This window comes from Coturnix japonica, chromosome 4 (genome assembly GCF_001577835.2).
Source record: "Coturnix japonica isolate 7356 chromosome 4, Coturnix japonica 2.1, whole genome shotgun sequence".
Classification (NCBI taxonomy): domain Eukaryota; kingdom Metazoa; phylum Chordata; class Aves; order Galliformes; family Phasianidae; genus Coturnix; species Coturnix japonica.
In genome coordinates, this window is record NC_029519.1 from 54,428,178 (window position 1) to 54,692,972 (window position 264,795).

Sequence of the window (264,795 nt, forward strand, 5' to 3'; positions counted from 1 at the left end):
CCCGACGGGCGGTGAGGGGCCCGGGGCGGTCACTCGTGGAGCCGCGCTCCTGCTGCCGGGGCTCGGCCTTGTTGCCCGCCCGCCATCTCACCGGCAGCGCCCCGCTCTGTGCTGCTGCTGGGCGGCAGCGCATTAGTAAGCATACGTGTTGTTTGGGGCTCGTTCGTACGCGAAGTGGCTCAGGAGGAGCTTCCCCGAGCGATTTTGTGACCGATTTCCAGAGTAAGGCTGAGTGTTCCGGTTTAGTTTAATTAAAGAGGAAGAGAGAGCACACCTGTTCTGGAAGGAGGATGTTTAGAGAGCACTGTTGAATAACTTGTGTGTAGGTGAGCCAAGAACCGAGAGACACCTCGCCTGGCTCCCCATTCCCCTCGGGGTGATGCACAATCTGCTTGTCGAGCAGATGCTGCTGCTCCAGAAAGCCACAAAGAAAATAATGGAGCAGTTATGACACATTCTTCCTGCATTCATTTGCCTGGCACTTTTAGAGGACATTTTATGGGCTCTCCTTGTAGTATTTTCACTGAACGTGAGAAGACACTGTACATGCCAGGCATTCAGTACAGCAGTATGCATTCAGCTCATAGAGTGGCTTGGGTTGGAAGGGACCTCAATGCTCACCAAGTCCCAACTCCCTGCCACAGGCAGGGCTGCTGGCCACTAGATAGGAGCCTGGTTAAGATCTAACCTGGCCTTAAAAACAGGGCATCTGCAGCCTCTCTGGGCAGCCTGTTCCAGCACCTCACCACCCTTTCAGTAATGAACTTGCCCAATACCAATCCCATACCAAGTTCCTTGCAGTGTGGTCATCCTTCAGTCCCATGAAGGCAAACTAAGCTGGGAACAAAGCTCCTCTCAGCTTCCTCCTGAAATGGTACCACAAGAATCAGAGAACAGACAGTGATCAAACAAGATAATTGGTGCAAACCCAAGTAAGTCCCAGAGCTGATGACTGCAACATATGAGGCTCTGCAGATGCAAAGCACATTCCTGAAGCACCAAAAGCACAGAATTACCTGGACAGGAATGGCCTCCACCAGCCTTCCTGAGGCTGGGAAGCGCTGCTTAGCAGCACAAAGCACCCAGGCATGGAAGGAGAAGCAGCACATCAGGAATGCAGCACAACCAGTACATTTGGGCGTTACATACACCTTGTGGGACATGGCTTTGTGAGATGCAGAGGACCAGTTGGGATCCGTTCTTCTGTGACTGCAGGCTGTTCAGATGAGTCACTTTGATTCTTCTTAATAGGCTGCAAGAGCAGAGACACCTCACAGCAGCTCACACTTGCTTCCCTATTAGTCACAGGACAAGGCTTCAGCTCTGATTTTTTTCCAGTGAAGAAGTGCGGCTGTTGGTGCTGACCTAAGAGTACAGTCAGTGTCACAACTGCAGCATGTTTTAAGAATCCTGAAAGCTCCCCAGCTTCTTAGCAGTTTTTCTTTCCTTCTAACTTTTATCATATGCCATCTATGCCCATCAAGGTTCTCCAGTTTTGTCTGTTGCATTGTTAGCTGGTTGATCCCCTAGTAGGACAGAAGCCCCACAAAACAAATGGGAAGCTCCCATCTTCTGAAGAGCAGTTACTTCTGATCGCAGGTTCTGGAGGCAAGGCCTGTGAGAACTGGGGTTGTGGGAGAAATGGGGAAGAGTCAAGAGTTGTTGTTTCAAGTCTGAAATAAGAGTCCTCTCTGTCTCTTTGCCTCAGACAGGCACTCGTTTTCCATTTTAGCTGAGACATGACAATTCTTCTGAGTACATAGCAGCTCCATAAAGCAGCAGCACCTATCTGAAGTGGAAGGAGGAATTAACAGCCTTACTGGCACAGGCTAACAGACACAAACATCATCATAGGTCCCATGCAAAATGTAGGTGGCCTGGACTTTCATTTAGGCAGCAAGATGAAGATGAATCTCTAGACATGTAATTAAACATTTGCATACTGACTCAATTAGTTCAGATTCCATTTAAAAGCACTGATTGTAAGACCTAGCATTCCAATTTTTAATCATTATTATTAGAAGAAAAACTGCTCTAACTGCAGGAAGTCAGTCCTTCATGCCTTAGTTTTAGTCCCTGGAAGTTCTAGCTTTGAATACAATAAATGTAAGTTTGACAGTTTCATTCACTTGGAATAAAAATGCTTTTGAGTGTTACAATTACTGTATGGAAAATAGGTGCAGCAAGGTTAGTCTGGATATTAATGCTGTTTTAACTAATTATTTTCCTGAATTTTCTTTTAAGAGAGATCTGTAGTTGGTTCAGTTTGCTTCTCTTTAGTGTAAAAGCGATAGGATTCTTAATAGATGCGCATCCAACTCATAGGCATAGTGCCAACAACAAGACACAGAGCCATCTACAAGATTAAAGCTGTTACATAACTAGGTGCCATCGACAGTGTATTCTCAGGAGGTGCTCGCAACCCTAGGGTGAAGTTCACAATGCTGACTATAAGCATTTAAAATTTCTAGAAGATCTACATTTATTTACATCTGACAAAAGCAAATTTGACAGCAAGTGCTGTATGCTAGCCTGGGAAAGCCAGTATAGTTTATTGGTGCCATTTGATTTCATCATATCCAAGAGAGAAAACTCATACCAGCGCAGAAAACCTAGATAGCAACTTGGATCACTCATGGAAGGGTCAAGGGGCATCATCCAATGGCTTTCTTGACAAGTAGTTTCTCACAGTTGTGCTACCTCAATACACAAGAGGGAGCTAGATAAAGGGCCTGTAGCAGGTAATGACTGCTTGTCTCATCTGCCTTTGCTTGTAAAGAGATGGAAAGCACAGATAACAAGACATAGCCACTCAATGCATCACCTCATGCATTCTTTCATCTCCCCTGTGTGGTCCTCACACACCAATTGCAGCACTTAACTTACTGCATGGCCAGCCTCTGGAATTCTGAGTGTTTCTGAGGGCACATCTGTTAGGCATTTGGCTCAGCTCTTTGTATTGGTTCTGGGTTAGGTCATGAAGCTATTAGCAGAATTTATACATGCTTTTAATGATACTGTGTCCAGTTCAGAAAACACAGCAATACAGTCAATTTTACAGAGTCATGGAATGGATGATACCAAAATGAATTATGTTGGAATAAAGCGATACTGGAGAGAGAAGGCAGGTTAGCTCCAAATTCCAAGATGATGAATCTACACAGAAAACAGTAACAAATGGTGCTATGAGCAATTACAGGGAGCCTAACTGATATTTAAGAAGAGACAACAGATAGAAACAATATTATTATTTATTTTTAAGTAAAATATAATAACCTTAAACTCTGGAAGTATAACCCCTGCAAGGACTAGCCTGCTTCCCATAGATGTCAGGATAAAAGAAGCACAACTGTTCACACCCAGACTGAAATGACAATATCTGCATTCAGAGCAAACCTCTGATGCAAAGTTAATCCACAGGTCACACCTGCCATCCCAAACCCTGTGGAGATTTGAGACAAATGATACAAAGGTCTTCCACCTACCCCATTCCCAATGCTACAGATACACTAGGTTTTTTACACTGTGGTTTCAGATTTCTTAAGAGGAAAATCAGCTCACCACTTCCAACAACCAGCAAAGCTCAAATACTATCTCTATCCAGAAAGGTGCTGCTCCTTCAGCTGCTAAGCCTTAAAGGAAGGTGAGGAAGGTGTATACAGGCTCCTCCCTCCTGGTCATTCAGGTTCATTGCTTGCAGCTGAACTCCCTGGGCTAGCCATGCCTTCTCACCTGGTGCTCAACCATTGGTTCAGGCTGTGACCCAGCAGTTTTGCTGCAATACTGTGTTAAGCGCTAAAGTGAAGACCCGGATTAAGTTTGGGCCAAGTGCTGAAGCCAGCATGAGTCAAGACACCAGAGACACAAAGATAAATACACACTAAACTGAGCAGCATGGTCAGAAAACCACAGAGCCAGAAGTTTGAAAGTCAGCAGGTCTCTATCAGGAGGTAAGTCAGGGCTGGAACAAGGTGAGGTCTAGGAGCTGAACACAAAGAGGGCAGGAACAGGGCTCAAGACTAAACAAACAAGAATGAAAAGCAGGAGAGATAGAAGTAAAGCCGTAGCCAAATGGCACTGCAGGCTGCCAAGAGCAACTGGTGGAGTTGCCTGACACATCTGCTGTTAGAGGAAATCAGCCAAGCCTGAGCTCCTGCACAGCTGGGCCGCAGTCCCAGTCGCCCTATTGCATCCAGCTGCAGGCCAGTAGCCCAAGCAGAGCCCAACAGTGTGGACAAATGGGCACCAGTTTAAAACTAGACCCACAGGAGTAGCTTGTCCCTATAAATATAATGGTGCAAACAGCAGATTTAATTCAGCTTATGTATCCAGTAGAGCACCACGCTGAAGTGCCTAAATGTGTTTAAAATTATAGCTTTAATTAAATGCTGCAAGTCGGTGCATTGGAAAGACCTTAGTGCAGAAGCAGTAGCTGGATTTGACGGCAGGCAGCAGAGCCAAGGCTCCCGAAAGTGGAAAGGCATCCCCTCATCTCCCCCTGCTGGCCCGCAGCTCCCTGAGCCGGCTGCTGGGAGCACCCAGCGCTGCCTCGCCGCTCGGAGAGGCTGCAGGAGGGGGCTGTGGGGAGCAGCCTCCAGCGTCCAGCCGCTCTCAGATGCAAGCAACGGCATAAAAGCACAGCCCTGCTATCGAGAATTAGTCATTTGCTCCCGGGGAGTTCATCCTACAGGCTCTGGTTCTTAATTAGACGCTGCTCTTAATGGAGAATACAGAGTACGGAATTTCACATTGGGCCTTAAGATGTTATCTCCCAGAATATTAAAGTCTCTCAGAAAAAATACAAATTAAGAAAGGAAAGGAATAGAACCTCACTCTTTTAAATAATGTTCTCACAGCAGCAAATATCGTTGCACACTGATGCCTGTTTAGAGACAAAGGAGATGTTTGAAGGAAGTGGGAACAACAAAATAACAAAATATGTGTTCATTTTGTGTTACAGGCACCTCCTATATGGTTTATTGAACTCTGGCACAGTATTAAAAATGACATGCAGTTGGAGTAGCTGAAGAGATCCTACAGCAAAATAGGGTACTCTGTGGTTAATACCCAGGATGCTTTTCTCCCTCCTTTTTCAGGAGCAATGCTGTTGTCAGAAACAGAAGGACAAAGAGGAGTGTTTGTAGTTGTTTTTGCAGGAGTGGAGCCTTACTTGTTTTCATAAAGATGCTGTGATTTATTATTTATTTCTGCTGCCTTTATGGACAGAAAGTAGTATGGATTAAATCCCTGCTACCGTAATGTGCGTGGAACACATCCCGGAGTAAATGATTTATTCAAGTGTCATATGTGCCAGCCAAAGGCTCACTGGTAACAAACAGACCACAGCTGGTGCTGGGGTGAGATAACTAATCCAAATAATTTCATATTCAAGAAACAAACTCTGAACAATTTTAATTTAATTGCTGAAAACTCTTAGAATACAAACTGTCTTCTGATGTATTATTTAAAGTAGCGTGGTGATTATGAAAAGGAACAATGGGCCACAACGTGTTTTCAGTACCGACATCCTGTGCTATGCCTTCTCCTAGGAACTTGGCAATGAAGGAAAAAAAAGAAAAGGACAGAACAACCTGATCTTAGAAAGTGAGTTTATAAATTCCCAAGTATTTACAAAGCCAAATACAAACCTGCAGATTGCCATACAGTTTAAGGAGGTCTAATGAATACAGTTGTTGTCTTAAATTAAGTGTAACTAACTTATTCAGGTTGGTTTTGTTGGTAGCATTGTAACATATAAAAATCTTCAATTACTTTTCATTCAGAAATGCCATAATCTGTTCTCTGAGAATCTAGATTCCCACTTCCCCCTTGAAGTTTGCTATAATACTTGCTATAAGATAATTGCTATAAGACGCAAAGTTGCTTTATAAAGTAATGAGTTACACTTGCACTCACTTAAAATCCATTTTATATTCCTAAGGTGATGAAGAGCAGCTCTAATGTAAGGCAGAATTAGGTTTCTAATTGACTACCAACAGTCCCAACCAACACTGCAAATTTAGGGCTGCAGCCTTAACCAAATGCTGCCAAGAGACTCCCTCCCTGTACCAGCACCCTGCCATCCCACAGGGCTTTCCTGCAGGGCAGTGTGCAGGGTCAGATGTTAATATCCTTAAACAGCAACAGAAAAACCAACAAGCAACACTCCCCTTCCTCCGTATGCACCCACGTCATTTAAAAACATCAACCTCAGCATGTCACAGAACATCCTTTCAATCATATTTTAATCAAACTGCTTTTCAGCTTCTCAGGCTTTATGTAAGAACCACATGAGCTGCTTTAATCTTTCCTCCTCCTCCCTCCTTAAAAAAAAAGTTTCAGTGTTCTGTGCTTACTCAAAGAATGGCATTCAGTGCAGCAACAGACACATAAATCTTTTGAATTGCTAAAAAAGTGTTACCCAGAGGCTGGTATAGCTCTAGATGATGACAATCAAGCGCACAGGACTGGAGAATGCAGTTGAAAAGCACTCAGATAATATATTTTCCTGCTAAAATATCCTTATTGGTACAGAGCACATCTATTCTATAAATAGATGTGCCTTACAGGATAGGGCAATTTCATCATCTTGACTTTAATGGTTTGTGAAAATAATTTAAACCATAAGCAAGGAACAGATATTAACATTATTCAAAACTATGAAGATGTTACTTATTGAGTGTAAGTAAATATTTGTCAGCTTTTCTTGCCATCTGAACATTGCCAATAAACCTAGCACTTGAGTTAGTTGCTTTATATGACACTGCCTTCTGCCTAAGAAGGAAATATTTCTCTAACTCTCCTGGAGTTCACAGCTATCCCAAGAGTAATGACTTCTTGCTGGTTGTCTTCCAAGGGATGCTGTCAGCCCCTCAGTAGTTCACTTCGGGTGAAAACAACCCTTGTGCAGAGCCCAGGCCAAGAACATATACCAAATAAGTCCCATTAAAATCTTCAGATAACACTTAAGTGATATTTAAGTACCACAGCTCTAACCTTCTGCTCAGTAGTGAACTCATCTAATATCTGCAAAGATGGGTTTGTTCCAAGTTAAAATTAGCAAGGGCTTACCCTGATCTCAGTGAGAGACTGGGGAGAGCAGCTCCCAACCCTACAAACATCCCCAGAGACACGCTCTGTTGGGTTCTTAGGAGTTTCCCACTTAAGCACATCAGCAAGCAGAGGGCTGATCACAGCTATCTAGACAAGATGCACAGAGTGCAAGCACCGTGTGCTTGTGCTGCATTCTGCCCAGCTGGGCAGCAGGGTGCCAAGAGTGGGCACAAGATCGTGTCTGTGCCATATCCATTTTAGGCTGCAGTAACCAGGCTTATGTTAAAGAGCAAGGGGCAGGAGATAATACCAAAGAAAGTGATTCCTGCAATGCAGCTGTACAATTAAGTATGTCCTACCAATACAGCAAGATCCTACCACACAGCAGATGGCCACAGGAATGGGTCATGACTGCTTTGACTTCTCTAAGATGCTTTCGTTTTGTTCCATCTTGTCCAGACATTGTGCTGGCATCTTTCATTCTCACTCCAATTTCTTCTAGGCGTCGGGTCAGCTGCAAGAGGTCTTGTTCATACTGGAAAGAAACAAGACAGAAGGATGTTTCCAATACCATATAATTAGTGTGCAAAGCATGACCACAGATAAAATATAGATGCATGTAGAATACGGGAACCAGACCTTCTGCCTTGCTAATGCAATTATTCATACACATGGCAACACAAATACGCTGTGGAAGAGAATCTGTGTCAGTGATAATGTTTGCTCAGATATTCGCTTGCATATTCATGGCCTCATATGGAGAATATGCAGTGGAGAATGATCAGTCCACCTACTTCCATTTCTGTTACCTCCAAATCTTCTTCCTTTGTCTTCCCCTCTTCTTTTTCTCTCCTTTTATTCTGTTTTGTGTGTATGTGTTTTGTGGGCTTTTTAAATCATTTCCTCACTCTATTTCAAAGGTGCCTGGAACAATATTTCAGACAAGTGTTAAAGCAGCATGTTTCCTCTTTATAATGCGTGTTGCATCTTGCATATAAAATCCCTTTTTCATAGAAGAATCTATGTAATATCCAGTTAGACCCTGTGACTTCTCTGTCTTTCTCTTTTTCCTCTTGTTCTCTCTCTCCTTCTCTTTCTTTTTCCTCCTCTCCCTCCCATCCTCCCTCCCTTCCTACTTCTCTTTCCCCTGATCTTAGCTCTGTTACAGCCCCTGGCAGGCAGTGACAGAGAGGGATGGAGAAGGCCCTGCTGTGACATTTTCCAGAGGATCTTTCCCGGGAAGGAGCCACTTCACAGCATTCCCAGAATCTACTCTCAGACTGTCCAGAAACACTTTCCAAAGTATTTTGGAGACTTTTAACCAACTGCATTACTGCAAGTGGTCTCCAGTTTCTTCCCGCCTCCCATGTACTTTAAATTATTTCAGTCCTCAGAGTCTTCAAAGTATCTACCTAAATACGTTCACAGGTAAGATCTGACTATGTAGCTCACAAACAGAGGAGGAGATTCATAAATCTTTAATTTCCTAGTTTAAAAAAAAAAAAAAAAAGAAGAAGAAAGAAAGAAATTGCTAATACTGCACTAAATACATAGTCACTGCCAACAGTAACACACAAAGCAGCCAGCTTCCATCTGCATTGAGATTTCTCAGACAAGCTGTACAGCATCACTCCAGAAACTGCTAAGCCTTGGCAATAGTCATGAGATTGGTGGGGAGACACTGCGGAGATGCTGGATAAAGTTAATCAGGCAGGCCTAACATTTGCACAAAACTGAGAAGAAGCTGCTCATTCCATAGGGAAAGGCATCGTCACCATTCTTATCTGAAGTTCTGCATATTTTATAGGTCATCAGACAGACCACGCTCATCTATAGGATGTTAATATTTTCATGTTATGTAAGAGTATGTCATTCATACACAATGCTTGTCTTAGGTGAAGATCATATAGGAAAGTTTATATGAATTAATGCTATAAAATTACATCAACTTTCTCTTAAGAGTATACTGAATATTGAAATGGGGGAAGAAGATGAGAGAAGGCTAACGATAACATACTGGTATGGAGCAGTATACAGATGCTTTCTAGCCTTTCGCTTACTTTATGTTAAACAAAGAGTATATATTAATTATAATCAAAAGCATCTCCTACTGCTCATGCCACTTCTTGATAGGGCTTCTCCTTTTAGAGCTGTGAAAGCCACCACTTGGCATCTTCTGTAATGCTTGTGCAGAAGGGCACCATCCCTTTTCCTTTTGCAGATAAGCTGTGCCAAGTAATCAACAGGCAGAGAGCTTCACATTCAAAATGCAATGCCTGGAAGTTGAATCAGCAAAATTCAAACTGGAGACAAGACACACGTCCTGAACAGTGCGGGTAATTAACCACTGGGATTGCTGGCCTTGGAATATGCCCTGACATTTGGATCCTTCAAATCAGGGCTAAGTGTCTATAAAAAGATGCTGTCTGCTTCAATTGCAGGATACTGAACTTGGTGCAGGAGCCACTGGCCTAGTTATGTACATTAGACTAGACAGCCCTCCAACCTAGGAGGCTAGGGAACATACATGGAAACACAGCCAAATGTAAAACACAATTTGCTGCTAATATATTTATGAATTCACTTTCACTGAGTATTGCAATCAAACAAACTTAAAATGAGCTTTTTGTGGGTACCTGCACTTCTTCTGCTGGAACAGACAACGTATACTACAGAAAGTGTACAGCTGGACGACAGCGCAGCAATAGGTGCAACAAAAGCAAAATCTGCATAACACGCAGACTTGAGTTTCCACTGCCCAAGTCTTCCCTTGAAGCTCTGGTCACCCACACCAGGCAGCACAAAAGCAAGAGCTTCCCAGCTCACACCTTGTTGGTTTGCATAAACATTTGGCTTGAATCCAAAGAGCTAGAACCCATGGCAGCTTCTCATTCCTAGGAATCAGGCATTTGAATGCTGGGTGTCCTATGCCCTTCTGCCACTTCCAATTAATTTAAAAGGTTCTTTATGACATTTTACACCAGCAAATTCATAAAACCAGACTCTAGACTAGTTTGTTGTTGTTTTCCTAAACACTCCACACTGAGTACCTGTAGGCAAGCAAAATATGACATCCATGAAAACACCAGAGTGTGTTTCTTTGCAGCTCAGTGACAAAGTCTCATACCCAGCTGTTTCATGGCACCGGCAGTGAGACACCTTCCTAGTGATACCTGTCCACAGTACTGCACACAGCCCATCACTATTCTTCTTAACTTAGCCAGTTATCCATGCAACAGCCAGATCAATTTCATCGCTTGGTCTAGCTATATGGAACTGTGTGCTAAAACTCACCTAATTTAGTGTGTTACTAGAAAAGAAAACAACACCCAACCCATTCAACCTTTTCATGAAAACCACTAAAGCCAGTGATTTTACCTCCCCGCTCAATTAGTTTGTTAATTTCAGGGAAGCTCCACATCTCCACAAGCTTTCAGAAGAACTAAATATGTCACCTAAGATTCTTTTACTGCCCAGAAGTCACTGTTCAGTTCAGAGCCCTCTGAGCCTGCACTGAAGCAAGTTGATGTGGTGATCTTGGAAAACCAGGCCATAATGTGAGATGCCAAGCTAAGGTTCCTGCAACTTCATTTCCAGTCCATAGGACTGAGTCAGACTGGCTGGACACATTACAGACTTACCATAGCCACAGATGATCTGTTTGTCATTCTGAATCACAAATTCTCCTTCAGCATTCCTGCATTTTTGATTCCGAGAACTGCAAAGGACAGCCTGGAGCTTCGTGCTGTTTCAAAATGCACTACGTGCCAGATGCCTATTTGTCCACCATGAGGTTGTGTAAGAGTAGATAGACAAGTCTTGCTGCTTTTCCTTTCCCATGCCACTGCAGACATCATTTAAATCCTAGTCTGCAATGTCGACCGTGTGCTAATGGCTTTTCACCTGAAAGGTCTGAGGGTTTGAGATGTCAGAGAGCACAGCAGCACATCTACGCGGATGGCTGTCAGCAGCAGAGTTTTCCCAGTTTGTGTTTAGATATCAAACCGTTGTACCAGCAATGGACCCCAAGGAGTCTCCTGAAAGCTGACCTCCTCAGGCCTGAGAACTGCACAGTAGGGTTCTGTTAGAATTTATTCATTAACAGTTCAGCAGAGTTTCAGGACATTTTGATGTATATGTAACCAGAGCTTACAGAAGAAGAAACATGGTCCCTTTGATTTCATCGATTTATAATTTTTCTTCTCTTTTCCCATTCTCCCCTACAAAGTGACTTTTAAATCCAGCTGATAGAAGCAGGGTCTGTTGTGGCAGTGCCAGCAAAGGAAAGCCCTTCACCCACAGTGGTTCAGGCCTGCGTAGTGATGCTGTAGTCCTGCTTGGATGCCTTCTCCTGGCAGCTGGTAACTACACCTTAAGCAGAACAAGTAGCTCACCGCCCATGCACAGTGAAAGAGAGATGAACAACTGCAATGGCTGTCAAGATAAGAGTTTTCTACCCATGTTCCTTGTCCACTGTACCAAAATTCTTGTGAAGTCAGTGAATCATAGTAATATGTAAGTGTCAACAGTTATTTATGTTAGGTCCTTTTGAATTTGTAAACAGAATATGACCAAACTAAAGTAAATGCCAAGAGGATAGTTTACACTCTACTGAACTACATGAAGTGATATAAAGATATTTTACAAAAGTTTTACAGGGCTGGGAGAAAACACTGCACCTTGGGATGAAAATTCAGCCTGGGTTAGAAGAAAAAAGCACTAACGTGGTTCTTACAGGGAGAGCTCATCCCCGTAACACTGCGAGAGCTTACAGTCACTTCTTAGCTGCAGCAAGTAGATCATTAACAAAGCAAGCGTGCACATCCAGGTATACCTACAGTAAGATGCGGAGCCAAGGCTTAGGCTCTCCTGTTGTATTAGATACATGTGCCACTGTGGCAAGCATCCTGTAGGGGCCCAGCCTGTATACACACACAGAAAGAGGGGAAAAAAAAGAAAGGGTGTGAAGGTTCTGAACAAACCACAGGCAGGATGTAGCCCACAGAGCATTTCAGCAGCCAGCCACAACCTCCTCCTCCGCTTCTTTTTTAGGTTTTATGGGAGTCCTCAGGATCCGCTTGCAAGCAACACAACCATTCGTTCTGCTCTTTCTTTCAGCCTCCCACTCTCATTCCACTAGAAATCACCTAAGAGAGAAAACTAAATTATGACCAGGGCATAGGAACTGGAAGAGCTTGCTTGGTGAATCAATAGACAAAATTGATTTGGAGTTAAAATTCACAAGGAAACTGCTTTGCGTCCCAGCTGTATTTTTCAAACAGCTGACTGTGAGGTATTCAGACTTTCAGGGCGATTTCTGCCTGGCCACATTGCTATTTCTGAACACGTTCATGCAATCAAGCCGAGTTCCATTTGACGATGCTGTGACATCTAGCAAGGCTCAGACTGACCCAAGGCATGCTCAAATGATCTTGTGATATCACAGACAGATGATGGGCATAAAGAGATCTGCAGAACAGCCAGTCTGGCAGTATGGGCGCCTTCCCTGCTCCAGTTCTCTGTTTAATTGCATGTCGTGCCCTTCCATCTCCAAGAGCTTTAATTTACTTTATTCTGAAAGAGAAATAAGACGGAACTGGTAGAAAGGGACTATGATCACTTCAATCATAACAGGTGAAAAAAAAACATTTTGTTGCAGACGGTCATTTTACAATTTATTTATGCAGCATACTTTTTTATTCATGCTGATTTGGATTAAGAGCAGCACAGCCATTCCATGAGCATGAAGGAGTTCTCAAAAGTGAGATATCTGTTGTTCTTTCGGCTCAGTAGGGACCACTATATTTTGTGTGAATATCTGCTGACACTTCTGCCCTCCCCATAGGAAAGCAAGCTTCCTACTAGCTACAGAAAAAAAGCTTGCAAATGTGTGCACTCTGAGTTAAAAAGTCATGAGAACTTCTGAACGTATTATTGCTTAAAGCATCATTGCTCACGAGCCAATTTCATGATTTTGAACACTTGGGATTGGCAACAGGGAGACGCTTGGATCAAATGGGCTGTAAATGATAAGTAAGGCCAACAAAGTATATGCTGTGTAAAGAGAATCATATATGATTCTGTCATCCACAGTGGCTGACCTCTAAATAGTGTCTGGAATGCTACTTAATGAACATTGCTTCAGTAACCTCAGTCTTACTGCCAAAGTCAATACTTCTGTTTGTGGTTACGCGGCACCTTACTATATGTGAGAAGGACTGGTCATAAAGAACCTGATGAAAGCTGGAACGATTGAGGGAACAGATAATGTTTTCAGGAGAAAAAAAAAAAAATTAGAAGACATGGAAAATTCTACTTGTTTGGGCAGCTGAGCACAGCAGATGGCAAGATCTTCAGGGAAATAAACACAAAGTTTGGAAAAGCAAGAGTGTGTTCTAGCAGTTGCCAGTGATCTCATGCAGCAGGAAAATCAGTCAAAAATTAAATAGACACTCAGTAGCACCAGTGTTTTGTCAACATTTTGTAAAGGAAAAGGACTTGGCAGCCAGAAATGATAGGACAGAGGAGGCTGACTGGATTCGAGGGCCAGTGTTTGCAAAAAGAATTGTCAGGATCAGATGGTATTATAACTTCAGCAATCGAGAGTTTTTAATAGAGATTTGCCACTTGTGTATCAAACAGCACGTGGCTTTAAAACTAAATTAAATATGCATCTGCCACAGTCCACTTTGAGACTAGTGACTGTCAACCAAAGAAACTGTAAGCAGGAGCCAAACATGGTATATGAGACAGCAAATAATACAGTCCTACGGAAAATGTTTTTATCAATTAGTATGGTTCATAAATATGTTCATTAAATAGTATGATGTATAACCAGATGAGTAAGTTTATAAACCCAAGTACAGAGTGTACATAAATTCATGTTGTTCCACAGAAGGCCTGTGACAATCTCTCGCGGGTATTAACAGACTGAAGCACCCTGCAACATCTCACCTGGCATGTGATCCTATCTCCATCCATTCCTACTCAGATTTCATATTACATATCTACGGGATAAATGAGGCAGGCAAGATTGGGTCTATTGTGTCAAGCAGAACCAGCAAATGAATTTGGCTTCAAGAAGAGAAATTATAGGTGGCCAGAATAATCCATCCTTCTGCTTGAGTTGCAGATCTGAATCTCTACTCAAGTTCTTGTTGCACATGGGATTCCTCGTTTTGAATTGCTATATAGAAGTTAAAAATAGCTTGGTGTTGTTCTGCAATGATACCCAGCTGCCAAATCCTGAAAAAGCCAATGGCTGAGGATGCAAGGAAAAGTGATTATGGAGATAAATTATACATGCTTTCTGTACACAGACTCTAAAAGTGAAATCACTGTGGAACTGAAATGAGTCGATCATTATGTACAAACATACAGCTTGTATAACATCTACCTCACAATCAAGCATAAAGCACATAGCATTTGTTTAAAAGAGGCAAAGATGGATACACAAACAAACTGTGTAAAACTTTTCTATCCATCTCTACCTATGTGGGACACTTGTGTGCACAGGGGTTCACTCTGGCAGTAGCACTGGGGAAGTTATCTGTTCATTACATTTTGCTGATAGTCTCTGGTTTAGGTTTACAGGCCAGATGAATGAAGTACTCCACAGTAAGTTTAAGTGAGCTTTTTTTAAAATATATATAAGAGAAGCTCTACATCCAGTTGCCATTCTGCACTAATAAGCAGGTACCTTTCTTGTCTATTTCTTCCAGAGGGTTTCCCTGGGCTTCAGAAAGGTTAAAAGATTTCATACAGCATTTGAAAAGGGCTGAATCAAGTAAGAGGATGTATTATATTTCTATGGATATGAATATCTTAGGCTTAAATCTAGATGCAATAGGACCATAAGTAATTAATAAGCTTTTGCAGGAATCATGGCCAAATTACAGTATTTTAGTAATTTACCTCAGTTGTTCATCTGACTTTAGGTATTCCAGACAGAGGCGTAATATTAAGACCAGCAGGAAACAATCCCTTTTCAGTTTGCTGATTTTGATATTATTCGGAGGATCCAGCACTCTCACAAGAGTCTTAGGCTCACAAGGACTTACAACATGAAAGCACCTATCCTCTTGAAAATATTGGGCTATAAGAGCACAAGGCATACTGCTTTCCATCTAGCCGATCATACAGTGGATTGACTGTGAGATGTCTCTGGAGAAATCTTCTTTCTAATATTCAGTTGCTTGAAATTCACCACCTCTCTGAATCTTAAGCATTTATTATGTATTTTCTGCACATTTAATATGGTAACTCTGGAAGTATTTTTTTTTTCTAGATACATTAGAAGATTCTCTCTGTACCCAGGTAAAGAAGCTGATCCCAAATATAGCCATCCATCTACTCATTTAGAAGAACACTTTCCACCAGCTCAGCATTCACAGTTTTTTAGTTACAACAAACCTGCTCACTCCTTGACCAGGTCAATTAGCTTCTGCCTTCCACAAAACTTTTCCTTCTTTTTAATTATACATTACTGTACTTGCTTTCTCTCTAGTATAAATTTCAAGTCTGAACATTCTGTCTCTCCCTTGATTTGAACAACAACAAGGCAAAGGCAGTACAAATGCCCTGTCTGCATTCAATCAACGCTTTCTTTGCTGCTTTTTATTTCTTTCAATAAAGGAGCATTTCCAGCCTCCCTCAAATTCGGTACAATACACAGAATGTTCTTCTCAAAAAGTAACCTCGATTTCTTTACCCAGTTCTCTCCCAGAAGACTCAAGTCTGCTTCAGAAATTACTGGTAATAACCTAGGCAACTGCTAGCTCAACTCGCTAGCATCTATCACCAGGCAAATAAAAAACAACCTCTGAAAAGTTTTATTCATCAGCCTGTGTATCTGCAAGCTTCATACACTCTCAGAGTTGATCAGATCTCAGTATTGATGCTGTTAGGATCTGAAACACCCTCAGCAAATTCCAAGAGAGAAAACAAATCCCTCTCACGGATTCTATGGGAGATACTTGGAGACTCTTACCATTTCTTTTGTGCATTCAAAACTCAGAAGAATAAAGCTTTGGAACAGGCGCCTCATCATTATATATACCTTAGCAGAAATAACTAGCATATCTTGTACTTAAAGAGCTAGGTAGACATCTATAAGCATATGAATATATATGATTCTGGCATAAAAAATGTGAGATAAACAACCTGTCAGGTGAAGAGAAAGTAAGTCTGAAGTGTTTCAGGCTACAAGTATTCCTGCCCTATAGATCAGTGGCAATTATCTTTGCATTCAGCAAGGATTTTGTAGGCTTTACTCAGGATATCTCGATTGTTTTAACATCTTATTTACATGCTGAAGGAAATGACTTCTACACTCAGACATGTTTCTGGACAATTATCATGGTTCTGTAAGGACAGACAGTGGATACACAGTGTGAAGAGGCTACTGCATCTCAGTGACCAGATGCGCACTGCTCCCCAGCCAAGTTCCTAGGAAGGCAGGTTTGTTCTTCCCCGGTATGCAGTCCACTAGCACTCAAAACAAGTGTGTATCAGTAGGTTCATAGCCTTTTCCTCCTCTCCCCTTTAGACTTTTGATTAAGCCTCCAAGCATTATTAATTTTTGAAAAGCCACTTGTCATAATAAGATATTTTAGGAAAAAAGCGCTATGTCATTTCCTGTCCAAGATCCAAGTCAAGGTATTCACAGGTCTAATGAGAGGGAGGTTTGGAGCAACAAGCCTGCACAGTGCCTTGCTTCCTAAGGCAAGATGTAGCACGTGCCGATGGCAGCATCAGCCAACCATGGCAAGAAGCAAATGCAGTGTTTCCGTGTGAAATGTCAAAATGACTTTTCATTGTCAAGCCAAAATGTCAAACATAAGTTCTGAAAATAAATATATTTTCAGTTCAGGTAGCTGCGCTTTCATATTCCTATCACAAACAGTATGGGCTTTGTTTGCACTTAGATTTCATTCAACATTTTGTGGGTTCTGGCTTGTTTGCAGATGCTGCTCCTGGCAACCATCAGAGCAAAGTTATGAAAGATTCAACTTTTGATTCACAAGCCTACCTTACATGTTACATTTTTCTTTGGAACGTATTTGAAACATGAATTTGTAGCTATGTTTCCCAATTCAAAGCTAGTGTAGAAAAAGAAAATAGTCATCACTATTACCCCCACCCCCTTTCCCCCCATCTCCCCAAAAACAGATTTGCTATTTCAGTGGATATGTTTACCCACCTTTAACTTTGAAAGACCTTGTAACCTGGAAGAGTGTGTCACAAAGTAAGGAGGCAAATCTCAGAACTGTGTCCTTTAAAGCTCCTTGCTTTGCAGAACATTTTATCATATGAACACAAAGAAATAATAGGAAAACAAAAGTACTCAACTGATAAGCAGTGACTTTAACATCAGTGGGTTTTCCCTCACACTTTCATGTCGAAAGCAACCAACCCCAGCCTGCATTGCTTTGTGGGGGAAGCCTGTGACCCTTGAATGGGGCCAGCCTTCTGTGCCCCATCCCTTTGCTCTCCAGTACACCCAGGTTGGGCTGCTTGGTTCTGACAGAAACTGGATCTAATCCAAATACCGTGTGTGTGCAAGCATTTCCTGAACAAGCAATTCTATTTATTGACCAGTAAAGGACAATCTTCAGTGGCAAAATAGAGCTACACAGCTAGAATGATACCACAGGTATTCTTTTGCAGTATCTATTTATAAATACATTTGTATCATTGCAAAGCAGTTATGCAATTACTAATATATTATCACGTGCTGGTGATTGTTTAATGAAAGGAGAATTATAAGAAGAATGATCGCCCACTGATAGTTTCTAGTTTAAGCTTGGGAGGAAGGTGTCTGATCCTTCACTTCTACATTCTGTTCCTTCACTTAAACATATAGGCCTAGGTCTTTAGGTCTGTATCATGTTAAGTATATATATATATAGCTTGTGAGGTGGCCATCACACTGGGATAAGCAAATACAGCTTTGAAGTCTACACCTCTTCCTGCTTATAAATAGAGTTCTGAATGTTAAATGTGACATTGAAGCAGATGGTACCTTCCAAAGGAAGCCATTAAATAGCTTTAATTTTACTGTACCAATTAATGTACAAGCAACTAGAAAATGCATATACATTTATGTGGATGAACATGTAAATTGGGTCTCTTACTTACACTTCTGACAAGTACCTAATGTAGCAAAATCTGTTTTCCATAACATAATATGGCCCTACACTGTATAGGGAACAGCACCTACCCTTTGAGCCTCACAGAGATGCCCAGGTGCACCTTCACTACAGTTACTGTGGCACAGACAGACCCAGGAGGAAGCTGTGCCCCTGGCCATGAAGGGACTGGAGAAGCATTTTTAATGGGGTACACCAAAGCTCATTCTTAAGTGCAGGAGCCTCTTGGTAGCTGTGGATGGGACAGGCAGACAGAAACAGGGCATAGGATGGGCTCCCAGCATTACATACTGCAAAAGGGACATAAAAGTCTTTTGAGTCAAGCACCAGCAGGCAGAAATCAACCCACTGAGGGCTGTGGATGGTGCTTGATCTCCTCTGAGCTGCTGTAAGCAAAGCTGACTCCTGTCAAGTGCATCCTGTAATTAAACAAGACAGAGAGTGAGAGACAGGTATTTCTAGATCAGCCAGGCTGGATCCTAGGAAGCCACAGTGCTGCTTCACTCATGAAGAGACTGGGTAAAATAATGTACCCTAATAAAAGTTTAACACCACATACTGGAACAATCTTGGGCCACTAAATTCCCTTTCTTCTCCTAGGAGAGTCGGTGCTATGATTATTTTATTCTCACTCTGAGTTTGATACATTCCACATTTTCTCTTAGGAAATAACATTTTATTTATGCTTCTTCCTTCCCATATATTCAAAAAATTCTGAGTTTATGCACTCAGTTATGTTGAGAATGGTTTCTGGCACCTTCTGAGCTGCAGGTACAATGCAGTGCATTCTGCACTGTCCTCAGACATGGGCCACACAGGGACGTTGTGGTACCAGCATCTGTCATGGGTTTGGCTGACAGCCCCAAGCTCACCCCCAAATTAAACACTGATCTGAATTTGCTAATGCATTTTTATCAAAAGAATGAATTTTGTTTGGAGCAAGCCATGCATTAATCACTTATTTTGTGGTATCCAAGATCCTTGTGGATGTTAATTAAATGCTTGTGAGTGTTAGCCTCCCCATAGTTATGGCGGCATAATTACATTCCTGTCTTTCACAGCACAGCTCATTTGTGAAGCCCTTGTTTAAAAAGTAGCAGCCATCTAATCAGAAAACAGAAAGAATCCCACGAGATTTGGGTGACAAGTTATGATAACAAATGAAAATGTACAGCAAAGGGAGAGATTCACAAACCCAGTTTTGCAGTTGGGGTATCTGGATAAGCATTACAACTACTGAAAAAAATCAGGACACTGAGACTAGGTCATGAATAACTGTTAAACCAGAATAGAGCTAATTAATTATTTGAAAAGAACTGCTTCACCTGTGAGCCTCTGTGCGAAGAGTAATTACAAACAAAGGGTGTTACAGAAATCCTGTAAACTGAGAGGTATTTTGGAGCTACAGTAGATGAAGGATGATGCACAATTTTCAGGGCAAGACTGAATAATGAAGGCATGTACAAAAAGCACGAAAAAGGAGTTACTGCCAGTTTTGTTGCCTTAACAATCATCATCTGGATTAGTAGCAATTGGTGTTCTCCATGATAGAAACATGATCATGCCAGTCAACAAAGAGCTTGCCCTGTGCTTTCAGCTTGGATTTTAATTGCTTTATCAGAATTTCCATTCCCTGAATCACTGCATGTGCTTTGCTTTCCTCTACTAATGGCTACTCTGCCAAGAGAGCATTGCTTTAGAAAGCCTATTTCTGGCATTAAGTTGGGAAAAGTCTTCAGTTATTCTTCTAATTATTAAAGACTTTCTAACATCAAAAGTTTGCCACAGTAAGTAGAAGTATTTATGATCACTGATCTACAGTGCTGCAGGTGTGCAGGCTGCATCTGAGCAACATGATGGAGTGGGACATTCCTTGTAGGGTGCCGAAACAGAGATCGTGTTGACTACAGTCCAAGGCAACACCAAATCAATCCCTCTGTCACTACTGGTAAAACTTAATTAGAACTACTCTTCTAATTACCACAGGAATTCACATAGGCGAGTAATAATGCAGAACTTAGCTCCAGCTGGCAAAGGTTTCCTCATAAGGAATCTGAACATTGACAATAACGATTTATCATGATAGAAATCTAGGGGGAAAAAAATCTGAAATGTAATTGCCAATCTGGTGAAAATGATCAAACAAATGACTTGGTGTTCCACATCACAGCAATGCAGGGAACATTAAAGGTTTCACTCACATTGCCGCAGTGTCCTGAGTTCCTCATTGCATACAGAGAAAAATTCGAGTCTCCTCTGAAAACCTGGAGAAAAAAACAAACATCGCCGAAGCCACATGATGTGACCTTCACCTCTGAGCACTCTGAGAAGTTGCAACTGTGTTTGCAGTCAGAATCTCTAAACTGTATAAAGGATTGCGCTGTGCTTAATCCCTTGCCTCTGGCCTCAATTCATCTATAGTGTAGAATTACTGACCATGGCATTGATTTTCCTCTATGGCTTTCTACTAGTGTGTCTTCAGACTCCCAGGCATGATACCAAATGGGATTCCGCTCTGCTCTGTTCTATCATTATGTTGTTGAAAGCAGTGAAATATAAGCACCAGCTTGAAGACATTCCATGGTGAAATAAATGCAGTAAATGACTTTGAAAACAGTGTGTTTAAGTTGGGCAGAAAAGCATTACAGTCACTTACATCCATTTAACATCTAATGGCCACACAAAACTAATGTAACAACACAGATTTAGCATGCATGGGGATTGTGTTAAACCTTGAAGCCTGGGTAATTTTTACCTGATAAGGCTCTCCAGAACTGCTTCTGGAGTTCTGAGGGAGGTCCGCCACACATTTCATATTTAAGCATGCATACTTAGCTAAAATCAGATTTCCAGGAAGTAAATACTTAACACATCTTCTGTCCAGCCTGCACCCAACTTTTAGTTCATACCATATATTTTCACAGTCAATCAGCATTTAATTTGCCATGACTCAATTAAGGAGCATGGAGCAGAAACCCTATAGGTGAAAACAAGCTTCCCTTCATTTTTCCTGCCATTGCTATTCCCCAAAATTACCTCTTGCCAAGCTGTTAACTACCAAGCAATTCAGTTCATTCTGAATGGCTTATTTAAGCTGCAAATGAAGCTGTCCTTAGATGTGGGGAAGAAAATTTCACCCACTCCAGTAATGTATCTGTAGCACCAGAAAGCATACCCATCACCAGGGGTTCACCATGAAAGGAAGGAAACTCAAAGTCCTTCCTGGAAATGAAATGACAAGGAAATGACTTCAGTTTATAGTATAAACTCAAAAACTCACAGAAATCTTGGTGTTTTAGGCCACTTCAGGTGGTCTTTTGTAATCTGCCTGCTATTAAACACAGCTTTTGCTCTAGGGAAAGATTTGGTCTAGAAGTGCATGTGTCCACCAGTAGCCAAAGGCAAGAGTGACGCTTACAGAACACTCTCTCTTCTCATAGTAAGTGCCAATGCTTAGGTAAAATGAGAACCTGTGAATTGGACTAAATATGAAGCTCATCAGCTGCCAAAAGTCAAGAAAATGCCAACAAAATTAATAATTTTACAGTTATGAATCATTTATGTTAAGGAAAAACACAAGGTTAAGAAAAAAGAGACATAAAAGCAGCTACCTTCAGTTATGGTGTAACTCCCTCCAGCTCCACTATCCACTCCTTGCCAAAGGCCAATAGCACTCATCTAGAAATGCAAGAATTATGAAATTAGCAATTCCTAGAAATACTCTGCCATCTTCCTAGCCAGTTGTTCAAGAACTTCCTGAGCTGAAGACTACATCTGAAATAATTCTCCCTAGCTCCTGACTGACCTGTCCCTCATAGGAATGTCTAATCCTTTCTTTGTCACTCTCAGTCCTTTGCCTTCACCTGTTAATGATAGGCATTGCACCAGTTGTACAACTATCCTTTCTTGTTTGTTTTGGAATTGCTTGATAATGTGAGCATAGAGCAAGACTCATGCTGTCAGAAGTGGTGAGTAATCTCTGCCTACCTGCTTTCTTGATTTCACAGCTCTAGAGACCTGTGTCATATCGCTGTTAGTCACCTTCTTTTCATAATAAAGACAACCACGCTACAACTATTAATGAGGTCAGGACTTTCCTTATTTATTTCTCTTATGACTTCAATGTATTTCCAACTGAAGGAAGATTTATAACATTATTATTTCTAAAAATAATATTGTTATTATTCAAAACAACAACAACAATATTATTATCCCACCCTACCCTGTTCCATGCAAGGTGATGCATCTATGCTACTTTCCCAGATCATAACTTGCATAACACTTATTTAATAATCTTTTTTCTTTAGATATGAGAACAGTAGCAGTATGGGTCTCTTTTCATCAGGACTTAGAAAAACTGACAAAGATAGTGCACAGTTCACGAGGCAAGTAGGTGTGCATGGTCACATTTTACAGCACAGCAGGAATTACAGAAGTGTCTGCTGCCAAGGAATTCTTCATGCAAAGCATCTGAGTGCACTGGTCTGCCTGATGGGCTGCAGGCATCAAAGAGCAAGCAGTCACACTGCATTTGGGAGAGAGGAGATTGCTAATTTTAACACCTAAATTATATAACAAAAGGAACAAGATCTCTGTACTATTTCCATATAGGTTTCCAATATTTACTTCAAGAGACACAGTAAAATACTGCCTCAAAGAGCTTTGCAACCCAGAGTTCCCTGACTTCTGGTAGAGCCAGCAAGATCTATGCAGCAAAATAGCCATCACGCCATGGGAAGTTGTCTGTCAACAATTAGTTTTTTTAATTTTTGGCTTTAGCCCACTATAATCTCTCAGAAGAAAGCCTGAGAGCTTTGTCATCTTTTCTTAATAGCTTTCTGCAAATTCATACATTGACTTTTATTACCTCGGCATTCCCCTCCTTCCTAATTTGATGCTACTTTATACTAAAAAGGTCAGCCTTTTACACAGATGGGCTAAAATCTCCCTGTCTGCTGTTGAAACCACAGTATTCCCTGGCCAGCAGATGTGATGGATGGCATGCTGATGTGCTACAAGATTCAGTCTCATGCCATCCTGCCAGCCTTTTGCACTCTGAACTTTTGAATAGCTATTTTCCTTGTTTTCTGGAAGATGGATGAGTATTAGAAACAATCACATCACAGCAGTGTCATATCAGGTCTCCTGCCTTTTCCTTTCCCTGCCTTATAAACAGCTATAAACACTTGGGGACAAATTTGTGAGCCATTTCAAACTCAAAGGATGTGAACTTTACAATCAGCTAAGAAAAGAACAGGGTAAGAAAATAAACAATTAGGTGCCTTCTCAACAAGCTCTTTCATTGTAAAATAACATCTATTTGCACCTTCTTTTGGATGTAATTACAGTATATTACACTGATTACATTTATGTACCTCACCAGTATTCCAGAGAATACTGGAATTCCTCTGCTAATGCTTCAAACCCTTCAAGAACTTGATCTGAACATCTTGGCGAAAAAACAATTCACAAATAAAGGTCGACCTGATGAGAGTTGCACTTAGGTTCTGCTAATCAAGCCTACTTTTTTAGTTAGGTATAGTCAAACCATCATTACTAAAAGTATTTCATTTGGGTTTCAAATATTATACGTGCAGATGCTTGGTTATGGATAGGAAGAGCCCAAGAGAGAGCTCCAGGGATCAGAGACCTGCTGCATTTTTTTTTGCAATGACTTTGGCGTGTGAACACCTTAGTCCATGCCACAGAAAAGAAGCACAAGCTAGAAGTCTGAATGTGATGAGAGATGCTGGAAATTTTATCCCTAGATTTAAGCTAATTGATTGCTTTATTCTGGCAGGGCTTCCTGCTCAGTCAATACAGCATGTCGTCAGGCTGGGGCTCAGAAGGACCTGGGCATGGTATTGATCCATATGCGGCTGCTCGTCTGCGCTGCTGCAGCCCAGAGGTGTAACAAACGGAATGCCTGTTCAGTCAGATCTCTGTTGAATCTGGTCCTGTGTCAGAGCAAATCATGCTAAACTTTTAAATAGCCAGTGGAGTTAATTATGAGGGAAATAATCGTGCCAGGGAAATCAAAATGAAGTCCTTTTGATTTTGTGCACAGTTCTTGTAAGAACTAGAGAGAAAAATGCTGTGCCTGTGCTGCCAGGGTTAAGTGGCTTTCCTAAGGGTTTTGACACTTAGTAGTCTGACAAATGCCTTACAGTTCTTCAGGATACACAAGGCTCTATGGAAATAAAATAGCGGCCGTGTAATTGGCAAGCACGTTACAGGCTTCTGATAAGCACACCAGGAATGTGCTGTGCTCTGTAAGCACTGGAACATGCTGATGTATGATCAGAGCACGCAGGATTTAGTGTATATGTTTAATGTGCCTTTACAGGTAATTTACAATTGTGTTCTCATATATGCTCATAGAATCATAGAATGGCCTGGGTTGAAAAGGACCATAATGACCATCCAGCTTCAAGGCTCCTGCTATATGCAGGGCCACCAACCACCAGACCAGGATGCCCAGAGCCACATCCAGCCTGGCCTTGAATGCTTCCAGGGATGGGGCATCCACAACCTCCTTGGGCAACCTGTTCCAGTGCGTCACCACCCTCTGTGTGAAAAACTTCCTCCTAGTATCTAACCTGAACTTCCTGTCTCAATTTAAAACCATTCCCCCTTGTCCTATCACTGTCCACCCTTGTAAACAGGTGTTGGGCCTCCTATTAGTTAACATTAATTGAAGTTAAACTGTTTCAGTATATCTGAACCCTTACACGCACAGTAGAAACACATCAGGACCATTTAAACTTAAAATGTATTTTTTACAGTGAATATTACAGAAAGATGTGATAATGTGCAGTATGGACAGTGAAGCAAAAAAAAATTGTGTGGCTGTTCTAGGGAGATTACAACATAAACAAGCAATACACAATAGCAACATAACCGAGGTTATTTACAGATGCATGCTATACCAGACGTAGTGATGAGACAGTGATAAAACAATTTCACAGTTCCATGTACTGGATAAAGTTGTTTATATTTTTTCCATTTTCAAAGGAAAGATTTCCTCTCTCTTTTTGAGAGTGTATTCACTGGATTAGTACGTACCGATCCACTTCTTTTAAATTCACCAGAATTACATAATTGCATTAGATCAGACAGCAATTTCTTCTGGCCAGAGCGCCTCCTGTTTTTACACCTGTTTTTCCTGGAGGATGGAAATTCTGAAATTCACAAATCTGCGGGGAAAAAAAAGAAACCTCATTCCAGGTCCCGGGGCTGCTGCGTCCCTATTTGTATGTTTCTATGTTTTATTTTATTTTAACGTTTATTCATAGAGCTGCTCCTCTGACAACCTGTAATTTCACTGAGTCCAGTACTGCTAAATAGGAACATTCAAAACATGAGGAAAGGTGCCTAACATCACGAGGTTGGCTTAAAAATATGAGTCCTTCAAGTATTTTGGGTTTGGGATTTTTTCATATTCCCTCTTGAACTTACAGCCTTTGGGATTTATATTCTTAAGATTTCTCTGGCAACGTTTTATTTTTCTAAATGAAAACAGAGACTCCCAGCTAATTATACAGGGACAGGAATCCAGAAGACTTGCAATAGAAATGCAGGTATGGGGTTTTTTTAAAAGACACCAATTATAATGATTGGATCATTTCTGAGAGCTGCAAAGCAGGAGGGAAAAAAACAAACAAACAAACAAACAAAAAAAAACACATTGAGAAAAAAAGCAATAGGGCATAAAAGACTGATGGTGAGAAATGTATAAGATGTCTCTTTGAATATTCTGAATTGCTGATTCATGTCAGTAATGACAGAGTCATTGATGGAATCTCCAGATTTTTGGCACTGCAGGCAGTGAGAAGTGTTTTCATAAGATTTTGTCATGTTTTGCTAGATATTCTTCTTGTTATTCAAGGGAGCAGGTCCAGCCTCTTTTCAATGTAAGCTGGGTAAAGGATCCACTTGTGGGGTGTTTTTGTGAATCTCTGTGAGAAGCAGCTGCGTTCAGCTACTGGGAGATATTTCCATTTCCTACAGGCAAGATGGCACATTAGTTCAGGCAGCGTTGAGTGATCCTTGCTAAGAAAAGTTTCTCGTGACAAATAAAAATGAAAGCATGAACTTTTTTAAAAGACATGACACCATTCTTCATGTTGTAGAAATAGTTCTCTTTTGGGTGTCTTTTTTAGCATTTGTTTAGTCCTGGATTATTTTTATGCTAAGAAACCACAGAGGGCTATGTGAAATCTGTTGCATTCATGGTGTCTGGTCTAAAAACATTTATCTAAAAATACCACAGGACTGTGGGTTACAGTAGGCGAGTTTCAGAGCTGCTTAAAGTTAAATAAACATTTTGCATTTATTTTCTAAAATTATGTAACAAACCAAACTGTACCAACTTGAAGCTGTGGGCAATTAAAATCAACCTTTGTATACACCTTGGAACAGCATGGGCTGTAATTATGAGAGTGTTTATTTTGTATGGTGCTGGAACCTGATTGTATTTAATTCCATGTAATATTTAGATCTAGACACTGGGTTTCTGCCAGCTCAGGTGGGTGTGATGCAAGTACCAGGGACAGCATCAGTAGCAGAGCCACAGCCAAAGAGGACAGCCCTGATCTCAAGAGCCTCTCTCTTGGGCTGGCTGTGAGTTTCCTCAGCAAGCAGTCCAAACCCAATGTGCACACATTACCCCAAGCTGCCTCAGCAGCAGTTGTAGCTACTTTGGTCCTTCCCCACATTCCTCTTTGCACAGCCCATGTCTGCAGAACTCACTGCTCCTAAATGCACGCTCAGGCAGTTTTTATAATGTAATATTGAAAGGCGTCTGTTTGTAGCAGGAGCTCCCAAAGGATAGGCAGTAGTTCAGCGATGCTCATTCGGACACACTCAGCACATGGTACAGAAGCAAACAGAATGTCAGCACCTGTTTTTTGCTATGGATGGGGAAAGGGGCAATAAGACTTGCTCTTAACTTTTTGGAAAGACCTAATAGCATCAGAATGGCAAATCAGACACACAGTTGAAAGGTACTTGCTTCACCTGCTTCTTCTGTCTGCACGTGCCTCTTTCATGTCCTCCTTTCTTTCGTGTGCTGCAGCCAGCCACCTCCGCTGACATTTTGTGGAATATTTCACTTCAAAGGCCATCTTTGCAATATTCAAGAGAAAACTGATTATTACAATCTATTTTTTGGCAGTGGTAAGAACGTCATCATAAGGAAACCAGAAACTTATGGGGTGACCAAGAACTGAAAGGATTAAAGGAAATTCTGAAGTCCATAAACCTGTAAGAAAAACAATCTTCTCAGGAGCTCTGAGGTTATTTACAGTGATGCTTTCCCAGACTTACTGCCAATTTCTCCGATAAAGGCTGAAGGATGATTTTTGTATCTTCTTTTCCAAATGGCTTTACTCTAGCAATTCTCTTGCCAGTTTCACCCAGCTCCTCTCTATTAGAAACAGAAACTTCTAAACTGCTTATAAGGTCACAACCTGTCTGAGTAATGATCTACATCTCTTTTTGTTTTTAATTCATTCTCACTTTATTTCTATTTGAATTAATTTCAGCTCCCGAGTACTGTTCTCTAGGAGACTGATTCTACCTCCTGACCTTTATCCCGGCCTTATTCCCTAGATTTAGCATTATTCATGTTCTCTGTAGGGATGCAATGACCTCTTACAACTCCGTAGGGTTTTCTGACTTCTTTTCTCAGACCACCAACTCACTTCAGTTTAACTGCAGGGGAATACTGCACTTCCTATTTGCCCTTTAAGTACATCAGATTATTTTCATGGCTTCTTCTCAAATAACACAAGAAAGCATTTTCCAATTATTATTAAAACAAGCATGCTTTTACAGAAAATGAGAGGAGTTAAAAATGAGACACTGGAACATATTAAAACTACAAGCGCACACACAAATGCACGTATATTTCTTGTTACACACGTGGTATATACACTACAAATTGAGTATTTTGTGGTATTATCCTCAACAATTTTGTTTGTGAAGATATTGCAGTGTAGGTGGTATAAAAAAGTAACTATGGCAAAAGGACTGGAGGAATAAGGGTGAATCAACTAACAAACAAAAATAAACCAGCCAACAGAACAAAGAAGTCTATTCCATTTTTGTTTAGCTTCCCACTGTTTCTTTTCAAAGCACAGGCTCTGCTCCAGCTTCATGAGCATTTCCAAAACTCTGAACCCAGTATCATCAGCATAATGTGAAATGGCCCACTATATGAGCTGCTCCAGGACAACAGTGCATCCTAACTACAAGGCTAATTACTGCAGGGTAGCAGCATGCAACAGGGGTTTGATATCCTCATTTCTAAATGGGTGAGGCTTATCTGCTAACAGCTGTTGACTTTATGTTAGCATTACTGCGAGCCTGTGCATGAGACACATGCCTAGGAATCTGTTTGACTTAGAGTCTCTGTTTGTTCATCTAGGGCTGCAGGGCAGCCCCAGCCAACCCCACAATGCATCCATTGGTACTGGCCTGGAGGTCAGTGCTTGGCACACCTAACGTGGTGAGGTAGGCTGGAGTTGGCTTCAGTGCTTCCTCACTATCTGCTTTCAGGCTCAACCTATTGCATTATAGAACCATACAATGGCTCGGGTAGGAAGACACCTTAAAGATCATCTAGCACTAAGCCCCAGTTCCAACCTCATTATGAGAATGCATCATTTGCTCTGACACTACATCAAAACTCCACCTGATCCTTGTTGTCTTGTACACATTTCTTGTCAGGCTTCTTCATGGCAGAAAAAAAAGATGAACTGTTAGCCCCTAAAACAAGTGCTACTTTAAAACGTGCCAAAACCAGGTCTGCATTTGTCCTTCTGCATTTGTTATTTCTGTTTGAGTTAGTGCCATCAACCCCTTTTCTAAGAACGTCTGATACTTGAAGATTCAAGAATAGCTCCTCATGGTCAGAAATGTTGGTGTAAAAAGATAACACAAATGGGAAGAACTCTTCATCCATCCCCTCCACCTTCTGTAGGCCTAAGGGAAGGTGTGGCAGAGTCCCTGCAAAAGATCTAATGGGCCCATGTGTAGAGCACCAACAGCATTGCCTTGTAGTAGTCTTTGAATGCCTTGGCCGTTGTTGTCCTCATTATGACACTGAAGCACTGAATATTTGAGTTTTCCTTGCTGAAAGCTTTTTGAATTTTTCATGTGTGATGCTATAACTGTCTTTTTAACCAAAAGAAACCTTTTGATAAAAGGCGTTAAAGCCCAGAAGAAACCAGCAGCAAGCACAGGCTTCATTCAGGCGCAGGAAGCAGCTGGTAGCCAGCTTTTGCTGAGAGCTGCCAAGCGAAGGTTGATTGCTGTGCCTGGCAGCCAGGATCCCGTGCCTGACCTTGCCAAGCAGAGAGCGATGGGGCAAGGGCATTTCCATCAGGACGGTGCTGAAACCCCACTGTAAACTGACAATCCAACCATACAAAGCAGTCCAGGTTTGAGTGCTTCTGTTTAATTTCAGAGGCAAATTAGAGCCCTGCTGGAGCCCATCTGAACTTCCAAAAAGTTGAAAGGCGTTTCAGTACGGTGCTCATTTTCTTTCCAATAGGGATCTAGCTATTCATCTTCTCTATTACCTTACCAACTGCGTGGACTTCCACACAAAGGGAAATGATGGAGAATCATGTTACCCCTTACGGCTGCCTGGTACAACAGAATCTACTGGACACTGCAGGCATTAGAAAGGTCATACTTACTGGGAAGCCAGCTGTAATTAACTCTTTTATGTTAGTCAGTAACAATTCAGTTTGCAGAGGGGTGATTTAAACGCATTAGGCCTTTTTCTCCCCTGCACAATGTACAATTTTCATGCCATTTTCAATGCATTATCTGTTTTTCTGTATTCTGCATTCCCTCGTATTTCACTGAACAAAAAAAGTTTGACACACTTGCCTCAGCTGAATTTAGAACATTGTGGAAATCCAACCAAGCTGCCTTGGGATTGGAAGACTGATTAGTTTTTTAGCTTGGCAAGTAAGATCCAATTCTTTCCCTGGCCTGCCAGAAATCATTCCCAGGGAAGAAAAGTGAGCAAAATGTGGTTATTCTGGTAAGGCTGCCACAATGCCCTGAATGGTAGGATCTGGCCAACAAACAGGAAGGATAGCAAAGATGCTGCAAAGGAATCTTTCCAGAGGCCACATGAGTTAATTTTACACCACCCTAACCTTTTGCTGGGGACATGGAACATAACAGAATCCTAGAGAGAGAATAAGTCACATTCCTTAAAAAGGCCAAATAACTCAGTACAAAATTATCCCTTGGTTTTTACTTGCTCTGTTGTTGACCAAATTTTCCACAGATGCTTCTGTCTGTCTGTATATATATCTTGGTATAAATGACCTTTGCAAAAGGCTAAGATCATGTACATTTGTACATGAATCATCTCAGAGACATGTCATCCCCTACCACTAGGGCCATGTGGGGCTGCATTGTACACTTACATCACTTGTATTGAATATCATGCTTAATGGAATGTTGTGCAAGGCTCAGGCACATGCAACAAAACAGTCATTTGTGTCACCATGTCAGGTTACACAAGCTCTTCTTTTCAAGCAGAACTAATCCCATATAATATACATTTATACTAAATTGCACAGATCCCACCAACTATGTAGAAAAAGTTGTGTATACAGTCATGAGCAGGAATTTCATAAATTCACAGCATGTACTGCCATCTGTTAAGATTTACCCATGGTTTCTACTGACAGTCAACCTTTATTTTCAGAAATACAACTTTCTAGGCAGAAATTGCTGTTTCTAAGGTCAGGACTGAGTAAATCTGAACTAAGTGCAATTAAAATTCTTCTGCTAAAGAAATAAAAGCTCAATGAGATTTTGAAAAACAACAACAACAACAGGCTGTAAAAGTAACAAAAGTAGGTTATTTTTATTTAAAGAATAAATCATTCTGTTTATAAGAGGAGATGCATGTCAGGTTTTGTTTTCTCCAGCAATCATGTCTCTGCTTGCAAAGCAGTAACGACTGCAATTACTAAAACCCCCATGTCCAAAATCTGACAAACTTCTCATCTCTAAATAGAATTTTTCTCAGAGGTTTTCCAATTCGGACCCAGGCTATGATGCAAAAAAGACCAGAACATTCACTTAACATTGAGGAGAATGTTAATATCTTGAAAGGTTAAAAAAAAAAAAAAAAAAAAAAAAAAAGAGAGAGAGAGAGAGATGTATGTCACAGAAAATAATATATTAGTAGGAATATACAAGTAAGTAATTTAAAAAGGAACATCATTTTTCTTCATGATATATAAATGAATATTATTCCCCTTTGCTCCTGACATTTTGTATAACACACACTGTCTAGAGTCTTGGAATCAAAATAGAGAAAACAAACCTAAAACCCCAAGACAATCCTACCTAGTATAACTCATTAAAACAACCGCTGGCTTCTAAATAAGAACCTGTTTCCTTTATTTCAATAGTTTGCTTTCTTCTGGAGTTCAGCTCCATGTCCCCTCTTTGAAACCGTCTTCTCCTACTGAAAAGAATGTTTTTCTTTAGCAAACGATCTATGATTAGAAGTGAACTAAGTATTTTCCCAAACAACAATAAACATTTTTTCTTCAACCAGGTTCCATAGATATGTTTAGGAGAGTCACTTTAGCTTCACTGAATGTCAAAACTAGAATATGATGAGGAGCAATATTAATTTAGCTTTTAGAGATCAATTTCTAATGCTACCAACAAACTTTTCAAAGGAAGGTTAATTGAATTATTTCTTATGATCCTCAGAGCAGTTGTATCTGGAAGAACTGGTCTGGCTATAGAGATGGATCTAACAAGGAAAACAAATTCCTCTAATCTAGTTACTAAGGGGTAAAATAGAAGAAAAACATTGGCAAATTATGTGATGTTCTCTCTACTGTAGTCTCCTTTTCTGTCAAGGACCAAAGGGCAGTGTAAATTACACTAGCCACATGCTTCCTGTTAAAATTTAGGATAAAATTTAGGATAATTACATGATGATGTGAATTCTTAGAGAAAAAAAAAGTAAGACTCCTGGAAATTTAACATCATCTGTTTCTGTGTGAAAGGATTTAGGCTGTTTTATCTAAGCTTCCTGTTTTCAATGCCCAGCTTTGGTAACACAAAGCAGAAAAAAAACATTCATTTAAGCTGCTTGCACAGCATAGACAAACACTTTAGAAGTAATCAGGATCAATTTGCAAACAATTTGCCTCTCTAAATGGTTCTTTCACTTTTAACAAATTATCTACAATGTACAGATCAATTAGCGTTTCCAGTTGTGTGGCTTTTCAAAGGTCTTAAAAACTGCAAAACTGCTTTTTCTAAAAGGGAAATCATAGGTTAGGATGTCTGTAGTCTAAGATAAAATATTTTAATAAGGGCTATAAATAATCCAATTTTACGTTTTCCACAGGAGACGGAACTTCCAAAATCAGCGACAGCCTCTGAAATAGAAATTCCTTCACAGCCTTCACCTGGTACCAGAGGTGCTGCTGCAATCATTTCAGGGACTAAAAAGTGGAACACTTTCTGTTTGCCACAGCACACTGAGCACATTTAGGGTTTCATGGAGAACTTATGAATTGTAGTGCTTAAACTCTCATATCAGACGCCTCTGAAAAGGAAGGAAAGGTTCAATCTGATCAATACCTTTTGTGTGTATAGTATGGCTCACAGTGTTGTGTCTGATTGCATGGAGACAGCATTTGGCGTAAAGAGCCTTTGCAGAATATCTCTGCCAGAACTGCTCTTTAACCAGAAGGAAACAAATCAAATTAGGAAAGGCTTCTGATACTGACTTTGAAAAAATGCTTGTAAACTGGATTGACTAAAACAGTTTCTGCATGGGAAATCCCAGCTGAGGAGAGCAACAGCTCTTCTGTACAAACGTTCACCTATAAACACACAGATGAAAACAGTACCACAGACTCTAATGTAGAGGGAAAGTGAATTATTCAGGCTTTGGATCCTCCAGCAGAGGCCAGGTTGAGGAGGATGATAGCTCACAAAGCGATGAGAGGATTATCAGGATGAGTATATGCACAGTGGGAAGCTGGTTAAAATAATTTTAGAATTCAAATATATTTTCAGAAGTTAACTTCCTCTTTTTTTTTTTTTTTTTTGTTGTTGTTAGAATGTTAATGCTGTATCTGTGCTATTAAGTTGTATTTTATTTGTCTACCCGCACCTACAAAGTTTATGCAGGCTTCTTAGGTAAAACAGGATAGAAAATGAGTATAGAAAAATGACTATGCTAGCTTGGTACAGTTCTAAAAAGAAAACTTTGCACTGCATGCATATATACTCAAACATACCAGAGTTTTTCATTTTACGACTTTCTTTGCATAAGGTCTATCTGAAATAGCATATGAAAATGAAGGGTCACAAGACCTTCTTCCATGGAATATGCAGGCAGAAGTATGCAAAACAAGGAAGTAGTAGCTTCCCGTAGCTGGGGTAGGAGAGAGGGCAGCAGCACTGTGGGTTTTCATGTAAGAGTCCAGAGGGTCACTGACTTAGGAACTGACTGTACCATCTCAACTAACAGAACCATGTTCACAGGAAGCCCAACCAGATTTGCAATTCAAAGAAGCTCTCTCACTTTGAGGCACTTACAAGAAGAGGATGTCACTACTCTGCTTGTGTGTAATCTGGGGTGGATGTGGGCTGGTTTGTACTAGGACCTTCTTTTACCAATAGTCGCTTACTCCCACAAAATAGCTGCTAATAGAATCCTTGATGGCTACTAAGGTGACATAAGTAGGCTTCAGAAATTTGAAAACTCTTCATTAATACTTCTGTCAGGCTATGAAAACACAGTCATTAAAGCATGGCTAGGAAATATTTTCCTCAATGGGAACCAAACAGGATTTTCAAGTAACTCTCACCAACCACAAGGCTACATCTCAGCTGGTTTTCCCCATTTCTTGCAGTACTTACCCCCAGGATGCCCTGCAGTTCCCCATGTCACACTGTGATCTGGAATGGTCTGCATCTGTGCTTTGCCCTTTCACCCCAGCCTCCTGTTCCAAGAATGGTGTAGAGACAAGAAAGGAAGCCAGAAAAGGAAGTAGAAATCAAGAGTTATCAGCAGCAGCTGAAGGAACTGAAGCTGTTTATTCTGGAGAAAGAAGGCTGAATGGAGATCTCATCATTCTCTACAACTATTTGAAAGGAGGTCTCAGTGAGAATGTCGGTATCTTTTCTAAGCTGATGAGTTACAGAACTAAAGGAGAGAGCCTCAAGTTGCACCAGGAAAGGTTTAGATTACACATCAAGAAGGATTTCCTCAAGCATTTGGACAAGGTGTCTGGGAAAGCAGTAGAGCTCCCACCCCTGGAGCTATGCAAGAGCCACGTGGGTGTGACAGTAAGAGACAAGGCTTGGTGACTGGACTCTGTTAGTCAAGTTAATAGTTGGATTTGGTAATACTGAAGACCTTTTCCAACCTAGGTGCTTCTGTGAATGCAGCCAGCACAGAACACTAGCCTTTACTTCCCACCAGTATGATCCCTGGGGCTTCACCACTGAATGGAAACCTTCCGCATCACATAGCAAGCACACCCATCCCATCACCACAGAACACTCCAACACTGCTGATATTACTGTTGTCTCCTCCATGCACACACATGATACACTCAGTATTCCAGCAGTTCCTTTCTTGTTTAACAGAACTCACTCACCTTTCCTCATTTATTTGCTTATTGCTGTTTTCTATCTGAGTTTCACAGCAGAATGGAGGATCAGGCTAGACATAACTAATGCATGAATCATGCATGTCTTTCAAAATGGCTGACAAAACTCAGTCCATAACAATTCCGCACTGCAGAAGGTACTATTAAATGTATTAGATGTTTATAGTATGTACAGATGTTAGCAACATCTGAAATTACACACTCTTGATTGCAAGATAATTTCTGTTGAGCAAACATTGAATAGGGTTGCAATATATTGCCCCTCTAAACCTACTTGTAAGGAAAGTAAGGACATCTGTTTGAATAAATTGCACTTTTCTCTAACCTTGTCTCTACTGCAAGAGAAGTTAAGCTTGTTGGACATTAATGCCTCTCAAACATGAACACAGCTCATGAGACAGAAGTAAATTTGGTGTCACGGAGATTATGTTTAGCTTTGCAAATCTGGTATTAATTCATTCTTACAACTAATCACAGGGTGACATAGTTTTGTTTTCTGATGATGCTTGATCTCTTATTAACATATACAGTAACATTATGAGTTGTTGCCTGAAGCTAAAATGTTGCCTTGGTAACACCAATTGAAATACAGATGCCCTCTAGGCCAGAAAAAAACTGAAACTCTTAATAGCGCAGCATCCTGCAGATTTAAGTTTTGCTGTTAAACGTTAACACATACAGTTCAAAGCAAAGAATAATAGTCACTGACCTCTCCATTCAGGCATTCATTTTTAACATCTATGTGTCAGAAAGATTCAAATTGCTAGCAGAAACCTTAACATGAAAAAAAAGAATATATGAAATAAACATGAAAGATGAGATCAAATAGAAACAAAAAATAAAAGAGCAATACCCATCTCGGTGCTATTTCTGTATTTATAGTTCAAAGAAGACTAAAACACACAGCTTCTGTACCTATGGCAAAGAATGCTTTCTGTTAGTGACCTCTGCTGTGAACACTACTCTGTTCTGTACCACATGCCTATATGGTGATGTACAGCCCTATCCTTGATTGTTCTTGATTAATGCACAGTATTCAATGGCCATATTTACCAGTACTCTAAAGTACAAAGCAAAGCAACTGGAGGCAATCAAGAGGCATAACCAGTGCACACAGTATGTATCAGCCTGTTCTCCCTAGAGCCACTTTATAGTGGACTGAAAATAAAACAAGAAAGTAATCCATTGTGGTCAAGGCTTATTCCACCCTATGATATTTGGGGAGCTCATGTGGGTAGATAGAGAGATACTGATACTACTTAACACCGGTCATAGAATTCTTTCAGCATCCTTTCAGCATCTGATATTTAATCTTTCTGTTTTATTCTGGGAGTTAATTAGGTCAATATTCAGCTGGAGAGTTTGGGGTGTCTCTGGGATGTTGTTTGCCTTTCACTTTCATTAGCATGTAATGGATAACACCAAGTGGCCCTTGGCATCGGTGTGAAATCCAAATCTGCATATGATGCAGGACATACCTTTTCATATTTTTGCATGCTACCTCTGCATATTTCCTTGCATCATGTCACAAAGATCCAGACTGTGTGCTGCTGTGCATGAGAGCACTTCCTACTGTGTGGCCTTTATGTATGACATTGGACGCACTACTGAACTGCAAACAATAAAAGCAATGCCTTTACACACACACTATCACAACCATCCTGTTTGCACCAGTTGTGCTTCAGCCTTTTTCTTTTTTTTTCTTTTTTTTATCTCAGTGAATTATATAGTTGTCCTTACGTGCGTGTAGAGGAGTATATTCATTTCTGCACAGTCCATCTTGGACCAAATACACGGTGACCCAAATACACAAATTTACACCATGACAATATGATACAAAATCTTAGAAAGCATTCACTCAATGCGTAAGAAAGATTTTCATTTAATCTACATTTGGAGGGAAGGAGAGACATAGTGTGCCTCTTCCATAAACTAAACTAAATTGCTGCTCATTGACCCAAGTTACTCGGGGCACAATTCATTCTAACACAGCATTATTAAATTTGGGGAATGCAGCTACAGTGAAGTCAGGAGTAAAATAAACAGTGTTCAGATGCTATGCTGCAGATACACATTTCAGGTGCTGTCTTTGATGAATGATGTGCAACGAAAACAGTGTTTAGCTTGCTCCAAGAAAGCATCTTAAAAAACACTTCTGTCTAATTACAGTAGCTCAAAAACCTTCAAACTAGAAAGCTCATCAACATTTGAAGCATTCATTACACCACAAGTGCATATTTCCTGATATTACTACAAAACCTAATGCTCTTGGAAAAGTGATGGCTCAGGTTGTTTTTAATGAGCGAGAGACCCTTCACTTCTTGATCACTGGTCTGAATTCTGTCTAATCTGAAAGAAGCAAAGAACTGTCAGTGGCTGGTGGTGTTTACAAGTTGAGAACTAGTCTTGATTCAGACTGCAGCAGAAGCATCTCAGTTTAAAAACATTTTCTTACCTTACTTGCCCCCATATTCACAACAGTTTCAGATATGCCTTGGTCAGCAGTACATTGAAAACTATATACTCTACTAAAAGACAACACACACAAAACATCAGTGGTGAATCACATTCATCCTGGCTTGCTGAGTTGACCTTATAAGCTCACTGGGTAGACAAATGATTTCCAATAGATCTACTTTCACCAGGTCAGATTATGAACACTTACTTCTTCCCAGGGATACTACTGCGTGCAGAGAATAAACATTCTTCTTTATGAATTTGAGTATTAACAAGTTATGGAATTTGCTTCAAGGACTGTGCTGCTTGTTTCTGGAAAACATGATGGCATTTCCTCCTCATTACCTCACTTTCTTGCAATGAAGATTTTTCTTAGCTCTCTTCTAAAACGAGTTTGAGGTAGAACAGATTACACAGTCTGTGTTCTCACAACTCAGGTGTCCTGTGGTTATCTAAGCTAGAGATTGAGAGGAGACCAAAATTTCCATACGCCAGGGCTGCCACCTAGTAGAACTAACTGTACCAAAGAGTGGAGAACTGAATGAATGTTTAAGTCTCATCCTAATAGAAAGCTGGGATGTGTCTATATGGGATATACCAGCTATATACACCTCTAGTCCCCAGAAATATATGGCAAGTGATTTTTGGAGTCTTTTTCTGTTAATCAGAAAGTATAGAAGGAAATTCTAACTCCACTTGAGATTGCAATGAACATCCCATTGACTTAAATAAGGATAGCACATTACTTTGGTAACAGCGTAGTTCAGCTTCTCACTTCTTCTGAAAGTTCTTTTGGTTTGTCTCTGATCTACAACGAGGCCACAGTTTGCACCGCCCACATCTCTGCAGTCCCCAGATCAAAATATTTTGCTTCTGTTTTCTGACATTATCTTACTGTAGTTAAGTCTAGCAGCTGCCTGCTCAGAGAGACAGAATGGGAATAAGTGTGATAGAATGTAAAACATTGCTAAGTCTATATGAGAACTTTGGTGATATTTACTGCTTCTCATTTTTCCTTAATTACAGGATCAATTGAGAAAATCATACCTCACCTAATTTTCCTGGCCCTCCATTTGCCTTATGCAACTGGTTACAAAAATCAACTCATCAGCTATCTGTGATTCAATATCAAAACTAATTCCAAAGGGATCTTTTCAGAGATTAGTATTAAAGAGCAGTTTTAATTAATTTGTTGTGGGATGGAGATTGTGGTACCACTTCCTTGGGTACAGTTCATGAGAAAAAAAATAGAAAGTCAGGTGTGTTTATAAGCTTCCTAGCATTTAAAAATGGTATTTAATTAGCTAGCTGTCATTGTTATGTCTGTATAAGTGTAATGTATGTCTAGACAGGACATGAACTTCAGCAGTAGATCATGACCACATATATATAGCTTAATAGCGTGCTGTCTGGCACAGATCTGGTCCATACTAAATAGTCTTCTACCAAAAAATACCGCAGTATGTAGCAGCAGCAACACAGGATTAATTTCCTGTAAGTTACGAGAACACACTATACAAGGAGACCTTAGTCACATACATATCAGCTCTGAAATGCCTCTGTCAAAGTAAAGACCCTGGCATTAAAATGTTTAGTAGTGTAAAGAGATACAAGTTCATATGTATGCATTGTGGTATGGAACAGGAAAACAACATATGAAATAAATCTTCCATCTCCCATAAAATCGATGTTGTGTATTGGAAGGAGGGGCAAATATTCTATAGAAATAACATTGAATGAGTAAACCTTTGTTCTTTCAGACTATTTAGAAAATAGTCTCACTAAACATGTAATAAGAATTGTAGAAACCAGCTCTGCAGAAACTAAATAGTGCATGAAGCAGTGTGGATGTTCACCCAGCCAGGAAACATTATTCCAAACATAGATGTCTTTTCATATTTAAAGATTTCTTATAAGCAATTATTTGTAGCTTCAACAGTAATGACAGAGCTGTCTCTGCTGGATCATCAAACAATACATTTCTAAAGTCTCAACCAAAAAGACCTAAAAACTGGGGTATGCACATCATCCTCAATCATTACAAGGCAGATGTGAAGTACCACAGTGAAAAATGCAGGTATCCTCTGGTTTAACTACGAGATGGCCAAAATTTGGCACTCACTGTGTTATCCCGAGGTGAGGAACAAATCTCCCACCTTCCTGCCTCATGTCCACAAAGCCAAGCTGTCTAAGCAGGTTATCTTCAGGACTTTCTCCAGGCTGAGCTGTTTTGCCTGATCTCTGAAGAAAAAAATATGCCATTTATTCTGGAATTACAATTTGTTTTTGAGAGAGAGATTCTGGTTGTAAGACAGGCATTATATCAGGGACAGAACTACTGTTACTCAAAATATGTCTAAAGCACGCAATGGACAGGGTTTTTATGTAGGTTTTTTTTGTTTTGTTTTTGTTATTGTTGTTGCTTTTAATGCTAGTATATTTAAGAGGTTGTATTTTTCCTATCTAAATTAGCTGTGCTTTCAAAAGCACAAACACTCCTCGATTGGACAGTAGACATTCTTGTAAGAAACTCCAAATTGTTTCCTTCGCCCACTCCTCATTTTAGATCATCTTTCTCACGGGAACAGCTTCCCTCCTCCTCACTCACCTCCTCCTCCAGAAGAATTCTGACATCTGTTCCTCTACCTCTCTAGCAGCCACTCTCCCCCCATCATTTGCCTTTTATTTTATGGTGCCCACTTGTGCACTTCAGCTCCATGATCCTCGGGGTATGAGTAGTTCTGTATGTTGCACTTCTAGGCCTTTGTAAAATATCTTAAATGCTATAGACATTTACAGCGCAATATAAATGATAATGCAGTTAGACTGGGAAGGCAATTCCCTAGTTAACACCTCCCACATGTGGTGATTAAGTACTAGGCTCACAAGCATACAGCAAAGCCGGCAAAGATACATTTCTAGGAAGAGACTGCAAATTCCTAACTCCAGATGGTCTGCAGTTGGTGAATAATTACATGGATTGTTTAGTGCTTCACTAATCAATCATGACAGCAACAAGGAGAGAAAGCATGTCTGGGTAAAGGAAAATGTCCTTTGGAGAAACACCAAGTAATCATTTTGTGCATTTGATCTGCTCAAACACCATCTTTTTTTTTTTTTTTCCTTCTCCCCCCCCTTTTCTTTTTCTGGTCTAACGTTGTTCTTAGTTGCTTAGGAATAAACACAGGAAGAAGAAAAAAAAAAAGAGTTGTTTGTTTGTTTTTCTACCAAATACACAAGAAGAGGCAGAACGGCAACAGCATGACTGCAAAGCTGCACTATTTTTCATAGACTAAAAAAATTGTAAGTGGGCAGAGAATTAACCTCCAGCATTGGGTCCTGGAGACAACGAACCCTCTCCAATAACTTCTGTCATATAAGCACAAACCCTGCAGCTTGAAATGTACAAAACAAAGACTAGGAAGAGAATCACAATCTCCAAATCTTTTCCTTGCAGCATGAAAGCACAGTTTGCACTCAAGAAAAATAATGGTACTAATCTAAACAATACCATCAGCAATTCATATGGGGTCAGTTTTACAAGCATACAAAGGATGGTCCAATATTACCTTGATTCCAACACTGACAAAGTCAATTTGATCTCTCCATGCTTCAAAAGGAAGGAAATGATGTAATGAAATGCACGCAAGACAGAAATGGTTCCTGGAGATACTTCAGTGACTAGAAGTAAGACAGGTGTTTTGGAGGATTTATTTTTAAACGACAACCAAAAAGGAAAAAAAGCCTAAAAGTCCACTTAACTTATAGAATTGGTTACTCTCCGCAGAGACATTTTTGTGGTTACTTGCACATGTGTACAGTATTTTATAAATAAGTATTTGCAAATGGTCCATTAGACAGCGTACATTTTCTTCTACAGTAATGCCTTGAAGAGAAGTACTGCATGGTAGCAAACACAATAATATGGAATGGGTGTGATAAACTGCACAGCCATTGTTCAAAGTTTGGACATCAGAGAAGCAACGTGCTGTATTTCAATTTGCCTAGATTTTCCATCAAATAAGCCAAACCTGTTTTTCAATTACTGTAGGTATGACTCAGAAAAAGTACAAGTGGGCAATATGGAAGACTGTGAAAGCAGTGAGGTAAAAAACAAAAACAAAAACAGAATAATTGGATTTCAGATATCTAAAATCACAGATCTTTCTGCAGTAAAGTTAACTAATGTTTGACTCCCAGTGCTACTTAATTAATCATGTAGCACAGAATAAAACTGATCTTTTGGAGGCCAGTTACTGAAGGGTGGATGCTGCATACTGTTGGCATTAATAACTCCTTATAGTATCAACCCAGGTAATTTGCAATTAGATCTATATAAATGATGTGACAACACTGCTGGTGACAGTGCTTCTGCTGATGTTGTAGAAGATACATCTGGAACATAGGCTAAGCTAAAAAAGTGTTGATCCATGTCCATTGGGAAGAAAATCAGGTGAAGAATAAGCTTTTATTTTCCTTTCTTTTCTTCATTACCTTAGACTTAAAATGTCTTATTAAAAAAAAAAAAAAAAAAAAAGAAGCAAACTTTGAACAATCACTAAACTTTGATTGTCCCAAAAGACAAAAATGGCAATAAGTTGTTTTTCTATATCCATTGGCTTACAAAACACTATATGGTCTATATTACTAAATGTATTCCTTGAAGGAGAATCATCTGTAAAAAGTTGCTTCTAAGGTATCATTTACAGAAGGCCCCTGAGAAGCTCACAAAAATGCAGGATAACTTAAAGCTGGGCAAACCTGATTGAGCAGCAAAAGAGAAAAAGAAACAATGGATCTTGCTGGAAATATTTCTGACTGAATTTTTAGCCTTCTGTAGAAACCACCTTGTACAGCACATGTACACTATCTTTCTGAGCTGTCTAGTTGCTCTCAGCTGGTGCAAAGTGCAGCCATTTCCTTCTTTGTAAACCTCTGTCTTCTTTGTCTTAAGCACCAACATAACCCAGGTCACTCGTGCTGATTTTGTACAAAAGACCACTTCTAATATTTAATATTTCCAACAAGCATTTCTATTCTTTCATACCCTCAATATGCCGAAGTCTAGTTCTCACATCACAGCATTCTCACTGTGATCAGGCTTTGTTTCCCACAACTCATTTCAACAAGCCTGGATATAAAACTATTAACCTTTTCACCTGTGGAGCCTTTGTACATTTTTAAATATTTTCACATTTCCTCATGCTTCTCTCCACAGGAAAATACTGATGAATTCTGCCCCCACTTCCTTTAGAGCAACCCTAAGGCTGAATGCGATGGTTTCCATATAACTGAATTTCTCTCTTGCTGCTGCAGTTGATCACTGGGTAATGTTCACTTGCATCCTATCTCTAGATACTGAGTCAGTGTATAGGCATTTAATTCCCTCCCACATTAAGGTCATTTTCACTCACTCCAGCATTTACTGCCTCTTATCTATGACTACAGCTTTCCTTGTTCTCTCCCCAGGCATGTGGGTAGGAACCTTCCATTCTTTATTAGTTTTCAAATTCTATAGCCTCTATTTCAGCAGATTCTCCATACACACTGAAAAATTCTTGGCAGGATGTGTTACCAAGTCAGATTAATGAAAGAAACAACAATTCATGGTTGTTTGCTGCTGTTCACAGAGGTTCAGAGCCCAATACTGACTGACCAGGACACGTTCATCAGTAGCTTGCACTTGGCAGTTTCATTCCATAGTCCATTTGGACTCACTGTCTGTCTCTCCGTGCCATACATTTCTGAATAAACATCCCATAGATTTTTCTGCTTCTGGTCAAGAAGCAATGGACGATTGGATATCTTTCTTTTGAAGTTCTAAAAGCCAACAATTATATTCTGACTCAGAGTTCTTTGCTTATTGCATGTTCATGCTTCAGTATCACTTGGATGTTAGCCAAGAAGTCATGCATATTTGTATGAATATCTAGAACATTCAACTTTGGTCTTAAATTAAGAAGGAATAACATGAAAGCAATAAAGTTCAACCAAATGTCTCTTTCATTCAGTAAGCCCAGATGAGTAGTCACTTCCCATGACTTCATTTGGAGAAGTTATGCACCTGACAGTCAAAACTTCACAGTTGCAAGGTCCCCAGTTGCATGGGTGATAGCTTTCCCTCATTTTTAATGAATATCTCTTCAAACTGCTGATAGAACTCATCAACTGCATCTTTGTCATCTGCTAACGTAGGAGTGTTAATCTGTTTGATCGACATATTGACTGGATTTGCTTGAAAAAGAACTGTAATGATTTTATCGCTGGTTGGATTACACCCAAGTATATACTTTGATCTCCTCTTGGATACAAGGAACACAATGCAAGCTTCTTCTAATGTTTCTAATCTTAAGCAGCACCCAGAGTAGCTGTTCACCATCCCAGGATGACACCTATTATTCCACCACAACACTGAGTCTATATTTATCTACTTCGAGATTTTTCCAATTCTTTTGTTACAATAACGAGCTTTTTTTTCCCATGCACTTCATATTCCTATAAAAATGCTTGGTTTGCAAAGAATCGGTGTTATGATCATCCTGAAGCCCTGAAGGTTTAGTAGAGCCACAAGTGCTCCATATGATCAGAACCTCTTCTGAAATGTGGCATCTTACATTTCCTCCATTTTCCTTATTGAGCACCCTTCTCCAGTCATCATCTGCACAAGGTACCAATCCCACCAGTAATGAGCTTCTCACCCAATAAAAGCTTGGAGACTTACTGACTATTTGAACAATGAAAAGCAATGAAAATAGAGGTACAAAACTTAACATGGGTTGGGAACTGATATTGTGGGTCACAGAGCTGGAGAAACTACACAGTATTTGAAAACCAAAGGGAGAATTTGAATTTTGAACAAGCTACTCCAGGAAATGCACACAGCAAATGCTTCTTAGCTGTAAGGAGTTGTGGAAGCACTGGGAAATCTCCCAAGTATGTAAGCCTCATTGTGGTCAATCTCCTCTTGTATCTCAAATATTTAGATTTAATGTGGGAACACAGCAAATCTCAAATTATTTTAAATCTGAACCCTATGAAGCTAAAATTATGACTCAGGTTTATTTTTGAACTGACTCCATGCTCAACACAGCATGTTCCTCTTTTGAAGGTACTTCTTTGCTATGGCACAAGATGCTATCTTAAGAGGAAAAGGAATCACCTTCATATTCTTGAGTCTTACATAGCATTTTAAATATGTTTCTCTGTGCTGAAATAAATGTTACATCTAAGGACAAACCAGCCACTCATATTTCCACTAAATCATTTTTTTGGGGGGATGCAAATCAAAGCAGAATTTGGAATATTGATGTGTTCTCAATAATTCTGCATTATATTCTTCACTGGACTGCCTCAGAAGAACTTCCTGGATTAATATAGTCACACATTTACACTGCTAAGAATGATATACTGGTAAAAATATAACTGGAAAAAAAGTTTTCAGTATATACAAATTCATAACCTTTACTTATGAAATGTAGCTAAGAGGAACTAATATTCCCTTCTACTATTTTTACAGTTTCTTTTGAGCTTAAACTTCCTCTATGACCATTTGTGCCCATTACTTTTGTCTTATCTTTCATGAGCATGGGAGTAGTTTCATTTTGCAGCAAGTTATTCAGAATTTGAAGAGTATAAGTGAATTTCTTCTCAAGTCTAAGCAGTATGTACAGGTCAGGTGTGTTAACTTGTGTTTCAGAAATTGCTTAACTGGCTGGTATATACTGCACTTATTCCTTTGTCAGAGGGAGCATTCAGACCTATGAAGCCATTGTTAATAACAGACATTGTACCTCTAGGAACAGCACTGTTGCAATTGCCAGCTTCCACCAACAGTCTTTTCAGACGTCTTTTCATTAACACCTCCAACCAAAACACAATGTTTTTCTATTTAAAAGTCAGCCAACTCAGCTGTTTACCACTGATACACAACAGGGACACATGGCCAAGTGCCAGAAGGACTATTTAAATGTGAGATTATAGTTATAAGATTTACCTAAGCAACAAAGTCGCAGAAAAAAAAACACATCCAGAGATTCCTGAATACTGGTTGGTGGAAGCCCTTCAGCAAATCTGCATAACGAAGTATTTTAAGAAACACCAAGAGCCTGTGGGGGTAGCAAGTCCACTACAAAGCTTCTCTACATTCAAGAGGGCTGGAGAGTAAGAAAACTGAAATGTGATTACTGCTTTCTAACTACCGACAAATGAGATTTATTCTAATGAATTCTCCAATGAAGAATCTCGAAGCTCTTACTCAGACTTCCTTTTACCCTGCTTCCAAATTTCAAAAAGATCTCTACAGAAGAAATAAGAACGGTGACGTACAAGACGTGCTTCCACACATAAAGCGTGCCTTATGTCAGGACAATACAAAGCCCTAATAGGAAAGTATAGCCCAGTGTAAAGCAGTGAATAGAGGCACTGATAAACTGCAGGCTGTCGGTGGAGTTGTGCTCCTCCACGCTTTTCATGAGCAGGGATCCTTCCCTCCCCTCTCAACCTCTGGGGAGGGCCAACTGTTCTTTCAATAAGTTAATTCTGAATAACAAAAAGTGAGTTCAAGTTGAAGGGATGGGAGGAGCACAAGAGGGAAATGATCCATTACAACTTAAGTAGAAGAATAAGCCATTCATAATACACAAGGTCATCTGTTGTTCTGCGCCATTGTGCTAATGAATCAGCACTTGTTTATACATGGGGAGTAGCACCTTACACAGGGGAGACTATTTGCAGCGAGGATTATGCAAATAATTTTAGTGAAACCTTCTAACTCCAAAACACCCGGCAGAAGAAAGGGCTGTATTCATACCAAAACCCTGTGAGATTTCCCAATTCTCAAGCCTCTGAGAGATTTAAGCATATTTTTCTGTGGCCATCTGATCTGAAGCAGAATCTGACAGCACCAACACTGCTGTATGACGAACTGCCAAAAGTATGAACAAGGGAGCACAATGTTTGTGCTTCATCTGTAGCTGGAATGTTAGTTAGCGGTTTAAAAAGGAAGAAAATGGAAAGGCTCTACTCAGTGACAAGGAATAAGTTTACTGGCAATACGACTAGTTTACGCTTCAATTTTCTATCTGGAGGTCTTCAGAAATAGCTTACCTCAGCTATGAACCATCTATTCCAATAACTCTTATTTTGGGTATTTGGACATTTTCAGTATATTAAAGCATCACCAAAAGAATATTAACAGAGAAAGTCTCTTAGATCAAACTCCTGAGAGACTCTCTCTCCTGATTTGATTACACCGTTTTGAGGGGAAGCTTTCTGAAGATTGTTTTTTTTGCTGCTTTGTGGATAAGGAAATCTAAAGGTCATATGAAACTCTATAATTTGATTAAAACAAGTGCTGAATCCCAGTTAAATCCTAGGTGACCAAGGGAAAAAAAAAAAAAAAAAAAAAAGAAAAAAGAAAGAAAAAAAAAAATCAATAAAGTGCAGGAATATTTTTCCAATAAGAATTATTTTTCTTCCTTAACATTTCTCATGCCTGTGTGTCTCCCTGCCCTTTATTCATCTGATTTAAGAATTCCTCTGACCAAGTTCAAAGGTCTGAATGCCATTTGTGAGCTGAGCACAAACTTCAGAATCACTCAAGGGATCAGGATGCAACCTGTACTGGATGAGTTGGTTGCAACCATGAATCCTAATCAAGGGCCAATTTTGTCATCCTTGCTCAACTGAGTACTCAGCAGGGTTGGAACCATATAGGCAAAAGTGGGAGGATTTCAACTTCTGCTTCAGGAATCCAACTGCAACCACTGTCAGTTGGGAACCTCTTGTCTATAATAATAATAAAAAAACTGCTTTAGGTTCTTAATATTTCTGACATTCTCATGTTCCTGAAGCATTCAAAGACATGAAAAATGCTTTTAAATGATACATGTTTTGCATTTTGGAATGCGAAGCCTTCTCTACTAACTTGACAGAAATTAATCCCATCCCCATACACAACATACAAAAATGACACTTTAGAAAGATCAATAATTGTACATATACAGGAGAATTACAATCAATGCCATTGCATAATACCCTTTTTATCCCCCCCACGCTACCACAGGTGCTCTCTACACAGATGCTTATCCCTTATCCTAACCTTAACTGAAGCACTATAAAGCAAAACTGACAATAATAGAAGAAAAATTCTGTCAGGAATTTCCAGTGCTCCTCTCCTTAGTTTCAGTTTAACTAGCACGATGGATGGGGAACATGTGCAGAGTGCAACCTGTGTTCTTTAGCAATTGTTCTGCAACTTGCATGGAATTGTTCTCATGCTTTGTGAAGCATAGCTATGCACCGCAAGTATTGCACTCCTCAAATGCAGAAATAATCTAAGATTCAGCTATACTTTCCTTCAGACCTCTGTTGGTTTCCTGGGCTTTTTCTGCCTCTGAAAACAACTGTACAGATTCTCAAAGCTTTGAGGATACTGAATAACACAGGTGGCACTGTAATACTTCAGCTTTCCATGCCAGGTTTATGAGCAAAGGACAAATAAATATCCTGAAAGAGTAGCAACAGCATGGAGACAAATACTTCATTTGATACCTCACAGAGCCAAGCATTTCTGAAGAAGTCTGGCACTGACCATTCATCTGTACCTGAAGATAACATCGTAGTTCTCTTGACCTGCTACTTATACAAGGGAGCAAACTTACGTTATTGTCCAACTTTCCCATACAAGCTATAAGCCCTAGGTTTGCTTCATTATTCCTTCCTCTAAACCTCTGAGAAATGAGAACAGAGTCAATTGTGAGCCTACTGGTGACCAAGTCCAGTGTCCTGTTACCAGAAAAAGCATGAAGGATAGCATATCCAATTAAAGACATGAAAGAGCCAACCAACAACAAAAATAAAATGTACAATTTAAGATGCTAACGCAGCCCAAGAGCCATTTGCAGTGAGCAATTTGGAGGGAATGCCAAAAGCAGATGCAGTCTGTACAGGGTATATACTCTGTATGTGCTTAATAGACATCTTCAGACTACAGGCACAAGCAGCCAGAAAAGCATGTAGAAAGGTTAGGGCATTGGCACAAACATGGAATGACCATCCTATCATATATCAGTCCACAGACTGCTAAGTAGTAATTACAGACATTAATTCCTCCTGGCCATTCCTGCAGAACACCACAGATGGACCTAATACCTACTTCAGGCAGCGGTGTTCCACTTCTTCTTGACATATGCGATGTAAGGCAGTTATTAGGACACGTATGCAAGTTTTATAAAGGACTGTACCAGAGTTCACTGAACAAAACTCTGCTGTTAAGTGCCCTAGAGTAACACACATCTGAAAGTCACTGAAGTGCAAGATAATAATGCTTACTAAGCCAGTGAAGCATAAATGCACGCAGTGTTAAAATTAGTTTCTTTTAAATGGGACAAATAAACATGCAGTTCTTATAAAGAACTCACCTACTGATTTGGTGAAAAAAGATGTGTTCAAATGTAACTTGATTGAAAGGATTATCTTGAATTTCAGTGTATTACAGAGAAATGCTATTAAAAGAGCTGAATTCCTCTTTTTTTCCCCCACTAGGGATGTTAATCAGTTCCTTCATGTGATATTAGCTGCATTTAACATGAAAGGAGATGGATTCACTCATGCATACATGATTAACTCTGCTAAAACATCAACAATGAAGCAGAAAATCTACCATCTAAATTGAAACTGGACTACAGAACTAACAAGGGCTATTCTCATATATTCAGAGCCATAAAGTATCAACATTTGTGTTAAGACTGCGATGAACAAGAACAAATAAGATGACACTCTTGATGCATGAGAAGGGGAAAAAACAATATACAACAATACCCATTATTAGACATAAGCCTGCACTGTAAATGGTTTCTTTATCTATTCCACCTATAGTCTATTCTAAGCACATCAACTTGCATTTAAGCAACTTGAAATTTATAATATCAAAGTCCTGCACATTCCATATTCCACAAATGAACAGATGTTAATTTTACAAGGTTTTTTATTCCTTAGTACAGAATTATACTCTGGAATTAGATTTGTCTTGAAAAAGCCTTTGACTTGCATTGGTGCAAGGGAGAACAAGAGGAGGCTAGTTTACACTGGTGTATTAGAGATTCAGACAGTACCTCTGATTTCTCCAATTCATGGATTAGAGCATACAGCACCAGGGGCCAGCAAACTCAACTCCATCATCCCTTTCCAGCCCTCCATCTTCTTGATTGCATGGTGCAAGAAATGTTTGACAGAGGAAGCACAGCTGAGCACATTTCTTATGGAGGTCCAGTAATTCCTGCATACTTCTGCACTAACCAGAAAGAAGCTCAGTAATCATCATCTGCAGAGTACTAAGATACCTTTGCAAGCTTGCCACTTCCCCTCCACAAGGAGAGGAAAGGCCATAAGTCAAAGAGCCAGTTTTACCTGCTACTGCTAATTCTAATAACAAAAACAAAACAAAACAAAAAACAGGAAGGCACTGGATAGCACATCTCAAAAAATAAGTAACAAATAGTGTTGTGTTAATCGATTTGGTTGGTTTAGTCAAGTTTCCCAATGTGAGGTTACAGGATCTATATAAAGATACCTTTTGCCACATCAGTTGCTTTAGGATATGCATTCTCCCTGGCCTCTAGTTGTTATTCTACAAGGGCACAGAGCCCCCGTAGAGTTTGCAACGTAACTGCATTTCACCTAGATATATAAAATGGCAACAGATGCTTCATTTAAATATGTGCACATATGCAAATTATTTAAATTTTGAGGTATTTGAAATAGTCTCCCATGGTGGCAAACTGGATTTGTTAGAATTCACATCAAATGAGGTGTTCCACACAGGGAATCTTCATTTTTTCAGCAATTAATAGTCAACTGAAGCAGGATGTTTTCCACAAGAATTCTTTTTTCCTCTGTCTTCAGTATAGCTCATTAGTATTAGTAGGTTGTTAGAGAGGCTGGCCAAACATTTGCACTGCAGGTAGCCCAGAAAGCCACCATATCTTCTGCAGAAACCACCCCAATACACACAAAACCCCGTTTCCCTCTGTCGGTGAGTTTTGTCCTTTCTCATGTGATGACTAGAGGTAGTTTGAGACAACCTGGCCACAGTCAACTTATTTAAAGATTAACAGGAGATTTGAGATTCCATTGTCTGTCAGTACACAGGAAACCAGAACCCCAAATCAGCAGACTTGGCAATCTGCTCGGCAGTAAATAACCAATCTTCCACATGTGACGGGAGTTACTGAAGCCTGATAGTATTACTAGTGTGACAGAAGCCCGATAGTATTACTAGTGTGACAGTACAGTCATACAACTAGATACTCTAGCTTAGGCATTTAAATTATGTTTGAAAAAACTAGCTTAGTAGACTGAAGAGGATTTTACTTGCTGTTACCAACATGTCCTTACCAACACTGTATTCAAAGTCACAGCCCCTGAAGAAGCTGCTCCTCACCCAGCCCATCAAGCAGCACAATATACCTGCAACTGATGTATGATAGCCTGCCCTCACTCGATCTACAATGATAGAACGTGGAGTTTCAACACTTAATCTAGAAATGCACTCATTCTTGAAAGTCAAAGAATTCTGCCTGGGCTGCTATCTCAGTAGCAGCAATACAATTAAAAGCAGGAAATTTCTTTCAATAATCCTCAGTTTCCTCTCTGTTCTACTTAGCAGATATTTAGTATCTCAGTGTACAATCACATTTGCCCCAAATACTTAACTAAAAATGTAAAAACTGTAGGGTTTCTATCTCTTACATTGTAACACAGAGCTACAGGTAAGACAGTTTTCCTTAATTAAAGCAAATCACTAAGGCTGACTTAAAGTGCTACAGAAATATATACCTATATATATACCTACTATAGATATACCTACCTTCTATCTGTCATCACATCCCCACACTTACTTTTGAACACAGACATACAGCAAATGCATACAGTCTAAAAACTGTCTGAATATAGGACAGATAAGCCATGAGGGGCTTTTCCTACAGAAAAAGCCCTGTGTAAAGTGAAGGAGGAAGTAGGAGCAATAGAAGGAATTCTGTGTGTGATTCTGTGTGTGAATTCGACAGATGAAAATGGAAATGGCCTTAGTAAGAAACCTTTTGCAGCCTGACTGCCAGTGGCTTATAGGTCTGCATTTTACTGTTGGTCTCAGCATCCCTGGAGACACTCTCATCAGAGAAACAACCTTCTGCTAGCCTCAGCCAGCTTCAATTGCTTTAAATTGCAGAGACTGAAATAGGTCGAGTTCAAGCTTGCAAGAAACTACCACACCTTGGACAGTTTCTCAGATTTCCACATGTATATGCCTGTAAGACTATTTGGCCTGACTGATTCTGATCATGGTTCTGCTTGGCATCTAACTTTATGAACTTAACTGTAGCTTTTACAAGTCCAATTTTTATCTGCACAATAAAATTGGGGTATTTATTTGAAATGCCCTCTTACTCATGAATATTGTATAAGCAGTACTATGTTTATTTACAACTGCTATTGTTACTAGGTTCTTGAATGCCACAGGGCAGTAAAAAATAACAAAAATATGTCTTCCTAATATTGCAGGTTTTGAGTAATCTCTATCAGCAAACAGCCTGACCTCAGAGCAGGATGTATTTATAAACTCACAGCAGTGAACAAGGCCTTTTACAGACTTCCTTAAGAATTCTTGTGCTGGTTTTGCAAACTGTAGTTACTGCCTGGTTTAAGCATATGTAATTTTCTCCTTCAGGTTTAATAACAATACTTTGTAACCATAAGCATTTGCATTGTTATTTTCTGCCCTCCCCAATCTGATGTTTAGGAAATCACTTAGCAAAAACAACAAACAACCACCACCCAACCACCACCACAACACACCCAGCACTGCCAAAATCTCAGCCTAAAAACAGATAAGAGGTGTACAAGATGGAATGATGTGATTTACAGTAATAACAAACTGGAGCTACCTGCTACTTGTTTTAACTACAAGCAATTATGCAAAAATGCCATCAGTTATGCAACTTGATATGAAATGCGTTTTTCCTTATCTACAAAGCAGACAGAAACGACCAAAATATATGACAAGTTTGTTAATTAAAGTAGTGGCAGAATTCCGGTAGGACCACTTTATAAAGTTTATTATAATAGCAGTTCTTTTTGGCCTAATAATGAATGGTAAATTACCTTGTCTTATTACCAGTCTGTAGAAAAGATTCTTTTTAATAGCACAACATGAAAAAGTTATCTCTAGCTCAACTTAGTCTTTAATTCTTTCCTCTCTTTTTGTGAAGTATTAAAAAAGATATTTAAAGCTAAGCACTATTCCTGTCCAATCTTTAACAGAATGCACTTGTGCACTGCATGCTAGCACATCTAAAATTATGCAAGAATACATGGGTAGGATTCTGCAGTGCATGGAAAGGGTTCTGTGACTGGCCAGAATGGGCTGCCTGGTACCAGCTGTCTTTGTATGTTTTTCTGTGCTGCAGCAAGGACTCAGCGCCTTCAACTACTCAGGAATTGCCCAACTGCACTAAGAGCAAAGTACATTTACCACAAGTAGAACAAATTAATATCACAAATCTCTTTGTGACAAAGACAGCTGGAAGACCAGGATAATAGAGCATAGTTGGGCTGCCATTTTAATTAACTTCACAGATACGATTTAGCAGAGGGTTTTTTAGAGTTAGGGTACTATGGTTTAGGCTGCAGTTGGACTTGATGATCTTCAGGTCTTTTCCAACCTGGGTAGTTCTATGATTCTAGTTGAATTCTAGCGAATTAGCACTACTAATTCTGGCCAAAGAACTACCTCAAATGAATATCCATGACAAATGGAATTACTCTCATGTAATCTGGACCCTTCTTGATGTTTCTGCCTACTCTCTGTATGGGAAATAGTAGGATCACCTTTATGTCAGCCACCAGGAGTGCAAACTCCCAATCCCTATTACCTTAAAATCTTATTTCCTGTCTCTTGTATAAGCCGTGAGCAGTCACAAGTTCATATATCAGCCTGAGGTATCGGCTGAAATTTGGTTTTATTTCTTCATAAGAAAACTATTTTATGCCACCTCAGAAACCCTATTTTGTCTTTACTTCCTCCTTTGTCCTCTGGAGTAAAGTCTCGACTCCCTGCAGGTTTATTCCCTCTCTGTAATTTATTTAGCCTCCGGACTGAGCATGCTCAATAGAGCACACCTTGCAGGCAAACACACCTTTAGTACTTTGTGTAAAAACCACATAAAAGCACCATTTCACCTTGCTTTGATTTTCTTTTGATCCAAGACTTCTCTTAGTGTTTACTTAAGAGGATTAAGTACTCTTGCCAAATTACTTGTGCTAATCAAGTGATCTCATTTCTGACAGAGAACAAAGTGGTCTTCAGGCTACTTTACCAATGCTGATCTTACACATATAGTATGACTTCTAACAGGGAACCAGGACATCTGCTGACAGGTGGTAACTGTCCCTGCAAGATCTCTCCTGTGACCTCCTGAGGTTTTTCTTGGCTTACTCATTTATTTTCTAAAGAAAGAAGCTGGTTCCTTCATAACTTCTGCTTGTTAAGCCTGGCTCATGCATTCTCTGTTGCTTTGGCCAGGAATCACATGGTGAGCAGATTTATGTAAAGTGAAAAAGGTTGTGACTCTAGTAAGAAACCCACATGACCCATCAGGTGTGATTTACTGGTCCTCAGAATGACCTAATGATTTTTTGAATGGTTATATTCTTTCGATCACTGCTTACCGTCTGAAAACCAGAGTTTTTTCAGCTGATGCAGAAATGCCTTCACATCAGTGCAGTAGGGTAAAAATTCTTAATAACAATTATTAATTTCTAAGTCAAGTGTAGTGCCGGGCCATTATGATGAGCCCTGACAAAGTACTGTCTACATGATACTTCTGCTCAAGGTTCTGGGCTTTCATTGGCATTACTGCTAGTTCACTGCTTAAACCAACACACTCCTAGGACACATCATTCAAAAAATTAAACTGCCTACTTTGTACATATAAATGTCATAATCAGAGAGCTTTTATCTTACATTTCTGTAAGACTGCCTGGATACTTAATGTCCCCGCTGCCATGCGTAGGTGTTTAGCAGGGAGTTAACAATGTCTATTTCAGAACAGGGGGAGAGGGTAGACATCATAGAAAGCCAAAGGAGAGAAGGGTTTATATCCCTAAAGAGCTTAGCCATCCAAGATGCCTGTAAACAGAATTTAGGAGCACATGGCCAAAACCACAGTCCAGAAACCTAGTTGTCTGTCAACAAACTCCAGAGCCTCTGACTTTTAAGGGCTGTTAGTGCCAAAGGCTCTCCTTTGAGAATATGCCAAAGCCTATCTATCCTCATTGAACAGTACATATTTCTTCAGACTTCTCTCCCACCTTTGTCTCACCATGAGCTGGAAGTTCAGTGACTGTCTCCTACATTTTTTGACATGAGTACTAATGAAAGTTTTGGGAGTGCTTGTCAGATGCCACATTTCCTGTAAGCATTCTGACCACTGTGCCATTGACTGCTTTCTTCATAGTGCCACATCTCCAAAATACAGAGAGAAAGAGAACACAGAACAAAGGCAATCCTGCAGCAATTACAGGACCAGTCTCTGCTCAAAGGACCAATTCTGTAGTTTTCAAGTAAATATCTATGGGATAATACAGAATTTGGGGCAGAGGAGCTAGAGAACTGCTTGCTCCTTTCCCTGTATAAGCAGTGCTTTCCATAATAGCTGACATCTTTCTCTTCCTGTCATACAGTGTGTTCATTCAGGGAAGGATGAAATCCTGGACAGAGCAGAGAGCAGAGCAAACAAGCAGCAAAACACTCTGACAGCAATTATTTTTGGTAAATGATGTACATCTGGAGTATATACACATCAATTCAGTCCCAACACAGAAATAGCCTCAACCGAAAGCTGCTCAACCAAGCATCCTCCAAGGCCAATCCAGAGACTACACAGCAATCACAGGTGTTTTTCCATATGCCACCTACAGCTACATGATGCTGCTCAACTACACTGACTTGGAAAATACTTCTGGACAAGTACAGCATGATATTTCTATCTCTTTCTCATCCCTGCTCTTATATTCCCAAAAAGCCCATATTTCTGACTGATCACAGAAGAAGAGACAGAAAAATCACCTTTTGCGACGTGTCATAAAACACAATACCTAATGTTCTAATAAAAATATATTAAAATCTACTTTTTCTTGCTCCTCTGATAATAAAGTCTGCATGCAATAAATGTATTTATCTACTTCAGCTCCAATACAGTTGCTAAATTCATGCAGTAATGTGACTGTCTTCTAGTTCCTCAGTGCATAACACGGACTTTTCAAAAGATCAAAGTAATTAAAAAAGAAATAAGTATATGAAACCAGCTTCAAATCTGTCTCAGTTCTCCTGCTGTTCCTGATGCTTTTGATGTGACTTCCCCTACTTTCTTCTTTCTACATCTCTATTCACAGAGTGAATAGCGATGGCCACACACAGAAAAGGTTTTTATATAGCTTAGATAAGATGAGAGGCTTCCTTCTGCATAAATTGTATAGAGGTTTTTTAATCTCCACTGAGAATTACATTTATATTAGATTATCAAAGGATAATCATGCCCACTCTACCTGGGCTCTGATTTAAATTTTACTTCTGTTGCAAGAGAAGTAAAATAAGTTACTGCACCTAACTGAGCTGGAACTGATAGCACTCACTTTCAAAAACAGTATAAATTAGAGAACGTCCTTCGTTGTGATCCCTTCTTACTGTCAGCATGTGGGAGAGACATTAAAGTCCACTATGTTCACTTCTGACTTGATTAAGATTTGTGGACCGTATTCAGATTCCAACAGCTTAGTTGCAGCAAACCAGCTCATTTTCCTGTGAGATGAGATTTTGTGGTCACAGGAGCAACAAACAAAACTACAGCTGATCTGTGGCTCAGCAATTTTCCAGAGTTCATACACTGTTTATTCAAGCCTTTTGGAAAGTAAAGTAAATACATCAGATTTTATTTTCCCTCAAAGATTTTTGAAAGACTGGGTATCCATTATTGCAAAAATGCACATCTTCATAAGGAAGCTGAAGATGTTTCCAGTCTCACAGTGCATATAGGAACATGCTGATGGATGCCAAAAATGGCATTTTGCTACAAAAGCTATTGCCACTTTTGTTTCAAGAAAAGGAAGGGATTATAAGTTTTTCCTTTATTTTTGTCATGGCTGGACAGACTGGAGATTTATTGGCTTCTTAGAGCCATCTTTTTAATTGTAATCAGGAAACTGACAAGGGAACATTTAATGTGCTTAGAAACAAAGATTTCTCAGCCAGTGTACTTCAGGATCTTTATCAATACTCATATCTCTTCCTTGCAAACCGAAGAATTACTTCCCACTTTAAAATATGAATCAGATTTCTAAAGCAATATAATTCCAGTTGCCTAATTCTCCCTAGTTGATTCACAGTAGAGTTTAGAAGCTAAGCAGAATTCCCATAAAATGTATCTATACACATTACAGAAACAGTACAATATATACATACTCAAATACTACATAATATATATTCTATCAGGTACTTTTCTTGTTATTTCTTTTCAAGAATGCTTCAGAAACCCTCAGGATTTCTCAGTCTGGTTTATGAACAGTTCTCACATCAGTTTAATTAACCATTATCAGGATTTTGGCATCGTCTCATCAATGAGCTCAGTGAAATATCAACCCCACCACAGGAAAAGGTGCTTTCAGAATGCTCGCATGATATACAAAAAATTAGGGGTTGTATACCCTTAACTAGATAATCACAAAAAGAAGAAATTGGCTCTTAATTTTTGTCTCCTAGATGTCGCATCTAATATCTCTTTCAGTCTTACTCCTGTCTAAGGAATACAGTGGCCAAACCAGGAGTATGTGCACAGTCAGCAGAATTTGCCTCCCCAGTAGTGTGCACCATCCCCTGTGCAGCCAAGGACAATTTCTCTACTGCCTGTAAGGTCAAGTTATGCCAGATCCAGAAAGGTATCAAAAATGTCCCTATCTGACAAGTATATTCGTTTGAAAGGGATGCAGAGTGGAAGAAATCTTTCTACCTTAGTGCATCTAAGCCCTGTGTCCCTGATCATTTACAGTCCTGTTGCTGAGTTTTTGCACTTAATCTCCCTGCTTGATCCCAGCTATCACTCAGCATGCAGAGGACACACAGGACTCACTTTCTCCCTCACAGTGGATCACAAGTTAGTGGGTGGCTCTGACTCTCTTCAAATGTCTCAGAACGAAGTGTGGTATTGCAACCAATAACAGCTATACACTTGCCAATGCCAGCCATACTCAAAGAAAATAAATGACAAATGGCTAGAGCTTGTGTCCTACTTAGCACCACGTGCTCACAGTCTTTTTGGTAGTACACATTAGTTATGAAGACATCATAACCTGACTTTGCAAAACACAGTAGCTGTTGAGCACACCATGAACATGAGCTCTTGACTTGAAATTGGGATGCTACAGAAAGAGCATATGGTCAGAGCTTCTTCTGCCATCCAGACCATTCAGACTTTCTCCATAGCTCGGTCTTGAGTGATATTATTCTTGTGAGAGCCTACTAAACACATCTTTTCCTGTGAGATTTGTTTTGAGGTGCACTTGGTCAGCTCTATTGGTGTTCTGAATATAAAGAAACTGAGAGTATAATTTACCTCAGATGAAGAACATGGCTTTTACTGATTTGAGCTGGCTGTGGATTAGCATAAAAATTAACAGAAGAAATAGCTTGTAGTTCACATTCAGTCTTTGAACTGTGCTGTTGAAACTTAAATAGATAAAAATGATAAAATACTGACACAAATGCCTTGTAGAAACAAGAGCATTTAAGATGCCTCTTAATAAACAAAGCTTGATATTTTTATTAGATAAAGAAGCAACACAGCCATGCTCAGCTTTGTGAAGTGTGTCTTATCAGTATAGCACATTGAGCAACTGACAGGTCACCATGGTTCTCCTCAAGAAGAGGAAAAACATTTGTTTTGGGGTCTACAAAGCTGCAGTGCAGCAGCAGAGACAAAAGCTCAGACCTGCTGATATGAAGGCTAAATGATAAAAAGGACTGAACATCCCAGTTTTGTAAGACTAAAAAGGAAATGGAACAGAAATAAGAACATCATCTGGAAAGATGGAAATATGAAATGGCAATGAGATGATTCTTTCCTTTTCATCCCTGATATCAATGCCTGATGATAAATAGAACTTTCGTTATCTTGCAAGCTTCAAGAGAAAGAAATAGTGCTTTGTTTGCAGGTTAATAACTAAGATGCCAAAATATTTTTAAATTACATAGCAGTAGTCTTTACTTAGACAAGATTACAACAAATTTTATCCTTTTATTTCATATATATTTATTAATTTAATTATATTTTGATGCTTATATTTATATTGTCAGCGATAAGCCACATAAACAAAGAGCAAAACGAAAGGAGTAATCTTCCAATTAAACTTCTCCTCCTTATCTCCTTTGTACTGAAAATATTTCTGCACTTGTCAGTGGCAGCAGACCACCAGAGGGAGCCTGCATGGCTTCAGAAATTGCTGAAGGACTGTAAGATTGATGGATGAAAAAATGACTGTTATTTATACAGCAACTAAAGAGCATAAATTAAGTCTTTATCAGATCTCACAGAAACATTTCACACAGAAACCAGGATTAATGTGACGTTAGATTGAAGCTTTGGCATATAAAAATAGGAAGACAGCCATCGTGAAAAAATGACATCAGACGATGTTGCAGTAAGAATAAGAGAAAGTGGATGGTAAACAACCAGCTACTTAAGTTTCACATAAAACAAGAGTAAAACAGAAAAGCAAAAATGTGTAACTTCAACTCCATCATTTTCCCATTTCTGTCTGTGGGGCCTAATCTGCCTAGAGCAGGTCATTTCAGAAAAGGAATTCTCTCATTTTTGCAAAACTATGAACAAAATCATTAGAATTAATAAGAAATAAAGCATCAGATCTTCTGAACTTGTACTTCTTCAAATATTTGATAACACTCCAAAAAACATCTTTATGTATGACAAATAATACACTGCTGATTATTCTAAAAATAAGAGAACAGAACATGCCTTTAGAACAAATTTGCAGCTTTCACCTGCTGGTCATTAGATTTGCTTCTCAGAAGATCACCACTGTGCTTTCCGATATCCTGTATTCATGGTCATTACATTCTAAAAGCAAACAGTGATTCCTTCTTAAACAAAACCATAAAATACCAAGGTGATGTTCAGTGAAGTGGTAAGATCTATGAAACACTCCTTCAGAAGAAATTAGATGTTTCCTCTGAAAAGAAGGTCAACATAATATCTCTCTAATAATATCGATATTGTGGTGCCTACGCATTTTCCTACAAAACCTGAAAATTAAAAGGAAAGTGGGGAAAAGGCACAAGAGAAAGGATGGGAGGGAAAGAGAAGGAAGCGGCAAATGAATCCATGTACTCTAGATACCAGACACTAAATGCAGTGGTGAAAAAGGAAACAAAACGGCCAGTGAGTACCTGAGATGCCTGCATCCTCAATTCAACAACCACGCAACTTCTGCCAGGGAAATAATTATTTGCTTCTGACACCTTGTTAGAAAGGCCTGCTGGCTTCTTGGGTTACATCAGTGCCAATATGGTTATGCTTTCTGACTGCAATAAATGTAACATGAACATGCAGCTACGTACTGCTTCCCTCCTTGTTGGAAAGGGCAATTAAGCTCATCAGAGGCCAATTGCCAGGCTGATTTCTGCTCAATCCAATAACCATCCTATGTGCAACAGGAATCAAAAGATGCTTATCTGGAACCCAACATTTAGTAGGGATGAAAGTACTGAGACACACGAAAGTCAACTTGTTACACCTTTCACTCTGGCTACTGCTAGGCTAACATAAAATTGTCCTTGCTTGTATTATTTTAATATGTGCTCAAACCCTCTATATACCTTTCCCAATGTCATTCTACACCATAAATGCCTCACATAAGTGGAAAACATGCCACAGGTTATAAGAAACTAAACCTTTAAATTTCTTATTTCTACACTTCTGTAGAAATAGCCACTATGAATGGACTAGTTTGCCAGTTAGATTGAATCTCCTGTTAGGATACTACAATTTCAAGCATATCTCTTCCTCTTCTCACCACCTACAACAACACAGACTGGCAAAAGGAGCAGTACAGAGAGCTAAAAAACCACAAAAATGCCCTATATTCCCTCATCCTACTTATAGGACATCCACAGTGCGGTAACTGGAGCAGCCCATTTAATTGCTCCTCAACTCAGCCAATTTGCTGTATTACTTGAAAAATCTCTTAGCATTTGATATTTTTTCATATGGTTTAGGTACTGTAGCAAGTATATTGCATGAAAATTTTAGTTTTCATTTCTAAAGAAACTGCAGTTTCCAGATGATGCAGTTTTGACTTATGTCTAAGAACATTGAAGATTAGACAGTATCTAGGAAGAATCCAAGAGTTCTTATACACCTTACATCTTGTGTAATTCTTTGGGGCTACAAGGTGCTGTGGCTTTCACTCAGCCTGTCTGGTTTTCTGATGATTTTCAGGCTTAATCTTCAGAGGTGGTGATGCAAGGCTGATACAAACAGCCCTGATCATCTCTTGGATGAAGTTTCACCCAAAGCATTGCTAGCTTTGGAGCTTCAGAAAGGGGACATTACATTGAGGATTTCATAGACTTTCTCCCTGTGACTCTTCTGATGGTTATTTCAAGTAGGTCAAATGGAGGAAAAGCACTCAAAAACTTCACAAAAAGCCAAAGAAAGCAGGCAGGGACTTGGCACTGAGCATTCTAGTTGCTACATCTGAAGATCTTACATCACTCAGATCAAACAAAAGACGATTCAGAGGAATATGTGGTACTTTCAGCTCTTTCCTAATCCCAGTACTAAGAACACTCAGAAAGCAGTGATGATGAAAGAAGGAACTGTAAAGATATAAGTCACCTGAGTATGAGCCTATGCATTTATGATCTGATAGCATGGACACTTTGCAGTGAGGAGTTGGTATCTCTCCATCCAGATGCTTCATTGTACATTTATTACATGTTACAGGATCTTCTGTACTCTGGCCTGTGCTTAGCAAGACTCTGAGATGTTGCCTCATAGTTTCCCACCTACCACACAATTCAGATAAGGCTCTGTACCCACCTACCTTAAATATCAACATTTTACTAGTAGGAAAAAAAGCAAGAAATTACTTGGAAAGTAATTTCCAAGAAATTAAACTTATTAATTTGCAGCTTCAATTTAATATTCTTTGGCATCTGCATTGTCTGAATAATCAGATTATCTCCTGAGGCCCGCAGCAGTTTCACAATACTAGTTGTACTGGTAGCTCAGGACATAGCTTGAAGTTTCTGAAGGAGTTTCTAACACCACAAATGAGGTAAAACCTTTGCACCACTTGTCACCTGAATGGTTCAGTGAGTTGCTATGCTTTAATCTCATCTGTATTTGTATGTATTTTTGGGGTTTATATAAGAACGTCCAACTAAGGTGCAATGCTTCCTTGACAGGAGCATCTGCTGGGTTCCATTGCAGCATACTGACCATGGGAACAGGCCCGCTGCATTTAAAAAATAAAGGACATTTCCCCTACAGTTTAATTGGCATTGAAAGTGAATACAGTCTACACTGAATAAGAAGGTAACTCAGCAAAGGAGATGTATGTGTGTGCTTCATAAAGGTATCACTTTCCTTTCCAAATATAAAGTGGCAGCTTTGGCTGTGGGAAGGAGTGCTATGTCTATTCTTTTAAAAACGTGGGCAATATTTATAGCGTTCCTGCATTTTCATTTTTAGATCTCTACTTAAACATAATTGTCTACCATATATGTAATTCTAACTGCTTAACCCAAAACTATTTTCCTCTCCAATTTGTAGAGAACAAACATGAAAGAGACATACAATCAGTACGTGTAACAAAAACCTGTGTGCAGTATCCACACTTACACATACGTCTGTGTATTTCTACATTTACCAGGACTAAATAAATATACAGACCTCCTTAGAAGAGGTCAATTAAATCAAACAAATCAAATCAAAAATACTGTAATGAAATTCAAACCTGGGGAATCTTAAATGTAGTTAAAGACAGAAGAAAACAGTTTGTTACAAGGCTCTACAATACGCCCAAGTTTTTATCTGGATATGAAATATGTAGTGTAGTGTGACATGGCTTTAATTGGCATGAAGTGTACCAAGTTATTAACTAACAGCACTGCAATTAAAACATAACAAGTGACTGCCACGACATCCACTAACCAGCAAGTATTACTCATTCTACACAGTTGTTTCAGAAACATTTCAAGGTGTTTATATACATACATGGGTATACAGATCTACATGTATAAACACTTCAAATGCATATATTTAAATATATTTTATATTTTTTTACATTTAATTTCACATTCTTCCATATCAAAAGCTAGCTACAGGTACAAAAAGGCCAATCTAATATCCATGTATTCAATACAATGAGCATCCTTTCACTGCTTTCAATGGACTTGGTCAACTACATTGGCTTTGAGAGGAGGAAAAAAAAAAGAGCAATAATAATAAAAACTACAAAATTCCAGGAAAAAAAACCCAACTTTCTGGAACACAGTACACCATTGCTTTGGGGTTTACTACTGCTTGGCTCTTTGAAGCTAAACCTTTCATTTCTACCTGCTTTCATTAAGTTCTGGGAAATAGATGTTGCGTCATAACTTTTCCTCAGGCTGTCTGTCTCAACAGTAAGTGTTCTTACTCTTAAAGCAGCCCTCACCACAATCAGATCCAAAAAATACGACTAGATGACTCTTGAATGCACCGTAATTTTAATTTTGATGACAAAAACATTTTGCTCTATTCTTGAGATTTCAAACAGATGTGGTATGCAGTTGCTGCACATTATGCCACATCTTCTGCGCTGCATGCAATGTAATGGGCAAAAAGGCTCAGAGGAGTCCTTGTTTTCCACACCACAGAAGTCAATGTATCACTGCCTTCAATTTGCAGCTTTTATTGCATTACTCGTTTGGTGTTCAGTAATCTCTGTGAGCCACAATGCTGGAGTTCCACATCTAAGCCACTTTCACACAGCCCACACACACCTCAGCATCCTGCTGCCACAATAGTCATTTCCAAAAGCCTCCTTTGAAACAGTATATGCAAAAGGCAAGTCCCAAAGAACTGCAGTGTACTAAAAAAAGCCAAGACAATTTATTCCAAGGTGGAGGAATATGATGGAAGAGTCACCACTGCCTGAATCCTTTAATTTCCTACCTGCAGGCTTATAGGATACTAAAGTATGTGAGTGAGAAACATGTATCCATTGCCCTTTATGCAAGAGTACTTACATGCCTCCCTGTAAAGAGCAAAAACTACTTTCTATTCTGCCCTGAAGCACAGGGAAGCAGGAAAGAAAGGGACTATAACTTAGAATTCAGCTTTTTCTGCATCCAGGCCAGAGTATCGTCCTCAATCATTCAAAATAAAGGTGAAGAATCCCTGCTACCATCTCTACCTGAGGTCTCACCTTAAGCTCACTGTCACTCACTACCAAAGTTTTTACCTTGAACACAGTAACTTCAGACATGTTTCCAGAAGTCTTCAAATGGCTTTTTTTTTTTCCCCTTAAACTTTGATGCCATTGTGATCACAGGGCATGAAAAGTACTTCATAAAAGTCATTTCCTGTGACCTGTGACTCAGTGGAGTATCTCTGACTCACTGTGCACAGGTATTATGCAAAGGGTAAAAGGAGAACAGCATCTGGAGACGTGAGCTTCCCATAGCATGGAAATAGAAAAAGGCTGGCATTTTTTCTTTCCTCTGCAATACCACATGCTTTTCACCTTGACATACACAGCCCATACCATGCTCTCTTTCCTCAGCAGTTCATACACTCATGTCTGTGGTCAGCCCACCTCTCTGGGCTAGTGGGTCATGACAGTTCATGTGGGAAGTAGAGGAAGGAGGTAGCAGGAAAAGAAAAGGAGACTGGAGAAAATGGAGACAACTGTCATGGTGAGATGGGCCCTGGAAATCCTCATATTTTTTACATAGTTGCCAACAGCTGCAAAGTAGCCAAATCTGCAGACACATTGCAGGTCATCCAGACAAGGAATTAATTCCCCCTGCTCTTCCATTTTTATTTACTCTACAAGGAGATGTGATGGATTATTCAGCAGAAAATTCATTTCAATATTCCCTTCAGGGCTGTTGGGCATGTGGACTCCAAATCATGCACAAGATGCTTGCATACAATGAGGACCTCAGGAAAGAAGCTACTTCAAGGGAAAAGAATGGGAAGTTATTTGCTTGTATCATCAGTGCATGGTATCTACTTCACTATCTTTCAAAGAAAATAAATGGATGTTACTCTCACATCCTGAGGCCAGGTTCTCTGGGTGAAATCCTTAAGGACATCAAGGTGCACAGTGCACACAAGACTTCCTTATGAGCCATACTAGAAGAAAATGATTTTTTACCAATACATATTTTTTTCTTAAAAAAAAAAAAAAAAAAAAAAAAGATTTCTGGAAACCTTCATCCCTAATTTCAGCTATCACAAACACTGCAGAAATAGTTTTTTTTTTCCCCTCTACTTTGTAAGTAGAGCGAAAAACTCCTTTGTTATAACCTCAAATTCAGGTCATTCTAGAGCATCTGTAGTCCCTTAAAGATAATGTTTTTAATAACGTAAACTTCTCATACACAAGAAATAATGATTGAACCTGCCCAGCAGTCACAGGATCTTCTCTCTTCCATTTTTATTTTCATATATTATGCACACACTTCAGAGCGCTAAGTCTTGTTGCAATGTTTCTCCTGGGGTCCTCAGAAATTTTGCTTAAGAAAGCCATGGTAATATCTGGGGTGTGAAACAAACACCTCACACCTGTGCAGATATTGAAGAATGCCCACTTCTTAAAGAACGATTCCTTTTTTCCAGTTTTAGAGCTATAGGATGTGTGAAGCTCTGTTGGTTTTTTGTGTTTTTTTCTTCTTGTAGCTTGCATTTATCCCTGTTAGCATTATGATTTATTTGTACAAGATTCATATCTCTTCTGCATAATGGTCCTAGCATGAACAATGCTGCCAGCAAAAAATGAAAAGCTGCAAAAACATACAGTGCTGTAGGAGCTATTGCTGATTCTTATAACATAAACATGCAACAGTCTGTAGGCCTTCATGTAAAACAAGTCTTAAAATGTTTTTAAGCGTTAAACAGAATTGGGCAAACATTCTGGTAGCTGTTGAGCACGTGGCTAGTAGGTACATGCTGGATATTTGCACTGAATTTTGCCTTACACAATGGATATGAAACTATATTGACTATTTGTAGCACACACCATTCAGGTTACAAGCAATGGACATATGCTGAGCACATTCTTTAACACGTCTCTATAATTGCTAGCCAACACCTCAGCCACTTAGGATAGGCACTTCCTATTTTAACATGAAAGGAATTGCCATTGACCGTGGCTTTCTAGGATTATATGCCTTGTTATTTATCTCAGATTCAACTTCAGAAGCTCAGCTATTAAGAATATCAGACAATTGTGGTTATCTCCATCATTTACCCCCTAAACTTTCAAGTGAAAAAGTATCCAACAGGCAACCACAGCACCTAACAGACATTAAAGTCTATCACAGAGTGGCAAGGAAGGTGGGGAGAAGAGAGAACATGCTCCTAGACCACACTGTGCTGGGTGGGAAATTACATAATCTGAATGAAACATGATACAAGCATTTTGTCCTTTAAAAAAAAAAAAATTATAATCAGCTTCATCTTTATTCACACCTCCTCCTCATCAAGCAAAAATCCTTCTGTCCACTGTAGCAGAACATTCTGGACATTTCATGTGCTACCCATAACTGTCAAAATAAATACAGCATTTCACTGCACACTGCCTGGGTTACACAGCCTGCAACACTATAATATGTTCTCCAGTGGCCTAGATATCAGGGTGTAACTAGGATGTAGATGAAAATCTTTAGTTTTTAATTAATAATACATAGTGCAGCATCTGAAAGGTTATCTATAATTTATGTATCAGTGTCTCAAAAGCAGTCACTCCCACATTATATATTCAGACAGAAAATTCTCTTGCTTTTACTTTCCAATAGAAAGTATATTAAGATGTTATTACGTACCCTACAAAATGGATCAGTGCTACCCAGAGCTTCACAGCTCCCCAAAATGTCTGCTTCCACTGTGTTCTATCTGCTACTGGAGGCTGAATGTGCAAAAGCATTACTCACTGAGTACCATTCTCTAGCTCTCCCTTCTGACCGGCTTTTAAAAATGAGCAGATCATTCCTCAGATACGTGCTAATTTACCCAGAATGTGAGAGGGAAAAAAGAGAAAAATGATTTAACAATAAGGATTTTTCCAAACCATACTTAAATGAAACCAGACATGTTAATATAACATGAGATTCTTATGAAATACAGGAAGAAAAAAGCAATTTTTCAAATTCAACATTATGCAAAGCTATTACTAAAAGTGTTTAATATTAACAGGCACTCTCATCATGTTGTCCTATTTTCAAAGCATCGCCTACATATTGGTGCTTGAAAAAGTAAAAAAAAAATAAATAAACAGTGTGCATGCTGAACACGCACCTCTTAGCAGTGCTGGGTTCTTCTCCCCTCTAGCAAGCCACAAAACCTAACTCAGTAACACCAGGCTGCAGGGGCAATAGAAACCTCAGACTCCATCATGTTGCAAAGTGTAAAACAATGCAGATGAGATGCCAGTGGCATGAAAGGAGCCCTCTCACCTGCCCCATGTGCTGGGAGGTAACTTCAGGAAGTCCCAGCCACCTGTCACAGACTAAACTCACTCATGCCTGAGCAGAAGGAAATACATCACACCTCTTGCACTTCCCTGCAGCCCTTCCACACCCAACATGGAACAAATCCAAGCATGTTGTTTCAGACATGCACCTCTCCCATGATCTGTGCACCTAGGGAGGAAAAACCACCGTCTTTTAAGTATAGAGATAATCCGGCTATAACAGATATAAGAAACATTTTCCCACCTCAGGTAAGCAAGGAGATTGTGAACCATTCAATATCTGTGATGCATGAGGATGTACAATGATTTGTATGCAGCGATACAGTGAAGTAGGTGACACCTCAATTAATTGCTTTATAATCACTTAATCTTGATTCAGTAAAAACTTAGAACATTATAGTGCATGATTTACCAGGTGGTTACCTGAACTCTGAAATACAGCAATCCAAATCCACCTCTGAGTTTTGTAATACTATTCCTTAATCTGGCAAACCATCTACTCCAGCAAGTAAACAGTTTCTAATTATTTTTCTCTCTGGTTCTAAACATTTGTTTCTGTTCCATGCATTTCCACCATTAGGTAACTTAAATCATCTCACACATTTTAATTCATGGGAGTCTAATGTCAGCTCTCTGCAAGATGGTCAATGCTACAATGTTGGATTCTTCATTGGAATTAAACAGGTGAAAAAGACACAGGATTGGAGGGAACAAAAAGTGATTTTGTCACACTTACCAGCTATTCTAACAAAAGCTCTGCAAATACCATAAAACACAGAAACACAGAATTGTAGGGGTTGGAAGGGACCTCTAGAGACCATCGAGTCCAACCCCCCTGCCAAAGCAGGATCCCTACACCACGTAGCACAGGTAGGCGTCCAGTTAGGTCTTGAATATCTCCAGACAAGGAGACTCCACCACCTCCCTGGGCAGCCTGTTCCAGTGCTCCGTCATCCTCACTGTAAAGAAGTTCTTACGCACATTCGTGCGGAACTTCCTATGCTGTACTTTAATCCCGTTACCCCTAGTCCTATCCCCACGCACTACTGAAAAGAGACCAGCCTCACCACTAGTGCTCCCACAACCTCACGTATTTTTTTTTTACATTTTTTTTTTTTTAACCTGGGAATTTGCCAAAGTTTTTCCCCCCCAACTTTCTCAAGGGGCCTTTCTTTTCTCAAGGCTAAACAGACCCAGTTCCCTAAGTCTCTCCTCATAGGGGAGATGCTCCAGGCCCTTCACCATCTTAGTGGCCCTCCACTGGACCTCTTTCCAAGTAATCCCTGTCTTTTTTGTACTGGGGAGCCCAGAACTGGACACAATATTCCAGATGAGGCCTCACCAGGGCAGAGTAGAGGGGGAGGATCACCTCCTTCAACCTGCAGGACACGCTCTTCTTAATACACCCCAGTATGCCATTGGCTTTTTTGGCTACAAGGGCACACTGCTGGCTCATGGTTAATCTGTCATCCACCAGGACTCCCAGGTTCCTCTCTGCAGAGCTCCTCTTCAGCAGGTCTTCCTCCAGCCTGTACCAGTGCACGCAATTATTTCTACCCAAGTGCAAGACTCTACATTTGCTTTTGTTAAACCTCATCCAGTTTCTTACTGCCCAGCTCTCCAGCCTGTCCAGGTCTCGCTGAGTGGCAGCACAGTCTTCAGGCATGTCAGCCAATCCTCCCAACCTCGTGTCATCAGCAAACTTGCTGAGGGTGGTCACTATCCCCTCATCAAGATCGTTGATGATGATGTTGAACAAGACCGGACCCAGTACAGACCCCTGGGGCACACCGCTAGTTACAGGCCTCAAGCCAGACACCGCACCACCAACAACAACCCTCTGCACTCTGCCAGTCAGCCAATTCTCGACCCAATTCACTGTCCACTCATCTATGCAAAAGGAAGATCCTTACAAGTAGTTACCTGCAGGCAAATGTCAATACAATATGCACCTAAGTGGCTTCAGCAACAGGAACCATTAGATTTTTCTCATTACTTAAGAAGTAAAATATTGGCAAATCAGGCTGTATTTGTAGCAAGAAGCTCTTAGGTCTTGTCATCTATTTCTTCTGCTCCAACAGGACTAAGATATTCACTGAGGAAGTGTTTTTTTACAACCAAATTCATAAGCACAACTCCAATTAGAAAGTTAATTAGATCATTCCAGCAAAATGTTTTTTATGATTCATTTGCCACCTGCCAAGTTTTCTTTGAAAACCTTATCATGAACTAAGTGCTTAAACTTCATGCTACCAGAGCATACTCCCTAACAGACACATTATTGGTTTCTTCTCACTGCTTGAGTTGGGTTATATATGAAAAACAGTCCTCTTGGAGAATAATGATCATAATCTGTAGCAGAATTATTCCATAGTCAAAGGTACACTCATTACTAAATTAACAGGAAAAGGCTGTAATTCAACACTATTTTAACAAGCCATTACAGTACAATAATTACACTCTGAATAATTACAAATGGTACTCAACAAATCAAATCTCAGAACTGCATCAGGTTACTTGTCTACTGAGTGGGAAATGACATCACAGCCTCCCAGGCCCATTCAAGCAATGAGGAGTACTGCCTGTTGATTACAGACCGGGCATCACCTTCATGCTGGTTTCACTGGATATCTCTTCTTGTAACCTCAAACATAAAGGTAAACAGCTTCACTAGTTCTAAACCTCTATTGATTGCTACAGCCCTACAGAGTTGCCTTTCCCTGTTTTCAACATACATGTCTGCTATCTTTCAAGAATGCAAGCCAAGCATACCCCTCTGTATTGGTGGTAACTATACAGGCGTTGTCAAGAATGGTAACTACAAGAATGGTAGTAGAAGTATAGAAGGTATAAGAAAAAAGGGGAACTCACCAGTGATGACGCTAGGAGCTGAGGCAATCTTCACTAGCAAGCGATCTCCAAGAGATGCTGCCTCAGTGAGGGTCAGCCCTTAAATGAGGTCTCAGAGGAGGTGGAGTCGAGCTCCACCCCTCCCGGGAGCACAGCTACATAACTTTCACCTGTGCTCCCACAGCTGACCCCACACTTGCCTCAGCTGATTAATCAGTGGTTCACGCTGTGATTACCAATCTACCAATACACCCTCCTTTATCTTTCAGATCATTTTTAATAACCATTTTGTAAAAAGGACCTAAACATTACTTCATGTATTTCACAAAGTTACTGTTACTGAGTGGTAGATATTTTGATAGTTCATAACATTCTATAGGATACAAGAAAGAAGAATAAAGACCATTGCAGAGCAAGGTATGTCCATAAACACCAGCCAATCTAGTCAGACCAAGAACAGTATGTATGCATCCAGAGATGCTTTGAATGAAGCTAAGCAAACACAGTATTCTGCTATTGGTGGGTTTAGACAAGCTTGAATAAACACTTACTGTCTCCAGTCATCGCTTTATGGATGTGGGGCATACAAACCAGCAGTTCATCCATGACCAGAATTTTCTTATAATCCATTAGCCACCCCTTTGTCTCTTTAATGATACTTTAGTTGAAGTCAATCTATTTATTTTTTTTCTCAGAATATCCTGTTGGGTGCTGTACCAAATGACTGATTAGCAGTGTAGCTCTTTGAGAAAGATTTTCAAATAAAGACATAAAACAACCATGACGGTAGGCATTAAAAATTCATATTTACCAGCAAGTACCAAAAGACACAGGGAAAAAAGACGTCATGTATTACCCTCACAAGTAGGTAAAAGTGATCTGCTGAATAGCATTACATTGTAGCATTGACTTCCTTCAGTTATAGAGTGCATTCATGCTCATTTCTAATCATAACGTGATTAATGCAGCTCATTACAAATGAAGAGTTGATTGTTATGCAACTTAGATTTTGAAAACAAAGTTTGAAGTTTAATGCAACCAGCACACACATTCTAACAACTAAATCACCATAATAAAATTGTATTTCACAGACAAGGAAAAAAAAAAAAGACTTCAAAAGTTTTTGGCTTTGCTCTCAGTTGAAAAGAGAAAGTCTCTTAAGAGGTTTATCTATAGAGGCGTTATAATGGATATGAAGTTTCTTCAAAATTACATAAAAACTCTGCTGAGACCATCAAGAAAGCCATGGGAGGAAACAGACATTATAAATACAACAATGAGATTAAAGATCATTACTAACCATTCTAATGACACACTGGCAGTGCTTTTATGTTTCAGGCCACCTAATTTATATTCACCTATATTTCATCTCTGTCTGTAACCATTTAATTAGAACGGCACTAGAGAAGTTATTTAATTTGGCTCATATGCCTTGTTTTTGGTTTATTTTTCAACTTATAGTAAACAGCATCGTGTTTTAGTCTCACACATATTCTTTTAGATCTACTTCAATACTTCAGCAGGTGTGGACTTCAGTAACAAAATGATGTTCCCTGCCACCGTTTCCCTGCTTCCTTGAAACTTATCATACAAATTGAATAACACTCTCCTAATTCTTTGATATCTCTTCCAAACATTTAACCATTATTAAAAATAAATTGCACACTCAGTATCTCCTTTTCCTACTAAGGATGAACGGACACAGCTAAATCCACTTTATTTCCTCTAGTAACATTTGACACTGAAAAAAAGTATTTGTGTGCATAAGTGGATGCACTAACATGACTACAGTAGAAATCAAAAACACTTCATGTGTACACATACTCCTGCTGAGATGCAAAAGAACAAGCCACGTTATCTGAAGTGCAACACTCCCAGCTGCTTATATGAGCAATTAGAGAGCAATACTATCTGTACTGTAGTATACTATAATGATACTATCAGTAGAATCCACAATGAAAACCATGGATAAAATGAAGTGTTAACAATGAAGCGTGAATAAGTCTTTCAAGAGCACTTCAAACTCTGTAATAGATGAAAAGCACAGACTTGTAGGAAACAAACATGGAATGTACGCAGTAAGCTGTTCTGGTAATACACTGAATATTAATTATATTCCAACAAGAAGCCACTACTCCAACAATAGCTGCATGTTCACAGAGTAGGAAAAAAAAGTAGTATTAGTAAGAAATTGGTATTAAGAAGATTAGTGAGTAACTAAAGCTAAAAACATTACAGAAATATAGTTATCCCCAAATTAGTGTTCCAACTCTAGTCTCTTTTGAGGTAAGCTAACACTTGAAGTAGGTTTAATGAAATCAAAGCTCAACATTTATATTGAGGACATTCAAACAACCTGAGCACAGCACTGACATCACTCCAGAGGTATGTTTTTCACATTTCAGCATAGATGTCTTTTTGTTTTCCCTCCAGTATAACTCTGCTTACTCCTGGAAGACCACAAATAAGCAGCAGTCTCCAACAAGACACGTGTTATCTCCACTGCCAACCCTTAAATGAGGTCTGGGAAGGGGTGGATTCTGTCTTTACCCCTTCTGGTCACTCAGGTGCATTGCATGCAGCTGAGCTCCCCTGGGTTGGCCCTGCCTTTCCACCAGGTGCTAAATTACTGTTTCAAGCTGTGACTTAACATTTCTGCTACACCCATATTATTGCAAAGGTTGGTACATGTGGTGTGCATTCACAGTGCTCCACAATGGCTGCATGCACAGCTGGGCCCTGCTTTTTAGGACTTGGTTGAAAGCTTATCCTTCTATAGTTAATAGAATCCTGCCAGTTGTCTTGTCTGAAATCTGAGCAAAGCAAGTCCTCCCTTTTAGGACTTACTTTGGGCTTACGTTTCTCTCAATTTGCAAACACATCACAATGGTACTATCACAATTCTCTCAGCCTTATACCCAGGAAAAAATCTTCATTTTGTTTTTGTTTTAATTCAATGTCAGAATCCCAAGTTACACTTAAGTTATTTTTATATTTAATTACATTCACATTTCATAATCTTCATTTCCTTTTATGACAGCTTCTTTCCACAGTCATCATCATTACAGCTCACATTTCTAAAGTATTCCAACCACATCCAATCACATCATCTATCACATCTTTTAAGAACATCAAGCATTAATGTTTTGGCAAAACAATCAGATACGATATTCCCAAATGTTTTGTCTTTCACATATCCCTTCTTTCATTATAAGATATTTCTTTCCTGTTCATCCTGGTCCAGCCCCAAGACTACCAACACTCTAATGCTGGGTCCTGTGTCCAAACACAGAGTCCTGGACTGCAGTATCACTTAGACACTAGCACTTAAGTACATGAAACCTAAGGTGAAAAAAAAATACTGGAAAATAACAATGAGAGGTATTCTGGGCTCATCCTAAAGCACATCTAGACTGACACAACTGACATATGGGTTTTCCCCATGCATATGTATGCAGTGGTTTCCTCTGAGTGGCATGCCAGGCCAGAGCACCCACTCATTAGCAAAAACTGAAACAATAACAACAAAACAGCTCAAACAAAACCAAATTCCTACCTGAGTGATGACAGAAATTGGCACAGCTCATGGTAGCTCAGTTTTGCAAATACTTCCAGTGGACTTGCACAGCAGCGCACAAAATCTATGAAGAGTAGTTCTTTCACCTAAGTCCAACCCCTCTGTAGAGCTGTAGTTCATGGTTGACTGCAGACTGTGAAGGCTTTGCTGTGCTGACACCTATAATGACTGCCCATAGATGTGAATATTCCTTTCACTTACATTGCTTGAATTCACTCTGCTGCCTTTCCTTCAGTCCAGGTGATGCTGAGCATTTACCTTCTATATTTTGGCCACCCACACTCCTGAATCCAATACTCAGCAACTTCACCTGTGAAGATCCTGGAAACCTTTGCAAATATCACTAAAATCAGCCATGGAGTATTACAGTTCTGGCAGGCCTGGGGAACACAGGGAGGTTCAGATGGGTAAGAGCCACATATCCACATGTGAAGTGCAGCCAAAGCTTTTGCTTTCTTTGAAAAATGACTATTTCCTTCCAGAAGGTACCATCACTGATCTGCTAATCCCACAGTACAGGGAACTGTGTCTCCAGAGATGAGCTCAGCCTTTGTTTTGGACTTGAAAGGCGCTGCACTCATCAATGGCTCCTGACTGAATCTTTAGGCAAGCTCTTCCAACGGGCTGCTTTGTCTCACTTACTACATTTTTCATCTCCAAATTTCAAAAAGTTAACACAGGGCACAATTAAAAGGAGATGATAACCATGCTGTGCCTGAGCACCTTCCCTAGGAGGGGACTTCACCATCCTCGGAGCACTTCCCACATACAGCTGGGGTTCCTTGTGATGACAGAACCCCCACACTAAAGCCCCGAGGACACATGGAGGGTTCAGTTCCTCCTTTTCTCCTGCAGCCCAACCAACTTTGAAGGCCAGGGGCTCTCTCTGTTCTTGCCTGCGGGAGGGAGGCTTCACGTCGGACACCCTCCACGGTCCCACCTGGATCCTGCCCGCGGCGCTTCCCCCCACCGAGGGCGGTGTAGGGGACGGGGCGGTGGAGCGCTGCGGTCGGGAGGAGCGGGGGCGGCCCCAGGCTTCCGGACCGGTAGCGGCGACCGCGGTGCAAGGGGCAGCGCTTTCTGCTCTTAGGAGAGCGATACAGCCGGAGATGAAGAGAGGGGGCAGAGGGCGCGGCGGGATGCGGCCCACAGGTCAGTGCGGGGCGGGCGACGGGATGGAGGGGGCACGAGGCCGCCCCACTGCGGCCTCCATTTGTGGCTGGGGGCGAGGGAGGACGTGGGCATGGAGGAGCGAGCTGCTGCTCGGCAAGCGGTGGTGGGTAGGGATAGCGGGAAAGGGCTTGGGGCTGGGTTTGTTTTGTATAGTCTAGTACCAAGAAGTGAGGAAATGACAAAATGACCATCATATGAGCATGAATCCTATTCTGTCCTACGTGCACAGCCATTCTGGGATAGACTTTTAATTGCCTAACAGCATGATGTATTAATAGTTAAAATTTGATTGTCCTCTTTCAGTCTCAGTGTGGTACCCATCCTTATTGTAGTGCACAGAAAATCCCCATAGTTCTTACTCAGAAATATTCATTTCTTTATTTATGTTTCCAGTGGTTCGTCACATTATTTGAGTGCCTCAAAACTGCTAGCACGTATTTTGTCACTCCCTTGGCAGATGAGAATGTGTTATCATTCTGTTTACAGGTGGAAAAACAATAACGAAAAGAGTAAATGATTGATGAATGTCACATGTAATATAATGGCAGGCCTGAAACAGAATCAGGAGCTTCTGGCACCAGGTTCTTCTGTTTGTTCTTCCCAGTTGTGTTTCTCCATTCACAGAAATACTGTGTGTTTACAGCTCCCACTTTCTTCAGATGCAGGAGGCTCTGCAATGCTTAAATCAAACCAGTGACAGCAAAGCTGGGCTCTCAAAGGGGAAATGAAAGATGCGCAGCCAGATGCCAGAGGTTTGGCTCATTTGACTTGCTTGCAGCAGGGAATTCAGTTTTTTTCTTATTTTTTGCAGCTCTACTACTAGTCAGGATGATATTTCATCCTAATTTTATGAGGGCTGTTCCAAAAGTAATGCCTACTTTTTTATTATGTCAGCCTGCTATGTCAGAGGCAGATGGTGGTGGCATGGCAGTAGTGGTTTGAACCTTCCCACCAGTATCTTGTTACATTGTGTTGCTGTGCAACAAATGGCAGCAGAGAAGCAGACTGACACAGTGGTATCTAACATGATAGTGTGTATGAAGCAGAGGTGTAGCTGATAATTTGCTCTGTCAAATAGAGTTATCATGCTCTTTGTATTGCTTATAGTTTCCACAGGAAAAAATAGGAGGCAATACTTTTGGATCGATGTAGATATGAATGAGAAATAGAGATCTGGAGGCTCAACTGCAGTAGCTCAAGACTTTAGTTTACAGTTTTGTGTCACCATTTTAAAGGAGTATTTCAGATGTCATGGCAGTTCTTTGCCGAGGTACCTAATATTTTGTTTCATTTCATAACATCAAAGTAACCTATTAGAATATTAATTACCTAGTGAAACAATCTAGCAGTGTTAGCAGTGGAAGCCATGCGACTATGCTTATTATGAAGATGAAAACACAAGGAAGAAAGGCATAGTGACTTTCTTGGCTGTTTCGTAATAAGACGGTGGTAGATAAAACAAATGAATTGAGGACAGCCTTGATTGGTACTCGGAGCTTCTTGTAAAATGAATATACTTATTTTACTCATCTTTGGAATTTGATAAGAGAATTTCTATCTAGACTCCACTTGCGGTGCTGCAAGCTTTTCTTAAAGAAAAAATAGTAGTGTGCATAAGCAAAAATGCACATGTAGTAGCATTTCTAAATATGCCTGTACTGTTCCAGAATACAACTGTGTGTGACCTGGGGGCATAGTCTAAAGTTTTGCTTTTGTTGAATAAAGGCAGTCGGATACTAGATATTCATGTGAAACTGCTGGAATAATTGCTGAGCAAATACATCAGAGCACCATAGAGATATGGCAAGTTTCCCAGCCGCTTGCAGCTAGTTCCACATGTTGGCATTGGCAGGGGAACAAATGGCTGTGGGCTCAGCCAGCAGTGGGCATGGCGGCCTTCTATGCTGCCATCATTTATCTCTGTTATTTTTTCGTGTATTGCCCCACACAATCCTCATCTTCCACCTACAAGCTCCATATGTCGAGTTCTCCCTTGCAGCTTTACCACAGCACCAGACTTTTTTTTTACAATAGGGAAAAGAGATCCGTTATTTCATGGTGGATGGACCATGAGCTGTGAGGTACAAGTTGCTTTGGGTGGATTGCCAGAGGTCTAGCCAAGGTTGAATCTGAAAATTGTTTTGAGTAAAAGTTAGGTGAGACAGTCTTCTTACTTGTCATATTTGGAAGGAAGCTCTGGTCGAGATGAACTTCTTGAAGCAAATTCCATTGAACCTGGTACCTAGTAAAGATAAACCAACTGTAATGCCTGATCCTAGATGACGTCTGTCTGCACTTGCAGTGAGAGGTACTGACAGGATAACTTGCTAATGGCTGTGTTACATTTGAGTTATCACTCATCGCCATACTTGTGGAGATGAATGTCACTACTGAGCTCTGCTGTTGTGTACTTTTTCTATACTCACCGTGCATTTCTGTGCCTCCAGCTGTTTCTACGACAGTATTTATACAACAGGCATTCTGCAGTGGAATCTAGCCAGTGAAAATAAACAAATATTTGATTTTTGTTTTTCTCAAGGAATAGAAATTGCTTCAGTTTTTAGTAGCTTTTAAAATATTTTAAACACCTTTAATTTTAGGGGTAATGTAGTTCCCAGACTGTGACTTCATTCAAAAATCAAAGAGAATCTAGTGGTGAAGTTTGAAGTAGATTCAGCAATAACATAGTGTGAATTATTAATATTAATAATAATGTTTCAGCAGTTTGAATACCACAGAAGCAAGTACTGCAAAAGCTGCTGACGTTCATTTACAGTGCTATTTTGAAAGCAAGTCACTAGTTTTTGTTCCTGACTAAGTATTTTGATATTTCTGCAGTGATAAAAGAGTGTAATTTTTAGGGTATTTTGAAGCTGAAATTTGAAAACTTAGAAATTGTGTGCCAAGGTGGCGCAGTGGTAGGAATGCCGCTTTGCAACACGGGAGCCCAGGTTTGAACCCCAACATGTGGCGCAAGTGGTAGAAGTGCCGCTCTGCTACACATGAGGCTCGAATCCCGGGGGTTGGACTCGATGATCTCTAAGGTCCCTTCCAACGCGCACGAGACTGTGATACTGTGATACTGTGAAATTGAAATCTTCATTGTGCTGGAGAAGTTATTCTGTTGTGTTGTCCAGATGCAGTATTTACAGATGAGACTTCATGGTTAACACAAAGATATTGTTTGTCTTTAGAAGTGTTGGATATTGAATTCAGATTCAGAAGGTGATCCTGGTGTTTCCTCTATGTGAAGCTTTTCCAGTCTTCTTTCTGTTGCTACCAGTGATTTCTGAAGCTTGCATGTAATTGACCACCCACATTCAAAAAATTATGTTGCTGATGCCACAGTAATGATGGAAGAATGAGCATTCTGACAAGAAGAATGTTTATGTCCAGGGGTTCAAGGAATACAGTATTACTGTTTTAAGTGTGTCACTTGAAGGTTATCTTTGAGCATTTGGTTAGTTTATATAACCTATTCTTTTCTTGTAAGTAATCTTACAAATTCTCAGAGAGTTTTGAGAGACTATGTGCCACAATGCAAAGGGCAGTATTGGTTTGTGATATAAACCTGTGTACCAGGGAGCTAAAAAAAAAATAAAATAAAGTTCGAGCAGAGGTATAGCTGAGTTTGGAAAGCTTACTTTTGCTTTCGTATCATATACTTATCAGATAAGACTTCATCCAAATACTTTATAAATAGCTACAGTTTGTGGTTGTGTGGTTCTTTGTTCTGTGTCATTGCTCATCACCTCCAAGCTTACGTTGCGTACAACCCATTGCCACCTAATGACTCTTTGTTAGTGCCAAATATTAACTAGAAATAAAACAAATTTACAACAGTAAGAACACTATATATTAGCAGTACATTGATGTGACTTTCATGATGAAAGACAACTCTCAGCAGCAACATGCCTATAAGAACTACTCTGCTACTGTCTGAGTATAGCTTGTTTTCACTAGTACCTTTGAGTGGTTCTCAGTTTCTGCTTTCATCAGAGGATGCTGTTAGCCATGTCCTTGGTTCTCCTGCTGTTTATCCTGCTCTGCAGCTGTTGCTCTGTGAAGTCCTTATCTTGCTCCATAGCTGCTGCTCTGCAAAATCCTTCTTGTATTCCCACAGTTAAGAGCATTCAAAACTTAAGTAGGCAGTAATGTCCAAGATCACATAGAGGAATACCCAAAGTATGAGTGCCTTACTGCTACAAACCCCCCTCCAGAGGTATTCAGAGAGGGTGGTGGGGATCAGAGTGGAGATGTCCCTGCAAAGATGTCTGTGTTCTACCTTCCCTGTGGTTGATCTTGTTGGATGTTTCTCAAAGCAGATCTTGATGGTGGTGGATTTTTCTTGGAAGGTGGCTTCAGCATATGCAGCTGATATGCTACCCCATAAATTTTTTCTACAGCGGAGACTTATGCTGATGTTAAGTACTGATTCATACAGCCGTATTTCAATGTCATTACTGATAAATACAATGTTAAAGTCAAGAAATTAAAAAAAAAAAAAAAAAAGCAAGCAAAATAAAATGTGTAATAAATTGGTAGGATGTCATTGGTTGTCTGTTGGCATTTTAGGTAGTCCTTTGCATACAGTAAGCATGATGTGCATGTATTTGTGTTTAAACCTAAAAATATCCTTTAACAAAAGGGAGTAGGGATTACCACAACTGCTGTTGCATCTGTTCAGTGTCTAAGGACAGTTCATCTAAGGCTATGAAGTTGAAATGCAGTGTGTTTGTCAGTTTCCTTGTTTTATACTTCTGTACCGACTGGGCGGCCTACTTCCAGTGGGTTCCTGAACCTTGCAGACTTTTGTAGCTGAAAAAATAATTGCTTTATAATGCCTTAATAGATGCCCGTATTTCTTAATTCCTTCAGCTTATAAGAAAACGTTTGCTTCCTCTGAAGTCCTTCACTCCTGTACACATTTGTTGCTTGTCTTTCTGCTGTAGTGAAGCATGCTGTAGCAGTTTCATGGTTTTGCGCGCGAGTTTGGAGTGAGGGATTTGGAGGTAATGAGGGTGACTGCATTCTTGTGTCTGAGGCTCTCCATCTTATCCCGTTATTTAGGAAAACCCACACCATTCAGCAATAAGGTTTTCATGGCTATCCTGTCATTCTGCTGAAGTGTACTGCAGCTTCTGTCTGTTCATTCTTTTGCTTGCTCTCTAGTGTCCAGTCGTATGAGAATACCCATACGGGTCAGAGGGATGTGATTCAGAAGGTTGTGATCAGCAGTGCAGTCTTGTTTCAGGGTCGGACTGGGTGATCTGCAGAGGATCCTGACAACCTTTCTCATTCTGTGATCAGTTTGGTACTGGATGTACTCTGCTGCCTTGCCCTTCTGGTTTCTCTGTGTGGGGATGTGTATGTGTTCAGTCTGCTGAGCGAAGCAAGCTATTTTCCTGTCAAAATGTAATGAAGTAGTGGTATTTTGATGTGACATTGATCATTATTCTTTCTTCCAAACAATAAAAATGCTGAATATTACTTTTTTTAGTTATTGTCCACTCTACAGGTAGAATGATAACTCAGAAAAATAACCAACTCTTATTTTTTTCTTTTACTGTATTCAATGACATGTGGATGCTTTGTTTTTACATCTCAGACTAGAGGTGTGATTGAAAGAGTGTTATTTATTTTCTAATGGAAAATAAGAAGCCTTTAAAAAATAGAAAAACGTGTCGAATGGTGTTTACAACTTAAACTTTTAAGAAATTGAACAGTGTATTTGTTGAATTTTTTCATACAGTGCACGCTAGTATTTATTCATAGCTTTCATTTATTCACGAAACATTTACAATTTAAATAGCTGAAGTGAAAAAATAATGTGCCTGGAATGAATTGAACAAGAATAATTTAAAGGCATTTGAGAATGGAAAGAAAAAGTTCCCATCTTACACAATGCAGTGCCAGGGTGGAGTGGAGTGAGGAGGAAGGGAAGGTCAAATACAGTACAGACTTGAAGCAGTTTTATGCTAAGTGATAGTGCGCAGGAAAAGAAAACAAGCAGTACCTGAAGTGTGCATTTCCCTGGATTTTAGGATTTGTAATTCAGAGGTCAGCGCATTTCATCTCTCTTTGTTAAGCAACAATTTGCGGTGAGGGACAATGATCTATTTTTAGTTGTTTTCTTGTTCTTATTGTTCTGATATTGATTAGCTTCTTTTTGAAAATATGAAACATGGTGGGAAACTGGTAAACATGCAGTATTCAGGATAAAACCCTTTGCATGATTATTATTTTTTTTCTAAGCTTTCGTTCCTCCTGATTCTTTTGAAGTGGTAGCAATAGCAAACCAGCTTCAAATCAGCCATGACTGCTAAGCATGCAACAGTAGCCAAGAGTGATTGCTTGAGTGCAAGTATGAAAAATCCACAGCAGGTGACAAATGTAAATAACAACAAAGAAGCAGGCTTATACCCAACGAAGACACCCTTTAGAAGCTCAGTTTTGCTAAACTTTTAAATAGAATATTAAGTTGGATGTTAGGGGGAAGTTCTTTACTAGGAGAGTAGTGAGGTCCTGGAACAGGCTGCCCAGGGAGGTTGTGGATGCCCCGTCCTTGGAGGTGTTCAAGGCCAGGTTGGATGGGGCCCTGGGCAACCTGATCTAGTAATTGTGGAAGTTTTGGTGGCCCTGCCAGGCAGGGGGGTTGGAACTACATGATCCTTGAGGTCCCTTCCAATCCAGGTCATTCTATGATTCTAAGATGGCTTCTAACATGTTTACAGTTTTGGAGCTGACTTTAAAAATAGGAATGGCAACACTAAAGAAAAAAAGTTATCTCTGAAAAATAACTGATCATCATTATTTTTAAAGTATTTTGATTTTTTTGAAGGGAACTGAAATGACTATGATTCTGTGTGTGATTTCAATTTAAGCTTGTGTTTGCATCCAAGCAGATCAAGCAGGCCTTTAAGTAAAGCAAATAAACTGCACTAAGTCTTTATGGATCCCTCCAGAACATCACTTTTGGCAACTTAATCATATTTTTTTAATGCTTAAAGATAATTTACATTTCAAATTTATTTGAGGTATTTAAATAGTAATTTTAAAAAGCAGGGCTGTGCTAACAAAAATGTAATAAAGATTGAATCAGATAACAGAAAAAGTCTTGCTTGGAAAGGATGTTAAATATTATGTAAAATATTGTAAAAATGCAAAAAACTCAATAGTGCCTCATTCTTCTACCTTGTAAGAAGTTTTCTGCTAAGGGAGCATTTCAGTGAATCTCAGTTGCTGCTGTAGGTTTTTTCCTGTAGGAAAGTAAGGCCAGGTCCAAAGCTGGTGCATGTCAGGATAGTTCTGTTGAATAAATGAAGCTTTAATCAAAGGGTTTTTGCCAACGATTCTTAATCAAAATTTTTTAAGGTTTTCATACTTGCATTCTACTTTTATAACTCCATAATCTTATCAGAAAAACTTCCAGATTTGTTTGTCTCCATTATCAGTTCTGTTCCCTATTCAAGATTAACCGTTTTAGAGGATGGCAAATCTAATTTGGAGTTGAATGCACAAAACAGAGACTGTAATAATTAAATTAGAGGAAAAAGTATTTTCTGTGAAGGTTTAAGGCAGAATGTATATTTATTGGCTTGGAAAGAGAAGTGTTTTGTGCTTACAGGGTACATTCAGGACAGTTTCATTTTAATTTTCCTGCAGCACTCTTGCCAAATTATTGTCATTTGATTTTCTGCAAGAGCTTAGAAACAGTGCTCTTTCACTGGCAAACTCACAGTGTATGTATTTCAACACTGAAGTTTATAGAATTCATTAAAGTGGCAATCCATATTCTTGTGTTGTATTTTGCTGGTACATTGTGTGTGCTGTAAATTTGGTACTCCCACATGCTGTTGCGTCCATACTGTTCATTTTGGATGACATGTATAGTATTATTGTTAAATTTATATACGGTCTCTTCTTTAAATGATGCCTCAACATCCTAAAAAAGCAGAACTGTACTCCAAAGCTGTGACAGTAGTCTCATTGAATTTAACGTTTCAGAGACTTAAATGAAAAGCTAATCTTTTTTCCCCCAGAAATAGTGTTGAATGCTAACCACATTTGAGATATTAAAAAACAAAATTCTACTGTTCTATCTCTCATCACAATTACATCACATGTGATGACTGTAATATTGAGATGGTCAAAGTGTACATTTTTTTTCTCCAAAGCAACACTGTTTTGCTTAATGTAGCGATAAGAGCCATGTTTTAACAAACTTACAGCAAATAAATGTTTGCCTGAAATAATCCAGAACTGGGTAAATGATAGTTATGTAGTTATGGTGTAAGTCTTTGTTGAAGAAGGTGTAGGATTGTTTAGATAAATGTCTAATTTTTTTCTTTCTTTATACAACTCCTGAATGCATAATTCTATTCATAGTGTCATTTTGAAATCTTGTTCACTGAACTTGAATGTCTTTATAAGCACTTCATTTTGATTCATTTTGTTTTAGTCCTAATGAGCCGATTCAGATACCTCTGAGTGAATTAGATACCACAGGACTGTGGCATCTGCAGTCCATACCATGACTTCTGTGGAACTGCCTGTGTTCCATAGTGTTACTTGAGTCACTTTCCTTGGCAGAAGAGTCCAAGAGTTAGAACTCAGGTGCACTCTCTGCAACCAAAGGTTGCTATTATTTAGCATTGCATTTCCAACCACTAAGGACTCTTAGCCCTCTGTTTCACAGATACAGTAAGGCTATGTCCACACTGTGCTCCCAGCAGAACAGGATTTGTGGAGACTAGCAGTGAACATGAAGCAACTGTGAGCCATGTAGTGTATATTGAGCAGAGGCTTATTTTGGACTCACTCTACCTTTGTCCTGTGGATGTAGCAGGTGGAATGCATTAGGTGTGATCCTGAAGCACCTGTTCTGCTTCAGTTCAATCTGAAGGGTTTTGGTATTCCAGGGACAGCTGGTGAGTTGAAGCAAAGCATAGTAAATGGGGATAATTAGATGGTGTTTTGAAGGTATGCTTTTATCTTAACTAAATATTAATGTGAACTTGCTCTAAGACATAGTTGTTGAAGTAGATGGCAGTAGTCCCCTTTATCTTAACTTCAGCAGCTTGGGTTTATCATGTGCTTTGTTTTTGTTGTCAGCAGATGCATTTAGGCAGCTGCAAGGCAAAGTGGGATGTGGTTATAATCAGAATAGTACTTGTTGCTACAGTGTGTACAGGTAACTGTATAGGAGAGACGTGGAGGGATGCTGCTTTTGTCAGCCATTATTTTATTTTATTTTTTTTTATTCTTACATTTGTGTAGTTATAGAAGATGCAATAAATGGGAGGTGATGGATGGTCAGTAAATGCTTTAGAGGTGGGATTGTAAGACTGCGTTATTCACATCTGCGCCGAATGTGGTTAGATATGATAAACAACTGGCATGGATTGGCTTGTTAAACTCCAGAATATTCAGGAGGCTTAAATGTGTGTACAAAGAAGATGCTGGAAGGCTATAATGGGGTAGGGTTTAATTCAGGTTCAGTAATGGTTTGAGAGGATTTGTTTTCATTTTCTGTACCTTTCTAATAAGGTATAGAAGGTTGTTTGCTTCCAGTTAACATAACTATAGTTATCTTGTTACTATCCAACAGTAAGAATGTATGTCAATTACAATGAAGCAGAGTTTGTAGGTATGATTTTTAAAATCCATTCGCAAGAACCTTAAAATACAGAACTTGAAAGTGATTTATTCCCAGGAAGTAGTAGTCCATTTGGTCAAAGGTAGTAGTAGAGAGATTAGAGACATCTTTAATGGCTGTCCACTGGAGGAGGACCCAGTGTTGATACCCAGATAACTTCCCAATTGGGTCCTATTTTAGGATCAGTAATAAGCTGAGAATTTGTATTCTGTAAGCTGAAAACATAACTGCATGCATTGTACTAAGGAGATAAGCTTGCTGGAAAAATGTCTTTTGAATCTCAAGTAAGCTTTACCAGTATTTGGCCATTGCAGTTGTTTTTGCAGTATTGTTGATGAAATGTGCAAAGTCAGACTCACACTCATACAACTAACTTAATTTCTTTCTGTCTAATGGGCAGAAATAAAAATAGTTTGTTTTATAGCTGTGTCTAGAATTCTTGTCTTAAGGCAGTAGAGGGGAAGCTGGAGTAGGTTTATTAAAGAGAAATCTGCTTTCTATTGAGCTTGTTACAGAGCATATTAGAAATTGTTTAATTTAGCTTGGTTTCTAACTCACTGTCTTGTCACTGCTCATTTTATGAAGCTATAAATTTATGTAACTGTTTTCTATCTAATTTTCTTCTTTATTTCCCTAATGAACTTCCTTTGTTGCTATGAATTCTGTTCAAAAGGCTGGTACAAAAGTGTTTGTCCAAAGGTGATTAGAGATCTATTGTATGTTGTGGATGCTTTTTGTTTGTATGGTTTATTCTGTTCAGTTGGTGACCATCACTTTTGTCAGAAAAAGACAAAAGAGCTGGAACTACAGGAGATGGTTTAGTACAGTCTGGTAGCTTGAAGACATACATTTAATAGAGACCATTTCTTGCCATCTTTCTGATTTCTGGGTGAACGCTAAGTGTTCACATAGCATAGGTCCTCTTGTGATAGGATTAAAGGTACTGGATTTCATACAGCTGTTTCCTTCTAAGCTAATATCTGAAGATCAAGTTTTCCATTCTCAAATTCTTCCTTGGAAGACATTAAAAAATAGGAATTTGAGAGACAGTGGAGTGACAGTGGAATCAAGTGTGGCAGAGGAAAAAAAGCAACAGAAGGCAAAAGAAAAAGACATTGAATTAAAATGAGGAGAGTTTAAATGTGACCATAAATCCAAAAAACAATGGAGGAAGTCAAGATAAGCACATCTATGGAGATCCTGGTAGATGATGGAATGAACACTGGAAATGGTTAAGAATTAAATAATAGGACAGTTCTTGGTTGTGCTCATGGTTTGTAGTAGGTAATAACATCAGTTAATACAGACTTGGTGCAGCTTGTCCAGATTTTGTTGTAGCCTTTTGAAGTTGTTTCACAGACCACTGGGAAAAAAAATAAATAGTAATGTACTTCTTCAGCTGTTCATACTGCATTGTGATATTTTTGTATTCATGATTTGTTGCTGTCTATAGCAATTCTGAGTTATTTAATTATGTTCTGCTAAAATGTACAAGTGACGTAACTTGCTCTCCAGGAAGTGGTTCTAAGCACACACAGTTTTGCCTCATTTGGGTAACAGAAGCTATTTGGCTGTGGATGGACAAGGCTCTAGAAGGGGATACTGCAGTGCTAATAACTATACTGACATACACAGTATTACATATTCAAAGCACAGATCACATAGAGAGGCCTAAAACAGAAGGTAGGGCCAAATCACTCTACAGAGTACAATGAGGTCTGCAAAGAGATCCAGAAATGGCTCTTGGGGCATAATGTCAGCCACGTCAGGTTTGATGGTCTGGCACTTCTCTAGTTGAAATCTAGGTCAGGTCTGTGCTGTGGAACAGATATTGGGAACTTACGTGGTTCTGTGTTTCCCACTGTCACTGCAGGGAAGGTCAGTAGAGTTGCTTTGTAGAGGAAGTCTACAAGATTGAGCCAAAGTTCATCCCCTCCAATCTGTAGGAAAATCACTGTGTTGAACTGCTGACTTCACTGAACTTAGAAAAATGATGAAGAGGCCTAATTTTATACAGATAGAACAAATATTTGTTCTCACAAACAACTTAGCAATTAGCAGTGGAAGGTGCATAAATGATGGAAATGTTCTTATTACATTCTAGTTAGTAGGCATTTGAGAATACAAGTGCAGCCACTCGGTTGGCTGATACAGTGACAGCAGGAATGTCCCATGCTTTAAGCTAATTGCTTTAATTGAAACAGGTGTGCCACAATGCTGCAGCAATTTAGCTACTTCATGATCTCACTCTAAGGTTTACAAGCAGGCTTTTATAATTTTCATTTCCATTAGTGGAAAGTCTCTGAGAAGCAACATGACTTACTTGAAAATGTTTTCCATTATCTGCAAGTATTTCTAAAGTGCTCTGTGCTGTCCTTCCCACGATGAATCCGTTTTGGCTTGCTTCAGTGGATTTGCCTTGCAGAATTCCAGCAACCAAGAGCTAGAGATGCATTTTTGAGATGTGTTTACTGGATGTGTGTCAGGTGAGCTGACTGGGAAAATCAATGCATTCAGGATGGGTGAGGAGCCGATTGGCCTTGGCCCATTATGCCAAGGCTGCTGATCAGGGCTGAATTAAATGCTCTTTTTCTGCTTCCAAATTTTGAATTTCAGGAGTTGTTTCGATTGGAAAGTTTAGTGTTGGTTTTTGTTTTTTTTTTTATTACTTATTTACTGTATGTCATTTTAAGTGATGAGGGCAAACAGTATGAAGAGATGCATCTTTCTGACAAGATTATGTAGGGACCAAGAAACTGAATGTCTTTCTTTCTAGCGCAAAGCTGGATGCACTTGGTGCGTGTGCTCCTCGTTCTCTCTGCAACCCAAGTGGAAATATCATAAGAAGAAATGTTTTGCAAATCATGGCAAAGATGGAAGTCTGAGCCACTTCTGCTTCTCATCCTGCATTTTTGTCATTGTGACATGACCACTTACCTTTATTTAGCAATCCTATGCCTTTTAACAAATATTTGTTGATGGACAATAGTTTATTACGTGCTGACAGAAATTATACCTGTCTTTCCCAAACATCTTTAAGTCTGCCATTTCAAACAAATGAGCAAACCCTCCCCTTCCCCACTGAGGGTGTCTGTTACAGGAAGAGATAAAGGGATGAATTTTTCTAGCAGTTTGTTCCCTCCTTTCTCAAAAGAGATTGATTGAGAATGATTTACAAGAGTTCACTCAGGTCAAAAGCTAACGTGGTTGAGGCAAGGGTTATAAACAGACTTGAGTTTCTCTTTTTTTTTGAGGGGGGGGATTGACTGTGAGAAGCTGCTTGCGTGGTTACACAAATTCTTTGGCTGAGCAACAAGGAATGACTGTTTTATTCCAGTGCTCTAACTGGAAAGCATTGTAGGTGACCTGAGAAATATGGTATTGCCTTTTTCATTTAAAACTTGAGTGCATGATGGTGATTGTGTGGTGCTTTCTCTTACCAAAATATCCTTAGGCAATGGAACTGCAGACCCAGTTTTTAAACCCTGGCTGAACTGAAATCATCCTCGTTTAAATCAAACAACATATGTTAATTCTGTTTTCTGGAAATATTGTTGCTTTTCTGAATGTAGCAGTGTTGTTATCAAACAAAAATAGCAAAGTACTTTGTGCTCAGTTCTAAGCAAACACAAGACTGCAAAACTTCAGGTTTATCAATTGAAGTGTGCAGTTGTATCCACTGGCTGCAAAGTTTTGTTTCCTCTCCTTTTCCTTTCTGATGCACTTTGCAAACTTCTGGAGATTTCCTTTCACTTTCAAATATACTTTTTATTATTAATAATAAATTAATTATTATTAATTATTATTAATATATATATATATATTTCCCTTTCCATAATGTATCTTTTAATTGTTGCACAAGACAGAAGAATGCCTTTTTTACATGCACCAGTAATTGATTCCTGCTTTGGTTGCAATAGGCTGCAAAGACACTCTCATCTCGTCCAGTTCTTGTAAGACTGAACAGGTCTTTTCAAAGAAGGCTTCAGGTAGCATATTTTGTGAGGTGAGGGGTTTTTGTCAACTGCACATCAGTAACTAGCAAATAGTTTTGCTTGTCAGAAGAGCCTTTCCGCGCTGTGGACAATTGCATAAATTCTCCTACTGTTTCTCAGTATTCAACTAATAATGCACTTTATTTCTACCTTTGAGTCAGTTTCCAAGTAGGAGTAGTTGAAGCATGGCTTAATTTTGACAGGATATGGTAGTTTCTATTACATTAACTGCCAAGGGAACAAAATTCATCTTAACTTGCATTATATTCCATGTGCAATAACTTCAAAGAAATATTCATTGAGAGATGGAAATAATGAAGGAGAAAAAGCTCTATTTGATAAGTTAAGAAACGTCACTATGTATTCAGTTCTGGGTAGTGTTGCCTTAAAGCTAACTTTCAGCTTGTGTTGTTTCACATGAGAAATGGTGTTTTGATGATGGAGTTTGCAGGGAGCTGTGGTTTTCAATTGGGTAGTGTTCAGGTATTTGCTTTGTAGTGACATTTCTAAAGGTGAAACGCTTAACAGGAGCATTTAAGGCACATGAAGTGGATTTTAGGAGACTAAGTTGTGCAAAAAAATTTAAATAGTGATATTTTAATTTTTAATACAGTTTTGAGCAAGTAATATGTAGTTCTTGCATTCAGTGTCAAGGTTCATTTTGAAGGATGTTTTAATAACAGATCAGTGACTGGAAAAATGTTCGTGCATGTAATTGAGAACATTTGATTTGGTACAAGTAACTTAACAGCACTAGTTGCCATCTTCAAACCAATAGGCATTGTGCCTAATGGCAGTGTGAACCATACGTCTTTCCATAGCAAGTATGACTCTTTCCTTTCTGTGGGGGTAGAAAAGACAAATGAAATATGGCAGCTGTATTAAAGTTTGATGAGAGATCGTAAAGCCTTTCTTCCATCATGTGTGGCATTCGTTTCACTTCATTTTATACAAATAAAGCATTATTTCTCATTTCTCAGATTAAAAAAATTAATATTGTTCAAAAAGCAACTGAGTCTTCAATAAATATCTCAAAAGTTCTTTCACACTTAACTAAGATCAGAGTTCCAGATGTAGTTGCAGATACACAGTACAGAAAAAGGATTACTTCATCTGCTTTTCTCATTTCAGGGCAACTTGCTTTTCTCTTTAGAATGTCTTGAATGTTCAAGCCTTGTAATTTCCATTTGCACAAGGATGAACTTTATACCTTGTGTATACTTCTTTATGATTATAATGTAGTGGCAGCTCTTTAGAAATACTTCTCCCTAAGGAGTTGCATCTGTGCACAGCACATGGGGAGCTCTTCAGCTGTGCTGAATGGTTGGATCCAGTAATTCTTTCCTGCTCTGGGATCTGGAAGTGCCTTTCAGTGCCTCTAGTCTGCAGAGGAGCAGGTGCTGTTGTGCTCCATTCCTCACAGCTACTGTCATCATGGAGAGGATGCAACCTATTGGCCAGGGGGTGCTGTGGTAGATGCCAGCACATCCTGCTTGTGCATGATGGAGACACAAGATTCTGTGAAGCAAGAAAAAAGGGTTTTTACCCTTCAACTTAAACGCGCTTTCAGAACTAAACCTATTTTATCCCTCCATGCAATTCTGTTTGGCTTTGACTTTACCCACATTAATTATAATAGGAAAAAAATGCAACTGAGCATGAACTTAAAATGAGACCTTTTAATTTAGACTGAATGTGAACTTTCTGAGCATAGCAGAGATTATCTCAAGTGAGATTAATATTTTATTCTTCCTGTGTACTGTGTTAAGGAACTCCTACACTGTATATGGTTTTTAGTTCCTCAGAAAGTCAGGAGAGTTCACAGAAGTGCAGAAAGAGTGGTGGGAGTTCTAAAAGCTTCTCTTTTAAGGGGAAGTTTGACCTGTAACTGAGGCAAGGCTGAGTCACTTCATGAGAGACTGAAGACCTTAGGGAGAAATTTCAGAGTGCAGATAGTCATTCAAAATTATAAGGGAAAAAACAAATAAAAATGTTTTGTGGCTGGAGGGTGAAACTAAGCAATTTTAAATGCAGTGTAAGTAATGAGTTCTTATATCTTTGTGGGTTAACCATCCTTTTTAAATAAAGAATATTTTTTTAAGGACGACTACCATGCTCTTAACTCTCGAAGTTAAGGACTGGAAATAGAAGTTGCTTGGTGATTTTGCTTCATGTGATCATCAGACAGTCAGATCAGACTTGGAACTTCATCTGTGGATATTGTTTCATCTTCTGAAACAGCAACAAGCACCATAGCTTTTTGGCTTTACTTTTGCAGTGAGAATTGTAGAAAATCGAGTAAGATTCTGAAAAGAAATACCGTTGCAGCTAAGTGCTGTAAAAGCATTAGTAGGTTTCTTATCCTTGCGTTATAGAAACCACATCATTTTTCTCTGGGTTAGATGAAGAATATGCTACTATTTATTTATTTCTACAGTTACATTTTAGCATTCAAGCAGAAATTGGAATTTTTACCATGGAAAATGCAACTGTCTCCTTTTGGAAAATACTTAGACAATTGCACTGCTCTAGGGTGTTAATTAGGTTCAGGCATCTATCAGCCACTACCGTACTGAGCACAGCCCTTTATTATGTCCTGTGATAGGAAACTTCTTGAGGGGACAAGTATTCACAAGTCTTTAAAAGAGAGCAGCTATCCTGCAAACAGTTGATAGACATACAATGAATGCAAGACACTAACCTACAGCATCCTTGTTCTACAAGTTTGTCTTCAATTGGGTGGACTTTGAAGTCTCCCCTAACAATGACTGAAGTTTAGAAGGAATTTCTTCTAAAAAGAAGGAAACTCCAATAATCAACAGGCTAATCCTGGACTCTGTGTTCAATTTCTTATTTTGCACCAAGGGCTTTTGTAGGATTTTTCAGAGGTGCTATTACTTTATTCTCCTGAGGTACATCTATACTGTGCTTCCATCATCGCGTCCCAGTATCCAGATATGTTGTGTGTGCAAGAAACCTTCTAGCTCTGTGTACATGTACCATTTCTGTATCTTTTGATACTGCCCAAGAAAAAACCTGGATATTCACCTGCAGAGGAGCTCCGGTGCATTGCAAGCAGTGGACAGTCAGATTGCCTGGCCTATCAGGGACCTTGGAGACAGTGAAGCTCAATGGAGTTAGAATGCAGCAGCTGTATCTGTTCCTCAGTCTTTTATTGTTGTTCCATGGATCTGTGGTCGTGACCTACTCCAAGGGTATTAAAATGTTCTGACATCCTACAATGTATTGCATTGATTAGCAAGTACAATAAAGGAAGATCACTAACAACTGTCCTAGCGCCATGCTGCCAAAATATCTTAAAATGTACCAGTCTTGTTTCTAGTGAAGTCAGATCATGTGCAGTGATCAAATGTGTTTTCATAACTGCTGCAGTTAAAAGCTAATTGCTGCGTTTTCAGTGTTATTGCCTATTTATCAAAAATTTGAGTGAGCTGAATATGTGATGCACTCTGCTTTTCACACTGTGATTTCAGTGGGTTGTTTTTCATTGTTTTTGTTGTTGTTGTTGTTGTTTTCAGTACTAGTTGAATCTGTTCTGTTTTACTCATATTTCGGTGGACAATCTTTCTGCCTTGGTTTAGAAATCTGCAGATGGTTGTAATTTCAGACTAATGACCTGTCCTATTTCTTGAGCATCACAAGTACTTGGGGATGGGCAGGTGGAAACTTATGGCCTGGCATACAATATTTATAATGGATTTTAAATGATTTTTGTTTTCTTTTCTAGAGCATACAAAGGATATTCTTGTGATATATGAACAAGAAGCAGAAGAGTGGGCTCTATATTTAAAATCTCTTTTTGGACACGTAGTGAAAGAAGAAGGAATCTTACTCTACAATTTAGAGACTTTGTCTTCCAAGCATCTGGAGTTATTCTCTTTACCATGTTATAAATGTAAACTCCTGATACTATCATATGGACTCCTTAAGTGCCTTAACCAAAAGAGATGTTGTTTTCTGGCAAATGTTCTTCAGCCTCCAGATAATGTGGTGATCCTGCTTTGTGGGGTGGAGAATTCAGAGATCCTTTATGAGGTACTGACCTTAAGTGGGAGAAGCAGAGAGATCTTCACCGATCAGGAACCTGAGGACTATCTCTCCATTGTTACTGGAATTATTCAAACAGGTAATTTAAAAATGCAAACTTAATGTGATTAAGAGTTTTCTAGCTATGATGATTAATATCATTTGGAAGAGTTAATGATTAATATCATTTGGTAAAAGTGATCATTGGAATTTTTTGTAGAGATCTTATGTCTTCAGCTTGGCCCAGCAGTTCTGGCTTTATGAATTTGTCATTGCTGACTTACTGACTTATTGACATATAAAGTACTGTCATAATCAAGTTTGAGTTTCAGAAGGAGGCAGCCTTGTGAAGTCCAAAAATTGACTGGTGCTTGTGAACCAGCTTATCATGACTTGTGTGTCACTAATGGCAAGACTGGGGGGCTGGCATTATATTTGTTTCTTTGTCTTGTAAGTTTACAAATCTCAGAAATTGTGCAAAGCTATGTACTTGTTTCATCTTTTTCAAAACTCTCTAACACAATGATGGTGTGTGTGTATATGTATAGATCTTCAGATAAACTTGTCAACAAGAAATAATTACCTGCTAAGACTCCATTTCATGGATGGTGTGATGTTCAGTGTGACACACAGGCTAAGAGTAGAAGCACCCTTTCCCTTTTACCAACAAAACTAAGAAGTCTGTACTGGAGGGACTAGAATTGTTGAGTCTGTTTGTATTTTTTTGTTCATGAGAGCAACAGAGAAGAACTAATGTAAAAACTTAATTCTGGAATGTAAAAAAGACTTCTTTCTAGATAGTTAGAGAGAGAGAGAGAGATGAAATATATCGAACTTTTCCTCAGTATATCTTCTGAGCAGTCTCACAGGCTTCATATTTTGGAGCAAGACGTGGTTGTCTGCTATGGTTTCAAGAGGTAATAGTTGCCATTTTTGACCATGCCTGATATTTAGTTTGAGGGGACTTCCTTGGCATCTTTTCAGTGAAGTGTATACAATGGGGCTGTAGGCTGTATCCTTTATGTATGTGTATGTACAGGAAAGAACTGTGCTCAAGGACAACGAGTTAACTCATGCAAACTGGCAAAGTTTGCAAAATTACAAGCTCTCTCTGAAAAAAAAAACAGTTTTCTTGAAAGGCAGATGATGGGTCTGTGCATATACAAAACTATGGCATCTGTCCTTGTGATTTTGCTTGTATTTTATTGTCATGCAACTAATAGGTGCACAAATGGTCTTTTTTCTGGCAGTGGCTATCATCAGAAGCTTCAGATAAGAGTACAAAGGTGAATGATTGGATAGTTGTCAGATACCTCTATCACAATGTGTACATCTGCACCAGGCATGCACAGAGTGACTGGGACTGAACAAGTTCAATTGATTGAACTAGTTGCAGGACTTGGAGCAGTGTGGCTGCCTGGTGCCTGTCTCTGGCCCCTTGTAATTCTGCTTTTGGAGACAGCAGTGAAAACACTACAGTGTATGTTCTCCATGCTTTTCCCTTCCTTTTGTTACCTAAACATCCATTACTATTAACTTATTCTTCTATATTCTTCATGTCTCTTCAGTATTAACAAAGAGCTGTCACTCTACTGAAGTCTAAAAATTTAGTGATGTACTCTAATTACAGTGATTAACTGGTACCATGCTGTTATTCACCGGTACAATTCAATCCTGTTAATCCCGAAGGACAGTGAGCTGTTGAGATTCTAGATTGGCTTGATGCCAAATTTCGGGAGTGATTTATAAGTAGTTATAGCAACTGAAGAAGGATGCTAAATTGGGTTGTCACCTGTTCTGAAGAGTGTTAGTGATAGTGCGTATGTGCAGTAATAACAGTCACCACCATTTCACTGCTGCTTTCTCCATACTCTGCAAAGTTCTAAGGCAAAAAGTAAGTTCTCAGGTGTCTATTCTCCCTTTGATGCCATTCTTTTTGCACTGTCTAAATAGTCTAAGATGGGAAGAGTGCAAAATAAATCCAATTTTATTGTCCCCCTACCAATGATTTTGAAGCAGCCTTTTCCCTACCACATGGTGTCTATTTCATCTTGGGGCTGGCAGCATTAGAACTTGCTTGTACCTCTAATGTATTATGTGTGATGAAATTTCCCAGGAAACTAAAGGCCCACATAAAATTCTCAATAAAGCTAAACAAAATGCAAGGTGAAAGCAGAGAGCTCTTTCTCCCTTTAGTGTGATTCAAAATCTGAAGGAAAGAGTTTGTTATCCTTATTTGAGCGTATTCTTAGGGGAACAAGTAGAGAACTGGGCCATGTGTGAACTGGACTTTCTTACAGGTTTCCTGATTGGTGACAGATTATATTATATTCACCTTTTGCAGGTAAAAGAATGCAAATATTTTTGTTGTTGTCAAAAGATTGCTGCAACAGGACTTGGTCACAAAATGCTTCACAGTGATACTGCCTGAAATTCCTGTATTCAGATGTAGAGTTGGATTTTCAATTTTCTGTAGGTGACTTTTGCCATTAAAGGTAATTCTCTGCAAGTAGAATGTGAAGAAATATTATTATTCTAAGCTTGCCCAGTGTGATCTAGTATTTTTAATTAATTTCAGTAGCTTTCTATAATGCTGCAGAAAATAGAATCGGGAGACATTTTGTTTACATTCGAACTTTCCCTTATTCTTTCTACCATATTTCTTCTGTCTGCTGAAATGCGTACACTTTTTTTATATATTACGTGGACATACCTATTAATGCATTGATTACATACCCTAACATGTTGTTAGCCTAAACTATATATATTTGTGATCCTGAAGTACTTGTACTTCAAATTCAGTCTGTTTCTGTGTTTAAGCAAATGAATTGTAAATAGGTATTTGCACCTAGTAAGTGTCCTAAATTCCTCCAGCAGTTATTTGTGCCTTGGTACTGGCAATGCAGGAAGGAGGATCTAATACTGATAGCTTTCTGTGTCACTATTTCTAAAGTACACTGACATTGTTATGAGATTTTTGTGGTGAGACATCTCACTACAGCTCATTAGTCTGCTTGCTGTTTTATTACAGTTTGCTAACTGTTCAAAGAAAACTCTTGTCACTTTCAGTCTTTTCCCTAAGAAGAGGTAGACTCTTGTGTGTGAAAATAAACTACTCCTCTAAATGAGTAGTTGAGAACTGCTCAATAAACCTATGTGTAGCCATTCCAGTTTGCTATTATATATATAAAAAAAAAAAAAGAAGTGGAAAGGAAGTACATTAATTAGCATAACCCAAATAGAAAGGTAGGTTCAGATTCTTTGACAGCCTTGGGAAGTTTCTCAGAAGGAATGTTTTCACCTGAGATGGCAGTATGTTATTGATTTCTACCTGCGAACAAATAAATATTCATGCCAGTACACAGCTTTATTTACTAAGAAAAGTGGTTTGAAGAAAGCTTCTTTTGCACCTACCCGGTAAAGTGTAACTGGGGTACTAAAATGCTAACATTTCGTACTTGTCTCTTGTCTATGTAGAACAATCAGGCTGGGAGCTTAAAACAGGGTTTAACACTCACAAAACTTCAGCCCACCTCAAATATGGGGCTAATTTCCTTTATGTAGATCACAGAAAAAAGAAATAGGCTTTTATGGTTTCTATCTCCTGTTTCATTGTGTTGGAATTGTACCAGGACTTTGAGTATAACATTTGGATACTGAAGAAGTATTTTACATTTTGAATTGAGTGCTTTACAACTTCCATAAAATCTTGTTCACATCAATATTCAGAAGTTGGTGATGATTACAATGTGAATTTTCTTCGGCTCTCAGCAGGGCTTATGATGTTGAGTCCCTCATTTAGGTGGAAACCATCATTTTCTTCAAAGGAGAAGTATTTCACCTAGATTTTGATACTGTCTTGGAGTCTAGAAAGAAATGAAACTGAGCCCTAGCAGGAAGCAGAGTCCAAGAGGAAAAAAAATCTCTGATTTTTTTTTTAATTTTGTTTGCTTGCTTGTGGATAGTATGATTTTATGCATGAAAAAGCTAAAGCCAGGCTTGTAAAGATTTCTTACATGAACACACAGGATTAAGTAATTGGACCTTAGCAGGTGATTCTGGCTTAGCTTACTGCCAGGGGAGGCTCCAGTAGAAGAGGCTGTAGCGCTGTGCCTCTTTCTTCCTTTCCCAGCTTACCTTCCTAAGGTGTGTTTCTCCATCTACATACAGAAGTATCACTGTAATGCCAAGGCGGTGATAGGGCTTCTAAGGACACACAGCTATCAACAAAACTTGTGCAGTTACTGTCTTGTTTCATACAGCACCTGGCTCTGTCTGTTTCAAACTAGAAGAGAAATTTAGTAGCATCTCAGAGTTGTCAACCACAAATAGGGTCTTAAGAGTGCCTGCAGCTGCTACTTACACTTTTTACTTCTTTGCTTCTTCTTTTATTATTCCTACCAAACCCACAGATTTTATTTATCATATAATCAAATCTTGTAGCTCATGGTTCGATCTGTCTAGTGGTGATTAGAACACTGATGCTGATACGCATACCAATATATGTAATGTTTTTCTTCTAATTTAACACTAATTGGGTGAAAATTGCTTGCGCTTGGCAAGGTGAATGAACAGGTATCTTAAAGTGAATATATTTTAGTAACACTTAAGACAAGTTCATATGGTTTAGTTTACTAATAGAAATCAAATTCATAAAACATAAGTATTGCTGCTACTGCATACACTAATTGATGTCAATGTACTGTAATTTTACTGTTATTTATTTTGATTGCACATTTTTTACTGTAGAAAGGTTTTATCATCGTTAGTCTGTTCCTTCAAGGTTTGAAGTGAACACCATGCGAATTTATGTTGTTTATTGTAAAACAGTATCAGTCTGTACTTAGTTGCAGTTGTGGAGCTGTTTCTAAAGCTTACAGATAATTTAGGTTTCAGATTTCCAGCACATATGTTGCTACATGGATCTATAGTTGTATATGTCCATAGAAGAATATATTGACTCTCCTCTAGTTCTGTGGTATGATTACCTTTCACAATTATGGATCAGTTATTACTAGAAGGCATTTAGGAAAGTCCTCTGGAAATGAAATCTTTGTGTTTATTTTAGTATGCAAATATTATTGTAATGTTCTGAATTGACCAAAAAAAAAAAAAAACCAAAAAAAAACCCAAATTCCTATAGTCCTATAGCTGAAAAACAAGTGTGGCACCTGTTTAAGTTCATACTGAAAAAAGTCAATATAGAATAGTGAAAGATGACTCTTTGATACAAAATGGGATTTTGTGCTTGGTAGGGCCTTTCTGTACTGATTTAAATGGCCATAAGGGCAGAGTTGGACACAGAAAATGTTATTGTGGTTAAAAGCTTAGATGTTGAAAAGTCAGAAATTTGCAGGTAGAAAGCAGACTATTAGATTTTAATGTGGACCCTTGTTCTTATGCAAGAACCTGTCTTTCCTTTCATGAACCTGTCCTTATTAGTACACAGCATAAATAGTACTCAGTTAATTAGTAAATTAGTAGTTACTTGAGGCTTTGCTTTGTGTTTGAGATTGTGGTTGCAATACTTATGTCACTGATTGGCATTTCTGTGCAATTCAAATCCTGCTGAGGAAACAGAATTTTTATTTGCTAACATTATGTTCAATAGAAGTCATTCCTATATTATGAGTGCAATTGAAACAGTTGATTAGAACACTATTTAATGTATTCAAAATTTAGCAGTTTAAAGTATTTTTTCTGATACTACTTTGAGGCCTAGCTTTTCATAACCTCAAATGCTTTTCTTCTTAATACAGACATTATTATGTCTGTATTCAAATTCCCCTTAATTGCAGATGTATTTGTGACTGCTCAGTTGATTGGCTGTAAAGCTTTATCTCAGATATCATCTGGAATTTCATATTTAAAAAAAAAAAAAAAAAAAAAAAGGTGTAAGTAAGTATGTAGGTGTTACTTTATTTCTGAGGTTCTACACTGCTTGTCCATTTGTACATTAGAGCAAAATAAAGATTCCAAGAAACAATGGATCTGACAATAGTGACCATGACTTATCCTGTTACCAGCTCTTTTCAGATGATGAATTTGAATGCCCCTTGCATTTTCTGAAGAGCCTTGGCTTTACTTGTTTAAATGGTACTTGTTCCTTTACATCTGTCAGACACGAAGGGCAATAAACTTAACCTTACTGTAGTGTACAGCAGTGTAGAGGAACAAGCCTTGTTCTCCACCCACACATCTATACAGATGTATTCCCATGAGGAATGTGGAAAGAAAATGAGTTTCGTCAGGGCATTTCCGTTTTCCTTGAATTTCAGAGTAGAGAAAAAAGGAAGTCCCTGAAGAGCTTTTGCTTTCTGTTCCCAAAATGTCACATCCTGCTTGCCATGAAAAGGGAGCTGTCTAATCTGAAATCTGTGGCAAATTTACTATCGTTTTCACCATTTGGGCAATTTTTCTACCACACCATGAAATCAGTATTATTCCTCCCTTCCTGCTGCAGCCTTCTTCCTGCTCATTGATTCTATGGGATCTCAAGTAGATAGCATTCTCAGCTGTAGCAATTGCAGATTAATAATGTTTAGGTATTGCTGAGAGGACCAAGGAGATTCTCAGCTGATTTGACATGTGAAAGGGATGACTAGAAAGAGATATACAGTAATAATACCCTGTATGTATGGTGAAGACTGAATTCTCAATGACAGCAAGGAAACACAAGGTCAAGATTTCTTCCTGGTGGTTCCATAAGGAGCAGTTATCTTGAAACTGCTGCAGATCTTCAGAGGTAAAAACACCCCAAAAAGAAACATCATTGCAGTTTCCAAAGTTCAGCATGTCAGTCTTTTCAAAGTCAAGAAACATAAGATGGCAACTGCAAATGAAACAGTGTTAGTGCCATGTGAAAGTATGTGAACTTTCAGATAGCTTGGCAGGATTTGATTTCAGATGAGTTGTGAAAAATGTATCCAGTGACTGCTTCTCTCTAATAAGAAGGTATGCAGCGGCAGTATCAATGGAGAATTTATAAATCAAGACAGTATTTTTTCTGGAACCCTAAAACAGCATTTTACATGAGATCTTTAGTGGAGGTTGGCTTGTGGAAAGCTGAAGCATGCTTCTAGTGTACATGTATGCAAAAGTAGAGACAGGCTGAGAAAAGATGGAGTTTAGAGTTGATCTGGAATTAAAGTTGAACAGATCAGAAGTATGATGCTTGAATAGGTACATAAAGCAGCGAGGGTGGAAAGAGCACTGAGTTGTTGATAATACGTATTAAATATATATATATATATATATATCCAATAGAGCAAACATAGGTGAGGAATAAGTGAGGAATAAGAAAGCACTAACAATCAGTAAGAACTGACTGACTGAAGTGAATTGTACAAGGCGTCGAGGGAAGAGGTCAGAGAATTCACTGGAAAATGGGAAAATAATATGATCAGTGAGATCCTTTGGGGGAAATATAAGCTACAGGCAGATGTGAAAAGAATTGATTGGTAGTATCTATGAGTGCTAGAAAAGATCCGGTTGTGGAATACTAATCACCATGACATGTATTTGTGAGGGCTTATCCCTTATAGGTGGTAGCTGAACAAGTTAGTTCTTTAGCCACTTGTAGATATTACGTACTTATTTATGGTTTCTGTATTTGAAAAAAAAATAAGTCAACACTTTAATTACCAGACAGCTGTATTTTGAGCAACTCCCCTGTGGTTCCTTAGGAAATTTTCTGCTCTCCAAAGAATCATTATTTACAATTTGTACTAAATTTGGAGAAGTGAAGCAATCTTACTCAGATCTGGATATAGTCTTGTAACTATAAAGCTAAAAAATACAAATGCCTCAATGTTGAATTAAAATTCATAATTTTTCCTGCAGATTAAGACTAGACTCAAATTTAAATGCCTGTTAGTTGATATTAACCTTCAGAAAAAAAGGTTGTTCCCTTTTTTGTTAAACAGCTTTTTCTTTATTGCTTTTTGCCTTTAAAGCTTGTGTCCAGATACTAATTAGCTGAATGACTCGAAGTGGGCAAACTGAGCACAGAAATATTAATATGTAGTAGTTGTCTACTCATGAAGTTTATCAGCTGTATGGGAAATTGGTAATCACAGCATGAACCTCTGATTAATCAGCTGAGGCAAGTGTTGGGTCAGCTGTAGGAGCACAGGTGAGAGTAATTTAGCTGTGCTCCCAGAAGGGGTGGAGCTTGACTCCACCTCCTCTAGACCTCATTTAAGGGCTGATCACCACTAAGGCAGCATCTCTTAGAGATTGCTCCTTGGTGGGGATTGCCTCAGTGGTTCCCACCAGACTGAAAGCTTCCATACAGGCGAGTTTTTCCTGTAAATAACCTTTTGGATGTTTACCGCTATCATCTTTTCATTATTGTCACCATACAATCAGTAGATGGTTTTTGGCTGTTCTTTTGACCCTTCTGAGAGGTGTTCTCAAAGCAAACATAAGTTCTTACTGATATCTGCATCCTTAACTATTCTAAACTGTAGGAAGACAAGCACCTCATGACAAAATAGATGGCATCACTTTAAAAGATAAGAGTTATCAGTGTACTTCTGCTCTGCTGTTCTTTTTGACAATGAGATCAGAAATTCTATTTTTATGAAATGTGTGTATTCTGACATTGAGGCATTGGATTAAAGGGCAGTGTCTTAAAGAGTAAAGACCTCAGACTTGCATTCATATTCGTAATCCTAACAGAAGGAAAATAAGCAAGAGTTAGAGACCAAATGTGGTTTATAGATGTCTGAAGTACTGTTCTTTATCATGTTCATAAAGAAAAGGTGTGCTGTTTAGTTTACCTTATGGGTCAGTAGATTTTTATCTATTTCATACCAAATATGTAAGTAAATTGAAAAGTAACTTATCCCATAGTAAGCTGATCTTGCTGACTAGTCACTTTTTTTTTTTTTTTTTTTTTTTTTTTAATACCAAATGTGTCTGGTGAGAGTCTTTCTGCTGGCAGCAGCTGCAGTAATGTGGCATGAGGAGACACATGGTCTCTTAGATATGCAAGTCCTACGTAAATAGCTTCAGCAAGTTATGCTATTTGATAAATGAGCTACTACAGTCAAAGTGGTTTCTGCTACCAGATTGATTTAAGAGAAGCTGTAGCATGGAGCAGGTTGTCTTGTGTCAGTAAGTGTTTGGATACTATTAGTGATACTACATATCTTGTACTTTGCATAGGTTGTAGGCTGAGGATATCAGCTGCTGTGTCGCTTCCTCCTCCGTCTCCTCCTATGCAGTTGTTAAAGGACTATTAATTCCATTACATTTCAGCCATGTTGTTTCTTGAATTTTGACATTTATAAGGGATTATTCTTCATCAAGAGAACAGTTTCAAATGTGGTCAGAAGAGTGAAGTTTGGCTGTTCACTTGTAGTTCCCTGAGCCTGGTGTTTGAAAAGTCTTAAAGCCTGAAATCTGAGGTTTTGGGCAGCCTGCTAGTTGTGTTTCCCTGAGGTATGTTTTAATTTGAAAAAGCTCCCTATTAGCTGTGTTCTTTTATACCTGTGTAATTCAAAATGTAGCTATATGCTACTTCCAACTTCATGCACAACGTGCTCTTTGGAACAGGCCAAGTGTGTGAGGCTTGGAGTTTAGAATTAATAGGGCTACTAAGCAGCTTGAAGGTAGCCTCTTGAGTATAATGGCAAAGTCACAGGTCCATCTGAGGAGACAAACAAGTTTTAGGAGTCTGGTCCCAAAGCTGGAGGCTTCTATCAGTCCTTGTATCTTCAGTGTTAATTTGAGTCAGCAGCTCGTCTTTGTCATTTTTGTTGTAGCTTCACATCTTGGATTTTGGACAGCATTTGGTGCTGTATAGTCCTTCAGTGAAAAAGAAATGAGATGTGTGTGTGCTTAACCACAGAGAAAAGGAACAAAAGTCCCATGTTCTTACAGTGGTAGAACTCCAGTAAATCTGAAGTGGATAGATGGGTTCTTTAATAAAACATTAGTCTTTAATATCTGAGAACTGTTGGTGCACACAGAGGGCAGACTTCAGACTTCAGTTTGGCTTTCCCAGGAGGAGACACAGGATGAAAGTACGTGGAATGTAGAAACTGGAAAAAACAGGCTTGGGCTCCATCAGCACTTCTATTCAGCACCTAAATGACCTCAGGCAAGTAGTTATTATTTCCAAACTAATTGGTGTGCCTAATAGCTTAGAAACTTGGGGAGAGTCTTACTATATGCAGCAAAGTGGTCATATTCTTAGTGTGCTGTGGCAACAACAGAACACCTTAGATATGATTGCAGTAAAAAGAAATAATAATAATAATAAAAAGAGTCCTAAAAAGTAAATTGGTAAATTTAAGTAAATTTTTTTTTCCTATTTTAGTGGGATTTTTATTTAATTTTTTTTACAGCAGTTTTTTTTGTTGTTTTTGTTGGTGGTTTTGTTGCTATTTGGATATACCAAAGATGACTTCTGTGTTTAGATGCTCTTGTAAAGACTCCATTAGGCTACATCTATATTGGAATGATAAATTATGTACGAAACTGTGGCTGAATAATACAAAAAAGATGGGTATGTATCTTTGCAATGAACATACTGAAGAAGAAAACAATCCAGGTATTACTCTGCTGTGGAATAGAAATAGACATGAATGTAAATTGCAGCACCATCCACTGCTAAGATGACATGAACACCAAGTCTAAAAGCACAGACAAGGAAACACTATTCTTTGTAGCTTCTAAAGGAACTGTTAGTTGGGGGTTATTTGCAAGAAAAATTTTTCACTATAAATAAAGTAGTGACCATTTTGGCCAACTCACAGAAAGCTGCTGTTTTTGACAGAACAGCTTGACCATGGAAACAGAAACTGGGACTGAAAATGATTTTGAGAAAAACAAAAGAGAGATGAATCGGCAAAGAGAGAAATGTTATTTAACTCTCATTCCATAATTAATACATTTATCTTGGTCTGGAATTTATATGGGAGAGAAAACAAGCAAAGGAAATTAAGTCGTGTTTATATGTTTGGGTAATCATTTTGAGATTTTGGAAACCTTTCAATAGCTAAGGCCTCTCTCACCATCAGGAATAGAAAACTTTTCAGCAAAGGAGAAAAGGGAATTTGCTTTGAAATTGCATCTTAGAAAGGATTTCTAGTAAAGATGAATAAATCTCAGGTTCTCACAGAGTACAACAGGCTTACTGAATGATGCCCAGCATGAGGGATATTTTCTGCTACCATGTGTCTCACAGCCTTTTTCAGGTCCTCTGTAGAGCATTTAGGAGTGGCTTTTATTCCTTCTCTGCTGCATTCTCTGCTGAGGTCATGCAGTGTTTAGAAACAACCATAGTTTAAGAATTATTGTCTATGATAAAATGAGGGTAAATTGCATGGAAATATGCTGTGCCTAATTAATTTTTCCTGATTTCTCTATGTTTAGAGGGCTACATATTTGGGGCCTTCTTTTGTTGTTTGGGTGGTGGTGGTGTTAGTTGTTTGTTTGTTTGTTTGTTTTTCCTTTGTCTTACCTTTCTGTTCTCACTCTTGCTGAGTGCTCTTGTGTGAATTCAAGCTTTGAAACTGAAAGGAAGCCAATTTTAAATGAGTCTCTCTTCAATTATACCTCACAGAAGACCATAGGACCATCTCTGCCTATACGTAGCCTCGTGCTGGGGAGTGATCCCACTGGATGACTCATTCACTTTACTTGCTGAATTTGGTCTAAGTGCTATTCCAAAAATCATCTTCACTTCAATCTTTTGACACTGTGGTACCCTGTCTTCTCCTTCATCTGGCCACATATTCTTGATCACCTTTCCATTCCTTGTCACCTTCCTGACCTGATTTGCCTTTATTTCTTCTCATCTTATTTGTTGTGTAATATAGGGATGGACACATGAGCACCTTGCTCAAGGCAGTTTCATATTTTTCAGCTGGCATTGCTTTAGCAAGAATTAAGAAAATAAAGCTAGCAGGTGTTCTGTTTTTGTAAAACTAACAAAATATTAGCTGTAAAAATAATTCCATGGGTAACCATAGAAAATCTATAAATTTTTTATGTTTGTTTTCTGCTATTTTTAATAACCCAGATCTGTCACATGCATTGTTGACTCAAAACACATAGCAAGTAATCAGAGACAGAGACAATATATAATCCTTGTATAGACTGCAATAGGGAAAGCTAAGGACTGTATTTGCAAAGTTAGGATTCTTTTTTTGGGAGGAGGTAGGATGTTGTGTGGATGTTGTTCAGAAGCCTTGGTGAGGCATTAGTTGTTGGATTGCACAAAAGGATAGAAGGGCTTTGTGAAAATTTCAGTGCATGGGAAGGAATGCAATTTCATAGAAGCTGAATGAATTTAGTTTGAAACATGGAGTTGAAAGCAATAATGCTTTCCAAAAGATTTTGTGTAAAATATACCAAACTGATATGTTGAAGTTAAGCAAATGAAGTAGAATTGAAAGCATCAGTACTGTCCCCAGTTAAATAACTTGTAGTAAAATTTAGTAATATCATACACCTCTATTATATTTATCACATTTACTTAAATATAAACTTCAGATTAAGAGTTCTCCTTTCAGTGAGGTGATCAGTGATAGGTGTTTGTCAAAAGCAATTCTGCAAAAACAGCCTGAAAAGGATGGAGCACTGTCTTATGTATCAGATGATAATTCCCACCAGGACTGTCCTGAATGTAAGAGTATCATAGATCTCCCTTTATTTCTAGCTGCTAGCACATAGTGCTGTCTAAGCATCATTAGCTATTGTTAATAATTTCTTATAATTCAGTCCTGCATGAACAGGTCCAATTTTAGTCATCCATTATTTCAGTCATTACATTTTAAGAACCTCACAGATAGGTCACTAATATACAGAGTTAAAAGAACGCATTTATCAAGCTTCACCTATCCTTTAATATATCTTTTCTCTTACATACCTCAGGATTGTAATGACTTTCTTTTTATGTTTCTTTTAAGATGATCTTCACCTACAAATGTAAATTCTTGTTACATGATTATTTTTCTTAAAGCCTTCATGATCAATGAAGATCCCTAGCCATTGCTTTCTGGTTAAATTCAAAGAATATTTGCAGTGAAGGTGTCCGAAATTCAAGTGTTCAAAAGGCCTGTTTATTGAACACCAGCTTCTGCCCACAGTAAGCACAAAAGATGTCTATACTTATGCTCTATCTGTATTAATAGAATCTTTTTACTGTGGTATTAAACTCTTACAAATGACATCGTTTTATTTAATGCTACTAATCCAAGGTTTGTTTGACTGGTCAGCATCTGCAAGTAAGACTTCACTTAGTTGTTCCATGTTTCTCAGCGTTTTAGGATAGATGCAACCACTGGGTGAAATGTTAAGTGCTGAAAATCATAGTTCTAGAATTTGGTCATTATACAGTAGTGATGATATCACTGTTATTCTTAGGCTGCTGCACATCACTTTCATTGGTGCATGTATAATGTAGGCCTGACATTTACTGAAAGAGGTTTTGCTTGATTTTACCTATTTACTTATTTATTGCTAATAAATTGCTAATCACTTTCACAGTCATCAGGAGTGTCCCTCATTCTATTAGAATGAGATATCAAAGATATCAAAGTTTCTGATATAAAAAACATATTTCTTAATAATTTGTGCAAACTCCAAAGTAATGCAGTCCCAATTCTGACTGGACTGGAGTTATGATATTCTAGTTAAATGTCACTATACATAAAATAAATATATATAGAACAATTACTGTGTGAGGATAATGTTAAACTAATTTGAATCAAATTGTTGGCACTAGCATTGAGGTCATTGGATAAATTATTGCAGGCGTTAAAAGGTAGAAGTAACTGCTGTCATTGTCGATCAGTGGAGTGCAGGCTGTATAAATGCAGTTATCATGAACTTAATGTAGATTAGAATATGTCAGCATAATCCTTGAAGAATGATAAATGACAGAAGGCTGGCATCTATGAATCCACTGCCTACCAGATTTATTATTTAGTTCTTCTACTTTGCCTGATAATGGACTGTTTCTTGTTTTGCAAGATTCCTTTGCTTAAAGGGGCAGAAAAGTTTTCAGAAGCCTGCACCTCATGTGAGATGTCTTCTGAAGCAGTTTCTACATGCTTTGGTATGATGGTTGAGTGAACACAGAATATATCTGAAGTACTTGCTGTGGGTGTACACAATCCTAGATAAACAAGGCAAAAACCGTTTTACCTTCTGAAAAGGGTGCAGGTTTTTCTTTTTCAGAAAGGCAGTGCAGAATAAAGTCTGATATTGATAATCAGATAAATTAATATACTCCAAAGTATTTAGAGCCAGGTTAAACTGCACCAAACTGTGTAGACTCAGGATCAAAATGGTCTGACATTGTTGTCAAATAACCCAATGGTCCTGGAATCTCGACAGTCTGGGGGAGAGACACACAAACACAGATGCTGTGGAGTTAACTCTCTCTCTCTTCCCTGTTTGCTGCTGCATCGCTTTCCTTATACGTCATCCTAATTCCCACACAGATGCATACACCCGCCATGCACCCAATAAACATGAGAAGACCAATACGCACACCTACCCAAACCCCCCGCCCACTAGCTCCCTAATGTACAGGCCGTAATTCAGCTATTCCAGAACACTCATCCTTCTCAAAATACATTCTATGCACTTGTTAACCCTTACACAGAAAACTCAGTCTCCCAGCAATAATCTTTGCTTATTTTAGTTTATTTCACTTTCAAAATAAACTAGAGCAAGGTTAGAGTTGCTTTAGTTCTGCAAAGTGTGTCTACACGTAGGCTCAGTGTACTTTTACCAATCTGAATTCAGTACTTTTCTGTACAGTGTACAATTCTGTACATCTACACTGAATTCATAGCTTACATATAGAATTAGTCTACCTTAAAAGCATCACGATATAATCAGGAGTAGGCTGGGATAATTTTCATACCTGCTGATGAACACTAAACCACTTACCATAGATTTTCACAGAACCTTTAGCTTTCTCACCAAAACGTGAACAAATGATTTGCTATTCTTCCACAACATCTTTAACAACCAAAACATCTCTATAAAAATCTACAGAAGATGCAGCTTACCAAAGTTTCTGCACTACGTTCCACAGCATAACTTTGTTTAGCTGTTGCATTTCTTATAGTAGAAATCTATTAAAATCTATGCTTTTAGAAGCAAAGCAATGCTGGTAAAGAGAGGGAGCGCTCTGTATCATAGAAACTGATGTGTTTGAGAAAATAAATACAAGCAAGAAGTGGGGAAGCTAACTGTACGTCGCCGATGCTCATTAAGTAGTGTTAAGTGCTCATTAAGTTAGTAGTTAAGTACTGGAATATACTTCCCAGGGAGGTGGTTGAATTGCCATCCCTGGATGTGTTTATGAGCTGTTTGGATGTGGTACTCAGGGATATGATTTAGTGGAGGGTTTTTAGAGTTAGGGTACTGGTTAGGCTGTGGTTGGACTTGATGGTCTTCAAGGTCTTTTACAGTCTGGCTAATTCTATGATTCTATGCTGATGCTGAATGGTAAGTGTTTTGTGCTGCTTGAGAGTGCCACGTGGTTTTTGTACCTCAGCAACTTAGGCTCTTTTGGAAAAAAGTCAAAATGGCTTCGGTACTTGCTTGAGCAGAGCCAAATTTCTACTGTTCTGTATTCTGCCCATTGATAATTTTTATTAATATTCTACGTCCATGTAAGAGGAAAAGATGTGCCCAAGAAGTTGTGTTCTTGAATGTAATTGGCTGTGAGTATTGGCTGTTATTTAAAATAGTACAAACTATTGTTGCTATCTCAATATTCTTCAACCAGCCAGTCAGTATTTTTTAACTCTGGACTGCTTGGGATGTTATCGTGAAGCTAACGAGGTGACTGCAACATGTCGGATAATCCTGTGTGATTAAGAACTGCTGCAAGTCTTTTGAGATGGGTGGCAAGAGTGTTCTGTACAGACTAACAGAGTGTCTGGAAAGGAGACGCAGCTGAGCAGTAGGAAGTGTGAAGAATGGCTTTTCTAAAATGCAGGCTTAGTTAGAGCTCTGCAGATGCAGTTGTCAATTCTTTTATGTTTTCTCATTAAAAGTCTGTGATTTGGTGAAGGGTTCACTGTGGCTCTTGGGCTTTCCTGGCATAAGAATTATATATGAGAATCTGGCCATAAACTGCCTGTGTGGTTTGCATAGCATGCCCAAACCCAGTCTGTCCTGCACAAAAATACGTATACCTTCATATCTGTCTTCTTGTCCGTAAAGGGGGTTAAAGCCTATGGAGTCTTTGTGTCAAGGAAATGTGTCTGCTCTTATAGTTAGATGGTTGCATGTATAGCTGTTTTCATACAATCCTTCCTGGAGACAGGTGGGTTGAAGTGTGACCCTCTTTAAGTACAGGTGAAACAGAAATGGTAAAGATCTCAGTTTACCCTAGTGTATACTACCAGCAAGAGAGTTTATTCTACTGGAACAGCAGAACTGCCTGATCTCTGCAACCTCATTGATGACAGTAACCAAACTGAAGGCCATGTCTGCTTTCTTTTTAGTAATATGAAGCATATAAATAGAACCTATTCACATTAATAAAGATTGCAGGGTAAGAATACAGCAACACACTTATTCTAAGGGGTAACCTTCCCTTATTTAACTTAAGGGACATTTGGCCAGGCTTTCACATGGTGCCATTAATGTGACTCCAAGTGCTATGTGTATCCTCTGATCTGTTGTTAACTGCATCACTGCCACGTTTTATTCATATGGAATAGATAACAATATCCTCATTTCTTCTTGTTTATTTCAGAATGCCAGGCTACCTCTCATGTTAACTTGTCAGATTCCAGAAGAACATCAGAAAAAGCAGATCTTGGTTTTGAAACAGAAATACTTACTGAGACAGTAGAAAGTAATGAGTACTCAATATTGGTGCTTCCAGCAAGAATATCATGTGAGGTAAGGCATTTCAAGGCTTTAAGTCTTTGGGATGAAGGTCAGTGTTCTTCTCTTTCTCATTTGTACTGTGTCACATTTGAAAACAAATCTCAGATAAATGTTGAAAATGAGAGAGCACTGAGACTGCAGTCAGATTTTTTTTTTTTTTTTGCTTTTGTCTCACATGCATACTGCAGCCACTAGATTAGCAAACTGAAATAGCTTTTAGATTCTGAGAGATTTTATTTCTATGAGATTCATTTGACAGCATGGATAGAGATGTTCCTGCCATGAGGACCTTGTAGTTCAAGAGGGAGCATGTGATAAATGACTTTTGGAGGGATATAGAGTGCCTCTTTGAAGGAATCCATAGTGAGTACATACATAGGTGTGTTCTGCAATGAGTGCTTCTGTGAGCACACACCTTGCCTAATTTTCAATTGAAATCAGAAATATTTTTATATACATATCTAATGGACAGAAATGTTCCTATGTGTTCTTTGTTGTTTTGTTTTTGTTTTTTTATCAAGGTTGCTGTGGGAGTATATTTGAGAGTGTAAACATAGGAGGTACATTATCCAGTACTGCAGTCTTTTATATAAGTGAATGGCCATGGTCAGATAAAGATTGCAGTGTTCCTGGAATGTACATGTTTTGATTATTGTCTTTCAGAAGGCTGTTCTGCATGTCAGCTCTTTGGAACAGATTACAGCTGAATATCAAATAATGATGTACCATTTAAACCATATTCTATATATATGTTAACAGTATATTAGTGTAAGTCACTACAGTTTGAAACAGTATCACTGCTACTTGGAAACAGTGAAGTGTGAACCTGTGGAGGCAGAAGACTAGCTAGTTAAAGAAAACTGCTTCATCCCATGTCTTGTTTGCTCTGTTTTTTTTTCCCTCTGCTTCTGTTTTCCTAAGTCTATACAATTTGCAATGCTAAAAGTGATTTATGCATCTTAAATCTATCAAATGCGCTTTACATAGATTATTTCATTGTTGAAATCTGTAAAGTTCCAGGTGAGTAGCATTCCCTCTGGTCCAGAAAGCAGTAGGAAACTACTGGCTCAGGCTATTTGTTGTTTCCATTTCATTCCCCTATCATCTTACATTAAGAATTTAAGTGAGTTCTAAGTATTTTGGGTTCTTGTTCAGCTGAATGTCATTTTTCTAGGCTGTACAGTAGAATTGTCATAGGAAAAAGTAACTCTACTTGCATCTGCATTTAAAATACAGTTTGATAATGTTGCTAGGTAAGCTGAACTTAAAACACAAGATTAATGTTGTTGTTTGTTGTATATAAAATATTAAAGGATAACACTGAGATGGCAGCATGTTTTGGTACTGTTATATTTTTGCATGAGGGTACTGGTAAAAGAACTTCTCTTCCAACTTAAGTTTCAGTTTGCATATAATTTCATGAAGGACTAATGGGAACACGTTTTAATTTTATAGAACCCTGGTGAAATATTCATTTTGTTGAAAGATGAAATAGATGGTGAAACTTTAGAAATTGAATTCATAGCAGATAATCAACGAATTAGGACACAGCCAGCCTCTTGGAATAAAAAGGTCAAGTACATGAAAGCACTAGGTAAGAAAAAGAAATTCTTGTAAGTAAACAGAAATTTTTTTACTCCCTTCACTTTTTATAAGTAGTTTCACTTCCCACTACTTTGTAGGTGTTTCCTGTTCACAGGTTTTGCATATAGAAAATTTATTAATAATGCAGAGAGGCAAAGCCTTGTGATTTATGGGAAACTAGGCTCTATTTGATTGTTTTTGTGTAGTTAAATGACAGGTGGCAGTCTTAAAATGTCATTGATTGGTCACACATTAAAATTCTTCAAAAACACTGCCATAAAATGGGAAGCTAATATTCTTGTTCCTCTATTACTGAAATATTTCACTTTATATCTAATGCGTTAACTTCAGTTATACTCGTTCTATAATTCTTATTGGCATAGGAGTTATTTGTTCTTCTTTTTTCATATTCATATCATTTCTCTGTATCAGTTGGATCTGCTGATGTCTAACATTTCTTTACAACTGCTCAATCCGTAATCCTAATTGCCATTCTTCCCTATTTTGCCTGGGAAATGACCAAAAAAAAAGGAAAAAAGGAACAACAACTTTTATGTTAGGAGACAGACAGTGCCTATGTAACACTCACATCCTATACTTTCATCCATTTGATGAGAGTTACAGATTAAAATATTTATGACCTAAGGAATCATAGCATAGCTTGCCAGTCTATTGCATGCTGTGAATTCCCAAAAAAATTTGCATAATATTTTATTTTATAATCATTGCAATACAGTGTTAGAAAGAAAATAATTACAGAGGCTTCTTGATGCTGCTCTTTGTGGCCTGATTTTTAACCTAGACACTGTGCAGGTGTCCTGAGAATTCTTTAGTACTGTGACAGTGAAGTGTCTGTTTTCAAAAATCCGAATGGGAAGTACATCACCAACAGTAAATTTTCATTAGTAACTGGAATTCACAGAACGAAAGCTCAGATCCTCATTAATAGGTTTTCCTGAATTGTTCTGTAAGAACTTTATTGATCATGGTAAGGATTCAATAATGGCTGAAGTAATAAAATATGAACAGTGAATAAAACAATATGAAAAGCATGGCAGAGAGATGCAGCCCATGTTTTATTTCTCTTCTTGTATGTTATAACGCTTTTTTTTTAACGTAGTCTTTGCTGTAAAATCTGGAAATATTTTGGAATAAATTCTTATACTGAGGGTCTAGCTAATCTAATGTTATTTAAAAAAAAAATGTTTAAAGGTTTGGGCAGCTTTCTGTTTAAGTGATTGAAGTTAACATTCTAGTAATTCAGCTTCTATGTCCCTATTACTCTTCTCCATTTGCAGGGTTGTCATTTTTAGTGGGCAGAGTTGGAATTTTAAGAGAACTGTGCTAGTGTGCTGGTATGGTACAGCAGGATGCCTGGCACAATGAATTCTAATAAATTATAAAATGTACTAATAAAGAGACCTCATGCTGCATATACAGAGCAAGTCATACTTAAGTAACAGACTGTACAAATGCCTTTTTCCATTACTTCTTTCTTTTGCTTCTTTCCTTTGCTTTTACCGCGTAAACAACTTGAATGGAAGTAATCGGTTCACTGCAACTTTTTGCAGTTTAGTGCCAGTTCAATTTTAAGAGCCTTGCCTGCAGTTAGAAAAATGTTTCAAAAGGCGATTTGCAATTTGTAATTAATGAGCGTTTTGTTAATTTGTTGATGTAAGGAAGGTGATTATAGGTCATCAGCCCAACAAAGGGAGATGGAAATTGGAAGTATACTGTTTTTATCTACTTACTAACATGAAGCAATACAGTAAGTCTATCTCATGCAGATCTACAGATGTCTATTTTCTTTTGTCAACTTTATAATGCTTGACTGAAAGGCAACAAAAAACAAAACTGCTCACACCAAATCATCAGTGAAATGCAAATCCTACACATTTTCTGTGATATTTTCTTCTGCTCTTTTATTCATTCTCTCAGATTTCTGGTCTGGGATTGTAAAATATTTTCAGCTACTGTTCTGATTTGTGTTTTATAAGATTTGCCTGCTGGCCCTGTATATGTAAATGTCTACTGTGAGGGTGTTATTAAGACCACTGCACAGATTGAATATTACACTGCAGCAGAAGAGATTGAGCGCATCTTTCAGAAAATAGCTGACCCAATAGCTTTCATTTGTCAGGTAAGTAGACATAGAATGTAAGTGCCAATTTGAGCTAAGAAATCGTACACCGTGATGTAAAGACTTTTGCATAGTAATTAATAATGATTCAGTAATAGCCTCAGCATTAGAGGGGCATGTTTTTGCTCTAACCAAAGCAGGCAAGTGAAAACAGACTTTCATTTTGTTTTTCTTTAGAATGATATAAACATCTTTTGTGCTGTATGTGTCCAATGAACAACATCCTGCATTATAGATGATGAATATAATAATGAGTAGCAATGTCTCTCTCCCTTCAGTGTTCTTTTGAGAATGTTCTAAAGCCACTAGGAACAAGTAATCTTAAGACATATGGCATTTGGAAGATTATTATTCATTCACTAGTAAATGGGATTTTTCTGGCGTAGCTTGCATGGATAGCATCAGGTTGCTACTCATGTAGAGTCTGCATATAGGTGCTGAATTAGCATTCATGTGGTTTGCTGTGTCGCACAGGTTCTTCACATAAATCTAGAAGAATTCAGATTTGGACCTGGATTTTAGATCAGCATGGCAGACAGCAGTGCTTTGCAGCATCCTTTGCCAATAGCACATAAAAAATAATAAGAAAACATTTATTAAAAAAGGACAGAACCTCAAGTATCATTTGTTGCATGGTGTGTAGCCAGAGCAGACTTGTTATGATGTCTGTATTGTAATTGCAAAAGCAGAACAAAAATAATAGTCCCTCTTTCCAATGCAGACAGTCTCATTTTCCCATGACAGATCTATCTTATCTACCACCTAAGGCATTACACTCATAATAAATAAATAAAAAGGATTAATAAAAAATGATGCATTGCATAATTTGTATTCTTTTCAGAATGAGGGTTGATTGTTTCTAAATACAGTTCTCTTTTGCTCTAAGCAAACAGGCCATTGCACAGGAGGATAGTGTAACTCTATGTACCAGCACATTCTTAAGATCCTTGAAATATCAATCCTTAGAAGGGACATCGAAGTAAACTTCTAACAGACTTATTCAAAATTTTACGTATAAGAAGTGTGTCCTAATTATTAAAAAATATAACTAGCATGGAAACTTAGACACCTGCTATTTCTAGTGAAGACTTATTTGTGTTGTTCAAGATTCTGGCCCTTCATTTAACCAGCATGCCTAATACTTACTAAGACGCATGCAATTCCAATTCTATACAAATGCAAACATAATTATGTGCAGAGCTATAGCACCAGAAAATACAACTGGTGTTATCACTATCAGGTATATTTAAAAATGTGCATGCCTTTACTCATCTGGATAATAAGAAAGGATTTAAATGAGGAGGCACTGTATGCCTCAGTCTTAATTTCATCGTGTTGGCAACTGGAAAATCAGATAAAATTTTCATTTGCTAGCGGGTTTTACAGCCCACACAGTATGATGGCTGCTTTGCAGGAAATACTTTAATGGCAGTTCTTCTGTAAGTTTGCTGGAAGATTTGTCATTGTATTTAATGATACTCACTGGGCCATGGAGTGAGGTATATTAACTGGCTGGGTAGCTGAACTATTTCCACAGACCTTTTAAATACTTTAAGCCTTCATGTAAACCTGATTTAATGGCATTGAGATACATTGTAAAGATGCAATTTGCAGTACATGATTTAACTTAATCTTAAAAAATGTGTTCGCATAAGGAAAAACAAAACAGCCGTGGTACTAATTAGAATTCTCATTGAGTAGCAGGAGTACTAGTAACTTTTATTTAACTAGAATAATTAAAACCTTTGAGACTATCAGCTTATTTGCTAAAGTATCCTGGGGCAATGGTGGTTTATCTATGCAAAGTAACAGTCAAACACAATAGAAAACTAAATTAAAATAAAATAGAAAAGCTTATAGCAGTTGTTGATCAAAGCAGTACCATTCTGTGGTTCAAATAAAAGTTAAAGATATTTACAAATGCTTGTAATAGTTATTAAATTTCTGTGATGCAAGGAAATTGCTGCAGTAATACATTCCAAAGATACAGTGGTGTGGTAAAACACTTTCATTGTATTGCTGACTTTTGCAGCAATTTTGAGGTGATATCAGCGCTCAGACTATTGTTCTCTTCTCCACTTTGGCCCCTAGTAAAACCCAAGTAAGCAAACCAAATGGACCAAATAGACTTACAGTTGTTCATTCCTCTCACTGATGGTCAGGTTAATTCACGTGCCTCAGTAGGAGACAGTAGGACAGTAGGAAGGTACAGTAATACTGCTCTTATTAATTGTTCTTTATTTTTAGGTAGGAATTGAAGATTAGCAGTAGTTATAGTTAAGAGAAAATAGTTATTTCTTGGGTGACATTCTTTGCTTTATCTGGTAGATTGCTATTTTCTATGTTCCTTATTTGCAAGAACCTACAACAGTATTTAACATTAGCAAGACATTTTAAGCAGCCAAATATTGACAATTTATGAAAACAGTAAAATTTTGGAAGAAAGCAATCTGAAAATTTATATTAAAGCAGGAAGAGTTGGGGTTGTTATAACTGAATCCTAATTCTGAACACACTTGTATCAGAACTCATGGGGCTAGATGTCAGAAGGCCTCTCAGTTTTGTTCTCTTGCTTTAACATAGTTCTGCATTGAAGCAGCTCTCCCAAGGGGGGGTTGTGCTCTTACAGTAACCTGCTGGACAGACTGGTTTAAAAGTTTTTGAAATTCATAAATAAACGTTTTTTTGAAACTTCTTCCCAACTTTTGATTTGAACATTCTCTGGGTTTGCATGTTGTATTGATTTTTCGCGCAGACTTTCTACCAAATGCAACTATTGATTCAGTTATTTAGTGTTGGGAGTTTCTTGGTACATTTGTTAGGTTTTCAATAAAAGGAAACTAAGGTCATATCCTTATTACTGAAGGTGGTAGTTTCCTTTTAGTTTGAGTGACATAGAATGTCCAGAGAGATTCAGAAGATCTTTATGAGAAACACTGGCTGAATAATAAAATTCTGGGGGCCTATGATTTAAAAAACAGCCAACCAAACAAACAAACAAAAAAAAAACTCAAAAACCTCTTGAGATTTTTTTTTCTCCTAGTCATCAAATGAGATTCCAGTTGCAGTGTTTATTGATAAAAAGAAAAATGAAAATAAACTACCCCTTTTAGTATTAAAACTTGTGAGAGTTAGCTGTATGACTCGTGGAGATATTACATATATACCTTTACCTGATCCCCTACAATACCTCCTTTGAAACTGTTTTTAATATTGCTATGCCACATCAGTAGCTGTTATTTTAAAATGTTTATTTATTTATTTTAATCTAAATGTGAAATCTCTCCATATTCCATTTCTGGCTAAAGTTGTGAGATGTGCCTGCCTAATTTGAACCCTAGCTCTTGCATTCTGGTAGAAGTAATATATTGAAGTGCATATAAAGCATTACCTGATACATATGAACTACTGAAGTAGTTCATCTTTATGTAAATGTAACCTTGTTAGTACTGCTAAAGCCAGTGAAAAATATGTTAATTTACTGACTGTATGCTGTTTCAGTGGCACACATTTTCAGGACTTTGTTAGCAGTTATTACAAAATGTAGGTCATCTCATTCACAGAAGTAGCAAAATCTACCTTTACTCTTTCCTTTTTTTAAGAAGGTTTTTGATGCAGCAGCAGCATTTGGGACTGCTCTGTTCTTCACAGCTATGTACTGTTGCTCTGAGAAGGGAGCAAGGGGCTGGAGATAATGCCTGCACCTGGAGAGGAGGTACTAGATAATGCCTGACTTCTGATGAGAGCCTTGGAGTGTGTAGGTGGACTAATATTGAAGGGAATGCTTCTGTAGGCTCTAAGGCTTTTCTGTCCTACTCCTGATGGCTTTTCAGCATGGATTTGGGCATAGTGTTATTGGGATTTCTCAGGAAGATTGAGGTCTTCAGACCTGTAGAGAGTTGTAGAAGGCATGTCAAAATACATAAATGCAGCTGTGGAGAAGGAATGGGTAAGATCTCTAAACTAAATTCTTTCCTGGTAGATGCAGGTGATGACCCTTTTGCTGTGGAGCTCTCTCAACTGGATAGTGCAGTGTGGTCCTATTGCTAGTTCTGTTTCACTGTTACTCCTGCTAAGTTACTGTTACTTCACATTAACCAGGGGGACATAGTGGAACAGAATTTCCAATATGTGAGATGGAAGGTATTAGTATCACATTTTTGTAACAGTTAAACTAGATTTTCCTACTGTGTCTTTTTTTGTAGAGTGGAAGAGCAAATCTAGTCATTATGATTCAATTTACAAGATAGCTTTTTAAATCGTGTGCTTGAGACTTTGGATTCCAGATCCCTAGAGGAAAGGGAAAAAAAATGTGATAGAAGACTTGAAGCAAATTGCACTGTGATAATCATGTGTAAGAAGGACGTTGTGCCTGCCTTTAAATTCCTCGGAATGGATAGCCTGGTCATTGTAAGGCAGGCTTGTTAAAGTGTTAGAAGTACAGTTCTCATTCAATTTAGGCCCTTTTGGGAGGTCAAACATGCAAGTTTCAGAATCTTGTAGAAACTAAACTCACTAGATCTGGGTAAGCCAAGTAACTGTTTATGACCTTGAGCCTCCTTTGTCATAACACAGCTTCTTCATATATGCTCATTTGATCTTATTGAGTTGGAAGATATTTAGTTCCAACTTCCTGCCTTAGGCAGGGGCACTATCAATGCAATCAGGTTACCTAAAACCCTGTCCAACCTGGCTTTGAACACTTCCAGGATTACCTTTGTCCTAATCTGGTTTGAAACCTATTAAAGTAGCATCAGTATTGATACTGTGTCTAAAATACCCTCTTGGGATGAGAGAAAAAAGCGTGGTTTCCTGAGTTTTAGTATTATTGTTCTTCACAGTTTTTAAATATGATGAGGCTATTTCTATTAATGGGTATTTTGGGGGGAGGGGAGGATGTAGATATTTAGTAGACATTTATGAGGTTTGCAGTTCCCTCTGCAAATGTAATGCTCAGGTTAGGTCTTTATTCTAGAACATGCTTTAGGGCATTTCTTTTCTAGGAGGCAGTTTGGTTGTGTGTTTTTTCTTGTACAAATACTTTTTTTGTGCTTGTTTTTAAACAAGTCTGTATGGTAACAATTATAGAAAATATTCAATGTTTCAGTACAGAGAGTGTGAATATAGAAATAAATACAAGTTACTATATACAGTGGTTTTTATATATCAGAATAAATAGTAGCCAATTTTGGTTTTTGGAAAAATGAGTGATCATATTTTATTGATGTTAACTCCCTTTCCCGCACAAACTTGTCAACAAATTCTGGATCATTCATGTAGAACTCAGCCAAAAATATCATCCTGCCAATGCATTCAACTTTTTCTGATAGCATAAGAATTTTTTCTTATTCGTTCTTAACAGCATTAGGAATTAAACTGCATGTTCCATCAGTAGGCATCTTCCTCCTTTTGTGCTCAGATTGTCAGTCACTAAGTTTCTTTGTAAGCTTATATATACTGAGCATGTCTGCAGATACCTGTTAGCAATCCAGAGTTGTCCAGAAACACTTCAGATATGTGAAGCGAAACACATAATGCAGGGTTACTGACTCCCAAGCAGTGTAAACTAACTCTTTCTGAGTACTTTTCTACTGTTGCTGAGTTTCTTTTAGTGCCCAGTGCAGCTCAGTCTTTGCTAGCTCTCTGGTGCTTAGTTCTTACTGTTTGAATCCCTGTAATCACACTTCTCATCACACCAGGAAAAGTAGCATTTAATTATGACTACCTTGAGAGTAATTAGGAATGGATCTTGGCCTTTTGTCTAGACAGAATTAGGCAATCAGAAAATGTTCTCATAGCAGTCAGGATTTTGCTTGTCTAAAGACTAAGTACTTAGTAGGAAGCTCATCTAACTGATTGCTTGCTATCAGTTTCTTAATCTCTCAGCAATGTTAGGCCATGGCTGATGGAACTGATGCTGTTTGCTACTTAGCAAGGTGCACATTCTTATTGGAAGGATTTTCAGTAATGCGGTGCTACTGTATTCCTTAATCTCATCACGAATTACTGCTATAATGACACCTTGAATTAATTGGTAATTGGCATCTGTCAGACAATGTTGTTGTACAAATCTTCCTGTCCTTACCCTTCACAGAATAGCAGGGGCTGGAAGGCACCTCCAGAGATCATGTAGTCCAACCCCTCTGCAAAGCAGGCTCCCTAGACCAGGTTGCACAGGTAGCCATCCAGGTGGGTCTTGAATATCTCCTGAAAAAGAGACTCCACAACCACTCTGGGCAGCCTATTCCAGTGCTCCATCACCCTCACTATGAAGAAGTCCTTATTCACATTTGTGCAGAACTTTCTGTGCTTCAGTTTGTGCCCACTTCCCCTTGTCCCATGCACCAATGAAAAGTCTGGCCTCACTGCTTTGCCTCCCACACCTTATATATTTATGGACATTGATCAGATTCCCGCTCCGTCTTCTTTTCTCAATGCTTAACAGATCCAGGTCATTCAGCCTCTCTTTTGAATAATCTGATTCACAAGCAGCCCAAGGATAAAGTTAAAGTTGCATTGTGCAATAAATGCAGTTTTTATTTATTTTTCTTTGAAACAGACTTCTAAGTTTTCATCTGTGGAGAGGCTGGACAACGTTCTGACTTTGTTACTGGAAAGCAAGATAGTTACTTGTGAATTCAGCGCATCCCAAGGTGAAGAGCAGTATCATCAACAACCTAGTGAGTCCTTTCTTTTTTGCATTGATTTTTGTTACTGCTGCGATGGTTATTGCTTATAAATGTTAATAAGACTATCTCCAAATATTTGAGAATGTGAGTGAAGCACAAAAGTCCATGATAAAGACAATATAGCCGAGGCAGAAATGGAAAAAAAGAATTTTATAAACCATTACTTCATGAGTCAGTACTTATGTAATTTGACTTGTCTGGATGTTTGATCAGCTTTGGATTAAATTCAAATTAACAGCTTTTCAGCTCAGTAAACTTATACTCACAGAGAAAATAGGCAACAAGAGACATGATGAGGTGGCTGTACATTATGTGTGTATTATTTTTCTTCTTAATTGCTCTTTTGAAGTACTCTCAAACTTTGCACTCTTATTTCAAGCTAACAGAGAAAATCAATTTTATTATTATTATTATTTGAAGAGAATGGGTTGCTTTTGAACTTAGAACACCATTAGGCGTTGGCATTGATTTTTAGTAACTGTGTACTTAATGGTTACCAGTACTTCATTCTGGCCAAAAGATAATTACATTATTGAAGTGTATGTATAGTGAATGAAAGTTGAATTTGTCTGTGAAGTCAATGCATTGTACATACAATTCAGTAGTGTACCAACAGGAACAACTGCTTATTGGAGGGCTTGGTTGAATTAATTTTCCACTTATCAAGTATTCAAATTGTATTGCAGTAAACCAAGAAGTGTTGATTATTTAGTGTGTGTTTTGAAAAACATCATTATGATGTTATTTCAGATGGAGGTAAACCTCAGGTTTTCCAAGAAACTGAGAGTTTCCTGTCTGAAATGGTTAAGGAAGAAGTATTTGAGTTGTTGGCTGACTTGTGTTTTGTGTAACCAGGCTGGTGATTTTTGAAAGGTTGAAAAAGGTAAAAATTGGGGATTCATACTGTTCTTGTTTTGTTTATTTTGCAAACCAGTATTTCAGAAAAAAGAACAAAAAGAACATTGTCAAAATGTATTTAGGATTATGCGTGGATTTTACCTACTAGCATTCATTTCTTTAAGATAAAGACTTTTTTTATCAAGGAGAAGAATGCTTATATAATAAATGATATTTGACGGCGTGATCTCTGAAGGAGAACATTGGAACCCCAGTCAGCTGAGAAAGCTGATAAACTGAGCATAAGTCTCTAGAAAAACACTGTGGTTAATATTATAGTATTAACCAAAACAAGATATAAGATCATGTCTGGCTTTTTTGTGGTGGTTATGAGTTGCCTTCTCCTCCATCTTTTGTGGAAGCATATAACTAAAGCTGGAGAGACTGTCCTGAAAGTTGTATATTCTGTACAAATCTGTTTTCAGGATACCTAATATACGTATTATTCCTCTATAGTCTGGTAAAAGGCTCCAATTAAAACACAGTAACAAATCCAAACTGGTATTTTAGGACTTTTCCTGAGTTAGGGAAGTTCTAAATCTAATCTTGGATTTTCAGCTTTGTGAATTCTTGGTGTGTTCATTTCTGAGGTCAAAGAAAAAACAGCTTACCTTAGGAAAACCTACCTACCTTCTTTTCTCTCAGTGGACTGACTGTTATCTGTTAACAGTACTCTAGTTAAACTCACATGCTGAGGCCTCTTTAAAATTGTGATTTACTTAATTTATAGAAAATACTGCTTTTCGTCACCTAGCACTACAGGCAACATAAATTTTATCCTGATTTCTCTGATTCTTTCTTTCAAGCTGAATAATCAGTCTCAAAAGAATGAATTCCAGTTTCTAGCTGCTAGTGGAGCAAAGGGTGAAAAGACAGACAGGGAAACAAAATGCTTTAAATGTTTCCTTGTTTTAATTGATATTGACACTGTAGAAATCATCTTAAATGTCAATTTAAATTGCTAATAGAAATAATGTCCTTTATCAGTAATTTCAGAAATAAAAGTAGTATGTCTTAAAAGTCTGCAGAAGTATAACTGTAGGCTGTTCTGTTTGCTTACTGCAATTTTATGAAAATTCCCACAGGCTAAGACAGTGCTATAATAAAATAATATTAGATTTTATGCTCTGTTTTATGAGTGAGGTGTTCCAGAATGCTCCACAGAGAAGAGCAGAGAAGGGATTATGACAGGACAAAATTGCAACCCCCATTAAACCTTGGTTGTGCCAGCTAAACCATTTAAGAGCAAACACTACTTTCAGAGTTAGCTGAGGAAGTTACATTAATGAACTTAAAAAGAAGCCACATGGTCACTGTCTCTGTTCCTGCTTATAGAATCATTAGGGTTGGAAAAGATCACTAAGATCTTGTTCAGCCGTTGGTGCATCACCACCATCACCAGCTTTTGAGCTCTCAGTTTAGCTGCCAAACGATGACAGCTTTTCTCTATTAATGTTCTTCTGGAAAAATAGGCTAAAAATGGTAAACTCCTGTTTACCCCAGTAACTACTACATTTGTTCAGTTGTGTATTTTTTTTTAATTTAAGTATATTGGTTGTCCAGTTTCACAACTGATAAACGTTCCAGTAATTTTCCCAAATTCAATGTGACAAAGTTGCAAGTTCATAAATGCTTTCCTTCCTTAAGCATGTGTGCATTCAAATAAGTTATGGTATTGCTACTGCGCATAATGCAACATTTCAGTTACAAGAGTTAAGCACAGTAAGGTACAAATTTCTATACAGTCGAACATCTGATTGTCATAGGAGCACACTTAAACTCTGAATTGGCAATTTAGCAAACAATTATAATTTAAAAAATAAATTAGGTCTTTCAATGTATTGTTCTTAATTGTTGGTTTTTATAACAGTAGCTGTAGTTGTCACTGACTTGGCTATAATTCTTTAGAAAAGAGGTCCCTTCTTCACCTTTATTTAGCTACTTGGGAGGCATTTAGACAGACACTTGTGTCCCTTTTCTAAATGAGAGCAAAAAGAAAGACCAGTAGTTTTCAATCCTCTCTTTTCAGGTCATTAACTTTACTATATTTTTAAGTTAAATGTGCTGTTAGGGGAGGAATTTCTGGAAGATCAGGTCCAAAAATGTCTCTGACTCCATTGCATGGATGTCAAAGCCATTAACTTATACAGAATGACTACTGATACCACAGCTGCACACAGAAATGGGCATTAAAGCATTATGGAGGTGGCTGAAGGGAACAGCAGCCTAGGCAACTATATGTATAACATTTATCAACAGAGCGATCATATCCAAGTGGCCTCAAATACTCAACACTTTGAAGGTGTCAGTCACTTAAACTTGGAGGACTTTGGCTCATACCAAACTTTGGCATCCTTCTTAAAATGTGGGAAACTGCTAATTGAGTTTCCTAAAATGGCTTAGCACTGCAGGGTGTTAAAAACTGTTTTAAATAGGTAAGCTCATTAATGTCATGTGGTGGTTGTCACTATAACTTATGACAAGTCAGGGGCTTCCTAATCCCAGCTAGTAATCTATGTATCTTAAAAAATAAAATTAAAGAATTACTCTAGTCTTCAAAAAGGGTAAGGAGGATCCAGGAAACTATAAGCCAGTCAGCGTCACCACTGTATCTCCAAAGGTGATGTATAATGTAAAATGTGCTGTATAATCTGCATGTCTCATAAGGACTGGGATATAAGGGAGAACTCAAGAAAAATAAGTGAAAAAGAAACTAAATGAATTAGAGAAACTAAATACATTATTTGCATCAGTGTTTGCTCTAAAAGAAACTGTATATTCTGACACTGTAGTGCTGATTGGGAGACAAGAAGAAAGGGGCTGCAGTTGAAAGAATAGCAGGAATTCTAACAGCAGCATGCAATTCTTCAGTTTTGTAGTACTAAAAGATGTAAATGTGATGCCAAAACCTAGTTGTGCTTGGAACCTGACTAAGCAATTAATATAAACTGTAATAAAATAAAAATTATGTGATGTTAAAAGTGCGTAATTTTTGAATGTTCATAATATTGATAATTCAAATAATTTCTTGCTATTCTTTTTGATTCTGCAAAGATCATCAATTTGGTAATTGGTTGCCTATGGCTGAATAATTTTGCAAAAACCCAGAGGTAGATTATACGAAAAAAACTTAGCCTAATAATGCAAAGCATACAGAGTAGTGAGGATAAGGTCTGCTTGGGAAGTAGTGGGGAAGGGCCTTGTGAGATTTAATAACTGTGCCATAAGATGGCAGATGATATTCAGAGTAGGTAAAAATGAAGTGATGCAAGAATCCTGTGTTGTCATACAAAATGAGAGGCTGCGAGCGAGCTATTAGCACTCAGGAGTGAGACATGCAGTTGCATGATAAAATCAACTGGTTGCTAGGTAGCAGATCAAAAAGCAAATGAAATTAGGAATTATTAGAAAAGGAACAGAGAACAAAACAAAGGACATAATTATGACAGTGCCTAAATTATATAGTTCACTCATAAGTTGAGTATCATGTGCAGTTCTCCTGTCATTTCAAAATAGTTATATTAAAGCTGGAAAAGGTTCAGAGAAGAGTAGTGAGGGTGATGGAATTGATTCTCTGTGGCACTGCTAAGTAGACTGGATCTCTTCAAGAAAGAGGTTCTGGGAATAAGTCATTGAAAGTGTAGAGAGGGCAGATAGAAATAAAATGAATTAGGGACTAGCAGTAGAATCTAGCAGCGATCGTGTTGAAAACAGAATGTGCACTCATACTGACAAATCACAATATAACAAGCAACAGATGATTAGAAAGTACAGTATGAAGGCAGAGGGAAATACTGACTATGCTTAGTGTCTTGTTTGTAACTTGTGGCCTCTCTTCGAGTTTTAATATGACCAAGTGTTAAATTATAAACTTCTGTTTAGCTTTGTCCCAGTTCTTAAAGGTGAAACATACAGATTGTGATATAAATGAATATCGTGCTATCTCAGATAAATCCCCAAAACTTTTGTCTGGTGCATCCATGATTATTTCATTATTGATAAGCGAATTTTTGCAAGTCTTTGGTAGTCATGAGGATTTTCAGGAATGTAATTCAGGAATTGTATATGAAAACGTACTTTTTCATAGGTTTACAGTGCTTTCAGATTTCTCGGATGAAAAATGTTTATAAATCATTACATAATACATGCATTTGTAGAAACATGTCTTTGCTGTATTATTTTCTTCCTCTTGCAAGGAAACTTATTTCTTAATAGACTGAATTCCCTTTTTTAAGATAGAGGGATCTCTTAATTATACTTAATTAACCTTTATTAAGATATGTATGTGATTTGTATGTCTGGGTAGGCTGAATTGGTGGCCTGAAGCCAATTATATGAGCTTTAACAAGACCAAGTGCCAAGTCCTGCGTTTCAGTTACAAAAACCCCATGCATCACTGCAGGCTTGGGGCAGAATGACTGGCAGGCTACAGTGAGGAGAAGAATCTGGGGAAGGTTAGGATTGGATATTTGGAAGAATTCCTTCTCAGTGGTGAGGTATTAGAACCAGCAGCCCAGGAAGGGGATAGAGCCACCATCATTGGTGGCTTTTGAGAAAAAGGTAGATGTTGCACTGAGTGACTTGAACAGTCACAGGTATGGTTTGATGGTTGGACTAGTCGATGTTAGTGGTCTTTCCAACCTTTACGATTCTATGATTTGTAAAAAAAATAAAATTCCAAAAATATATATTTCATTTTAGTAATTGTTCTTTTGTCACCAGTTCTGAGCTGGCAGTTGGAGAAACTGTTATTCAGTAGCACTAATATTCAAAAGACTTCTGTAATAGAAGTTAGCAGGTGTTTTATAAAAGCAAAACTGTTTTTATGGAGACTTTGGTGTTTATTTTTTTTACAGATAGCCATTTGGAAGAATTTCCCACTCTCCTTCACTGTGCAGCCAGATTTGGATTAAAGAACCTCGCAACAGTTCTACTCAAGTATCCCAAGGCCTCAAAGGCATGTAAAATAACCAATATAGATGGAGATGTTCCAGCAAGTATAGCTGAGAAGCATGGACACAAGGAAATAGGAGAATTAATCAAAGAACTGTTGGTATGTTCATGTCTTTGTTATTTGCCATCCGTAACAATGATTTTTCCATTACTGAAATTTCCTAATACTTCTTTGGTAAAGCCTTGTACATTGTAGTTCTCCTATTGTAAAATATTATTATATTCTTTCTATCTCAAGAAGAGGGATCAAGATGGGGTACAGCCACTTTTTCTGCACTGTTGAAAAGAAAGTAAGAGTTTCTATGGTGCTTGAATTTTAGGCACTAAATGGAAGAACAGTAAATCACTTTTCAGCACCATGTGATAGTTATGTTGTGAATAGTCTAGCCCAATCATCTGGATTAGTAGATACAGATATCTACTTCAAAATCCCTTCAGAAGTGATTTCTGAACTCTCTTAGCATTGTCGCTCATTTGACGAAGAGAATGTTTGTCCTGCCTTGGTTGTTCCCGTTGTTTTATATCTCTTTGTTAGATGAACTACACCTTTTTTTTTTTCTTTTTTTTTTTAATGTTAATGCAGAAGGGTGTTTGAGCAATAGTTGCCTTTCCAATACAAAAAGGGATGTACTGCAGTAACTTTTGAGAGCGTTAATCTATTTTAAATCTTTACCGTGAGAAGTATGAGTATAGGTGGTAGTTCTTGCCCCAGATGTTTTAAAGCCTAAAGAAAAAATCAGAGTAATTTTATACTGGAGAGAAAGGCAGCATGTGAAGGCTAACAAAGTAAGCTTATGTTGTGAAGACCCGTTACAGTTTTGCTGATGGTGTGATTTATTTATTTATTTATTTTGTGTTGTACTCCACCCGTTTTCTCCTCTTCAAAGCCTGTTGCAACCATTTGTCTGTGAACACAGAGTGAGAAAGCCAGAAGTTTTACTTTCTCATTAGCCAGTCATCTTGATGTAACTATGGATAGACATAGAACTAAAGGTGAATTTGCAAAAATATACAATAATAGCTGTGTAGATTATATCGGAGAGAATTTTTAACATACCTGGTGAGAAAAGTGCAAGAAACCTAAAAGTGAATTAAGGTAGAAAATATATAGTAAAGACTGGAAACACTGGCTGACTGACATTAGCTATTAAACCTGTAGACCAAGGACATGGGAAACGATTGAGTTTTTTTGTTGTTTTTTTTTTTTTTTTTTACTTGGTGTAGGTGTCATCTAATGTAAAGGTAAAGGAGAGACACTGAAGAAAAGTTTTCTATAGTCAGTGTTGAACTGTGAAGTGGACTTTAGCAGTGCGCTATGATCTGATCTTCTTAAAATAGGTTCAAGGGGAAGAAAATTGCAGTCTGTAGTGCCTGGAAGTAAGACATTTTGGCAATGACCAAGATGCTGAATGAGAATGCACTGTTTACCCTTTCTGTTGTTGTTAAACAGCTGTTAATACAGACTTGAAATAAAAATGAGGGAGGGAAAATACCTGCAAAGTGTGAAGCTCTTATCTAAGAGGACGTGCTCTGGCCTCTTTTCTGAGGTGACAGGGCATATTTCATTACATTTACTGATACAGAGGTGATGCATTTATCTCGGGTTTAGATGCAGTAAGTGAGATCAAAATTAACTGAAGAATGTTTGGTCCTCCTTACCATCTGGCATAAAGCCGTCCATGAAACTGTACAAAGGTTGTCCTTCTGGTTTAAAGAGTGTATATCCTGTTTAGGATATGTAGTGTACTTCACATTTTCATCTGATTCGAATGCCATGGCTCACTAATGCAACACAAGTAAAAATTGGAGCTTGCTTCAAGTCTGCTAAATGTGTAATATGGCATTTTAGAAATGTTAGCTCCAACCTCAGAAGAAAAATGGCTTATTTGTATCCCCTGTGATAGTGCACTTAAGAACAAAAACACTTACTGTACTTATGTAATTGATGGGAATATGGAAAAGAAATTCTTGCATGGCTCTGAGCCAAGCAAAATTTAGTTTAATCATGATCCAGGAACTTCCTGTTACAGTTGCAGTATTGAAATTGCTCATTATTAGAACAGAAGTACCTTTGTACTTCACATACCTCTCGCTGTTTTAAAATTGTTACCTGTGTTTTGCCATTCCTTTTAGCAATAGTTGCAAAATATTCACAGTAATTCATCACTTCTATCTTAAAGAGCAATAGGGTTCCAGAAAAATGAATGTATTAAATATATGTTCAATTTGTCTAAAAACCTGAAAAGTGCCTTTCATTTGCCTTTGTGCTGGGGAGTCCTTTGGGGAGTCAGAATTTTTTTAGATGAGTGATTAGAGAGAGAAAGCAGTGAAAGTGGAAGGGGCTCCCGCAGCTTTTATTTATACCTTTGGATTCAGAGTTTTGTCAACCTGGCCTCTTTGGTGTATGCTCAGCAGACCTGCTCTTGGAACGTTTTGGTGATGGAGTTTTGCTGGTTATACCCTTTGTGCCAAGCAGGCATATTGCAAAGGTGCTCATGGCTCTTTTGGCCAAGGAGAGCTGCAGGACCTAACTTGCACACTGATTAGCCTGTGGTACAAGTTTCCTGTGTTTGTTTAAAAATCTCTTTTCTGATCCTGGACGCTGACAGTGCTGATGAGTGTTAGAACCACAGCAAGCAGATCTGGCATGATCAGTTGACGCACCAGAAGCTGATCTCCTGGTCTATGTAAGTACAAAGCACAAGGGAGGGATCACATAACATGTAGCGTGCCTCTGTTGATACAGCTGCATGAATGAGGAAGTCAGGAAGAGATTTTTCTCTTCTAGTTTGAGTGTTAGATTCAGGAACATTTGATGCTGAAATGTCCCACCATTTAATAACTTTTATAAATGTGTACTCCCCAAAGCGGTAGTGTATGCCTTGTCTCTCAGAATTCTGCATTTCAAAAGCTCCTTGAAAATGTCTCCCGTGCATCAAGGGAACAAATGAATTGATCTATTTGTGTTAAAGGTACTAAATTGATGGAGCAGTCTCTAAAAGAGAATCTGCTTAATGGGGATTGTGATAAAGCTCTGTCTCAAATATGCCAGTAATTTATTAAGCAAATTGTATTTTTCTTGTATTTTAGCACAAATCTACTTAAATGGGCATTCATTTTCAATTCTAACATGTGTTTCATTAGAGCTTCAATTAAGTTCAGTTACCTCTTCTGTGGCATAAAATAGGAATATTGCTTAACATTCTGTGATAACATCCTGAATTGTCACTTTGTCTTGTGATATTATTCTGTAGAACCAAGGGCTTGAATGTTTTCCATTATTGCTTTTAGGTTGAATTGTTATAATCAGGTCTGTGAATTTGAAACTAGTAAGAGGAGTAAGTAACTAGAAACACTGACAGGAGTCCCTGTCTTGGAGAATCTGAAGAGGAGAAATGATGAACCTTTTAAGCCATTGCTCCTGCTGATCGCACAAGTTTCTCTAAAAATGGCTTGGCCATTTTGATGCTTGCTGTTCCTGTTTCCAGTTGTGAGCTTTTAAGCCTACACAAAAGTTCTGTTTACAGAAGAAAAGAAATTCTTATCCAGCATACAAAGGAAGACCTCAAAAACTACATGAGAGGAAGTTTTTGAGCATTAGGCGACTAATAAGGGAAGTATACAATCTGTGATCTGACCCTTTAGAACTGGAGGTTGTACTGATAGCCACTCCAGGCATTTAAGCTTTGGAATGGGTGTCATTCCTTATTCTGGCACTTTGGGATGTTAATTTCTCACTTCCTTCATTGTGCTGCTGACTGGGTCTTTCAGGAATATTACTTTGTGCCCCTTGTAGTATATGTCACCATTTCTAAGAAAAACACAGTTCAGAAAGTGCTTTATTGGTTGTTATTGCTAATAACTGCTGATTGTTGGCTGTGACCTTTAAAGCAGTTTCCTAGTGGTAAAATAAATGTTATTTAAATATAGAAATTGAAATAATTGTTTCATGTTTCACCATGCAGTCAAGACAGCACAAATTCAATTTGTTTTTTAATACATCTTCTGGCTGTCCTGAATTGGTTGTCTAAAATTTGAAGCAGAAAATAGAGGTTTGTTTGGTTTTTTTTTTAATCAAGACCTGTGGCCAACCCTGTGACAATACATATCAGAACAGTGGACCGGTGGAAACATTCCCTCTGCTAACCCTGTCTGGATTTCTTAGTATTTTCTATGTCTGCCTGTTTGAGGCATCTCTCTTAGGCAGCCATTGAAAACATAATGAGTATGTAATCCTGAACATTTTAGTGAAATTTCTGTGGATTTGGGTAGACTGGAGCAGTCCTCTCAAGATGGGCCTTTTGTGAGAAGTCTGCTTTCTTTTCCAGAAGGGAGAGTCACATTAATTCTTTTCTAGCTTTTGAGGGACATCCTGTAAAGTCTACCTTTGTAGTTATTGGGTTTTCTGTTTTCAGCAGTTCTCTCAGTAATACAGAAGAGGATAATCTTACAAGTGGGTATAGTTTTCGTTCAGAGCTTATTTTGTGGAAGATGTGTGATAAGTGTTGAGGAGGAAATTGTTTCTGTGATAGCAAGCTGTATTTTTATAAATAGTTGGGAGCTTAAAGGATGGGTAGCCCTGTAGGCTGACGTAATTCATCATTGTACACTTCTCTGCTCATATCCATCTTAGTGGAAGCGACTGTTGAATCAATCAGAATCCAGGATTTCTTCAATTTAAATGATCTAAAAAGAAAAAAAAATTAAAAAAAAGTATTATGCAATTTGAGGGCACTTTTTTTCTTCAGCTGGTTGATGCAAAATGAATATTTCCTGGCTTTTTAGCCACCATCTTCTAATGCCAGCAAATCTTTAGACGGCAGGAACCCATTTAACAATGGTTTGACAGAGACTTCTAGAAGCTCATGAAATATAATCTTGTCAAATATAAAGGCATTATTCTTACATCAGTGTTTGGCTTTCTGTTTTTGTAAAAGGCAGTATGAAAAGGCATAGCTCCATATCACGAAACTATTACATGTTCAAATCTGATCAGTCTATTCCTATGCTAGTAATTTTCTGCTGGATAAGGATCACGTGTAACAAGATGGTGAGTATACATATTAAATAATCTTGAATGAAATTAACTTGATTGCTCTCAGTATTTAATTCCTTTAAATGCTACTGTAGTGTTGCACTTGGCCCATTACTCATTGCTTTCAGATAGCTGGGAGAATTTCTGAGGGAGAAGATTAATCTGGTTCTAAAATTTGTACTAATCCACTAGTGACTCCTCCATGAAGGCTGCTGGGATAATATTCTTTCAGCAGTATTTTAGTGCTTAGAAATGTTGGTTATGTGCATCTTTAATACACTAGAAGTTACTTAACTGAAATGAAGAGCTGAACGTTGTTTTCTTTTTTATACTGGTGAGTAGAATTCACAAACCCTTGGCGATGAAATCAAATTCCTGAGCTTCTTGAGGAATCTGAGTGAAAAAAACTGTGAACTTCAGCCAGCTGACAGGCAGAGATTGTCCTGTGATTTCATTTACATGTTTGTTCACAGACACCTCTTCATTTTTTTCTAAAATTCCTTGTAGAGAGGCTTTGCGTTATCAGTGCTTGGATTCTTGTAGGATTTGGCTGGGGACAGGGTATTATTTTTATTTTGCTGGCCAGCACTGTTTCCTCCTCGCTTCTTTACATGTTCTCAGAGGGACTTGCTCTCTGTAATAAAAACTGTCTGGAACTTACTGCCTTTTAGGATTAGAGTGAACAACTTATGTTTAATGAAGAGATGAGGCTACTGACTGAGTGCAGTTTGCTTTAAGGCAAAAAGCATAAATTTCTCCTTTAAAAAAATTACAGACATTAAACACATTTTTAAAGTCTGTATTGACTTTTACTCAAACTAGAAACCTATGCCTTAAAATTAGTTCAATCTTCTGTCATAACAACCACACACACACACACACAAAAAAAAGCTGTTGATTTGGAAACATTTTGTATGAGATGCCTATTGAAATTTTTATATAATTTAAAATTAACAAGGATAGTTTTCCTAAAGAATTATCTGGTATTTTGTCTAGCCTTCTGATATTCTCCTGCTACAGCAGTGGCACAGTTGATTGCAATTCTGTGATTCAAAAAGCTTCTACAGTTTTTAGGGAAACTTGAATACTAATGGAAACTCAGGCAAAATGCTTGTGAATTGGATTGTTGGAGTCCTGCTGACTGTTTGGTGCCAAGGCAGTGTTAGCAAACATGTTCAGAAAGGGAACTTTGTGGGTTGCTGGTTTTTTTTGCTTGTTGCTTGGGTGTTGGTTTTGGTTTTTCAGAAAACAGTCATCCCAGTCAGTGATTTGCATTATTAGGCGCTGAATTTGCTTGAACACATGAAAAAGGGTTGGATAAACTGTTTATGTTAATGAATGCCAATACAGTGCTTTACAGAAAAATGAGAAAACAAAACTGACCACGTTATGTCATCATAAAAAAAAATCAGTCCCGTATTATGTCAAGAAGCATGGAAATAAATACGTTCAGGCAGATAGAGACTCTGCAGTAGCCTGTAGAATTTTTAGAAAGTATATGGCAAAGATACACAGAATAACGATGGTTTTCAAAGTAAATTAGCTGCTTTTGTTTAACCTCTCTCATAAGGGAACAAGCAAATTTGACATTAGCTGTAAGATGTAATTACTCTATTTAGCTAGTTACGTTACTACTGATGCCAAAAACATAAGGATTCATCAGGCTACACATTTTGTGGATACTGGAAACTTTTAGTCACTACATGTCATGTTTTACTTTCATCAGATGAGTATGAATCCTCCACACAAGCTGCAGACCAGTTTCAGGAGGTTAAAGGAGCTGCTTCCTGGGAAGAAGCTACTCCACAGTTGTCCATTAGAACAATTGCTCCTGGTACCTTTCTATCAACTTTCCTAACCGGTGCTCTTCTAATAACTCTTAGTAAGTGAGCAGGTTGCTCTTCTAATTATTCCTTGGATGCAGACATCTTGGACATGCTAATAGTGCAAAGGAAAAGTTTAAATGTTTTAAAACTCATCTGCTAATTCCAGGTTTACTGCACGAGGGATATGTATAGCTGTCAAAAAGCAGATGTCCTTCAAAATACCATGTGATCTCAGTGAGACTATCTAGAGTGTGCCCTTTGGCTGCCTCCCAGTGATCTGCAAAGGAATCAGATATCTGACTCATCTTACAAGTTGGTGAGTACAAAGAAAGATAGCACCATATCAGAATCACCTTCCTCCAGCCCCTCAGAAGGGAAAGAGGAGTAACAAAAAACATGCAAAGAGCAGAACTATTTAAAGAAGGATTTCAGCATCACAAGGGAAAATAAATGAAAATGAGAAGAGGGAGGGAGCAGTTAGCTATTGTGGTGTCACGGGGTTATCCCTAGATGTCAGTCCATGGCAGGGGGCACAGGCCTGGGAAAAGAAAAAAAAAAAAAAAAAAAAAAAAAAAAAAAAAAAAAGAAAAAAGGAAAGGAGAAAAGCAAAGGAGTTAAGGAAACAAAATAAAGGAGCTTTGCCGCACAACCTGGCTGGCCCTGGGGCATGCTCTTTGGGAGAGAGCCAGCAGATCATTCTAACAAAACACAATGGCAGCGATCTGAGGAGGAACGGTAATTTACTAGATGTTCCAAATCAAACTAAACGAGAGAGACAGGAGTACCCGAAGTACAAGTTAAACCATGGCAGTGCGAAGGAAGCACGTGTTCTGCAGCGAGCTGAGATGGCCAGAGGCAGAGAGCAGCTGGGGTCCAGTCTGGAGTCCCACCCTGCTTCCTCCTCACGCCAAGTCCTCTGGGGATGCTGCCTCTCCACTCTGGGAACTCAAAATTGCCCAAATGGCATTAACACGGAACCAGGACACGAACTGCCACTGTTCTGCATGATGTTCTGGTGCGTAATACCAACCACAGAAATCACAAAACCACAACATGTGGTAATGTAATCTCTGATCCAGAACCACCTCATTTTTTAATGATGTTGAGAAGACTGGAAGGAAAGTTTCATCTCCAAACCCAAAGAAAAACTCAGGGAAAAAGCAAGAATTAATACATAGGGTTAGGTAAGAGACTTGCTATGTCTTTAGCAGCCTGAAGCTTCAGAGCTCTGCACAGCTCTAACAGTGGCTTACTAGACTTCCCTACAGCTGTAATTTATTGCTTAATTAGAAAAATTGTCTTTAGGCCCTACATCAATAGAATGACCACTGGGGAAAGGCATTTCTCAAAGTTACCAAGCCCATTTTATGAAACTGCTTTAAAAAAAATCCATTTGTGCCCTGCATACCATTAGTTCTGCTTAGTACAGCTGTGAAAAGTCTCCATCTATAATTCTGAGGATCCTGCACAGAAGGCACAGTCTTTGTTTTGCCGCCTTCTCTTCCCACCCACATATATTATTCTACAATAAATGATTCAATATTTCATACCCAAGACTGTAGGGTACCTAGCAGTATTATTTTGCTTTTCCTGTATTCAGTGCAAAACTTAAAAATGGTTCCCATACACTAACTCAGAACAGAATATGTGTCTCTTGCTATATATGTTTACTTTTATGAAGAAAGCCAATATGCTAATAGATTGCTTTATAATACATTGATATGCAGTCATTATAATACTGTCTGTAAGAGGCATAGGCAGCCATCTCAAGAGCTATTTGCCCAAGTCCTTGTGAGTGTAGAAGCAGCAGTGTATGTATGCCAGAAGTTTGGGAGTTTTTCTTAGGCAGCAGAAGTTAATGGTTCCCTCTTCCTATAAGAGTGCGGCGTAGAACAGGATCTCAGCACTCTCTGGTGAGTCACATTGACTTGATTTTACTTGGCTTTGAGATTTCACATAATTTAGCTGTTCCTCTGTGGTCATAAGGGTGATCTGGGAGCTATTCTTCAAATATTAGTGAACAGCTTAAGAATTGTGGTTTGCCACCTGTGGCCTTCAGAATTCCAGCTGAGTACATCTGCTGTTAATAAATAATGCTTTCAGAGAGCTGAAAGAATGGAAGTAGGCAGGAAAGTCTCCATGTAGAAGACGCTAGCAAGTTCCCTCCAGGTTACCTAGGGAAAAATACACAAATCACTGTCTGAACCAGACATGAAAGTAACTTAAGAGTGATTCCTAACATGATCATTTGTCAAAAATCTTATTTAATGAGATATATTTTAAAAAAAAAACAACAAAACACCTGCTTCCAACTGATGAGTTTTCATGGTGATTGTCTATGACTGCTAGCTGATTTACAAATTGAAGTCCTGTGATGCAATGAAAAGAGGCTAAAGGTGACAAAATCTAGTACTTGTATATAAGAACTACAGTAAATTCTGGCCAGTTTGTTCTAGGGCTACCTATTATCAGTGACAACATGATCAGTAAATTTCATAGCTGTAAAAACTGGCAATTTTAATAGATGTATTAATAGATGCTCCTCTTTTCACTAAAGTTTCTTTCACAAAAATAGGCAGATGTGGATGGAGGCCTGAACTAGTCATGCAGGCAATGAACAAGGGAAAATCTTCTAGACAGTACAAAAATGATTCTGAAGCCAATGTGATTGAGGTTTTCAGTGAGAACTGCTCACCTCATTTATTATTCCAGATTATTAAATAAAGAATAGTGTGTTATTTTGATTTTTCTTGCTTTCCTGTGCAGCTATTTAGTGCACCCATGTAATATAAAATGAAAGATATTATTTCTTTTTTTTTTTTTAATTAAATGACGGAGAAGAAAAAAATGACGTTCAAACTTAACCAGTTCATTGAACTGCATTGTTTTTCTGTGGCTCATGAAATATGATGTGTTCAGTTAGAACTTTCAGCACTCTGAGAAACAGGCTTCATTCAACCCTTTGGCTGTGAATCATTACTGAAGAACAAATAATGCACAGTGCTGAGAGCAAAATGCAGTACATTTTTCTGGCAATACCCAGCTATGAGGAATAGTTAGACTTGTGAGTGGTGAAATTCTTCAGAAAGGTGGTAAACAACTGAATAGGGTTTTTAACTCTGTAAGCAGTGGTTACCAGCAAAACAAGAGGATGGTGGAAGTGCATGAGTAAAAGCTGTAAGCAACTGGGAAAATGCAGAAATGCTGAGCTACTTTTGAACAAAGATATCCAATCCACAGAGCAGAAATTAGCATATCCAGGATGTAAATGAACAAAACCAAATCTTTATCAGAGCTCAAGTTTTAATCCATCTACCAGAACAGAGTAGAAAAAAGGTACAGCAGAAAACAGAAGACTATACAAGGATTTGGAGTAGAGAATTTTTTTCTTAGGGAATGATTTCTGATCCAAGTACTTAAACTAGTAACTGGGGATCACTGAGAATGAAAAATATTGCACAAAGTATGCTGATCTAAGTAGAGATGAGATTACAAAGTTCTGAGGTACTTTGAATGTGAGCATCAAATTAATTTAGAGTATGGCACCTTGCTCACATAAGCATGTAGTCAATATTTGGTGTTTCTAGCTGAAGTAGCATGGCCGTGAGTAAAAATGTATGCCATTATACCACATAAATGAAGATTTAATGGAGTTTCAAAAAGTTTAAAATATCAGTATGCTTTTGAAAAAGCATGCATTAAATGGAGTGGATCATAAAGTACTTTTGTTGCCTAAAAAGGTCTGTGATGACTCAAGGGAAGGCCAGCTACAGATGACTACTGGTTATAAAGAGCTAATCCAAAATACATATATACCAGTTTTGGTAAAAGTGAATTTTGTGATCTGTTGCAAAAAAAGATCTCAAACATTTTGTGAAAAGTAATGGTAACAATAGTACAAAACATCAGAAGTTGCACATTCTCAGTTATTACTACAATGAGAAGATTATCTACTACAAAGTTGGGATTTCTTCTAGTGTTTTCCTTACTGGAAACTTCTGAACTATTTTGGGTGAGTAAATTGCAAAATATGCAAAAGGATAGGAATGCATTAAAAAACAGAAAAATCCATGGTGGGGGAGGGAGGAATGTTTTATATTTTCATTAAATAAACCATATGATTGGAGCCTCATCTAAGGCTTTTCATACACATCAAAAATATAGGCTGGGTCAAGTAAGAGAATTCATTGTTGATATTTCATGAAGAATTGGCTCCCAAGAGAAAAGTAGACACAGATTTGTTTATATTGCTGGAGATCATATATTCTGTGCTTTTGTTCTCATTTCCCTAAGAGATTCTCAGAAGATGTTTCGACAGCTTTCACAGCAAATGTAGATAAACTAGTGATTGGATATATCAAATCTGTTTTTGATGAATAACACTATGCTTCACCTGGTAATATCTGAAAATCAGTGGTATTTATGTGTGCAAGAGTGAAATGCCTTTCAGTTAGATTTAAGAAATTCAGTGCTACTATTCATAATTTTAATTCTTTAAAAACCAGTGAAAACAACTACAAAAAAAAAAGTATTAAAAGCAGCTATAGACTAACACAGCTGTAGACTTGTGTTAAATCCTGTAAATTAGCAGAATACTGCAAATAATTCATGGTATGTCAGCATCTGTCTCCAAAAAAAAAAAAATAGTAAACATAAGGACTAGAGCAATAGGGAGTGGTTAGAACTCAACGTGAATTTGGGATCTTTTCACTAGTATAAATGTTTTTACAGTGGAATATTTTGCATGCTAACAGGAGATTACCATGAAAAGCTGAGGCATCTACTGCAGGATCTAATAATCCATCCAGTAGAAAAGGAGTATTGATACCTGACAGTTGTGACTCTGGCATACTTTACAAGACTTATTTTATGACATATACAGAGAATGACATGGGGTGGTTGAATTCTACTGGTTTGTTAATAAAGTGATTGTAAAAAGTTTAATTGCCAAGAATTTGTGAGTCATTTGTGATACTTGGAATTGTAATTTGACCTTTCTTTTGGATTTTTCTAGTTAACAGATATTTCCATTTCAAATACTTAATAGTTAGGAAATTTTATTATGTTCATTATAATTCAGTTAGCTGTGAAATGATAATTGAGTACTGCAACGTTTGTTTAGATAATAGCTCTAGGTTAATTTGCAGGTAATTTCTGATTGGAGGAAGTTATATGTTAGATTGGTACACAAATTATTACAGTGCTGTTTTAGCTGTTATTGATTCCATCAGCACTAAATCAGGCTCATAGATTGCTAGTTTATAGGACAGGCACGTGGCTGAGAGTTGCTGGGTGGTTTGTGGAGTAAATGCTTCCTTGGTTACTGAATTCTTCAATTTTTGGTCCTAGCATAGAGAGGAAATATATATGAACATCCTTATCTCTAAGTAAGTGTCAGTAGTGCGACTTAACAAATGAGTTCTAGTCTTTGGCTTATAAAATATGTAGTTCTGTGTTCTTAGCAAGATGCTTTGTAATTTAATGCTGATTTTGATTATATCCTTTAAGCACTGCTTTAGATCTAGTATGTGTGTATCAGAGTACATGGTGACCTTTGCTAGAGACTAGACAAAACATCGTGGATTAACACTTGTTGTTATAAGTAAGAACTATGAAATTACAAAAAAACTGTATTTGACTGTATTATATATATAAACAACTGTATTATATATATATAAACAATTACCAAACTGTATTCTTAGTTTTTGCTCCAGCCCAAAGTTGTTTTAAACATTTTATGCAGAGTATGTTTGCTGTTTTTCAAGAAGCAAAGCTTGTAGTTTACTCGGTGAATGCATGTATTATGCAGATTAGACCCCCTCTATCCCCTCCATTATCTTGGATGAGTTGCAAGAATGACTAGAGGTCTAAATTCAGTGATGTCATTAGAATCATTGTCTCTGACCTGTTAGGCTTACATTGTGCTTCTGAGTAGGGATAAGGGATGAAGACAAATTATTTGAGATAAGAATTTTACATGTTACGTGTAATTTCATGGTTTTGAGCACCTTAGTACAGAAAAGACATTGAGGTGCTGGAGCAGGTCCAAAGAAGGGCAACAAGGTTTGTAAAGGGCTTGGAGAATATGCCCTATGAGGAGAGGCTGAGGGAGCTGGGGCTGTTAAGTCTGGGGAAGAGGAGGCTGAGCGGAGACCTTATTACTCTCTTCAAATACCTGAAAGGTGATTACAGTGAGAGCAGGGTCAGTCCCTTCTCACTGGTGACAGGATGAGGAGAACTGTCCTCAAGTTGTGTCAGGGGAGGTTTAGGTTGGCTGTCAGTGCAGAAATATAATACTTTTTATTAATATCTGCCAGTCCTTCTTCACAGAAATAACATGTCATATTTGTAAAACAGGGGTTGGTAATTTTAACATTTGGGGGTTTTTTTGTGTTCCCCATGGTAACGTTTCTAATGTTTTAGGATAAAGTTGCTAATGAAACTGAGATGAATGTGTGGGTACATTCCCAGTTCTTTACATATTTCACAAGTGACAGCATGGCACACAGGAACTACTGCTCCTGACACAAGTTTACATCCTCTGAACTGAGTAGGTGCTTCTGTTCCAAGGAATTCAAGAGGTAAAAGAAATCAACTCCCTAGTGAATGCAAATATATAAAAGATAATTCTTAATTTTGTGGGTTGTTGATCTGTTGTATTTTGGGGGTTGTTTGTTTCTTGGGGAATTTTATTCCAGTCTCCATATGCATTTGAGTATGTCAGTGCCCCAGAGAATCTAGGGAGATGAAAAGTGTGCTAAGGTTAGGAAAAAACAAATAACTTCGTGCTTTTGCTAATTACGTTATTAATTATAGAAAGCTTCATTAGATTTAGTCTGGCTTAGTTTTTCCTTAAAAAGAGGTTTTATTTTGCTTCATTCTTGATTTCTTATGTAAGCGAAGGTATCTGGCTAGCGCTTACTCAGATGCTGCAGCTGGATCAGATCTGACTTGCACTCCAGTTTCTAGAGGGGCAGCACTTCGAAAATTTGCAGCCTTTGACTTGGGTGGTTTTCTGTAAATGCTTGTTGTTAGAGGTACTTTAAACTTTGGAACAGTGCTGTTGGTGAGTGCGTGTAATACCTTTCAGCACATGTAGCCTTAACAGGTGTTGAATTTGACTTTCATAGCCTGTTCTTTTTTCATCTTTACAGATAAGGTCTTTGTGTGACAGCACGAAACCAGAATTTCTGAGCTGATACACAAAAAGACATCAGTTCTAAGTGTGCAATTTTGAAAGCCAGAGAACTTGCAAGTACCAGAAATAAATTGACCTATAGTCATTATTTTAATTTAGGAGACTGTTTTGAAGGGTCTGGATATTACTCTAGAGAAAGTCACAAACCTCCAAACAAGGCAGACAATGTGTGACATTTTATACCTGTGTCTTCCATTAGCTATAAAGCCTTCAGTGGCATTAAGGCTGACGATCCACTTAGTTCCTTCACTTACAGAACAAGTTAATGATGACTCATCTAAAATGATATGTTTTCAGACCAATTAGTGGGTGTGATTTATACAGTATATTCTCAACTGTTAAAATCTAAATTTGCAAGTGTTATTAGAAGCTATTTCATAAAAATAAATAAATAAATAAAAATTAAGAAAAAAAAAATGCAGAATTGCTGTATTAGCATAAGTGAATCAACTTTTTGCTAGAAGTGGTTGTTTTTTACATTGTAAAACGTTTGATTTTTTTTAATATTTTTGTTGTTGAATCTTTTCAGTTTATGAAGTTGTTCACAGTGATTGCACTTTTGGTTATGACTTTTTTCAGTAGCTGTATGTCCTTTATAAACATGTCACAGTTCAGGTGCTTTCACTGTTGTTTTATTCTTACCTTGGTCAAAATTATGTTTGTTTTTGCACTGATTGGAGAAGTACAGCATTCGTTAAGAAGAATGCCATGTATACATGTGGATTTTGTTTTTCTGCACATGGACATTTTGTTTAGCGCTACCTGAATTATTCTGTTTGCTTAATATGCATGTGCATTAATTATTCGTGAGGTGGATATGTTAAGGAGGTCTACGTAATGTTCTCTCAGACTTGTGTTAATTTTCTCTTAGCTAGTAGGATACTGACCAGTGGTAGTAACCTCTGTCAAGGATACAGGAGTCATATAACCTGATATTTTTATTCCTTATGGTGAAATATTTTGTACCTATAAACAGAAGATAGCTTTTTATTTTAAAGTTTGAGTCTCTGATTTCTCTTTCCCTCCATAATTCCATTTTTTGACCCACATGGGATTCCGAAGAAATGTAGAAGATGAAACTCACATAGACTATCCCTATATAGTTTCTAGGTCCAGAAGGAAATGAGAAAGTGTGCTTCTTTGAAATGAGAACTTATCTTATTTGATATTGTTTGTGCTGCTTATCAGCATACAGAAAGAATAAAAGAGGAAACAGTTGGAGCGAAAGCTTTGAGAGGCACTTTCAGTGACAGCAGGCAAAGAGCAATGATGATTTTGTCTCTTTCCCACACTCAGAGGATTATAAGGCAGTTAACTCGGGAATTTGGAACATGGGAATCTTGATCCAGATTGTAATGTAATTAGTGAGTATTTCAGGTTAAGGTTTTATTTCCAAAGAGAAAAGTAATTTCTCTGTTTGACTCACGCCAAGTTGACAAGATAAACCAATTTCATTAAAAACAAGCAAACAAAAACAAAAAAAAAAAAAACACAAAAAAAATCACATTCACATAGAGACACACAACTGCCAAATCCAGGATTTAAACCATAGCTTGTTTTCCTGTGTATCCACAAACACACACACAGAAATAAATAAATAATCACCTTATTTCCAAAGATTTTTATTCCTTTTTGCATACAGACTTGCATTTCTTTTATCATACTGGTCTTCTGAGTGTAGTTGATTTTTTCTGAATGATAATATACTCGTATGCATACAGACTTTGCCATTTCACTCCTGTGTCTTCACAACCCGAACTAGGGAATAAACACAGTATCGTCAATCAAGTGATCATCTCCATTGTAGGTGAAAGTGCAATATATTCCTGTGTGTGTGTTTCCTTTATAAAGCTTAAGTGTTTACATGACAAAGGAGAAAACAAATTCTCTAAGTGCTTTAGATAAATCTGCTGTATTAAATGTCTTCAGACAGGAAGAGATTATTTGACAAGAAGTATTTGTAAGTTCTTCCTGATCTTAGTCTTGTTGTAAGTCAATAGACTGGAGGTGAACAACTGGAGATGAATAGATTTAAAATGTTTATGTAAACATGTTTGTAGATCAAAATGTGTTTTTAAAAGTACATGTGCAGATGGGCTCAGAGAGAAGAAAAGTTACAAACTTTGAGTGGGAAGGACTGAAGGAGTAAAATCTATTTTGATAGAAGTAAAATTCACTTTGGGATTTAGAAAAAGTTTGGGTAGACTTTTGTGTTTGCTTAGTGTGTTTGGCCCAGGGAGATTTCTTTTCGTGCTTTTCCGTAATACAACTCATTTAAGTGGGTTAAGGACCAATAGAAGGAGATGGGTACAGCTGTGTGTTACAGTAATACTTCAAAAACACTTTGTAGATGAAGTCTTTAGTTAACGGCTCAGTAAGAAAGTTAACAGCCATATTAAATCCAGTAACAACTGGGGTATGTTGTCCATTTATGTGTATTTAGATGATTTATCATATATTCTGTAATTGCCAAGTTGTTCTCTAGTAACAATGAATAACTAGATTTAGATGATGAGAAACAGTAGCAGTGTATTTAAACAGACACACACCAAAAACAAACAAAGAAACCACCAGTACAGCAAAACACGAGAAGGAAACTTCAGAACAGTCTTAGTTCTGGAAGCTCTGTTTGTTGTCCCATGGAATCAACCTGACACGGCTCCTGCTTAGTTATTGGCTGCCATGGCCAATAAAATGTAGTCATCAAAGAAGGTAGTGAAAGATTGTGGCTTTTTTGGCCTCTGAGTCATATTAAAAAAAAATTGTTTTGTGTGTGTTATCTCACCTCTCATTTTCATAAGGAACTGTAGCTTGTTACACAAAAAATTGGAAGAAGTGAACAGAGTTCTGTGCCATCTATGCACTGAGATGGCAAGGGATTTTGGGAAGCCAGACTGCATGGGGAGCTTGAGGAAAGGTTATGTATCTCTGTTCTCTCTCCAGTCACCATGGTATAGAAGAGTTGTAAATGGGGAAATGGAAGGCAAAGGAAAGGAACTGTTTTCCCTGTCACTTTATTTATCCATCTTCTCTCTCCCTCCTTTTCTGGATAATTTTGAAGCCTCTGAAAAGGAACAGATTGTTAAATTTAGTATATTCTAGGCATTTGTGTGCTTGCAGTTCCCAAAACTCGACCAAGGTGTTTTGATTGAGACTTTCTAAATGGTGTTTACTGTAGCTAATGATTCATCTACAGCTATTACACCAAGTGTTACTTTATCATTTATACATTTCATACAAAACAGACAAATTAAGTTTGGCAGGGACTCCTGCTGTAGGAGCTCAAGATTTGTGAGGGATGGAGGAATCTTCTCACAGCACTTAATGGTTTTGAACTGAAGAGACTAAAAGGAGTAGTAGCCTTGACAAATGTGATTTTTAAATGCAAATTATTATTTTCTGCCTAATTGTAAGAATTTCCGAGTTTTAGTTCTTAACCCACAATAGTTGTAATGAGCATAGCACCGCATTATTCCCACTCATTGCTAATATGCTCTAACATTAATGATGAAGATAATGTATTATCCTTCTGATTCATTACCCATCAAATTAATCCTTTGGGTATTTCTTTTAATTTCATTTGCCTTACTCCAGTAGGTGGTCTGTCTTTAGCCTATTGTGTTCAGGAGATATGCACAGAGATTATAGGTTTCTCAGTAAAGAATTATTGTTTGCTTTTCCAGGAAGACCTACTTATTAGCAGAGAACTTGTAGTTAGATGTGGTTCTGTTTTGTGTGTTCTCCTTTATTTTTCCATTTTTTCTTTTCCATTAATATTCCAGAAAGAAAAAATGTATGGGTCAGAGATAGAAAGAATATGATTGAAGGATAAGTTACATTCACAGTTGAGGGATCATCAGCATCTGGTAGGAGACCTTCATGAGAGACCCTCATTTAGATGTGTATGAGACATTACAGCCAACGTAAATGTGAACACAGGGGTGTGTTCTGTGCAGAGCTCTCTTACTGTCTAATGTGCATTCTTAACAGAACAGCCTTTCTCTGGAGGCTTTAGTAATTGCTAGCAGTAGCTGAGAAACACCATTCCCTGGCCTTGCATGGTTGTTTATTTTAACGTTTGTTTGTCTCAATCTTTGCGCAAAATGTTGTAGAGCTACAAAAAAAAACAGAAGCACAGATACAGACAAACTTGTGAGGAATAGTCAAGCCAGCAGGAAACTTGAAAATATTCAAATTTTAATGCTATTTGGCAGTTTTGAAATATTCTTAATGACTTGAACATAGTTTCTTATTTACAGTTCTGTGCATTTTTGTACATGTCTACAATGCTGTATTAGCTGTGATTTTGAAGACTTCAGCTAAAAATATTTGATGCTGACTGTCAAAATACTGCTGAAGGACAGAGCCAGATTTTGTAGGACTTTATGTTTTCTAAACAGATGTTTCCAGTTTTTGTAGTACTATTGATCTTAGTTCTAGCAGTGCAGCCTGAACCGGTGTAATTATGTTCAGATGACATATGTATGTGGGAAGCAGTTTTGTCAGAATGTCTCAAACATGATTGTTCTGGGGATGTGTATGACAGCAGGTCACTGTTTAGCCATCAGTAATCATGGCTGAAGTATATTCTAGAGCATAGATTTAATTTGACTTGACATGTGGCAGAAGACATCTGTTATCAGTTGTTTTTATCACTTCCCCCTACTTGTGTACTTTTAAAATAATAGAAAAATTGGGGAAAATGTATATTAATCTTAATGCAGATTTCACAGAAATTTAATATTAAGGCCTATTTTTTTGTTGTTTTTCTTTTTAAAAATTAGTAAAAATGAATGTCTCTTGATGAGTTGATTAGTTTGATCTTAATTAATTCTGTCAGACAATCTTAGGGGTTACCATTTTCTGCATCACTTTTTATTGTTCTAGTAGAGCAGTGCCCTTATTACATTTCTCCTATTTTTAGAAACAAGAGAACTGCAAATAAACTTTAAACCTTAGCTGGAGATATTTTTCATTTGGAGATGAGGAAGTTCCTGACCTGTGTCAGAATGTATCTGAGTAATAAGATAGTTTCCTCTAACCTCTGTACAAGTTCTAGTATGAAAAAAATAATAATAAATCAGAATTCTAATACAAACATAATACAGTATTGAAATGCAGATAGAATCTCATCCTCTGCAACACTCATCTGATTAAATTGGTTCCTGTTCATATACATATACCTCTGGATTTATCATAAATATTCTATCTACATAGCTGAGGAAGTAGATGTGCATCACGCTTGCTCAGTATTTGTTGTATTTCTGTTCATAGCATTGTGTACAGCTGGAGAGAGCCAAGTTGCACACCACTTTACATTTCTTTCTGCTACAAGAATGCTAAAATAAAAAATAAAAATAAAAATAATAAAAGGCTAGGGATGGTTTGTTTCCAGACAAAAAGGAAAATGATAATAATAAAAAATATAATAAAAAATTTAAAAAATAAATATAAAAAAATAATAATAAAGACTTTCTTATTGGCTTTAGACCCAGGAGTAAATCTCTCTAGATAATACATGAAATAGGGATTAGATATCCTTTGGTTTGTGGAACTGGGTGCTATTTAGTTTCAGACCAGTGCGTCCAGTGCATCATAGATCCATTTTCTTGAGCATCTGTGTGAACACTATGGCAGAGAGGTGTGAATATCTTGGGGACTCTCAGTCTGATTCGTGATATTAAGTCTTCAGGAGACTGTAGGTGATATTCTGTCTTACAGGTGCTAATACCCTCCAAAAGACATTAATTTAACCATAGGAGAACCTATGAAGTGCAATTTGAGGCAGCCTCCCCCCACCCCCCTTGCAATGGATAAAAGTCCAATACAAAATCCCATTAAGGCACTAATTAATTTCATGATTTAAGTTGTAGAGGGTTTTGTTGATATGGCCATGCTGCTTGAGTTTACATTTGAAGGTCAGAGGAGATATACCTCATTATATAAGTAGTCCACATTGTTTATGTATCTTACATTAGTGCTGCTGTGCTGACCTTTTAGTTCTGGAACTGATATGGCCCCCAGGGTTTAAGGTAATGTACATTCTCTGAATTCAGTTGAGTTTTATAACGTATTTGCTCTAAGCCATTGTTTCCCATAGAGCCTGTGGGTAGAAAAGAAGATCAAGGTTTTATGAGATTGTATTTATTCTCTTCTCCTCTCGTCAATGAGTCCCATAGATGAATAATTCCCAGCTGTGATGGAAGAGAAGTTGTCTAAAAAGAATGAGGATGGGGCACAAAGAAGCATCATAGACACTTTGGACACTTTTGTATTTCTTTCTTCTGAAATCTGAAAATGGATGCTGGCAGGAGGTTTCACTTTCTCCTTCACTTTGGAGTTTGTGGGAGGAAAGCAACAAATGATGGACAGCAGCAGCTCACATCTCCGTACTAGCTAGCTATACAGCACAGTGCTGGGCACTTGTCATCAGTGTTGACAGCAGCAGAGATGGGGGTGGACAACTGATTACTAGAATAGCACGTACATCACCAGGAGGATGTAGTCCACTGAATGTGGGAACTATTCCTACTTTCTGAACTCCTTACTTTTAATAGAAATTGGCTGCACGTTACCCAAGGGGATAGGCTGCTCTGTTCTCAAGCCATCCTTTTGCCCTGTTATAGAAGAATGTCTGCTTTGCAAGGCATTTAATTTTCTTGCCTAATTAAATGGGAAGGAAAACTAGTACTATTGTATAAACAGGAAGTTTTTCAGCAATTTACTGGAGGTTAAGTAAAAGTGTAGAAATTCATCTTTGTTGTGTGGAACTTAGTTGGTTCCTGTCAGCAGTGATGTCTTGCTAGGTTACCATTCAAATCTAGCCCTTATCAGCAGAGAGTGGAAAGTAGCAGCTACAAATTAAATTTTGTTCTTGCCCTTTGCTTTACTTTTGCAGAATATTGTCATCACTAAAGTTACTTGATGCCTTTGTTGAAGTCTCATTGGAAAGGCCAAATCACATTCTCTTGCATGATGGAAGGCAAGAAGGCAGAGTTTATAGGCTAAGTAAGGCAGAAAGCCTATACTGCTTTTCTCTCGTAGCTGAAGGAACAAATAGGCTTTGAGATGGCAACTTGCCATCTTTATGAGAAATCCACTGGATAATTTTTACATGTGAAGAAATATAGCCAACAACTCTTTAATCTGGTAGTTAATTCTGATTTCTGACAGAATGCTTGAATAGACTATGAGCAAAGCTACACTGCGATGCTATAATTAGTTATTTTTCTCCCATATATATGGTGTATTTCCTAGAATATTAACTACCTAGCATTGTGACTCAAAGGAAAATTGCAGCCATGTTACAGAAATGTTGGGAAAGTTGAGAAGCAGCACTCAGCTGAAGAAATAATGCTGTGTGGACTCGTGGATCAGACAGCATGCAGGATGCTGAAGTTCTGATCCACAGTGAGGGCTAACAGTTCGGTTTTCTTTTTTTGCTAGATTTATTGAGATCCTTGCTGTTCAGTTCCTTATACATGTCTGAAAAGATCTTTCCTCCCGTTTTGATTTTCTTCACTGAAAGTATCTCTACTGGTTTGGAGCCCTCATTTTTGTAAAGGTGATCTGCATTTGCATGCACTCCTCTGCTTTCACAGTATATGCTGAAGTAATAGTAGTAAATAAAAGTGCACGTAACTTTGTCTCAACATTGGTTCATGTTTACTAAACAAAAACAGAGTGTAAATTTCATACAGTTGATGGTGGAGTAAGAAGAGGGAGGCTCTGATGTGTCCAAACAGATCATTGTAATTAATTACGCAATCATGTAAAAGGAGAAATTAGTGATGTCATTTGGGCTGAGTGCCATAGTAGTGCAGAAGACTGCACTACTTTAAAGACCATAATTATATGACTTCAATACAGATTATGATATCATATGGGCAGATGTTCTCCACGAATTATTCCAGTAAGGATTCAGTATGAAACCTCAATATCCCGGAAGCCACAGATGAAGGGTTCCTCCCTGAAGAGCCCTATGGGTGCTGACTGATGCAGCTGCACCTGAAAGGTTCTTCTGTGCTTGTCTCTTCTCATTAATCTCCAAATGGAGGTGATTAGATTAACCAGTTCTAGCTGACAGTGATGTGGTAAGACGTGTTCAGAGTTTGGTTGGTGTTGCAAAGCAGTCTAATGAAGACTCACTTTGACACCATCTACTGGGTTAAGAACAGAGAACATTGAACTCCAGTCTGTCAAGGAAGCAGCAGACTTAGAAGAATTTAAAGCATCAGCTGACAAATGGGAAAAGGGAACAAAACTTGAGACTAAAGTTTGTTTAAAAGCTGGTGCTTTTGCCAATGAGAATGCATGCAGCTTTCTAGAATTGTCTTTTCCAGAATCATCCCAAACTACTGCTGCTTGACAGTATGATATGACGATTCCAGCATTTCACTGTGTCTGGCAAACTTTGTATTAGTTATACTTGTTTGATTTAACATATTGAAAGTAACATTCTTCAAATAAGAAGGACATGAGTCAGATTTCAGGATGATACATTTTACTTAGATACCATTGGGATTTAAATGTCAGGCTTGTATTTAATTTTCTCTTCTGTATATTTGGAAGGCTTTTAGCTGTTGGTTTTTTACATGGTAGCACTGAACAATAAGTTGACCACTGGAAACTTGCTATTGTTCAGTGACCAAAAAACTCTCAGTATGTCATAGTTCTATACACAGGGATGAGTTTGATTACATTGATTTAATATTTTTGTTTTTCTGTTCTGTCTTTAGTCTTATTGCTTGCATCAGATAAGCTGGCAAACTGCTAATAGTAAAAATATGAAGTTGACTGTCTGTGTAAACAAAATTCTCTAGTAGTCTCAGTGGATCTCAGTAAAAAGCCAGTACCACTGTCTCAAAAATAACATGGAAAAAGAAATACTGAAAATAGTGAAGAGAAGGTTCTGATAATAAAAATACGTTTGTAGCAACAGTATTATGCAGAACAGTATAGACTTAGACCTCTGCTCCCTTACATCTTGTTTGTGTGATTAGGATGATAATTGTGTGATGGGTCAGAACATGGTAAGCATTGAAAAGGGGGAAAAAAATTGTATGAATTCATTTTTTGAACTATTCATTAATTGAACTATTATGAGTTCATTATTTGTTATTTGCTTATTTTTTGTGTTATTTTTCAATTTCTCCTGTCAGCTTTATTCTAACATATAGTGAAGCACTTTTAATCATAATTAAATGAGTTAACCCTAGATTTTAAATTTCATTGTTAACAGAATACATGCTATTTTTTTTGTAATCTGTGTCAAGGGTTTCTCCAAGAACATCCTAATGACCACAGGTCCTTTTCTCTTGGGCTTCCTACTGTTTGTACATGATTCCGTTGGCATATATAATGTAGCTTGAAGTGAAGGACCTGTTAGGATAATGAGGACACTTCCTCCTAGATTTTTGTTTTGAACACTGTTTTATGTTTTTGGTTTTTTATTTTGGTTTTGTGTTTAGTCTTTTGGAACGTGTATTTGTTCAGTTCTATTGAGGTAGGTGATGATATTTGATAAGCATAATCTGTCTCTCCTATGCCTTTCTAGTAGGGCTAGAAAAGGTAACTTTGAGATGTTTGTCCATTGCTAAAATTACATTCTTTAGATTTTAGCCTTTTTATGTTAGTGATGGGTGATAGATAGTCTAAGATTTGAAGTCTGTAGAATTTAGTTCAAAACTGTATGGAAAACAACCCCTTGCAAGAAGCGCATGTATGTCTTGGACTAGACGGCCTTCAGAGGTCTCTTCCAACTCTAAGGATTCTGTGTTTTTTACATGATTTTCCTTTTGCTCCTCTTAGCATGAAATATTAATATCTGTTATATATATATATATACTGTTAGTTTAATTGCATTGCTGTAGGCCTTTGACCTGCATTTTAGATGAGAAGATGAAAAAGATTTGGGTATTCAGCTTCATCCTAGGAGGCTTAAATAACTGTTTTTAATGACATGTTCCAAAGAATTTGTATTATACCAAATAACAAGCTTGGCAGTCATGAGATAAATACTCTCTATACATGGATTTTCTCAGAAGCGTTTCTTGTGGCTGTTATGTAGAAGGACAAATCCTTAAGGTGTTATATTTGTTTAAGAAGCAGTTCTCTGCTTCTCTGATGTTTCATAATCTTAGGAAAGCCAGACTTCACAACAGAATTACCACTTAGAAGTCTGATATTTATTTTGCAATCTATTCCATTGTACAGCTTTTAGGGGGGAAAAAAACAAAACAAAATAAAAAAAAACAACAAAACTTGAGTTGACATGCTGACATCACAAGAGCAAATTGAAAATGATAGACAATCTTGAGGACTTGTGTAATGAAGCTACAAACTGGAGAAACAATAAAGTTCAGTCAGGAGGTGGTAATGTTAGAACTGCAGCTTCTTTTTTTTTTTAATATATCTGAAGTGTCAGAATTGTGAATTAATTTCTGAAACAGTGTGCAGTCTGGTAGTTTTCCACATCAGAATAAATCTTAAAAAACACATCTGCAGAAGGAGTCACTGTTTTGACGTGCTTCTTTGTGCCTAGCTGTTTAGAAGAGTGATGCAGTGCACATAACCAGATGTGACAGAGGAAGACTAATGTAGCGTGCATTATTAGCCTTGGTAGTGTGATAAGTGTTTTCTCTTCTAAAGAAAGGCAAAGCTAAAAAAGTGCAGAAAACGTCCTGCTACTAAAACCACTTCTATGTGCAGAGACTTACTTGTCACATTGTTATTGCATAATACCACTATATTTAAAATACCTGTATAGAGACAGTAATTCAAGCAACTGAGATATACAACAGCTCGTGTAGCTGTGAAGATTGGTCAGCAAGAGTTTAGTCTAAGATGTTGTTTCTAGTCACATCATAATGCAGTACCAGGAAGTATGTATTTCAAGATTCTTACTTCAGATAATATTAGTACAGAATGTATTGCAACAGTTTTCATATTATGTGTACTTACTAGGAGTGTTCAGCTTGTTCAGTACTAAGTCTTTCCTTCTGATCGTTCACAGTAGTTTCCTTAGTTTTGTTAATTCCCAGTAAATACAAGAGTGATCTTACGAGTTTTGCAGTAGCTGTAAATCCAAGCTGGACTTTTGTTTATAAATCCATTTGCAATTCACTAAGCCGAAAGGCTTAGTATTGATGTAAAGGAATGTAACTGTTGTTGCCTTTAAAAGATACTGCTTTCTGCAAATTTTGTGAGAGGATATAACAGAGGTGGAGCAGATTGCCTTGGGACTGAGCTCAGAGGGGAAAGTAGCCCATTGAGCTCATACCCTGTTACTCAGCACTCTCACAAGTAGTTACGTGAAAATGCTGAAAAAGCATTGCTTAAAGTTTGACCACACTTGAAAGTTCACTCCTCGTTCCAGCTTTCTCTGTTTCTGTGGATAGTTCTGTTGCAGGCTCAGTATTGGTGTAAGGAGCAATACCTTTAAGATCAGAGATCACCCCTAAATCCAAATTTGAGCAAAATTTACTCTTGAAAGGAAGAGAAAGCAAAGACTGGGACAGGTAAGTGTTGATGAATATAGAAGTTACGGTTGATAATTAGTTCTGACTTCGCCAAAACCAAAGCAACAGGAGGGCACCATGACTAGAACTAATTTTCATTTTCATTTAGCATGTGTGTGCAGAGTATCATAGGTGGGGAACTGAACTTGAGCTCTAAACTGAGAAGTGAATGTATGATGCAAATGTAGACTTTGGTCACAGACAATGAAGGCACAAAAATGCAGTTTATCTCCTCTTTCCCTTGCTGTTCCTACATGTGAATTCAACCCAAAATTGCTCAATTCACACTTATTTTTCACTCAATTGCTGTCATTATTTATAGCTATACTGAATTTAGGCAAGTTATTTTCACAGAAGTTTCTTTCTCTGGACCTTTTCCTTTCTGCAAAGTGGCTCAAATACAGTGCATCCTCAAATCTAGATAGTGAAATGACTGTGCTTAAAAGCTAGCGTTATGTTGAAACAAGTTTGCAATTGTTCATTTGATGTTGTTTCCCAAGGGGCCCAGGCAAGTGAAATAAAAATTTAGTCAAACGTTGACATCTCCAGGCAATATATTAATTCTGATGGCCAAATCTATCAGGTGTTGCAGTTACAGTGTCTATGTTGTCAGCCTGAAGTGATATTTTTGCCCTTAGACTGCTAAGTCTATCAGAAAAATTGTGAAATAAGTGAAGAAGCTTTGAATAGTTTGCTCCCAGCTCTTAGGTTCTTTATGGATTTGATGTTCTGAGGAATAATGCAACAGGAAAGGTTACTAGGCCACAATGCATAATAATTTGGAATTAGCATTCAGAATCATTGCCACTTTCGTGCTATGCAGTTAAAAGATACTTCCACTTACATTCTTTCCTGAAAATATGCTCCAGTCTGATTAGTGAAAAGGCACGCAATTATTTTTCTTGTTTCAAAACCAAAGATAGTTGCCAAAGACCTTTTAAAAAAATCTACTTTAAATGGGGTCTGGCTCTGAAAGGACCTTTAGTCTTCCCACTACTCACAATGCTTGCCCTCACCTCCCTTCTTCTATCGCTTTCAGAACTCATTGCATATTTGTCGTAGTGCTGGACTTCGCTGAAAAATGGCAAAAACTCACGGTGCTGCTTGCTTGAATTCAGGGAAGTCCCAGCCATGAAATTCATTTGCTGATTGATCTGCTCTCCTGGGCCAAAACATAGGAAATTTGTTTTCATTGGATGTGGTTTTGCAACAAAATGCTAAATTAATGCAGTGCTCTATTCTTCCAGAATGATGCTTAATACTGTTTTCTGTACTTCCAGAGAAAAATGAATAGGAAGCATGCTAGCAACAAAACACAGCTGCATTACACACTGCGTTCATTAATAGTAGAACTCACTTGCATTGTCTAGGGGTCACATCAGGCCTTGATGTGGCAGGTATTTGATGAGACGGACATCAGAAGCATAGACAGCACTGTGAGGAAATGAAAACATGATTGCCAACTTTCACTGAGCTCATTTACAACCTTTTGACTGTCAGGCATGTTTTAATTTCTTGTGTTCAAAACCTTGGTTTGATGCAGAAGGCTGTTGGTCAAATTAATGTTTCTGTGTTCTGTGATGTTTGGAACAAGACAAATAGTATCCATTTAAATGAGGTTATAGTACCTTGTTTATTGGTAGCTGTAAACATGCTTTGCTCCTGCAAAATCATGAGCCCCAACTGAGCAGAGGTTCTCTGTCCCGAGTTCATTGCAGCACTGCAGCAAAGACTACTGAAATATAACACAACTCATGTAAAATGCATAAACTCATGTCTAGCTGAATGCAGTAGATCTGCAGAAGCATCTGTAACTCTGAACATGCTAAGCTGTTTTGATGGGACTTAGACATAAAAGCTTTTTGAATGATAGTGTTATTGAAAAGTTTTCCCCATTTAGGTCATGATCTGTAAGCATCTTATTCTTTTTACAGATAGGCGTCTGATAAGAACAAAACCCAATCTGGGTGTTTTACCTTAAAGATAACTCAAGAATTAAGAATAGGGCTTAGAGTATTAGTCTATTGATTCTTCTATATGATGATCACTATACAGTGATATTCCTGCTTTATTCATTTTTAATTAGTGGAGAAAACCAGGCTTGGGGAGTTTTAATGTTTTCTGGACTTTAAAAGGTGAAGAAGCAGAAACCACTGTGTTACAACAGCTCAGTGATGGGAGGTAGTTAGGGCTTGCTTTTGACTGCATTGCAACTTCTTGATCTGCAGTGGAATCATTTCTGATTTATCCTGCAGATAAATAGCTGAGAATCAGACTGAGAGACAAGTTTAAGCCATGAGTATTTTTCTGTTGATGTTAGATCAGGCTTCTTTATCAATCTCAGGCCAAGTCTGAGGCAAACCTACCAGAGGTTTAAAGTGAGTCCCTATGGTTGAAGAGAGATGGGGTTAGGACTTGGGAAGAAAAAAAGCAGAGGTTAGTAAGTAGAAGGAAACCATATTTGGCTCAGGAAATCTCTTGATTCAGAGAAAATAAAAGTTGTGTTGCCATATGTTGACTGTTGGAACAGTGTTGGATGGACCACTGATTTGACTCTGTATGCTCATTTTAATTTTCTAATGGAATAAAAAGCTTTAAGGCAGTTTTTTGTCCTGGGATTCCAGATGAGTTACTAAGTAGCAATGGTGTCTATTGTGTGTGATAAAATCGTACTACCAGAACAGTGTGTGGGGACTACATCAGGCTCTAGAGGAGCTGCTGCTGGAGTTGATATCAAACCCCTTTCAGTATTGGCCATCAGCTTTCTTGCTTTGGTGGGTAAAAGGAAAGTGAGGTCAGACTCAGTGGCATGCCACATTTCATGGGCTTCTATTGTTTTAGCTTGATAAAAGTGATCACTCTTCAGACTAGAAAGAAGAGAAAATGAGTGACAGCTGTGGATTCACAACCTACTATGTATTCAGTTTCCTGTGGTTAGTGTTTCTGCCTGTGTTCTTCAGGTGCCAAATCAGTTCTCTAATGGGACTGGTTTGCTGTCTGTTTTAAAATCTTCAGCTTTTCTCATTTGCATCCATACCAGAACAAGAAGTGAGAGATAACATTATAGGCAGTCAGCCTTCTGCTCAAGAAACGTTGGTACAAAGTTGCACTCACAGCATTATCTTCCTTTGAAAGACATTGTTTATTATATTACAGTTATTGTGATTATAATATTACCATTATTTCTTCTTGTCTGCTATTTTTTATTAAACTGTCAGACACTCAGATTAGTAGAGCCTTCTTCAGCTGGAATCTTTCTATTCTTCATCTCCTTTTTCTACTTACTTTATTGTTTGTTAATTTATCATGAAACTCATTGTTTGAGATCAGAAAACTCAATTTAAGCTCACATCTTTTAGTATATTTCTTTCTTGTTGAGCTTGTTTTTAAAATTATTTCCTCCTTAAGGAAATGTGTGCATATAAATCATAAGCATGAAAGCAATTAGAATAATTGCAGAAGTTGTTGTTATCAGTAGATGATAGAAGCTCTGTGCATTTCCATTACTTCTGCAGAATTCCGTTTTGAGTCTCATTATATCAAGGTAGAGATTTGCATTTTAATGGGGAAAGCATGAAACAGGGTCCAGTAACTCTTGGATTGCTATTTAACAAAGAGACATTGTTCAGAGTGTGGAGTATTTTAAAGAGCTGGTGGCAAAGCAGCATGGTTGGAGGTGTACACTTTCTGTCACTGCAAAATATAAGGATATGTGTGTTCTTGAAACATGCATGCACCTCTTAAGCTTTACTATTTTTTCATCAGTTGTTTGGATTGTTTTGCAAACCTGGACTGGACCATTCTCTGTTTTATACAGAATACCTCAGCCATAAAAGAGGTGGAAAACAGCTTCCATTTCATGTCAAAGCAGTCATAGAGGCAGCTGGAGCATTCTGGAGAAGGCTGCTCCCCTGGGAGCTACAATTTCCTCTCTCCTAAGCTCAAAATAAGGGAAGGGCTTTTAATTCCCATCTCTTCTTTTAACAGTCCCCAAATTCTTCCCAGCAGGTTTCAGGCATTGATGTTTTTCTGCCCTTATTTGGATTTTACTCTTCTTCAGACTGTAATCTCTTTAGGGGAATGAGGCAGTTTCATTTTAGGGAAATGACACAAACCTCACTGTGCACTTGCATGGCTTCAGAAGTACCATGTTAGTGTTCCACTATTGGGCCATAGCTGGGACTGTGCTGTATGGGAGCCTCAGGTTTATTCAGATGTTTCTAAGCAGGAGGGATGCTCCTGCACATATCTGTAGTTGCTTTGTACTGGTTTTGAAGTGCTGGATGATCTTAAACAAAGCAAGAACGCAGTAATGCCTGTTCTATGTCACACTGGAGGTAGTATTTGCAGTTTCTTTGAACACTGAGAGGAAAAGTTTATTGCTACTCTTGCTTCAGCTATAATGCTGCTTTTCTTCCCAGTTCACAATGTTTTTCTAAAAGGGAATTCTGTGTATGTAATATAGCTTGATGTATAGGCTGAATGCAGTGAAAATCTGAGATCAGAAAAGAAAGTGTATGGAGAATAGAAGTGACTTTTCTTGTCAAAATCTGTAAAAGAGTCTTCTGGAAACTAAATGTGAGGCATGCACTTGGCTGTAGCCTTGAAACCTGCTGCCTGAGGAAGTACACATGGGGATCTTGTGGAGATATTACATTTGTTTCTGCTTGTTTTCTCTAATAGGGGAAGTAATTGACAATAAAAATATGTTTTTCACATGGAACATAAAATCACAGTGGCAATGTGAACTTGTAATCTATCCAGACTTCAGTAAACCCTTTGCCATGGTAGCCCATAACATCCTTCTCTCCAAATCTGAGAGATATGAATTTGATGGATTTGATGGATGAGAAACTGGTTGCGAGATTGAACCCAGAGTGGTGGTCATTGGCTTAATGTTAGGATAAAAATCAGTGATGAATGCTGTCCACCAGGGGTCAGTGCTGGGACGGATACTGTTCAGTATCTTCATCAGTGACACTGACAGTGAGACTGAGCGCACGCTCTGCAAGCTTGCAGATGATACCAAGCTGGGTGATGTAGTGGACATGCCTGAGGGATGGAATGCGATTGTGAGTCCTGGGTCATGGCAACACACCCCACTACTAACACAAGCTGGTGGGTGAAAGGATTGAATATAGCCTTGCTGAAAAGGTCTTAGGGGTACTGGTGAATAGGAATCAAAGAATCACAGAATGACCCAATAAGGGTTGTGTGTTCTGTCATAAATATTCCACATTTCTAAGCTTTAATTATTGCTTAGGGGGTTTTGTTTTAGTCTTACATATTACCACTCCTTAACATATTACCTTCCTGCTTTCAGGATAAGAATTAATAACAATTGTAAGGTCCACTGCGGAACCGTTGGTTTTTATTTCTCTCATGGAAATCTTGATATTTCCTTTTCTTTATAATGTTTTATTGAAATTTCTTGTTTCACAATACTAAGTAAGGTGGGTTTTGGAAGTTTGGAAACATGGCTACAAGAGAGATATAGTGCAAGTAAGCAAAGCACCCTAATATAAATGCAGTATAAATGCAAAAAGGAATTTGTGCAATTGGTTTTGGAATCTGAGAGTGCTCTTTGTTCTCAATGTAAGCTAAGTTTCGTTATTTATGTCTTCCTATTGCTCTTTTTCGTCTGATCACCATGATGGTGTCTGAGTATCTTGACTACATTTGGCAGGGAAACACATCCCGACCTTGTGCTGAGTTCCAGTCTGTCACGCAGCTCCTGCTCACATCAGTGATAGGTGCTCAGAACACAGTGCCTTGTGGCCCCTCCCTTCCGGGCAATAAATTAGCCTGTGGACCTGATTCTTCTTCCACTGTACAGATATCAGTATCAAATACGGGACCTCTAACATGAGATTCTCTAATGAGGCAGATGCAGAGACAACATGCAGGCTGTATTTACAGAATGGGACAGACATGTTGCAGATGTCTCTTGATCTGTATTTTCAGGTAGGATGTCTGGAAGGCTGTGTGCTGAGAAATGTGAACACGAGTTTGGGGAGGAAGCATTGTACTTCCTGTAGGTCCATTCTGTGATCATGGGCAACAGTTTAGTCAGATGATAAAAGCTGTTTTCCAGCACAAAAGCTGCCATTAGAACAGCAATCTCAGAACAGTTTCCCGGTAAGCTTATTTTGTGTGTTTCCAACTATCTAACTATTTTAATTTGCTTTTGTGAATTTCAATCAACTAGATTATTTTTTACCATCTTGAAGCCAGAGTTTCCATGCTTTTATTCAATGTCAGTAGTCCTTTATCCTACAAGCGTTTGTGCTGTAAAATATAGAAATATAATGCTATTTAATGAAAATACGGCTGTGGGAGATGATTCACTCCTGCAGTGAATGTATCCCCATTATTGAACCTTACAAAACTACTGTGGCCCAGCTGCTTGCTAAATTCATTTGATTTTTCTGATGTAAATTGACATTTGTATTTAAGGTCCTGATGTTTTTTGTCCTAAATTGTCTCCAGAATTCAGCCACTAGTGCTGCAGAAGCTCCATCAGATTTCTTCTGAAGGAGTGGAAGTCTTCACCTTAACTTATTCGGTAGCTGGGGCCAGAAGCAAGATTTTGACATAAATCTTTATTAGTACGTCTCCTACAGGTATCCTCTGTCTTTGTTTCCTAAGTTATTCCATGTGCATAGTTGGAGACAAGGTAGCAATTTTGTGAGGAATGAGTGTTGTGAGGGTGGTATAACTGCAAGATAAACTATCTTAGTGTTAATGGCCAACACTATTCTTACTGGAAAATAGTTGGGGAATGCAAAAACAAAGCAAGGTGATATTTTGTATGGCATGTGTGAAATTCTTGGCTGGCTGTTAGGGACATATGGAGGATTTTGAGAAGCATTATATCACATTTTATAACCACTAACAACCTGCCCAAGAACACAGACTGAGGCTAGAGCCTGGCACTGGTCAGATCTCATACTTCAGACAGTTGTTTGCCCACAGGAATTGAGGAAGGGGAAAAGTTTTTCCCATTTTTTCTGTTTCTCGATTCTCTGTTTGTGGATGCTGAGGGAGGGAGTCTAGAATAATTCAGCTGAGGCTGCAGGAATTAGTGTGGCTTAAAACTAACGACTGAAATATATGAATCAGGCCTGTAACTTAAGGTTTTGGGGGAGGTGGAAAGAGGTCAGATCTGAGGAAACTTAAGAGGTTCTGTGTAAAATTACAGTGGTTTTGAGTTCTGGTGGAAACAATGAAACACACTCATACATTACCTAGCAGCACAGTGTTAGTATGTTCTAGGCAGATTCCTGTACTTCACTGCAGCAAAGTAAAAGCAACCATATTAGTTCCATGTAAAAGAAAACCTAATATTTCAGATGTATTCTCCATCTTTGTCAGATACTATTGGAACGTTTTTTCTTGAGTTTTTATGCAGTGTGGGACTTTTCATGTGTACTGGGGATTAAGTTTACATCAAGCTACAAACCCCACTGGAAAAGTGGTGCCTGGTTTCTTTCTTGGCAGCCTCAATCCATGTATTGTTTTAGAATGTCCCAGAGAGAAGAGGGGGAGTATTGACAGTCCCAGAAATTGAAAATAACAGGTCACTTTAAGTACAATTAAATGTATTTATTTAAATAGTGAGATATTTTTACAGAAAGTTGGCTATTGCCCCAGACAGATCATTTTTGAGTCTGAAACACAGGAATAGTAACTAGGCAACGGTTCAGATGCTGGCACTTGGATCACTTAAGGAGGATGATGGAAAAGTCCCCAGGTGAAGTGGATGGGAATTGTAAAACAAAGGAGATTGTAGTGGTGTGCTTTGGAGAGGAGGAGAAAAGGAAGCAGGCTTCTTTACAAAGGGAGAAGTGGTTCCATTTTTATGAGAAACCCCATGTACTGACCTTCTCATCTAAACACGTGTGCTGAAACATGACAAGGAATCTGAAGTGTAGTAGGGCACGTGAGTTGTCTTACAGATATCTGATTTTTTTGTGGTGCTGCTAAAGGTTAAGAGTCTGAATCCCCTGAAAAATTTAGACAGTCTTTTCTTTAACTCTCCTCTGGGACTAAGAACAGGGTGGTGGGAATGAATGACAAGGGCACTTCGGGGTCTCAGGAGGCAGCACTTTCTGTAGCCCTCCTACTGAACTCATGGGAAGGTGTAGTATCCAGTCTCTACCCAGCAAAAGCAATAGAGAGAGGAACAGGAGTTTTTGCAGAGATCTGAGAAAAATGAAACTGAGCCATATAAGTGTTGCAGAACACAAAAGCAGAGATGAGGTTATTCAGTAAGCAGGATGTAATCAAGGCCATTCAGCACCTTGTGGAGATAGTGTCATGGCCTGTTTACTTCTCTTAGTAGGAAGTTACCTCTCTGCCTATGCACCGCTGTATGTTTCCCTTGATCTTTTCATTCCTGTTGTTTCCAGGTGTTTTACAAGAGTCTTTGTAGTTATTTCCAGCTACTCTCTATTGCTTTTTCTTTGTGAACCTCACAGAAGAGATGAAAGTCTTGTCCTCAGGTGCTAAGTGTTGCAAAGTGGAGGCAAATTGTGCTGCTCCACTGATTTTTAAGAAATTGCTACATTTGTGAAGTACTGCTTGTAATCTAACAACTATTCACCTAAGCCACAAATCATAAGTGGTTTCATAAATAGTGCATGTACATACAAAACCCTCTTGTCGTGTGAAGAACATTAACTTATTTTCTAGATTTTTGTTATGAGAGTCATATCTTTTGCCAAAAGAGGAGTCAAAGATGACAGTACTTCATGCTTTATTAATTTTAGATCTGGAAAGTCATTCCATGTAGGCCAAGTGTTCTGCTCAAGTGGCAGCGTTGTTAGGGGGATGGTGATCGAGTATAAGACCATCATTTCAAACCTCTCTCTGCTTAACCTCCTCGATGGATATATAACACTTTGCTTTTCAGTGAGAATGAAGATTTTTTTCCCATTTCTGTTCAAACGCTTCCATATCTTTCCATAGCAATTATTCTGACCTCAAAGTGGTAGCGTTTTGTGTTCAGGAAATTTTAGTTAAAAGAAAATGGCACAGCATTTCAAAATGCGAGGTTTTCCCCGTTTCTTTACAAATGCAAAGTTAAAAGCATTCTTGACAAGGTGGGTTTTTGTTTTTGTTTTTTTGCTTTTAAGTGCATGTGCATAGATTACCTGTACTGAAATTTTGTGGTGTGTGCTTTTAAAGTATTGAGTTCTGCACTTTAATGTTGCAACAGTTAATAACTATGACACATTTACTACTGTAAATAGAAAAGAATTAGGCTGCTAGATTAGTTTCTGTCTTGTAATTCAGTAAAAGCCTGTTTGCATACATAGCATGCAGAGATTTGGGGGTGACTCGGGTTTTCCACTAGATGTGCTGACTTAGATGAACTGCTGCAATTATACTGCTTTAGAACACACAGCATGTTATTTCAGAGTACGTCTCAAGAAGAACAGTATTATGGACTATGATACCTGTGCTCATGTGGATTAATTTGACAGAAAGCTACAATGAAAAACATAGTGCATTCCTGAGATTGGCACTCTTTATAGCTGCTTTGTGAAACAAAAGGTGTGTAAATATAATTTCTTTGACCAGTCTTTCTTAACTGGCTGCATAGGACACTGCATGAAAATCTAGTCTGATGCCTGGTTTTCTGATATGTTGTTTAGATGGGAGACCTACAAAGTATTAAACATGAGAAGAGAGAGAGCTCATTCCATAAAATTTCTCATTGTTGATCTTAATAATTTTCTCTTCATTACTTGCTTGAGTTTTAATCTGCTATGTGCAAAGTTTGGGCTTGAAGTTTGCATGGCAAGGTGTCTGGCTGGTAGCTTAGGTTGCACACTCCTGCATTGAGGACTGCAAAGTCAAGTTCTTTAAGCTGGTTGGAGGTGCAAGATTCTCTGAAGGAGCCCCTTCTGTGCTTGTACCTAGGGATTTTTCAAAGCTCTATTTTGCATGGATTTATATTTGTAAAAGCATCTTTAGGTAATTTAGTAGTTTAGTACTTTAGCTTAGTACTTCAAGTACTAAGCCTTCCTTCCCTTAGAAACATTTATGTTTTGTCATAGAAATAAGGTTATCATTCATCTATTAAAATTTTAATTGAGTCAATAAATAACCTCACTGAGTTTCTACACTGGAAGAGTGCTAAATTATGAAACCTCTGTTCAGTCTCTTGTATTTAATCAGTTGATTTTAGAGGGAAAGTTTAGTAGTGTGTGTTTATCTGTTCTTTCTGCCTTCCCTTAAGCTTTTTATTGCCTCTTCTCTGCTCACTCATTTGAAAGACAAATCTAGGGCACAGAGGACCCTGTGGTTTCCAAAACTGTGCAGCTGAACTTCATGGGAAAGAGGTATGGTTCTTTCTTTTACTTCTTTCTTCTTTATCCTTGTATGGGAAGGAAAAAAGATGTGAGGTCTGCATCCTCTCAGCTATGACTCCAGTTTCAAGATTTGCTTTCTGGCAGTGTATGTGGGGGTTATCAATCTCGGGCAGATCTTAGGAAGAAAAGCAAGAGCAAGATAATGTGCTTGTGTTTCAGTTATTTTACCTTTCCTTCCTGATGTGCTAAACCACCATCATCATTAGTGAAATGTTTTTAGTGAAGTGTCAAAACTTTACTTGTCTACCTTTTTGCTGGAAAATGTAGGTACTGCTCGTATTCCTTTGGTATTTTCATCATGTCAGTTACACAAGGTGCTTCCATGACTGCAGAATCTGCTATGCTGAATGGAAGCCGTCTCATCTGAATCAGATGAGAAGAAATAATGAAATCAGTTGGGGTCATCTTAGTACCAGTGAACTGTTCATTTATTTAACTTGAGTTCCTAAATATGAATGCAATAGCCTGTAACTACGCAGGTAGGAGACATTGACAGCACGTAACCTGCAGGACACTGAACTGCAGGCACAGCCAAGTGGTGAAGCTGTGTGTGTGTCTGCCATACTGACCTAAGCTCTGGTGGTGTCTTTTCCTGTGCAAGTTTCCAGTGATATAGCTAGAGCCCGGTGCTCCACAACATTGATGAATTCATGTCTTGAACCCCAATTTCCTTGTTGATCTGTTAACCTCTAGCTCTTTTATCAGTCTACCCTATCTACCTACATACTGAGGCTAGAAATTGTGCAGAATGCTAAGACTTGGTGCATTTGAATATTTTTAATATTGGTCATGTATCTCTTGCCCTGGGTGTGTTTAGGGCCTTTTTTTTTTTTTATTTGGGGGTTCTTCAGCACTCAACAGCACTCAACAGCACATTGGTTTGTCTGGTAGCCGTGGGGAGATTAACTTTTCAAGTACAGTAGGTAGAAATTACAATTAGGTTATGATGTTCTTCATCTTCTCTACACCAGTCTTTTCTTAATGGTTACTTTTAAAGCTTTTGAATTTAAAAATGTATTGAATGTTAAGGTTACTTTTTCACCCATTCCTGTTTCATCAGCAGAGTTCTGTCTCAGTGTTCACAGCTGTCTGATGTGACAGTAAGTAACCTCTCTTCAGTTTAAAGATTATTTGAAAATAGCTTCCAACCTCTGCAATAAATCCCACTTCTAAACTTTTTCAGTATGTGCTGCTGTGTGAAGTTGTACATATTGTGATTTTGTTCAGTGAAACGTGAATGGCAAAAGCAGCCCATTGCAGGAATCGTGTGTCAGACTTTATACACAGCATTAGATTTTCATGAAAGGGGAATTCATACTGTGACAGAGAAACAAGGAGCCTAGGCAAAGACATTCAGTAGTCCAGTGAAAAGCAATACTAGATTACTGTGGGGAACAGTCGATACAGTACCATTTCTGCCTTGCTTGATTATTGTTGCCTTGCCAGGGTTGCCATGTCTAATAGGAGGCCTTCTGTAATGACCGACTTTGAGGTGATAGCTGGAAGATGTGGTAGAGTGAGTCCATTTGCCTGGAACTTGTGGAGCAATTTTTATGGGTGCATTTTATAAATCTCTAGGTTCCGAAATTCTGAGGTGGGAAACATTTCATTTTAAAAACAAATGAACAAACCTAAAACTGCATATCCTGTTAGGAAAAAAACAAAATTCCCTTAAAAAACAACTAAGGTGAAAATGTGGAATCCAGTTGCTCTTAACTCCAGTATCTCTATTTGCTCATACTGCTCTTCTGTCGTATAGTCTTGTATTATTGACAGTAGTGGCTGCAAGGTGTCTGGGAAAGAGATGGGAGTGGGGGAAAAAAAACAATCAACTAATGTATTGCATATCAGGTTCATTAGCATGTTGTTTTACTCTAATGCAGCAGGTATATCTGCCAAATGAAAAATTTGGCCCACTGCTCTGAATTAAAAGCTGAGTAACTGAGCTTCTCTATCCTGACTGAATTAGAAAAATATAAGTGACAGCAAAGCTAATTGCAGCAGTCTTAAGAGTACTGCTATTAAATAAGAACACGATGCTGTAGGAAGCAAAATGCTGAGCATCAGATGTAAGTTGAGTTCTCTTTTTTCTTTCTCTTCCTAGGCTCTGTCCTCCTTTGCTTTTATTTTGTTCTTTACTCATTCTTTCTGGCCTTGAGAACTGAAAGTGCTCCCCAAAAGTGTTGTGTTTGAGATCCATATTCATACCAAGTTCTAATCTAGTAACAGCTGCCTTTAAAATGACTGTCAAATACATTTTTTTGTGAGCTGTGCTTGCTAAGCATTTTCTAGTACTGATGTCATTAGCATAAAAGAAGGCTGATTGCTCATTTGATAGGTTCCCCCCTTAAATGAAAAGGTAGTATTGGATTTTTTTAATAGAAAAAAATATATATCACCATTTAAAGTTACACTTTGTCTTTATGTCTCTCTTGCCCTCTAAAAGCAGAATAGGCCTCAATGCACATCATGCCATTAAAAGTAATTTTTTATAACTTTTAAGCAGGTAACCAGTTGCTCCCTACCAGCAGCATTTATTTCAGCCATCAGTCAGAGGCTGCATTTGTTTTACATTCACGTGAAACAGTCCTGTGTGTTTACCCTTTCTTAAGCAATGGCAGATTTTATGGTATGTATCAGATAATTCAACACATTAGGCTGTTCAACCCTTATTTGCTCACACGAAATTCAAAGGGCATGTAATGATGCATGTAACAGGTGTATTTAAATGCTAATGGGTTCTATATGGAAAGTAGCATTACAATTGTTGGCAGACAGGAACAAGAGAAACAATGCATCACTATATATATATTACAAGAGGTCATGAGAGTCAAAGTTCAACTGGCCCCCTGGTACAGGTCACATTTATTTGCTCTGTGAGAAGTGGCTGCACACTGTTTTGTGGCTGTTCATAGAGCAGAAACAGATAGATGCATTCCTTAAGATATGGGCGCAGGCAGAGGGAAATAGCATACAAGACCAGGACAAACTGACCCACTTCTTTCAGTCCTATTTCTGGTGAACTGATGCACCATAGGGTGTAACTTTTGATCTAACATCAGGAGTTTCTCTCTCTAGAAACACTTAAATGAAACACAATGTTACTCCTGCTTCTAGCAGCAAATCAGTTAAAAATAAATTTGTTTTGTTAAGTTGCCAGTGTCATCTTTGAGGAAAAAAAGCCATGAAGATGAACTTCATATTGTTTGCATACCTGTGCAAAGCTAACCTGAGTTAGACTGGATTTTTTGCCTCCTTTGGCTTAAAACTTGCTTGTATAGAGTTAGTAAATTGTGATCTGCATTTTGCAAAAGGAGATAAGTGTGTAGTGGAGCCTGTTTCTTGTTTAGCTCTTTATTGCTTTGACTACAGTCACTGTCCTTCAGTTTATGTGTGATGTACCTGAACTAAAACAATTGACAACAGTCATCAGCAACAATTTTCTAATATTTGTATCTGAAAGCCAAAAAGAATATGCACCAAGTTTGAATCTATTCAGCATTACACAGACTAAGAGAGGACCTTGGTTGGCCTTTGAAAACAAAGTTCTCCTGAGGCTAATAATATGTCTGATTAACTACAGATCTGATTTACATGGTATGTTTTTCAAAGGGGGAACTGTGTTTTACCTTGTTTCCTGCTTTTGTTTCTCATGAAGTGTCTTAATTTTGGCACATGCTGTACCAATATTTTCACCAAAGAATAAATGCTTCGGTAAATAATTTTTGCTGGTGTGTGTATACACAGCTTGAAAGCAGTAGCCTTTTAATTGATACAGTTGAGTGCAGTACAGTTAATAACTGCTACTTCAACTGGTCTTCTCACCCTCTCTGAGCTGTAGTTTGGGAATGTAAAGGTGATTTTTGTAACCTGAATATAAATGTCTGTATCTGAAAACTCTGACTATTGATAGCACATGTATGTGTAACTTATTCTAGAAATACCATGGCATTTCTCAGATGTAGGCTCTTTATCCCACTCCTCTTAAATTCAATTCTAAAAATAGGGTTGGCTAGACAGAGCAAAACTCCTGCTGGTTTCTATGAAAGAAGAAAGATTTCCAGGAACACAGCAGGATCAAGAGGAAAGAGCTAAATCTCAGAAGCCATCAGAGAGCTTAGAATATCCTGTTACTTGAATGCAGAACACAAGCTGTACTGTGACTTTATCAGCCTCCAAAATGTAATTCTTTTGATATAAAGTACATCATCTGCTTAACGCTGTCGAGCAACACTGTGCATTGTGTATTTAGAATACAAAGCAGAATATGGGGAATAATTTACTGTTGCTGTAGAGCTAGATAAATCATAGATGTTCTGATAGTAGCATAGGCACAACTGCATTTGACTCCTGTAAATAAGATGCTTTTAAGTAATCATGAGCACAGGGCTTTGAAAGGCACCATCTTGAAATACTGTATACTCTTCTCCATCAAACTGTGTTCATTTTCATTTCAGTGGAAGGGGTTGGAAGACCCATGGGACGTACACTTGGTTTATTTGCTCAGGGCCTTCCCTGTCCTTGTCCTTGCCTTCTAAATAGTCGCTGGTCCAAAACCTTACAAAACTTCCTTTTTAAGCATAAGCTCTTCAGTTGTGCTAACATTAACTTTTCTGCAGGTCTTGCTCTTCCACTGTCTGGTTTCCATCTCAAATACCATTGTTAAGCTACTGTATCCCTGCTGATTTTTGTAGCCCTCGTTGATATTGTGGTCATCTAAAAAATAATCATGCTTTACAAAGCCAAAATTCTCATATTTTCATATTACTGTTGAATAAGAGAATCAAAGAGCTCTTCAGAGCCAATGACCTTTTTCTTCCTTTGCAGATAATAATTCTGAGTGTGCACAATCTAGATGAATACAGGAATAAGTAAATAAGGAATAAACTCTTCTCTTATTCCCTGTCATTCAGGCACTGCAATTGACTTTCTCTTTAGCTGAGGAACCTCTAGAGCAAATAGAGCGTTTTTGGTTCCATCACAGGTGTGAGTTGTGGAGGTGTGAGGGGCCCAGATGAGACTGTGCCAGGGTTGTGTTTAGCTGGACAGCAGCTTCTGGAGAACTGCCCTAAGCTGACAGAAGGAAGCATTCATTGTGTGGTGGCTGCTACTGATACTGACATAGCCTGAAAGGCTTTAGAAATGAAGGTTGTGCCATACATGTCCCATTTTAGAGGGTTATACTTGTCTGATGTGGTGGGTTGACTGTAGCCAGCAGCTAAGTGCCCACACAGCCACTCACTCACACACCTCTGCCCTGCCTGTAGTGGGATGAGAGAAAGAGCAGAAAGAGCAAATGCGAGAAAACTCATAAATCAAGATGCATGCAAGTTTAGTAGGTGAAGGAAAGAGGGGAAAAAAATACAAGCAAAGAAAAGGGAGTCGTTCACCACCTCCCACAGGCAGTCTGAAGCCCAGCCAGTCTCCAAACAGCATCCACCTTGCAAGCTAGAAAGCCCACCCTCTTCTTCTTCCCCCTATTTTTATTGGTGAGCATGACATTATCCAAAACAAATCTAAAACACAGCACTATACTATGAAGAGAGTTAACTGCATCCTAGCCAGGCCCAGTGCATCTATACTTACACATAATATTCAGATTCCTGTGGGGAATCCTTATGGAAAGGGTTCTTTTTCTCGCAGCCTACACAATCCATTGTACTTAATGAGCCTTCCACCTCCTCTCTGCTACCCCATAGTCTGCTGGGGGAGGAGTAATTTAGTAACTACTCTGAAAGTTCAAACAGAATAGCTGTCATCACATGAAAGAGAAACTCTCTGGAGAATGGTTATTATTTGGCCCAGAAAAAATAATTAAGAAAAGCAGGAAAAAAGAAATGTATTCTGCTAGATTGAAAAACTAACCTGTTGGTGAGATGGGGGTGCTTTTGTGGAGCTTGCAGTGATTACACAGCCTGTCAAATGGCAGTGGATATTTTGTTCAGCAAAATCAGTACTTGATGAGATTTGAAAGTCTTTCAGAGAGTCGTGTGGGTGTGTGAAAAGTGAAGGAACAAGAATTGTTGTTAAAGGAGAAATGAGCTAAAATGAGTCTGAGGAGGAATTTTATTTTTGAATGCTCAGAAGAAAAAAAATTCCTTGGTATTCAGTAGTTAGAGAACAACAGAATGCTTAGAAAGGAGAAAGTGGGCACAAGTTCTTCAGTGGAGAATGCGGTGGTTTGGTTGAGAAAAGCATTTTTGTATAAAGCAGTAAATGAAGTACAGTGATTAAAATCCACCCTCCCACCCCCCTTTATTTCTTTCCCCGTCTGCAGTAATGTTTTTCTTTCAAAGCTGTGCTCTTGAAGGCTCTGTAAAGTAAATGGACACTTAAAACACACGGAGATGTGTTCACACACATTCACTGGAACAGTCTGCCCAGGGGGGTTGTGGAGTCTCCTCCTCTGGAGATATTCAAGACCCGACTGGATGCCTACATGTGCAACGTGGTGTAGGGAGCCTGCTTTGGCAGGGGGATTGGACTCGATGATCTCTAGAAGTCCCTTGCAACCCCTACAATTCTGTGTGATGCTGTGAGATAAGCAGTTACAGATATACACACTGCACTTTTACTTAGCTCGGTGGTGGTGATGGTGGTGCTTATTGATTGCTCCTCTATGGTGATGAAATGGTTTGAAGGCAGAGCTTTTTTTTTTTTTTTTTTTTTTTTCCAGAAATTCAGTTTCTGAAGTTTCAGAAAGATTGATAGACAGGCATACGGAGTAAGTGTGAAGTTAGATGAAATAAAGATGCAAATAAGGATCAACTCAGGAATTTTAGCTAGCTGATACGCGGTGCGGTAGATCTGCTTGTGATAAAGTTACAGGCAGACATGCAAATGAAACGGTTTAGTACAAGAGCCCAAAAGGTTATTACATAAGATTATAATAGATTATTTCAAATGATGCAATTATTTTGCTCATGTTAAAACAGCTGAACCAGAAGTTGGGTATCCATTGATGTTTTAGTTTTGTTTATTTTTTTAATAGGCTGCAGATCATCTGAGTCATGTTTTTACTTCAACCTGATCCCAAAATCATTACATTCTGGCAGTGAACTGCTGCATGTCTCATTTCTTTTATTCTGTATCATCGTGCATCTTTGACAGCTGTGTGCCTTAATACGCCTCAAGAACATTGGTGTGAGGCTCTAACACTTCATTATCTTTTAGTATTGGAGAAGATACAGTAGCTGTTGGAACTTCTGGCAAATTGTATGCAGAAGGAATTTTACTAATTGCTTTGAATATCACAACATTATTTTCACTGTCATTCTGTTGTCATACTTTATGTTCTGCCTAAATTAGTATAGGGTTGGTGTTGTTTTTATTTTTTTTATTTTTTTAGGAATATGTTAAATATGGTGGTCCATTAGATTGTGGTACTACTGTGAGTGTGAACTGAGTAGAGCAGGAAACTGGCCAGTGAAACTGAAATCCATACAGATAAATAAATTATACACAGGCATGACTTAAAAAGACAAATCTGTGCTCAGGGATAGATGGTGCTGCAGCAACAGGAAAACACCTTTGAAAGAAAATTGTCTCTGCTGCTGAGGATGGGGGTCATATTTAGGAGGTGTCAACACTGCTGCGTTTTCTGTGATGTCCTGAGCACAGCCTGAGGTGCGTGAGAGCAGCACAGAAGCACTGGGGCATGCCTGCTCCTGCATCTCTGGTGATACGGGAAAGGGAGCTGAGGGCCTCCTTGTGCACAGCAGCACTGAGTGCATCAGAGATGGCTCAGTCACACTCCTTGGGAGGGCTGGGTTCATTGCTGCCGAGCAGCTCGTTCCAGCAGTTAGGGAGCAAGCAGGAGAAAGCAACCTTTTGGGCTGCCAGGACAATGCTGCTGTTCTTGTCTTTTTCTAAGATAAGTCTTGTTGAGAGCAGAAGGTCAAGTTCAAGAGTTTCAAAGTTTAGATCCAGTCCCCAGGCTTCTTAGCCCACACTGCTGTAAAACCACGCTCTGTTTCAGCATTTGATGGCAGAACATGTGCAGCAAAACTGCTCTCCACCCCCTTTCTTCCCACCTGCCTGGCAGAACTAGGGCTTTGAAACCAGATTATTCCCAAGTGGATTTGTTCTTTTCTGTCTTTGATTGTGACTGTATTGAATGAGTTTCGCCAAGCTTATGCTTTAGAGAAATCTGCATTGTCTCATCATCTGGATTTTTTTTCAAGCTTGAGTTATCAAGCAAAGTAATAGAGTAGTACAAGTGTTTAACATTAATAAAGATAATGAACAGCAGCATTGGTTCTGTCCTGATGCATGCAATCAATTTTATGAAGATGGTTTCTTCATTCCTTACTCCAGGTGCTCATACAGGGCCCTGAGAAGAAGCAATAAATACTTAAACACTCCCAATGCTTTGATGAATATTTAACATTGTAGAATATGTGAGTAATATGCAAACTCGAGAGTCAGAAAATTTTTATAATCAGAGTAGTTGGTCTCTAGGTTGTAGCTCAGAAGTACAGGTGGAACTGAATGAAAGAGTTTTCCAAACTGTCTGCTTATGTTTCAGAAAGCATTGAGAGTGCAAATGAAAAAGATCTGCTAGAGTGTATCTGGTTCTTATCTTGGCATTCTGGAAAATTGTGGCAGACCCGTGACAGAGGGCATTGTCTTGGTTGGAGTGTGCCAAGAGAGAGAGCAGGAGCAATAGCTTTGTATATGGCTGCCAAATGGCAATGTGGTTATGGTCCTTTCTACTTCACTTGCTGCTGGGTGCTAAGCAGATGGGGCTGGCAGGCCTGAGGTGTGTAACAAGCATATCAGCCAGACCTGGGGAAATGTCCAGCTGCTATGTTTCTTTCCAGCTTCTCCATCCTAAAAGAAATAATACAATTATAAAAACAAGTCTGTTAAGTCCATGACAGAGAAATTGAAGAAATATCCAGCTGAAGAAAGCAGTTTCTTCGTTCTTGAAGTTCTGAGAGGAGTTAGCCTATTTCCATCCATTTTACTCCCCTTTCATTTCCAGTGAGAGAATGCTGTAGCAGTGGTTGTGGCCTTCCTAAAGATGCACACAATTCCCACCTCTGCAGTTTCTGCCTAACAGATCCGTATTTGCATCATCTGGAAATGCACTGAAGCCCTCTGTTTATTAAAGCCTCCAGAGCAACAGTGATAGCTCCTATGGAAATAAATAAGCTCCCAGGTATGTCACCAAATGCCTGGTAGCAGAGGAAAACAGTGTTTTATTGTTCCTGCTGAATTCTGGCAGCAGCTGACACGGAATTGGCCATCTCGTTCACATAGACCAGGATAGCCCTGTCTTTGGGAAGGGCTCTCCACACTGATCCCAGTATTATACTCTCACTGGAAGATATGTTCGTCTTCTTTTATCAACAGTCTTGACCATCAGAAACTACTCTGAAATCTTTCATAAAGTTATCCTTAAAATTATAATTCTACTAGGACTTAATTGGAATCTAATCCTCCTTTTGCAGAATTTAGTCCTTTCTAAATGAAATGTGAATGTGTCACCCATCCAAAAACAGCTAACATTAAAATGCAGACAAAGTTGGCTGTGTAGAAGGCACTTGGATGCAACATAGGGGTGAGAAATATATTATGACTATACTTTAACATTAGATAAAAAAGTAAACTGAGTTTTCAAATAAACCCCTTAGTCAAAACCAACAAATGATTCAGTAATGAAACACAAACTGCTGGGATCATTTAAGAAAACATAGTTGTGCTCCTGAGATCAGAAAAGCCAACGTAGGACACAGAATATAACATGGCGGCATTTTGGATATGTTTCTGTGTCTTTGCAGTCTGGGTTAGCACTCATGAAAGTAAATTTTGTGGAAAGACTTGCTGGGCTTTTTCTATGGATCTGGTTTACTGTGGATACCATTTGTGAAGAGATCAATAAGGTTTCAATTAGATCAGAAAGTCACATGGAAAAGGTATTTAAAAGAACTCTTAATTAGGAAAATAGATTCATAGTTTCCTCTGCAACTTATCTATGTAAGATATTCCACCTCACACTATAGAGGCGTAGAGTAGATGAAAACCATTCCTTTCTGTGGGAGTAGAGAACTTTACTTGATCATATTAGAATTTGTTTTTCTCAGAAATAGAGACTTAGGTTGCTTATGCTGTCTCCCTTTTCCAGAACTGCAAATACTCATCTGTAGTGACGGGTATGTGTTAACAAACTGGAAAGGCACAAGTTTATCTGCTATTTCATTTAGAGAAATGAAGCCAAAGGGAAATGACAAAAAATGCTGCTTGTATACCAGCAGCGCGTAGTCTTGCTCCGAGGTCCAGATCACAGAGAGATTCTGATAGACTTGTTGGGCATCCCCAGGGACAACCAAAGTGGAAAAGCTGACTGTTAGTGTCTTAGACTGTACACTGCAGAGACTGGCAGACTGGAGGACTAAGTGAGCAGCTAACTTGTGCAGCTACCAAAAAACATCACTTAGCTGTAGTAAGGATTATTTTTAACACTAGTTTGGAAATAAATACAGCAGGAGGCATTATCCAACACGTTTGTAAATGTTTTGTTGAGATTTGGTAGTTTAGGGGAAGGAAATAGTTACAGGATTCTTTTCTTTGAACCCAAGCAGAAAATACTCATTGAGGATGTCCAGGCAGAAGATAAAAATCATGAGAGTGGTCTAGGATATGTTTGCATATACAAGGTTCTTACGATGAGAATGTGAAATAATAGCAGTAGATTTCAAAGGAGTGAAAATTTGCTTTGTCATGTAGGAAAGATTTGAAGTGTAGCAGGAGACCAACTCAAATAGGAGAAAGAAGTGTAAAGAAAGTGGAAACTCTATCAGATAACTGAGGGTAAGCTCAGAAGTGTAGCAGAGGCACTAAAGGTACCATATAGTGAGAAAACTTAAGTGCAAAATGAAATGCAGCTAGCAAGAGAAATCACAGGTAATGTGAAATGTTTGCATAAGGCTGTTTTTCAGCAATTCATTGTCAGAATGGAAAGGCATATTGATCACGCAAGTTGCATAAGAGATCCTTTTTCCTCTACTGTTCAGTACTCCATTAGCAATTTAGATAATAGAAAGATTTTTCAAATTCTTCCCAGCTCCGCAATCCAAAAAGGTGATTTATGGCTGGCCATACCCTTATCCAATTCCGCGAAGTTTTGAAGTGTTCCAAACTCACATTTACTTCCAGGTTTACTCGAGTCAGTAGTGAAGAAGAAAAATGCAACTGCAAATGGGCCCACGTTCCCTTGGTTTTCATCAATAGTGATGATTAGAGAAAATGAAGACTGCTACTTTTAGATGTACCGACCTGAAATATGTAGGCATTCATGTAACCACATGTATAGCAGCAGGTCATTTTAAAAGCACTGCTTTGCTTGCATCTGGGCTTTGTGTTCCCTTACAACCTCTTTAGGAAGCTTGTATGGACTGACAGCTGTAACCACTGTTTGGCAACTTGTGCTAATGGCTTTCCAAAATAAATAACTGCAATCTATTCAGGCTTTGCATAAGTGGGACAGCTTTGGAGCTGTTCAAGAATTTGGCCCTTTCTTGACAGCCTTTAGCTCAACAGGAAGCTTAATCAAAACAGTTAAAATATGTAGCTGAAATAAAGCTAAATACTTACTTTTTAATTTTAATCTTAGGACTTAGAATATCATCAGTCTGTCAGAGCACTTTCAGTATTCTTGTTGCATCTTGAAGTAAGCAAATTTCACTTGCTGACTCACACTTGCCCTTTGTGGTTGTCCTTCATTGACAGATCTGTACGGACAACAACAGCGTTTTTCCAACTTTTCCATAATACAGGTTTCTGTTAAAGCAAGCTCTTCCTCCTGATTGTTGCTTGAAACCTGTAAGAAATCCTAGTGTACACCAAAGAGCTATTTTCAGACAGTCTCAAAAGACTTCAAAGTTCATGTCTGCATGGATATTGTGTACCATACCCTAAATTCTACTGTAGGAACATCACACTGGCTGAGCTGTTGCATTCAAAGTCTGTGACAAAGCGCATATCCAGTCCTGAAAGAAATGTGATCGTTCAGGGTGGCATAAAAACATTTGGAAGTTCAGCCATGGTGTGACTGAACTTCCCATCCTGAAACAAGGAAGGACAGAAGGATATTCACTGCCTTTGCTCCTGTTGCCCCATTTTCATCTGCACAGCATTTCTAGACATTGTGTTGCAGGAGGTTTTTAATTAATTCATATATTATACATAATCATTATACATGAAGTGGTATGAGTCCTGTTAAAGAATCTCTGTCTATTCATCTTTTTTGTATCTCCTTTAGGAAGTGTAATAAGTGTGTAAACTTCTGATTGTCATCCTGGCTTTTCTAAGATTCAGCATTATCAGAGAAGCTGCTAAACTGTCCTTCAGTCCTCCAAAAAATTCAGATTTAAAAGATGCATATTAAGCATATCTATTCTGTTGGCTATCTGTGAGTTCCCAGGTTCCTTTCAGCTGAGAAATACATATGAGTAATAAGAAAACGAGGAATAAACAGTTGTTTCCTCTACTGTTACTCACCAAAATTAACGAGGTTTATTTTTATGGCTCCATTCTGTTTCCCTTTTGACCTCTTTCTACTACATATATATGTGTGTGTGTGTGTGCATGTTTCTTGTTCACAAAAATGAACACCTTGAAAGAATTTTTCTGAAACAGTCCTCTACTATAATAGTGGGAGTGATTACATCTAGAGCTCTGCTTCCTTGATTTCTCCTGCAGAGATATCTGTGTCACACAAGAAGTACAGCAGAAGACCTGTTTTCTTCCCAGTTGAATGGTTACATTTAAGTACATGCAGCTAACCTCAGGGCACTTGGAGATATCCTATTTCTGTGAAAGATAGGGGAACCAGCTGAACAATGAATGATAGAATGGGCTCTCCATTTGGGCACAAAAGACAAAGATTAATATTTTAGTGCTGGGAGCAGATATAACTTAGTGAAGAGCTAGGCAATATCCTTAGAGGAGGAAAAAAAAAAGCAAACATGGGAGGCATCTGATGCATTGTCTGATGGATGCATTGCTGGAAGACTCACATTCATGAGATGCCTGCGTAACAGAGCAGCAGGGAAGAAGGCATTCTTGAGGTCTTGATTGGGCTTGTGCAGGATAGTTCTGTACTATATCCTCACAGGAATCGATGTCCTGCTGAGTTCCTTGAAAAAAAAAAAAACAAGAAACAACAGTGATCTTTTATGACTCCATTTTTTTTCCTGAAAATCAGCACTTAACACGTGTGTTTTGTAAGTTTAAGACAACAGAAGTGTCTGTGGTTGCATTATGAGTCAGTCTGCTCTTAGTGGCTATGGATGTGTCCAAGTTTCTACCTCTTCTACTGGAAGAACTACAGTGATAACATTTAAGAGAACCAATTGATCCGACCCTCTTGAGCCAAATTTTGAATATAATAGCTTTCTAGAGGAAAAAGAAGCAGTGCTTTGCCTCATTTGGGTGTTGAGCTGAAAATGCTAACACGCTTTACAGTTCTGTTTCTGGTTTTTCAATGTATATGTGGCTTTTGGTACCAACCATTAGGATTCAGGAGCTGTTTGTAATGAGCTCTCCAGAGATTTCTTGTACTCTGTGCACCCTCTAGCTATTCAGTAATGTCCTATAGACTTTCTGTTTTTCTGCTACTGATCTCTCTCATTACCAATGGGTGCTTTGGAGTTTGGAATAAAGCTGAGAACTGTCTGGATGGCTGAGCAGAGATGATTTAGCTTGAATCCTTTCTTGGGTATTGCTTCATGGCAGTACCTCATGTCCTTTATGTGTACCCAAATACACATATTCTTTCTGACTGTACTAGGTACCTGTACTACTGCATCAGTTATAAATGCATTATGTTTTGGTTTCCTGTTTACCCTAGTAAAACACTGAAGATTTTTTGGCAGAACCAAAAGAAGAAAATATGGCTGCTTCTCTCAGAATAGTGTTTTTTTTCATTGACCTTATATGGCTTTGTTTAATGATATTGTTTAAAAATATATACCCTACTCTGTTTGGATTTGTAGATTAAAACAACAGATGACTTCCCCAGCCACGAAGAAGAAGAGGAATATGAGGATGCTTATGTCATTATGGGAGGCATGGAAGCTCGACCAGCCATGAGTAAGTCATGTTGTGAGACATCTTTCTTCGGAGCAAATCATGTGCTACATTGGGTGGGATATAGGTTCACAGGGGCTGTATTATTTTAATACTTGTAATTTCCATGTTATTCCTACTTCTGGGGAGGACAGATGTCCTAAGAGATGGCGGAAGGCAGGCAAGGGATTCAGTAGTAATGACAAAATCATCACTCAGTGAGACAATCACAGTGCAGTCAGCGTTCCTGGTAAATTCTGCAAATTTCTGGTCTTTGCTTCACATCTGGAAAACAGCTGAATTCTCCAGGTTCTTGGAGAACCTTTATGTAAGAGAAGACACTGTCTACGGGTGTGGGCAACTCCTGTGTGGAGACACAGGTAGTAGGTATTTTGCATCTTGATCTTCTTACGCCTAAATACAGACTGATTATGGTTTGTTGCTAATCTGTGTGATGATATGTATTCCCCTGGAAAAATGCAGAGTTGTTTGTTTGCATTTACTGATGACAGTTTCTTGTAGTTAAATATATTTTTGCAGTATTGTGGATTTATGAAGCTAAACTTCATCTTGTTTTTGTCTTATCTGTTTGTTGGCAATTTTATCTTTCCAACTGTCTCATATTCTGTATATAAATTTGCTGTGTTTAAGCCTGCTGTTTTGGCATGTCTAGGCATCGACAATAAAATGTGGGTTAGTAATCTGTTAGCCCTGATATATATCTACTGCCTCTATCATGTTTCCTCTGTATATGGGAGCACCTGAGAGTGGACACACAGAGAAAAAAGATGTAAATTGTAGCAGCTGGCCATGTTAGTCAACTACGTGCACTAATCTCCCACTTTAATCAGTGATGAAATAAAGACCTTCCCAAGTGGTAACTCAGAGTGGAAAGGGCTCTGTATTACCAGTTCTGTATTGAGTGTAATTCTGCTGACAGGCCCGTATAGTTTACTTTATGCCACTGAGATGGGCTACCCAAACCTTGATGCTGTACGTAGTGTTGAAAGTTCATCCTTTCACAAAGCTGGGGTCCATAGCCCCTTGAAAACCTAGAAGCCCCACAAAATTTCTATGGAAGTACAGCCACGTCTCCAAGGACAGTGTTTGTTTCCTTTTACAGAGATAGAAATAAGCATCCAAAATCCATTGTAGTAAAACGAAGCCATAGCTTACACAACTGTGTAATGTGTTTTCCTAAGCAGTGCACCGTGCTGCACTGAAAATCAAGTAATACATATTTTGGAGGCAAGGTAATTGTGTGTGATCTCATTCTGACAGCAGCTCCAGAAAAGTTTAGCATACTGCGTGCACAAAGGTGTTATGCACCAGAGTAGCAAGATATAATAAAAACTTCCACTGTTGATTTGGTAAATATTTTAAAAGCTGATCACTGGCAGTATGTATTTGACAGTATTTCTGCTGCATTAGTTCATAAAAGTTTTATTAGCCATTGTGTTGCTTCTGTGGGAATCCTTGGAACAGAAAATGTTTCAAGACAGCAAATGTTAAATGAAATAATGCATTCTTTAACATTACAAGTTGAGCAGAACCCAGGAGATCAACATGGAATCAGATCAAAATGTCAACAAGAAGCTGGGGTGGATAAGGAAGAGAAAGGTGATGTAGAAGACAGTGGAGAGGAAACTGAGGAGGAAGATTCCTACACCTTTGTCAACAGTCCTGACAGTTTGTATGCCAGCATACCTGACTGTGATTATGAAGTAAACAGCAGAGAATGCTTCTTCTACAAGAAACCACCCCCACCTCCTCCTCGAAAGCTGCCTGGCACCCTGAGACAGGATGAGCTGCACCATTTGTCACAAGGTACGATCTTGGCAGGAAAGTAACCACAGCTACAAACATGAGTGCAAACACATTAAGTGTTGCTGTAGAGACTGCATAAAATCACTTCTAATAGTAGCAGTTAGGCAGCATAACCCTAATTCCTCAACACGAACATGCCTATGAAATTTGCTGCATCAAGGTCTTTGTGACCAGGTAGGTCAGCTGCTACTGTAGTGCTGGGTTCAGGTTTCAACTTTTCCTCACTCTGCACATCTCAGAAAGGTACTAAATAACACAAGATACTGGATTTACAATAGACTTCTGAGATGAAACACTGAACTTGTATTTTTTCTTAATTTTTAAGACGTATTTACATTAAAAATATGAAATGCTGTCTTGACTGAATGAGGTTTGTGATTTCACAGATAGAATGTGGAAATGAGAGAATGAGGTAACACAGCACTCTACTTGATTTTAGCCGATGTTGTGCTGAGAAATCTAACACTATACTGTGTTACAAGCAGAAAAGAGAGGGAGAAAATTTGACTTTTAATGAAATGCTTTGGCTCTCTTCTTATTTTTTTTAATATTTCAGCCCATTTTTGATGATTTACTATCATCAGATAGTAAAAATCAAAGATGTTTAGCTGTAGGTTATTCAAGTATGAGAAGCAGAAAGTACTATTTGCATTTATTTCAGGAGTGATTACCTTCTTTTTTCTTTTTTTTTAATTGGGATAAAATAAGCATGCAAAAGAATTCAAGCTTAAATAGTAGTCCTTAAAAATCATGTAGGAAAAAACCTTGTTGTGGACTCTACCTGTAAGTGTGTGCACAAACTCTGTTTTTAATTGTGGCATGATCTAATAGAATCCTGAATTACCATAATGAAGGACTTTGATGTTCAGACAAGTACACAGAGATAGCTTTTCAGTTTATAGCCTGCTTGGAGTTGGTTTTTCTCCTATTTTCTGCCATGAAGGAAAAAGCTGGTTTTATGCAGCATGTTTCAGATTGCAAAACTAAGAGAAACAGAATAAAATTGCTACTGCAGATGCATTTTGCTTGCTATGCAATACTCAGCTGTAGCTAAATATGTGCACAAATGAGGGGGCAAGCTTGACACACAGGATTTTTTTAGTGCAAGCTTGATATAAATGTCTATCTTGGGATAGCTCTTATATGGCTACACCATTAAGTAGTGATGCATTGCTCCCTGCCAAATGCCAGTTTCTGTCTATATATCTGTATATGGATACCAACCAGCAGAGAAAGCTTCTCTGCTGCGTAGAGTCCTTTGCTGAGTCCTGTTCTGATAAGGCCAGTGCAGCTCAAAACACATCTGCATGACTCGTTCAGTTAAGACGTGCTGTTAAGACATGCTGTGAATTTTCCTGAGGTGCTGGGCTTGGTTTCATTCCATTTCATTTTGGGATGTGAGGATGGGGGTATCAGGATCCCTCTAAACTGGGATGATGCTTTCAAAGAAGAGCTCCAGTGAGTCACTGCTGCATATTTTTAGTCAGCTACTTTCTTTAGCTATTGCTGTGGAAGACCTAAAAGGCAACTCCCCTCCTTTGAAGTCTTTTTTGGGCAGTGGCATGAGAGTGCCCTCTGTGGGGGTTAAAAGAGAAAATCCTACAGGGAAAGAAACAGAACTTTCATAGTGGCATGCCAACAAAATATTTTTCATATTAAATCTGGTAGCTGTAATACTTGTTTTGTTGTGATGTTTTTTGTTTTTTTTTTTTAATATATCAGAGCAAAAATACATGTTATTAATACTTATTAATATATATTAGTATCACAAGCTGTTTTGAAAGGATGCATCTCATTTGTAAACATGTCAGGCTTGTAGGCATTGTTAAGCTTCTCTGAACCCATAAACAGATAATGCAATTATTAAACAGCAGCCAAAGGATTTAAAATTATGGCAGTGACCACAGCCTAGTTGAGTAGATACATATGTATACAGTGCACTACCACACTAAGAAAAGGTGGCTCCCTGCAGAGGTTTGCTGTTTGCACAGGAAGGATAAGGTCAGCACAAGGAAGGTGAGAACAACTATGGAATTGGCAGTTTCTTTAACAGCTTCCTCATTCTTTACAGTTTGTGAGACTTTTAAATACAAATAAAACCAAACAAACCCAGGTATGAGAAAACTTATCACTTCCTTTTAAAGCTGTAAAATACAAAAGCTAAAGGGCAGCAAGTTCTGTTTAGACGTACTCTTAAATGTAGGGAGAGACCCAAGGAGAACACTTGGGTGCAGAGTATTGGGCAGTCTTACCATAGATTTTTTCATTTATCCTTTACAGAGCTGTTTAATTTTTTAACCTTTCCCTATAGTACCTCTCTAGAAAATCCTCAAGAATAAATGGGACATTGAAAAGGTTGGAAAGACAAAACCCAGTGTTTTCCAGAAAAGTTTCCATTCTTAAGTTACAGTTGCAGCAGCAAACAGAGTGATTTCCCAAAATGCCAACAGCCACAGGGACTCCTTACTTGGCCTTATCAGTAATGAAGGTGATCCTATGGCTCTTGTGGGAGCAACTGCGGTATGCAGCATATTGCTCTTAAATAAGATTTATTTTGGAGCTTATATATTAGCATCTAATTTTGATAATCTGATGTGAAATCAAGAGAAGGCCCTGGAGCTGAAATTATTACTTTCTGATATCTTTCCTACTGACTTAGATGATGAAGCCTGTGAAAACTGGAGTACCTTAGTTTAAAAGTGAAATTATAAGGACTGTAAGTTACATTAGGAAAATCTGAAGAATAAATTAAGTCGTAATATCCTTTCTTGATCATCTATGGAGCATAATTTTTCACTTTTTCAGAGAGGAATTTTGTGGAGGAGAGAAGTGAAACAGAACATGGACTGAAGACAGCATGCTACAGAGAAGACCAAGACGCATGTGAGGAAGATGAGGAGGAGGACCACCCATACACTTTTGTGCAATTTGATGAATGTCTGTATGATCTGATACTGGATGAGGAAGATGAGGAGAAAAGGAAAGAACGCAAATCATTTATCATCAACAGGCCACCTGCTCCTGCCCCTCGTCCCGAATGTTCAGAAGTCAGACATGAGAACACTCCATATATAGTACAAGGTTGGTGCTTGCTGTTTTGTATTTGCTGACAGGATGTGGACATCTGTTCGTTTTTATGAATAATATATTTTTTAAAGACTAAGATCTTTGTTCAGTTATTTTCAAACCAGCAAATCAGTTGATTCCATCTACCTATTCGCACCTTTCAAATGAGCTGAGAACATGTCTGACTAATGATACTTTTCAATTTGCATCCAAGATAACATCGCTTTTTTGGCTTAATTTTACAAAAAAAAAAAAACAAAAACGTTATGACAGAGTGATGGAAGATTAAGAATTACTGGGCTAAATGCGAGTGTATCTGTTTTAACAGCATAATACAGAATGTACTATTCAAGCAGCTTTTCTTTCTAGTTTCGTTATCAAATTGTTTTGCCTTAATTCTGAGAGATGTTAACTGTATTTCTTCATTAACCATGTTTTACTGATGTGAACAGCAGAGAGAAATGCTGATGTGAGGACTCCTTTGAAATACCCTTATTGCAATGCTAGAAATTAGCATGTGAGGAAGGATTGTCTCCTTTTACCATTTCTGTGAAAAATGGTGCAACATCTTGGAAACGTAACTCCATCTTTTAGCCTAATTCAGATTGAAGCCAAATTTCAAAGGAACAGAAGCTCTTGTGAACTTTCATGGAATCTCTGGATAAGCCCCCAAATACCTGATGTTTGCGCTTCCAATCTTCTCTCTAAGGGAACCTCCCAGTTGTGTAAGAACATGTATAAGAATAAATGATAGAAAAATGGGTTTCAGAAGGAAACCAGAAGCTTACTTGCTCTATCCAGTGCATGTTTGGCATTAAGACAGGTCTACTGCTACCCAAATCTTCCTATCACAGAGAGAAGTACCTCCTTTGTAACTCCTGTTTCAGTCAGAGATCTGTTTTATTCTTCCTAGCTAGCTTCAGGCTGTATAACTCCAGGTGAGGGCTGGAATGCGTGGGTTCATGCCTTCATCATTTAGTTGCTTTTTCTTCAACAGGTTTGGGAGGCATAAGGATGAATCATTACAGTAGATTGAAAGAGTAATGCAAGAATGGATGTGTACAGGGGGTCTATTAAATTACAAAAGCCTTGAAATACCTGCCTTTACTGGAATGGCTAGGGCAGTGTCTCAAATCCTGGTCATCCATCATAAACATTCCAGTGACTTGAAAACCCTTACTGTGAAGATGCCTTGTTTGGAAGGTTGCTTTTACTGTCTCCTATTGCACTGAAGTGTTTCTGCTTTGTCTACCCTATCTGTTTGCTAGGGAGGAGACTTTCAGCACAATTGCTTTGATGGGACTATGGTGCTTATATACCATATACATGAACATGGTGTGGCATTTATAAGCAAATAGCAGGAGACAAATTATTTTACTACTGTTCTGTGAAATCAGCTTCTGTTTCAAGTTCATTTATTTGCACCACATATGAGAAAATTAAAAGCACGTCACTTGACCACTTAGGCCTCTGCTTCCCCTGCAGTCACACTGCTTCCAGCTCAAGGGCTTCTCACTCTCCTGTTTTGTGCAGGCGTTTTGTGCAGGCAGAAGTGACAAAAATTCAGCTAGAAGATTTCTTTTGCTATTTGTTTGTCCTTTCCAGCAACAGTTAAAGTTATTCATCCAGTCTAGCAATATCCCTGTCTCTGGTTTAGTATATTAAAAATGCTTATAATCAGAACAGAAAAGATTGTTTCAGCAGTAAGAACCAGAACATTTTATTCAAATCCATCACTAAAATCTGCATGTGTTTGCATCCATTGCTTTATAATTTAACTGATGTAAAATAAAACTGCTGTGGCTAGTACATATAGGCATTATTCATCTCTCAAATGAATAGATTATGGTTTCAGGTTTTGTTTTCATATATTATGTTTAAAAGAATGATGCTGAAGATGTAGAGTAAAAGAATGAAAAAGTTATAAGTTAAGGTCATTTAGTAGTTTTACTTCTTTCTCCCTGCCACAAACATTAGGACACGACCCTTAAATATGTAACTGCATGCTGCTGTTTATCCCAGGCATTTTGTTTCATCAGGTATCTAAAGTGGATGAGCATAAGATGCAAAACTCTTCAGTGTTTTTCATTCTAATTTTTGATTAAAATGTGATTCCTGCCTGCCCTAGATGCAGTGCTGTTCCATATCCACTGAGCTTTTGGACACCCAGTATGAAGTAAATAGAATGCTGTGCTTTGGATGAACAGTGCTCTGCATCACTTTACTCATTCAGAGCAGAGATCCCATTGTTTTCAGTGGCTGCTACCAGTGGTCAGATCTTCACATTCATTAGCATATCTAATCCTGAGTCAGCATCCTAATATCAGAGACTCGTGATCCTGTGCTAGTTTCAGTGGCTTGTATGGAGTTATGCTGGGGCCTTGATGGAGAGAGAAGTTCTGATCTTCAGAACCATTGCCCTCTGATATTCATTAAGATGCATGTTCTGTGGGAAAAGTGAGGTTTGAGAGTGGATCACAGAAGGGCGGTACTAGGGCTCTGAAGTCACCTGTAGTTTGATCCTCATGTGCTCTGGGAGTTTGCAGAAGAAACAAGCTTTGAGCTCTATGACTTACAGGGGCTGTTGTGCTAATTCTCTGCAGAGCTGCAAGGGAAGGATTTCTTTCTCTCTTCGTTGGATCCACAGAGGGGATGGAAAACTATGGGCTTGTTTATTGACAAAAAAAATAGTGTAAGCATTGCATAACAAAAATGGATTGTGTTTTGGGGCTTCTGTTTTAATTTAGTTTTTCTGTCAATCAGAACAAAGCGAGTGGCTGAATTCCCATGACAGCTCTCAGAACACGCTGAAGTCCATAAAGTTATGAAAGAGCATCTTCTGCTTTAAGCGAAAGCAGCACTGTTTCTATGAGAATAGCAACAAAGAGAGCGAGCAAATAGCCCTCTTTGTAATTAGAAGTAGCATTCAAATACATGGTTGCACAAGCTTGCAGTAGGCAAAAACCCTGCTCTGTGTAGATTACCACTTGGTGCTGTGTAAATTAGGAGAGTGGAACTTTTAATTAATGGAGAGCAGGGCTTCACAAGCCCTTTCTGTAGTTGCTTTCATAGTAGGATCTACCCTTTGAAACCTAGACTGTATATGCAAGTAGGCCTAACTGAGCTACTGCAATTTATTGTTTGAACAGCTGACCCAGATTTGCTGACAGATAAATCTGGAGAATATGAGTGACTATAAAGATTTAAAGCATAAGCGTTCCAGTAAGTTTGGGCTGCTTTCATTTATTCCTTTTTCAACATTTTAATGAGTGTGCAAATTTTTGAAGGGTCACTGCTAAGCATCCTGTGTTTGTTGTTCAATGTGGACCACTGCAAGAATTCTGTCTTATTTGGGGAAGGTTCCTCAGTCAATGGAGCTGCAAATTGGTGCCTAATAACGAGCTGTCCAGATGGTGTGCACTCTTCATGTGCTCCCTTTCAATTCCTCAGCTGCGTAGTGTTCCTTTGTTGGTTATTTCAGTGCTGGTTGGTTATTTGTTGCTGTTGTTGTTTTTTAATGGTGCATTGCCAAAACAACTGTTAAATAAATGTATGAAGGTGTTCTGTTTTCAGTTTACAGTGGAATTTAATAATCCGTATTGGATAGCACTTTGACTGAGTGGGAAACCTAAGCCCCCAGTACGTTTTCAGAACAGGTGCATGGGTTTCTTTAGTACATCTGTACCACTTCTGAAGTCTAACCTAGCAGACTCTCCCAGGGCATGAGGGTTACAGCCCTGTCCCAGCTGGATCATTTATCTCATGTCAGAGAGCACTGAGACCAGAGAGCTTCTCCGCAGCATGGACTTCTGTCCTACAGCATTGGAACAGGCTGCGCAGAGAAGTGGGGAATATATTTCCTGTTTACTCTTCTGGAAGAAAATAACATTTAAGTTGTTCATCGAAGTCAGGGGGTATACAGAAAAAGTAGCAGGCGGTAAATATTTTCAGGGAGGCAAAATAATTTATGTCCAGGATAGACAAACCCAATTGTAATGAGGAAGAAAATCCGAAACAGAATTGTTAGTATCTTGGAAAATTATCTGGCTGATTACTGAAAACTACAGCGATCAAATCATGAGTTAAAAATTCTTATTATGCAGATGGTTTAAATGCTCTGAAGAGGGTGTTCCCAAACCGAAGCCTTGGAGCACATGCAAACTACAAAACCTTTATGTCCCACAAAGGGATTTTTTTAGTATTTTCCTCCAGTGGAGATAAAATTCTGCACTGCAGATGAATTTCATTATGTAACTCCAACCAAGGAAATATTTTTCCATGGGAAAAAAAATACTAGGAACCACTGCTAAGAACCTTACAGAGATCTGGTTAGGAAATAGTCTGCCATGTGCTATCTTAACTTTGGTAGATTATGCCACATACTGAATTAAAGATTATTATACTGAATAAGGTCAGCAGAGAGAAAACAGTTTTAGGATGCAACCCAGCTGAAAAGTAACCCATTCTAAATGGCATTGTTTAGGTCAAATCAGATAGTCTTTCCCTTTTTACTTTTCTCTCCTGAAATGGGACTGCAGAAGTATATTTATGTTTTACACGGTGGAACAGATATTCCTGAGAATATTGTTAGAGTTCTTCCACTTTCAATACTAACCTAAGTTTAACTGATGATAAGAGCAGAAGTGTGAGGTACAACAAGTTCTCTGTTACTGTGTTCTAACTTACTCTTTACCCTTTCTATAAAAGCAGTTCCAGTATTACTTCGGTTATCTTACCTTAGCGTAGGGGAAAAAATGTGCAGCGCCCTGTGGTCTCTCCTAAGCAAGGTTGCTGTGATTCCAGCAGCTTTGGAATCTGACTGCAGACTGGAAAGAAAATTGCTGGTGTGCGTGCTTGGGTTTGCATTATTTTCACGTTGTCATTACATTGGAGTTCTTTTCAAAGTCATTTTACTTTTCATCTGGGAAAACGGGAGTTTATCAGCCTTGACTCACTGATGCAAGGCAGAGGCTGACAACAGCCCATGGAGTTGCAGTGAGCAGCTGTTGCTGGAACTGTAACTCAGGTTATGTGCATTGGCCTGCAAGTACTGGAGCAACATGGCAGTGTGGTGTTCCCATGAGAGTCCTTGGCATTGCTTAGTCTTTATCCTGATGAAGTGACTGTTGTGTGCTGTCAGAAATGTCCTAAGAGTGTCTGATGGTGTGTTTAGAACAGATAGGTTTCTGTAACAGTGGGATGTAGTCAAAGGTTTTTCCCACAATGGCTCAGCCAGGTTTTCCCCTTCTGATGGTGTGAGCTTACTCAGACACTATTGCCACTGCAACAGCATAGCTTCTGGGCCTTGAGCTACCTTTGCTACCTTCCACAGCACACACATCCCTTCTCCACTATCTCATTTCCTTAGCTGATTTGATTATATGAATCACGAGAATTGTTGTCTTAATCTTGACAATGAAATATTTTATGTAGTTTTAGGAACAGTCCTTAATCACCTCTGAGCATTGCATCTCCAGGGCTCACCCTGAGCGATGGATGCTCTGGGTGTAAGCAAACAAAACTGGCTACAGGAAAATGAGATCTAAAAAGATGTGAACAAACATCTGCATAGTTCTCATCTCCTGAATAAAAAGCATCATCCTACGACATTCTTTCCTTGCTATTCCCTGTGTATTTGTCATCCCTCACTGTGCTACATTTAATTTACAATCTAATCCACACCAAAAAAAAAAAGAATCTGTGAGCTTTATTTGCCTTGGAATATGCACACACGGTTGGACTGTTTAAATATTGTGGCAGGGGGTAGGCAACGATAGGAGCCTCTCACTGCAGCACATCCTAGCTAGCTTGCTAACTGATTCCAGTTTGCAGCCAAGTTGAGATGTGTTAATAAGTGCAACCCTAGTGTATTAATTAATTTGCCTTGTGTTTCTATAAAGATTTGGTTCCCCCTGGATTTTAATTTTGAATGTCTCCTAAACAAAACAGGGCAGTAGATAATTTTGTTTGGAACACCAGCTCAACAAAGCTGATGAATAACTGCATCATTAATTTCCCTAAGCAAACCGAATTCAAATCAATGGTGGGTAGTGGTTATTTTGCAGTCTCTCCTCCTTTGCGTTTGTTCTGCCAAAAGCGTTGAGTAAGTAGCATCAGGGTGATGGTATGATTAGCTCACGTGTTCTTCTGGAGGATCAGTTCATCAGTCAAGTTTTACTTAAATCAGCAGTGTAAGATGCAGAACTGCTGTGTGTTTTCTTAGAAGTAATGTGGCTTCATAGCGTAGGCAGGTAAAGTAAAATCTAAATGACAGACCATATCCGTGCCTCTTACCTACACAAGCTGTCCACTTTCTTAATGTAACTTCCTCCACATTTTGATTGCCTGTGTTTTTCATTCAATCACTTCTTATTGGTCCATCATCAAGCAATTTGTGAAATGTCATTGTGCAACTATGACTCCTCACCATCCCAGCTTTGTGTTAAAATCTCAGCTCATTCTGAAAATCAAATTCATGTTCCTTTTTGTCAGACTGATACAAACATTGCATTGTCTCTTTCTAGACACTTTCTACTCACCACACTTCTTGTCAAGTTCTGTACCATTCTGTAGCAAGAAGAGCATTTTATGAAGCAGGAGACTTAGGTTTTAAATATTTCAGTTTTCTACTTAAGGTTTACAAAGAACTCCCTGTGTTGTGTAGCAACCAAAGGGAGGGATATTTAGTTCATAGTATTTGACCTGCACAGGTTCTTCAGCCATGCACAATGTGATTATGAATTGAAAAGGACTGTCTTTATGATCTTACAGATACTGTTGAAGATGCATGCTGTAATAGCAGCAGTGCAGTTTTTCAGTTGGGTTATCTATGGCAGAGAGGATCTGAAAATATTTTTCAGTGGAACAACTATAGCATTCTGACACCTACAAATACGCTGTATTGATAATATTGTTTTACTGAAGGAATATTCACTGTATTTTTCACAAGAACAGGACATATCTCTGTACACAGTGACCTGTTTACTTCATTCCGCTGAGTTCCAGCAGTAGTTAAAATGTGAGAATGAAAAAGTGAATCACTTGAGTCTTCCCTAACCTTGTGGCAGTCATGCAGCAATGTGTGTTCATCTTTCCAGGCATTCCAGAAGCAGGAATAATTTGTTTTCATTTACTTCACCCACACTGAGTGCTTGCTGCCAACTAAAATGACTTCAGCAGGATGCAGCACGGAAAGTGGTTTTAACAGTTTTACTTTGAAAAACCAGAAGAGTAATTCCATTTCTGATTACTCCAACACTGCAAAACTCAGCAGAAATTTCATAGCCTATCAATTAAAGTACTTTCCAATCAGGGACATTGTTGAGTGCATCCCTCCTCCTCCTTTAGCAGTGAAATCCTGGCTGCCTGCTTTACCTCAGCATTGAGGTACTTCCACAGTTCTTCTCTTCAAAGAAGTCACTATTTTGAGTAACGCTGCAGCCACATTTAGGAGGATTCTTTGGGGATCACAGAGAGGAGTATTACGAAAGTTAAAATATATCAGTATTAGGCTGAAGTTAGTGATGTAACATCAACAGATTGGACTGCCTGGATAGTTCTTTACCCTATCCATTTAACTTGTCCGATAACATTTTCAGGAACACCAAGTCCCCAGCTGTTTTCATTCATCATCTCCTATACTGGCATACTCAGGAGTCCTGCTGTGTAGAAAACACCCTCTCAGGAGCTGTTCCTTCTTCACCTCTCCATATGGCATGTGCAGAGTTTAAAAGACACCGTGCCCTTGATGCTCCACTTCACAAGTTTCCTGAGAGAAGCAGGGTAGCCTGAGCAGGCAGACAAGGAGCAAACTGAGGATGCTGGGTTTCCTTGTCCTGCATGAGCAAGGAGCCCAGCCTGCAGGGTGCCATGCACAGCACGCTGCTTGTGCACAGCTCTGCTGTACCTGGCCTTGGTTCCAAAGTAAAGATTTGTTCCACCGGAATGGCCACGTGCTGCTTTGCAGCAGTGTCAGTAAGGTGACTTCTCTGCAAGGTACCGTTCTAGATTATCAAGGGGGTTTCACTAAAATCAGAACTGAGAACTAACAGGAATTAAGAGAGAAACGCATCTTTAACAGTAGTTAAGTTAGAAACCATCTGGGTTTACATATGCTGTCTGCAAAAGTTTACAGCGTTTCAGGGCACACCCAGGCTGGCTGTACTCTGGGCATCTCACAACAATGGAGTAATGGGCAAGAATTATGGAAAAAGCAGACAGGATTTGCTGTTCTTGGACCTTGTATTAGCTAGACAACAGTGTGCCTGTATTCTGACTTAAGCACTGTCATCATTCTTAGCTGGTACTATTGGTTTCCCTGCCTTAGCTTTCCCCCAAAATAAGATACAGGTTTTAGCTATAGTTGGTACCGTGTGAAGAACTCTGAGGTTGAGCTGTGTTGGTGTTCTTTCTAAATAAGTAGCATCAATACGATAAGTCTTACTTTGTTTTATTCAAAGCTCTTTTCTTGATATCTGTAATATAAGTAATCCTGCCATTCTGTGCAACAGAACAATTGCTCAAGTAATTAGCATTAGACTGATGAGTGGGTTGAGAAATACGTTTAGGTTAGAATAAGATGCATTCCAGCCTATTTCTGTGAGCCTCTGTCCTTTTTCCAGAATCCATGTCTTTTCTTATCGTTTTTGACTAACTTCCTTATGTTCTCAACTTTGCAGTGTTTCAGCAAAAAGCCACTCAAATGCCCAGTGACTACAACAAGATGTACTGCAATGCCAGGAAGCACGGTACAGAATTCAATTTAGCTCTTTAACTTCTTTGGTTTTTTTCAGCAGAACTAGTGGAGAATTGCTACGACTTGATTTTGACTGACTTAACATCTATTTTCCTGCATGTGATTTATATCCTTAATGCTATCACAGCATGAATAGAATCAGATTAAAGAAAGAAAAATAAAAGTTACTGTCCTTTGGGAAAGATTTGTAGAGCCAGAGTTTACTTTATGCCTTTCTGTTTGCTTTCTCCATTGTGATTAAAACTAAGTAAAGGAAAAACTGGAGGGCTCAGCTGTGCTCACTTAATTCCAGCCATGGAAAGGCAGCAGTGAGTGGAGCCTAAGTTCTCTCCTGGGTGCCCCAAGATCCATGTGAAATGAATTACTGGTGGCATTCCAGTTGTTATTTGAGTTGTAGCACATCAAAATGTTGCTACCAAATTCCTTTAACGCTACCCTAAAGTAACTAGCAACGTTACATACAAAATGAATGAACGGAGTGAATATTTTTCTTAACTGTTCTTCTAATAAGTAGATCAGGTTTAAAGCATAAAGAGCAGCATGCAATAGCCTGTATTGTTCTGCGACAGGGAGCTGGAGTGCTACTGGCATAACCTGGCATGAACACTAAAGCACTGAGGAAAAGAACAGCGTAACCTCTACATCTGACTGTGTGTTTGGTCTGAACTCTGAATGTTCATTTCAGATGCAGGTCGTTAGGGTTCTCATTCTGTCAAAACAGAAACAGTTAGCAGAGATGAAAAATAAGAAGTAGAGATTTCTGCCAAATGTGCTAGTATGGAGTGTGATCAAAAGGAGAGGAAACAGTAGCTGTTTTTCTTTACTTTCTTGTGAGTCCTTCCTCACTTAAAGATATAAATGCATAACAGAGCAGAAAAACTGACCCAATTAATAACATGGTTTAAATTCTCAATCTGCCTACGTCCTCTGTGCAGTTTGATACAGGTGCTTCGTGGTCCCTTAGCAACATCCTCATACAGAGATAGATCCCAGCCATCTCAGTGTCAATATCCTGGATACAGCCATGCTGCTGTACCTCCTTGAACCAAACAGTGAAATTGATAGCATACATCTCCCTGACATTTCCCTTCGGTTGTGCACCTGCACTGTAATCTGTTGGAGAACTAGAGATTCTGACATCTTCTCATCGCTCAGCGTATCAAATAATTACAGCTGGGGAGAAAAAGAATCATGTAAAATTTCATGATGCTTTCTGACCAGATTTCAAACCTCAGCTTTTGAGAAACACAGTGTTTGAAGTTGGGGAAGGAATAGGGGGGAAACATTGTGGAAATGTTCTGTCTTAACATGTCAACCGTTTCCTTTAAAGCGTCTGTACTTATAGCTTTAGCACTGGAAGGAAATTATTGTGTGAGCTGTCACTAATGGTGAGTCTGTGGATACAGGCTGTAGTAATGATTGAAATGTTTAAGAAAGATCTTGCTCTGCTGCCAAAGACTAATGGTAGATACTTCATTGATTCATTGGATTTCTCTCATTTGGGGAATTAGGAAAAAAAAAAGGGGGGGAAATGAGAGAAAGAGAGAGAAGTAAAGGGGTGGGGAAAGCCACCCTATGGATGCTGGGCTTAACTAATGGCAAAATCGCACTTACACGCCTTTGACAAAATTACTCAGATCATAAAGAAATGAAGTGAGTTACTAATGTTTATGTCTACGTGTTGTGTTGTAGCAGCATGCAGAAGACGCACTGCCATGGAAGCTGTGAAACACAGCATCCCTGCTGAATGGGAAGATCTTATCCATGTGCAGAAACAAGTGAAAAAGGGGGCAGCTTCTCTGGACAAAGCCGTTGATGGATGTAAGCAGTGGCAGGATGAAAAACAGAGACTGCAGACCGCTCCACAGGTATGAGTCTGAATATTTATGTTTCTTGATGGAATCTTGGTCAGAAGTTTGGAAAACAAACTCCTGTATTTCGGCTCCTACATATGAGATCAAAAATTAGAGCTGTGATTTATCTTGTCATGATTTATATGCCCATCAGCTCCCAAGAAACTCACTGCATGTGCTTCTGAATCGTACAGATACCTGTTTCCACTGGTGCTCAGTCCTGAATTTATTTTGGTTGAATTTAGGAGCTGCTGCATTTGGTTAAAATCCCAAGTTAAATATGTTGATCTCCTAAGATTTGTATTTTACACTGTTAAGCGAGGCACAGGTACATGCATCTTTTATGAAACCACCATCTTGCTGTAGCTGAACAAAATAAATGTGCTTTTGAGCCCCGTCAGCTAACAAAAAATACGACTACTTCAAACATACATCGTTAATATATATTGACTGCATCAGGCTTTCTGCCTGTCTGAAGGTGTTGATTCTACCTAGTGAAATTCACAATTCTGAGAAAAGCTCTTCAGCTCCTTTATATTCAGTGTATGGAGTAAAATGAGGTGCACAAAAACAAGATTTACAAAAGCCCACACAGTGAGTCACTGAAAGAATTGCATCAAAGCTGGATGATAGGCTGAGGAGAAAGGCAAAGTGAAGAAGTTTGTTAATTACTTCCAACAAGACAGCTGGAAGAAGAGGTTATGCCCTCATTTTATATCAGGTCATCCATTGACAAAAATAGTTTATTGTTGCCTTTTGAGTAAATCTAGAAGAAAGAGGAATACTAAGGCTGCTCTGCTGCTCTATGGAGTGGGAGAGCTATCAGATGCTGTGAACAAGGGCAGATTAAATGCCCTTTTGTTTGCATTTACTGAAAAAATCCTATGAGCTTTGTCATCACAATGGAACACTTATTAGCAAAAGCGTGAGACCTTAGAACAGTGCAGGTGTACAGCCCCCAGACCACGCACCACCAGCACAGCATGAGCTGTTCTCAGCAGTGTAGGGGTGTCCAGTGCCCAGGTGAGAACAGCAACACTGCTCCCTCAGCTGGGGAGGTACACAGGGAGGAGGTGGACTCTAATCTGTGCAAAAGATAACAGCATACAGCGTAAGTCTTTTTAGTTATTGTTGTTAACATGAAGATCATATTGGAGGGAGGATTTACCCAGACTGATTTCGCTGCTTAAGGAAGAGTGTTGTTTATATACTCTTTATTGTATATGTTTTGTGCCATAGAAAAGTTTGTCACTGTTAACCTGCAGCATAACGAATTAGCTTCACACTATCACTGCAGTTGTCCAATATTAAAAAATTAAAGCTCAAGTCTCTGTAATTTGACCCCAGAATCAGTGTAACTTGCTGATGGGAAACAAACAGCCCAGGACTCAAGGCAGTGTTCAGAATGCTAGAGTCCAGCTTTATAGATTTATTTATTGTTTCTAAAGCAAACTTTCACTGTTGATTCTTAATGCATGTTTTTTTAATTTAAGGATAAAATGTGCCACCTTAGAGCCACCAGTACTGGGAAGAGACTAGAAAAGGAAAATCTGAATGGTGAGTTACACTTCCTTTTGGATTTCAGAACACCGAAGACTTGTAATGTTAATAAGTACACTGCTAAGGTTCAATGCAAAGCATTGGCTTCATAATGAGCATAGTCTGCATCTTTTTACATCGAAGTTGGTGTAGTGTAACCAGGACTTAGGTGGGGTTGGGATTGCAACCCAAGAATAAGCTCAGTGAGAGTTAATGAGGGAGAAAATTTAGCAGGTCTTTGCAGCTCAGCTTTTCTGTAGTCATTATTTCCTACTGCTTTGTCAGATTAGATTAAATGATTCCTTTATGACAATTTGCTTAATGACTTGGGTATTAGATTTGTATATCAGCTATCAGTTTGCACTTGCAAATCTTTGATGAGCTTTCTATTGCCACAGTAGTTCAGAACTGTGATTCAATAATCAAAGCTATACCATTAGTCATTTAAAATGCTTTTTACCTTTGTGATTCAATGGTCTCTGCAGCTGAATAAATCACCTGTACTTCCTGCAAATTATTTTGTTGTTATGAAGAGATTGTTTTAGGTGTTACTGGCTTTAGGCCTATGATTTCTGTAAACTTCAGTATGTTCAAGTTTTTGGAGAGAAAACATATTGGGGGTTTTTTGACACTGGATTTAATAGCACAGTCTTTGCATTTAAATCAATCACATAAGTGATATTTCCTTTTAGTACAAGAGGGGGAAAATAATGCACAGCTCTGTTTTGATTTATTCTATTAGCCAGTGTTATATCTACATAGACTTGATAGCTGAGATGCTGTAAAGAAGGGAATTTTTTTACTGGTCCTGTGGCAGAATAGCAGTTCAGACTATTTCAGCTTGGTAGGGTTGCAGCAGCAGCCTGCACACATGAGTGGGCTGAGTCCTTTCAGCCTTCGTAAAGGTGCTCAGAGCTAAAATCTGTTCTCTGTAGACAAGGCAAAGCTCACTGTGACATGAGGTTGAATGTTGGAATGCATTTGGCTGTGGGCTTTTCTTTTTAAGGCCACATCAGTCTGGTCAGTGTTGCTGTCCTCTGTCCAGCATTCAGTTAGTCAGTAACGCATACAGGCAGAAATGTAGTAGCAACAGCAGAATTTAAAATTTGCTGTAACAATGAGGCTTGTATTACACAGTAACTCAGATAATGATCACTATGTCCCCTTCTGATCTTAACCTCTCTGCCATCTGTTACGCTATTTTATATTCTCTGATGAATATAAAGCAGAAATACAATGGGAAGAATCATTATGTAGGCCCTGGTTCTGTCCAGTGGCACACTATCAGAGATCTAAATCCTTGAAAAGAAGTTGTGTTTTTTTTTACCAGATGGAACTCCATCTACAGCTAGAGCATATTAATGATGAGTAGAGAAAGGTGTCAGAAAAAGCATTATCTAAATCCAGATATAAATTGCCTGAATCAAAGATAATTGCATTTTTTTTCTCTGTAACAGTTCTAAGGAAAGCAGAGCAGAGAGCATTCACTTCTGAGACTTTTTGTACCTTATGCCATTGAAGAAGACAGTGCTATGGTTGTTAGCAGTTTGCAGATTCATTTATCAGACTCTAATTTTTACACCTGCATAGAGATTCTCCAGCTGTACCTTTAAAATCATGGGCTTTTACCTTCAGCTGCCATGTTTGAAATCAGGATTCGGATACCCATTTTCATAGGCTGTTTTTGAAGACTTGATTTGGAATTTAAACAGATCATATCAGGAGCCTGTTAGAAAAGGAATTTGATTCTTAATGAGAGAAGAAAATATATGCTGTAAATGAGGAACATAATTTTTAGTTTCTTGATAAGTTTGATCTTGCTTCCACTGTAATGAAAGTTTTTAATGAGAGCAGCAGTAAGTTCAGTCTTCCATTATAGCATTTGATGATATCTTGAAGTCCATGTCTCAGTTTGCAACAGTTTAAATATAGGATCTAAAAACTAGAAGTAGCCTGTTGCCTATGGGAAAAATTCATCCCTTAGTTAGGCTTCTGTCTGATTTGGAAAGCCAGCAAAAGAAGTGAAGCTTCTACAGGCATTCGGCATCCCTGTTTTGTAGCACACACCCATATTGTTTAAAAAACTACACAATCTGCATCTTTTAGACATTTGAACTGCTTCTGTGAGCACTGCTTAGCCCTTTCTGAACATGAGATTTAAAAATCTGCCTTCTAGTTCAGTTACATTATGGCACCTTATGTGCCACATCCTACAGGTTTAGTCATCCAGCATCTAAAAATAAGTACAAGACTGCAAAAACTACATAGGATTATTTAAAAATTGCCTATAGCTAGATAAGTATCTCTTCATAGCTGGTCTCTGTGGAACCTGGTCCTGTGTTAGGGATATGGTTTGCACAGTATTGCTGAATCTTACTATTACATAAGATTCCTCATCCCAATAGGGAGTAACTGATACTCTGTTCCCCACTTATTGCAGCAAGAACTGAGTAGCAAGTGTCACTGCTTCACTGCTGGGTAATGAGCAGGACAGAGGTCACAGAAGATGAATTATAACTCAGATGGACTTCAGAAGACTAAAACTGCATTATGCAAAGATTAGTTATTTAAAAAAAAAATAAAATAGAAGTAGTCAGTAACTTATATGATGGTTTTAAATGAAGGCAGATCTCAGGAAGTACCATCAGATGCTTAGTCCTCCAGTGACACCTATGGGGCAAACAGGCAACTCAGTCTCCAGCTCCTTGTCAGGACTGGCACAGCAGGTGCTCTGCTGAGGAAGGCAGAGGGCTTTCTGCACTGAAATTTCACAGGGAACTGAACTGAAAACTATTTAACAGCTGAGCTGTTGATCAGTAGGTACCTAAACAGCTGGTCATTAATAATGTCTCTCTGTCACTGAAAGTGTCCTTCATATCCAAGAAATAACAACCCATTGCTATGCAGACTCACTCCTCTAAGGCTGTGCATACAGCCAGTCATCACTCCAGTAACAGCAAACTCCTACAAATTTTCTTCTTCCAGGTTGTGATTTCCAGCTTTTTAGATGCCTATTACAGTAAAGCTGACAGTAAAGTTTAATTAAGTTTGCTCAGCCAGCTGCCAAAGACCAAATCTCTTCCTCAGCTTCATCCAAAAAGCACACAGAAGAGCACCACTCAACTTTCACAGACTGTCAGTTCATTGATTAAGTTTGCTATCCCCAACACTTGGCTTTGATCCTCAGCCCTCATCAGCACCTTGCTTCCAGTCCAAACTGCCAGCAGACTGCTTATTCAACGGTTGACTCCACTCCAGCATGCAGGTGGCTCTAAGCAGACATTTCCTGAACCAGCACCTCAGTTGGAGCCTGTTAACCAATAGGCAGAAGAACAAAGCCTCTCATTTTGACACGTGGATCACTGGAAACTCAGACTACCTTACCTAATCCTGTTAGCACAGTTGAAATAAGTCAGCACTTTCTGTGGTATCTGTTGGACTTGTGAAGCTTCAGCTTTAGCCTGGTTTATTTCCAGCTTAAGTATTTCATAGCTTCACTTAATGCTTACAGTATTAAATATGTAAGCACATACATACGTAATAACAACATAGCAAACATAAATAACAGAACTCAGTTTCCTGCCCATCTGTCATCAAATCAGGCCTTTGCGAGGCAAGCCCACAGTAAAACTGTTGACTAAAGAATTCAGAAAGACAACTGACTTTTCTGTGTACCCTCACAAATGCTCCTTTATCCACCCAAAGAGGCAATCCTTGCTGTTAAAAGTACAAAACTCACCTCGTGTCATTCTCCCACACAACACTCGCCTATTTTTGTGGCTGCTCTATACTCCTCTGCTCCCAGAGACGTGCTCAGAGTTGAAGGAAAACACTCAAAAGTGACTCATGTGTGTATTTTGTAAAATATTAACTTTGAAAGACGTTCTGTACTGGCCTAATTTATCTCTGATATATACACGACTAGTCGTTAATTGCATCAATTTCTTTTTAGCGTCCAATTAGGACTCCAGCAGAGAAGGAAGAGATGCCTAATTAACAGAGGTAAGAGCATGTATACAAAAAAAATACACAAGACATTATTTGTCATGGAAACTAATGCTTGTGGAAGTACTTTTCATCAGAGTTCATTCGCATAACAATAGAACGGAAGAGCATCTTGATCAGAGGTCTGATTTCACACACACACAAAAAGAAAACAACCATCAGACATCCTGGTTTATATTAGAAATTATTCTGTCGGGCTTCTACCTGTTCTTCTGACAGGAAGGCAAACATGCAAGCAGTTAGTCCACTAAAAGGCTAAAAGCTATGTTAGTGTAGCCCTCCATACAGAAAACACATGCATGTCAAACACACTCAATATTTAGATAAGGTTTTATAGCTGGAAAAAGTTGTATAGATGTGTACAGAAATGCTTATTAATCTGGAGACTAAAGGTCATTTTAGTGCTAGAAAACTTGCCTGTGGTGAGACATTCTCCCTGAGCAGCAGGATTTCCTTATGCTCCTGGTACTGATTTTGTCTGTCTTCCTTTTGGCACCTAATAACAAAACAAACTATTCCAGATCTTATTATTTTCTACCTGTGTCTTTCTATGTATAATCACACAGCAAGTTTTAAAACTATATGTATACCTTTCAATGAAAATTGATCATTAGGTGCTGCTAAGACATAAGAGTAAATAAATATTTTAGAGTAGTCGTTACTTTTGCTCGTTTACTTGTATGTTTTAATCAGTTCTGTTTTCAGACTCTGTTCTGAGAACAGGATTACCAGGAACTGAGCTCAGCTCAGCAGCTGGGGCTGTAGACGGATTTCATGAATTATTTTGCGTTTATTCTAAGCATGGGATGTAGTGAAATAATCACCTGGTAAATTTACTTTGATAATCCTTCATTTATTGACAATGATGAATGGACGTTGTTAAAAGTTTAAGGCCGAAAGCAAGGATGCCTGCATCTTTTTAGCCTGTCTATAAGTCTTGTTCTTGAGATCTTCACAAATTCACAGTACCTCAGTTTTCACAGGCATTCTTTCGTCACAGCACTACAGTGCCCACCGTAAAACAGAGACCTCCTTTCCTGCTGCTTATCCTCTAACATTATTTGTTCAAGCTTCTCCATAATTCTCACAAAACTAAAAATAGCAGTGCTGTAATGTGACCTGAAAATGAAAGAAATCGTCACTGCCTCTTCAAGCAGCAGCTCAACTCCTAATGTGGGTTTTTCTTTATGATTGTTCCTTTGAGTAGGGCTGGGGTCACCTACACCAAATGGATAAAAAAGCTCTGAACATTACGATTAACAGCTTAGGTAATAGCAGAGGTGCTTGTTAGCTGCAGATTGCTAATGTGAGATGAACTGTTGAAGAAGGGAGGTGGAATTACCCCTGAGATTAGAACAGGTGGTCTCTGTCAGTTTTAGAAGGTGAATTACATGTTGGAAAACTTAGAAAATACAGTTTATCTATAGCACATTCTAACTGTAAACTGTAAAGCATCAGGATAGCCCTGGGGTGTTGGGTTTGAGGATTTTTCTTCCCTCTCTCACCTTGCTCACAGAAAGATCACGTTTAGAGAAAAACAGCAAGGTATAAAAGGGAATGTTCATTCACCTGCATAGACCGGAAAACTTGTGTGCTTATGGTGAAGTTCAGAAATCCCCCAAGAAACCATGTTTGATGTTTATGGCATCAATGTTCTCCCTTAAAGTAATGAGAACATCCAGTGCGCACAGTGCCTAGGAGGACTGGATTGTTCCTGAACGAAGTAAATTAGATAGAGTTAAAACCTGGGGGGGTAAAAAAAAAAAGAGTTGTTTGTTAGCAGTCCAGTACCAGTTCCTATTGATGTATTTTCTTATGAGAAGTCACGGGGGAATCTGAGTGTTTACTTATTGCAGACCATCAACTACTGCATTTCTATTGCTAATATCCTTATTTCCCAAACAAACAATAACGCAGCAGCTCTTAGGTATTTAGACACTCAGACCATCGTACCTTCTAACCCAGCAGGTGGACTGCGTGGTCGAGTTTATCACACTCATTTCAACCATTTCTGTGTTCCATCTTATTCAAAAAGAAAAAAAAAGAAGTCCATTCAGACATGAGCATTATTCCTTATTTCTTACAGTGCAGCTCTTCAGCCAGCTGTGCATCGCTGTCCCCAGTCTGGCACCCCACGTGGCTGCACCCCAAGAGGCTCCAGTGCTGGCACACAGCACAGCACAGCAGTGCAGCCCTCGCTGCACCGTCAGCATCGTGGGATTGCTCACCTGGGCCAGCTCTGGAAGAAGTCCACTATCACTTAAAGCAAATGAGTACGATTTCTTGTAAAGTCAGCACTGAATTTTAGTCTTTCTTTGCCAACTTTTTTGTCCAAATGACAGATGAAGATTTATATAAGATATATATAAGATATATCACATGCTTTGATTGCTTTCAAACTGTTCAGTTTTTCCGTGATGGTTGACATTGTTAAGAAGTAGATTTTATACACAAAAGAGGAAGAAAATGAAAAGTTAAAGATTATGGTGATATAAAGGTTATAGGCAAAGTTTAGTTTTTACTTTCCATTAGAATGTTTTTGTATAAACTTTGTATGCAGGTTTGTCTTCTGTAGGACTAAAAACTGCACTTGGTGAGTTTTAACACATATAGTCAAAGTAAAACTAATCTCTAAAGTGAAACTGTACAAATTAAAAATGTAAATCAGTACTAATTGCGCACTACTGCATTCACGTAATTAAAATAATTGTATTTAAAGGAAAACGTTTTGTCTAATAAATTGATTAAGATCAAGCGATACCCAGAATAAACCAAGAAGAGCTCTCATGGCACAAGTGAAGACACAAAACACAATTAATGTGTCTGCATTTATGCAGTGAAACACTCCGTTATTTAAGTGAGTGTGTGATGATACAGGACCATGCGAGAAGATTTGCTCATACACACAAGAGAAGAAAATGATCACATATCCAACTTGCAGAGGGCGTAAGAGAATATTTGATCTTTTAAGTAGTAGCTTACGGAGACTTCTCCCACCCTTGTTATCTGAGATTTCTGGAAACAGTCTTAACAAGCAGCTGAACAAACTACTGTCCCAGAAAGCCTCACAGAGATCATAATCTTTACCCTCCTCTCAGTTGCTTGTTATTCACTGGCATATTTAGGAACACGAGATTTTCAAAGCAAGCTCCCTATCAGGCATGCTATAAGAGACTTAGAGTTTTGTTAGGAAAAACTTTATAATCAATCAGAAACCTTCAAATTATGCACAACTCCTGATCCCTGCCTACACATTAAAGTGACCAAAATTGGGAAGGCGGGGGGTGGGTGGTGGTGGAGGATTTGACGTTCAGCCTTATGAGCCTTGAGGGCCATATTTCCTTCATTTCAATCACTAACTTACTGTGCCAAGAACCATTACAAATAAAAGCGAGCCAAAAAGACATTATTGGGATTTTATAATAATGAGAGAATCTTGCGGAGGAGCATTAGTGTCCACATATGGTTTTAGGCTAATTAAAATTCTATTTTAAATGGGCTGATTAAACATTTTCAGGAAATTATCTGTTCTCTGGGGAAACCTCCCATTTCTGTGAGGAGCACTCCCACAAACACTGCAGATGTATTGCTATGGAGTTATAAATATTCAGTGGCTGCTGTTATCAACACAGCAGCACAGCTTTGTATTCTGTACCAAGACTTTTCTTGAGCTGCTTGAGCCACAGCAAAAGCCTTGTAATGTAGAACGCCTTCCAGATCTGGAATGACTGCCTATGGCCTGGGGAACATGACCATGTGGACATGGAGCAGGATACATTACTTGAAAAACTTTAATGCATTTAATCTGCACTCTATTTATTACTTTTTTTCCTCTTAAGCAGTATCTCTTAAGAAAAATTGTGTTTATGTTCTTATAAACCTAGCTACCCAGAGTATCCTCCAGCAGTGATTTCCAAAGAGGCCAAACATAAATTGAAGAAAAGAATACACACCATGAAACATGTTGGTGCCCAGTGTTTTCCTCTGAAGTCTGATGTTTGCTTCCACAGCGCAGGAGACGAATGGACCTTGCTGGGATCAGTCCTCTTGGTCCTGCAGGCAGGATCCAGGTCCACACTGCACTACTACATGAGAAGCAACAGTTTCTTCGCCCCAGTAAGAGGGCACCTACGAATCATTGAGATCTGGGGTCAGTGGTAAGAAACTAAAAAACTTTATAAAGTCACACCAAGGAAACCTTAGATGTTTCCTGGAAGACAAACTAGGAGCCATCAAAACACCAAAGTTGTAGTTCCCCATCAGGGAAAGCAAACAAAGTGTGTTCTGTTTTGTGCATAGGAAAATTGGGATCTATGATGTGTGGTACACAATATACCATAGCTTTCCACCCAGGGTGAGGTAGGATTACCCATAACAAAGCACCTCGTTCTCTGCTTTTGCTGCTTCATAGAAGTTCAGATCTGAGTGTACCAAGTGCAGTAGTTCTGGTGTTACAGGCAGCTTCCTGTTCCAAGCCCAGCAGCTGGGAACACAACCACGGAATTCCTTGTTCCTGTAAGTTTAAGCACAGAAGAAACTATTGTTACACAGTAATAACAGTCGAGTTTTTAGAAGTATAAAGGCTAAATTCAGCTCTTTAAGAAGCATTCTAGAACCTCGGTACTTTATACCAGTGAGATGTAAAGAGCAAAAAAGCTCCAGTAATCCTTCAACAGGAAGGGCCGGAGTCATAGACACCTTGTATTTTTCATCAGTGAAGCATTTGTTTGTAGGGCATTTTCACAAGCAAACCCCAGCTCCCAAAGACACTGACAAATGGCAGGCAAGCCCTCCCAACCAACACAAAGACTTCTCTTTTTTTATTCCCCCCATTATTTCCTAAGGCAATGTCATTCCTTCAGGCAGCAAGTGCAAGGAGCATCAGATAAGACAAAACATCTCACTGTTGCACAATAGAAGCATAACAACAGTAAATATTTAAAACAGCCAAAGCTGTCACTGAGACAACTTCAATCTAGAGCCCCAATGTGCAAAAAGTAATAGCATTTCCAACTGCTGTAGCTGGGGCTGCTGCTAGTGCCTCTGTTGCAGAAGTACCGCTGCGCCACAGCACACAGGTAGGTTACCAAAGATCCATGAAAACAACAGGGAAGATACACAGTGTCACTTCAGGGAAGAAATACTTGCAATGCCAAAGACTTGCTCCACTTCATCACTGATCCTCAGCTGGGGAAAGGTTTGACACCAACAGCTCAGTGCCTCCTCTGATTGCTGTCCTTTTAAAGGAGAACAGAAAACCTTTCAATAACTTATGTACTATATCTCAGCTATGCTGTTGTTATACAAAATCTTTTTTGCCAATAAGGCTCATCACTAAGACATTCTGGCAGAAAGGAAGTTCTGATAACCACATGTGTGTTACTAACAGGAAACACGCCACTGAGTCTCGTTTTAGCAGTGCATGAACAGTGAACTAAATCACAGGAACCTAAAAGCCCCACTGATGTGAGATTCCTGTTGTAGGTGCTCTACAACATTATCTTCATGGTAAGCTTAAAGATTCACTAACTGACCAATCAGGAACATAAGAGCGGTCTGCAAGGTAACCCATGGCTCAGACACAGTGTGCCGTCCACAAGGGTGCAGCATGCCCTTGCTGGATACTCACTCTATGAGCAGGGCAGCAATAATAGCAGGAAACAGCAGAACAAGGATGAAACTGATGTCCTGCTTTTGTTTTATCAAAGAACCTATAATGCTTGCAGGAATTTACAAATCTCCTCCATCACATTTCAGCCTTGGTTGGAGATCTTTACCACAAGAGCAGGAGCAAATGATGAGAGCTGCCCTGACAGCCCTAGAGGGGAAGGGAGCACCAGGCACAGCCAGCTGCTTGGTACAGTCAGCAGTGCCAAGAGAAATTCCCAAGAGTTACATGTGTTAGCTGCAGTTGTTTGCAGATGGAAGCGGAACAAGATGTGCTCATACAGGATATCTAAGCTGCATCATTGTCTGAACAAATAAAATCACGCATGAAGAACCACTACCAGCAAGAATTAAGCTTACAGCTGCCATCTATGCAGAGCACACATCTACCTGCTGAAGGGATGGGAAGGAAGAATCACAAGAGCTTAATCCATCTCCTGTGGGAAAAGCAACTGAAGATCTTTTTCAGCATGAGATGGAAGTAAGAGCAGAGCAAAAGAAAGGAAAGAGAAGGAAGCATTCTGTTCTGATCATTTCACTGCCACATCATTCCTTATTTTCTCCCGTCCACCTAAAGTGGAAGTTTACAAGACATGAACACGGTTAGAGGAGTCTTGGAGGAAAGATGCACCAAAAGACTCAGCAGGACTATCTGTCCTCAGGTACCTTCTGTTGGTACATCCTGCTGAGAGAGGGTGAGCACCGAGCTCCCTTCCCGTCACACAGCACACATTACACATCTGTGTGAAGCACAGCTCAGTCTCTCCCTCCTCCCATCTGAGCTCAGTACGTGCCTGGAGGAAGAGATGCCAATATCACACCCACGCGCTTCTCCTCCTGCCCGGCTGCCCTCCCAGCAGGCACGAAGGATGCATCCGCCTCCATGGTGAGGCAGCTAACGCTGAGGGTTTATTTTTAATCTCTTCCCTTAACCTTTCTGCATGTTCAGCTGCAACACAAAACCATCTCAGGGGTGGAAAGCTCCCTTTAGCAGGAACAGGCCCGGCCCCAGATACTGACTGCCAAACTGAACAGTGACTGCATGCCCGCTGTGCCTCACTGATCAATCTGTTTGCCTAACACTTCTTGCTTCAGGGTATTGGGGCACCAAGTCAGTCATTGAGCAGCTCTCACACTGCTGAGTACTCCTTACCCAGAGGTGAGGTACTGGAACAGGTTGCACAGAGGCTGTGGGTGCTACTTCCCCAAAGGTGCTCAAGGCCAGGCTGGATGGGGCGCTGGGCAGCCTGGTCTAGTGGGTGGCAAACATGCCCACTGCGGGGAGGTTGGAACTGGGTGATATTTGGGGTCCCTTTCAACTCGAACCATTCTGCAATTCTGCAAGTACTCAGTGTGGAGCACAGCGAGATGTGCTGTGCCATGGGAGCTGCAGCACATTTGTATGGGAAATCCAAACATGCTTTGGAAAAAAACATGGCATCAGGGCCCTACCCCTGAGATCACAGAAACAAAGACATGCCCAAGACAAAACCAACCTGAATTCCAGTGGCTGGGGGAGTGAAAACTCCTCACTGCTCTTATACATCATTGAAGGGAACTTATTACAATGGTGGGCGAGCCAGCTTCAAGCCTCCTCCTTCCACCCACAGCTTCTGCTGCATTTACCTCTGTTCCATCACTCATTCACGCTCCCTCAGCCACTCGCCCACATACGCTCCTTGCTGACAGCACAGCTGCACGTATGCATTCAGAACTACAGGAACTGCCTTTGTAATTCGGGTATTGAGAGAACAAGCAGCAGCAGCAGCGAGAGCAGGATCTGAGGGGCTGTGCAGGACAGATGGCTGCAGGTGTGCACTGCACACTCATGCAGCATGCTGGTGTTCCAGCCAACTGATGCAAAGCTGCTGAAACAGCCCCTGGGGGCTCTTTGCAAGAGCAAGTTCTGGCTAATTTTAGATCTGAGGCAGCATCAGTAACCATCAAATATGGGAAGTGGGGTTTTCAAAGAAGCTGAAGGCAGCTGAAATCAGTGAGAACAAGCTGTTTCTTTCAGGCCCTCTTGAAAAGCTCAGCCCTGGCAGCCATGGGAAAGGCAGAACCCTGCTGCAGTCTGCAGTGAGAGGTGATCCTGCTCCCCCAGCAGACACATATCCTGGTACACCAGGCCAGATCACTCCTTTCTTCCTTGGGGCAAACAGCCTTCATGCCCAGGTGCACACTGACCTGGGGTTCAGGACAGCCTTCAGTACCACATTTCTGCCTCACAAAGTGAAGCACAGTGACCCAGCAGCCAGCTGTACTAACAGCCCTGCAAGCACTATTCCAGGCTCCCAGAAATCCACATTATGAAGCTGGGTGTCACCAGCATGACATGATATACGCAATAGCAAAGGGAAGACGCAATGTGGCACAGACACAGAGCACAGCTGCAGGAGCAGCACAGTTCCTGTACTTTGTCTTCATTATTTGACAGTTCGCCATCTCTCCAGGATGAAGCCCATAGTCTCCTATCAGCAGCATGCTCGGCTGATTGCAGCAGCACAGACCACAGTAGATTATTCAGTAGCCAGTGTAACAGCCCCCACTGTAGCTGCAGATTGGAAGTGCCACATTAATCGATTTGGGTTTCAGGACAGGTGTGGGCTGCTTATGAATCACTGCACCTCAGTGCAGCAGAGGAGTGGATCACAACTCAGCCAGGTAACCAGCAGCACACACCATACAACAATACAATATACAGAGTGTGGTGGAAAAAAAAAAAAAAGGCATTATCAGAAGGCTTTCGACCCCAGATAAACAAAACAAAGCTTCTAAATTATATAGGCCATTAAATAAATACGCCAGTATCAAATCTGTCACATCTCAAAGATGGTGACTACCTGCTAGGGATACACTGCAAAATTCATGTTCATTTTAAATGGAACAAGTGAAGGATGCTCTTGCTCTTACCATGCAGCTGAGGTTCAGACAGCAGGGCCTGCCAGCACAGTGCAGCAGCTTCCACACACAACTTGATCCCACATTGCCATTATGAGCCATTGTGCTTCTCCAGAGGTGTCACAACGAGCACCATTGCCACCCCCCTGCTGCAGGCGTACACAGGTAACACATTCCTGGAAGGTCTGGTCTCTGCAACTGAAGCTCTTACAGGGCATGAAGACATTAAGCTCTGAGATTCATCCCAAATCTAAGCACCATCCTCAGAGCCCAAAGGACACAGTTGTGACACAGTTGTCCACTGCCTCACTTGAACATCTTGACTTCATCCTAAGGCTCCAAAACCTGCATGCGCTGTAGGAAGGATCAGAATAGACATTTGTAAGGAAATAAGGGTGCAACACATACAAAGCCAGTTCTGAGTAGCACAACACAAAACCTGTGCCCATACAGGAACGCAGCCTCTCCAGGCCTCCCCAGGCAATTTGCAGTTTCCACCTAACTTAAAAAAAGCACAAAGCTGCTGAAACAGGAAGCAAGATTAGGACAACAGCAGCACAGCACGTGCTGGTGCACAGTCAGGACAGAGTGCACAAGAGGGGTTGTGCAAGTCCCTGTTTTGGTTATTTTGTCTGGAATTGTTCACTTCTTGCTGAAATGTGTAGCGCTTTCTCAGCTTTCCAGCCAGCTGCATTGCAGGTATGGCTGCATTCCTACCATCCACAACCACTGCAAGCCTCCTGGAGACAGACTCTTCACTGTGAAAGGCATCCAACAAACATAAGGTATTTATTAGCAGCAGCAGGGGAAGTAAATAATGGTACGGAGGAGCACTCCTCCTATGCCTTGAGATATTTAAATAAATGAGGCTTAAAAGCCATTTATTTTGGAATTACTGTTGCCAATGATTAACACATTATAACTACTCAGCCTTGTGTTAATCTCTCTGGGCAGACAAGGAAACATCGTATTAACCTACACTGTTTGTTCATAATCTCCAAACTGAATCTTTGTTATGTTACCCTGGGGCCCAGAAGTTCAATGTAGATGGAATTGCTTTTTCAGATGCCCACGGCCCAAGACCGGCAGGTTTTGAGTTCACACCTTGTGCTAAATGGCACGGCTTCTCATTGTGCTCACTGCAGAATGGGAATTATCAGAGCAATATCACTAGCTGTGCTAGAAAACTGTTCTAAAATTAGCAGTGTTGCCAGGAACATGCACTGCTTTTTCTTCCCTGAGATCAGTAACTAAGTTGTGGTAAAACCAGCAGAGAGAACTTACCATCATTAGCGCCGTTGAAGGTTATTTCAATGATAGTATCAGGGGAATTCAGGTGTTATTTGTGATTCAGGCGGTTCCTTTGTTGATTTGGGTTGGGGTTTTGTTTTGGTTGTTGTTTGCTGTGTTCATTTATTTTAGATTTGCTGATAATGAAAGGGAGCTCAGTTCTCCAGCAGTCAGCAGCAGGAGGGGGAGAAAGAAAAGGGGGATGGAGGATACCAGAAATCCTTCCACTCTTAACATCTCTATACAAGAACCCAGAAAATACCTGAATTACAAAGAAACAGAGAAGGCTCAGCACAGCAGACCCAATGGTGCTTGTCCATCCCTGTACTGGACATGAAAGCATGATTGTTATTAATGTTTTATCTGATGTATTCTACATTAGAATTATTATTCATCCAGAATCCAGCTTCTGCTCTAATATATCCACCTAAATTCTTATTAAATTTTGACAAGTTGTTTTTCATCAATAGTATCATTTTCATCAATAGTATCTATTCTTGCTAAGAGCCAACTCCCTACTTGGCATCACAACATACCTTCAGCTTCTTTCAGATTTGTCTCGCAATGGAGAGCTCCTTTAGTTACAACTGTTTTTCCAAGTTCTTACAACACAGAACAGGGATCAGCACGACAGAGATTCCAACCTACATTAACAGTGGGGAGGGTTAACTGAGACTGCTCAGGGGAACCTGCGAACACCAACTCCAGAGCTCCAGCAATCAGCTCAGATAACTGCAGAGCAGTACTGAGGTACGATGCAGTGATAGAACAAGTCTCTTAGCAAGCCTAGAGGGGAAGAAAAAAATAAAAAGCATGACAAGCTTCAGGAGAAGTGAAGTCATAAGAAGATGAGATATCAGGCTGAACTCACATTGTCAAATCAGGCACATTTTTCCCCTCCTGTTCAAGTAAAATATGCACTCTGCAGGAGCCTGGATGGGAAACTTGGAAAAAGCATCCAGCCATCTCTGTGATTCATCGAGGAATTCTGCTGAATCTGCAGTTGTTGCTAAAGCAACAGAAAGCTTAAACTGAAGCAAAGAACCGATGAAGGATTAAAGCTGACAACACAGCGCTATTTCTGAAAATGAGATAACGTGCATCACCTCCACACACACAATCTTTAAATCTACTGTTTGCCATGTTTTGCACTGTGGGATAATTGTGCAAGAACAGTGAGACTGAGATCAGAAAGTCCAGTAAGAAAACACTGGAATGTGTGCAAAGATACAAAAAGATAATCTCAACATGGCTATTAGTTGTACTTCCAACACAGAAAAGAGTGAACCCAAGAGGCAAGATTAAGAAGCAACAGAAAGAAAATACCTGTAAGTTTGCCACTGAGACTCTTACTAAAAATATAGCTGAGAACAACAGTGTACCAACATGAAGACATTTGACATGCATGGCACAGCTGGTCAGATTCACACCTTCACAAACACCTCAGGACACGAGCTAGCCAATGAATGGGTTTTTTTTCATTAGAGGATGGGGGAAAGGGGAGGGTATCTGTCTCATCTCATTACCACTGCTATACTCTGCTCTTGTTTTACTCCGGAACCAGATATATTAGCAAAAACAAAAGTAAGGAATCCAAAATTTGGTTGGAGTACATCCACAGGATTATTTGTGATGTGCTTAATATTGCAGCCCAATTTTTTTTAAAGATTAAGGCAACACAATGTTTGTAGATTAAAAAGAAAAAAAAAAAGTGTTACAAGCCATGGTAATGAACACAGGCACTCTGTGTCCTTCTGAAACCACTGGAAATACGGCTTTGTTACCAGGAATCAGTGCCAGGAGATATTTTGAAAGAAGGGAGAGTTGAAGCCATAGGTCGTCTCCTCCCTCACAGCTCCTTCCATTTCAACTCTTATCAGATTTTTATTAAGCTTTTGTTTGTTTTGTTGTCATAGTTTTGGTGTTGCTTTTTTTTTTTAAATGGTCGTGGTTAAGGGTGTATATACGCAGGAACTTGACTGATCTTCCAAATAATCCATTATGCATAGAATAAGCCACCAAATTAGAGCAGTTTATTGCAGTAGGAAGGCAATAAAGATATTCACCATTTCTACATCTCCAGATAACGGCTTCTATATCAAGAAACCAACAAAATCTTTGGTAGGAATTTAGGTCAGGTTAGTAATCCTACCTTCTTTACAACACAGAATCTAGTTGCTTTGCTCGTTTGTTCTTTTATATGAAAGAATGATACGCTATTTATGTAAACATGAACCTTATTTAATACAAACTAATTTTAGCATCTTTGGCAAAAGGTGGAGCTATTGCAACTAGATTAGTCCTAGCATATCTGCAAGCCCAGCCTTTTGAATTACCCTGATGTTACATACATTATTTATAACCTTTTGACAAAAAAATATCCTCTTAGAAGACACATTGCAAAGGTGTTTTCCATACAAAGAAGGCTTTCCAATTCAAAACATTGCTCATTTTTATATGCATGTTTTCCAAAACTTTTTGTGGAGAGCTGGGAGAAAATCCACCCCACCATTTACCACTGCTGGCATGAAGCGCTGCTTGGGTAAGAGGCTTCCACTGAAAAACCACAGGAACATTCTACTACTCTGCCTCAGGTTTGCTTTGAAAATAGGATGTGACTAGTTTAGCCACTTTCACTAAAAGCAGTTGTGCTGTTGCGATTGTAAGTTACTGCCTACAGAGAACAGTGATTTAGCTTACCTTACGAATAGAGAATACCATGTGATAGGGATAGGAGTATGAGAAATATTAACTATAATTTAAAGACTTTAGAAGGTGGGGAAAAAAGTCTTAGTTACAGAGTTTACAATGGTAGCACAGGGGTCAGTTCATTCACTGCCATTTCTAATCCTGTCCTTCCTACCCTTTGAAGCCTTTTTTTTCCCCCTCCAGATAAGAGAGAACACATTTGGTTTCCTTACTTTCCTTTTCTCTTTCCTTCTTCCACCCACGCTGAAAGCCATCTCAGTGAGTTGCCAAGGATTATGAAGAGGCAGTTAAGCCAGCTGCCAGAAAAGCAATAGCCTGTATTTCACAAAAACCTGGGATGCATTTCTGCAGGAAGATTATACCTGCTACAGATTCACATACCCTGAGAAGCCATCTTATGCATTCATTGGACCAATTTAATATAGAAATTATATTTTTCAGTACATTCCGCTGTGAAAAGTCACAGAACAAACATTTCCTAAGATATCCTATCCTTACCTGCGGAAGGTAAAATGTATCTTGAGCTTTCCTTTAAAAAGGGAAACATCTAAAGGGCAAAACCACTCTGTTAAAATGACCCCAGGTCTATTTCAAAAGTCTTGCCCCAAAACCATTCTGCTACTTGCCAGCAATAACTGTTAGCAAAGGGTTCTTATGGAATATCCTGCCAGAATGACAGATCTTTTTTCAGCTCTTCTTTAGAGGTTGTTTTATGACCTAAGCAAGTGACTAAAGCCTCAGCAGCATTCCGTTAGTGATGTATTTAATATAAAAATAGTTATTTATACTACAGAAGTGCTAGCTAGAACTGCTCAGACTACACTGAGTAAAGTTTGCTTTCAGACCATGATTATCTGTGCCTAAAGCAGTTTGCAAGGGGGAAAGCAAGTAGAAAGTGCACTCTGTTCACATGAGCCTCCATCACAAAAAAGATGAGCAACATGTGACAGAGAACACATCGCTTATTTGCACAGTAACACAATAACAGACTATTACAGCTAAAGTTGATGCGAGCTCCCACACTACATCCTACGTTTCACTGGTTAGAGGCATAACTTCATTTTCAGTATGTATTTAATTTTACAGTGAATTTGCCCTTTCTTCCACAAAGCATTATTTCTCACAGTAAGAAGCAAGGTAGTTAGGATAACTGTCAATTTCTGCATAGGAAACATAACTGATAGCAAATTTTATTCAGTACAAAAATCTGTCTGGAAACCTATATTGCATGAAAGTACCACACTTGTTTGACAGTATAGTGTGATATGAAAGTGGAGTGTTTGAACAGCAAGAAAGGATATCAAGACTGAAATATATAGGTGAGGCAACTCTCTGAAATGAGCTTTAGTATTTCTAAGTCATCTGCAAACAGTGGCACAGAAACAGGTGGAGCACTGTTCGGTGCTATACAACCATCTCCCATTTAGAACCACAGCCCTTTAGCCAAAGCCAAGGTACTGCTGTGTGCCAGCTCTTACCCAGCAGAAACCAAGGAACAAGTGATCTTTCATTTGCCAAGCAGTAAAGCCCACATAGAATAATTAGTGAGCAACAGACAATATGTTACAAACCTGAATTTGTTTCACAGCCGTTCTCTCAGAGGCATGATTGCTGGATGTGTTTCAGAGATCTGGACTAACCTGGGTATGGAGGAGGCCACCTTATGGTACAAGCACATGTCTCAAAGAAAGGGCTTTCTCCCTACTGCTTGGCACCCCCAGGCAAAGCAGGAGTTGAAATGAATGACTTTTAATCATTGAAATCACTCTGCTCCTAGTGGCTCCCATGTATCTAAACAACAGTGCTGTTATGGAACATGCAAATCTTCCTTCTTCCCTCACGGTCTTCCTTCTTCCCTCACGGTCTTCCATGCCTTCACACACCAGCTATGACAGAAATCACTGAAGAGGCAATGGACCTGTCTGGGGCAATGCTCAACCCAACCTTCCCCACAGAGACAAAGCAGAGGACAAGATGGAGAAATCAGGGTACAGGATGCACCAGCTGGCTTTTAAGAAGAACTTCGCTGAAGACAGATTCCCCCAATGCCAAACATTCTTATCAAGAAAAGTTTCATGCTTCAACAATGATTACATTCAGAACACACAGGAAGTGGAGAGGGGAATTCCATACACTTTGTAGTTACAATTTTAAATGGTCTTATCATCACAGTGTCTGAGCCATGCCAGGCAGGAGTGGGAACATGGCTACTGAATCTTTTGCTATTAGGATTAACAGGTCTAAATACATCCAATACAAATCATGCACAGGTCACAGCTGCCCTAAATGCCAAGTCAGTTCATTCACAAGCAGGCTGCTGCCTTTTGTAAAGATATAGAAGTTGGAAAACCAGCAACCTCCCATTACTTCTTCCAAAACCTACTTAACCACATGTGGATTTCTCAGTCTAAATAGCTGTTAATGAAATACAGCCATAACTTATACCAAACTTTAAGTCTTCAGCATATTCACTTGTATTTTTATAGGGAATGGTTCATTTCATTGTTTGAAAGTTGTCTGTGACAGGAACTGCCACTGCTGCCAGAGGAATTATTGCTTTTCAGAGCCAAATTAACCTTTAATCTAATGAAACTGAATACAATGACACTGCTCTTTGGTGAGACAAATTACTCAAAAGATCTGTCTGTAAGAAGAGCTAAGTAATTCTCTGTGACTACAAAATACAGTCTGAGTTGTGGCAGACATCACTATAAACTTGATTCTAATTGAAGCCAGCACAGACTAGAAAACTCAGATCAATGTGTGGGGCTGCACAGGCGATATGCTCAGCCCCTTCTACAGCTGCAGCTCAGTACAATTAACACATGCACACTCAGACACTTGGGCTCAGGATGGACTAGAAAAATAGATTAAACTTTTGCACTTGTTCTGGCAGAAAGCATTAATCTCTTGAGATTCACATTTGAAAAGCAGTTAGTGCTAAATTAGTACAAATAAATTCTCACTTTTCAGCATGGTAAGCAGGTAGGCAACAGAGTTAAGTTAACCTCAAAGTCAGCAAGCTCTGCCTGAAGTCGTAAGTACTGCTAAGTTCACTTAAGTCTCAGGCTGAAAAGGATGGATATGGATTTCTGCACGTGCACAGTTAAGAGAATTATATTCAAGCCTTACAGCTTATGAGTCAGCATCTCTTTCTAAGCACTCTGTTGTATATTCAGCGTGATCTCTCAAGAACATCTTTTGGACAGAGTAGGCCTTAGTGTAGCATGTGCTTGCAGTCAGTAGGAAGCTTCCACTCACCTCCGCATGAGCAAAATGAATTTTCAATAAGCCTTCTTGTTTATCATACAGATACATTCTGTTTACTTATTTAGAAGACTCTTCTCTCTCCTCCTGCCTAGGTAGGTACTCAGCAATTGCTGCACTCTTTTAATATAGTTGGAATATTTGAAGCATGAACCAGAAGATAATATTGCACGCACTGTTTTGTTAGGTGTTTTATGATAGATTATACTCATTAAACCTGTGATTACTGTTTGCATTTACTGTGTTCCAAGGAAGGATTACAAAACAATTACCAATCCCACAGACCTGCTAGAAGGCTTAATTGCAGATTTGCTGTATTCACATCACAAATTAAAACAGCAGCAAGTTACATTCTTTTGGTAAAATTAAGGTTTGCCCACACATACATACATTTTTTTCCCCTACTAGTTGCTCTGTTTTACCATACTTTATTATGCACTTCAAGTATACAAAAGCCCCTGTTTCTATACACTATGCTTCAGGGATCAGAAAAGGAGAAATAAACGTAGTTATACAAGAATATTAAATTATTCATTGTAGTAATAGTCATTGGTAGCAGTACCTCCATTTACTTGGGCAGTCTTGGTCTTAAGGTGGACTTAAGATCAAAGTCCATCCTGGTAATTCTGTTAAATTTTCTAAGGGTTGCACAGAGGGAATTGGTTACATGGCGTCCAATTAAACAAGTCAAAGTGTTTGTTATCATATTAAAAAAACTGTAGGTTATGGCAGGTTGGAAGTCTGCAGAAAGGGATGAGAGCAGAAATTAACAACAAAGCAACGCATCACCTTTACTGCAGTAGCTAACAAATTGTTTTTTACATCTCAGTAAAACTCAGGCATTGTCAGTTCTCTTCCTTCTGAAGGCTGGTGCTATTTATTCAGCACTTCAAAGGGACTGTACTTCATTTCAGCCTAAATCTCTGATCTCCTCCCAACTAATTGGAGTAAAACTGTTTCTGATTTTCAAGAGTTTTCAAGGTGTTTTTTTTGTTTTTGTCCTTAGTATAGAGATCTTTTTGAAACAGTCACATCATGTGGAAAACAGAGACATGATCAGGCTAGCCAGGCAGGAACCCACACGACCCATCTGAAAGAAGCTATTCAGCAAAGCCCTTGCAACACTGCCATCTTTTCCACATCGACCAATCCAGGTCTAAAGGGGCGCTCCAAAGGAATCACACTGAGTCATTTCAAGGGAGCACACCAGCAACCCAAAAACCAGCTCTCCATTAGAACCTCTGTGTATAAAGTAGGTATGTGACAGAGGAAAACTGTGACAGGTTAACATTGTACACACACGTTTTAAAAGTAGCACATGCAGCAAGGCCGTGGGAGACCAGACCTGCAAGGAGCTCTGCTTGGTGACCATCCTGTAGCACATCCTGTAGCACAGGCAGGACAAATGCTGTCACTGGAGGTGCAAGACTACAAGTTAAGTTTGTCAGGAGAGCTTGAACAATCAAGTGTTCACACATTAAAGATGAAAATACATTTGCAGGTGCTGAGTGACATCTAACAGAAAGGAATTAATGTTTATATCCAAAGAGGGCACAGATGTAAGTCTTCTCCAAAATCAAGCACGCCCAGAAGTACTGAGTGCACCCATAACACAGAGATGTCCACAGCAAAGCCAAAGCGGACTCTCTGCATCTTAGAATTCCCTCCAAGTTTTTCCACCATGGTCCATGACAGGTAGCTTCTTTCAGTGTCTCAAAGGTCTGTCCTTGCCCACTTCAGAAAGCAGCAAGCCACTACTGATTGATTCATTTCCTCACTAGTTAAAGCCTTTCTGGTGTGCAATTACACAATCTATAAATAAGCATGGGTTTCGTGCAGCAAAAACGTAATTACAGCAGCATAGCTAAGCTGTGACAAGAAGTGATGCAGTTAACAACTACTAAGTATCGGTCAACTGATTGGTTTGGTTTAGGTAACCTGAAATACCTTCCAGATCCTGTAGTTAGCATCCATCTCTTGCTGTTAGTTCACTTCCTATAGAGGGGAAGTTTCCAAACTTGAGGAACAGTCAGCATGCATGCATGCCAAACATCTGCAGTTAATCAAATGAAAAACTGTTTTCTCTGTCATCTCTACCCATTGAATTAATTGCTGGCAAGTTCACTGCTCAAATCTTGCAAGGTGGTACAAATTGTGATATAAAATAAATAAATAAATCCATTTTCAGTTATTTCCATAGGGCATTTTTAGTAGGGTCTCAACAGAAACTCATTATACCTGTGAAGATGAGGAATTTCTCTTTTAGTATGTGATTTCCTTTAGAAGTAAGGGAGACAGTCACAGTGGATGGAATTTACCAAGGGAAGAATGTGAGCAGCCCTTATATTACAGCCCCATGGAGACAGCAGTCTGACAAGAATAAAGAACACTTGTTTAAGCCACAGAATCCCTCAGCCTCAGTTTACAAACTACATGCTTGTGGCTAAGGATTGGGGTGATGCAGTTGACAGCATTAGTCAACTTCTTTCTCCAATACAGACAGTATTTATAGGAGGGACACTGCAGAACTTCACATCAGCTTTGAGACAGAGGCAGATAGAAGCCAACTGAGGAGCCCTCTTCCCCTCAGTCTATATATTATGCACAGCTGTATAACAGCATTCGTTACTTTCTGCAAAGTATTGTATACAGAAACCCAAAATGAGCGGACATTGCAGACACTATTTTCCAGTGGCAACTCTCCCATAAAATTTGCCAGCAGCATTAAGGGCAATGAAAATGCTGAGCAAATTGCAAAAAGAAGCAACTGATCTGCAACACAGACAAAGCGTTGTTCTTTGGTAGTAAGAAAGATGAGAAAATTGCAAAGAAGTTCAAGACTAAGAAACTAATTTATCCAGCTGTCGCATCAACCAGGCAAAATGAGAAAGACTTTAAGACTTCAAGCTAATAACAACTCCTTGTCTTTGGCCTCTCCTGGAAACCACAACTAAGTAGTCAAAAGCAGAAGGAAAAAAGATCCACAGTATGCGCTATATTACAGAGATAGACAGTGCTTGTGAACAGAGAATTTTAAGCTTATGTTTACCAAATGAATACCAAGAGCTACGTTAATTAGTTTGCCAACTGGAAGCAACCTTTGTTTCCTTCTTGTTACTGGGTTAAAGGGAACACCTAACATCAGACCTGTCATTCAAAAACACACCTTTATTTTTGAGAAAAGCACATGGATACTCCTATCTAGGAAAGGCTTTAATACAAATCTCAGATAGAAAAAAATCCCTAAGACATTCTTGTCATTCCTCTCAACTAAAATTAGGGCTCAGTAGACTCCATCCATCAAATGACCATGCTACAGACAAGAACTTCACGAGCTTCAACTGTCACCAAGAAGTTGCAGCACTGAGCACTGGATTCAGCTATAGTGCCCTACTAAAAGCAATACTACCAAGACTACTTTACCTGACCACGACATGAACCAAAGCATCAGTATGGACACAGATCTAGATGGACTGGACATCCTTCCAATTTTTCTCAGCCAGTTAGGATTCTTGTATTTGTCTATTAGATGGAGACAGCCTCTATTCTTCTTATCTTATTTGAAAGAACTGAGAGCTTAAAAATTCAACCTAAGCTAAGCATTTTACTTGCACAACTAGATTGTTGTCACATTGTCAAGTTGGATCTTAGCTTTTGGAACTAGGAAAGACAATTCTAGTTAGTTTGCCAGACAAATCAGTGTTAATAGCAGCAGTCACCCAAGCTAAATCCTACCCTTTGGGGAAGACACAGGATTCATCTGGGACTTCTCACTGAATATCAAGTTCTGACTCACTGAACTGTGTCATATTTGTAGAGAGGAATAGCTTGTCCAGGGGTAGTTAGGAAGAGCTGTAGGAAGGCAGATTTATAAACTTCAATAGACATATCTTGATGCACTCTAGTTGAAATACAGAAAGACAGGACCACGACAGTACTCAGAATCCTTTATAGGAACTTTTCTGACTACCACCCACACACCTCCCTATTGGATTCCTGTTTATTATTATTATTATTATTATTTCTTTTTTTGCCACCCCCAACCCAAGTTTATTCACAAAGTGCTTAATATTTTATTTTCTTTTTATTTTATCCTGACAAACTCCCCTGCAACCTGCCTGACAAGAATTAATACAGATGTAAAGCAGCGTTATACTTCTAAGGCTTGAAAATTTATCCTTGCATGGTAGATTTTTGAAGAACAGGCAGCAAGTAGTTCTGTTGCCCTTATACAAGTCATGAATTGCCTTCTCAGACACTGACCACAGCATTGTCAGGCATGAGGTCACAAGTTGATCCAAGGCAAGCAGACACTGACGTGCTTTGATTTCCATGGTGAGAACAGAGTTACAATTTAATCTCACCCAAGATGGCTTTCATTTTTGAAGTGGTTTAAAAACATTCACAGTTTGCAATTAGCACTGCTCTGAACTGACAGACAAGATGGACAATTACTGCTTTTTGGGAGCAGCAGGGGAAATGAAAGGAAAACTGAAGGGAAAAGTGAACCACAACACAAAACCACAGCAACAACCAAAGAAAACAAAGTTGACTTTTCAGATCCAACTTGAAAACCTCATTCTGCCTTTGTCTAAAAGCCCACAGATCTGGAAATTACATCATAAACCACCACACAGATGCACCAATATCATTTCAGGAGTAGCAAATCCATATGAACTCATATCTCATTTAACTAGACAACAACTGTATTATAATCTGTCAGCTTCGTTCTGGACACGTGCTGTTGCAGACCCCAGGGACATCAACATCTCTGTACTGTATTCCGCAATGTCTCCATTCAGGAATTACTACATGCAGCACGTCACAGGGTCCTACTCCTCCTTCACCTCTTATTTTCTAGAGGAGAACACAGACAACATTTAAATTTTAGCAATTCCAAATGCTAAGTCTGATCTGCACAGCATTCATTATACCATGCACATATTCAGGAATTCTGCTTATCTTCTCTTCTGAGAAGAGAAAATAAAAATCTTCTGATAGGAGATTTTTGCCTTACAGGTCAAAAGTACAAAACAGAGAGCTCTCAACATTCCTTGCTACCCAAACTTTAAACAAAGTACCTTCCTTACTATTCATTTTCTTTTAAAATTAATGTTGAGTGATTTGTTCTCCCCACCCCACCTCCCTTAACAGTGAGCAGGGATAGAAGTTGGTTCCACACCTCCCCTACAAACAAAATCCATACACATCCATTAAAATTAAGCAAAAACGATAATATTTAAAAGAAACTCAACCATTTAAGGTGCCTGGCACCCTTGAATGTCCACAGCCTCTAGTGCCTTAACTTGCACTGAAAATCTCAACAGCTTAAAGGATATCACCCTCATTACAAGAGCTTAAACAAGCAAAAAAGCAACTAATAAACAATAAAAAAAGTACATAAAACCAACCAAACAAAAAGAACAATAACAGAACAGATAGGAACACCACACCTTTTTTTTTTTTGCCCTTTGCTCTCTACCTCCTGTGGTCTCCAAGAAACTCTGAAGAACTTATTCTCAGGTACCCAGCATATTGCTGTATTGACATACAGCTGAACATGTAACCTGGACAAACACTAGCAAGCTGGAGCTACATCTCCCTTCATCATTTTCTCTGGTGCCCACAAGTTATACCCCACAGCCATTATATGTTTACCAGCTCTTCCCGCAAGTCAGAACAAAATTCTACATAGATTTTTTTTTTATAGAATCCCTTTAGAAACACCATACTGCAGCTACCACCACAGTATACTTATTATTCCTGGAGAAACCTGCCATTACAGTCCCTTTGCTCTTGGGATTTCTATACTGGGTTGGAGCATAGCTCTCGGGGTGGCAGACCCAGGACTTCACTTCAGAAACAACAGCATCATCCAGTGCAAGTTCAGAAAAGCAGGAAAATACAACACAGTTTCAGATTACCCACCATGTTACATTGCTCCTCAGCTTCCCAGCTCATTGCTCACCCTTCCCAGCAACAACACCTCTCTTACCTCTTCCTCAGCTCACAGATAGGCAAGAAAACCAAAGCAGTTCAATACTTTGCCCAAAGCTTCCTTGTATGATGCACAATCCAGTCACTCCCTTTTTAGATCCAGACATCCTGTTTCTTCAAAAGCTTTTGGCCAGCAAAGTCCCCCTTTAGCCCCCTGAAAGTACAAGGAGCAGTAAAATGCTGGCAAGAACCATCTGTTCTGTTATAAGCAACCTTAGAGTGATTCTTTAGGCTGTATTTTCATCAGTTACATATGTTGAAAAAATCCTTACAGCAAGTTTTTGCCTTTCCCTGCAAAAGACTCAGCCCTGTTAGCTGCCTGATTCCAGCCAGCAGAAGCCATGAAGGTAATTAGGACAGATAATAGCTTCATAGACAACACCTGTGCTGGGGCAACTGCTCACAGTCCACATCAGCCTGAGCTTCTTTCATTGATGTATAATTTACATTTTTTACAGCATATATGTCAATTGCCTCAACCCAGAGATGAATTCCAAATTGGTAACTCTGTCATATGCCAAAGTCCATCTTTCCCACACTACAGGAAATCTACTTTCTTCTAGCTCTTTATAGCACACACTCCAAACTGTGGGCTTACAAAAAAATGAGAGTGAAGGCATGGCAGGCTGCATTCACTTTCTACTTGCCCTTTTCCAGTTTATGTGGTGTTTTTTAGTTCTTCTAAGGCATAAACCACTCAAAACATTACCCTACTTTCTCAGGATACCTGTCCCCAGACCATCCAGTCCTAAGTACATCCATCCTCCTAGCATGAACGTTGCCAGCCTCAAGGCCTGGATTCACTTCATTAGTTCCTCACCAGTTGTTCCAGCTCCCCACAGGAGTTGCAATTCCTCCTAAATTCCCTCCACAGCAGGAGCTGTAGGTGCTGTGACATTCTCTTCTCACACAGAAATTGTACCCACTGCTGGGGATTCAACCTTGCACTGCAACCTGACCTGTTAGATCTGGCTGCTACATTATGTGGATAATCTTGTTTACATAACAGTGAGACTACAACAATTAGTTGAGCAGATCTCTTTTCTCTGCTCTGAGGGAATAGAGCCCAGAGGTGCTATCTGCTCCCATCCTTGGATGACTTTCTTAAATAAATTAATTGCTGTTATTTGAAGTAAGAAGTACAACATTTCTTAGTCTCAAAAAGGAAGTTGCTATCCACAGTACAAGGGGAAAGCTCTACTTGAGTCATCTTTCACCTCATAATATTAATTGCAGCCATTAGCTCAGAATTAAATTTATGTAAATAAAAGCAATTGTAATTATTATTGTTACTGTGGTGCAATTTTATTGCTAACTGTGCCCACCCAATCGTGATCGCCCTGACTTTAATTTCTGGTGTTGGTTAGTCTTTACATATTTTTTCTCCCACCTCAGAATGAATTAGAAAGTCCATTTAGTGTAGTCTGAAGCATCACTCCTCACACCCAGCATTTCATCACCTCTCAGGAACCGGAAAAAACTATCCCACCCTGATCTCTTAGTACAGTTACTAATCTCACTTGATTTGCTTTTCAGGAGACAAATAGAGTAGATACAGCTGGGGAGAAAGCAGGTTTGTAGTTAATGCAGGTTTTTTTTGTTTTTGTTTTTCTATTGTGCATTAATTTTCCTACCAATATCAGCATTTTCAGGTTTCTAATAAACTCAGACAGGGGTGCTGTATTGGCAGTAACTATACTGGTACTGACAAGAATGGCAATTACAAGGAAAATGGTGGAAATACAGAAGGTATAAGGAAAAGGGAACTCACCAGAGCTGAGGCAATCCTCCCTGGCAAGCGATCTCCAAGAGATGCTGCCTCAGTGAGGGTCAGCCCTTAAATGAGGTCTCAGAGGAGGTGGAGTTGAACTCCACCCCTCCAGGGAGCACAGCTACATAACTTTCACCTGTGCTCCCACAGCTGACCCCACACTTGCCTCAGCTGATTAATCAGAGGTTCACACTGTGATCTCCCATACAGGTGCATTTCTGAAACAGAGCATATCCTGACCAACACTGGCCTTTCAAAAGCTGGGAGCTTTACACTCAGTGACCAACAAGCAAAACTTCCTACTGTCATCCTTTTTCACTATTTTATCTTCAGTTACACATTCTACTCTGAGAGACAACAAAAAGATGAGTGTGCTAAATTGAATTAAAGAGCAAAGATGTTGGTCTATGGGCAGCTGTTATCTCATAGCTGTGTTAGATCACTGTTATGACAGAACAAGCATTTAGAGCAGTAACTCCAGTACTATAGACATTTAAGGCTGCATAATCTATGCCTGATGCTGTGAAAATACATAATGCTATCATTTCATGAAGATACACTATCACTATGTCACAGAGAGATATAATCTCTTCCTGACTTTTATTAGGGTTGACTACCTCTCCATTATGCTTATCCTCCTTCCTGCATATGCTATTAAAGAACATAAACCGTTCTGTTGACCTGTGTTAGTACAGACCTCTCTCCACTCTTTATTTTGTGGCACGTTTTCAACAAGTCAAACAAACAGCACTCACAATGTAAGTCTGACAGTGCCACACTGATTTCTAAATCCACTATCAATCTTGAGGAAGACATCTTCAAAGACATATTTTCAAGCACAGAGTATAGTATATTCATATTCTGAAATCAGTTATACGTCCCTTGCATATCTAAAGTTCCCATGAAGTGTAGAAGTTTAAGTAATTCAGTGAACAAGGCTCTGTGTTGTTACCAATGACAGTCACTCCTTTGATCTGCCAAGACAAGCAACCATAGATTTAGCTAAGATTGGAAGAGCAATAAAAATGCAAAAAGGGAGAAGTAATTCGTATGGACTGATCTTTTTTAAAAACAAAAAAGGGACAGGTAACACAATGTACCTCATCTAATCACTTACCAATTTAGCAGAACATGTAGCTTTGATTTCACTAATATACCAATGAGGTGAGAAATTGCAAAATCTCTAGTGAATGGAGGACAATTTCTTCGTTGGCACAGAGAACCATGTTCTTTTAAATACAAGATCATTAGTCAAGATAAAATCATTTTTTGCACTAGTTTGCTGCCTGCAACAGGAAATTTCAAGCAAATCACGCCATAACGTACTTCTAATGAACACTTAACTACTGCAAATCACTACCAACATTTTTACAACCAAAAGGGGATCTGTATCATCTTACTAATAACTTATTAAAATGGTCAAGAGCTTCCTGCAGACTGTAAGAGTACCTAGAAAGTTCAACAAAAAGAGACAGTACTAATTCTGTGACGACCTTTTCTGGATGTAATTAATTATAGTGTTTGAAAACCTGAAAAATAATTGCAACATCTCAGCATCACATACAAGTGTATGTTATCACAGCTATAAAAGGGACACTCTCAAATGTTGCGCATTACAATTGTCAGCTCAGTGCAATCCATTGCCAGGGCAAAAATATACAAATCATTGATACAGTAGCTACTTTTTTGACTTTCAGAAACAACCTGGAAATGATTGAATGTTCTGTAGACCATATTTTGTCATTGTATTTGCTAGGAGACCAAAACCACTAGCTTTCACTGATGAATTTGAAGAGGGGATTTTAGTGCAGCTTCTCTATCTTTTAGGTCAAAGACAGCAAAACTATTTGGTATTTTCCAACTAAATATACCTGACACATATCAACTCATTTCATGTTTCTTTTAATTAGACTGGTTTTCTCATACTTGAGCAGTAGGGGAATGCCATTGTGCACTTTTTCTTCTCAAGAACCAGTTTATTCTGAAATGACTGCTGCTCCTTCTCCAGATTTCTAGGGCTAGCTGGATAAAGTTAATTTTTTGTCTTGGCCACAATTGTCTATACCATTACTGTTTGAAATAATTAAATATCTGGAATAATAACAAAATGCTTTTACTGGAAAAAGATTACTAGCTATTATTTTCTATATATTAATTCAGCATTGCCAAGGCCAACTCCACAAAACACAACATTGCTAATTTCAGCAGTTTTGTAGGTCCAACTATAAATTCTCAGCAAACAGAATCATGATGGACTCCTCAGCACTTGCTTGGATGGTAAGACAGTAATCTGGAATGGGATAAACGTTGCTGCCATCAGGAGCTATTGGCTGTCAGTGGTGAGGTAAACCTGAGACATAGCAGACCGTACTGAAATGATCAAATTTGGGGTTTCTGAGCAGCATTACATTTTTTTATCTCAGGCATTGTCACAACCATAATAGAATTAGAAAATATAGAATATTTTACATTCAAAGCTCAGAGAAAAATCCAACTATTCATTGTTAGTAGAAGGTCAGAACAAAGGATCTAGGGCAGTACATCACAGGCAGGTTGGGTTGTTTTTCCAAACTTAAATGAAAACAATGGCAACTTTTTCCTGTAATACAAACTAAGATTGGGCAAAATCGCTAGGAATCAGTTGAAAATGAGCAACTATCAATAGCATTGGTCAAAATAAGGAAAACATTGGATTCAACATCTAACTGAATTTTCTTAAAAACCTATTATAATTTGCACTTTCCCTGCATAGATAATTATTTCTTGGAACATATTTATAAAGCACATTGTTCCTGCTGTGGTTTTAGGTACATTCTCTTCCACAATTTACTGAACCACCAGTCTCCTTAATTTCTAGAGGAAGCAGATGGAATACTGAGCAGCATGGAGCCTGGGATGTCCCTATTACAGATCCTGCTACTTCCACGTCTCAATATTATTTTTTCATCCAAAAATAAAAAAAATAAAAAATTAAAAAAAAAGATTGAAAAAGTTACTAAAGCATTTGAGTGCAGTACTCAGGTCCCTCTATGGGTACTGTAAGTTGCCTATACTCTTATTTTTATTCAGTCTTCTATCAAAATATGTAACAATCCTTACTTGAAGTTCTGAAGAGTCAGGAACTCTTCCTAAAAGAAAGTCAATTTGGGTCTTGTGAATCTTTCACAATGCTATCACTGAGATCAACAGTTAGCAGCTACATCATGGAGAATTACATTATCTCCTCAATACACATGCTATCCAGAAATTCAAACCATATCCTGACAGTAGTTCACGTCCTATGGCACTCAGTATGTCCTATTTTTACCCCAAATATTAAATGCTGTTGCACTTTATTGTCTTCAAAAGTATCAAGAAAAAGACAATAATTCAGGTAAAGAGAAAAATATTGGAGATTAAACCCTAATAAGACACTACAGTGTCATTGACAGATGTATCGTATCAATCACTAGCAGATGTGGCTATCTACTGTTTGTTTTACTGACTTACCTCACAATTACATTCTGAGCTGAACTGACAGACAAGGAGAGTTTCTTCTAAAATCTTAGAGAAATAACTTGAGCATCAAGTATTTTAAGAGCTGATAAGCAAGCTACAGGGTTCCTGGAAACTTTGTTGATATTTAATAGAACAAAAGTAAAAACCTAAAATAAGAGTTACGTGCCTATGCACATGTGAAACAGTTTGGTGGTATCTGCTGATGCAAGCAGATCAAATGTTAGAAGAGTTAGTGCCCTTTACCAGGTGTAGTTCCGAACAATTTTTGACCCTTTTGAAAATGCATCACAGCATCTTGCACCTTTCACTTCGTCTGAAATCTCAAACACCTGATGCTGGTGAAACATACTTAGGGCATTAGTCAGTACAGCTGACTAATTCTCATAGTTGTAGAAGGGAGAGTGGAAGCCTCTCTCTTATTTCAAATTAATGTTCTTATGATAAAGACTAAGCAACTTCTGCATGACTTGTGGGTTTTTGTGGTGGTGTTTCCTTGTTAAGGGATCAAAAAGTGTTCTCAAAAGATTTATTCCTTAGCATTAGCATCTAGAGTTTAAAAAATACCACTCTCAATTCATATTCTAAATTTAGCAATGGTTTACACTTCCATGACAGTTAAACTTGGCTCAACACACTTTGTCAGTGTAAGTGGTTTCATTTGAATTACATGGAGTAGAAAAAGTCAGCTACCTCTTCTCTCCCAGGTTGTAGCATTCTTCAAATGCACATATAGAAATCTCTAAAATAAAATGAAAACCAGCAAGTAAATATATAAATCCGTTCACCTAGCTAAAGGTAAATCAGTGGTTTATTCAAGAAGAGATTTTAAAAGAACATTCCTAAAAGACAATACAGAAATTACCACACAATTGATTCTCTACATGCATCAAACAGCAGAGATATTTACATTGCTATCATTAGCGTAATTGAATGTATTTATGTATGCTCAATGCATCTGTAAACTATGCAGATCTGCTTTTATGGATCTTTCAACTGAGGTAACACAAAGCTTCAGGCAAGCTGCAAAACATGAAAGAGCAGCAAAGCAAATATTTCCAGGGTAGTTCCAGACTACTCTTAGGTTAGAGCTGACATTTAATTTAGCTTAAAATTTAACACAATTTTTCAGTTTAAAAGATGCTCTAAATCTTTATTCACTGAAGTTCTCATTGAAATGTCAAAAGCAATAACCCTAAAATTTAAGTACCAATTTAATTTTTCAATTCATCTTTCCTGAAACCATAGACAGTTACCACATATCACATTTTTGACAGGTTGCCTCATATACAAATTCACTTTTCTGCATGTTCCTTCTTCAAGCAAGCAGAAGCTCTCCAAGCTTTATCTTTCATCCACATTATTGTTCTCTATATATTTATTGTCCCAAAAAGCATTGTTATTCTCTCTTTAGAGTCGTTTATAGGTATGTTTTCCCCCCCACCTACTTTAATGCAACTAAATGAAGTTAGTCTTGGGTCATGAACCACACTGTGAAAAAAACTTTGTATCAGTGAGATTTTAGTGCTAACAGATTGTTTTCTCAAGTGTATGTTAGTCAGATAATTTGACCTATGGTGACAACAAACACAAAAAAATGGAATTTGCACCACGGTTGAAAAGGATGAAGGGATGACATAAGATGAACAGTGTTACTGATCATATTGATGTGAAAAAGAATATGAAATAACTTTCTCAACTGATTTTTGAAACTTTTAAGGAGTAACTTACTGCAGTCTTATCTGCAACAAAACAGCCATTTTTGCTCATGTTTCTTCCTCACTTTGTGTATCAGCAAAACTGAGCAAATTGCTAGCAGGCCTAGAATTGGAATAGATTCATTTTATACACACTGAGAAAACATAATACCAAAGTTCATACAGACAGATTTCAGAGAAATCAAAAAGCTTTCTTCCCCGTGAAATATTCCACAAGCAGAAAAGGCAATTTCATTTGTGACTAATGCACTAGACTGAATATTAGGGTTTAATCATCTCTATTCTGCTCGGTGATCTAAAGGAAGGTTATTTCAATGATACATTTGTCTCAATTCTTTTTCTCCAGTGAGATGATAAAAATCAAATCTCCTTTGCAAACTTCTGGATGTAGGGGTGAAAAGTACCATGCCACTATATTATAATAATCTGATGAAATAGGAATGGTCGATTTTTAAAAGTCAATGAACACTCAAAGTTATAATAAAGCATTCTTGAGACACATAAGAGTAGCATTAGCAAGCAGCTTATATGCAAGGAATAGACAGGAAAGAATATGCAGTGGGCTGACTCTTCTTCAAAGACATAATGCAGAGGGCATAATGTGACGCAAAAATCTACTACAATTATATTCTAAACCTGATAGCAAATTTTAAATTAAGTATCATTTACTATTCCTGCATAGTTTGCCTGTATAAAAATGGTTGGGTTTTGTTGGTGATGAGTTTTGTTTATTTTTAGTCAACCAGGGACCTAGAAAAGTCATTTTTCTAATGTAACTACAGATCAGATTCAAATAAAATATTAAATCATTTATTTCACAGAAAATATATTTTAATAGTAAATGAAAAATAAAGGATTTGTCCCTTCCTACCAGCAGGAAAGAAGCCAAGAAGCTGTATTTTCCTTAAAGCTGTAAAACTTGCCTAAAAATCAATGTAGAAGGTAACTAACTACATGATAGTAATACTTCCTTCAAAACTTAGTGATGACTGAAATGGTAAATATGAATTTCCCCACATACATTTTACAACATCAGCGCAGCTAAACTGTTTATTTCAGAAGAACTCAAACATACAAACATGATTTTATAAGGTTCATACGCAACAAACTGTAATAAAAGTTTGTATATTTTAGTAACACAACTTTCACCAAACTGCACACAAGAAAACAATTCAAATTGCAAAAAAGACATCCTAGAATGTTGATTTTAGCAAGAGTGGGTTTTTTTGGGTGGTTTCTTTTTGGTCTAAATTCCACTTTGTGCAACTAAAAATATATCCTTTCAAAATTTTAACTCAAAATAGACTTTTTTGTAGAGGAATATCTATGGAAATAAAATACAAAACGAGGCTATTTTCATAAAATACAAAATGCTTGGCTTATTTTTAAATACTCATGTTTCTAAAAGGTTGTGGAGTTGATAAACTGTCGAAAATTTAACACATGCTCCCTCCAATTAAAAATAAAATTTTTTAAAAAAGTGGTTCTGAAAATAAATCAACAATTTCCGAGTGCACACACAAAGAGAGAAGATCAAAAGCAGTAACTGGTATCTTTCCTTCCAGTGTTTATTAGCAGTTAAAAATCATAGCTTCATTAGTACCTACTTAGAAATAGTTACTTTTTTGGTTTTAGTTTTGTTTTGGTGGTGGAAGGAGATGTTACACAGACAAATCCTGCAGCAAAACTCACAAAATTAAGCAGCTTTGAAACTGCTTGTTTCCATCACAGTTACAAAAGGATATGGGAATGCATTATTTTCTTCCTTGAAGAGCTCAGCTTTCATTTGGTCTGAGTTGCATACACTGCATAGTTCTACTGGCCAAGTAACCCCCTTTTTCTCCTTAACAACTCAGGTTCCTCTGATAATTTTAGGCAGAAATAAAAGTATTAGAATCAGTTCCTTAATAAAGTACAGAAGTTGACAGATCCTACTATTGGGATCAATGGCAAGTCCCGTAAAAAGATTTCCTGCATTTAGAATGGGGAGAATGGAACCTGTCAATGTTTCAAAACCAAGAGGAGTAAACGAATGTCCCATTACGGAGTTCTAATGTTTTCCATTCATAATTTACTCGACGTCTTCAGCACTGATTCCATTTTTACTTGCATTATCACAGCTGAATATTTCCTTCATACAAGGTAATCAACAATATAGCAGCAAACCCCGTTAGTAAACCAGCATTCTGAATAAGGAAGAATGTGAGATCCATCTTTCTTCCTGTCACTTTCTCTCTCAGCATATCATTCATCTCTGGAAACTGAAAAAGCAAATAATTTTAGGTAAGTATTGCCATCTTGTGGTAGCACGTGTAACTCAAGGCCATTTCAGAACTGGAACATATTGATGTTTTGCACTGAGTACTAGAACAAACAGAGGGTGAAGGCAGTCAGAGAATAAGTCACCCTAGTTAGACTGAAAAACTATTTCATCAAGGATGGAAAGCTGAAATTGAGTTTTGATTTCCTTCTGCTGTGGTCTTGCCTGGTTGGCTCTCATGCAAACGTCCTATTTTTTATTTGGATCCAATTATTGTTCTATATATTGCTAAGAGCAGCTGTCCTTGTACTGCTAACTGCTGTGTTTCTTCCTTCACTAAAATGGACAGAAGTCTTGGTTCAGGAAATAAAGATTAGGATTCTTCTACTTTATCTATAAGCAAAAGAAGTGAAGCTGAAAACATGGACAGCCTCTCAGAAATGAGGAACCTGTTACAAGTAGAAGGTCTGTTCGGCAAAGAAAGTAGTGACAAAGCAAAGAAGAAAGAAGAAGAATGATGTGAAATTGGTGGTAACATATAAAATGTTACCTTAAGAGTGTAATGAAGGAATTATTTTTTTCAAAACAGGCATCTAAATAGTATGAAAATGGCAAAGGGTGGCTGTTAACTGCAGAAATAAAAGGTATTTCCTCTGAGAGCAAATGGAGGTGGTGGCAGATGAGCACTGGTGATAAAGGTTTGCAGCAATAGCAGGGGGGCAATTCAGGGTATGTGTTTGTTGCAAATAAAGTCAATTGTGGATGACTTTTACTTAAGTTTGTCAGTTTAACATCTTTTCCTGCTGCGCTGAAAGTAGTATAACTAGAGTGCAAAGACCCTAAAGTTTGGTTTCAGTTCAGAAGCCTTCTGTTGACTGACTCAGAAATCTTATCTTTCCTTCATCTCATTAGGCAAAAAGAACTACTGAAGGCAGTGCAATTCTTGAAGAACAGATTAAGGTAAGGGGGAAGTGGCTAACCTTCCCAGAAATCAATCAAGAGCTCTGTGTTCCTCTTGCACAAGAGGCGAGAAACCAGATTAGCTTCATGCCTTACAGCAAGGCTCATTTGTGCTCACGCACCTCAGTGAACCCATTGTCACACACCTGCAGCTTTATCATGTGATGATTTTACTAACAAGGAGGCTAGATTTTGTCTCTCTTTAAAATGGAAAAGAACAGGAAAAAGGAAAGAAAGTAGATAAGACATTTTCGTTAATCCTACCTGCTTCTACAGGCAGAACAGGTGTGAAAATCGTAACAGAAAGCGAAAAGGCAGATCCCCATGCAAAGCACCCTAATTCAGACTTGTCAGAAAGGAGAAAAGCTCAGCTGATACAATCCAAAAACCTAGAAAACGAGACAGATGCAGGAAAGAAGATGTTGGAGAGGGTAGAGAAAGAGAGCATGCAGAGCAATACATATAAAGAACATTACCTACTTCAACAGATTTAGTAATAATAATTTTAAATTGAGCCATGCTAAATTTATGCCATGAGTTCTGAATATCATAGTTGAATACACTATGATTCACTATAACAGAGTGAAACTAAATAAAAAGCATTAGTAATTAAGGTACTGCAAATTTAATAAAGAAACTATTTACGTTGTTTATTTAACTCCAAGATTACTACTTATAAAATCCTCTGCTATTACCTAGACAACCACAGTATTTAATGTAACAGTCACAATAAACATGTAAGAACTCTTAAATGCATGCAGAATGCAACCGAGGCTCTAAATCTTCTCGAATTCAGGCCTCATTCTGGTTCTATACCCAAACAGATTCTTACGTGACTGCTGGAAACACCTTTGCAGATACACCTGATCCTTAACACTTCAACTGAACATAATAAAAGTTTTAACTCTTGAAATATCTTTTTCATTCTGAGATAAAACATCATTTTAAGAGTAACTTACAGAGTACTTTTGACTACCTGTGACGCCAGACTTAATTCTTAACATCTAAATCTGATGTGGATCAAAAAAAGCACAATTTTTTTGCCTTGTATATTCTAGCATACTTTCAAAAATAAATGATGGACAGATTGTTTTAAACTGAGTTCAGCAAATTACAGGTATTTTGTTGTCGTTGTTTTAGTCTGGACCAAGAAGCTGGGTCCAATACAATTTAATTTAAACCAGAATGGATTTTTTCACCTGAGCAACTCCAAAATTACTGTTGAGTTTACACAGACACAACTAACTCAACCCTAAACAAAATATTTCGTTTCATCTTGTTAACATTTTTTTTTCCTTTTTTTTAGAAGATGTCTTCCAGAGAGGGAAGTGATTAATTTAATAATCAAAACACTTTAAAATGATGAGAAATGTATATTTTTTTCATTCTTTAATGAAACCTACCCACGCTCCTGAAAAGCTTTCCCTTATTTAAAACTTATTTTCAGCAATAGTTTGGCCAGCCCTAGTTGTGAAATCAAAGGCTTTCAAATTTAATGAATAAGCATAATTATTTGTGCACCTCCATTAAGGTTATAATTGATTATTTAACAACTAATCATAAGAAGTTGACGATTCCCACGTGAAAGGGACAGAATACTAATTTGCATCAAAGAGGCTGCTTTTGAAGTCTTTGTTTTCTTGAAGAAAATTAAAGGACTGAAAAATGAAATTTTTTCTCACCATATCTGCCAGAGAGATGTACAGGAACATTCCACCAGCTACAGCAAAAATGATGGTAGGAGCAAAGTTGTTGCCTACTAATATACCAAGAGCCATCCCAATGTAACAGGAACAAGCAGACAGAAAGTTGAAAAACAGAGCCTGTCGAATACTCATTCCAGCATTGAGCAAGATGACAAAATCCCCTAACGGAGAAAAAAGAAATGAAAAAAAGAGAAAACCATCTTTAGCAAACAGTACTGTTTTCTGATTTCAAAGGAATCAAGAAGAAAAATACATTACTTGTATACAACTTATAATCCACTGCTGTTTTTCCTTCATTCAAGTAAATGATAAGCATTTCCCTTCAGTACTAAGATAACTGAAATATTCTACAGCAATTGGGCCACGTAGAACTTAGCTAAGAGTTTCTTTATGGCTTAGACATAAAGAAAAAAAGAGGGGAAAAAACATGCACAGGATAGCATGTATGAACCCTGTCAACAGCAAGTGGGTTGGAACCAGATGACCTTTGGGGTCCCTTTCAACTCAAGCCATTCTATGCTTCATTGTTCCAATATTCATTTCCAGCTTCCATCCACTTGCATTCAAGAACTTCCTACAATTAGAAGTATTGTATTAGAAGATACGTGTTTTGGTACTTGATGAGCATTTTTTTTTCCATTAAATTGTCTAAATTTCCTTTCAATCTATGCCAAGTTTTGGCAAGCGTAACTTCCCACACTGGTGATTCCCACAGAAATCAATATGTTGAATGAAGCTTCTTACCCAGCTCATGAGGAAACTCTTCACACAAGATGGCTATGGAGGTACTAAGTCCTTGAAACAGAGACAAAGTGAAAGAAGCACCGATTGCCAAACCATCTAAGAAATTATGTACAGCATCACTCAGTGTTACCATCCAAGCAATGGTTCCAATCTTTGACAGTGGGCGCCCACCGAGACATTTACACAAACTGCTCTGGACTGCTTCTTCCTGGAAAAACAAGATGATAAAGTAACTACATAAAACAATGAATAAAGAAGTCAATGAGACACACTTCAGGCTTTAAATGAATGCTGAGCACAAAATAAAGCATTAGTACATAAGGATACCAGAATGCTTAGTCTAAGAAGAGGATGGCATAGGTAACAGCAGCAAATGTTTTCTGTTTCAACGACTTAAGTAAGACAGAAAAAAAAATCCAGATCACAGTGTCTGCATGTCTCTCTAGAAGTCTTGCTCTTGATAAAGGTCTTCACAGCTTCCTCAGCCACCTCTATTAAGTGCATACAATAGGAAGGATCTAATCACTGAGATTGAGAGCATACATGTTTCCTACCTAAAACAAACCTAGACTAACTACATGCTGTTGCCAGCATATCATGTTCTTAGAGACAGATGCATCCACCACCAGTCAGTAGCAGCCAGCTAGCTAAGTGGGAACCTAGACACGTATTGAGGTAGTCTACTAATTTTATTTCTAATTTTGATTGATGATAGTCAAGTCCAGCTATCAAAATCAGTTTTTCAAGTTTCATGTTTAATAAGATCATACAGTGCCTAGTTCTGATTGTGCAAGTTGAAGTCTCATAGCATGAAAACAACTGACTGACATAAAACTGCAATGCATATACACCCCAGGGCTCTCAATCATTCGTCCCAGAAGTGGGAGTAATTTATATATCTGACATCATGAAATAATGAAACACTTGATGAAGATAAAAGGAACTGCCATTTCAGTTGGGAGCACAAATAATCTTTGCTAAAAAAAAAATTCTAATGATCCATTTCAATAAACTTCTGTACACACATATATTGCAGTTACATTATATTTGTAGACTTTATAGTATTTGGGGGGGGTGGGGGAGGGAAGCCTTTGGAAATACAGAAACTGTTTTATCTTTGTCATATCAAATAATAATGCTGCCACAGAACTGAAGTCCGAACTTTATGGAAATACAACAATTAATGAATGCTTTCAATATCTCTAATGACAGAGCAATAAGGTCTGTCTCATACTTTGCCCACTATATCTGACATACTGCACCCTTCTGTGTAGGAGCTGCCTTGGGACAGGATGAAAGTTCAGATCAGGACTTCCAAGTCAGACATGTATTGCATTACTTGGAATTTGTAGCTAATAAAGCTTTGGTTAAGAAATGGTACAAATACCATAAAGAACAGTTATAACTTCTATTCAGTGCATACTAAGTCCCAGATTTATAACTTTATGATTTGAAATGATAAAAGGCATAAAAAACAGAGAGCTTCCCTGCAAATTGAAACACAGTAGAAACGATGTGTATGTCTACATTTCTCTTTGGGCTGTAGGGGCATAACAGGCTTAGCCAAGAATTATATAAAGAACTCATTTTCATCTGCCAGCTGCACAGGTGAGAATTCCAATTAAACTCCAAATCACTGCATACATATTTATGACAAATATAAAAATCTGATCTCAAGGACTTTTCTGTTAAAATAAATACTTCACAAATATACACACTGAACTTTTTATGCCTCTATGAATAAAATGAACACTGGATAAGAAGATGATGTTAAGAGTTAGCTGTAGATCTCATGAAGAACTGAGATGACTTCAGAAATGAGCTGAGGTTCGGGTTATCTATGGACTTTCTTTTACTTTTTTACAGTAACTGCAATTAAATTGGGATAGAAGCATTGAAAGTAAAACTACTGCCTTGATCCAGTCTTTCAAACTTTAGCGACAACTGTAGCTTAAAAACTATGAATCAGATTTGGAGAAATTTCTGTTATATGTATATATGTCTATCTGCCATTTACTGTGTAGCTCTGAAGTACAATTCCTGCCTCTAATCTATTTCAGATAACAACAGGACTGCTTTCGTAAATCATATAAAGTACAAGGACATTGCTCACCTGGGTTTACATTCTAAACTTAACTAGACTATATGTCCAATAGAAATAGACAAATGACTAATATATAAACTAAATGCTCAAGGCAGACTACTGATAAATTTCCCTTACAAATACAAGGGCTTCAAAAATAAAAATGAACATTGTCTGTCTCTGCAGGACTGTTCCATCTTCATCATGGCACTTCAGAAGATATCACAGAAGAGATGTCAGCTAAGGAGTGCAGAACACCCAACGGATCTATCAGGTCTGCCTTTTATTAATGATTAGCACAGTTCTGTATCACAACAATTTATGTCCAACCAAAGCTAACCTTGCTATTTTTGCTCTTTACTATTATATTTTTTAAACTTTCGAAGCAATGGTCTCTTTTTTGTTTCTAAACTAAGAAATGATATAGAGATTCTCTTATTTTATCTTATGTGATCTCATCAGGTTACTATTGATATTTCTAAAGAATCTGTGACTCCCTCAGACATAAGTCGGAATCTCAATTTGTTAAAAGCAGACACAGAAGAATAATATTCTGCACGTTAGCAGAAGATCCAATAGCAGTTAGAGCAATACTTCTCCGCTTAAAACATCTTCCTTAGATATCCTTTAGCAGCCTCTGGGACTGCCAACAGGATCAAGAAGAAATGCTGAAATTGCCTAGAGGGCATAAATAAAAGTCACTATAAAGTTTTATTATACATGTGTGCCCCGGTGGCGCAGTGGTTAAAGACGCCGCCTTGCAACACTGGGGCCCGGAGTTCGAATCCCCCCTGTGGCGCAAGTGGTAGAAGTGCCCCTCTGCTACACAGAGGCTCGAATTCCGGGGGCTGGACTCGATGATCTCTAAGGTCCCTTCCAACCCGCACGAAACTATGAAACTATGAAACTATGAAACTATGTCTAATGTTATATGTTGGGACTACAGGCATCTTCAGCAATTGGTCTCTGAAGCAAGTTTAAGAAAAGTTATTGTTGTCAAGTCATGTAATTTTCATAGCTACAAACAGTAGATACAAATTCTGGGCCAGCACAAGATTGCAGTTACTGCTGCAAGTGAAATATGAAAGTTAAACATTCACATTTTCTCTGTCAGTCATTCTGTTCAGGCATTAAAACAGAAAAGTTATCTGGACACTCAATGGCTGAAAACAGCTACTGCACTCTGACACCATCAGACTCCAACTTCCACCCTCATAGCCTACATGATGCTTTCTGTTCCTATTGTGTTTGCCCCCCTCCTTGAGCTTTGGATTAAGAGGACAGTCAAATACTAATATGTATATGTTGTCTTATAATAATATAAATTTATATATATATTTAAACCAGGAGAATCGGCTGCTATCTATTTGCTCTCTATATCTTCCTGAAGGGAGGTTGTAGTGAGCTGGGGGTCGGCCTCTTCTCTTGCATCATTAGTGATAGGACTAGAGGGAATGGCTTCAAGCTGCGGCAGGGGAGACTCAGGCTGGATATTAGGAAATATTACCTCTCAGAAAGGGTGGTCAGGCACTGGAATGGACTGCCCAGGGAGGTGGTGGATTCACTGACCCTGGAGGAGTTCAAGGAATGACTGGATGTTGTGTTGAGGGACATGGATTAGTGGGAGCTATTCGTGATAGGTGACCAGCTGGAGTGGATGATCTTTTAGGTCTTTTCCAACCTTGGTGATTCTATGATTCTATGATTCTATCTCAACTTATGATACTTCCATAATTCCTACGGTATCTAAGTAGACTGGACTAGCACAGCCAGCATGACAGTTATTGTACCAGTTTTCCTCATAAATCATTGATTCAGAGAAACCAAGTTCTCAAACTTCATGTTATATGTACTCAGAAACATAATATGGATCATGTAGCACTAAAACATGCTTCAAACAAATCATTAACAAAATCAAAATTAACGGAATTAACTGATTTAACATTTATCTCTGTCCTATCTGTCCGCATACTGATATCTACTCCCTTTTTTGGTTGGTTACCAATTGAATCCATCATTTGGCTTTCCTATGTTTGTCCAAAAACCCATACATTTTTATAGGGCTCAAGCAAGCAATAAGCTAAAAGTATAGAAAACCTTCACAAAAGTAATAAAAATTCATACTCTCTCTTCCTTATATATGCTTACATAATAGTTTGGAATAAAATAGATCATTTTCATACCTGTGCTGAGACAACACTGATGCTGTCAAAACCAAAATTTCCATTGCTCTCTACAATGGCTGAATTTGCATAACAAGTCACCCCATTGCTGGATGATGCTGGTTTGGAGGGACTAGTCTTATCCTTAGACTGATTCTGTTCACCATTTTCTAAGTCGCTATGGCCAGGCTGGATGACAAATAAATAAACAGGTAGCTTATTAAACAAAAAGTGAAATAATAAAGAAATATAAACATTAAAAGAAAATGCACTGGGCATCATATTCGTGATACCTTGCCTTCAGTACCAAGTAGATGTTTAAATGAGCAGCAATAATTATTTTAATATTTAAAATTTTAGATAAATTCCAAATTTATTTAAGTTCCCAACATATTTCTTACTATTAGCTAATCAGAAAAGTCCTCCAATACCTGTGGAAATTTTTCATTGTTATTCCTTTATACAGAGCCTCCCAAAACCAAATGCCTCGACCATCAACAATTGCTAGTTATTTACAGCTGCTTACCAAATAGAGCTGCTACCAAAAATGAAGTGCAACTTTTTTCCCCCATTTTTCATATAGCCATTGCAACCAAGGTGCAATTGGATCCTCATTATTTTCAATAGCAAGATCAGTTTGGGAGCAAAGACCCAAAGCGACGTCAGAGTAGGCACAGAGAACAGTTTTCTTAGCAAGACATGATTAGAAAGTCCAAAAAGTTTGAGAGGCCTTTGCCTGAGACAAATTCAGTCTCATCCATGTAAGCACCCAGAAATAAAGTACTCTGACATATGGGTAGAAAGCAGAGCCAATTATCCATATTGTGTAGTATCAGGATAATTGCAGTGTCATTAGAGCAGGTTTGTGTACCAGAGCATGTGAAACACAGAGCTAGTCACTGCAGGTGAGATTCAGGAACTGTCAGCAAAAACAAATTGAACTTCACAGATGAATAAGAAGACGTATATGTTACAGTGATTTCTCCTACCCAGACAGGAGCTCCAGGGGTGCACTCCATTCTCGTCAACTTTTATATATTTCCACTTTTTTACTTCTGATGTTTAGCTAGCATATTGCAGACTTGGCCCTTGAAGGCAGCTAGAGCACATGCCAGTGACAATAGACCACACACACACACCTGGATTGTATTTCCAGCTCTGCTTGTAACTTCCTCAAAAAAGTGAGATTGCTTTACCTCTCCATATGGATTTTAAACTCTCCATATGGATGCATTAGAGCACTCAGTAATGCTGAAATCCTCAGGGAAAAAAAAAAAAAAAATCCCACATCTTATTAAACTGTTGAGAATCTCATAAAATATAACGTACTTTAAAGTAAGGGTTGCACAGTTACCCTTTTGTTACCTGATTATAGATCTTTAGTATCACTTTAAGAATCCTTTCCACAAAGAAGAGAATATAGAATCCACCAAACACAGCAACTGCTTTCTCAATGTAGTTATCTACATGGGAATCAAAACCAAACGCCTAACAGAAGACAAAAAGCAATGCAAATTAGACTGAAATAGTACATTTCCATAGTACTTAGTACATTTCCATAACAATTTCCTCCACCATACACAAGCACTCCACAAAAATACAGTCTTTCTACCAGTCACAAGTTTCAGTGAGTTTCAATTAGGAAAGATCCTGATCCTTCTGGATTTTTTTTTTTTTTTTTTTTTAATTTGGATTAAATATCAGCAGTCTTTTAATACAGCAGAGTTTTACATACAGGATGTAGTAGTTAACTGAAAAATTAAGAGGTCCAATTTGGAACAAATGTAAGACCATTAGAATTTTATCCAATCCATTTCTCTTTCTGTCTAGAGGCAGAATAATCCTTGGTCTTCCCCAGGTCATAGCAACATGTGTATCTTAATGGCTCTGCCCACCCAGACAGAAAGACTAGGAAGCTAGTGTCACTGATGGCCAACCACAACTCTCTGGGGATTTCAACCCACACTCTCAGAACACCACTGCAGCATGCTTCTAGAATTAATACACTTTAGAAACTATCATACAAAAAGGTAAAGATTTTCCATGCTTACCTCCGGAATGAGCTGGAAAATTGCATTAGAAAAGAGAGTACCAACGGCCAAGCCCACGAAGTAGGTTAAAATCTTAGGGAAATAAGACTTCTTTAATAGAGGAGTTAAAATAAATCCCAGAAGTGATGCCAAGTTAATGATAGTCACAGCTAGGAACCCAAATCCCCAAACTGTGGATAAAAAACAAACACAGAAATATTTTAAAAATCAGTATAAAATTCACTTAGGGCTGTCTGTGATTTTATATAACATCTGAATTGATGTGGAACTGGGAAAAATAATTGTTCCCTACGTGCAAGTACACTTTACAAAGATAAAAATTATAAATGCACAGATATTTAAGGCATATATCCACAGAAGGGAAATACATGGACTGCACTGGGACTACCATATTAAAAACTGAAATTGTGCTAGTACAATAACTGAGCTATATAATATCTGCTGTAGTAAATCAAATCTCTACAGTCAGTGAAGATTAAAAATCTGGGCTTAAGTCAACAGTCTACAGTAAGTACAGCACAGGCATAAGACGGAAAATCTTGTGTGTCCCAGGGTTAGATCCAACTGTCATTTCCATTAAAAACTTCTAGATAGAAAATCTGCTGTCTTGACTGCACAAGGCCCAAAAATCCTTCCTGATAAAGAATGATCCTTTCAAATCACCCTGAGGTAATGTGTTGTTCCTAACATTCCTAACATTCCTCCTTTTCCCATTACTATGTAATAATATACTATATAATAAGTCCATCACTACTTATTAGACATGCAAGGTGATAGATACCTAATAATAGGGATTTTTAAAATAGAGAAATGAAAGTATGTGAAGAAGTTGTTCTGTATTCAAAAAGATGCACACCAGAAGAAAAATCTTTTTTTTTTTTTTTTTTTTTTTTTAAGAAGTAGGAAATGCACCTACTTCGGCCATCATTTAGCTTCCTTCACCATATACACATAGTTTCAGGCTTTCCAAGTTCAGACATCAGGCCTCGTAGTTACTTTGGTGTCTGACTTGCAGTTTTGCTACATGTACGTAGAGAAGTTACCATAAATTCCTTTCTGCATAGCAGAAACAAACAGATCAGATTGCAATCTGTGGCCCAACTTTCCTGTAACACTAGACTGGCAAACACACTGGACCAGGTTCGTCACCTGCAACTGGGATTGCTACACATCGTTTGCACAGAGATACAATTTCTGTATGCGATGAGTTTCATATTGTGTAAAGAACAGGAAGAACAGACAGCACTGGAAGCATTCAAAGCATGTGCAAGAGTGCCAAGTAAAATATTCGCTTGCCATCTTGTAGGGAGAAGGAGAGACAGAGAGAAATAAATAGACCACTAGATACAGTTAGATTCACTAAGCGGCACAGTTGCTTAACTCCCACTGCAATACAGGACAGTCAAGCTTGTAAATGTCTTTTAGAAATCAAATCTATAATAAATAAGCGTCATTATGAGTCACACACCACCATTTGGGATTACTACAGAAAACCAAGTCTCTCAGTTTAAGACAAAAACAATTCCTAAATACTTACCCTCAGTGAAATACATACTTTGAGTTAACAGAACTAAAACCAAATAAAATATTTATTGGATATGAGGCATCTAGGTCACACGCCCAAATTACTTCACTAGACACAGGAAATTAGAACAAGTTTCAAAAAGTACAATTAAAAAAATCCTGTCACTTCAAATCACTTTCTACAACCTAAGACAAAGAGGAAAAGTTCACAAATTGTGTGTGTAAAACAGTGGATGCCAAAACGGTAGGAGAATGGAGCTTAAAAGCAAGCACATTAAAACAGGGTATTGCCAAATTCAGAAAGTTCTCACAATACTACATGCTTCCCCAATGTATGGTCTAACAGTCATGCTGGCACTCTTTGTTCAGAACAGCCGCGTGTACTGGAATACTTAATGCAATAAATGAAATACTTGTCATCACTTTGTATGCTTACCGTTCTAGATCTGGACGGCTCAAAGGCTTTGGAATTTAACATACTGATTTATTATGATTACCATATTACCCTCATGATTATACACAATTACGGGAATTGTTACTTTAAGAAAAATATTGCAAATGGGGGGGGGGGGAGGAATTGATAAGATTCCAAGATACCCATTGTTGCCACAGTTGTTTTATTGCTGTATTATAAAGCGTATTTCACCATATCGCCACTGTTCTCTTAGGAAGGTTTTTATTCACTAGGACTCCATCCACATTAAGCCTTCCATGAGTGCATACACCCTAGAAAACAGGTTTGTCTGGCATCACGTAACAGAGTAGAGCACTGAAACACAGTCTACCTTGAGACTGTGACATAGACAGCTTTCACCAACAACCACTCTATCAGTTTCTGGAACTCCAGCCCCAGCAAAGAGAGTGCCAAGATGCCAAAGCAGGAGAAATAATTAAAAAAAAAAAAAAATAGACGGCAGGAGAGAAAGTCCCCCTCAAAACTCTGGTGCTAAATATTCCCTACAAGAAGTGAGGACCCCTGCTCTAGGCCTTCCTGAGGCAGGCTCAGGCTCCTCATGAGCCATTTCCTAAAAAGAAGTGGAAATAAGGCTGTGGAAATCTTTTTAAAATGCCAAGCAGACCGCACAGAATCCAGTAGCCTTGGACAGGATTGCCATTGGAATTTTACAGCTGTTTCACGCTGATCTGTACTACTCCCTATTGCATTTCAGAGAGTTGAGAAAGGGTAGGAGGAAACAAGTGTTTCAGCTAGGTTAGATATTAGATATACAAAGCCTAAGGAAAAAAGATAGATTATACTCTGTCTTTTAACTTCTACTTTGCTTATACAACACCTTTTTAATGCAAGTAGCTGCCCCATGAAGTTGACTGAATTAATTTCTTCTGTATGCCTTATCTGTTCATATTTTGGAAGACAGGATATTCTTAGAATGTGTGAGAGTCCCTAAGCAGAAAACTTGGAAGCACAATTGGAAACATGCCTTGTGAATTTTGCATGATGGACAGTAATAAAATCAACCACTCTCAATATCGACACAGTACAAATTCATTTTTTATGGGGCAGGGATGGGGGGCAACACATAAATTTACAGCAGGATCTATATGCATTTACTCCTACTTTTCGCATTGGATCTTTCTGTGAATTTCCCTGTCACAGTCTCACATGCTTGTGTTTTTTTAAAAACCTCTGAAGTATGGGCCTTGCAGATTTCTTGAGCTGCGGGCAAGGGAGGGGCAGAGAAAACACTGCCTTGCTTATCTTCCTACCGGACACTGCTTCTGAGCCATCCGGATAAAAGAAAAATAGGAGCGGTGGTCGAAATGGCTTAGGTGATCAGCTATAGATCAGGCCTTCTGCATACAACCTATCCAAACAGTGCCCTCAACAATAAATAAATAAACAAACTAACAGAACAAAATAAAACAACAACAACAAAAAAGATTGACGTAGATACTAAAAGCCTCCAGAAAATACGTGCCCTCATAAGGTATAAATAATCTAAAACAATCATGACATATCGATGCCGCAATGTCAGTGATTAATCAAATGTAGTTCTTATTATTCACAGCAATAGTTAAGCTTTAGGAATGATCAATAGTTCCTAAAATACATTATACTATTTATAATTACTTATGCTAATTGAAATGTTACTAATGCTGGTATTTTGAAAATTATGAAAAACATTGCAGTACCCGTGCTAAGAAAATACTCTCATTTGGCTCATGCTCATTCAACACCTCATCTTTTACATCGAGTCCCCCAGAACAATGAATCTGGATATCACACATTTGATCCTTACCAACAGAATAGAGACTTTGTCAACCAACTGATTCTTCTCTGTCCTATATCGTTATTATTATTATTTACCATACTGTAGGTTCCACGCAATCTAATCAGAATATCAATGAAATAACTAACCTTGCAAAGAATGCGGTCTAGATGCATCCACAGAATTTTCCTCATGATCACACGGGTGAAAAATTAGCTGTTGCAAAACTGCAGGACATATTGTAGAGAAGTCTGAATTTGATATGTGACTGTTGTTTGGTATTCCATGCAAAGAAAAAATTTCCTCCCCTGTCAGGCACTGCAACAAAAAGGATTTTTGACAACATTAATAATAATAATAATAATAATAATAATAATAATAATAATAATAATAATAATAATAATAATAATAATAAATTAAGTCATCCACAGAGAAACCCAGGAATTATGACATAAAAACACTCTTCACTTTGCCTTCAGCTCAGGACACCAAAGTACCTAATGGTTAAGGATAAATGTGCATAGCTGTGTTAAACAAGGCCTGGTTAAAGACTTCCATCTAACTATTTCCACTTATTCACATTCATGTTCTCCTGCAATGATCAATAAACACACAGCTGTATTTTTTTGCCTGCAAACTAACTTAACACACTGATGTACAACACACACAAACTAAGGATGAGTCTCAAGACAAAATGTGCTTTCTTTCTATATGAGACACCAATTCAGCACACAACATGCTCTGTAGTGTAACTCAGTGTGACTGCAAGTGTAGAGCACTGGAAGCCTTAACAATTACAAATGGTTACTCCCCACTCTGCTCAGTTTTACCAGCCTTCAGACTCCCCTGCACTTCCCCACTAATTCAGGATTATTCATAAAGCAAATTTCTTCTGGAGACGAGCCAAAGTAACTACAACTTATTTATTTCAACAAAGCTGCCTCCGTTTCCATTAATATATGTTTTTCTAATACTATCCAAAAGGTGAAAGGTATGCACATATTACTTTCATGTGACTATTTTGTGTTTAGCTGAAAGGAAAAGAATCAGTGAGCCAATTCAAGTGACTTCAGCCAAAATATATCCGGAATGTTTCTGCCCTGCTTCTTGAACAATCCTGTCTAATTTTTTTATTTTTTATTTTTTTTTTGGTTGTTTTAAAGCATGTTGACCCATTTATTCTCACTCTCATTTTACCCTTAAATGTGCATTACGAAATAATGCGGAATATGTGGCTAATATTACCAGTATAATACAAAGGGAGGACAGCTGTGGTCTATAGGAATAGTTCCTATACTGTGCTTTCTGTACTATCAGCTAGTTCACAGAGCCATTTCTGTAAAGCTGCAGTGAATGGCTGTTAGAAAAACAAGCCAGTGTGCACTGAGGTTCATGACGTGGCTACCTCAAAGATAGTTAAATATCTCTTTCCAGAAATATAGAATGGGTGACTAGTAATTTTAAATACTAAATTGTTAATATTGGTTTACAAAAGAAAACAAACAAATGTTACTGTTGGAACATAAAAAGTATCAATTTGACAAGCATGAATTAGTAAACTTGTGGCTTACAAAGAAATGAGAAACTTCATAGGACAAGAGCTCTTTTATGCAAGGGCAAGAAACACAATTTTATTTAATTACTATTATTATTTTGATCAGGGGTGAACCCAGATGATAGCAGCTCCTGTAAATGACTCACTGTTATGAGTCATGTCATCCTCTCAGCAACTCCTACATTCATCCAAGGGCTAAAAAGCAAGCTTGTGTGAGTTCACAGACACAATTAAGAGACTAATTAAAAGATTTGATCACTTAGAAGCCTTGGATTGGAGCAACTCGTGTTTGCACACTGCAAAACTGTATTTATCTTTGGAGGATAAATACATTAAGATAATCACATTGCTGTAAAAACTCAAGCTATTTATTTTGTAAGACTTACAGATAATCTCAGCAGAAAGACAATTTATCCTCATGGAAAAGGGGACTGAGGATGACATCCTGGCTTAATGAGTCTACCATCATGCCTGCCCCTTGCTATTCAGTAATCCCTGTCATGGTGCTAAAACTGAGATGACTGGCTATAACGTGACTGTCACCTAGTCTTTAACTCACGACTTCAAAGAAGATACAACATAATTGACCATGTCTCTGAACTGACCAATACGGGATTTTCTTTTAAGACTGTAAATGAAACAAAGTGATGTTCAATTTCCTACAGTCTTTTCAAACCAGCATAGCATATATCTATAATGAAAAAGCAGACACCAGATCACCACATTATTTACAAGAAGGAATGAGATAATCGCTCAGGAAAAAATAATGCAAAGAGCTTTTTAATGGGAGAATGAATTAAAAAAATGCTACAATGCCAACCATCTTGTAAAAAATTCATTCTCTTTTCTGATTTTCTGGAGTGTTCTTATCTTTGCTCTGCCTTTATCTGTAGCATTCCACATGTGAAGCACTCAGATATGCAACAGCAACCAGTCATTGCAGTTTCTAGATGTTAACAGATTAAATACTAGGCTAGCCCACACTAGGGCTGAGCACTGGGTCATACAGTAGCAACAGCAAAGAATGAATGTGGTAGATACTTTTCTGACTAGTGTGCTTTTTTTACTCAGCCTGAGCCTGGATAAGGCAAAATAAAGACAAATAAATACGCTTTTCTCAACTTTATGCTAACAAAAAGCATTTACTACTGATGCAATAACAGATTTTTTTGTCACACATCAGAGTTGAGAAGTGGATGCTAGGACATGATCATGCATTCAATAAGCAGCTCTGTGAGAAACAGTCCAGCCATATGAAGCTGCATGAATACATCTGTGTGCTTTGGGGATTTCACACACATCCCAACATATTCAAGGTAGCTGTTTATGTGGGGAGCTGAAAAATGTCCATGAACATTGAAATTCACTGCAGATGTTCTAGTAAGTAAGACATGTGTAGAGTAGAACAAAAAAGACTATTTATCATCTGACTGGCTAGGCAATGTCAGATTGTGGTGATGGATCATGACAAACCTTCTTTCAAGAAACACTAGAAAACTAGCAAACACTACCTAAACAAGTGAAATAATAGCAGACACCAGCCTGGTTCTAGTTTATCCAAAATGTCAAACTTACTGTTCTGACTCATCTTGAGGTGAAAATGCACAATATCTGAACACTAATGCCAATGCAGATTTTGACTTTGTTTTGTCCAAAGTGTTGTTTTAAAAACAAAATACATTGCATTAAGACAATATTCAGGCGTAACACAAAAGCTGGGCAGAAATACAATTTTAGAACAGCCAAAGTATGAATTTAGCACCTATTGACTACCCCAAAGTATAAAATAAAGGCAATGACAATAGGTTTTCTTTCCTTCCAACATCCACCCAACTTTCTGCATATTCTTTGACTAGAACTTCTGAATATATATTTATGCCTCTTATGTGACAATGAAATCAACAACAGAATATGAAGCACAGCTTTGTTTTTACATCTCTTCCTGGCAATGAAAAGACAGAGTGAGTAAACACGCTATCATCTATTATCTTGAAATCATCACTAGCTTTATAGGTGTTTATAGGACTAAAACATGTTGGAATTCCATGGTGAAGAGTGAAAAAGCAGCTGAGAGCAGCATTTGAGTTTCCTCAGTTCCCATTATTTCTCTTAAAGAAAGTCTTAGCTTGTACATTAAAAAAAAATGTGAACACAAAATAAAGAGAATTATAAAAACTCTCAATGGAAGAAAATAAAGGAGCAGAAACATGAGGAAATGAAGACAGCTCAATAAAAAATTCCAAAACATTATTTAAAAAAAAAAAAAGGGGGGTGGTTTGTCTGATATGACATATATACACTAAAAAAGCGTATATATATACACTAAAAAGAGGCTGTTCCTTCCCGAACAGCTTTTTGAAAGTTTCTGTCACTGTCCCTTACTGCTCAGCTCTCCACTAAAAATGACCTCAGGTTTGGATTAGGGGCTCTTGATAGCGCAAGTGTGTGTTATCTTCACTGAAACAAAAGGACCCAGAACCATCCCACTAACTCTGGACACTGAAGTTAGGAACTGAAAGTCTAAGATAATCCCTGTTTCCTCCTACAGTCAGATACCTACGCAGCCTCAATAGGTGACGCAGCCTACCTGGAAAATACATGATTCACTCTACAGAAGTACTTACTTTTCTCCAACAAGATTCAGTAGAGTTTGGGCCCCTGGGGCCTTACAAAACACAAACCTGGATTAGGCCACTTTCTGGTTTTCTTTCAAAATCAGCGGGTACTCAAAATTATAAGCTTGAAATCACAAAGTATGAGTCACAGTGTCAAAAATGGCCACGCGAGTTACTTACTATGGACAGCACTGCCCAAAGTCACAGATATACTTAACAGCTCTGAGGGATCAAGAATCAAGATGGTAAATGCACTTGCTTAAATGGCTGAAAAGGCAATTTTAAGGAGTACAATTAACTTAGGAGAAAAAGGATACACATTTCAGTATGGCACCTTATATATTTTTCAAAAAGGACACAATTAGAGCAGGTCTGTTTGAAAGAAAAAGACTGTTTCGGTTAAGCTTCAAATGATTTATGAGGAATAGCATTGGGCAGTAATAAGCACAAGCATTATTATTTTTTCCTCTGTAGTCTGTGTACGAGTGCTACGTGCCTTTGCAGAGGGAAAACCTGGAGGACTAAGGAATCTGCTCATTTTAAAGCCCTTTTAAAGAAAGATCCTTTTCACAACTGTGTTTAACACTGCAAACTCGTATTTAGCATGTGTGGCAGGAAATGATTATACACATTTTTTTTAATACACCATGTTGGAACAGTGTTTATTTGTGAAATCTGAAATAGAAGCACTGACTGGGAAATACTGCCATGCTTACACTGAATGCTACGTTGATTTTAGTGGCATTAACTTCAAATTAAACCCCTGGTGAAGGAAAAGACATCAAAATCACACTGCTTCTAAAGCAAACTTTATCCAGGGTTCGTGTCCATTACTGAGCAAGCACAGAAGCTTCTGCTCCAAACATGAAAAAGAGTCTCACGGTGCTCATAAAAGTACCTCCTCTGTTTCTTGCGGGGTTTAACCAAACCAGAGCAAGCAGCCACCCCAGCTTTCCGTTCTTAAGGACGTCTCCAGCAGTCTAAGGATTCCCCTTCAGGGAAACTCAGGTATTCTCAGACACCATATAGGTAGGAAATTCTGTCTGGATTTTGTATCAAGACACTACACAGAATCAGTAATTTCAAGAAAAGGGCTAAGTATTCCAGTAAAAATCAGTCAGTACATTAAACACTGTTTTACACAGATTTCAGTAGATGAACTGATGAATGCACACTCTGCACTGCATTTAGACGAAAGATGTGGAAGTTTCTAAAAGTTTATTCACGCCAAGTGGCGACCAAGTCCTTGCTATCGCACAACAGCTTCACGTTAGCACGTCCCGGAGCTGCGCTTACATAAGACCCGGAGGAATACTGGAGCAGCTTCTCACGGGCTGTTTGCCCACGCCAAACGCCAGGTGGAGCCGACCCAGCGGGCAGCGCTCAGCAGCCCCCGACGGATGGCAGCGGCTGTCCCGCCGCGGACCTTTGCTCCCTCCTTCCCTCCTCCCCAAGGGGAACCACGAAAGCTGCGAGCCGGATCCCCGGCCACGCGCTGCAGCCCGGCCCTCGCGGCGGTACCCGTACCTGGTTGTGGTGCAGGTGGGGCAGCGGCAACACGGCGCTCAGCGCGGGCGCGGCGCCCAGCCGGCTCAGTAACGCCGAGAGCTGCCCGGCCGACAGGCTCCGGTTGCTCCCGAAGACGCGCAGCACGTCCTCGGCGAAGGTCGCCGCCGGGCTGCCCCGCACCGCCGCCCCCGAGAGCATCTCCGCGCCGCGGCGACTGTGGCCGGAGCGCGGCCCCTCGGCGGCCCGGCGGGGCGTGGGAGGCGGCGGCCCCTCCCCGGGGGGCGTAGTGGGGAAACGGGGCGGCCCCGGCGCGGCGCCTCTCCGCGACACCTCCGGCAGGAGCGGGCTGGGTTATAGCACGGGGCCGTCGGACACGGGCTTTGGGTCAGAGCGGCCTCGCCCAAGTGCCCTACGTGCCGGCTCCCGGCTCGCTAGGCGGTCCCCAGCGCGCACCTGCCGGCCGGGAGCGGAGCCGTCGCTGCCGCCGTGGTCCCGCAGACGGCCGCGAGGAGCCCGCGGGCCAAGGTCCAGCTCCACGTCTAGCCCCGCTGCCCCGACACACGGCCCCGGCCACGCTGTCCCCGAGGCCGAGGCACCCGGACCTTGGAACGCGGCGCGGCGGCGCCCGGCGGCTCAGCTGAGCTCAGCGCGGTGCCCCTCTGCAGCGGGGCTCCATCCGCACTACACAGAGCGTGCGGCTCCAGCGGCCTTCCGAGCAAACGAACGAGGGAAGTCGTGAGAGGTCACAGGGATATTCCCGAGGCCATCACCCAATTGAGTTAGGTAGGAGTCCTCGTGCTGCAGTACGGCAGCCGAGCGGCAGCATCTGGACAAGTGCAGGTTGCTCTGTAACTCCCTGCTACAGAATTTCACATCTGAATTGGTACTGCTCACTACAGGGATATGTATTTTAAAGTTACACTTTTAAAGCAGATTCTGATTTGGACCTCTGTGGAGACATGCTGAACTGGATGAGCTGACACACTGTCCCTGATCCCAAATTTTCCAAACCCAGCATTTGAACATTGCCCCAAGCAATCAGGATACCTGCAGGGTACCAGCACTGTGAGGAAGGCAGGGTTAAGATACTTAACTAGCAGTGACACTGGTTTGGTTCACAAGTAAATTTCATACCATAGTACACAAACATCAAGTGGGGAAAAAAAGATAATAAAAAAAGGCACAGTATAACCAGCTACCAGAAAGATCCAGAATGCAACAACCATGAAAATTCCATTGGAAAACCTAAATCCTGACCTACAGAGTCTGAGCAACTGACTCTGACTTTCATTCCTCTCTGGGGATTGGCAGGTGGAGGCTCAGGCAGATTCTGGTCCAGCCCAGCTGCCCGTTGTTACAAATGACAGTACCTGCCTTGCCTGAGTTGTACCAACAGAAGATGCTCCACCTACCTGTGGCTCTGCTTACACGTATGTGCATTTTTTGTATCTTTGAGAAAAATAAACACAAGTTTTCCTCTGCTGTGAAGGGAATCAGAACGTAGCGTGGCCAGCGGGAGCAGAGAGATAATCATCCCCTGCACTCAGCACTGGTGAATCCACACCTCAAGTACTGTGTTCAGTTTTGGGCCTTTCACTGCAAGAAATACACTGAGGCCCTGGAACATGTCCAGAGAAGAGCAACAAAACTGGTGAAGGGTCTGGAGCACAAGTCTTATGAGGAGAGGAGCAGCTCAGGGAGCTGGGATTGTTTAGCCTGGAGAATAGAAGGCTCAGGGGAGACCTCATTGCACTCTACAACTTCCTGAAGGGAGGCTGTGGTGAGGAGGAGCTTGGCATCCCAGGCAACAAACAGGACCCGAGGAAATGGCTACAAGTTGTATCAGATGTGGTTTAGACTGGACATAAGAAGGAACTTTTTCTCTCAGAGAGCGGTCAGGCACTGGAATGGCTGCCCAGGGAGGTGGTGGAGTCGCCATCCCTGTCAGTGTTCAAGAGGCATCTGGATGAGGATCTGTGAGATATAGTTGTGGCTTGTGGTAGCAATGGCAATGAGCGGGTGGTTGGACTAGATGATCTTGTAGGTCCTTTCCAATCTTATGATTCTATGATTCTTTCAGTACGTGAAGTGAGTCCTATTAAACCATGATCTTGAGTGTGTCTATTTCTAAACACAGCTCTAATCCCAGTTAATTACTGAAAGCATCCTGAAATTTGAAAGTCTCTATATGGAAGTGTTCCCTATGAACAGTAGATAAGCTGGAAATAAGCGCTCTGGCTAAAGCAGCTACATCAAAACAGGCTGTTGGTGCCTCAAAAAGATTTGTCAGTGCTCTGTAGAGCAGGGCTAATGAGTTAATTTCCAAATTGATTTAGTTTTCAAGGGGTTCCTTTTTAATCAGAAATAAAAAGGATTATTTAAATTAGTGTAACTAAGCAAATTCAGATTTGCAGACATTCTTAGACTTATATTTGCATAATGCTGAAAAGTTCAAGGAATTCTTGGATTATTCTCTTTTGCCAATCCTCTACAGAGTAAAAATCCTACTCTATTTTTTGAGAGAATGATAACACTTTTCCTCAAGGAATGTTGCATTTGTACCTCTCTACTTGAAAAGAAAAAAAGGTTCCTAAACTGGTTATTACTGAAAAAGACTGCAAGAATCAGAATCATTAAGGCTGGAAAAGACTTCTAGAGTTACCAAGTCCAACCTATCACCACTGTGCCTACTGAACCGTGTCCCTAAGTGCCATCTAACAAGACCTAAGGTCACATACTTTCCCAACTGTTTATATAGCACTTGAAGGATTACTTCAGATTTTTGATGTAGCCCTGTGACGTACAGAATCAATCAGGAAGTCTGATCTTTGCTCATCTCGAACCTGATAAGGCCTAGCCAAATTCTCACAGAGCCAAATTCTCTCAAACGAAAAGAACGACTTTTTTTGTACACTGTAAAACAAATATTTCCCAACAGTACTCCACAGTCCCGATTCACCATTGTTTTGTTTCCTGCTCTGTTTACACCTGTGTAACGTTACTGTCAAACATAAACCAGCACCAGGTGCCAGCACAGCAGATGGTGACTGGCAGTGCGCAAGATGTCAGTCAGCTTCCCTGATCTCCTGAAGGGCCAAATCCTCTCTGAATTGGCTTTGTTTTCAGAAATTCAGTAAAGCTGTAACTTCACATCAAAGCTAGCATAATTTGTGATCTTCTTACTTTCTTTTCTTAAACTGAGAGGAATCCTGTGTGTTTATTTTCATTCAAACCAATTGAACTAATCTACTTGAAAATAGCAGTCATAATCCTATAGTTTGGCAGGTAAGACCAACACATTTATTCCTTGCATTACTGTTTGCACCCCTTTTCTCTCAATTCTTCGTTGGACTAACTACTTACATAGGACTAAAGATGCTATCCTTAACTGCACACCCTTGAATGAGATGATGTAAGGCAATGGATATTTCAAAGTGTCTAGATAAAAATATTAGATTGACTCCTCCAACACATTTTTTCTCCAAAAATATTTTTCTTTACATGATCTCTCAGCAGTCCTATTTGTTCATATTTAACTTGTCCAAGAAGACTCCAGTAATCACAACAACTATATGTAACTTCCCATGCCTCATAGACAAATCAGAGATTACTTGTATGTTAAGGTAGATACTTGGTTTTCTACCAGTTCAGGACTCTTGCAGCTCTCCTGAACTCTGGGCTCTTGCAAATACTGAAAAAGAACTTGGGGTTTTGGAGAACACTGTCAAACGATAATGTGAAGAATCAAAACCAAATAAGAAAAATAGAAAGTACTCATTGGTTTAATCTTCTGCTTAAAAATAAATAAATAAATAAATAAATAAATAAATAAATGGATATCATCAATTTGATGATCCTGACTCACTTTTGAAAGCCTGATCATAGTTTGGCAATGGAAATACGTCCTTCTAATGGTACAAAACATTCTGTAAATATAGAATTTAAAGGGATCTTTCCATTAAGCCACAATGGTACAGTAAAATACTCCAAAGGAAAAGTGAAATCTCAAGTTTTGCAAAAGTTTGATTCTGTAATTTAATGGGTTAATAGAGAATTACAAGTGTTAGAGTCATTATGTGGATCTCAAGCTATGAGAGGAATAATGGCATTGCTATGGTAAAACAACCATAGATAGATTCTTTTCTGAGGCTGCTCAGTGTGAGACTGCACATTTGAATATTGTTTACCACCTGAAGAAGCTTGGCTTGTGCAAAAGGTTAATATTGTGCAATATATTTCACCCAGCAAGAGGCGTTACTCGTTCTACAGCCTGCCATTAGCCATCTCATTAGCTCTGACTCTGTACAACTGTAAAATACTCAGTTTCTGATGAGAGGTATAGAATCAACCTTTCCCTTAAGACTGGATATTGTTTAAGCAAGTATCTTTAAAAATATCTCTGTAATAAAATGTGCAGATGAAAATCTTCATCCCTTTGATTTCAAGTACAAATATATACAGATATTTAAAGATCCTTAACAACATCAAGAATGTGAGTACTTTTTAATAGAGGGTGTGTAGATATCATAGCTGTTCACTAGAAAATAAATGCAATTCTAATGATACTTTAGAAATATCATCTCTCTCCTTGTTTCCATGAGGTCATGCCTATTTCATGGAACTGAGGTATAGCAATAGAATAATGTGTAATATTTCTAGTGTCAACACTCAAAATTATTTTGAGTTTTGATATAGCCATCTCTAGTTTTTAGTCTGTAAGTACAGACCTGTAACTTACAAATTCAGTAGCCGTCGAGCTACTCCTTAAATATCAGTATAAGAGTTAGGTAGAAGTTTGCCTGTAGGCAAGCTCACCGAGTTTGGATTTTAAATGTGCCAAGGTGAAGTCTCTAATACACTAAGGAGCACACTAGACCAAACAAAGGCAGTTTCTTTTAATCTTTAGATTATGGAAACCTGAAGCACCATGTGTGAATTACTATGGATTTAGTTCACACAACTGTGGAATACATTTCCGTTTACATCTAACTAAATACGAGTGTGTATAAACACACGAGAAGTATTTAGAATATTCTACAATGAGATAATTTATAGGAAAAGCTTGTAACTTCCAGTGTTTTAGAATACTAGTCACCTACAAAACAAATACACACAGGTCAGTGAAACAGAGCTCTTACTGTTTCCAACGTCCTGTTCACTTTCACTTAGGGCATGAATGCATCTGACTTCAGGGATTTAACTGAGCTCATGCACGTGTGCTTGAAATCACTACAGAGGAGTAAGCACTGCCAAAAGATAATGCTGATGCTGGGTCTTCCTTTAGCAATTTGAGCAGAAGCGCAGAGTAAATGTTTCATTCACAGTCACACACAAAAATCAATAAATAGATTTGAATTCTGTACCAGCTCGTTCTAGACTCCCTGAGAATTTATTGAGGGAAAAAAGCAATAATAAAGCAAACAACACCCTCTGTTAGGGTTTCTCAGGAAGGCTACTAAACTTACAGTAACAAGTAGTTGTTTACCTATCTTAATACACAAGTTAATCCTTTCCCTCTCTAATTAAAAAGTGTTTTAGCATTCACCTTTCCCACAGTCCTTTATTTTGCAAGACGCTTCCCTCAGCTGAACAAAGTATGAGAGGACAGAAAATTCATATATTCCCTTAGCATTCTCATCACCAGAGGAAAGTTGTGTGTGTGTACAGTGGCATAAACAGCATACTGTTTATGTTAGAATTTCTAATGTAACTGTCATGACACACTTATTTTTAGAAGATTTATTTAGTGCTAGAGCTGGATGTTGTAGCATGTGTGTCTCCATGGAACCACTGGTTTTGTTTATCACATCTCAAACACGGAAATGAGTGTCTCAAACCTTATAAAAAGGCATTACAATCAAACAAAATACCCACCACAACCCTCCAAGGTTTACTCACAATCAGCATGGAACAGGGTATTGGAATGGCTACAGGATAACACTGTGCAAACATCTAGTAGGAGCACATTTCCTGAGCAAGTTAAAGATTTAGAAGAAAAAAACACTCAGGAATTTACAACTTAAGGTGATGCAAAAAATCACAAAAGAAATCACAGAACTATATCAATACCAATACTGTTGTTAACGATAGCAAAGATGGCTGAAGAAGTGCATGATAATCAATAATTTTACAATTCAATTCTCACACTGGATCCTTATCCTAAAACTAAAATCCTATTGAGGTTTAACAATAGACAATTAATTAACATAACAATTTAAGTCAATTAGCAATTTCAAAGGTTTCAGAAGACCAAATACTATGTTAAGTCCTTTTGTCCATTTAAGCTCTCTTGGTACAAAGCAGAAAAGAAACTCTCTGGAAAAGTAGAAGAGAGGATGAATTAGAAACACAACTTGTGGGAGGAGAATTAAGAGAGTTCCACAGTCTATTTGCTTGGTGGCCTACAAAAGGTTTCCTCGCAAGCAAGTCCAGCAGGGAGAAAAGAAATATAATAGTTCAGGACACTTTACTCCCTGTGTTTATGAGCTTATGAGGTACACATGTGGATACAGAATGTTTCTAGGCCTTAAGCTTCAGAAGCAGATGATAAATTGCCATAGATAAAGAAAAGTACAGCTGTCAAACCATGCAGACATAAACTGATCTTAGGACTCAAAGGGTGGTAAAGAATTTTTTTTAGCACATGTGCAGGAAGAACTAAAAAACTTTGTGAGCAAATATCACTAAGTGTAAGAAAGCAAGTTTTAAAAAAATGGCCTTAGGCAACTGTCCTAGCAATGATTCACTTTGGGGGGTGAGTGTAAACCACCATATGATAGAAGAGCACAGCATAACCAGTGAGAAAGCTTCGTAAGTAAATAATTCGCAGTTTACTGCTTGACACCACAGAGTTGTCGAAATTCCTAACATAGTTGCTGGCTGTTGCTTATGATTCGTGAGGAAAGAAAGATTCACCAGCTAATCCCTGTAGGTTAGCACAGTTTCAGACCTCACAAAAGTGCAGCTGAAGTAATAGTTTAGCAGCAGAAGGCACCTCAAAAATGACCACCAACTGAGGATCTCAAGACTACGGAGTTTAATGTGAAGATCTTCCAAAAAACTCTGCAAGTAAAGGCAATACTATATTTATTTTTATAGATCGGGAATGTGCAGCTCAGAAATAGTTATGTACAATGATTTAAATATAAACAAGTGCACAGAATCCTCTGTCAACTCATACTTCATGCCACCCCCCACGGAAAAGCACTGTGCAAACACTGTTCAAGAAGGCAGTGAAGTCTATAGGATTAAACTTCTAAACGAGAGAAGCATAAAAGATGAGACCAAATATGAGAGGTATATCAAGCACCATACCAAGATTTCATTTTTAAAAGAATTCACCTGAGGATTTAAAAAAACCCTATTACTTAAGGACATGCTGTAGTTTTGTTGCTTGGAGGTAAGAAAGCCAGGTTAAACATTGGCTGACAGTAGAATCAACAGTAATGTGGGAGAAGCACAAGGACCTCCTATTTCTATCACTTAACACAGGTAAGAGATGACACTCCCAAACTGTTTTAGACTTTTAGATGATGTCATTTGTAGGGACACATTCACCACTGACAACTGTGAGATAAGCAGTAAGCAAAGGATTTGATGTGTGGCAAAGCTGACACATAACTGAAATAGCTGTTATCAGGTCAAGCAGCAACTGCAGAGAGGCTAGAAAAGTTTTCTTCCAAAGACCAGCTAAAGCAGAGCATTAGAACATGATCTTTGGATTTCACAGCATGGAAGAAATAGGAAGGGAAGGATATGGAAAGCATGACATAATTATTTCTGTTAGGGACTGGGAAGGCACAGGGTAGATGAATTTTTACACTGCAAGAGGAATTAAAAAATGGATCTCTGCTGTGGTTGTACATCCTAATGTTTTCGTGCTTTTATCATCTCCAGCAGAGCACAATAAGAAATATGATACAAGTCCCAGCATAGCCACCCAGATGGTGTTTGAGAAACCTAAAATAATCTCACACAAACCAGGAACATCAGAGTCTCCCAGAAACAGCAAAGACAGACAGGGTTTTTTTCCTACACTGCTCATTACAGATGGGCTAGTAAGCTCAGCAGAATAACATAGCGTGTTTTGTTAAGATGTAGAGAGAGCACTTGTAAGAGCAGATACATTTCCTTGTGTTATTGTATCTTACAGCACTTTCAGGTTCTAAACTTAGAAACTTTGAACAATATTATCAAAGTATCTCACATTATACCATTAAAGATCCAACAAAATACGCAAATTTTGCTGTGTGAGATCACCGATTTTGTGACATTTTAGGAATTTCCTAGACCCTTATATTACCAAGCGACGTCATACATGCTCCATTCTGCAGGAGTACTTTATTGGCATTTTTTCATCATTTTTCTTCACTGAAGTGTTGAAAATATTTGTTGCAATTCAAGAGGAGTTAACAAATGTACAACACAAATTCAAAATGGATTCATTTATATCTAGCTATGTGATTGAAAATAAGAACCAAAATGCAGATAATCTAATGATGAGAATACATACCTTTGCTTATGGAGAAGAGATTCCATCACAGTGTCAACTACATAAACATGGTGACTCTGTACTTAGATACTTGCATCTCAATACTTTCATTTTCTTAGGCATGTTATTTTCTTTTCTGCTTATAATGAAAACTTTCCCCTCTCTGTTCTTCACTTGACTCCTTTGTAACATGAGAGTGTTTAAAATTCAAACAAAACCTCCTTGTCCTGAGAGTACAAGGGGTGGAGGAAGATGCAGTTAGAGAAATAAGTTATTCATAGTGCCTTATGCCACCGCCCTTTGACTAAAGAGAGGACACTAAGGAGGCCATTCAAGGGCAGTAATTCCCTGGTCCCTTGCATCTAGCTTCCTCTCCATACATTTTTTTACAGAGTATTTTGTGGTGAGTGGATTGGAAGATGAAAGTTATTTCATTATTCATGCTTAACAACAAAAAAACAAACAGACAACAAAAAACCCTACAACAGAGACAAAAACAAAGCAAAAGAAAACACCTATTCTGAGGTATTTTGATAGCTATTGGAAACACAGGGAAGAGATGCTATCCTTATGATGCAAAAATGCTATGACTAACACCTGCTCCAACACAACTAATTTGCAAAGTTTACTAATGTTGCCAGGCAAAGGTTCTTGTATTCAATTGCACATACCCACAATTTTCCTTTCAGCCTTTTCAATCAAGTGAAAGGTGTTGCTTGACTCTTGATTATGAAATACCTGGCAAATATACGATCTTTTAACACAAATCAGAAGAACACGGGGTATGATTATAATGTTAAATCTTAATCTTCTGCTACCAGATTGAAGGAATAGAATAACTTAATATTAACTGTGAAGTTGTTCCCACACTTGTGAACAACAACTGCCAACACTCAAGAAAGACTGTTAAACAACTGGAATGCTTCCAAATAGTTCATCCAAAATAAATTTGTATTGGGAAACTGCCATTAACACTTAGTTCTTAAAAATGAACAGTTGCTCTGGTTTTAAAGCCATTTCAAATTCCTGATATAAACTTCAGATTTTACATTATTTTCACTTGCTGTCACTAACTACATTTGTCTGAAACCCTTCCAAACATGCCGGTGAACACTTCTAGCTGCTCCTTCTTTAGAGAAAACTATCATAGCAGATCAACGTTATTGACTGTCAGATCAACAAATTTAAACAACTGAAGCAAAGCAGCCAAATGGAAATTGAATGAAAGGGATGGCAGAGTTCCTTACTCTGCAAAGTCACAGACTCCATTGCTGCTTTTCTGGATTTTGACAGCTTTTTAGTGCAGTATCTGAGCCTGGATCATACTTCAAAACAGTAGCTATAAACCCAACACTTACTGGTTTTAGTTGCTTTTAACACAAATGCATGTCATTGTATCTATGGCCTCCATTGAAGAGGAATTACATAGCAAAGTAAAATGAAGTTTTAAAGATATGGATAACAAAACATTCTCATAAGACCTAGATTGCATTTTAATGCCAAGTGAGGAAAACAGCAACAAAAAGGCACAGCTCTCACAGGGATGCCAATTCTTCTATAAAATAGAGTGAGAAAGAAAATGTTTTAAATCACAAAATATATATATATATATATATATATATATGTACAGCAACAAGGTATCTGGAAACTAACATAGCAGCCTAATGGCAGAGCACATTAGTGTATGATCAGGCCTAGGAACAACTACATTTTAACCATATCAGTATACCTTTAACAAGCTATATCCTTGTGTTTGCTTACAATAATCAATATTCTTCTCTCACTATTTACATAGGTGTTAATAACACTAAGCAAACTAAGCTTTCACCTTACTAAAAACAAACTCCTTCTTTCCTGTCAAAGACAGGATTTCTAGCTCTTATAGGGAAGGGACTGGAAAATGAGGACCCAAATCAGTTTCACCGTTTCTAAAAGATGCTCAGAGATAGCAGATAGGCATGGATACCAGCCACACTGTAGTCATAGCTACCTGTTAGAAGAAGAAGGACAGAGAGGAAAGTCAGGAACTTAAATCAATTGAAGATCTATTAAACAAGCGTGCTGCTGAGCAGGGAACTAGAATTGCTCTGAGACAAATCAATGTGATGTTACTTTAAATAGTGTTGTCATTTTTTTCCCTAGAAAACTGTATGAAATCAAACATTTCACGCAGTGATGTATTGCAATTTTTTCCTTTAATCTCTAAGTCACTTATTTACTTTGTTAGGACATTGACTTTTAGCCTAATTATAGCAAAGCCACAGCATCATCAGGGAATACATGGCACAGCTCCTACCAAGAGGAGATTCACAGCTGTCCTCTTGGCCTGTCCCCATCCTTGAATCCCAGTGACCTGCTGAGCAACAGCCTGGGTTGCGCCCATGCAGTTTGTTCTGCTCTGGCAGGTGCTGGCATTTGGCAGCATTCCCAGCAAGCAGACAGTTGCAAGGAGATGAAAACTTGGCTGCAAGTCAGAAAGCCAGTTCACAGAAAGAATGGAAGGATCTGGAGGATGCAAAGGTGTTAAACCCCTTCCAAGTTTTCAAAGTCTTGAAACTGCCTGCTCTATACTATGCTGTCTGCCAGCAGTTGCAGGCATTTTTACAGAAGCTAGAACATCAACAATAAAAAAATCCATTTGAAATTAAGCATAGCCAAATATTTACCAGAAAACCCAGAGGATATCCCTTCCTTATCTTCCAGCTCACGACAGACTAAGTTACATGAGCTACCCAAATCATGCTGTGCAGATTACTTGCAGCTCCAAATCTGACTTGAGGCAAGAGATCTATAGCTTTTCCCCAAAATGAAGTTCAGCAAGGGCTTTTTTGCTTCTGTTGTTTAACAACCTCAACCCTACAGATCCTACACTAACAGATAGGACCCCTTTGAAGTTGCTAGCAAAGCTAAAGACAATCTACTTGCTAAACTGAGGTTTTTTTTTAACTCATTGTATTTTAATGTTGAGGATTCCACATCTAAGCAGTGCATAAAGAAGCAAAGCAAATTATTCTTCCTTCTCCCCCGCTGCCTCTGTTCACACATTTACAGAAAACTAGCAGTTTCTAATCCACAGAAATCTATCCGTAATGAGTGAGTACCATGCTGTAAAGTTAGAAACCAGGATATGAATATCTTCAATGGGGAGCACTGGTTTATTTTCAGAGTTAATTTCAAGAAGGCTCTCAAAAGCGCTTGGGCAGCATGCATATTCAGACCGGTGTGTGTACAGAGAAAATCTGATTTTCCAAAGCACCTTGGATAAGGGCAGGTGGGGTATAAAAGACCTTTGCATTACCATTGTATACCCATGCTAGACACAGTTTAGTATGCACATGGATAAGAGCACCAGTGGGGTGTGGGGCAACTACAGTTTTTGAGGAACTAAAGGTGTAACTAAAGAAATCAGCCAAGAATTCAGATCCGAGTTCCTGCCACACAAGCAACAACTTTCGGTTACTTATTGGGAACACCCAGCCTATCAGCATTTCAACAAGTACTTATTAAGGAGCCATTAATTACTATGTATCCAAGTGCTAGAGTATTTCAGTTCCCTCTGCTCTTATATTGTTGTTCATGATACAACAGCACAGTAACTAATCCTCTGGCCTTATGGCTGACGGTGTATTTGCTTTTAGTGATATAATCAGCGCTGAATGTTTTATAAGAAACATGCTGTTAAAATGACCATTTGAAACTCCTCGACTTGTTTGGACAACTGAAAACTTGGCTGTCCCTGTTATGGCCTTCTCTCTGTACAAACACAGCAACTCCGAGGGAGGAGAAGGTGATTTCAACAAACACTGTAAAACAGGAATGTGGAGGTTGTTGTGAAGATTTCCTCAAGAAATTTGGCATTGCTCTGTGCTTCCTCAGGTCCAGTTCCACAGAATCCTTCCTGCCAGAATACCTCCTTTCATTTTCCAATACCTTTGCCGACCCAAACAGGGTTTCTACTGCCTCCTCTGCTTCACACTACTTTCTCTCCTGTTGTTTCAGTCCTCCAGCTCTAACAGTACGGGTGCTGGAATCAAATTGACTACATAAGCAGACTCAAATTATGGCTTCTCAGATGCCAGTATCTGTCCCCCTAGTTTCAGTAACCAGTAAAGGTATGCCAGGATGTGTGTGTGAAGACAGCAAGCTATGACTGCGTCTCTAGTGACATGATTGTGACTCATCCTCATTGGGAAATATCTTACAGCTTGCATAAACATAACTTCCAGATGCATTTTGTAGATGCCTTGGTTTAGAAAACATTCCTATTGTGTAAATGAACCCGATATTTTGCTTCTAGACTTTAAAGCAGAAATGCTTTCTGTGGTGTACAGCTTTGATAGCTTAAGTTCCTTGCATATGCTCTCTTCAGCCATTGAGTTACTACAACTGCACTCATAGTTTAGTTAACCTTGGTGAAAGTTTAGCTTCGGAGAGGTACCACTCCAAACAGTGATATTACTAGATTTACCTGTCATATACACCATCTTCAGGAAACAGTATTTTTCTGTACACTATGTTGTATATGTACATATAGATGTTGTATATGGGCCCACAGGAACCTAATGAGATTCAACAAGGTCAAGTGTAAGCTGCTGCACTTGGAACAGAACACTCCCAGATATGTGTACAGATTGGAAGAAAAACTCAATGAGAGCAGCCCTGCAGGGAAGGACTTGGGGGCTCTTGTGGACAAGAAGTTTGACATAAGCCAGCATTGTGCACTTGCAGTCTGGAAGACCAACTGTATCCCGGGCTGCACCAAAAGAGGGTGGCTAGCAGGATGAGGGTGGTGATTGTCACCCTCTTCTCTGCCCTCGTGAGGTCCCATCTGAAGGACTGTGTCCAAGCCTGGGGCTTCCAACATAAGAAAGTCATGGAGAAGGTTAGAACAGGTCCAAAAGAGGGCCAAGATGATGATCAGAAGACTGGAGCAGTTCTTTTATTAAGAAAACTTAAGGGAGCTGGGCTTATTTAGTTTGGAGAAAAGGCTCTAAGGAGACCTCACTGCAGCCTTTCAGTACTTAAAGGAAACTTACCAACAGGAGGTGGGATGACTTTTTACATGGTTTGATGGAGATAGAACAAGGGGGGATTGTTTTATACTAGACGTGGGACAGTTTAGATTAGATATCTGGAGGATTTCTTTACTCACATGGTGGTGAGACACTGGAACAAGTTGCCCAAAGAGTCTGTGGATGCCCTGACCCTGGTGCCACCCAAGGCCAGGCTGAATGGGTCCTGGGCAGCCTGATTTATGCTACTCACAGCAGGTGGGTTGGAACTAGATCTTCAAGAGCCCTTCCAACCCAAGCCATTATATTATTTTACACCACAAGGTCACAACAGACTTCTTCACAAACACAATACAACTTTATTACTTTACCTTTCTTATATGTAGCCATTGGAAAGAACATTGACCCGAACTGAAGAATGGCTCCTTAAAACCAGAAACAATCAGATCAACTGCTAGATACCAGGAACCACAAAAGGGCACAAGCTGTACCAGCTCATTTGTGCAGTCAACAGAACAGCTGCAGTTACTGGTTACCATCTTTCAAAAAAAGATTCAGCACTTAGTTAAAAGATTTTCCATTCCCTGTCAGCTTGAAGACAGAGCTTCTCTGTTTGATATATCTCCATGAGCCCATGTATTGAGACTTAGTCTTCATCCTGATTAAGCTACTGCCCTGGACTCAGTTGCTGGATCCCAATTTTTTATTTTATTATGTCCTGATAAAAATGACCAATTATCCAGCTCTATATTGCCCCTTCCCTGATGAAGGTAAGATGTGTATGTGCCCAACAAACCTAGAAAGCAGCAGCAATGAAGCAGCAGGAGAGAGGTCTTGACATGTTTGTCTCTTCTTCTGCTACCAATATTATCCTCCATCAAAATATCTACCTCTTCATATTTCAGAACGGACACATCTACCCAAATGAGTTTTGGAAAAAAACTGAACTTCTGGTGGTGAAACCACCCAATGTCCTGTGAGGCACATGGCTATACAAAACAGCAGTTTTCTCATGAGGAAATGAACTAACTCTTTGAGTGGTTCCAGATGGGAAATACTGTAAGCTAGCAAACACATACAGTTAAGATTGAGAATCTCTAAGTATTCAGTGTTTGCTGTTTAGCAAACAAACATAAAAAACATTTTTAGGATATGATTCTCAATAGAACCTTCACAACCCAACCAAAGGGGAGACACTAGAATACGTGAAGTTGTGGGGAAATGAAAATGTTTTGTGCTACTGCATCATGGTATTTTTGTATAGAGATACATTTAAATGATCAACATCTAATTTATTTTTTTTCCCAAATGCCCCAAAGTAGCACTAATTTATGCATATTAGTGGGACTAACAGTATGCCAAGAAAACATCAGGAAAAAGCTTTCTGCATTGGAACTCTTTGATCTGTTCAAACAACAGTTTGCTAAATTATTGAAGTAGTTGCCTTGTACCTTCAACAGGACATATGATCAAAGGTTTTCTGATCTATGAACTGGGGAGACACTTCTTGGCAAGAGAAATCGTCTGTTGTTTGTCAAGTCATAGAACTACCTTGACTACTTTAAACTTAAAATAATTATTGTAAGGACATGCACAAATTAAGTAATACAAAAATTGAATCAGTTGGTTTATAAGATTGTTAGGGTATGTTTGTCTTTCTGCTTAGGGAGCCCTTAGCCTTTACCATTGTTTCAGTGATTTGAAGTGCTTTACCATCCCACCATCTCATGGCAACATTCGCCACATTTTATTCTTCTTATCAACTCTACCAACAAAATTACATTATTCCAAATGGTACCATGCAACTGCAAAAGATAGTACATGCACGTGCATTTTGGCACTGCCACTTTCTTGCTCCTGCTAAGCAACCTTGCATATACATTAACCAATGCAGTGATTAATATGCATCTTGAAGTGCTGTATGTGGCTAAATAACTGCATAATACATAGTTTTGAGCTTGTGAAACAGGATTTAGAAATGCATAATGCTCAGTAAATCTTTTTCATAAAGTCAAAAGGGGTACATTTATGTCATGGAATAAAAGTTCAGTTTCCAGTTGAGTCTCTGAAACCTTTGTAATAAAAAATAAAACATTGTTTGAAGATAAATTTAAGTTGCTAATGTGCCTTGCACAAGAAGTCAGATGAAGATACCTGTTACTGTATCTTGTACTAAATATCCCCAGTCAGAAGAAAAAAAAAATCATAATTACAAACAACAATATTAATAGTGGCCAAACTGTAGCTTGACTGCTCAACTACCAGAATTAAATATTGAAGAGTGCTACAGCTTGTGTACGCAGTTTCACACAAATCATGTCCTTGTACCTAAGTCCTCAATATTGGTTACAGAAATATTTGACAAGTTTCACCAAGTGGTGCAAGTAAAGTACTGTGCTGCCTCCACCAGAAGGTACAACAGGTTTGTATTATGAACCCTTTGCTTTCTGGGAAAAGCATGTTAATCGGGTTTCCCATCCACTCTCTGTCAGTGAAAAAGATATGTCTCAAGCACTGAACAGACAGCTTGTATCTTAACACTTTTCTGTGGCTGGGTGTGGTGATTTTCACTGCTTCTATAGATTATCATATCTTACTGCCCATTTTGACTAGGATACTGCTGGTTAAACCACACACTGGTGAAAAAACAGCCCTTAATGAAGAGCTTCAGCAAACTAGAAATGCAAAACTGCAGCATGGGAAAGAAATATCACCCTCAAAAAAGAAAAAGAAAAAATAAACAGGACAGAGATAAACTAGGGGACAAATCTGCAACAAAACTCAAGTGCCTAGCAACCACTTGACTCAGTAAGAGATGTGTCTAAGTCCTTCTACTGGCCTTGGCTTGCATACTCCTTGCAACACAGGCTGTCACAGAAGCAGGAATTGTACCCATGCTGTCCAAGCACAGTAACCATATGGAATCACCTCTGTTTATACGTATATAATCTCAACGATTATTTCATTACCAAAGGAAGAGATAGGAAGTGTGTTGAACAATGAAGTATCACAAACTCCCAAATAATATTGGCTTATTTGATTTTACAACTTACTATCAAAATCAGAGGAATAAGAAGACACTTCAGTGCCTCAGATACCTCACCCATCAATGCCAGAATTGCTCACAGCTTGATTTTTCTCCATCAAAAAGCTTACAGCATCTGTGAAGAAGGCAATGGCAGCAGCTGCCAGGAGAATACACACAGTGTCCTGTTGGCTTACCTTTAATTTCTTACTCGTGTGCTCTGATTATGGGAAAGGACTTCATCATTTTGCAAGACACACAGCTACACAGGTGATCATTATTAAAGCTAGTGAAAAATTTAACCTACTTGACTAGTTAGGACTATCTGAGTTGAGTCTGATTATTTCTAAATACCTGACAAGAAGGCTATAGTCTGGCAAACCCTTAAAACAGCTGAAGTTTGAGCTTAAATAGTTAACAGAATTAAACTAGCCTATGCTTTCTATATTTATATCGCCATCAAGTGGAGCTGAGCATACTATTACAATAGCCTAAAGCCTAAAAAGAAACCCATCAGGTTGTGAAATAACATGTTCAATATATCTTTAGTAAAGAGGCTTCACAAAAATTTATGTGCCCGTGTTACTTCTGGAACAAATGTAGTGAAACAAATACCACCACTTGAACATATCTTCAGCACACTGGATGATCAAATGAGTGGGGAGAGAGAGGAAACGTATTGTGTAACTGATCTGAGCAGTTTTGACTATTTTCTTATCCCCAAAGGTAGATGACTATTTCCCAAAGTACATGCTGTCTCCTTATTCCCCAAGACTAAATCTTTCAAATATTGGTTGACATTCACTAGGAAAAAAAAGGGGGGGTGGGGGGGTGGGGGGGAGGTAGGGGGAAATGGAGCAGGGGAACAAAATGTTTTTTACTGGCAGTGACAAGCAATTTGCCAAGGAGCACAGCCTTAAATTCCCACTCCATGCAGTTCTTATCTTCATGACTTATTAGGACTCTACTTCTGGATCACTTCTTTCTTCAACTTACTGCATTCTCAGTGACAGAGGGATCAGAGACAGCTGCTGTGGGCATATCTCTTCTCAACAAAGCCTTCTAGAAGCTTCTTCTCACTTCCCAAGACATGCCTAATATCAGCAGTAACTCATTCATATTAACATCTGGTGTCTATAAAAATGGATTGCTGCAATACATGGAAAAGAAATAAGAAAATTTTAGGATGCAATTTGTTAGCATTTACGAGAGAACTCGACTATAATATAACGTAAGCTAGAAAAATAGGTGATAAGATCTTCACAAAGGCATTTCAGGATCCTTAGGTGAATTATATAGCATTATATAGTAGTGCTTTCCAATGGGATGACTAAAACGAAACTACTTTCCCCGTTCTCTCCCCAAGGCTGGCATTTT

The 264,795-nt window shown here is 38.7% G+C and overlaps 2 protein-coding genes across 4 annotated transcripts; one reads left to right on the plus strand and one right to left on the minus strand.

Moving 5' to 3' along the window:
• The first annotated feature begins 74,381 nt into the window (after positions 1–74,381).
• Positions 74,382–199,402, plus strand: BANK1 (B cell scaffold protein with ankyrin repeats 1). Its single transcript, XM_015862136.2, has 15 exons — positions 74,382–74,741; positions 92,164–92,562; positions 109,204–109,352; positions 110,796–110,934; positions 112,922–113,064; positions 119,624–119,744; positions 125,507–125,703; positions 175,561–175,657; positions 177,176–177,460; positions 180,266–180,541; positions 189,205–189,273; positions 190,974–191,149; positions 192,628–192,691; positions 196,626–196,675; positions 198,765–199,402. The coding sequence occupies exons 1-14, from the start codon at positions 74,699–74,701 to the stop codon at positions 196,634–196,636; spliced, it is 2,169 nt and encodes a 722-aa protein (XP_015717622.1). The 5' UTR covers positions 74,382–74,698; the 3' UTR covers positions 196,637–196,675; positions 198,765–199,402.
• Positions 199,403–224,568: 25,166 nt separating this feature from the next.
• On the minus strand, positions 224,569–264,543 carry SLC39A8 (solute carrier family 39 member 8). Of its 3 annotated transcripts, XR_001555118.2 has the most exons (9): positions 246,909–247,142; positions 241,361–241,529; positions 237,460–237,629; positions 236,774–236,896; positions 235,430–235,597; positions 231,164–231,371; positions 230,396–230,580; positions 228,978–229,102; positions 227,649–227,754 (listed from the first exon to the last, which is right to left on the minus strand). XR_001555118.2 is itself a non-coding variant. In XM_032444424.1 (8 exons), the coding sequence occupies exons 1-8, from the start codon at positions 264,457–264,459 to the stop codon at positions 227,608–227,610; spliced, it is 1,215 nt and encodes a 404-aa protein (XP_032300315.1). In that variant the 5' UTR covers positions 264,460–264,543; the 3' UTR covers positions 224,569–227,607. The 3 variants fall into 3 exon arrangements, 2 of the variants coding, with proteins under 2 accessions (XP_032300315.1, XP_015717583.1); XM_032444424.1 differs by lacking the exons at positions 228,978–229,102; positions 246,909–247,142 and adding an exon at positions 264,415–264,543 and having other exon boundaries at positions 224,569–227,754; XM_015862097.2 differs by lacking the exon at positions 228,978–229,102 and having other exon boundaries at positions 224,569–227,754; positions 246,909–247,139.
• Positions 264,544–264,795: the final 252 nt, after the last annotated feature.

Bases quoted from the DNA above. Each gene is read 5' to 3' on its own strand.
- BANK1 (XM_015862136.2), top strand. From the start codon at position 74,699: ATGAAGAGAGGGGGCAGAGGGCGCGGCGGGATGCGGCCCACAG. The intron at 119,745-125,506 runs GTGAGTCCTTTC...TTTTTTTTACAG, and splicing joins GCAGTATCATCAACAACCTA to ATAGCCATTTGGAAGAATTT. The intron at 175,658-177,175 runs GTAAGTCATGTT...TAACATTACAAG, and splicing joins GGAAGCTCGACCAGCCATGA to TTGAGCAGAACCCAGGAGAT.
- SLC39A8 (XM_015862097.2), bottom strand. From the start codon at position 247,088: ATGCTCTCGGGGGCGGCGGTGCGGGGCAGCCCGGCGGCGACCTTCGCC. The intron at 235,598-236,773 runs GTAACAAAAGGG...TTTGTCATCCAG, and splicing joins TACTAAAGATCTATAATCAG to CCTGGCCATAGCGACTTAGA. The intron at 231,372-235,429 runs GTATGAAAATGA...TTGTTTTTCCAG, and splicing joins TCAGTGTTGTCTCAGCACAG to GAAGAAGCAGTCCAGAGCAG.